Here is a 249,951-nt window from a genome sequence, read left to right as displayed (position 1 = left end):
ATTCATAACTCTGGTACATCCCATTCCCTACTTTGTATGGTAATTAGCCAAAAAGCCATTATGGGGATTCACAAGAGTAAGACAGACTTAATTAGCATATCTAGTCTGGTGACTAGGATGCCCTGGAAAGAACAAACAGAACTTCGAGCTAATGAGAAAATGGGATTAGAAATCTGCTTAAGAGAAGAAGATTCAATCAACCCCCTACATGGATATGTTGAAAAATGTATGAGTTGTTTGTATGATTTTTTTAACCTAATTGTTGTAGTAGAAATTATTAACCTTACTGAAATGGTATATAAGTTCTTAGAAAACCTGAGTAAAATCAGATTCTGATCATTGTCAGTCTCCCCGTCTCTCCTTCAATCGCCGATACCATTAAGAATGCATAGTTTGTTCTTTGAAATGGGTTGGTGGTCTTTTTTATGGGGTAGGGTTCCAAAATGATGAAGAAAGATTGTCTTCCTCAGCTCTGACATTTTAACCTTTAGTGTTACGTGATAACTGAATCCTATTTTTCCAAGACTGATTTATGATTGTATTGTATTCATGGAGTCTATTGATTATTCAGGATGTAAAAGCCTAGTTTGACAGGTTCCATGATTTATCAGTTCCTTCAATCCGGCTTCTGTTAACAAAAGGGAAGCTTAGCTACCTTACCTCAGCAATATCTATTTTAACTAAAGTCTTTAATTCTTCTAAATCAATGCTTCATGAGAACAAATGAAGTCCTCTAAATTCAAAGGAACCATGCACTGAGTAAGGTTATAGACAATTGTTCACTGATATCAAGCTTTCTCTCCCAAACAAACAATTCCGGAAGACTGGTAACAATAGATCAGGAGAAGGCTGAGGTACTGAACAGCTTTTTTACCTGTCTTCAATGACAGCCTCTCTTCCTACAGTTCTCAAGTGGATGGACAGCAGAATGGGCACTGGGAAAGCAAAGAGTTTTTACCCAGAAGAAGTATGAATCAGGTTTGCTTGACTCAGAGGGCCACACTTCTAGAAACAGAAAGAAAAGAAGGCAGTGGTTATTGATGAGCTGATTGGAATGACTTCTTAAGTTCCACACATGGGAGAGTGAGTATTTCCCATGGCTGCACACTCTGGTGCAATGCTTTCCAGAAACAGGGAGGTTTTTCTTAGAAATGGGTGGGAGATAATATTTTTCTCCTTAAAATGCCTTTATTGATCAGCTCTTAAAGGGATGGCTCAAGGGATGGTCAGCTCCTCCTGGTTCACCTTGAGGAGCAGGGTCTGTCCGGCTTTACAGTCTTAGGTTACTGCAGAGCTGGAAGCCCCGCCCTCGCAGGCTTGCTAGTAGCTCACTTTTGCTGGGCTGTTCTGGGAGTATCCTTCCCCTCGGGCACTTTTTAAGTTAGGGTGAGATACAAAAAACTGTTTATCAACACTCTAGGGCATAGCCAGTTCAGTACTGTCTTTTGTGGGTTCAGATTTTACGTTGGTTTGTTTTGGCCGGGGACTTTTGGTGCTAAAAATGTCCCAGTTTACATTAGGGCTTTTCTAATTTACATACCAGTGGGCTGCAGGCGGCGGTGCCTGAGGGCACAGGGCCGCCAGCTTTGAAGCCGCAGGGTCGGCTCTGGGCCACCGCAGCAGCTGCCTTGTGGCGACGGGGGGGGCGCGGGGCCAAGCCAGTTGTTGGCGGCTCGGGCGTCCCGCGGTTTTGACGGGGGGGTGTGTGCGTGCAGCGCTGTCCCGGCAGCGGCTCTGGCGGTGGCGGGCTGCGGTATGGGAGCGGGGCCGCCAGCAGCGGCTGCAGGGGCACACGACGTGGCTCCAGCGGCAGCAGGGGTCCTCTGTGGCGTTGAAAATGCTGGCTTGTTGTAGGGCAAAGAGAAAAGCGGCTGTGCCCCGGCCCCCGCCGAGATGGCGGCAGGGAGTGGGGGGGGCTGTGGAGGAGTGGGGCCGGGCTGCTCTGCGTCAGCGGCGGCTGGGGTCTCATGGCGTTGGGTGGGGGGGTTGCCACGCTGCCCCGGCAGTGGCAAGCCAGCTCCGGCCTTGGTAGTTCCACGGCGGCAGCGGTGGGGGTAGGGGCGGGGGGGCTGTCGGCCTCTAATGAGCAAACAGGCCCCCCTGCCCTTGCAGGGGGCCGCGGAGGTGGCCCCCACTGCTACAACACAGGGACTTACAATTACAAGTTATTTAGAACATTAATACACTTATTATACAACAATTAAGAGGATTTTAACACTTTAAACTTTTAACATATACTCAGGTGTTTTTTTAAACTTTATTTCTTTCAATCCCTCCTCTTTCTATTTCATCGGGGTTTTTTTGACCTGCATCAATTTTACTCCTGGTAATATATTTTTAGTGACTTCTGATATTGGTTATAAATCTTTTCTGCTTTATCAAGCTTTTTTGCACTAGAGGTCAGTTCTAGTACACTTGCAGGCTTTTTGGGGCTGATTCTTAAAATTTGAAGACTTGCCTGTACTGTGGAGATTATAATTCGAATAAGGAGGAGACTTGCAACTGCACTCAAAATTATGAATTCTTTTTTTTTCCACCAGGCTTTTTTTAGGGGCTTAAAATTGTTCCACCAATTGATATTAATTAAGAGTGTCCACTTTTGGGTAGTTACATATGTAACCTTTCTTTTTCTTTTGGAAATGTTTTGGATTACTCTATTTTTATTATTTGTTTCAGAGCAGCACTTTGATGAATTAAACTTCTCACAGATGCTACCTTTATTTGCTAGCAAATAGTCTACAACCAATTTTATTTGGTCTACTTCTGCTCTTGTTTGGGCTATTTGATGGCTCATATGATCTAGGGCTAGGACTGTTTTATTTGATATAACTTTTAATATTGCCTGCTGTCCTGGGTTGACAGTGCTTCCTATCCCATATCGTGGACTACCTTGTTATGTCTAACAGCTGTCCCTGTTTTCCTGTTGGCTGGGTGGGCACTGTCTGCCCCTCCTCTCTTGCTTTGCTTGCCGGCTTTCAGGCGGCTGGTTCCGCTCTTTGCTACTTGCATTTTTCGCTCTTTTTTTTTCCTTCTTTCTCTTTCTGCCGCCTCTGTGCCTCTGTTTGTTTGTTTGTTTGTTTGTTTTCCCTTTCCCTCTTTTTCCCTTCCCCCCCCCCCGCCCCCCCCTTTTAAGATTTTGGACTGGCACCGGATCTGACCTGACCTGAGAAGTCCGAGGATCTCCGGAGCCTGCGAAAGAAGCTCTGCGCCCTCCCCCTCACAGTAACCTGAGCTTTTTTTTTTTTTTTTTCCCTTGTGTTGGGGGGTGTTTATTCATTTGCCAATAAACCGTTTTTTTCCACTTTGTTCGAGAAATTCCTTCCCAAACCCAGGGCTGGGGGAGGGGTGGTAGGGGTTTTGTTATTAGGGGATTCCTTTGGAGGTTCTTCCCTAATTCATCCTGAACCAGGACACCTGCAACTGGATAATCCGGTTTAACATATAAATTAGGGTTTTGTACCTCCAGGACTTATTTTGTACCCAGGTGGCTGACTTGTATGTTTTTATGATTTTTTCTGGGGTCCAAACTTTACTTTTCCAAGTTTGAGAATCGCTCATATCAATTACAGTTTGGTTTTGTTTCGCAATTTCTTGCCCAATTTTTAGGGCTTTCCCTGAGGTGTTTTGGGTATTGAAAGGAATCCAATTTTGGGCCACATCTTTGACCACTAGGGACTTTTCGCAACCAGTTCTCTCTATTAAATGAATAAACAAGTTCTTATTGAGGGGTTTGCCTATTTCAGTTTTTCTTATTGTTAGTGGTTCTTTTTCTATGAGGTTTATAACTCTTTCTAAAATATTTATTTCTTTCAGACAAAACCATTCTCTTATAGAGCACTCTCCAGTCAAGCACTGCTTAAAGGTGGCAGCATTTCTCATGATCCAATATTGTTTTCTCTTTTCCTGACAGGTTGAGAGTTGGGAGTCAGCAAAGCAAGTGGGGTTTGCATTGGTATAAACTCTGATTAAGGACTGCGAGTTCTCCCCATCATAGATGGGGGAATATCCTTTTGAACCAGCTCCTTCTATAGGTCTACTCATCATTAAGACTATTATCAGTCCTCCCAAGAGTCCAGTATGAACCTTTTCCATCTTTAGGTCTTACCTGGCCTTGCCTCTTGGGTTTAGGAGCTCCTCAGGTTCAGCCTCCAGAGTTTTTTTTTATACTGTCACACTTGGCTGTTAGTTTTAGGTAGCTTTCTTGGGGTGTGCTCTATGAGAGATTTTCAATTTTTTGATTTTTTTTTATCAATAAGTATTAGTAATTGTAGTAACTCTTCTAATAATTACTAACTAAAAGCAACAATCAATCCCACAACTTCAGTGATTGATATGAGCTCTCAATAACAACATTACAATTTCAACGACAAACTCTTAATAACAATATTACAACAATATCAATACAAACAGTAATCCAAAAATGTCCTGTATGTGATATCTGACTTATATAGTTTTTTCTTCACCAGGTTTTCGGTTTCTTCTTGAGGGTTATTTTTAAAGGGTCTGAATGTGGAATAACAGTCCACTTGGGAAGATTTCTCGGAAGGTTTGGGCTTGACAGATTGTTTGGAGGTGGCACTGGTCCTTTCACTCGGGTAACGTGGGTCCAGCCTTTTTCTTGTGTTCGGACTGTGGTATGGGTAGTTAGCAGCACCTGGAAAGGACCTTCATATTTTGGGGTCAATGGAGTACTACTCCAGGACTTGATTAATACCCAATCCCCAGGGTTAATTTGGTGAATGTTTGAGTCAAGAGTAGAAGTTTGGGGAAGATATCCTTTTTTTCTGAGATTTTCTAGTGTTTTTCCTAATTGTTATTATGTACTTTTGGGTTCTGGTTTCTCCTTCTTGGTAACCTCCAGTGCTATAAGGGGTTAACAAGAATGGAAATCCGAACATCATCTCATAAGGGGAAACCCTTATGTCAGATCAGGGCCTGGTTCTGATTCGCAAAAGAGCAAGAGGCAAGCATCTGAACCAATTTAGCTGTGTTTCTTCTATTGATTTGGTCAACACATTTTTGAAAGTCATAGAGTTCATGACACTTCTAATTTTCATTACTTTCCCCCCTTAATATATTTTCCAATGCGTCTTGCTCTCTTTTGATTGCCTCATCAAAAGATAACTTTTGGCAATCTTTTTTCAGGTGTCCTATTTCCTCACAGTAGAAACATTTTTAATTTTCTCCTTGCTTTCTAGGGGTCACCCAGGGTGGTAAAATATTTCTTTTCTCTCTTACTGGCTTCCCGTCCTCTCTGTTGGGTGGATTCTGGTTGGACACACTTTCCCTAGCTACAGCTACCATAACTTTTGCTTTTGTTATGGCTTTTTCTTCCTCTCTTCTTAGATAGACTTTTAAAGCTTTTCTTAACAATTCATTTATTCCTCTGTCTTGCCAGTCCTCTATATTTTCTAATTTCCTCCAAATATCGGGCCAAGACTTGGTGACAAATTGGGTCTTAAGTAGCACCTGACCTTCAGGACTTTCAGGGTTAATATTAGAATATAACCGGAAATTTTGTTTTATTCTATTCAGCCATGTACCTGGGGTTTCATCTTTCCCTTGCACATTATCAAAGGCAAGCTTTGAGTTGTTGCTACAGGGAACTGACTCTTTAATCCCTTTAATCATCAAATTTCAATAATCATCCATGTTTCTCCTGTCTTCTTCCCTATTCGGGTTCCACTTTGGGTCACTTACTGGTAGTTTATGATCACCTGGGGCCCCATTCTATTCTCCCTTTCCCAAATCCGTATCCCCGCAGTTCGAATCATTCTCATTTCCTCTGGGCTAAATAAAATCTTAAATATAGAATTCATCTCCACCCACGTAAAAGTATTGGGACCCAAGAATTGATCTATTTGTTCAGACACTCCTACTGGGTCTTCTACTAAGTTTCCCAGTTTTTTCTTGAAGTTCCTAACCTCTGAGGCTGTCAGGAGGGCATTTACAAATCCCACCCCTCCGGCAACTCCACCCATTGGAACTTCTCTTAAAGGAAAAAGTTTAGCTTTAGATCGGGTGTTATAGCAATGTCCTCCTGGATTATTTTCAGAGGAAGGCTCTATACTTGAAGTGGGCAAATTCAGTTTCCAATTGACAGGTGGTGCTGGAACCTGGATGGCAAGGGAGAGGGAATCGGGCTACTGTTAGGGGAGACCGGAGGTATTGCTGTTGAGTAGAAGGGGTTGTTACTTGATGGAGGGAGACTTATTGAAGGGCTGGTTAGGGAGGGGACAAGGGTATTTGTAGTTAAGGTCTGAGGATTAGAGGGAGGAATAGGGGAATCAGTTTGAGGAAGTTGAGGGTGACTTATAGGTGGGGCCGAAGGTATGGGAGGAGAGACAGGGGTTACAGTCTGGAAATGCCGAAAGCGGTTTACAGGTGAAACCTGGGGCATATCTGGATAAGCGGGAGGGGGAGGTAAGTAGCTGAGTGGATCCCAAATAGGGCTATTTTCTTCCTCCTTGTTCTTATCACTCTTTTCTTTTTGCCCTTGTAATTTAGAGATCTTTACTTTTTCCCTACTTCTGCTCTGTTCTTGCCAACAAGCAGCATACTGTATTTGTTCTATTTCTATATCCCCTCGGGCTCTCTGATGTTGATTTAATTGAGTACACATCCAAGGGTCAGTTGTTCCATGCCATGTCCATTCTCCAGGTAGACTTAAAGTAGGCCATACCTCTACACAATAATGTATCATTTTGATTTTATTCAAAGCTCTAGTACTCTCCTCCCTGTCCCACTGTTCTAACACTTTTCCCAATGGGCTCCCTGGAGGGATATGAAGTCATTTCTCTTTCTCCTATTTTTCAGCCTCTTTTGGCTTACTTATCCAAGTACCCATTTTCACTTGGTAACTTCAACTAAAAATGTTTTAAAGCACTTTCACTCAAATCCACTCAGACTTAATTCACACTCATTCGTGGGCGCTGGAAGCAGTTCGTATAACCCGCCCTTAGGGTCCCGACCCCTGCTACAGCCAGCCCCTGGTACCCGTCAGTAGCCTGAGCCCACCTAGTGCTTCAGCCGCCACCCCAGCCAGTACCTTCTTTCACTCCTGTGCGTCCGGCGTATCCCCGTAAGCAGCCGGCCAACCTGGGCCCAGGGTTCCAGTCACTACTTACTGCCAGGATTCACACACACAGCATGCGACTCACTCATACACCCTATCGTTAAGTCCCTTGCACTTTGGAACTTCCCTAACTCTTTCACTCTCTGCACGTGGTAGCATCCTTTTGGGCACCCCCGACCAGTTCTCCGTACTCGGTAGCATACGCCTCTCCTGGGTACCCCGGCCAGTACGACACACTCAAACCCGGTAGCGTACCCAAAAAGACCCCCGACCAGTGCACTCTCCACACCCGGTAGCGTACTCCTCTCTTGAGCACCCCTGACCAGTGTGACCTTTCCTGTACGCCGCCAGTTACTTCCAGCTAGTAACCTCAGCCAGTACCCCTTGCTCTCCCCACACCCCTGCAGGCCCTGGGAGCAGCCTCCTAGCCACCCCTCTAACCTGTGCGGGTATGGTGCGTGCCTCACACAGTCATCCCTGGCCTCCCTGCACGCTTGAGGCGACCTGGGTGGTATGCCCCTACAGGTCTAGGGGAAACCTACAGTACCACTCTCCCTATGATGTGCCACTCACACTCTAATCAGCCTCCACACGTCTGGAGGGGGCTTCACTACACCCCTGGAGACGCCTCTCTCACACTATTTCCTTTCGCTCCCTCCTGTTCCCGACCACACTCCTCGTGGAGGTGTGGAAATGCGGTAATTAGGAGTCCTCAATCACTTTGGGAGTCCAAGCTGCAGGCCCAAGTCTCACACATACACACATTCACACTTCTCCACTCCCACCACCGGGTTTATACTTACCCGATGCTCCTCAATGGTGCCCCTCGAGGCTGGCGTGGTATCCCTCGAGGCTGGCGTGCGTTGTCATCTTTGGTCCAGAAGGCCAGCTGTCCAGGAGATCCAAGATCGGGCGGCACCTTCCTGTCCTGATCCTCGTCTGGGTGTGGCCACTCCCGGACAAGTCCCCAAATTGTTAGAAATGGGCGGGAGATAATATTTTTCTCCTTAAAATGCCTTTATTGATCAGCTCTTAAAGGGATGACTCGAGGGATGGTCAGTTCTTCCTGGTTCACCTTGAGGAGCAGGGTCTGTCCGACTTTGCAGTCTTAGGTTACTGCAGAGCTGGGAGCCCCGCCCTCACAGGCTTGCTAGGAGTTCACTTTTGCTGGGCTGTTCTGGGAGTATCCTTCCCCTCGGGCACTTTTTAAGTTAGGGTGAGATACAAAAAAACTGTTTATCAACACTTTAGGGCATAGCCAGTTCAGTACTGTCTTTTGTGGGTTCAGATTTTACGTTGGTTTGTTTTGGCGGGGGACTTTTGGTGCTAAAAATGTCCCAGTTTACATTAGGGCTTTTCTAATTTACATACCAGTGGACCGCAGGTGGCGTCGCCTGAGGGCACAGGGCCGTCGGCTGTGAAGCCGCAGGGCCGGCTCTGGGCCACCGCAGCAGCGGCTGCCTTGTGGCGATGGGGGGGCGCAGGGCCGGGCTGGTTGTTGGTGGGTTGGGGGTCCTGTGGTTTTGACGGGGGGGTGTGTGTGTGCCACGCCGTCCCGGCAGCGGCTCTGGCAGTGGCGGGCCGCGGTGTGGGAGCAGGGCCGCCAGTGGCGGCTGCAGGGGCACACGGCGTGGCTCCAGCGGCAGCAGGGGTCCTCTGTGGCGTTGAAAATGCTGGATTCTTGTAGGGTGAAGAGCGAAGCGGCTGTGCCCCGGCCCCCGCCGAGATGGTGGCGGGGAGGTGGGGGGGGGCTGTGGAGGAGTGGGGCCGAGCCACTCTGCGTCAGTGGTGGCTGGGGTCTCATGGTGTTGGGGAGGGGTTGCCGTGCTGCCCCGGCAATGGCGAGCCGGCTCCGGCCTCGGTGGTTCTACGGCAGCAGCGGTGGAGGGGGGGGCTGTCGGCCACTAGAGAGCAAACAGGCCCCCCACTTATTATACAACAATTAAGAGGATTTTAACACTTTAAACTTTTAACATATAATCAAGTGGTTTTTTAAACTTTATTTCTTTCAGTTTTCATCACTCTTCCCAGCAAAATCTGGTATTCCAGGGTCTGCTCCTACATAATGCATCATTTCTAACAGAGTCGCATCTGTATGCTGCTTTTTTATGTAGCAGCAGATTATAAATGTTTCATTTATTGATGAAACAATAAATTGAAAGTTCTTGATCAACAAATATAGGGAAAATAATTTATAGTTCAATTAAAAATTAGATCATCCTTGTCTGTGTCCAGATTCAAATAGTTATCCACTTGGTCTGGCCTAATTAAGCCCCAAGGTGAACAGGACCCAGGTTGCACTTCTGCTCCAAAGCTGCTCTGCCGTGAAACTGCAGAGCAGGAGGTACAAGCTGTACCTGACATCTCCCATAGTGCCTCTTCTACTCCGGAACTCCATTTTGATAGCTTTAATATAATTCTGCTCTCAAAACAATATTTTCAGAAATGCATAAATGGTGTTGAGTCCCGAGTGCAATTTTCAGAGCTGAACGTATGGCACATAAAAGCCACTCAATCAGCCCTCAGTGTCAGAGTCTACTACATACAAATGCCACAGAAACAGCCCTTTGGAAAAAATTCACTAAGGCTTGAGCTTGGCTTTTAATTGAGATGCATGTGAAACTTCCGTATGAGGTTTATAACTTGCCATGCACACTTAGTTACTTCTACATAACCTTTTCAAGAGGTGAAAAATGCATACCTTCTGCAAGTCTTTTGGTAGAAGAATGGGAAAGAAAAACATGATAGAGATTCTCTCTCCTTATTTTGCTATTTTAGTGTGTCAGATTCCCCCCTGCTGAATTTCATGGCAAATGAAGAAACATGGTGTGCATAGTTGAAAACTGCAGCACAATCAAGGATAGAGGGTATTCTTCTGAAAGATTAATACAAACCTTAAATGAACACAGAGACGTGTCCACGTGGTGGCAGCAGAGGAGAAAAGTGAAGAAACAGCTATAGGAAGCCCGAAGACAAACATTAGTAACCTGAGCTGAAGCATTTCTTAGTTAAAGGCACACCTAAAAACATGCACCTTCAAAATTAGGGCTGTGATCCAATGTGCCGAGCATCTGTGACTGCTTAAATCCAGCTGGAAGACTGAGGTCTAAACATCACTGCAATAAACAAGCACATCTTCACCTGCCACTATTCAGGAGTGACGCTGCTCTAAAGAGGGAAAGCAGATGTGTAAGTTTGCAGAACACCATGTGACCAGCCATAAAAGCCCATTTACTAAGAGGGTGCTGAGGCACAGGTTGCCCAGGGAAGCTGTGGATGCCCCATCCCTGGAAATGTTCAAGGCCAGGTTGGATGGTTTCTAGCAACCTGATTTAGTGGAAGGTGTCCCTGCCCATGACAGAGGGGGTGAAACAAGATGGAGCTTTAATGTTTCCAAACTATTCTATGACTGAGTTTCCTTCCTGTGCCTCACAGATTCTCCCAACACCCAGCAGCACCTGGAAGCGAGGCACAAATTTCAGGTGGAAACTGAGCTGCAAGAGCAGGCAAGGACTGCCAGAGTTTCCCTCTGTACACAGAGGTACAAACACAATGAGGTGTGCAGCCTGCCACATATACTAGAAATGTGGCATTTGCCCCTCAGGAGTCTCTGCTATTGCTTGTAACTCTGGGAAATAAAATTCTCAGCTTTACGGAAACCTGCAGCTCATTTGCCCTTGGTCAAGTGGGATAGAAGAACTGACTGGGGGGTGGGGGGGAAGTGCAGGGACCTGCTTGGCTTCACAGCCTCATGTGGAGAAAAGACAAGGGTGGTCCCAACTGAACCTAAACAGTCCAGCACCCTCCACACAACAAACTGGCACAACAGCTATTCCCGAGCTCCTCAACATATGCAAGCCCAGATGCATCTTCTCTCTCCCAGGAAAACTCCTTCAGCTGTCACAGGTCAGGAATAAAGAAAGACAAACTTAGTAGAAATGAAGAAAAACCTTCAAACAAGTAAATAATGGTTTTCTAGTCTGAGAAATATGTGGTATAACTGAGTCTGTTTTATCTTTTTTAAAGTTATCATCTCTGCTTTCCCTTTCTCTTGCAAGCTGAGTGAGTGCATTCTTCCTTCTGCCTCACCATTTAGAAAGGCTCCCATAGACAAACCGGGCCTCCAGCAGTCCCCAGATTTCTAACTGGTAGTGGGCCAGGTGGGTATTTCCAGCCAGGTCCCTTGTGAGCAGATCTCCCAGGGTGTTACAAGGGAGGAGCAGGATACAGCATATGCTTTTGCTAACTTTCATGCTTTCACCTTGGAGGAAAAGGATGTACTGAATTCCACCTGAGCTAGAGAAGGGAGTGATAGAGTAAGGAGCTCCTCAGGCTTTTCACAGGAGCTGTATTTCCTAAGCAGCTGCTGGGAGAGGAGAGGGACATTTACAAAGGAATTTGGGCCAGGAGCCTGCCATTATAAGTTGCTGTAGTGGGCAGACACCCTCCCATAACACACTGATTTCCAGACTCAAATTCAAAGCTCTCAAATCTGGCACAATTCCACCTGGCTGGTCAGAGGCAGCAGCAATGACCCATCACCCTTGTACATAAATGAGGGCAATACAGGGTGATAGCATTTCTGTAAGATGCCTTAGACAAGGAAGTGAAAAGAGCTGGAGCTTCAATCTGTCTCTGATTTGGAAGCATCTGGGAAAAGCAAAACAAGGCTGGACATAGTTTAGGTCAGGATAAGTCAATTAATATCCATATCACTAAGTGCTTTGCATTTTAAAAGGCATTTTGAATGGAAGAGAAATCTGTTCCTCCCAGCTCTGCTGAAGCCCCAGCTGATTTCTACCTTATATAATCACCTTTTTCAATAGACTAGATGTAAGTTAGTATTTACTAAGCCAGACACCATTATTGTCTTCAAAACTGCACATTGAAATTATTTATGCTACCCTTGGCATGCATGAATTTCAGGACCTGCTAGTCAGCAATAGATTTTTGCTAGTTTTTTTACAGAAATATGGAATTTAATATGTACATTCAGGACTGGCAGCCAAGCAACTGTGAGTTCTTTTTGAGCAGGCAGGCCCAGATAATTTCAAAACTGATTGCTCTGTTAAGGAAACATAGTACTTTCCAAATCACAGAAATGGTTTACTGGCCCGAGTCTCATATAAAATAGTCTCTTTGTGAGAAGCTGAACAGTTTTAAAAGGTGTCAGAGAAACCATTAGGTGATAAAAATTCACAGAGCAATTTTGCAAGAGAAAAATCATAAATAAAAGGGTATAGTTTCTCTCCCAAGCTTTCCTATGAGTCAGCTGCATTCAAAGAGATGTGCCACAGCTAGAAATGAGGTAAAGGCAATTAAAAAGTTTGGCTGCCTGTGTCAAACCTTCAGCTTGTACTCATGCGCTTTAATCAGAAAAGCAGCAATTACATAAACAGTGCCACTAAATTAAGGGAGAACAGAGAGTGCAGCCAGCATAGATCAAACCCTGTATGGGTCTCAAGAAGGAAATAGCAACTGATCCTTGGTGGTGTGTGAGAGCATTCATTCTGCATCCAAAAAAGCATACATACAAAGAACTGGCTCTTGCAAGGGAATGTAGATGATAAAACACAGCTTCCAGCCAGCACAGGCTATTTTACTTCAAGGATATACTGATCTGCTTTTGAGTTTGTAAAATTTTAGTTATGCCAGTGTTACAAATTCTTCTTGGAGGCCTTTCAGTCCACATACAAATGTGATAGGCTACTTAGAGGGTGAAAAGGAAGAAATCTGAGCCCCAACATTAAGCACAAGATATTCTGGGGAAAAACATAATCAAAATTTCACACTGCTCATCTTAATCCAGCACTAGCCAAAATTTTAAAAACCCCTCCTTATAAAACCAGTAGCTTGGAGTTTCTTGCTAAGCTACTTTTAAGCAAAGAGAAAAAAAATCCACAAAGAGAAAAAAATTAATCAGGAGAACATCTCCATTTCAATTAAGCAGAACTTCCTTCTTTGATAGGACAGCCAACTTGGCACAGTAACTGCAAAGAGAAAGACATTTCTGGTGGCATCAAGATGGCTACTTGAGAAATTGTGATGAGAAGTCTTTTTGGGATTTCATGGTCCCATTTCTTGTGCCATACAAAAGTCACATGCAGCATTCAAGCAAATCTAGCTATTGCCAGGCAGAAGCCCTTCTCTCTCACAACTTCAGTATACAACCTCTGAAGCTCATGGACAAAGAAATCAGGTGAGCTTGAGCTGCAGCTTGGGCTGGTGGAGGATTTGGTGGTTAGGAGAACCCTCTCCTGATTTTGAATTCCTGTGTTGACACTACAACCATATGGCATGCAAAAGTTATGGCTGGTGCAATAGTGCTGTGGGACTTGTGCATGAGGTATTTCTGAAGGGATGAATCAGGGACAACATTTGCAGTGTGGTAAAGCTGCTGTCCTGCAGTGAAGAGCTGTTCTGGGGAAAAAAAAAAAAAAAAAAAAAAAAAAAAATAAAAAAAGCAATACTGTGTAGATTAATTTATGACTTACTCTTGCTTCAAAACTAGAACTAGAGAAAAGACCTCATTAGAGTCCACACTAATGGGAATTACTTGTCACACTTAAATTATATAACTCTCCTCTCCTCCAACATCTATGCCTCCTTCCTCAGTATTGCAGTGCCTCTTCCTTCAAAAGATGTAAATAATTATTGGCTCTGCTGTTCCCTTTCCCTCAGGGGTATATTTAGAATATAAGAGCCAGAATCACTTGTGAAAAGGTGGAGAGGGAAAACTACTCTGCACAAAGTGCTGCACCTCACTCTGGATTGTGTGTGATTCTTTTCTTACCAAATACCTCAGTATCAAACAGATGGTCCAATAGGAGACCATGCAACAGATCTTCAGGGACAAAGTAAACAGCAGACACCCTACATGCATTTCAGCTGTAGCTCTGCATTGGAAGTCCAAATTATTTAACGTGATGGCACTTTCCTTAGCAGGTCAGTAGTTACACCCCTTTCAACTGGCTGCCCATATCTAGGTCAAAGAAGAAAAAAATGTTCAGAGGAGTATTAATTGCTGTCCTTCAGCTTTGCCTCTTCCTCCAGTGAAATTTAAGGTATAAAGTCCCTTGTGACAGGCCAGGGGGTTCTGTTACCACCACAAGCATGTCTGAGAGCCTAGTTTCACGCTTCAGCTCTGTCCATCTCCCAAGGCATGGGGAGGACCATGTCTAGGATGAAGTTGTCACTTCACTGGGCAGCACATCCTCTTTCCAAATGTAAGAAGTGGTGACTGGCACATCACTAGCCCTGAAAACAAGTTTTCTTCTGCCTAGCTCCTTGCCACCAAGAGCAGGCATGGTAACCCATCCTGCTCCCACTTGTTGGAAGGTTTCAGTCAGGATGTTATTCCCCTTATGCCACACATTTCACAACAGGAAACCTCCCTGGTCTGTGATACAGCACTAAATTACAAACACTAAGCTGCTCTATTTGCACAGCTGAAGACACATTGGGGAAATCACATCTTTAAGCCAAAACCCCAACACATTTGTTGTCATGATGGCAGAGCAGTTCTTTAAAGTTGGTTATAACATAAGTCAGTCATCAGCAACAGCAGCTTGAGAAAATACTGCAATTTACAGCTCTGCTAGTTCGGGAGAATCATTATTTTTGTAAGGATTGACTGATGTTTTCTGAATTGTGCTAGAATATGAGGTTTTCTTTCCAAAAGCAGCATGAGATGAGGATAGGAGAAATTTATTTTAAGTAACAAAGACACCACTATTTGGTACATTTAATAAATCAAAAATTACCCATATGGTCTTTTAATTATTGCCCCAGAATGACCTGGTGTAAGAGTAGACTGAATTTCTTCAGCCATTTAGCAGCAGATGGTTGCCAGGTTTGCTTGGTTACATGACATCACGTTGCTTCATCACATACACTTCTATATTTATATTTCAATATTTACGTGGACCATGATAAGCAACACAGAGATGGAAAAGAGCTTGATATCTCGTATTTAAAGAAAGGATGTGTATGTAGTGCATAGTGGTGCTGAAACCAGAGGAGATGGATGCAAGCAGATGTTTCCTGGCTCATAATTCATTGATACATGCTGATAGGGCTGAGCATTAAAATCCTTCTTCACAAATACACTTCACTTCCAAGTTTAGTTTTTAGCTACCAGTTCACAAGAAACTTTGAGTCAGACACAACCCTTTCCTCCCCTAAGAAGGTAAATCTAAACCCTTCCACACAACCATTTGGCAACTGGAATTGTGTCAGTATGGCTTCCCTAATGTGAGAGACAAGACTAAGAGCTTGGCATAGATAAATCTCTCTGAAACCTGAAGGCATATTTACAGTGGATAAGCCAGTACACCAAATTCCAGGTCACTTCCTGAAGCCAGGGATACCGATAATAATAGGAGAGAGTTGGACTGAAACAAATGCAGGTCCGACCACTGTGGTTACTTCTACGTTGTCCGTTTATTACGTGCAGCACGGCAATTTATATACAATTCTACATAGTTTATACACGTAATAACTTTTTCATTGGCACACCGCAGAGGAAAGAATGCAAACACACATTATTTGGTTTACTCTTTAGGTGGCTAATACGTGCTTACTAACAACTCTATTCAGTGACCTTCAACACCCTATTGTTTTTCCCAGACACCTTAATATCTAATTCTAACTGCGCCACAACTTACTAAGAAATTTTACCTCTGTCACAGGCTTCAAGGCCTCAACAAGGCCTCAGGTTAGGCCTCAGTTAGGGTAGTTCAAGGAGGTCTAAATATACATCATGCCCTCCTTTCCTGAGGAAATCTGTAACAACTTCCTTTCCAGCAAGATAACAGTGCAGCCAGAGCAGTCCATCTGAGCTCCCCATGCTGCTACAGCAGCTGCTTCCCTCTGGTAAATCAGGTTATCCCAGAGGAACAGGGCTACCAATTTTATTTTGACAGATGAGCACAACTTGTGTACAGGACTTGATACTAGCCATGCACCCAGATGCTGAAAGATAATATTCCCTGGGCACCTTTCAGGAACTGAATAGATATGACCACTATAGGACCACAGGTTCACTGTAGTAAAAAGATGATTTCTGAAACAGGGTGCTCAAGCATGGATTCCAAAGCGGGAGGGTTTGGAGGGAAGCAACGCCACTCACAAATATTTACCCAGTACACATGACAACCTCTTCATTGAGGAAAAATACACAGAAGTCCCAGACTGCAATATTGGCCAGCTTGTCATAGCTGTTAAACAGACAGATGTGTGGCCACCAAGAGTCTCCCTGAAAAAGGACAAGGAAACAACCTGAGTCTGGCACAGAGGCAGGCCAGACCGAGCAGAGACCAGCTCAGTGCCAGCTGCATTCAATCATGTGCATCCCACATCTCCTGGAGGAGGGTCAGGTGCTGTACTGAAGGAGGGGGTGGCACAGCTCTCTTCAATTTGCAGATGAGGGACAGGCTTCTCCTCTCCAGGCACTGAAATGTCCCAAGGAGACAATGGCACCACAAGGTATCTGACCATGCTGCTGAGCAGCAGCAGGAGTGACATGGGCCAGAGGCTCCAGACATTGAGATACCATGAGAGTGATTTCATCTCCCTTGAGTTCATTGCTCTTTGCTTAGCTTCCACCTTGGCTTTGCCTTTACCAAAGTTTCCCAGCTTCCCAACAGAAGAGACAGCCTGACTCCCAGGTGAAAAATATTTCACACACTGCAGGCAACCTTCAGGGGAAATCTCTCTTGGCAGTGCTCCCAGTCTGAGCTGTCACTGCCCTCAATCAGTCACAGATGCTATCCCATGTCAGAGTAACCCATGCTTATTGCCAGCTCCTGTCTCCCTCCATCCTGTTAAGCATCTCACAGCAGTGTTTGCTTCATCCCCACCACCTGCAATCAGGTTGTTGTCACAGATCTGCCTATGTTGGAAAGCAAATTCCCATCAACCCCAGGTACAACTTTCCTGCTCTTACTTCTGTCAGCCCACTGTTTTTCTTGCTTCTTAGCTCACTGCCTCATCTCTCCATCCCACAAAATATCCCACATCAACACTGCAAAACAGATGAGACAGAGCTTAAATAATGTATACATTCCCTTGCTGTACTTGCTGGATGACTGAGAGCACTGCTTTAATGAATCAGAACAGGCTTTCTCCTAATACCATTGTTTGAAACCACAGCACAGGCAAACTGAACATATTTGCGAGGCTATTTCTGAGAAGAAAAGAAATGACACCCTCCAAAGAGATATGGATCCGGGACTTGAGGGAAGACACTTCCCTCAGGCAAGTTTGACCCAGGACATCACTCCTTTGGTGCAGAAGCCTCCAATCATCAGTGTATATAGTTAGACGGTTTTCTTAGAAGAACCATGGAACTTTCCCAAGAGAACATGGTGAAATCTATGTGCTTTATAGCCTCCTTATTCACACACACTGTGCTCATGCACTGGCTCTGTTAAGGTCACATTCCTCTGCTGCTTTAATGTTTATCTTCAGTTCTTCGCCTTTCCTTCCCTTCCCCCAGGTCTTGCCCCAAGTTGTGCACAGCAAACTGAAAGGGGTAACTTCTCTCAGGGCTGTCCAACCTTCGCACTTTATATATGTATATATAAAATGTAAATTATATGCCACAGCAAAATATTCCTCTAACAAGAATATCCCAGGTTTTAGATAATGGGCAACTTAAAAGCTTTCTTTTAAATTTCAGCTCCTGCAATGTAAGGCATTAATTTACTACCAGCACAGAGGTGCATATTACGTTAGTGCTGTGCATACCAGTTTTTATGGAGGGGTGGAAAAAAAAATCGAAAAACAGCTCTCTAGGGATATGCCTGCTCATTTCTGGCTCATTAACTTTAATGTCATAGTACAGCTAAGACAGGTAGAATAGGTGATCTTTGATATTCTCTAGATCATGTCTAGCCTACACTTATACCTTAAAGTCACATTCCTGACCCTCACACTGTGTTTTAAACAGATAATAGGAAGCAAGCCTGCCCAAAGGCTTGCTGTTCATTACACTTTTAGCATCACACACAAGCACTGGGCCCTTGTCAAGAGTGTTATTATAATCATTAACCCTGGCACAGCTGAATGTGGTGGGACTCCAAGCAGTAACTGATGCAATAGGTTTCTGCAGCTCCAGGGGTCCCAGGCCACTTCCAGGAGGAAAACCACCCACACAGCTTTCACAAGGTTGAAACCTGTGATAAATTTTGGGTAAAAATTCGGGTATAAAATAATAACCTGATGTATAATAAGGAATAAGGTTAATAAAATTGTGAAATCCAGTATAGGGCTAATCGTTTCCCCCCCAGCCTGCCAGTCTCAGTTGCAAAGACAGGATGAACCTCATCAAGCTAGACAAAGAGACTGGCCAACCTCGATAAGAATCACTTCCTTGCCAATGCAAGGAAGAAATTCCTTCGTGACAACGATACCAATCTCATCAACCTGCTGGCTATCCCATCAGCTCTCCAGCGCAACAAGCAAAATGAAATCAGCATAAGACTAACACATGAAATTGACATAAGAAAGAGTTTTTCCCGGAATGAGACAATGAGACCTGACGAGATCCGGGAAGGCCATCGAAAAGAAATTCGGACTATTCAGCCCATCCTGGACACCTGGACTCCCTAAGGGCAGAAAAACCCTATAAAATGCTGGACTGAAAGCTGCATCGGCGTGGATTGGGGAGTCTTGTACCCTGGTGCAGACCCCTATCCACCCAGCGCGGCGCTGACCATTTCCTATTTTTGTGGCTTTCTCATTTTTCTTGTGCTTGATACTTTGTTATTAATAAATTGTCTTTGATTTATCCGATATTTGCCTTTGCATTTATAACAAAACCCTTCACATTTAACAAGTATTTTTTCTCCAGGACTGTTCTGTCTGACATTGGGCAAGGAAGAAGGAAAACGAATATAATTTTTTTTCTGTCAAAACCTCTCCATAATTCAGACAGCAGGAAGAGTCAAAATTTCCCTTTTAACATCTGCTGCCAAACAACACTTATGCTTCAGCACTTACAACCTGACATCATGGGGACACTTCTGGGAATACCAGTGAGGTCACAGTGCTCTTTGTGCTGTACTGACAGAGAACCTTAACTTGTACTCTAAAGTTTTGCTGCTATTATGGTCAACACAGGGAGTCCAGAGGTGAGTCAGTCATTCACCTGCTCATCCACCAGACCCCAACAGAGATGGAGCCTACATCAAATCCATAGATCCTATTGAAACATTCTAGACCTATGCCACCATCATTGGGGTTATCCCATAAAACAGAGATGAAGGTTCAACAGAGGCATGTGGTACCTCAGCCTAATATTATTTCCAGGTACACATCAAAGTGCATACTCCATCTTTGCCGCCACCACTGGCATCTCAGCTGCACAGGAAGGTTTAGGCTGCTGAAGGGCAGCTCTGGATGTATGCAAACCTGTGGGAAACAGTAAGCCCATCTATTTGCCAGGATTGACAAGATGGTTTAGAAATGTCCCTTGAAGGCTAGCAGGATGTGTACAGGCTGGCAACATGTTTTGGGTAAACAGCTCTTCACAGATTTTTCAGGGAGCCATGTTCTGCAGGTTAGAATAATTTTCTAACTCTTTCAGTCAAAGTGGTATTTATAAAGTGTTTCCATGACAATAAGTCTTCATTTTCCAAAATTAGTTTGGCAAAGTTTTTCCAACCATCTCAAGTAACAACAGCAAATTAAACAGTACATAAATGACCTGTATTGCACATCCACCAGCTTCCACTGATCACAAGAGGCATGAGAAAGGAAAGGAACAAAACTGGAAATGAAGACTATTTATTTTCCTCAGAAACTAGTAAAGCAGAGGATGAATCTGGGGTGGGGGAGGGAAATGAAGTTTAACAAAACAAATCCACTAAAATCTTGTTATTGGTACAGCTGGTTCAGAGAAATCTACTGAGAATATTAAGGTACAACATGTGCTTCTGCTTCCCCTCTTTTGGTGGCACTCTCGGTCATATCATGGGAACTGACTTTTTTACAGAGGGCTCCCTCTACGCCTTCTGTGTGCCCCAGGAAAAGGCACAACCATCTAATATAAGCAGTCAAGCTCTCAGGAAAATGTTAGCACAGACGTTTACTTTTCTATTTCCCGTTTAGAGTGTCAGGTTCCAGACAGTGGTTTTTAATTAATCAGAGGTCAGTTCCATGCTGAGATCAATCATCCCTCCCAATAAGCACCTGCTTTAAACAAACACAAGCCAACCAAAAAACGAATTTCAACAATCAGTCATTCCTCAGGGATGTTTCTGTACTTCATTTGGTGGCAGTGCAAACTGCAGAGATATGAAGACTACCACCTATGTGGTGTGCCTGGGGTGAGCACTGAATTAACTTGCTGCAGTTTTGCATACATCAGAGCATGGAAGAGTATCTTGGAATGATCTCAGACAGTAGCTTAAGGCAAAGCACATTCAGCCAATAAACATTTTTATAACAGCAGCACTGCTTTGTGGCTGCCATGGTGTAACCACAGCTGACAACCAAGCCCAGCACAGCCACTTGCTCACTTCCCCACCAGCAGGATCAGGAACAGAACTGGAAAAGTGAGAAAACCTGTGAGTTGAGATAGAGGCAGTTTAATGAGTAAAACAAATGCCATGCATGCAAGCAAAATAAAACAAGGAATTAATTCACTATTTCTCATGGTCAGGCAGGTGTTCGGTCAGCCCAGGACAGCAGGACTCCATCATAGGTAACAGCTACTTGGGAAGACAAACATCCCTACTTCAAATGTTTCTTCCACTTCCTTCTTCTTCCCACAGCTTTATATGCTGAGTATGATGCCACAAGGTATGGGATATCCCTTGGGTCAGTTAGGATCAGCTGTCGTGGCTGTGTCCCCTCACAACTCCTTGTGCAGCCCCAGCCTCCCCACAAGTGGTGGAGGTGTGAGAAGCAGAAAAGACCTTGACTCTGGGCAAGCCCTGCTCAGCAGTAACAAAACCATCTCTATCACCAACATCCTTTTCAGCACAAATCCAAAACACAGCCCTTTACCAGCTACTTTCTAGTGAAGAAAATTAATGCTACCCCAGCTAAAAGAAGTACAGTGGCATTGAATGGAGAAGGTACTTCATAATTTTCAGAGCTAGGGTTTGAAACTCACTTTGGAAATGTGTGTGCACATATAAAAGCAAACAGATCCATGCTGGTGGTGCTGCAAGTCTGATGCATTTTAATATGACAAATTTAATTCCTGTGCTTTACTTCTGAAGCCCAAGACAGTTGCCCAAGCTCATTCACACAGCAGTGAGGAGCACAGGTAAGACAGAAGAAAGCAGGATGGGGGAAGATTAAACATGGCTCAAATTGCTAGAAAGGCAAAACAGTTTACTTCCACAGAACAGAAGAGACAGACTGGACACATCTTTCCAAGCTCCAAGTTTCTCTGTTCTGAGGGATCAAAGTACTAAATTGCTTAATGCTGCCAAGGCAGCTCTGCCCTTCACAGAGTAAACTGTCCACCCATGTAACCAGCTGTACCCTTGCCTAGGAAGCAAGAGAGTGAGGGATGTTTCCTTTTGTCTTTAAGCTCAGAGCCCAATTAACTGTGTGGGTCCCTGGGCATGTGGCAGAGGTGGAGGCTGGGGAGGTGAGCAGTGGTAACAGCAGCACCTGGCAATATTAGTGCCTAACCAGGGGAAGAAGCAGGAGAGATTATACAAGCATTAATAGACTGAGCAGAGGGATGGGGAGTTCTGGTTTTGTAGAGCAGAATGCAAAGGGGCACATAGAGAGCAACAGCTAAGACAGTATCTCATTTTTACAGGTTTTTGGGAAATGAGTACAGTATTTAGATCACTATGCATTCAATCATCAACACTCAAGATCTCATATAGATCTCTTCTTATTAGTGGCCATTTCTCTTCAGAACAGACAGATTAATTTTTTAAGTAGAATAAATAAGAAATAAGCCATATTTTAAGCTCAATTTCTCCATTCTCACCCCAACAGACTTACCAGAAGATGTTTTCTGAGTAGAGCAAGTTGAGAGAAAGCCTTTCATGGCTGCCACAACCCTTTGAAGGAAGGTCACTGTCACTGCTGAACCTCAAGATTTTATGGGACAGACAGGAGTGGCACCACAGAAGTTGCCTGTAAAAAAGACCAGAATGAGATGTGAACATTTTTGTCTTGAGGGCTGTAAGCCATAGTATTTCAAAACACAGTGTCAGAAAATATTTCCTTCTCTAAAACCCCATTAACAAAAAATCCTCATGTCATTCAGCTTTGAGCTCATGCATTAGGCTGCAGGCATGGCCAGAAGAGAACTGGCTACACTTGTAACCAGAATACTGGCCTTCTTCACACAAATAGTCACAGAACCCACTATAACCACTACAAGTCACTAGTGGCAAATGCCCACTGCCTGGACCACTCTGGTCAGGAGAAATCCCTGCCCTGACAGGCAGCCCTTCCTTCAGGCTCCTATGTGCAATCCTCACAAGACTGCAGGACATTCATGTCATCTGGGGAACAAATCACTTGGAGTGTCTCACATAACTGAGAGCTGGCACTGAAGAACCTTGTATTCATAAGTATTTTAACAGTTTAAATTACTAGTCTGTACTTTTTCTTCTATTTATAGAGGATACAGCTTCACTTTCCCCACAATGTCCTACAAAATCAAGTCAACAGTTTTTTAGTCAGGTAGGTACCTCCTCACATTCAGCATAGCTGTAGGAAAAGCTCTCCCTGCCTTGGCCCCCTCTCTCTGACCTGCTGCCTTGTCTTTAGCAAACAGCTTTGGACGCACACCACAGTTTGTCCTCCTGCAAGACAAAGTCTGAGAAAGAATATCCTGCACAGACTCACATGGTTCCAAGGCACAGCTATGCCATGATTAGGGCTTCATATCCAACAGGTTTGATTGCAAAAGCATTTCTATAAAGGGAAAGGTATTAGGCTAGCTGACATAACTCCAAGTGATATCAGAAATCCCTCCAGGAGCATGGAAATGTGCCACCTAAAAATCCCTTGTCTGCCAGCAAAAAAACCCCTTGGCTAAGCTCCTCTGTTTCTCTCACCCCAACATTAATATAAGCTCTCTCTCACCTAGTAACTCTTTGGTTAGTCCAAATCCTTCACACACCATCGATTGGCCATGACAATTAGACAGATTTCTTTTAGTCCAGAAAGTTCAGGACTTCAGGGGGAATAATGGATTTTAATGGGGCTACAAGTCTCCTGTGGCAGCTGCAGCACAAAGCAAAGAACAAAGTCACAGTGTTGCATATTTAACAATTGGCTCTTATTTCCTAGGGATAGCTATCAAAATGTGAGCAAAGGCAAAAGGATTGTTATGCCCTTTAAAAAGAGAAAAGAAAAAAAAAATCAAAGACAGGATACTGGTCCAAATCTATTTTGGTCATATTATTCATTACTTCTGAAGTTAACCTTTCATATGGTTTAGAAGTCTATAGTATTGCCACATGAATGAAAATTTAACTCTTACCCTAACTCTTACTCTAGGCACAATAAGGGAGGAAGAAAGGGAAATGGATGAAAGTGCCAGAAGATTTTTAGTAACATTGTTTAGCATTGCTATTGTTAGCCAATCAGTTCTGCCACGTTCAGGCCTCTGATGAGCTCTGTGGTGAGAGCTGTGCCCAGAGGTGCCAGGTTTGTCTGCTGTTTGCTGGAAGCGGGGTACTGGCACCTACCAGCTTTCCTAACTCTATTTGAGGAACATGCCCAGCTTTCTAACATGCACTGAAGCACCCATGGATTCATTAAAACCCCACCACAGATGTTTGCAGATTTTCACAAGGGTGTTATAAAAGCCAGAAGAACTTGGATGCTCACCTGGTGGCATTTGTGTCTCACAGGTTTATCCCAGTGACTGCATGATTCCTTCCCAATCTGGAAGGTTGACATCCATGTCAAGCTCATCTCCCCAGGATTTTTGGGGCATTGATAGGTTTTGTCCTGGGAAGAATAAGAATGTAGAGCATTCAATCAGCTTTAATATTAACCTTTAAAAGGACCTATATATGGCCTTCATTGAAACACATGGATCAAGGCTGAAGGCAGTCTGAAGAGCAAAACTTTAAAATACTAATTTTAAAAGTTCATCTAGAAAAAAATGTGTTCAGTTAGATGGCAAACCAATTAGGAAAACTACCACATTCCTATGTTACCAGGCCAGGCCTTGTTCATTGTAATTCTACAAAACTCAAATTCACTTTAGCCTTGTTTCAAGCTTCAGCATTTTGCCCTCACTGCATCTCCACTGAGAGGTACTCTCCTTGTTATGCACACTAAATGGTTTTCTGGTTACTTTCTGACTCTTTGAATTTCCCAGCCTCTTTCTCCCCGTTGTAACATCATCCTAAAGTTCTAGCTCATTCTGACACTAAAGCCTAATTCTATGTTTTAGCTCCTGGGTAAAAATAATTTAGTTTAGAGACAGGCACCCACAAAAATCTGTTATTCACCAGCTCTAGAGAAGGAGGGGGAAAGAAAAGGAGAAAACAAGCTGTTTCAATATGCTGGCACATAAACAGACATTGGAATCTAGTTTAATATAACCAGTCTTGAAAAACTGCCAGCCATAACAAATGCTATTACATAGCAGTGAGTCTGTGTGCTGGAGGATGCTCCAGGGAGCTGTCTATGAGACTCCTATTCAGGCAAAACTTTGACTGATGCCCCCATTTCTGGTAGCATTTTCCTCTTTACTGCATGTAAATAGTTATGATAACTAAACTGCCATTCTCAGCTGTAATAGATATACTTTTAGAAATTTTTGTGTGCTTTTACAAATTAGTTCATGGAGGGAGATAGTAGTGGAGTGCTCCAACAGCTCATTAACATCTCCTCTGTCTTTCCCTCTCTCCTTTAACTCCAAACTCAGAGTTAACTGACATGCTAAACTGTAGAGTTGGTGGATGGTGGGTGTTTTCTTGATGAAAATAATATTCTTGATTAAAATAATATGTTCCATTACCCTAATAGTCTTCAGCAGGAAGCATTACTACTGCATCTGGTAACAAAAGAGTGTTCTTGTTCAAGTGTCAGGGGAAAAAGCTTCTTCCCCATATCTGAGAGCTACAATGATCATGCACATAGCCCTCAACCACACCCATTTAAAAGTTAAACAGGGCCTCTTCTCTAGAGCAGCAGCCATCACCACTGCTGTGACGTTAACAGGATGAGGGTCTACACACAATACTTACTATCCAAAAACTCTCTCCAGAGTCATCATTTAATTTTGAAAATATTTGGAGAAACATGTACACTAAAATTCACCTGCAGTACTCCCAAAGGCTGGTGCTAGATTTCTCCACTACATTTGGTCTACCAGCAAATCAGTGTGGATACCTACAGAAATGTTCTTCTGTGTAACACCTGCAAACACAATATACTAAACCCACACAGAGGCAGAATAAAGGTGGATGAGGGAAGGAAAAAACCTACAGTTAAATGGTGTGAGGAGATTCTAGGAGAAGGAACACCTTCAACATACCAAATAAAATCTCTGCAAGATCAAGTTTCTTGAATTTTTCCCCACTCTTTCTCATTACTTCCTCCTTCCCAACTACCTTTTGAGCCAACAAGTTCCAGTTAATTTCTTTCATTTCCAAGTTGCTGCTTGATACAGCACTTTTTCCCCTTCTTCCTTTTTCCCTACACTGTGTACAGACCCTTCAAAACAGGAAACAAAAGGCACTTCCTCCATGTATTTTAAAATGGAATTACCTTGATTACCTGCTCCCTGCCTCACTGCATTTCCAAAAAGATTTTATTTAACTGCACAGCATCCTGTACACATGCAGATGGAGAGGCCTCCAGAAACCTTAACTTGCTAGTAAACAGCATTAAAGTTCTCATTTCCTTTTTAATTTAGCTCTAATTTGTGAATTGTGTTTATCTGTGAATTGTGTTTATCTAGACTACTGTCTCAGGGATGGGATTGCACCTCAGCAGGAACAAGGAGAGGAAAATAAAGCCATCTCCATGGAAGTTAATAAATGTATGGAAGTTAATAAATGTTTTGGCATGAAAACATTCACACCCAGACCCCTCAGTGCCTCAGTGTCATCCATGCCACCTCCAAGAGGCAAAACATGTACTATCCTTTGTTGGGAAAGATGAGACAGGAAAAGCTTACAGATATGATTGCTTGGCAAGAGTTACTGAAAATATAAAACCTGTGAGTGAAATAGAAATGAAAAACAGCTTTGAGATGTAGGCATGGCAGGCAGGAAGACGATGATTAGCTAGAGATGGGTTGAGTGATAACAAAGAGACACCAAGGGACCCAAGGGTGTAGCCCCCACCAAGGTATCAGGGAAAGGTAGATAAGAGAGTAGCCTTTAGAGTTTAGAATACAGGATGATATGGTAATATAGCAGTTCTCATAGGCTGTATGCAAAGTCTGTAGGTTTTGTATCTTGCACCAGTTGGTCACTGAGAATTAGAATATTCAACACAAAAGGAGATATAATGTGTTGTAACAAAGACCTCACTCTCTTGCTCTTACCTTCTTGCTTTCTCTCTCCCTTTCTCTTTGGGGCATCCCTTCAGCTGAGGCTGGTGGCTGAAGGCAAGGCCCTTTTACCCACAACCCATGCAATAAAGCCACGTTTTCCTAGAGTGTCTCAGGTCTGCAGAGTTCCATCTCCCTGCCATCAATGGATGCTCCCACAGTCCTTGTCTCAGAGGATGTGGAAGCATGTAGGCTCACCTTTGAAAATGAAGCCGACAATACAGGAACTGATAGGTCACTTAAATGGACAAGTGTCCCTAAGGAGGTGCCCAAACATCACAGCTTATTTCTCTGTAGTCTCTTTCACTGTTCTCTGAGGCTCTCAGAGGGCTCTTCTCCTGCTGGATCAATGCAGCACACTGACACAGGGATTAAGGTCTTCAGCCAAGCTTACAGCCTGGGTTCTGCAGCTTAACTTAAGGCTGCCGACACATCAGAGCTGTGCAGCTGGGGCTTTCTGAAACTGGCCCAAGTGAAAGTAGGAAATTTCTAGGACTGAATGTCCTCAGCTGGATTGTTTGTTGTTACCTGGAACTTTTCTTCCTCTCTGAGTCTCTTCATAAATGCCAAGAAACTCCTCTTGGCAGTTCAGCGATGATGTTATTGAGGGATACATTACAATAATCTTTACCATTCTTTAGCCCTTCAGAGACAGAGTATCCAAGAGCACTCTGTGCTTCCCACATAATATGATGAAGGAGCAGATACAAATCCCTGGGGCTCTTCTAGCTTCACTTCTGATGCCCATTCTGTGGATAAATGTGCGCTTCAGTGATAAAAGCATTAAGACAAGGCAGTAAGAGCTTTCCACAAAACCTAGCAGTCTTGCCCATGATTGAAGAGAATCTAGCAGGTCAGTAAACTTAGTGAGAAATGGGTTTCCAATATTTAGTTTTCTTTTCTTATTTTTTAAACCTACTCCTCCCCTGCCCCAGTATTACTGGACTTGGTGGAAGCCTGAAGATCCTGATATCACTAGCAAGAGCACAGTTATTTATTGGAAAAGCTAAAATGATAAAAAGCTTAACCTACATACATAATCTCTCTCTCTCTATATATATATATATTTAAAACCCATTCTTATCAGTTGGATCATTTCTTAGCATTCAGCATTCAAGCTGGTACAAGCCTGCAGGAGCTCTCAGAGTGATTAGTACATGATCACATGGCAGCCCTGTTGCCTTAACCTTGGAGACCCAGGCAGAACCACAAAGAGGCGAGCTGTTGGACGTTAGAAGAAAGCAGATTTGTTTGCAAATTTTCTCTGAGCTGTGCTTTATATCGGTGCCTGGAAAAGAGATTAACAGTTACCAGGCTGGTTGAATTCCAGGGCTAAAAGATCTACCAACCCCAAATACACATTCACTACTGAGGAAACAATGTAATTTTGTTTTTTAAATTGACCTTGTGACCAGCTGTCTGGAAGTGTTATGAAACATTATACTTCTGTCCATGAAGCCCCTGATTCTCCAGAAACACTGGAGAGAGCAGGCCTAGCCTATGGCTTCACGTACACACAGTGCATTCAGATTCAGCACTCGTTAAATAAGAGACCAAATCAACAGGGAAATATTTGGAAACATCCACATGGTTATAACAGAGCAGGAGGAGAGAAAACAAGACCACTAATGAGAACTGTGTGTCCCTTTAGTACCAAGCATAATAGGGCTGTTTGCTTCCCAAGTCAGCAATTTTTAAAGTCATACCCTCTGCAGAGCAGCTTAAATTCTGTGTAAGTGTGCTCCCTCCCACACCAAGGTTTTATGAGCTCTCTGCTCAGATGGGATTCTGACACCATGCTGTGTCTCTGTGTACCTGCATGGGACACCAAGAGTGCAGGGAGGGATGGGCTGAGCCCTCCTGCTGGCTAGAAATCCTGCCAGTCCAGAAGGGAGATGAAGAACATTTGCTTCCTGAGGAAGGTGCTGTGATGTGAACAGCCCTGCACAGCAGCACTCATAAAAGGGAACACATGGGGAAAAGGTACGTGCCTAATCTTCACCCCAGCTGAGTTACAGGGAAGGTGCCCTTTCTCACTGAGAGTTGGCTTCAAAAAAATCCAAAGCACTTTCACCAAGTCTTGGTTAAAAGCAATGAGTCAATGTGTGGCTGCTGCAGCCTGGAAGATGATAAAGCTCAACAGGCTGAGCCACAAGGGCTTGTCTCTAGGTTGATTTTAATAGTTGTTTTTGCATTCAGGTTACTGAGTTTGCCATGGCTTTGAGCACATCCAGAGATGAGCAGCTCAGCTGAGACAAGCCTGCTTCAGGGTGAGCAAAAGCTTTTTGCATGGCTCCAGCCTCTGAGCTGGTAATGATGGCCCCACAGTTGTTGGCTGTGCAGTGTCGTCCCTGCATTTCTTGCTTTCAAGTGTTTGAGTCTTTGCAGCAGCTTCTCACGCTGCTTCATGTAAACAATATTGTATTCTTAGAATTTATCGGTATGTTTTGCATTCTTGTTCTCTGAGAGAGAACAATTTGGAACGGACATTGCGATTTTTTCCTTTGCTGTTTGGCAGCTGGAATGGACTGTCTTTCAAGATCCATTCATCGCCCTTCGTGACTTGTTTTGGGAGCTGTTGGACCAGGATCATCTGGAAATTTCAACCAGTCCTGGGATGTTCCTGTGTTCTGCATCGAAACAGAACTCTGGGGACTGGAGGTTTTTTATAACACCTCCAAAAAGCCAATCCTCAATTGTGAATCTGAATGATTGTTTTCTGTGATTCATTTGTATCCTGCAGGTATCACTGGCTGATGAATGTCCAATTCCTTGCACGTTCTGGAATGGGTCATTTTTGCCCCATCTGCCACAAGGCGGCAAAATATTGTTTGAAAAAACAAACAATCAAAAAATATTTTTTTTGTTTGAGCTAATTATTGCTCGATTTCAGCCGCAAAAATGGCAATCAATCATTTTTGTTGTGAGCTCATTGCTCGATTGATAAATGTAGGCAACAATGCTTGCGAATTTGATGGGTGCAGATTTTTGTAAAATTCATACTCTCAGTATTATGGGAGGAATTTGATTGGAGCTTTGCAAGCAGTGTTTTTCTGCCAAATGCTCTGGAGCCATGAGCTGTTGCGAGTGGCAAGAATCCTTTGGATTTTTTTTTTTGCGGCCCAAAAATATTCAGAAATTTAGTGCAAGGGCCCACTGTCTTTACAGATGATTTGGGAGGATGAGGTAGGCCAGTGTTCCTTGGAAGGATGATTTTGAGGGCAAGTTTTGGAAGCCCCTGAGGATGGGCAGCCTGTATTGGGGCTGCTGTCATGGCATTTCCACAGTTTTCCCAGAAACTTTTTCATTTAGTCACGGATTTAATTTCTGTGGTCGACATGGCACACAGATGGGTTGTTCAATTTAAAGAGAGTCAGCAATGTTGTTTGTTCCATTTGCTGAAGAACCTTTTGTTGTGCCACAGAGGCCTGGTTCTTCAAAAACAAAAACGGGGAATGCAGGGTGAAACCCCGCAAATTTAATTGGCAAAGACTTTGCATGCCATGGAGCACCTTACAGGTGCCACAGAATTTCACTAACCCTGCAATGTGAAAAGCAAGAAACCGTGACCGGATGAAGGTCAACAGAGGAGGAACCACTGGTCCTCCCATGGGAACAGAAATTGAACTGTAGTTCATTTTCTTTTTTCCTTTTTTCTTTTTTAAGGTAAAAAGGGTGAGATGTTGTCCCTGCATTTCTTGCTTTCAAGTGTTTGAGTCTTTGCAGCAGCTTCTCACGCTGCTTCATGTAAACAATATTGTATTCTTAGAATTTATCTGTATGTTTTGCATTCTTGTTCTCTGAGAGAGAACTTGACTGATGGTCATATTGACTAATGGAGTCAGGAGGTTGTAACCTCTTTGGGCCAATCTTGGCCCTCTGTACAAAATGTATATAAGCTATTGGAGTCAGATAATAAAGAGCATTCCATGATTCACCAAGCTGCTGCATGCTGTCCTCTGTGAAGGTCCGCTCCCACGTCACAACGTGTTGCCCCTCTAAAGGCGTGGGGTAACAGTGCAGCACTTCCATGTGGAGAGAAATTACCCCCACCTCCAGCCGCTTACCACTTTGGGGGGCCTATTTTTATCTCAGTGGTGTGATGTTGTGGAGCACCAGCATGGAGGCCAGGAGGAAGAGGAGGAAGCACATGCTGCCTGCTACCCAGCTGACTACTGCACAAGGCTGTGAGCAGCACCGGGAGCATGTCCCTCCTCAACACATTGCTTTTTAAATCGTGAGCAACTGCAGCCTCCAGTTTGTTGCCAAAGCTCATGTCAGCTCAGCGTACTTCAGCCTTTTCATCATCCTTCCTCCCACACAGTATTGGATGTGGAGAAACATTCAGATGTGTAATAGGCAGAGGGAGGCACATTAGTAGGACAGGGCTGTTTGTTGTGTTTTAGAACCAGTAGCAAGCTGACAGTGTCTCATGCAAAACCACAGCTCTATTTAAGCAAAGTATGTGTATAAGAAATTCAGTCCAAAACATGGAAGATAAAAAAGCAACACCTCATTTCAAGGATGGTGAGGGAGAGAGAGAGCAAGCAGATTAAGCAACATACCCAAGTGCACAGGAAATCTGCAGCATCAGTGGTAACAGATCCTTGCTCCTCTACTTCCCACAATAGGAAGACAATCATAGAAAGGTCAGATAAAGGAAGCAACTACCTGTATAATGAAACTTTGAATCAATATCTCACTCAAAGAAACCTCAGGGCTTTGAACCTTTTGCATGACGGTATGTGTGAGAGCTGTGTGCACTGTCACAGCCTCCACCTTTGAGAAAGATTTATACTACAGAGCTGAGCAACTCCCTGTATCAAGTGTCTGCCCAGAGAGCCATTACTGCCTTCAGAGCCAGTGGTGTCAGATCCAAGGGGATATCCAGCCAGCTCCTAGCTTATCTGTGGGGATGGCCTGGCTACCATACAAATGATGACTTGTTTTAGCTTAGGAGAATGTTCTCCCTTAGTCAGTATCTGTACTAATATTTCTGTTAGGTCAGTGTGGGACTAAGGAAGATGCCACAAGGCAGAAAGACAGGCAACTGCAGCACAAAGCAGGGAAGTTCAAGTGCTCATCTGACCTGAGAGTGGATCCATAGCATGCTCTTTTCTTTAATATATACTTTAATTTCCTCCTCCTAACTGCAGCATATTTTATTCAGCATACAGGGGAAAAAAGATGAAATTTATTCCTATCAGCAGAAGTCTTAAATGTTCTGCTGGCAGCAATAGGATAAAATGTAGGATGAGCAGAAACACAAACATTCTGTCCAGGATTAGGTTTTTTCCTCTCAAGAAATGACAAGGGACAATTACATATGTTCATTAACATAGGTGGCTGTATGTATGCACATGCAGGGAAGGAAGAGGGATAAAGCTCTGGAATAAAAAAGGTTTTGCAGTTTCAGCAAACTGCAAAAATCAGCAGTTTCTTAGTGCAACTATTTTGAGCCAAAGGGAAACATTTCTCTAGAATGACTAATTAATTTATTTAACAAGTAAAAAAAGAGACTTGAAGGTATGTCCAGAATATTTCTGAAATCTCTCAGATTCCATCAGATTACACAAGATGAAGTGGTGGATTTCTCCATTTGCCAATGAAACTATAAAGTCAAGTTCACCTTGACCTGAGTGGCTCAGAAGGAAAGAAACTTCTGGGGAGGAAGAAGCTGGTGCAGGGAAGCAGTATGACAATGCTGGGTTCACATGGAGTACTTCAAACAGGTTTTTTTTCCCCAGTTCTCTGTATGAGAGCCCTCCAGCTTAAGAACAGGGGCATCTTTTTTTTTGTAATATGCCATCACTTTCATGCAATCAGTGCTTATTCACTAGCAAATGCTACTCTTTCTCTGGCAAAATTTATCCTCCAGATTTCTGAATGTGGTGCTAATTATATCTAGATACATAAATGAACAAGTTCAGTTTAGAGCATTTTCCCAAACTCTCCTGCCCATCAAAGCATGGGGCTGGTAGGCATTTTCACAAGAAGCCGCTTTTTACTGAGAAAAGTATGTGTTCAGAAATTATACTCAATTTGAGAGTCAGAAGTGTAAAACACAAGTCTTATGCTTCTGAAACTCCCATTCTAATTTCAAGTAAGCTTTATTTAGGGGGAAGTTATGAGGAAAAGGTGGAAGTGGAGACTTGCTGGAGGAAAAACCTGGATTTTTTTTTCTTTGTCTTAAGTTGCCTTAAAAAGCCTACCAGACAAAATCCCAATGCAATTGGGATATTTTATACACAGGCATTATATTCAGGACTCAACTCAGACAAAGACTGTGGGGAACCAGGCCTCTGAGGGTGCTGCAGAGGGGGTGGTGCGTCTGGCACTTCCCTGGAGGACATCGGCTCCCTGAGGGGGTTGGCCAGTCCCTGTTACCCTAGTTGAATACTTCCTGGTACGTTAACTGTCTTGTTTATGATTGGATGTTGCTTTGTACCCCAGTTCTGTCCCCTGATTGGCCCGTTTTGAATCCCTTCCCTGATTGGTTGGTTCCAGGTCTTTCCCTGATTGGTCCAAATTTCAATCCCCTAATTTGTTTATTAACATACCCTCTGATTGGTTCGTTTTCTCAACCGTTAATCCCATTGGCTGTTTATGAAATCCTGCCCCTTTTTGTGAGTGTATAAAACCCTGCTGACTGAGCGCCTTGGGGTCTTCCAGTCGTCATCGGAGATGGAATAAAGAAGCTTCTCAGAGATCATCTTTGGCTCCTGAGTGATTCTTCCGTGTCACCTGAGATCGCCTCCACCAGGGAGAGCCATTTCGGCCTAAAAGCCTGGTTCGAGCTGACAGGCTTTTACAATAGAGCTGAAATCACTGCACCGGGGTGCCTGCGCCACCTGGACTGAGGCTGCCTCTTTAGAGGCGACTCACTAGGGAAGGTCACTGCCCCCAGAAGAGCTAGCCGGTGGCCTCGGCGGGTGGCGACAAAAGACACTCACCTTTCTTCAGCAGTCTCACCCAGTCCAAGAAAATACTCGCTCTTGAGTACGCCCCTGGTTTCTTTGAGCAGTGCCAGCCAATACCCCATCTGACAATGCTGTAAAGTGTAAATGGGCCATTTCCCATGTTGCAAACCAAAGGGCCACCTAGAACCATCCTAGGAACCAAGAGAGAGGACTTAGTGATCTCATTTGGCCTCTGCATGCTTCAGGTTAGAAGAGAATTGTTGGAATCATGTTTGCCCAGAAAACTCTCCTGCAGGAACTGGGAATAGAGCTGCTGGTGTGACTCAGCAGCAGCCTGCAATGAAGAGACTGATTTAAAGGCTTGGTTGTCATTGAATGAGGACTGAGCACAGGCTGAAACAAAATATTATTAAAGTGTGCTCTTTAATACTACACATAATTTATTAGTCTACCGTAAGGTTGTGTTATTGAGAAGAACTCACATTTTAACTTGATAATGCCTCAGTCAGAATTACTCTGCCTTTCATTTACTCAGCTGTTCTTACCACTTGCCTGGTGATTTGGGGGAGATTAGTCAGTTCTTCAACAGTGCTCCAAGAATTTTATAAAAACAATACAAGTCATAGTTTACCTTGACAAAAGAGTGCCATGAAAAGGAGTTCCAAACCGGTGACAATGGGAAGTGTTTCACTGGGATCATAGATGGGCCTTGGGAAGTGCAAGTCCTTTCCAGTCCCTTTCCCTAAGTGATCCACAGACATTCTTATGCAGAGACTTTCAGGAGTGCTCACATCTGATACTTCTTACCCTGACAGGAGTCCAGGTCTCCCACAGACCAAAGCCAGCACAAAGGATCCTGGCAGTGATCCCTCCAGGGTAACTGAAGTGGTAATTTATCTCACAGACTTCATTCTCAAGTACAGGTGCTCATGTCTGCTGCAACTATCTAGCTCAGCTCCCATCTGCTTGGGAAATAAGTTTGAGGTTAGGTCTGGGCAGAAGAAGAAAATACTTCTGAAAGAAATGTAATTTCAGCAGCATCAAGGGAAATGTGGAAGTCATAGCTCAGCATGCCAAAGTGAGGATGCACCACAGTGGTCTCCACCTGTCTCATCTGTGACTAGGGCAGAGAGGAATAAGCTTGCCTTTTAAGTGCACCCTGAATGGATATTTGTAAAGGAAGAGGGGGAAACAATCCCACAAATTATGACCAGCCTCCAAAGAGGTAATGAAACAAAAAATTTAAAAAGGTGCAAGGACTTTAAAAAACAAATTCCCTTCCTCTCCACTCAGTTGAGAAGACTACTGGGACAGATTACATGGACCTCCTGAGACTCAAGTGAAGGCTTCACCATGCAAACACATGCCACCAAGGTTTTGCAGAAGCCTACTGTGAGCCACTTGAGCTTCTTTCCCACATGTATTTCTTCCTCTTCCCCATTAAGAAGAAATAGTCAGCAAGGTTTTTATAGACAGATATATTGCTTGGCACTAAGGGAGTAAGATGTTGAGGATACACAGTCATCTCTATTAGATTTTAAGACTTTTTACTGCCAGTAGTAAGAAGCAGGTATAAAACACACTTCCTTACGCTGCAAGTTAGCTGAATGAAACTAGAGTTACTGGATTTCATTTCTCATTCTTCAACCTCTGCTACTTATCAGTCATTTTTCCTTGCTGCCAACACTTTTATCTGTATATATAGATCTGTTTTGAGAACTATTACAGGGTCAAATACACCAAAATCAGCACTTTTAGTGGTATTGCTTGGGTTTTACCTGTTCTGTTGACTCTTTTAGAGTTCTACAATGGTCTCCTGCTGTCACAGTCCAGTGCAAGGGTTTATTGGATCTGTATGGTGAAAGGAAACATACTGGAGTTACTTACAGTCAGCCATAGAGCTTCCTAATTCAGCAGTCACACATCCCTTCTGGCTCTTCTCTAATTAGTCACTTATTCCCAGGACTGCTGAGCAAGAGCTTCTCACTGTGACAACTGTGTTTGCATCAGTTCTGGCTCTGATAGCAGATAGTCCAATTAACTTTAATGGATCTCCTACAAGGAAGACCAAACTGTTCCCATCTTGAAAATCAGTGTTCATGGAGAAAGGGCAGAAGAAAGGTTTTGCAGTGGACAAAAAGGTGCAGATATAATTTATAGCTGTGCCCCCAGCTTGGAGGAGCATAGGAGTGCACAGCATGGGGAGAGCAGCAGAGGGGGCCTGGAAACATGCTGGTCACACTCACAGCCACGCACAGTGAGCAGGCTGATGACAGCCTTGTCACATTGGCAATCTCCAAGTAGCTTCAAGGCAGCAGCGACGACAGCTTCCTCAGTCCCACTAATGTGCTTGAGCAGTCACTGGGAAGTAACTGGGGAAAAAACATGGCAAGAGAGCCAGAAAACTCTCCATACTTTCACAGGCAAATTTCTTGTTTTCCTAGATAACCTCTCACACCATGGATGCAGCAAGGCCAAAGATGTAGCAGAGAGAAAATTTGTCTGCTCTGTTTGGAAGTAGTGAGGGTAGGAAAAAACAGTAAATGAAAACTTGAATCCTAAGGAGGAGCTCCTTCAGGGAACTATGAGGCTCAGGTACTGAAAGAGGATCTCTCCCACACTCCACCCTGTGCCCCTGCTCCCAGTAGGAAGTGCAGGCAACCAGAACAGAGAGGATGTACCACAAATATGGATATGAGTGATGAAGCACCTATGAATCACTTTTCATCCACTCAAGTGCACAAAAGGGGACTTGAGGTCAGAAAGCATCTGCCGCAATGCATAATCCTCTTATAAGTTAGAGGAAAGAGCCTCACCCCAGATCAACTGAGCCAAATTTAATTTACCTCAGGGGACATCCTATAGATGCAACATTGGTATGCAGTTAATCCTGAACCTTCTCTTCCTGACTCCTCCGTAAGAGGAAGGAAATAAGACTTAGCTCTGACTTGGGTCAATAGCTCTGATTTGTCCCCTCAAGCAAAGTCCCCACTCTGGAAGGCAAAATGACCCATCTCCTCAAGCAGCAGCTGGCACACACTCATGAAAGTAGGAAGCAACAATAGCTTTCCCAGGATCAAGGCTCTCCTCTGGAGTGAGGTTTTCAAAGGAAATATCACAATTAACAAGACTACTTGGTTCAGGTAGCAGATATTAGTCATCTAATTTTTCAGTGCAAATAAGAAAAAAAGCACTTGATTTACCTCCCTTGACATAATGCAGCAAGATTAGCCAAAAAAATAAGCACAGGCATCAAAGAATAGCTACAGATGATGTAGAAAACATCAGACACAGCAAGCATCTCTCTACTAACAAATGAACAAAAGTGAGCCAGGCTCTAAACTCACTTAAGCTATTCTCCCCATCACTCTGAAAATGTACCAGCATGGTATTCTCTGAATTCAGCACTGGCGTGGGAGCTGAGAATCCACAGAGATTACCTGCAGGAGTGAACAAGAAACTGTATTTTTAAGATGAGAAATGTCATCCTGAAGCACCTGCGGCTTTAGCTAATTTAGATTTCTAAAAAATCCCAAACCATATAGGCTTGGTGACTTTCTGATTAGAAATCAAGAGCAGCCAGTATTAATGTACCATAGTTATGCCACATGTCCATAAAATCAATCCTAATTTTCTTATAGAGGAATTACAAGTAATCGTCAACACACAGTGTGAATGCCCCTCATTGCACAAAACAGAACTCCAAACCAACAAACCACACTTGAGAATTGAATTCACCACCATCACAAGCAAAACTTGTCTAGAATAGTCCACATGCCCAGGGTAAGGACCTAGAGAGCAGCTGCTAGACTTTTCTTGCAATTGAGAGCATTCCGTTAGCTTAATATCTGAAAGTCCTGTAACTGCAGCTGGATAGGAAGATTGCACTTTATTCCAGAGGACCTTTCCTGTAGGAATCTGAATTTCTGATGGCAAAGCAGTGCTAGAAAGCATCAAGGGAAATGCTCCAGGATGCTGAAAGCTCTCCCATGAAAGATTCCAGATCCAAAATTGTCAGCCTTTTTCCCCCACTTAAATGGTCCATTCCAATGGAAACCAGCTTTCTTTTTGCAGCTGTAGTGCTAATACTCATGCAGCACTTGGTAAACACATGCAACTAAATTAACACCACAAAACAGATTCACAGAGACCAAATGAAAAATAGAAAAAAAGGAAAAAAATAGAACCCTTTGCCAAAGATCACTTGTCAGTGGCAAACCCAAGACAGTTTAAGCTTCTTACCCAGCTTATCTGGTAAAAAGGGAAGAGTACCAGCCCCTGATCGCTCTACTCTGGTTTTTGGTTGACACACAGATCTGTAAAGAGGTAACCAGAATTCAATCCAAATATTTTCACTTCTGAGCACAAGATTGCTTTTCACTTCAAGAATAAATGCCAAGCTCTGTAAAAGTGAGTGTGGTTCCTGGAAGCTGTTTCTTGAAAAAAGACAGGCTATAACAATGTGCTTTCTTTTCATCCAAGTAGAAAGAACAGCTGGAAATATAGAAATTAAGACAAAAAAAGAAGAAAAAAAGTGAAGAATATTTCTTTCACTGAAGATTTTCGTACTGATAAAACTGAAGCAGATTTAAAGTGAGAAAATAAAAAACATTTCATTCTAAAAGTGTGAGAAAGAGATGCCTCAGCTCAGCAATTGTTCATTAATGAACTTTCAATATAACTAGTTCAATTTATTAAGAATCTATTTCAGTAGGATTAAACACCTGCCAACAATCATCCTTTCACTCTGCCTTTCTTTGAATATTTGTCTTTTTCAGTGACACTTGGAGCAAGGTTCTCTCAGTCTTCTTGGAGAGAGCAAAGCAGAGCCAAAGCCAGATCCAGCAGCACACACTTGTGCACTCCACTGGCCCTGCAGCAGAACGTGAGCCATGGTCCCATATCCAGCCCTGCAACAGCAGCAGGCCATTTATGGGAAAGCAAGACCTTGAATCAGGATGTAGGATCTCCTGTGCCAACGGCATACCTGGCCGTCATGATGGACAAGACAAAAGGACAAACCCTCAAGGCTGCTGCAGTAATCTTTCCAGGATACAGACCAATCATGTTACCAGACACCATATTTTGGTGATAAAACATGCCTGTTACCACAGGATTTCTAATTTAAGTCTGAAACAATTAGTGCTCAAACAGCTGGTTTTCTTCTTCCTCACAATAAATAGTAACTGCATCACAAATGCAGCCCAGGCTAAGTTCCACAGCAAAGTCTTCAAACTGCAGCTGCAAAGTGAACAAGAAAGAGGGGATGCTCAAGACGGAAACACTTAAACTTCTTAACCATGGGCTGCGGAAAAGCTAGATTTTGGAATAATTAGGGCAAGACTTCCTTTGGTGAGTGTGTCACATTTTTCATCAAAACAATCTGTTGGCAATCTTGGTCTGACTGTTCCTTCCTGAGCAGGGCTACAGACAGGTCTGCAGGGCATGGTGCTGGCCTAAGCTGTGTCTTAAGGCATTTTATCTGTCATCTTTATTCAGCAGCACTCAGTACCTTGTACTTCTGAAAGTTCAGTGCCCCACATGGACTGCCCTTCCAAGAGCTTTTTCACCAAGTGGGGAGCTGCGTGATTTTTCATTCATTGATTTTGTTTTTAATCTTGACTGCAGGTTCCCACAGCAACAGAGCAGCAGCAAACCAGAGAAAAGGTCTCCATATCCTCAAGCATCCCTAGGTTTAACACTGTGTCATGGTTTAACCAAAGTAAGTAATTAAGCAGCACACAGCCACTCACACACCACCACCTCTCCCCACTTCTCTTGGGATGAGGGACGGAATAGGGAATAAAATAAAGAAAAATTGGCAGGTCTGGGATAAGAACGGTTGAATTAAAAAATCAGAGTAATAATTATAGTGGAGACAGCAAAAAGAGAAAGAAATAAACCCCATGACAAGTGATGCACAATGCAATTGTTCACCATCACTGACCACCAATGCTCATTCTGTCCCTCAGCAGTAATCAGCAGCTCTCAGACAGCTCCCCTCAGTTTATATACTGGGCTCAATATTCCATGGTATGAAATATCCCTTTGGCCAGTTCAGGTCAGCTGCCCTGGCCACACTCCCTCACAGTTTCTCATGCCTCTCCTCACTGGGAGAACATGATACACTGAAAAGTCCTTGACTCAGGGTAAACACTACTTAGCAACAACTAAAGCATCATTGTGTTATCAATGTTATTCTCATCCTAAATCCAAAACACAGAACTGTATTAGGAAGCAAATTAACTCTAGACAGATCCTAGATGAAACCAAGACACACTATTTTCCACCTGTTTTCTCCCAGCAGGGGAGGAAACATGTTCCTGCTTGGAATAGTATAAATGGACTCATCCTGAGCTTGGTGGGTTGCTTGCTGTACACAGACTGTATTGCTTAGTGCAACAGGAAATAAGAATTAAGAGATGCTGGTACTAGGAAAAGGAAGAAGTATCAGACAGCCCATGCACAGTGAGAAACAGACACTTTGGTATGGAATAAGATGTAGTTTGTGGGGAGATTGACACTGCATTGAGAAAAAGGCTGATTCTATTGTTTGCAACATGCTCTCTACCTTCCCTTTACCCTCATACCTGTGCTGGACTTCAAGAAAAGCTATCCTGAGATGAGCCTGGTGACTACAGGTTTCAAGCACTTACAACAGTCACAGCCCCCCCATACAGCAGAAGGAAGATGATGTCTAATTGACAAAATATACCCTGCAAAGAATCAGTGACCTGGAAACTTTACAATTTACAATCTTACAAATTACAGTGTGTCACAGATGTTTCTGGCAGGATTTTATTGAATTGCTCCCCTGAACAGTTCTTAATGCAGAGGCTTAAGTGCAGCTTCTCCTTTTATTACCTTTATGACAATACTCTGCTGGATCTTCAATGAGGCAGTGGCACTTCATGTCCCTGGGATACAAGCCAGGCTAATTAGCAGTATCAATCCTTTCCTCTTCCACTAACACTGCAACACTGCCACAGCCCAAGCCTGAGACACTCAGACAGCACAGAAGACAATTTAACATATGGTACTTTCAATAAACACAAATCAACAACTTGATCTTTAAGGAACCCAGGCACACTAAGGAGAGCTGTTACTTTAAGGGGGTCAGGAAGGAGAGGAAGAGAGTCTCTACAGCCTCAACAGGATTCACTTTGCTTCAGAGTCCTTATGGATGGTCATGAAAGTGAGCTGTAGCCACAGCCAGCATTGCTTCCATCAGGAACAAACTGTGGTCTGGTGTCTGGTTCCAATCTGCCGGAAGAGGGGCTGGGAAGACATCCCTGCAAGATTTACCTGTGGGGGACATGGAGTTAGTTTAAGGGTGGGCTAAACATACATTTATCCAGACAGATCTCCCAGTGGTTCACCAGGTTAGATCCCATAGGGAAGATCTTATCTCAAATCAACAGGAGAGACTATTTGACTTTAATTACCTGTAAAATATTGAGAGGCAGTACAAAGAAATACAAAAGTTCAACCACACAAACAACATTCCCAGAGGATGAATTGCATGACTAAGGATCAACATTATTACCAACACACCAGCATTACTGAGTTAAATTTCAGGGGCATTCAGTATGCACAGGAAACATTTATTACCACTTCAGAGGGACAACAGGCCACATTTCTTTGTCTCATCTGCAGTTACCCAGTAACCTGTGTGCTTGTTGTGCCCTATGACCAATTTTGAACCCAGAGCCAGCCTTTGAGCTGTGTCTCCAGCACATTACTGGCTATGCTAACACATGATAAGTTGATTTGGGCATAGCCAGCTAAGCACTCCATTTCTTCTACTACCCAGGGTCTGTAAGAGTACAACATATATTGGAGACAAGGCAGACAAGGGCACATATTTATTCAGAGTTGAAAGTCACTCTTGAGACACCCGTCACACTGGACTAAATGCCAGCACAAATATGAACATGACCCTCAGTTCCAACTGCCCAGCTCCATTTGGGTGTTTTCTCCAGCTCTTTAGATTCATACTGGAAAACACAAAATACTCTCAAGGGCCAGAAAGACTTGCTGTTTTTCATGACAATGACCTACATTAAATTATATCCAGAAACCCTCACAGCTCCAAGGCACCTACATTTTCTGATTACCTCTCTTCCATTCAAATAGAGGGGCATGTATTTAGGGTCACATCCAAGCTGGTACTCTACACATAATTTCATGAAGAGCCTCAAGGTGATTTTGTCCTCTAGCACAGTACAGGCACATGGGCTAGAAGCAAGCAATGATAAAGGCAGGTTTCTGCATGGCTGAGCTTGGCCCTGTCAGTCCCACCACAGGGTGGGAATGTCACACAACAGAAGCTGATAACTGATGTCACTGGCTCCACCTGGTAAATGATCATCTTCCCCCTGGCATCAGCCAGCTGGGGAGGGAGCTGCCAACAGCAGTGGACTGCCATGAATTTGCTCAGCACTAGTGGGGCCTTTATGCTTCCTTCTAGCAGCAATAGCTTTGTGCTGAGTGACTGACATGGGCAGCCTTGTCCATCTCATTCCTTTGCATCCTGCAGGAGCTGAGAAGTTCTTTGTGTGAGCTGATACTGATATACCTAGTCAAAGGATAAAGGGTACAACAGAACTGCAGCAGCAGCATGGCTTGTACAGAATCTGTATCACAAACAGACTTTGTGTCTTACTGCCTTCCCCCACAGCATTATCCTGCCCAGCAAGCAGAAATGGGGATCTGCACTGCAGGGAACACATAGCACTGTCATCCTTGCTCTGCTGAGAGTGATGCCCAGTCTAGTGCTGACTGAGGCTTCCAGACCTTGGGAAACACTTCAGGGTGCCATGAAGAAAATACAGTATTTGGCTACGACAGCCACCTGCTGTAAGGGACATTATGCTCCAAAGCCGGAGGGTACAGAATGAGCCCCACCTTCTCCAAAGAGCAGGATGCCTTGGGAACTTCACTCTGCTGGTGCAGGGAGAGGGCTTGGCACAGCAGCCAGGGAGAGAAAAGTGTTATGTGGGGTATTGCAGTACAGCCACAATTGGCCAGGCACAGGATAAGATACTGCAGCTGTTTCAAACACAAAGGGCTTAACACACAGCTGAGAGACACCTCAGATGAGAATATGCAATTTCCTTCCCAAAGTCCTAATTAAAAATCCCAAAACTTTCAAGAATTGCCCCACCAGCTGTCCCACAATGGGCTTATATTCATTCAGCCTCCTAAGATATGATATGGCTACTCCAAGCTCATTTTTAATGAGCTACCACTTTTATGTCAGCCTTCCCTTCCTCTCCTATGGCCATTTGGCGTATACAGATCCTCACACCTCTGCTTTGCAAAGGGTAACGCCCACTTTATAGCCACATGGCTTCTGCTCATCACAGTTACTGCTCCCTGTTAAGAGGCACCTTCCTGGCTGCAGATAGTACCCCTCTGAAAGCATAATCATTAAGGATCCCTAAGAAAGCCATAAAAGGTTGGGTATTAGTTAATACCAACACCTCAGCTTTGATGGCTATGACAGAAACCAAACCATCTTTTTAATAACTTGTATTAGCCCTGTAATTATGTCTACAGAAAAATACAAGTGGCCAGTTGGGTGTCAGTAAACCTGTGCCCAGCTATAAAAGGCTCTTTCAATAAGCCATGAGAGCTGCAGCACTCTTGCCCCTCTTCCCTTTCATGTTCAAAGTTGTATTTGATGAGGACATAACCACTGATCAGTCCTGTACATGGCTTCAGGAGCACAACAGCAGTTCAGATTTTGAGCTGGCAAGCTTTCAAAGCAGACTTTTGAGAGAGCAGGGCTGATATGCAGCACCTAACCAAAGTGGAAGGGCTGCATTCAGCCAGAAAAAGGGCAGCTTGAGATGCCTTCTGCTTCTCCTTCGAGGGATGCAAGGGTCAGACTTGTTATTATAACATGGTTTCTGAAGAGGGACTTATATGTTTAAACCTTTGGGTTTGCCATCCCAGATTACAAGACAGTATACCTTCCTGCTGATACAGTGTCTGGAAATTGAACAGAACTTCTGTGGGTGGAGAGGAGAGCAGCAGCAATAGCAGGGCAATTTGGATCCCTGTAGGGCTAAACAGTGGAAAAAATCTCCCAATACTCATACCTGTCCTGTGCCATGTGCTCGGCAAGGAAGCCACAAATGCAGCCACCTGTGAGAAGATGCCTGGTGAGCTCTGGGCCATGGTTTTTCTCACAAGAGTATCCCATCCTCTGCAACAACACTACACTAGTGTTCAGGTGCCACCAGTCCTCTGACACACTAAGGGGCCTCCAGAGTTTCCCTGTCCAAATTCCATTGGGCAGGAAAAGTGACATTTATTCCTGCTCCAGCAGCCCCAACCTTTGATGCTATTCTGTGACATGCCAGCTATTCCATAGAAGCCAACACAACCTTGCTTGCTTCTCCTTGTAATGGGAACCTGGTACCATCCTGCTCATTCAGTTGTTACCATTTAACCCAAACCTCACAAATCTAAGCTCTTTCAAGTCAGTCCCCCGATCTGACTTGTAGTTTGGCAACCCGCCCTTTCCCATACACAAACTCTTTTTTTTCCATTAAGAATGTAAAAATGAAAGCCATTTTCCCAACATTTGCTGCAGCACTGATCTGAAAATATTCATTCAAGGGATGAATATACCAGAGAACAGGGACCTCCTTAAGCTACTGCTTGATTGAAAAAAACATTCATGCAAGTACATCCCAAGGAGACAAGTGACATCCTGACCAGCAGCCTACCCTAGAGCAGGGCAAGTCGTTAGGATCAGCAGAAAAGAGTGTGGCACTGAGAAAACTCCTCTACTGCAGCCCATTGCCCAGTGGGACTGTCTGAGCAAAGGTATCAAAAGGCTTGAGTGTGTGCAAGGGGACATCAAGGAGGAGGGAACTGCCTTCCTTCCAGCCTTCTGGTAGCATTCCCTTGCCCACTGCCTGGAGTCTGACCAGTAAAGGTCCTCCCTGTTTTCAGTAAAGGTTGTGACACAGGCAGAGGGGGAAGTGCTGCTGTTAGAAATGCCCAGGGCAGGTCTGGGGAAGAGCCAACTGCACGTCAGTCTCTCGTTCACATCCATATTCCCACCTGTAAAATACTGCTCCTGCCTTCATTATCCTGAAGCTCCTTGTAAAGCTCTTGCTCAGCAAAGTGCTGACAGCATTCTCAGTGCTGTTGCTTCCCTCTCTCCCCAGGAGAGAAGGAGGTTTGCAGGTGGGCAGGACAAACTGAGGAGCCAGGGCAAGCGAGCTGTCCCTTTGCATGGCACGTACAGCACAGAGTCCTGCACAGGGGGCAGGTCCCTGCCACTCAGGTCTGGCTGGCGGTGAGGGGCAACTCCACCTCATGCAGGACAGGAGCAGTGTCCCCACCCTGTAAGGATAGCTCTGCTCATGACTGGCTCCAAGATGCACACATGAATATTCACAGCAGCAAAGCACAACCGTCCCTAATGTGCTCCAAGGTCCCTAGCTGCAGCAAAATGCTGATCTACACATCCCTACAGGGGCTGGTCCTCCAACAAGCAGAGGAGATCTGATGCAAAAAGGGGTGCTTGAATATTTCATCTGGCAGGAGTCACTTTCTCTTGTGTTTCTGTTTGTGAAAGGCTCCTTTCTTGTATCCATTACTCTGGTCCTGTGGCTGTGACCAGGAGACCCTGCCATCTGACTCACCCTCAGACACCTTGCCCCAGCCACTGGCCACACAGTATCCCAGCCTACAAGTTTTAATCGGTGTGGGGAAGGCAGATGGGCTGAACCCCATCCCCCACAGAAGAAAGGGTACACAAATGAATGTATGAATAACATGCTTCCAGGGACATGTCGGATTTACAGGCACAAACTTCCTTCAAGTCATACTATTCCAATAATATCCTTCCCACAATATCACAGTTAAATGTGGTGATCTCATATAATGAGAATAAAAACTGAAGTAAGTCACATGCACTTGAATATATACATGCCAAATTGAGAATATATATGTGCCAAATTGAGAAGCAGAGATCAGGAAGACTGAATGTTAATGTAAGCAGAAGGATACTTGGGAAGAGGACAAAAGAGGTGGAAGAGTCTAGCAAAGACAAGGAGACTGGACTGCCTCTATCACTCTCCTTGGAATGGCTTGGTGCTTGTGAGAAACTCTGTTTCTCCCCAAGAACCAGCACTGATCAGATCAAAGGACTTGTGTAGGTCATGCAAAACTTCAAGATTGAACCCAGTTCAATCCAGAGTCATATCAGTTTGCTTTTCCTTGATATCAGGAGAAATATGGATCACAGTTCTCCCTGGAAGCTTTGATAGGGCACTGGCAGCACCCAGCCCTCAGGGGAGCAAAGCAGGGATCCCTGTAGCTTCCACTGAAGCTGTCCAGCCCAGTCCAGGCCTAAAGACACAAACATATTTAACCACAGAGTACAGGCACAAAGGCAGCACTCAAGGCAGCCTTCCTCACACTGCCTACCAGGATGCCTGAGACCTGAAGTGAACATTTCTCTGGTCTTACTTCCCTTGCTCCTGCCATTACGGCCAAACTGCCAGGCTATCACTACCATCTCAGCCAGTATTTTGGGACATTTGTGACATTTTGTCACGACAGTGATGGATTGTTATTTTATGTTGGCTGATCTGCCATCTGATGGCCACAGGTAGTCATGGCCAGTTGGCTGTAAACCATCCTATGAGACACAGGAGATGCCTTTGAAAAAATTAGGAAGTTAGAGACTTGTGCCACGTCCTTAACTCTGACACCCTGAAGTTGCCTTAGTAGGCTCTGCCTTTGCCTGCAGAAGTACTGGAAGCAGGAGTTAATCCAGTTTGCTTCTTGATGGGCAATACTCTTGCAGCCCATGGCTAGCTAATAGCCCAGGGCTATGGCCACAGGGAAACCAGTGGCTTTCCAGTAGCTGCCTGAGAAGGAAACAGCACCCTTGTAAGAGGGGAACACAAGGACACACAGGAATCTTACAAGGCAAGCACAGGCAGAGCCAGAGCACAGACCCTGAGGGATAAACTTCTGGGACAATTAATCAAAGCCTAGGACAAGAATTAAACCAACTTTGCTACTTGGATAAGAATTAAAAGCATGACTGAGGGGACATCGAGTCTGCAACCCTGCAGTGTTGAAAAAAATGAAAATTAGAAGGCTCCTAAGTATATATTGAAAATTTACAGTGTTAAAACCCGTAATTATTGTATTATAAGTGTATTAATGTTTTAAACGTTTATAATTGTAAATTCCTGTAATGTAAAAATAAGAAGCCACCTTGGTAAGCAAAAAAAAAAAGGGGGGGGGGGGGGGGCGTTTTGAAAACCGCACCCCCCCGGCAGCCGGAGAGAGGAGGGGAAGCCCCCACACCTGCCAGACTGCAGCAGCCCCCCCCCCCACAGACGCCGGACCTGAGCCCCCACTGCCGAGCCCACGAAAGATCCCGCGTGGCCTCAGCACTGCCGCCCCTCCCCCCCCGAGATGCCAGCCCGAGCCCGCCGCTCCTGCCGCAGAGCGGCTGCCGGTGTGGATCCGGCTCAACCTCCCGCCCGCCATGGGGACCCCAGCCGCCAGAAAAAAACCGAAAGCCAAAGTGCCCGCCGCCCCACTGCTCCAGCGTGGCTCTGTGGTGGGGCCGCCCACTCCCGGGGCTCCTGCACAGCTCGCTCGCCTCAGGGCAGCCTGGCATGGCCGTCCTTGTTCCCCCGCGCGGCGTGGCCATCCTGGCCCCGAGTCCCGCTGCAAAACAGCCCGCACAGCTCCTGCGTGGCTCCCTGGGCGGCTCACTCGCCTCGGACCGGCCTGGCCCAACCCCACCCCCACACCGTGGAATGACTGCCGGCACCGCGGCTCCGCAGCGCCCACTCGCCGCTCCCCCCGCCACCCCCAGCAAGACTCCAACCGCTGCCATGAGGCCGCACTGCGTCAATTGCGAAACGACCCCCCCCGGGCGAGCCTGTGCCACCAACATGCAAATTAAAAACTCCAATGTAACCTGGGACTCTTTTTAAAACCAAAAAACCCCTACAAAAACAAATCAATGTAAAATTTGAACCCACAAAAGACAGTACTAAACCGTGTATACCCTAAAGTGTTAATGAACCATTTTTTGTAACTCGCTGTAACCTAAAAAGTACCCAAGAAGAAGCAGGACCCCAGACCAATCCAACGAAAACTAGAACTCCTTGGACCCCCGATGAGGAAGAGTTCCCAGCTCTGCAGGAACTTAAGACTGCAAAGCTGAACAAGACCCTCCTCCTCAGGGTGAACCCGGAAGGGCTGCCCGTCCCTCGAGCCACCCTTGTAAGACCTGATTAATACAGGCATTTTAAGGAGAAAAATATTGTCTCCGCCCATTTTTAACAGTGTGGTCCTGCCCTGGGATCTGGGGCTGTCTTTCAGCAACAGGACTTCCAGCCAAGCTAGTTTCACATTAGCAGCAATATAGAGGATTCCCTGACCTCCAGCTGTGAAAGCTGGATGTTCTTTCAAATGGATAAACAAATTTCTTGTTTCATCTGCTATCCATCAAACCACTGCTCATACCTGGGAAACACAGAGCTGCCAGAAGTGCCAGCAGATTTCATTCCTGCCAGCTCAGTAGAGAGAAAAGGATAGTTTATCCTTCACCTTGGCACTCACAGAGCCTCCATGCCATTATTGACCTTGAAACATCAAGCTCAGCTTTGGTTACCTGCAGTCTGAGATCCTAAAAGACACGTGAGAAGCCTTAAAAGCAATGGGAGCTGATTGCCAAATCTTTTTGGCCCCGTAAATCCTCTTAATTTTGTTACTAGTGCATTTTAGGAGATAAGCAGAGGCCTACATCCAAGAGCTTTATGGTGATTTTAGGAAGCTACATGTAGTTCAACACTCGACTAGCGTATGCCCTTTACAGTTTTTCTGCATATTTTATAAGCAATATAATGTCACAGTTAAACTCAGTGCAGTCAGCTCCAGCAGAGCTTCCATTTAGCATTTCTTTTAGCAATTTAGTAGATAGACCTGAAAGAAATAAAGTTTTAAAAATTTCTGGTTATATGTTAAAAGTTTAAAGTGTTAAAATCCTCTCAATTGTTGTATAATAAGTGTATTATTGTTCTAAATGGTTTGTAATTGTAAGTCCCTGTGGTGTGAAGAGCAGTGAAGAGCCACCTCCGTGGTCTCCCTGCAAAGGCAGGGAGCACATTTGCTCTTTGGAAACTGACGAGCCCGCTTCCCGGGCGGCTGCTGCCGCCGCCCGGGCCGCCGCTTCGGTGGGGGGGAGGGGCGAGAGGTCTTGTTCTCCGTGCCTGCTGCCGGGGCCGTGCCGCCCCCCCAGGTCGCCGCTGCCTCGGAGGGGGCCAGGGGACAGCCGCTTGGCTCTTCAGCCTACAACACTCCAGCGTTCTCAGCGGCGCTGCAGGACTCCTGGGCTGCTGCCGCCTGCCGCCACAGAGCTGGCCGCCCCGGGCCGCCAGCGCGGCCCCATGCCCTCCCCGCCGCCGGGGCCGTGCGCCCCCCTACCGCCGATGCCACCCCTGCCGCCAAACTGGCCCCACGCCCCCGACAGTGCGGGTCTCCTGCAGCTGCCGCCACCGCGAATCAACCACTACTGCCGGCCACCACGTGCCCCCCCATCGGCCTTTCTGCACACGTGCTCTCCGTCAGCATTTGCTACTGGCATAGAAATTAGTAGAACACCCATAAAACCCCGCTGTAAACCAGAACATAATCAGCACCAAAAATCCCCAGCCAAGACAAACTGATGCAAAATCCAGACCCACAAAAGACAGTACTGAACTGGCTATGCCATAAAATGTTAGTAAACAGTTTTTTTGTCCCTCACTGTAACTTAAAGAGTGCTCGAGAAGGAGGGGATACCCCTGGAGCAGGCCAGCCAGAGTGAGCTCTAGGAACACCTGCGAGGGCAGGCTCTCAGCTCTGCAGTGACCAAAGCTGCAAAGCTAAATAGTACCTCCTTCTCAAAGGTGAACCGGGAAGAGCAGCGAGGGCTCAAACCATCTATTGAGCTACCCCTTTGAGAGCTGATCAATAAAGGCATTTTAAGGAGAAAATATTGTCTGCTGCCCATTTTCAATAGACCCACTATCAGGGCAGTTACCCAATGAACAAACAAGCAGTAGATCCAATCTGCAGCAAAGGCATTTACCCTCCTCTAGGAATGCAGCAAGTGCTCTAGTGCAGGGTGGGACAAAAAAAGTCCAGCTGCTGAATTATTGTGCAATTATTAAATTACCACCATGCTATTTCAACCATGCAGCCTCTGGAGATGGCAAGTCCAGGCAGCCTGGCAGGCACTCACTTTACTGGGGCTGTCTGCCCCTGAACCGTGGCCTCAAGTGTTTTGAATCAAGGTGTCAAGGGTTCAGCATGAGCCTTTGCTTCAATGCTTTTAAGTAAATTAAGATTTATATTTTTCCCACTCAGGGAAAACCTCACTTTCATTTTCTAATCACTTCCAACCATAAGCAACAGACCCAGTAACGGCACAGCTCAGCCTTAATCTCAGGAGGCTATTTACTGGAAATGGAAAGTTCCCATGCTTCCCAGCAAAGTCTGACACCAGGACTGCCTGGCAATGCAAATGCTGCAGTAACGAGAACACAGCAACAGCACTGACAGCATAACAGTGGTGAGTAAAAGCACCGATTAGTTTTACATGGAATAGAAAAACAAGCAGATGCCTCATTATGAGGGTTAGTCTTGCACATTGAAATTTTTATACCATAGCTACTTCCTCATTATTCAACATTAGTCCTCAAAAAGGATGCTCAAGTTGAGCAAGAAACAGATGTGAAGATGACTGGTCTGCAATTACAATATAATAGATTATAAAAGGGCTGCAAAGAGGCCCCTTTTATTATTGTCCCTGACCATTAAGAAGTCTTTAGCAAGGCTTGTGAAACTGATCGTGCATTTAAAATACAGAAGCCAATGTGACTACTAAGAGTGATGGGACAGTTGCCAGGAAGCACTGTGTCTCCTCCTGCTTCAGAAACATTCGTCTGAATGCTTGCTTAGGTGAGCAGGGTCTTTAAAAGACAAACCTGTTTATAATTAGCAGCTGAGGTACTTAGAAGAACCATGATAGCATGGAGATTTCCATACCCTGGACCAGACTTGGAAAGTTGTGCAAAAAGGACTTTCCTTTCCTGAGTGACCAGCACTCAGTGACTGTAGGATGAAAAAGAGATGGTGTCTGCCTCTCTTCCCCTTTCCTAGAGAGGAGGGAGCACACGGCAGTACAGACCTGCCAGGCATGCCCTCCAACTCTCCCAAAAACTAATCTCAGCTGCAGAGCATCCTCTGGGCTCTCCTGGTCAGTGGCACAAGCTCCACACACACACAACTCCTCAGGCTACATAGAAGACATGAAAAAAGAATGGTTTTTTTTCAAAGAGACAAGACCCCACATGCTCAAACGCATTACCCCAGGATCTTCTGGCAGGTAGGGAATTAATGAGACAAATCCCAGGTGCCACAGATCTCTTGACTCCAGCTTGAGCTCCAAGCTGAAGGCAATTATATGGAGATAAATGAAAACGCAAAGAAATTGCAATTCTTTATAAGAAGCTGATATGTGCAAAGCTGAGGTCTCGTGTGAGGTATTTACATGATGTGTGTACACAGCTATAAAACAAACAAACAAACAAACAAATTTAGATTTCATCCAGTAGCCTAATTATTCTTAATGAAATGCAACTGAGACTAACAAAATTAAGTCAGAAGTGCAACAGGTTGTAATGACATCACCAGACTACTCAAAGTTTATTTTTTTAACCTTCCATGCCTTAAGTGCCCTGGGGTACTTAACCTGTGCCAGTGAAGTCATCATGAAAGATGTTGTCTCTTAACTGAACTGGCCCAGGCCTCAGTCCTGGCTTTGGTCTGAAACACACCCCAAGGAGACATAGTTTTCTTACATCACTTTTGGCACCAGTTGTGCCTTAGGAATGTGGACAGTGAGCATGGGGACAGCATGACTTAGGGACAGCTGGGTCTGACCAAGGCTTAGATGCTTCACTGAAGTCTGCAGTTTGGGAAAAATCTGTAGCAATCCCCATCTACGTTTTCTACAGAAAATGCCTCTAGTCCTCACCCAGCAGGGAGTGATGCACATGGTGACAGGCCTGGCAGACCCTGTGCTGGGTGGGGGAGCAAGGGGACTGCTGCAGCCCAGAACACAACCATCACAACCAGGAGCACACAGCAGAAGTGATCTCAAACACCTGGGACACAAAGGAAAAAAAAGAATTGCAATTTCTCCCATCAGCTGGAGGTCAGCTTCTCCAGGCTGGGGACTGTGGGACAGGGGTTGTATCAGGCCTCTGGCTCCCTTGCTGAGAAGAGGACAGCAGCTCTTCCTCAATTCCCTTCAGCTGGCCTGTGTCTGCACCAGCTAAAGATCACTCTGTTGTTCACTCCTGTCTGATGTGTTTCTCACACCAACAGGAGGGGTCCCCTGTCTCTCCCAAGCCAAGGCTGGGATAAGACTGCAGTTCCCAGTCACACAAACATAAGCAATACAGTGCTCATGATTTAGGAGGTACTCACACACTGTTTGCTTTGGTGAGAGCCTGAAATAATTCACTTGAGTCACCACAAGACTGAGACTGGATCCAAAGTGATACCACTCCAGCCCTCCTTAACTTTGGAGCTGATGCCTTCTGTGTAGGCTTGAAGGTGATGCTATTTCTTTAGGGTTGACTTGCGCAGCCAAGGGAGCACACGGCAGCTGGTCAGTCTGCACAGGGAATGGGTCACTTTTCTCAGCAGCCAATGAGGGCTGTGGTGAGGAGCACCTACATAGAGAGGGTACAAAAGGCTCCCAGTCCCCACACAGCTACAGCAAAGGCAGCCTGAAAATCACTCACCAGGGCAAATACATCAAGCCCTGGCACAACCTGCAATAACTGACTGGCTACTTTCATCTTTTTGGTACCTCAGAAGGGCAGATGACACCAAAGCTCACTGCCATAGCCCCCATGCTGGGGCACATCTCCCCACAGACCATGCACAGGACTCGCCACACAGAAGAAGGGACACCAGCAGAGAGAAGGCCTGCTCCCACCACAGCTCAGGAAAGGTAACCAGTTCTGGAACTCAGAGTATGCTCCACCTCTCACAGGAGGAACAAATCACCTAAGTCCTTTTAACAGCTTTGGGGTCAATCAGTATTAGCAGGTGAGATTGCAGGGCTGCAACATAGGTGGGTTTGGAGGTTCTCCAACCATGCCTCATGGGATTCCTGGCTCCCTGGGCTCTCCTGTTTGTAGTTTACTACTTCTTTCCATGGTTAGCAGCAGGATCTAATGACTCTCCTCATCATTGCCACCAGACCTGAGGTGCCTCAGGCCTTTGCAGTGGCACTGGGTAGAAGCTTCATTTTTGGGATCTGGGAGAACTTCAGGGTGTACAGCCTGACTTGAGAGTGTGCAATTCCCCTTCATGCAATGGAGCATTTTGGATACACCAGGATGGCAGGAAGCACCATGGGATGTGTTCAGGACTTTTCTCTTTCAGGTCCATTTGCAAGAGGTGTTTATCACCATTACTCTCCCAAGTGAACTCAAACCCTGGAAGCATGCAGAAGCATCTAGGAATACTTGCTAGAATAAGGGATTTACAACAGAATTTGTTTCTTTTTAATCTCAATGTTTTTCTCTCTGCATTCTGTAGATCTGTTTGACATATTCTTGACAGAGGCATAAAGCCTGAAATGAAGAGCTTATGTCAGTATAATATGTCCAATCATCAAGACTGTGTGAACAATAGCCCACATCTTTTCTCATGCTCAGGGTCCAAAAAATGCCTGCTCCAATATTTTTATATGCCTAGACTCAAACACGTATGCTGCATAGTTGCTCCTACATGACCAATAACCTGGACTTCAGGGGAAGTAAAATAAAATGTAAGTCAAATGGAATATGAAACTTTGGCCCTTCCACCTCCAGAACTTGTTCATGGCTGGTCCCAGAGAAAAAGAACAAAACCAGGCACTGCACCTACTTTTCTTACTTTTTATATAAAATAGACATTTACATACATTTTCTTCTGCAAAGACTTTGAGCATAACTCCTTGATGTGAAATCTAGCCACAAATCCCGCTGTGAAAAAAGAAAAGACTTTGCAAATTCCTACATCACTGACATACATCCAGCTGCTGCTAAGAGTGAATTTATTTTTAAAATATTTCCCATCCATGGGCTGTTTCCTTGTGGTTTTGTTTTTGGTTTGTGTTTTTAAAGATATGAACAGCTAATTTATAAAAATTAGATACAGAAATAAGAACCATATGAACAACAGGCAATGCAAACAACTGCATGAGAAGAACATGCAGTGTGACATCCACTTCAGGCAGAAATTTCTACAGTAATACAGTTGTAGAAGTCATAATTTTTACAGAGGATACCACTGGGGGTATTTTCCAGACGAAAAAATTTTCAGCGAGTCAGTATAAACATGGCAATGAACTTTCGCACAAAGTTATCAAGGATACCTGAAGCAACTTTGTCACATTAAAACACCAGTGAATGCCAAGCGCTGTTTTTTTTTGGTTTTTTTTGGGTTTTTTTTGTTTTTTTTTTTTGTTTTTTTTTTTTTTTCTCTTTTGCTGCTGGGTTTAAATGTACATGAAAGCAAAATCTTGCATTTTGAAATTGCTGCAAGAAACTGAAGGTTGGAGGAAAAGCCCTCTAAGGGCTAATTCTTTCAAAAGATTGTGCATAATTGCATATATGAAAGATAGAAATTGAGTACTTGGTCAACTTAATCACATAAAGATTGAAGAGAGTTAAGCATAGACCAGCTTTTTTAATGAGCTGGAGGACAAGTGGGGCAGAAGACCATATAATATTATTCTAAACTGCTTAATTAATAAATCAGACTGACAACTATCTTCTTGTACAAAATATTGTACACCATATCTGGCCTGGTTTCTATAACTGTGGAGAAGCTTTCATAGTTTTTAGATTGTTTTGGGGGCATCCAGCCTCCCCTGCAAGTTAGGCTCTTTATTTTGAATTTTCTTTACTTATACTTCTTTCTACCCCTGTGCATGCATGCACAGCCCCCTGTCCTCCTTGAGATCTCTGGAATGAAGGCCATTTGCACTGCTGCATTCACTTACTGTTTGGCCAAAACGAATTGCCTGCACATCTGTAGGAAAATCTAGTTCAAGGAGTCTATGAGAGAAAGAAAATGCCCCCCACTGCATCATTTATCCTGGGGGACAGAAAAAGGATGGAAGCAAAGAATGCTGGAATTTAAATAAGTAATAAAATGAAAAGCATCAGCTGCAAATATTACTCATGGAGAAAGGAAAAAGGAACACAATATTATGTTTCTCATTTAGGATTAAAATGCACAGTGAATACATGAGAGTCCTGTCTAACCAGCTTTCCATTAATTCTCTGCTTTAAAATTAGTGAGCACTGAGGTTTAGCCAATGCAACTTGCGGAGAGCATGAACTCTCCCCCACCAGGCAGATCTTCAGCCATTTATTAATTTGCAATCTCTGCTAGCCATGCTGAGCACTGGAGCTGGGGGAAAACAATGTATTTAAAACTCAGTATTTGAGAAGCTGTGCAATGCTAGAGGAAGAGAACATTTCCTATGCTTAATTAAAATAATATAAAGTTATCACAAGGTAAGTTGCTTGATTTATCTTTCACAATAGCATTCCATTTTGGTGGAGGTAACCCATTTCATTTCATTTCATTTCATTTCATTGCATTGCATCTCATTGCATTTCATTGCATTGAATTGCATTGCATTTCATTGCATTCTCTGTTCTTTTTTGCCCGCAATAAACCTTTGACATGATTGATGCCCTGAACAAACACAGGGCTTCAGCATGGCTGCCAACAGGACAGGGATTCAGCTCAGAACTGCACAAGGGTTTAACTGCTTTGGTAGCCCACGGTCTGAGCCATTTTCCAAATCTGCTGCCAGTTTGCAGACTGTCATCCTGCATAGATAGGGTATAAAGTGCTGGTTCAGGAATGTGGGGTTCATTACTGAGCTCTCCTCTCTCTACAACTACCATAAACCCAGCTCCAAAATGTGGAGAGAGCTGGCCTTTCAGCACAGAAATGTAAACTGGTTCAACTGGCATTAGAATCCCCAGATATGTTATCTGCCTAATTCAGGCAAGTAGGTATGCCTTGCCTTCCAACCAAACCATCTCCCTTACTGGGAGCATGGTCTTATCTTTCTCCATTTTCTGCAAGTAAGACAGTGTTGCACAAATGGTAATCAATCCTTCTCCAGGATCTGGGAGGGGGACATCCAAAGCTGTGTTATACTTCTACACATACACTAATTTTAGGAGGTCAAGATGGCTTTGATCAGATTTTAGGACAAGCAGGAGACAGTAATTTCTACCAGGTCTCTCAGGAAAGACAAAATAAGATTTATGCTGAAGTTAAAAACATAAAACTAAGTCTTCTCCTTCACATTCACAAAGCATTGCTATAAAAATACAACTTCCGTATTTGAAAAAATATGTTTCATTGGCCACTATTTAAAGCCACAAACTGCAGTGAGGCCTGTAGAATATATAGTATTTATTTAATATATCTTTTTGAGGCAAAGTTTATAGTCAATACACATTTTTAAAGGAGGCATGTCTCTCCCCACACTACTCCCCAAGCCTCACCTGGGCTGTTAGAACACTGTGCAGATGTTTCCTCCCTGGGAGACTTTGCACAGTACCAGTGTCAGGGCTGCACCAAACACTATTCTTCCAGCCCTCAAATTCACTGCACCACAGTCAGCCTGGACACAGGGCTTTGGGAAGATTCCTCAAAGAGCAGCTCACCTTGGGGACAGGCAGAGAGCTTCCTGGTCCAGGTAACTCTGAATATCCCAATAAGGAACCATCTACAACCTTGCAATGCATGCCAGTGAGCAGATTGCTGTCAGAGGTGATTTAAGCTTTGGTTTCCCCATCCCATGGGACTATGCTGGCATGATGCCACCTCCTCCTGGCCATCCTGGCAGCCCAGGGGCGTGCAAAGCCATTTTGTGCATGGCAGCCAGCAGAGCACCTGCACTGGGGACCTGCAGAGATGTCAGTTCAGACAGTCCACAGCCACAACAGTCATGTGAAAAAACAAGAGTTGCTGACACAGCCCCAGGAGCTCAAACTGCCCCTGGCCCCATAAAGTAAAGTAGACTGCTTGCGCTAGGAGCAGAAAACAGTGAAACAACATGCTTATTCTGATCCCAGTGCTCCCCTGGGAAGCTGGTTTGGAGAGAGAGCTCAAACACTTTTGGTGCCACCTCTTTCCCCCAGCAGTGTTTCACTTCCGTCCAGCTGTAGCTGGCTGGTCTCCTTGGCCAGTGGGGACCAGTCCAGCCTGGTCGCAGTGGAGGCACAGCCATAGCTCTGGCAGGTCCATAAACCCTGGCAGGGTAGACAACTGCACCTGGACTCCCTCTGAGCTCCAAACACAGTTGGAGTCACATAAGTAATTCCTCAGTAATTTGACCATCACCTGCACCAAGACACCAGGCTTTTCAAATGAAACCATCAAAATCTCCAGACATGGCTGAACCATACTACTGAGGGAATTCGAAGCATGCTGAGATGCCATGGGCAGCTAAATCTGGGCACCACAGGGGTGCCCACCACACAGCCTTTCCTGACAGATGTGTTTTAAGGCATTGCACACCTAACTGTACTAATAATGCCAAACCCAGGGCTGCTGGCCACAGTCAAGCTCAAACAAAACAACTTTTCTAACAATTTAATGCTGCAAGAGGAACAAACTGATGATCTCCCTGATGTCCAAACCCAAAGGCACAAAGCAGGATCCCACTAACGCTCCCTGTGAACTGGTGCAAACCCCAGTGGAAGCAGCAAATGTGGTGCTATTGCAGGGCCAATGTGGTCCAATGTGCTCTGCAGCCACTTGCCTTAGAATCATGAGAGGGAATTATTCCAGCACACCTCATTGGTACTCCCTTTTTCTAACTTCAGACAATATGAGTCACAACGTCCAAGCATGTGGCCAGCTGTGAAGGATATTGCCCAATTTGTATAAACCAGAGAAAATATATTAATTATTTGATTATTACAAGTTAAATAAATAAAGCTCAAAAATAAAAGCCCCAGTTCTGAAGAGAATTTGTTTTCCCACATCAGCATTTAAAAATATATTTATGACTGATCAGGTAATTTTCTCTATCTCTTAGGGGAGTGGTGAGAACACTTTGACCAAGTATTTTGTCAGTGTTATCACCATGATAAATGGGCTTTGTCCCTGCACACCCATGAAAGAGCCTCCTTTGTACCTTTCCAGGCTAGGAAATGTTCCCTAATCTCTCTGGGGCTTTACTTTACCTCCCATATTGATTAGATAGCTCATTTGTTTTCCATACAGGGGACTGAGAAGGAGGACAAGTAATCCTAAAGCTTCCCATTGCCTTTGGATGCTTCAGTTTTTTTCAGAGTAATAATTATTTGGCCTGGAGGGAGAGGGCAAAGGGTAAAGTGAATTACTACAAAATTATTGTCTAATGAGTAAAACATTCAGGCTAAGTTTTCCCTCAAAGAATCATCTGTCCTTCTTGTAGAATCATCCTTCCAGGGTGATATTTAAATAGTTTCCCCTTTCTTTAGAATAATTTTCAATTCACATTTATAGCTGTAAAAGCGACCACCATTTCCTCAGCATTAACCCCTTGGAACCTTTTTTATGTGATCGTTATGACCATCTTTACTGTCTGCAGCACTTGGAATGAAGCCCATCTGTGGTGCTCTACATGGATGAGGTGAGCCTATGTAGAATAATAGGAGGTGCTACTTCACCCCTGCTGCAATGGATGAGTGCTTTGTCTCTATGGTTCCCCTGGTGACAACCAAGATATTGAAGGTACATGTCCCACTCGCACTCCTGGTGTGACTAAAATGGGTTCAGCCTTGACATAAATCTTGATTAAAGGAAGGTTTTCATTCATGCTCCAGCACGTCCCACAGGACCTGAGTGTCTCCTGTAACTTTGATCAAACCTAAGCAGGCATTCCAAGTTTGCCTTCCATAATTCTGAGTCCTATCAAAGTTCTTTCAGCAACACTTTGAGCAACAGGCTTCCATCACACTCTTCTCCAAAGGGCATGAGTGTCTTTCTCCTGGTGACTGATTTCTATGTTTGGTCTTTCTCCTGGACTCCCTGAAACCGTTTCTCCAAGCGATCCAGTTTGGCCAGATTCTCCTTCAGCAGCTTGCTGTTTGGAACCAGTTGTAAGGCTTTCTCATAGTAGTCACGGGCAGTGATGTAGCTCCCCTGCAAAGAAAGTGAGTGGTAGGTCTCATTCCCATTCTTACACAGAGAAAGTTCATTCTGAGGGTAAAGTGAAGAACGTAATACAGAGGAAACCGTTTAAAAAACTTGACATTGTTTGGTTACAAAAATACTTCTTTATGAAATAGATCACCAAGTGCTGTTAATCTAAATTTGATGAAACTCACACAGCAAAAAATAGATTTACATTTTTCTGTTACGTTGCACCAGAAGAGTTAATTTTACTCAGCAACAGGATAGCTTCAGGACATCACGCAATGTGGCTCCTTAAGACCCAAATCATAATGATATGCTAAAGTATTCAAAAGAATAAGCAACCACAGGGTAGGATATTTCCATAATTTAATGCAGTATTCTGCATTAGACATCTTTATTAAATTAATTAGGTAGAGAAGAACCTTAAAAGTCGACTCACAGTGGCATTTTTCTAAGGTAGGTCAACAGCTGAAGCAGTAAAGCTTTAGAGAAGAGCAGGTTGTTCCTTACACCCTGCACTCTTAAAATATGAGATTTGCTTTACCAAGCAACCTGGCTGGCAATTCTAGCTGGGGTGAAAAGACTTCCCTCTTTTTTGGATAAAATATGTCAGGGGACTTGCTGTTCACAAACACGCAACTCTTGGCAGTCTGAAACCAAAAATTTAGCTTTTTGTCCTGAGTAGTAGTCTCTGTACCTGGTAGCTTAAGGAAAGCAAAAACTCTCATACCTTGATGTGCTCGATGCCTCCCATATTCATCCAGGCCTGTGCTTGGTCTGGGTTGAGCTCCACAGCCCTTTTATAGCTCTACAGAAACATGAAACATTTCTAGGTTAAGAGTCTGACTCTTCAAACAAAACCAGTGCTGGAGGGGAAAGAGAAATGCAGTTTCCTCTCCCAAAGCCATCCAGAATTCCTCTCATATACAATGCACGAAGTGAATTTCAGTTTCTTTGCAGAGGAGGCACAGAATGTACTTCATGACTCAGTTAATCTCCCAGGTTTTCCCTGCCAATGTGTGCTTTTCCTGCACTGTGAGAGGAGCCACATCTGTGACCCTGTCCCTGCCCCCTGCACTACTAGGGTCTCCTGCACATCAAGGTCATTTCCTTAGGCAGTGCCAAACACAATGCTTGCCAACTACAAGCCATGTGGTTGCTTTTTATCTGCAAGGCTTTAATTTGGAGTTGGCAGCAGATTCTGGTACAGCCACTTGTTTGGAGGTTTCACAAGGAGCTGAGGGCAGGGCTTTCCATCCCCACTGACACTGAGTGTGGGAGAAGAAGCCATTAGGACCTTCTGGAGTCTGTCAAACAGCACTGTTTTTACTCTGTCACAACAGGAAAGGATTTTCAAAGCAGGATTAAACATCTCTAGGGATACTGAAAATATTCCAAATAATATTTGGAATATTATTTATTCAAAATTAAAATTATTCCAAATAATTATTTGGGCTGAGAACAGTCCAAATAATATTTTCTGAATCAGAGAATGATGGATCAGAGAATGATGGACTGAGAAGGACTTTAAAGATTAGCTACTTCCATCTCCCCTCCTACAGGCAGCGACACCTTCCAATAGACCAGGTTGCTTCTGTACTATTACTAATGTTAACATAATTTCTGAGCTATCAAGCATGCTGCTTCACAGGATAAGCCAACCTCTCAGTTACTGGCTTCTGAGGTGGGATATAACATCATGGTGAGCTCTCACAGGTTCCCAAGCTTCCAGCTAAGCCACCTGGAGCTGGTCACTGACAGCAAGAGAGGCTGGGGCAGGATGGAGCAAGGGTCAATCACACCACAATTCTGGACTTAACCTCTCAGAGCAGGGGGTGGTATTTCCATAAGGAATGAGAAAAAAAAGTTGCAATTAAGTCTGGTAAAGTTAGCTGTCTAATAGCTTTCTCTGTACCAGTGATGGACTCTGAGCTCCTAAGGCCAAGAGCCAGGGTGTTTGCATCAGGGAGTTTCACAACAAGCAAACTCTATCTTTTAGCCTATAAAATTACCAGTAGGTCTTAGAGCAGTCATACCTCGAAAGCCTTGTCAAAGAGATTCTGTTCTCTTAGCTGGTTTCCTTTAGTGAAAAAGAGCTCTGATATGACTTTTGGATCCTTTGGTTTTAGCTGAAGTGCTTTTTCTATAGCTTCAAGTGCCTGTGAAAAAGGAAGAGGACATTGTGTGCCTTCCATTCAGTGCCTTCCCACTTCTCATTCTTTCCTCACCACTATGGACGACTCCCAGCAGAAGAATTATCCTCCTGCTTCCCTTGTTTGCCCCACACCATTATCACACAGGGAAATGAGACTTTTAAATGCCTGGGGCTGATGGGCAGTGACAGCAGCAGGAGGTGTAAGTGATAAGAAAACGACACTGCTTAGCTTCAGTCTTAGATATCAGTATGTAGATAAACTGAAGGTTTTAATGAAGAAGTAATCTACTGAATGTGTGCTGAGGCATGTGACATGTCCCCAGAGAAATGGAGTGTAAAATTCCCCATGAGCTCTGTGTGTGAGCCCTTGGGACACGGGTATCCCATGCATACCTTGGCATAGAGCTCCTGCTTGCTGTAGATGGCTGACAGAAAGCGGTAGCACTCCAGACACGTTGCATCCTCATTAAGGATATGGTTTGTCATCTTTTCGGCTTCCTTCGTCTGCCCCATCATCGCCAGAACCTGAGCCTGTAACAGAGCCACCTTATGAAGTGTTTGAAAAGCTCAGCCTCTGTCATATGCTGGGCTGCACCCAGTGGCTGATGCTCCCCATCATGCCCCTGCTCTGGTCCCAGGCTCACCAGTGCCAGCTGGATGTCCTTGTTGGAAGGCTGCAGCGCTGCTGCTTCCCTGTAAACCTGCAGCGCTTCCTCATATCGGCCCATGTTGTAATACAGAGCCCCCAGCGGGGACAGGATCTCAGCCTTCTGAGATACCTTCAGTGCCCTGCAGTTTGGGACAAAGGCATGTTTCAAGGTGGTGTAAGGAACAAACTAGAAGAGAAGGTGGGCTTGTGCTGGGATAGAGAACCAAAGCTCTGCACCATCCCAACCTGGGAAGCACACATTTCAAGTCCTGGGGAGGGATGAATAAGCCCACAGCAGTAATCCCTCTAGCCACCTGAGATGGAGCCACCTCCAAAGTGCCCATGAGTCTGCAGCAGGGGTGGGGATGGCTGACAGTGATGAAACCTGGGGAATGTGAGAACAAATCTATATGCCAAAAAAGAAGGCAAAAATACTCCCATCCAACCCATCCTGCTGCATACCAGGAGTCAGAGCCTGACTGCTGGAACACTGCTAGGAAGGGCCAGAGTTCCTAATGGTGCCAAGGGTTTAGTGCTGAGTCGTGCAGCACTTAGGGCTGTTACTGGTGCAGCAACCACCTTCAAGCAGGGTGGGAGTTGTGGTAATACAGCCTGCTCCTGCCACCAAAAATCCTCCAACTTTATCATCAGAGCATCCCCCAGCCAAAAGCACCAGTGTCCATCCTGGGGGCTTGGGAATAGTCTAGGGAAATCAACATTGCCTGAGCCCACACAGCCTTTCCAAGCACTCCCCAAAAACAGCCAAATCTAGTTTCAAACAGATGGAGAATGAAGGGAGGAAACCCCACGCATGCACTGACAGATCTGCAAATCAGAAACTCTTTAGCAGAGACAAGCCATACAGGGCCAGGAGGAAACCCTCTGTCTCCCACCCTAAATCCTCACCTCTTGTACCACACTTCAGCCTCTTTGTTCTGCCCCAGGGAGCGGTGAAGCCTGCCAAGGTTCACCATGGCCACATGGTGAGCAGGGCTCAGGAGGATGGCCTGCCTATAGTGGGACACGGCTCTCTCAGGAGACCCTGGAGAGGAAAACAGCCATTAAACCGGAAAAAAAACCTGTGCTTCAGAAAAACCCTGTATCAAACTCAGCACACAGTAATGTTCTGGCTTTCTTTCTTCTATTGCTCTATGCATGGAAACATTTTTGAGAAAGAAATCCTGCCTCAGCACTTTGAATCTAAGTGTAAGAGAAACTGCTGTCCAAACTAAGATTTAGGCCCCAATATTCACAGACAATCCTGAGAAATAGATTTTCTAGGGGTGGGTTTTTTGCGAGTTGAGGAGGTAGTCACAACAAGGTGACTCCTGACTGAAAGCACCCTCTTGATCATGCAGCAATGAGGACACAAACCCTGTGCTAAGGACAGAGTCCACCTTAGAGGAGGGGCTGGGGCACATGTGCCATCTCCTGGTGGAGCATCCTTTCACCCTGGTCCACTGGAGAAATGGACAATGAAGAATGAAGAACAAGCCCCCCTGTATTCCCCGCAACACCACCAGAACGGCAAATAGTTTCAGCTGTCTCCAAAGAGAGTTTATTCCCTGCACTTCTGCTGTGTTGCTCTGAGCTCCAGCTTAGTCTGTGTATTGCTCAACAGGACTGGGAATAGCTGCTGGGGACCAGCTAATTCACACTCAGGGCAATAAATCCCAGAGCAGAGATGTCCAGCTATTTTGGAGCACATAGCCACCATCTTTGTGCTGCAAAGGAGCCATTGGGTGGCACTGCTTAGCTGTGTGAAAATGTGCAAGGTCCTGCAGTCCATGACATCACCAAGCACCACAACAAAATACAAGCAAAAAGAGGGGTGCAAGATCACTACCCCAATGCATAAAGTTCTACTTTTGATATTGTATTTTTATTTAGCTAAATAATGGTAAAAGTATAAAGTTCCAGTATTTCAGCAACGCAAATATTGCATTTTTAATCCCAGGTCTCATTTAATTTGTTTACAAACTCCAGATAATCTCCTGATGAAAACCAAAGAGCTTTTTCCACCAACAAAGCTTTTCTATGTTGGCATTTTTTAAACCAATTCACTTCACAATGTATTTAATTCTATTTCAAGCTGGAAAAGAGATCTTGAAAACAGCCAGTGCATGTTGGGGCACTGGACATGCTGCTGTAGGAATTCTGTTTGCATAGCTTCACAGATCTAGTTCGGTTTTTCTGAAACCATCTGTGCAACTTAAAAGATACATGGACACATCTCAGCATCTCCTTTAAAGGAGTGAGGAGGAACATCTCTGGAGAGGTTTAGGAGTGTCCAAGATTCATCCAAAGCTGAGGACATGTTGTTCAAGGTATGACTTCTTCAAAACATCCAGCAATAGCCTCGATCTTTCCCCACCACTGAGCCAGCAGACGCTTCTGAAAATTATATCTACAAATCATCCTGGGAACCAGCTGGGCACGTACCCTCAGTCCCCAGCCAGCCAGCAAGCGCTTCCCCTGCTCAGCACACAGGGGTAATGGGCATCATTAAGGGAGATGCACTGAATGTCTGCGCCCGTTGCAGAGCTATTTGGAGTTGTGGCTCTGCAGAGAAGACACTTGCTGGAGGCTACTTCCACAAAATCCTGTAAGTTAATTGGCATGGTGCTTCCCAGCATCTCTGTCTGCCACCAGCGAAGAGTCCAGCCCGTGACAGGCTCACCACCAGCCACTTCCTTCATGCCTTGTCATGTCTCTAGGAGGGTTATTGACATATCATGCCCCAAGTATCAGAAGTCAGTGGGTTTTTTCCCAGTTGTTTGTCTGCAGGGAAGCATAGGAGTAAACCAGGAAATGATAGTTTTGATTTTGGCAGAGTACACAAGTGCAAAAACCAGAAAGTGCTCTGCACTACATTTGAACCACAAATTTTGGCAGGAATAGGACAGTTTATCTGAGTTTGCAAGCAAAGAGGAGTACAACATCAGAGGGAAATTACTCAGGAATTTTTATTATTTACAAGCTTGAATTTTGCCAGGGCCCAAATTCAGAACCTGAACGTCTTTTGCTAATGCCATGATGCTTCTTGATTATGAATACGGATTCTGGTTTTGTATTTGTTTCACAATGATACTAGAGAAGAGTGATAGCCAAGTATCAGCTCAGAGGCAGAACAGCCAGTTGCAGACTGACAGTTCTGTCTTCCCAAGCACCTCTGGAGCTGGGCACATGTGATGGGGAAAGAATGGGTGGCAACCACACACTTCAAGCCTACACTGTTTCATCACTGAGTCTTGGCTCTGTTCTGGAAGACCACAGTGAGACAACAGTCAGTTTCCACTAGTCATTTGTCAAACTTAGCCTTGCTTATAAACCCATCAATAAAAGGTGGCAATTAAAGTGATGTTTCTGTTGTCGTTATGTGAATGCCAGAAAGTGCCAAGGAAGTTGGATGGGAACCAGAAGCCCAGAAAAAAAAGGATGTCATTACAGAGCTCCTCAAAAATCAATTCACCCCACAGTGTATAAGGTTTTGTTTTCACAGATGATAGTGGTTTAAAAGCTGTGTTCCTTTCCATAGTGGTGGCACTCAAGCCTTACAGTCAAAGAGCTGCTTTGTCACAAAATAGGCCTGCACATGCTGCGGAGACCATAATGATAGATTTGTGTGCCTGTGATTTGATGTGGCCCTGCCTTGCTGGAAAAAAGGCAGTATTGTCAGGATACTGCCCAGCTCACACTGAAGAGGGAAACTGCCTACGTGAAGATGGTGAGAAACACTGAAGGAAACAGTAGGGCTGCATGCTCCTGCTGCACAGTGACTGCACTGATTACGAATTCCACTGTGCTGTGCTCTCTCAGCAGCACAGTAATATTTATTTCCAAACTACCGTGGAGGCACATCTATTGCCTTGGAAGCTTTTGACACCCTTTTAGATGTGTACCGCTGAATAAAATAAATCAAAGCAAAGAAGGCAGAGAGGGAAAAATCCCGTGTTCCCTCTTACTTACCGGTATCAACCAGGAAAACACCGTAGTTGTTATGCAGATCAGAGCTCTCTGGACAATTCTTTATGCCAGCCTTATAGACCTCCTCTGCTTCCTTATGCCGTTCCTTGAAAGACAAAGGGATTTCTTAGCCATGGCAGAAAGGCTGTCAGCACCATTTGCTGCACACCTGCATTCTGTGACAACTCCCTCACTGCATGGGAAGCTTGGGGAATGCACATCCATCCCACTTTCCAAGAGGACAAAATTTTACCCCATGGCATGGATGTGATATAGCTGCCATCTGGTACCCCAGAGCAATTCAGGCAGTTTTCCTCCATGCCTTTGCTGCCTGTGAAACATCTGGGAAAGGTGGTGCCTGTGCAATGCCAGTGAGCCCCCAGCTGGGCACATGCCCAGCCAGGAAAAACACAGCAACAGGGATTGGGTTGGTTCTGTTGAGAAATATCTGTCATCTGGCAGCTGATATGTTCTAATTTATTTGTTTAATGAGCATCTCACTGGCTAACTTTTCCCCTCTGGAGCTCTGCTGTTCTTTTCTTAAGCACTGAGGAAAATACAAGGAATGAAAGCTTGCTCTGTGTGATGGCTAGGGAGGGAGTGCAGGGGGATAAAGGAAGCTGGAGAAAGACAGAGGGTGGTGAAAGAGCAGGGAAAATCTGACAGATTTGGATTAAAACCAGGCTTCGTCAGTGTGCGAGGTGTAGTTCACTGGGACTGATGGGATATGCCACCATCCTGATTCCCTAGATGCACTGAGCTCTCATTTTGCATAGATTTCAAGGACGTTTGCTGGTGCTGAACATTTCTAGAAAATATAGATCTTTTCTTTGGGAACACCCTACCTATAGAAAGCATCCTACTGGCTGGGTCCTGTCTAGCCTGAGCTATGGGCAGCCTGGTCCAGAAACAACAATCCAAGGTTTTTCCCTTGGATCAAAAACTAGCTTAAAAAGGTTTCCACTTCCCTCCCATCAGACCATGTGTGCTCATTGCCTGCATGCTCACCAGCCTTCCTTCCCCCTACTCTCAGAGCTTCGCTGTTGGGTGTGTTTGTGGAAGGAGGCTCTGAACAGAAGAGACAAGCACAGGGCAAAGGGGTGTCAGGCAAGTCTCCAGTACCAAAGATGCTTTTCTCAATTCTTCCCCTACCACTGAGCAGCACAGCCCTAGAGCAACAAACTCCACAGCTTCCCGACAAAGCTCCCAAGCAAAATCAGCCAACTGGCTCCTCACTGAGGAGGGCCTGGAGCTCCCACGCCCAGGAGTGAATCCACACTAAAATAAGAGGTTGGTCCACTCCCAGCCATGGACTCTCCTCAAAGCCTGCAAATGGCAGAGTCCACTGGGCTTTCCTGCATTTAAAATCTGTACCTGACAGCAGCTTTTGTTCCACAGTTGCTCAATGTGAGGACTCTTTTCTCACCTCCTATTTCAGAACTGGAGAGCTGGAATAATTTGCACTGAAAGACTACGACTTGATTGCAGAATCACACCATTTGCCACATTTAAGTCCCTTCACATTTACATGATAAAGATCAGCTAGCAAAAAAAGATATGTGTGCAATAAAGAACAGAAACACGTTTTTTAAAAGTGCTTAACTTGGGAAATTTTGGATAAATTGATGTGAATTTGACAACATTATCGTGCAGAGTCAGGAAAAATGTAGTGATCATCAGAATTTACTAAATTGAAGAACAATTTTTTTGTGCATATTTTCCAAGATTTATGTATTACTTTCTTTTCCTCTGCTTTTAATTTTCAGCCAATGAATGCAGCTTTGTATGCATGTATGTCAGCTTATTTTATTTAGTGATCATAAAACAAATTTCTAAAGCAAGGGAGGGCTGTGTTAAACTAGATTAGAGCCTTCTATGTTAAAACATTCACCAATATTGAGCACTTCTAGCACTTTTATCGCAGTTGCACTGCTTTTTTGGCACCTAACATCCTGACCCTGCATGCCTCAGGCTCATTGTGCAGTCTAACAAAGTGTTTGCATTAAGCACAGTCAGAAAGTGGCAAGGGTGCAACCTGCTATTCTTGCCAGAGCTTTCCCTCCTCACAGCCTCGCCTCTTCTCAGCAGAAATAGAGCTCTAAGTTCATCAAGGCTTGATTCTCATTAACACTTAATAATGCCACTCCCAGACCTTCATGAAATATTCATCAATCTCACAAAACTCAGAAGACTGGCATAAAAAAAGTATGAGATTTTTATGATATTAAAAAAAATTATGCATATGAGAATCTTTCAGTTGAACTCCAGGTTCCATAAGTCTCAGTTCTTCAGTTTGGCTATGCCTGAGTAGGCTCTCCTCTGTAGCTAAGTGGGTTAAAAACTTTCTTTTTCTAAGAAACACACACATAGAATCAGTTGAAGCTAGGGCCTGAAAAGAGCCACTAAGTAGCATGAAATGATGGATGAAACTGAAGCTAGGAAGATGGGAAACCAGTGTTAGAATGTTGTGAAAACAGGCAGAAAAAATGTTTGATTTCTGTTACCAGCACCACTGCAGTGATCAGAGAAATCAAGGAAGACTGCAATACATTGCAAACGAGTTACAATTCCAAGCAGAAAGAGCAGTCAGAAGGGCAAGTATTTATAAAAGGCACAAACAAGCCAAACTGTTCTATTCAGTGCAGCAGTGGTTTTTTTTCCATGTCAGCTCTGGCTTCAGAATCATCTATCAAGGAGACAAAAGGGCAATTACATCAAGTTACAGGTTAATTCCCTGGCATCTGAAACATTCCTCTTAGCAGCACTTTTTAGAGGCATAGAAGGGAAAGAAGCACAAGGCCTATTTCAGATTCATCCCCTTTAATATGGGGGGAACATGCTGTGCAGGACTGACCAAAGCAATTCTGGCACTATTTCACTGTGTCCACATTTCCCTTTTAGTCTTGGAGCAAAGCTGGAGAAGCAGAAGTTGCCATAGGCATGGTCACCTCATGCAAGTTATTTTAACATGGCACTTCAGCCCCTTTCTATCACATCCTAGCAAGAGGGACCCAAAGGTGCCTTCCCCAAAGCTCCACTGTGGTGCCATCCTGTAACTGCCTGGCCTCACAGATACCCCTACAGCTATGACACAGCCTCTGGGCCACAAGGAGACAAAAAAGTATTTTGTAACTTTCAGCCATTTTGAACATTATTGTTCAAAGAAAGAAGAAAACTCTAAACTGAAAAAATGAACTCCTGTCATCATCCTTTGGGCAAAAGATGCCAGAACTTCTGCCTGTACCCCCGGAGGGTGTGATTCTGCAGCTCCCAGCCATGAGCAGCAGCAGGTATTGTAGGACAGACCCTGCTGTGGTCTCTAGGATGAATGTGTGAGGCAGGAGGTGCACAATCAAGTAGTCATCTGCTATGGCTGAACACGAGAAAGTGCTAAAAGTCTGCAGAAAAATCGCTGTTTTCTGAGAAAACTGTACGAACTATCTTTTTTGCCTACCACTTATTCAAGTCACAAAAGAATGAACAATCCATATGTAAGAGAGATGAATTATTGCTGGACCTATTAATGGCATTTGCTTTAGGCAGAAAGTCTCAGGACTCTATAATGGTTTTATTGCTCTGCTGACCTTGCAATCGATTGTTCTAATTAATAATTTCAATTAATATTAAAACCAGGTATTACTACAGAGGACTCATCTTCTATCCTTGCAGGAGACTCTGCATTGATGGGCTTTTTCAAAGCAGAGTTCCCATTCAATGAGGCTTGTCTTTAAATTCATACACTGTAGTTCGAGATCCCTGCAGATAACATTGATAATATTTGAAATTCCCCTAAAAGAGAAAATAAAATAGAACATGTTGGGGAAGATGAATCAGAGAAACCTTATAAATATGATTGCTTAGCAAAAGATTCTGAAAATATGAAACCCAGAATCGAAATACAAATAGAAGCTTACTTAGAGTTGTAAGATACTGAGTCTTAGTTACTATATAACCTGAAGACAATAGCCTAGCCAGCTGAAAGAGAATCCCTTTTGATTGAACAATACCTTTCTGCTGGCTAAGAGATCCAAAGGTCAATGTAGCAAAACAGAAAAGTCTAAAGAGTAGTTTCTAGAGTTTAAAATATAACACATGGTAATGTAGTAGTTCTTACAGGCTGTATGTAGATTCTATAGGATTTTATGTCTTGTATTGGTTGGTCACTGTAAATTAAAATATTCATCACAAAAGGAGATATAATGTATTGTAACCAGGACCTCGCTCTCTTTTTCCCTCCTCTTTTCCCTGCTCTCTTACCTCTGCGCTCTTCCCCCTGCACTCTGACCCCTGCCACCTTGCTCTCTTGTTCCCCTCTTCTTAGCCCATACCCTCTTGCTCTCTCTCCCTCTCTCTTTGGGACTTCCCTTCAGTCGAGGCTGGTGGCTGAAGGCAAGGCCCTTTCTACCCACGACCCTTGCAGTAAAACCACATATTCTAGAATATCTCAGGTCAGCAAAGTTCCTTGTCCCTGCCGTCCATGGATGTTACTACAAGAATCTCTTTCAAGTAATTCACAAACATCATAGATGAGTTTTGCAGAGTGCCTACATCCTTAAAGATTAAACAGGACCTCAGCCTATTGTTTTGCTGAAATTCATCCCATTCCTTACAGAGAGAAGACTTCACTAACTAGAATAATGGAGAAAAGTAAAAGATACGATTTTGCTTTGTCTGTATTTATATTCAGCAACCTTTTAAGAAAGCTTCAGTACCCCATGCTACAGAACAATTAGATCTGAAAACTGAAGGAGAAAAAAACCAGTCTTCAAAAGGTTTGCAGAGGTGGGCTGGAGCTGTGCAGTTCCAGAGACCTTGTCATCCACCTCCACAGCCCCAGAGTGGGACCACAGCACAAAGCACAGCATCCCTCTGCTGCTGCTGCAGGTGTGGAGGAAAGGAGAGCTTGGTGGTCTCAGTGTGGGCACTAACACCTCATGGCTCCTTCTGAACTCAAGGATTTTGTGCCTCAAGTTCTCTTTTCCTCTATGGGGACAATATTCCAGCTCACAGGGACGTTGTAGAAATAAATTATCTAACTACAGAGAGAAGGAAGAGCCTGAGTAATGAGCATGGGGAGCAGGCCTGAGAGGAAATGAGTAATCCCACCTCCAGAGCACAGCCTGGGCCATGCACAGCAAGTAAGGCCTGGAGACACATGAACAATGAGGTTAAATAAAATATTGAACAGCCACTCATTAAGAGAAACATAAAGCCAGGGAGCTTTCTCACTTCCCTGATTGTGATCATCTACCAAGTTAATCAGGGGCCATATCCCTGTTTGTGTGTGTGTGTTTGTGCAAGGGGCAGAATCTGGACTGCAACAGCCACCTGGTTTGTGACAATCTCTAGCTTAGGAATGATTGATTATGCAAGGTTATCTGTGTAGGCATGTGTGTGAGGGGAAGCGCTTGCCTCTCCTGCTGTCACAACATTCAAGGCGCAATGGATTAAGACTTCGCCACAGACTCAGGGAAGAGATTTACTCACAACTCCAGTAGTGATTTAATTCAGAGCCACACCATGTGGGTGTAATTACACACTATGTAGGAGTCACCTCCCATTCTGGAAAAGCCATCTGTAGAGCAGCCTAAGTGCTCTGTGCAGACCATGTGGACCCACACTTGACACCATGTGTGAGGCAAAGGTGGGAGGTGCAGGAGGTGCGGTGGCTGTGGCAGTAGTGCATGCACACCAAGGAGAGGACCCGAGCTAGCCCTGTTACCTGTTCAGCCAACAGCGAGGCCAGGCTTGAGTAAGCATCTGCAAACTCTGGACCATACTTAATGGAGTCCTGCAGCAAGATTACAGCTTCCTCCTTCTTCCCTTGGGACCTGCAGGAAGGAGGGAAAAAAGCCCAGAAAGGAATATTCCTGTAAGCACATTGTGATAAATTTCGTGTAAAAATTCGTGTATAAAATAATAATCCAATGTATAATAAGAATGATGTTAATAAAATGTAAAGTCTAGTAGGTAGCAATCTGCATCCCCAGCCTGCACAGCTTCAGTCGTGAAACAGGAGGAGGACCATCAGACTGAACAAAGACGCTAGCCAGCCCCGATAAGAATCGCACTCTTTCCAATGCAAGGAGAATTCCTTCTTGACGACGATGCAGATTTCATCAACGCCCTGGCACGATGTGCACACTGAAATCAACATAAGACTGACTGGTACAATTGGCATAAGAAAAGACCTTCCCGGAATGGATCAATGGGACTTGACAAGACCTGGGAAGGCCATCGAAAACAAATTTGGACTATTTGGCCCACCCTGGACACCTGGACTGCCTCAGGGCAGAAAAATCCTATAAAGCGGTGAACTGAGGGCCGTTCGGTGTGGATTTGGGCGTCCTGTACCCTGGCGTGCAGACCCCTATCCACCCGGCGCGGCGCTGCTAATTTCCTATTTTGTGGTTTTCTCTTTTATTGGTGATTGATATCATGTTATTAATAAATTGTTTCTTTGTTAATCCGATATTTGCCATTGCATTTATAACAACATGTTTAAGTTATCCCACTTTAAAGAGACATGGAAGTCCCTGGTTTGCCTTTTTCAACAAAGACTAAATGATTCATTCACGCCTCCTCTGCACAATGAGCACCCAGCATTTCCTCAGCCCATTGCTGTCTCCAGCAGCTGGGAGGATAGAGGCTTTAATGAATCGACACAGTTAAATAGCTGAAGGGAGGATGCCAGAGGATGGAGGCACTGTGATCTGGGAATAAGACATTCTCTTTCCTTTCAGCAGGCTGGAGACTTCATTTCCTTTACTAAAACCTTTAAGAGTCTCTGCATGTTCCTAGACAAGTGCTCTTACAGATCCACTTGCAACTCCATTATTTTGAAAGTGAAATATCTCCAAGTCACGTCTGCCTGGGATCTCTAAATAATTCCTTAGCAAGTTGATCACTAGGCTAGAGTTCTGTCCTTCAGATCCTAAGGATTATGAAAAGATAGCTGAGAGGTGGCTGTGCTAATGAGCTATTTTTTTTTCCCAGCATTGCTCTGCATTTATTGCTATAGAAAATGGAAAAGGTTTCCCTAAAAAAAATCTTGGTATGTTTATTTATTTGAGCTACAATTTCTCCAGTATCTGTATTTCTTTCCTTTGAAAAATGAGAAGGTTTCCTGAACAAACATCTAAGGATGTTTAGCTGGGCTGAAACAACATTTTCCTTATGCTGGGTGTACAAAGAATACGAATAGCAGGGCTCAGAAAAAGAAACAAAGGGCTCTGGGGAAACAGAAAATACATGAACACCTTTGTGCTTTGGCCTTAGATTTCATCTGAGTGGCATGGTCAAGTAACTAGATCTTCTTTATAAGTTGCAAATTTCAGCTGATAATATATGTAGCTTTGCAGATTTTTTCCCTTTTTAGTTGTGTAATTGGAAGAATATTTTGCCTGTGCACTAAGCTAAGTAAAACCAGTTGTGCTAGTCCTTTTCTTCTTCCAGTGGTATTCCATATAAATTACATGAATGAAGCAAAAACAAATAAAGAACCACTTTTCTCCTACACTAATTAAAGCCTAGCTAGCTTGTCAATTTATAAAACTTTGGGATCCCTTGGCTGGAGTTTCATGACACATTTTTAGAAATTAAAGCCAGATGACTGCTTAATAAAGGTATTGATGTTTGGCAGAAAATGTAGGAAATGCCCGCTACAGAAATAAAAGGATTAAGTGATCCACTCAGCAGCAGTAAAAGTTCCCATTAACCACAAGCATTCACTCTGAACATAGGGCAGCCCTATTAATTACTGTTTTGTTTCAAAACAGCCTTTTTTTTTCTCCATTTGATCCAAGAACAATGTTTGTCTCCTGAAAGTGGGGGTAAAGAGGGAAAGGTTATGGCACCTTTTTATGTGACAGACTGAATTACATTTAAAAAAGCAGATCCAGTAGTTGCTCAGAGGGCTTAGGCCTGCAAGATACCTAGTGCTCTGGCCAAGCCCTTAAACGTGTACTTAATTTTTATGTACACAAGTTGCAAGTTGAAAATTAATTACTGGTTGAAGTGCTTTCCTGGCTCAAGGCCAACACTTTGCAGGATCAAGGCCATCTCTTATATAAATCTCCTGTAATTTGGGAGAGCACAAAGCATTGAAAGAATGGTCCAATACACTGATTTACCATAAACTGGGGATCTGGAGCAGGAATAGTTAGGTAATGTACATCTTCACTGTGACAGAGGGAAGAACAAATTCAACTGACAGGAGCAATCTGTGACCACTTATTCCAATTCTTACCCAAATTATCCTGTTTTATAATGCCCTCTCTTGACTCCCTCTCCCACCCGAGCTCACAGCCTTGCCTCTCAAGATGAAAACAAGGATCAGCTCTTTCCACCAAGGGCATCTCTTCCATATTTTTGCAAGTGCCCTGCAGCTGGAGAAGCACCAGATTAAACCACACTGCCAAAGTCTGGTAATGCACAGGGCTGTTAGAAGTGGAGCAAATTTCACATGCAACAGAGAGCAACCTGGGAATTAGTGCTCTAAAGGACTTGGTAACTTTCCTATTTTATTATGTGAAGTTATTTAGACTCTATTAAAAGCCAGAAAAACAGAACTCAACAAAGGCTCCACAACTGTTCTGAACAAATTTTTACAAGGATACAGAAAAGCCAGAGCCAAACTCTTATAGAGGTGCACAATGACAGGACAAGAGGCAACAGGTGCCAGAGTAGGAACATGAGACATCCTGATTAGATATAAGGAAAAATATTTTTCACCACAAGGGTGGTCAAACACTGGAATAGGTTGCACACAGAGATTGTGGCATCTCTGTCCTTGGAAAGATCCAAGATTCAGCTGGACACAGACTTGAACAATCTGATCCAATCAGACTTGCTCTGAGCAGCTAACTTGATCTCCAAATGATCTCTAGAGACTCTAATGTATATTATAATAATAACCCAAGTTATTTTTTCAATCTACTGCAAAAAATTAGACTGCCAGAGTCTGTGGGAGTTTTTAACCACAGTCTCTAATGTGCATGTGATACTGAGGGATAACTGCACCACTTCATGGGACACAGAGTACTCTGCAGAGACCATTCAGAATGCCAGCTGCAGTATCACTGAACACCACCACTCAGTTTGCTTCTGAATGAAAGGAGGGAACGTTTCACTAGCTAAAAGGTCTTAAATCTCAATACATGTAATTTCTATCTGATGTTTTTCAGCATCTCCAGACAGTTCCACAAGCCTGTGTCAGCACACTCAGATCCCAAAGCCAGTATCAGAGAGTGCATACAGTCCTTCCTCTTCTGAATAGATGGATTTGCTCAACTGGGACTAAATCAAACGCCAAACAATGCTCGGGACACATTGTATGTTACTCTATGTCCAAAAGAAAATTAGTCCTTTGAGTAAACTCAAGATTCAGTGGAGATTGTTTCTAGGCATTTCCTTTTTCCCCTTGAAAATGAAGCCATAACATTCTCAAAGCACCTGAGAGTTCCAAGGCTTTTTTTCATAAGGAACGGCATACTGGGAATTGCAGTGCTTTAGGTGTGGACTGATATGGTACCATAAATAAGAAATTCTTATCCTTTCTTCCTGTAACAGAAAGCTGAGATTGATATTTATTTCAAATATTCATAATATATTATTTCTTGTCTCTTTACAGAACTACCCAGGCATAATAAATTTGTGAGGTATTCTGAATGATATTTATCTGTATTTCAGCAAACCTGAATTTATACAGAGAAGTCAAATACTCAAAACACAAGAAAGCAGCATCAGGCTGCTCTGTGTCACAGACTATGAAAGCAGATTTCTTACTGTTAGGTAGGCCATCTTTTGGGTCTGTTTTAAGTAAGAAGTCTGTCAGCATTGTTTAATTATCTGCTCTCCAATATATTAAGCATGAAATTTATGACATACAACTCTATTTTAGAATATATAAACAAAACCAGAAGCTTATTCAGCCATTACTCTGCAATACTTCCTGAGAACATTCATCTTCTGGCACATAGTTGTCTTCTTTATGTGCAAAGAGAAAATGGAAACATCATTTTTCATCTACAACTTCCACAGAAAACAACTTAAAAAATCTACCCAAGTGTCCTCAAAACAGTTTTTACTCAAATTTAAATCCAAATCAATGGATGCTTAAATAGTTTATTTGCATGGAATAATGAAAGGCAGATTCCCACATGGGAATGACAAACCCATCCTTCGAAAATCCTGGACTTCTCTTCTCTTAGTACTCCAGAGGAGATGAAATCTAGTATCTACCATCATATTTGTACACAATGAGCAGGGATGGGTACAAGGAATTCAGCAGAATTCAATTGAGAATTACCCATGCCAGGCAATTTCATTCCATGTCCCAGTCCAAGCAGTGCTGTTACTGGACATACCTCTAAGTGTTGCAGATCTGTTTCTTCCTGATCTGTCCCATGTTCTGAAGCTTTTGTAAAGAGGACAGAAAATGCTTTCATTGCTTTACCATTTATCTTCTCTCTGACATGCTTAAAAATCAAAACACCCTTCATAATCTCTCATAGCACAGCCAGAAAGTAGTATCTGTCTGTAATATTCTGCAGATTTACATTTTATTTAATTTATTACCCATATTATACTAGCATTTATTGTCTGCAGAATACTGGCTGCCATATATATACACATTTATATATATATGAAAGGATAATTGTAGACGCGGGTAGAAAATATAAATAAAGACATCATTGTATGAAGGGGAAATGTGAAGTGTCTTGTACCTGTCTGGTCATCTTACAAGTTACCTCATGCTCCAGCATGGCTGATGTTCTTTGCTAAGCTGCTGGATCATCTAGAAAAGGTTCTGGCCAAAGGGTTTGGGATCCCATTTTAGGGGAGGCATTCATATAGGATCTGCCCACGCAGCATCTGCTTTACATATCCTGTAAACTGTATCACTGTGTACTGTGAACTCTATCTATTTTTTAGCAGGTTTTTTAAAGCTAAACAGAGAGGTGAGGGCACTCAGCTTCCAACATAATTAATACTACTGCTGTGTCCTGATGCACTATGTTGTTTTGGAAGCCTAAAGAAAGTTTAGAAAATGGGAGCAAATGGATGTGGGAAAAGGGCAAGAGGATCCTGAGTGGTTTCTTTTGACAAGTTTAGCACAAGCATCACACATTTAACATACTGCAAAATGTGGCACCACAGAAGGATGCAGAGCACATACAATCCAACAGGACACACAATATTTATTGCAGAGAAAACAAACAGCAGTTCTAAAAAATTTTCCCCACATGTCTCCTTTGTGCTTTTCCAGTGCAACAAATCCAGTGTTTATCTATCTGCTGGGTCATAAAAGCCCTTTGACAGGCCAGATTTAAGCATAATTGACATGGAATGTCCTGGTGCTTCTTTTGACTTAGATCCTTTTGTATTAATATTTTATATTAAAAAAACCCTCCAAAATATAAGAGAGAATAATAACTAAAGCACACATAATTTATTTAAAAGACAATATGTATTTTTAAACACCATTGCCACCTAAAATTAATTTCAATAAACCAAATTTGATGAATAATACAAAGACTTTTCTCTTGTAATAAGACTGTACCATTTTCCTTCCTTGTATTTCCAGTAAAGCACTTACCTACTTTCTATTTAAGATTACTAATTTCCTATATTCTAACTTCAAACCACTCGGTTTACTTGTAATATTATTCTGATAATTTCTCTCCTTCTGAACAGACCAGGTAGAACTTCAGCAGCCCACTTAACATCCTTTATACAAATCCACACTCGAAGTTACATTTCAATACCAGAAAGACCAAGTCTTAATGACACAGTGCCACTTTAAAACCAGTCCCACACTAAGCCTATCATGGTTTAACCAGCACAAAGCCCAGTCTGCTCTAAAAGATTTACCAAGACTTATTATCATCAAAATAAGGGCAGTTCATGTCAGCAAAATTGTATTTTACTGCTGTAGTTTATGCAGTTCGCTCAGCAAATATATCACAATATCCTCACAAAACCAAGGACCTTTCGACTGGTGCTAAACAGAGATATTTTACCTTTTTTAATTGAACCCTTTGCAGATCTTATCATACAGGCTTCTTGTGCAGATCTAAGTTTAGTCTTTAGATGTGGTGCATCAAAATAACTTGCATGATTGTGATTGTCTGCTATTCTCCTTGCTAAAGGCTGACACTCTAAATAACAATGAGTGAAATAATGAGCTCATCAACTTCCTTTTAACAGTCCAGGGATGTAAACCAGCCTTCCCCTCAAATCCAGATCTACCTGCTCTGCAATGAACCCTCTGCTGCTCTGAGCATCTCAGCATAAGATCAGCCTGTATCAGGAATGGTGTGGCCAGCAGGAGCAGGGAGGTCATTCTTCCCCTGTACTCGGCACTGGTCAGGCCGCACCTTGAGTATTGTGTCCAGTTCTGGGCCCCTCAGTTTAGGAAGGACGTTGAGATGCTTGAACGTGTCCAGAGAAGGGCAACAAAGCTGGTGAAGGGACTGGAAAACAAGCCATATGAAGAATGTCTGAGAGAGCTTGGGTTGTTTAGCCTAGAGAAAAGGAGACTCAGAGGTGACCCTATCACTCTCTACAACTTCCTGAAGGGTAGTTGCAGACAGCTGGGGGTTGGTCTCTTTCTCCATGCAGCAACTGACAGAACAAGAGGACACAGTCTTAAGCTTCGTCAGGGGAAATACAGGTTGGATATTAGGAAGAAGTTTTTCACAGAAAGAGTGATTAAATATTGGAATAGTCTGCCTGGGGAGGTGGTGGAGTCACCATCCCTGGATGTGTTTAAAAGGAAACTGGATGTGGCACTTGATACCATGACCTAGTTGAGGTGTTAAGGCTGGGTTGGACTCGATGATCTTGAAGGTCTCTTCCAACCTACACATTCTGTGATTCTGTGATTCTGTGATTCTTATGCCTACATTATACAATAACTTCCCATACAGCTAATAAGGAGAAGTGGGATCTTGAAGAGAGGCATTTTTTGGATCTGTGTTATTTATTAGCTCAGAATCTGATGCCTACCTTTGAACAATAGAGCTTCCTCTGCTGGAAATGTTTACACATCTCCACCAGGATGGGGATCTCAGGTGAGTAGCTGAGTTTAGGCAACTCATTTCTGATGCCTGTTTTGGAACAAATGAATTTCCTACAACTGCAGCACACTTGTGAACGCCTGGGGTGATGTGGCAGACAGCACAGGGATACCCAAAGTAAGCCTCACCTTTGTGCTGACACTTTGGGATGGCACTAAGAGATGACACCATTTCTTCACCAGCTGGCAGAAAAAAAATACTTTGGTGATGTGTGTAGGGACAATGGGAATTTTCTTGGTGCCAGGCCTGGATTCAACTTACTTGAGCAGGTTGCCGAGGTTGAAGAGAGCTCGACTGTGCTGAGGGTTGAGCTGCAGGGCCTGTCTGTAGTAGCTCTTCGCCTCCACCACGTCTTTGGTCAATGTCCCCAAGTTGTTGAGGGCACTTGCGTGACGAGGGTACAGCCTGGCAAAAATGAAATATCAAGTTACAGGTGCTCATTAATTGACAAATAAAGCTGATGCCACTGAGCCTGCCACCAATGCTGTCTTGCACTCAATAAATGGAAGAATGTCAGCCAAAACCCCGTTTTCCCTTCATTTGCTGAAGGTCAGATGGGATCCTGAAGACCCTTTTCAACTCTCAAAAAGATTGTAAATCAGATCTTCTCCTATAGTTCCTATATATCTCTAGGGCAAAATGGAATGCTGAACAGCTTTCAAAACCTATCTTACCCTTCAAGCAAAAGTCATAGTGACTAAAGCAGCCTGAATGTTTTTATTCAAAATGCTTTTGCAACAAGCAAGAATTGCCTTGTCAAAAAATGTTTCCAACAGAAATATGTTTTGATATACACAGAATCCAACACATCACTTTTTAAAATTATTTGCTGGGTTTTTGAAATATTTTTTTTCATAATAAAACTGATAATAAAGCACAAAAGGAAACCTGAAATCGACTGCTAAACAATGCTTTCAGGACCAAGCAAAATAATAAAAGAATCTGGAACCAGACTGCTTAACAGTATGAATTCTCTAAGCTTCTTGTAGCAGTTGGTTCAGTACAGTTCTCCTTTCATCTGTGTTGATCTTCACATCTGCCTGTTTCAATTACAAGACTACATTTTTGGGCCCAATGAATCTCTGTTAAAATTATCCACAAATTAAGCAGTGGGTCATGGTCCATTCAGCAGTTTAAATTGTCAAAGTTGTGCTCCTACATTAATATTTTAGTCTGCAGGATTTTCCCAGAAAACTCCAGAAGTAGAAGTGATCCCAGGCTTAATATAAGTATCCAGGACCCTCTGTGTAATACGTAGGTGAAAACTGAGGGTCATTATGATAAGGAAATAAATTTTTGACAGATGCCCACAGAGGTCCCTGGAGACCAGCTGTGTGAGAAGGTCTAAAGCTCTGAGGACGAGTCATCTGACAGTTCTTTGCCTTAGGTCCCTGACCACGGGAAAGTGATGTGGATAATGACAGTAAAAGTAGTTGGCTATGAAAGCATAGGGTACAGCATGAGAAGGGGTATTTAAAGATAGAAGGGATTAAGACTCCATAGTATAGCCTGACTAAAGTTTGCAATTGTTTTTAGTCCAAGACTTTCCATGTTGTTTTTGTTTGGGGTTTTTTTTTGCCTGGAGTTTTTCACCATGTCAGTTCAGCCCTAGGATTTTCTGTGCTTAAGTACCATGAATAACTTAGTATTTTATACACTGCTGCAAAATTTGTATCAGTCACATTTTCACTCCTCAGCTCATAAATGATTTTGGCAAGGTCTTAATTGGAGGTGAAGCTGGAAACATTCAAGGAACTCTGGGAGAAATGGGCATGCACCACTAACAAAACCAGGATGTGTCCTACCATTAAGTAAGAGAAAAGCCCAAAGTCCTTTTTTTCATCTAGCAAACAAGGACTGCAAAGCCACATACTTGAGGACAAATTGTTCAGGGATGCAGCAATGTGTTTTTTAAAAACTGGCCTGTTCTAATAACAAAAGATAAATGTAGTGACAATCACTCATAGCAAATAATGACTACAGAATGCCAACATCCTGTCTCTTAGAGGTCACCACATCTGTTGCAAGCCCTCAGGCGTACTGCCCTGTGTCCACACTCACCCCCACCACCTGCATTCACTGCTCAAGTGACTGGTGAAGAGACACTCCTAACTGAACCTGTCACAGACTAGCAAAGAGTAGGAAATTTGTGGTGAGAACTACAGTTAACATAGAAATAGCATTACTTTCCATCTCTGAAGCTCCCTAGTGAGCCTGATGCAGCTCAGGGTGAGAGAGGCATCCTGTGCTTGGAGAAGCACCAGCAAAAGAAAAGATGATGATGAGGGTGTACTGTGGACTCTTGACCTTGGCCCTCAAATCCATTTGTCATCTAGTCTAAGTCTCCCCAGGTGAAGTAGGCTGGTAGAAATGCTTTCCAGAGCAACAATAGGGGAGGAATGGAAAGGGCCAAGCTTGCTTGCTCTTCAGCACTTGGGATGCAGCTCTGTGTGATACCCTGACCAGAATTTTGAGCAAACACCTTAGGGCAAATGACCACGGGCTCAGATTCGTTTCCCATTTCCTCCAAGAAATGTTGACATTGTTTTGGACCAATAAAAAGGTCTGGAAGTTATATTTTTGAGCCTTTTTTTACCAGATGGCTACAATAAAAGTGCACACTACTTCTGTCAGCACTCACACATAAAACAGCTCTAGTATTTGACATGAAGTCACTTGAATTATGAGTGGGCAAAAGGATTTCAGACAACTCTTGGGAAAGTCAGAAACAGATTAACATTTTACTGCCCTAAACCTGATGGCTTTTCTCTCAAACTTTTAAAACTTAATTCTGTTCTTGGCCTTTAGTGCTCCTATGGCATTTTAGGCCCAAGAGATTTTCTTGCACCAATTTGGAGCAGACGAAAATTCAAGATTAAAAAAGGGAACTGATTTCACCTTTAACTTGCACAGCTCTGACCAGCAGCTCCATAAATTCTGTGCTCAGTGTTAAAACCTCCCAACAGCAAATCACGGATGCAAACACATCTCCCATGTATCCTGGGCTCTATTTCTTGTCTTCTACATTTATTCATTACATCTCGTTGCCCTTTTCCAGAACCTCAGCAAGCACAAATTGTCAGCTTAAACCTGCTTAGCATCTGGCCTGAAGAACTTAGTACATCTGCACTTTTACACATCTGAACAAAAGTTATGAGAAATTTTGACCACCGCAAGACAAGGCAGTGGTGTTGGGCTTTGCCACTAGGGTTCAGCTCTTTTATTTCTTACCATATATTTTATTTGGAATATGACTTTATTAAGGGGGTAGAGCAAGCTGCCACTCAACTAAGTTCAGCAGAACAACCAAGCCTAAGAGAGCACGACCTCTGGTAAAGCAACCAGAGCCAGAGTCTGAGCCCATGACCATCCATGCTGTTACAGAATCATTTAATCATAGAATGTTTTGGGATGTAAAGGAACTTAAAGACTATCTGTTCCAATGCCCATCCACTATGGGCAGGGCGACCTTCTACTCGACCAGATTATTCAAAGCCCCATCCAACATAGCCTTGGATACTTCCAGGAATGGGGCATCCACAGCTTCTATAAACAATGTGCTCCAGTGCCTCAACATTCTCACAGTAAAGAATTTCTTCCTAATATCCCATCTAAACCTGCCCTCTTTCAGTTTATGCTGCTTTCCAACCACCCTCAAACAGTTCCCAGGAGTGGTCAAGGCCTAAGCCCAGATCAGGGTTTGATCTCAAAAGCCAACTTGGACTTGGCCACTGTCTCTCAGAGGATACAAATATTTGCTGAATATTTCAGGTCAATTTATGCCAGTTGACCTCAAGGCTAGAGAATGTGGACTAGATAATTATTTTATTTATTAATATGGATGTTAAATAAAGGACTAGCTGCCCTATTTAAATTACCCTCTGTTCAGGTACACCCACTGCTGTTAATAACGGGTCCCTGGGAATAAATACACAGCAGAACAGTCTTGTGGCAGGATTTATGTAGGAGCATAACACTTGACCACAAGTAACCAAATGAAGCAACATTTACTCAAGAACTTTCAAAATGGTTCTGCAAGACTTGCAGATACACCAAACTTGTTTGCTTTTGCTGTAGGTGATTTGTTATTGTAATGAAGGGAGACACATGTAGTTCTCCTATTTTGAAGTTATCAGGAGATTTGTGCTGTTTATCAAGACTTCTGGAATTTGTCTCAATGAATCCTGATATTCAGCTTTAACTGATTTTGATTGCAAGTTCTCTAAGACAAACATCGTGTCTTCCCCGTTCTTCATTCATATGTAGAATGTATTTATTTCTTAGAAGGGTTAGAAACACATTATTGAGACAAGGAGGTCTCCAATTAACCTGGAGTCTCTTCATGCCTCAGTATCAACAATACTGTGAATCCAGACTTTGTTTTATAAACCATCACTCTGAAGACACTGAGATGCAAGAGATCAATTGTTAGAACATACCTAGCTTGTTTTGCAACTTCTCTTAAAAACCAAAGCTTTCTATCTGGACATATATAGAGCTGTATTTTCCTTGCCACCAGCACTGATAATAGTAACAGTCTGCAGGCAACATCCTTCTTGCTATGCATCTGATTAGGTAGAAATTCCTCTAGGCTTCACCTAATCAAATGCAAGTGCTGCATTATTTATGAAAGAAAGCTGAATTTCATTAAACTTACTCTACAAGCAGCAGTTCATGTAAGAAATCAGTTTATCCTTTCCTTTAGAAATCAGAGTAATTTTCTGTAAAAATCTACATTCAAGGATAATTATAATAGAAGTCTTGAAATACCAAAATTATGGGAAAGCAACCCATAAAAGTATATTTTAAAGCAGATGTAGATTTCATTTCTAAAGAGAAGACAAGTGGAATGTTTCCTTGTTGTAGAATGAATAATTCAAATGATTCCTCCAATGCTGTATCTGCAATAGTCAGAATAAATTTCAGCAATCTTCCCTTTAACTATTACAGGTTTAGACTGCACAAGAACTCGTGTTAATAATTATTCCCACTTCTTTTAGGTTAGCAAAATTCCCTCTAATACCACTGAACAAAAGCCCTACTGACTTGCACAGTCAGGAGATTTCCAGCTTCCCAAGATGATACCAGGTATAAAACATATACAATCATCAAAACTGATGACCATTTATTCTGCTTTTTCATTTTAATGCCACTATTATCTGCAAGATGAGGGCTTTAAAAAAAAAAATAAATGAAGGACTTTGTTTGGCTCCATATCTGAATTACAAGACAATTACACAAAAAAAGAGAAAGGGAGGAAATTTGTTGTTATGACTGCAACCTGTGATCTACCAAGAATTTTAATTCTTTTAATTCAGATCGAAAAAGACCATTTAAACAACTGGCAAGCTCTGCTCACAATCCTGCCTTTAAACAGCCCCTGGTCTGGTGCCAGGAGTATTCAGGGTGGGGAAGGCATTAGTGTGACTATTACCCACTTGCCCTTAAGAGCATTAGGGGCTTTTGTACAGCCATTGCTGCAAGGGATGGGGCCAGACTAACATGCAATTAGCCTGGAAAACTACCATGGGTAGCATGGAAAAGGCTGCAATGTCGTCTATCAGGGGTCTGGGCAGCCCCCCACAACCACTGCACAATAAAAGAGATTATTGAAAGCAGCCCAGAGACACTTCTGAGAGCTGGGACAGTTCAGAGATGTCACATGAGGGTGACTCTTCCTGATGCCCTAGCCCTTCATCACTCTGCAAGGGTTGACAAAAAGACTGTTGAAAGCACATTCCCAGTGACTTAGAACATGAGTTCTTATACCCATTATAAAACTTGTAAGCAACCCTGGTCATAATTAACTCAACAGCCATGCCATGGCAGCAGCAGCAGAAAGAAACCTGCCTGCATCATCTTGCATAATATTCAAAGGGGGGTCCAAGCATATTAATTTCTTCTATAAATAAAAATAATAAGTGAAAAATAATTAAAATAAATGATTGAGTTGGAGAGATCTGGTGTACCTGTTTTTTGTGAATACATCTTTTGATTAAATAATGCATTTAAACTTAGCACTCACAGGGACCACATCACTATTGAGGCAGCTGTGACAAGTCATCTTCCTGTGCTGCCCTGATGATATAGGCTGTTACCCCTCTGTGGCAAGAGGAGAGGAGAGCCTGAAGAGCCCTGGGCCAGACTTCTCACCATTCCTCCTCCCTACAAGAGGACACTTCCCTGACAGCTACTCTTGGCTCTCCTGGTGCCTGTCCAAACCTACCACAAAGCTCAGCATCCATGGGGCTCCCTACAGCCACATTAAGCACACAGACTCAGAGGCCTTATTTATCCAGGCTCAATTACTTGCTAGCAGCATGACAACTTGCTTTTAAGGCACGTTTTACTATTTCAATATATACTGTAATTATTGGCATTGTTTTGCCAACAAAAGTAAGAATGTTATATGAAAAATGTTTCTATCTGTGCCAAGTTTTAATATCGCCCATTTTATATTTACTCCAGTATACTATTTCAAGCCAATTTTCCAATTTTAATATTACATCACACTCATTTTCATATATTTATGTAAGTTCTCAATAAAACTCTTTATCAGGTTGAATTAAAACATGATTTGATGTAATTCTGAGACCAGTCATTCTTCTGGGAACAATTCTGCACTGGCAACAACTCAGGTCATGGCCTCAGGATGGCGTGGCACCTTGTTTCAAGAGCTGCTCTACATGATGTGAAGATGTGGATGGCAGATCCTCTGTCTTCCTCAAAAAGATTTTCTATTTGCAACATTTGAATTTCTTTCAAGGAAAGAGAGCTGATCCTGCAATATCAAGCAGCAGCTGGTCTTCTCTTGAAGAGTTCTAGTAGTTGCATCAATATTTCCTCAAAGGTAACACCCTTCAGCTTGGCAGAAAGTTTGTGGCAGGCTGGTATTTTTTGTATTTAAAAAAGCACCTGGAAATCCTGTTGGAAGTCAGGCAAGTGAGAGATCTAATGCTTTTAGGTTCCTTTGAAAGCCTCAGGCATAATCTTCTTCAGTGAAAGCGTGACAAAGCAGTGAAACTCCTGGCTGCACACAGCACAGCCCGGAGCTGGGCATTACATTGCGCCCATTTCCACACACTCAGCTGCCAAGGAGTCCTGACACAGTGCCAGGAATAAGACAGGAAGTGACCCCATCCCATCCCAGTCTGGTGCTGGAGGCTCAAAGAGCATCCCTGAGCAGGGCTGTGGGTCCTCAATCACTGTGGCATGGGCCAGCTCAGCTCCTGAGCAAGGTCCTGCTCAAGAAATCAGTGCAGGGTCATGCCTGATCAGCAGTGTCTACAGCAGGATCTTGATCTAACCTGGGATCTCCAGAGGCTGACTTGGTATGATTTAATTTGTATATTGACAAAAGCCTTGTGAATTCTTTGAGCTTGACATCCATTAAAGAAAAAATACCCCCAACCTACATCAATATCCAAAAGCATGCCATTCAAATAGCAAACTAGTAGCACACTAAACAGTATTACAAGTTTCAAATTTTCATTAGATTTTCAAACTTGGGCAGAGATAGAAGCCTGAGAGTTAGAGTTGTAGAGAAAAAACAGGATTTTAAGTCAAACAATAACACAGCTAAATATAAATAAATAAATAAAATCTTTCCTGCTAAACTCTCATGTTCCCTGAAGTGTTGAGGCAACATGAGGTTATCAAACAGGGCTGTCTGCTTATTCTCTCACATAAGGAATTTATGCACGAATCCACGCAAGTCCTGAAAATCCCAGGAAACTCAACACTCCCAAAGCCCAACAAAAGATTAATCATTCACAACATGCCTGACTTATAGACACTGTGAACAATGCAGGCACCTCCACAGAGCCCACAGAATCTTGAGAGATCCCACAGCAAACAAGAGACCATCAGGTGAGCCCTTCAATCAATTGTGACAGGACAGGATAAAATAATAACATGCTCTCACCGAAGCAGATGGGGGTGAAATCATGCCTGTCATCTCCCGAGGCTCCCAGTTGCCAGGGGAAGCTGTACAGTCCCATACTGTGCAGTTTTCATAAAAACAAGGACAGCAGGCTAAGAAAAAAGCAGTGGCTGTGGGAATAAGTAACTAACCCTTGGATCTGAGGTTATCATTAGCCAAAATTGAAAGGCAGACTTGAACATGTGCAAAGTACAGCTATAAGTTTCTCTCTGCATACCCCACAGAAAAATCAAAATAGATGCCTTGTCCCAATAAGAAAACAGTTTTCATTAGGGGAGCACTTTTCATGACCCAGATTTTTTTCATCAGTCCCCAAGAGCTTTGATGTAGTGTCTGAGGAAGGCTATTTGAAAAACAACCAAGTCCCTGAAGGGCAGCATTGAAGGACCTGCACCCACAAGAAGACATCATGGTGTAGGAAGGGACCCCACCTGTAACCATCATTGTCCAGGGCTGACACATCCGTCTGTCTATCCCAGCAGGCACAACCAGTTTCTGTGGCTCTAAATGTACACATACAGTCTCTGCATCAGGGCTCATGGTTGCACTTATACCAGTTCTGTTTTCAAGTAAATAAAAGGCTGTGCATTGACTGATTGCTATTTTGTCACTAAAAGCAGAAAAATTGAGCAGAGCTGGAGCAGCCCTCAAAACAGGCAGGGATTATCACTTAATAGAGAACAGATTCAAAAATAAATTACACTGGCTGAAGTAATTTGGCCACCATCACATGCAACATGTTGTAAAGGCCATAAGTCTCTGATTCAAATTATAAGGCAGCCCTTTCAGCCATCAGTTACCATTAAAATACTTGTAGTGGTGTGGTTTTGGTTTTATCAGTTTTATGTATGTATTTGTTCCTTGTTTTATATTGTTTTTTGTAACTTGTAATGGTTTGCCCCATGTCACCCATGTTTAACCTTCTTGGTTTTACCCCAACCCCAGTTATATGTCAATCATAAGTTATACAGCCCGTGGGTCTTGTCTGTCACTTTGGGGTCTCTCCCAAAAGTCTGGAAAGTTCCAGTAAGGACCCCAAGTGATTGGACAAGACTTCAGCTGTCTCCCCACCTGAGTTATTGATTTGTTATAATATGTGTCATTTACCTGCAGAGCCATACCTCCATGATCCCTGATTTGTCCTCAGTTAAACCCATTCCTGAGTTCCTCCCCCCAATAAAAGATGTTACTTGGGGGGGATTTCCCACTCTTTTTTCCCGCTGCTTCTGCCAAGGGGTCACTTCTGCTGAAGCGTGTCTGCTGAGGCAGATACTAGGGGATGAATAAAGCCAGTAGTTAACCCTGAGCAGACTCCCTCTTTCTTTCCTGCTGCTGTCGCTTGACTCCCTCAGGCAAACAAGAACCCAAGAGATCAGTAAGGTTCCTCCTGCTACCAAGCCGTACCCTTTACTGTCGAGGTGTCAGGGCTAGCCGAGGCAGAGAGACAAGACACCTCTACAAATACTCAACAATTCCATCCAGCTTCAGGAAAGCCACCACATACCTACACAATACTCCTTAAGCCTACTGTCAAAGTCTGAATCAGAACACCACACAAAGATATTCCCAACTGCCTGGACATGATCTACCTCCAGCCCAGAACATCCACTAACACAGAGTATTACTACATGAAATCTCTATGGAGACATTTCAGGCTTGCTCCAAAAGCCTGACCTAAGCAATATCAGAATGTCAGAAAGGCAGTCCTGGTTTTGGGTGCAAAAGCAGCTACAGCAGTCATAGCGAAGCAGCACTGCACATTTTTTACTCACTGTAAAAAGAGGCTAACAAATGGTGCTGGTATTTTAATTCTTCCCAGAAATAAATCACAGATGGTATCCAAGGCCACCTGCAGTCCACACTGAGAGGCATTTTCAAGGCAAATACATTGACACACACACATAAAGGTCTGTAAGAACACAATTTTTTACTGCATGGAGAGTGCAATTTAACTGAATTTAAACAACCCCAGACACCATTGATTTAAGATATATAAAAACCCAGCAGGAAGGTATGTGGGAAAACTAGGAAGAAACCTGAGTCTCCCTTACAGCATTAGGGCTTAATTTCTAAAGTATAGTGAGGTGAAAGAACAGCCTTGCTTTTTTTCTTTTCTTTTCTACCCATTCCAGTGAGGCTATGAACCAATTCTGTTCCCTCAAAAATACAGGGATACAGATAAGCTGCTTACATTGTTTTCTCTTCTCCATCTAGCCTGTGTTTGAATACTAAGGATACATAACCATGATTTCATGACCCTTACTGATGCCACAAATCAGCATTCCCCATTTCCATGCTGTAAGCAATGCCCTAAGATATATCACTTGCAAGCTCTGCAAGAGCCAGACCAGACAAGTTGTAGCACCAAGTGTTTCCATACCAGTTTCTCTGCCTCCTGGCCCACTTTCCCTCTCTCTCAAGGATGAACAGCTCCCTGAACTGCAAAGAAAACCAGCCCAAGAGTTCCTACTTGCTGTCAAGAGGCTCCCTCCTCCAGAAGATGCCACAAGAGGGAATGAAGGTTTCTGCATGGCAGGCTGGTCCCCTTCCCACTCTGTTTGGTCAGCAGCATTTGGCAGGTGAAGTCGAAGGGGAGCTTCTGGCTAGGAACCTGTTGGTGGATGTGTACACACACGGAGGTAACACTGCAGAAATGTGTGCACTCTCATTTACATACATCAGTGCATTTATGTAAATAAATCCACAGTACCACATCATCAAAGTGGATGCCTCTTGCAAGACTCTGTACTGTCAGGTATGTTTTAACATCCAGAAGGCAAAGATGAGTTTTTAGATGATGACCCTTTTCCAGACACAGAAATGTAGCTGGGATAGCACAGAATTAATACTAGCATGTTTATCTACCCAACTCCAGCAAGGAACTCAGCAATTTCCTTCAGCCCCACCCACTGATGCTCACATTGATACGCCCTGCATGGGAAGCACTGCTCTTGGCACTCATGGCAACCAACAAGAGAGAGAGATGGTAAGAACTGCTTTGGGAATTAAAATGTTGAATGAGTGCAACTGTAGGAGGTAAAGTGAATTATTTTTCTCCCCTCCATTGTTAAAAGGAGATTGATTTAATTGATAACAAGTGTTCACCAACTGGATTTTAAGGCTCTGCTGCTTTTCTCTCTCTGCATGTCAGCCCATAGCTGCTGTCAGTGCATAGCTGAAGGGCAATAAAAGTCTCAACAGTAACATCAAGCACACGAGGCTGGGGAGAAGCAGGACAAAAGCCTGGTAACTATCACCAACAGCAAAAACATTTTCATTAGCACATCAGAGTTGTTATTCATATTTGAAAGAGGTTGCATGACCTCATATTCTCACTCACAAATGGGAGACAAGTGGTAAGATAAATTTCAGATAAGATCAGCACTGTTTGATCTCCAGGAACAGAGGTTCCTCCAGAGTTCCTAACAACAGCCACAAATCTGCAGCAGAAGCAGCAGCAAGAATGTTAAGACCAGCTTTCAAAATAGCCGTGGTCAACTCACATCTCAGACAAACTATTTCTGGCCTTTACTTTCTGAAGGAAAAAACCCTAAGGATCTCCTGGGGTCACTACCATATGTCGGGCAAACCAGTGAAGCCGTCTAATCCAGCAGTGTGTTTTTCTTTTTTTACTGTAGGTAAGCTGAAAGGTTTACAATCCACTTTTATAGTTGCTGAACACCAGCTGTTTGTCAGGGCTGTTTTATGGGTAACTCATCTGGCATCTCTGAAGGGCTCCATTTCCATTCTTCTTTTAGGAACTACTTATAGAAAGAGCTTTTCCTACATACATAGAATTTTTTTTCTTTTCATTCTCCCCATCTCCAATTCAAACATTGTTCTTCATTTTCACATTTCATTTCCATTTTCATTTCCCCCACTCTTGGAGAACATAATTAGATTGCACTAATTAGCCAAGTTGGGCTAGGTCAGGGTGTTGTGTCACTGGTCTCTGGGCTGGGGTGAGGAATGAATTTTTTGATGGGCCACCTGCAATGGCACCATCAGTCTCAGCTGGTTGCTGAGACTGATTGCCAAGTTTACCTTGGAAACCTGCCCTGCAGTTTCACTGTCAGAGAAAACACATTATTCTTCTCCACTACTTTTCTGCCCTGAAGCTAGCAGAGGTACACCAACATTTGCCAGCAGAGAATCCCACCTGTCTCTGAAAGCAGGATAGGAAGCAGTTAAAGCACTGAGGATCAACTTTCCCAGGATTTAGTATCAATTGCTGATATTTCACTAGGTGACCTGTGTGCACTTCAACACTTTTTCCCACAGTTACAACTTCACAGGAGCAATGTGTGGCTTTGCTGAGCAGACACATGGCAGACACTTCTGGCAGAGCAGGACTGCATGGAAGTGCATCCTTATATTGGTGGAGTTGGTGGAATGGCAATTGCGTGCAGTTCAAGCAGCAGACTGACAAGATCACTTTTATTTACTAAACAATTAAACTCATTCACCAGAGATCAAGCAGACTTGCACTGTCACTTGGCACAAAGCTGGAATAGTGGATGAGCCACCACCCACTGAGGCACTGAAGCTTTCCCTTTCCTATCTCCCAGGCAGCAAGCCATGTCCCTATTGACTCCATTTCCTTATTAATTCCCTATTGATCTGCTCACTGAGTACTAGGCAGAAATAATATTTTTATTGTCTGTACTCTTGTGTGTGCTGCCATTGGACTGTGAAGCTTCCTGAGTATCTTGGGTTTTCTGTAAACTGGGGAGGATGGATCCACCCACACTCACTGGGAGAGTAGGCACTCAGTGAGGGGTACCTATAGGAAATCATGAAAGCTTGTTGTGTGAATACCTCAGCTGCTGGTCTGCCTACTCCCTGTCAGAGTCTGTCTGTGAATGTTATGCCTCACAACTGTCTCCGATGGTTGAAGACCAGGACCCCCGAGGAGACTGGGGAGAGACCCTGGCCTGGCTGAGGTGGGGCGCTTGCCGAAGACTGATGTGCATCTCCACGAGAGCGGAATGCAAGAACAATAGTAGCTTGTTACAGTGGACTGAGCTGACTATACTGACCGTGCTAGAAGGGTACAGCTTGCCGCTTGTTCCTGAGCACCCAACTTTGACGCAGGTGCCTGCCTTGGCCCTGTGCCCTCTTTGGCTCCGTTCCACTCGCCTTGGTCCTCTTCCTGACCAGCCTATAAAGACTCTGCAGATCCCGTGCACCCTTCGTGATCACCCCAGTGGAGAAGATCGTGTCTATGGGCATCTCTACGTCTTGAGGACCTCCGACTCTCCACGTGGTAGCTATAATCCCCCTTCCCCTCTTTCTCTATCTTTCTCACTATTCTCTATTTTCTTTCCCTACTATCGCATTGTGGGCACTAAATAAAAGTGCATTTTTTTGTTTAAGCAAAGTGGTTTGTCCCCTGCTGTGTCTTTTGTGCGTTGAGATCTCCAAAACGAACCATCAGGTTCCCCGCACATGTTTGCGGACCCTGACACTCCCTGACATGGAAATTTACAGAATGATAATTCATCTTTCCAGGTCAAGCCAGTGGCCAAAAATACCCTGAACCATCAAAATCTGCTCAGGATATTACAGCTACTACTTCCTTCTCTCTAATTGTGGAGATTGGTCTACAGTTAGAGCAGTCTGTGAGGATGGTAAACAGCTTAGACATAACGGCTGTTTTCTGTGATACCTGTGTATGGTCTACCACTGTATCCACCTGAGGCTGCCTGTCCCACACCCAGCAGCTTCTCCACTGCTTCAACACAGCCATCAAACGTAGGCACCCAGCAGAGGCTGCTGGGCCCACACACAACCCCAGGCACTGCAGAAAGGGTCTGTCTGTGTGAGTGGAAAACACAGGCATTACAGAATGTAATTCTCAACAGAAGAATATAGTGTACTGTTTACTAACATTCTTCTATTGCTTATTACACAGACCCCAAATAATTTCCCTGTGACAGAGGTGGGAAGGAGGAGTAAATAAAAGAAAAATGTAAGTGCAGAGATACGATGGGACAAGAACAAGTAGTTCAGCTTCTCAGTGATGGAGACTTCAACTCCTGGCCTGCACTTTTGGGTCAAAAAGTCAATGTACAAAGTGAGTTTCACTTTTCCAAGTCGCCAGCTGAAATTACTGAAGCAAGTCGAGTGTTAGCACCAGTGCCATGAGACAACAAGCACCTAGATAAGAGCATGGCTGGTTCTGTGGGGCTCCAAGCCCCAACAAGGCTTCAGATGCTCTATAAACAACACCATCAGCATAAACAGTGCCATGAAACACAGTTGAGAGAACGTTTGCAATCAGTTCTCAAAACAGACTCTTTCATAACTCAAATACTGCAGAGCAGAAAGCACCATTATAAGCTGAGTTAGAGAAGATCTTTTGTCTGCAAATCCCATTTACACAAGCAGAAGCAATGTTGGTAGGAGCAGTTACATTACTCTGTGAACTTCACCACAGTGCTTGGATAATTTTTGTCAGTCCCTCTTCTTTTTAACTTGCAATGGGCTTTTCCGGTAAATTGGAAAAAGTTCAAAGACTAGATACAGGAACAACTGGAGGACTGCAAAACCTTGTGATGTTGAAAAAAACAGCACCTATCAAGCAGCAGGTTAAGCAAGGAGTTGATCACTCTATGGAAAATAGACTTTTGGTAAAGGGATCTTCAGTGTGGCATTGAAAGTTGTAAACAAATTCAATGGCTGGAAGCTGGAGTTAAACAAATCAGCCTAAAAATAAGGGAGGACATTTTCAACAGCCAATGTAATTAACCTTCAGTACAGTGTACTGGTGGTTGTGCTGCATTTTCCATTGCTGGAAACGCTAAAAAAATAGAGGGCTTTTCTAAATGACTTCTGAAATACCAAGCATGGCAAAATGGAACAGGAAGTTGCTCAAAAAAGCTAAAAATCACCTTCACCCAGGTTCAGTCCCTCCTCAGTTACAATGAACTCCTGTCCTCATAGATCAGCCTGGGTGGGAGAGCCTTGGAGAGCTTTTATCATAACCCTGTCAGCTAGCCAAAACCCAAAACATACATGCAATTTCTGGAGTTTTCTGTCACATCACATGTCAGGAAAGAACATTTCTTCCACCTCCTGGCATGCCCTATGGAGCTGAGCTCTGCCCTTGCTGTCCATCAGAGCCACTCTTCAATCTTGTCCTTCCCAAATATGCCTGGGAAACATTTCTATTCCTGAAAACACTATCTGCACACTTTGTACTGGCTTTCCCTTGCCAGCACGCTATCCCCCCAGCCCTCTTCCTTGCATTCATTCCCCAGAGGGGCTTGGTCCTTTCTCCCAAGTCCCAAGGACCAGAGGGGAGAGGTTTGGGGAACTAGGGTGACCTGCTTGGTGCACTGAGCACTGTCTGGGGAGCAGCTGAGCTGCATGAACAGCACTGGCAGGAGCAGCAAGTGGAGGAAAGCTGCTCACAGAGAGCAACTCCATCTGTGTGTGAAGGAAGGGTCCTTCACAGATACCACAGGACATGTCCCATATTACAGTCCAGCCCTGGGCCCTGACGACTATTCATCTACAAGCAAGGCAATTCATCCTGCTGCTTCAGCTTCCCCCTGTACAGAACCCCAGCAATGATCTTTGCCGTGTTACTGCACAGGAGCATTTTCAGGATCGATTAGTTTAGTGTTCATGCAAAACTCAATACAAGCAGTAAGCACCATTATTGTTACTGCACTTCAGATGGCTACTGCACTGACATTTTCCAGGTATGCACCATTAACAATTTACAAAGATAAATGGCCCATGAACCTGAAAATGCATTTAGGACAACTACCTCCTGCTTACCAGCACACATTCAGCTGTGTAAATGACACCTCATTGCTCAACGTGTAGCTATGGTAACATTTTTATCTCATATACTGAAGTGCACACATACACACGTGGAGCTGGAGGAAAGCCAGGCTACTTCATTTCATGACACATCAACACCGACCCAGGAACTTTCCCAGGCTCCGAAAGCCAAGCTGGTCTTAAAGAGCTGGGGACGAGGAGCGGCCAACTTGCCCCATGCCTGTCAGGAAGGAGGTGGGTTAACAGCAGGCCTCCCACCAGTCCTCTGAGGGACTTACTTGAGAGCAGTTTTGTAGTGGTAGATTGCTTCAATGTTACGGCCCTGGTCTTTCAAAAAATTGGCATAGTTGTAGTGCACCTTGGCATTGTGGGGCAGGGTCTTCACTCCTGAGCTGTGAAGAGGAACAGAAGCAGGACACTGTTAGCAGCCAGGTTACTCCATCTTCCCCAGGGTCGACCTTCTTCTCACAGTCCCTCCCTTCTGAAAAGCTTGCTCATAATACGAGCACCTTGTCACCTCCTGTGCATTTGTGCCAACACATCTCATTATAACTCCGAGCTTGTCCCAAGCGCCAAGTCCCCCAGGCAGACATGAATGTGTGGCAGCAATTCAACTCATCCTGGTCACTGTCACCGCATGCACTTCCAGCAGCAACACTGCAACACTCCCTGTGGCCAGATGCTGCTGTATTTTAAAATCTGAATTACTAAATTGGAAGACCAAAACCTAAATGTTTAATATTTAGAGGGAGAGCATGTAGTACTTTCTAAAAACTGAGTCCTTGCTTAAACCTGAGTGTCATGAAGCATCTTACGAAAATCTTGATTTAAACCTGGCACTGCAGATACCACAAAGAGGGTATGTTTTCCGTGTACATCAGCCACTAGATGGAATGCATGGCATATTCCAAGTACCAGCATAGGTGCATTGCTTAAGGGTGAGCAGAGTATGGCCAGGAGGTGAGGGCTAATGGGACTCTCACCGTTAGGTGGCAAAATAACACTCTGGCATTATAATACATGACTGAGGATATCTGGCTGCACAGCCACCCCATCCCTCCCCTTTGTCTCCCCTGCCATGAGTAGACTGAACTCAACATTTGGAATTAATAATGAGGGCACAAAGACAAAAGCAAGCATATGCTTACTCACTTAATTGAGAGCACAGAAAGCAAAGTACTCCTTGCACAGCCAGAGGAAATGCCATTTCAAGGTTAAACAGAAAGAAATCACAGGAGCACGTACACCACGGAAACATTTCCCCTGCAAGAATCCAGAGAAGTCACTACTCCATTTAATGGGGGAATCCTTTCCAGCACATAAATAGAGGCTCTCTGAAGTAATGGGAAATAAGGATGGATGAATCTGTTCATGTAAAAGCAGACAAAGTGTTATTTTTTGCTCACAAGCAGATTCCTCCCAGCTACTCTCTTTTCTACTTCCAGTATCTCCAACCTTGCTACCTCAGGCAGGAAAAGTAAGAACTAGAAAATTCCCAAGTCTTGTTGCTTTGCCTTATCTGTCTCTCCTGATTAACTTTGGTTAGCATGGAACTGAGACAGGGTCACAGGCAGCCCCTGCTGAGGAGTGCATACCCTCTTGCAGGGGAGGAATGCTCGCAGAGCTGCAGAAACCCTTTGCGGGGGATTTCATTGCAGAACAGCACTGAGGAATTGCAGTGGCAAATATGGTATCCTTTTGGTTATCTGCACCCAGTGGTATCCAGCATCACTAACACCTACTTGTGAGAGCTTCCAAAGCTTTGCCCACTACTGCCTTGCAGAGTTCAGCTCAATACAGCCATGGTTTGCCTACTAAAATTAAAAGTACACCTTGCATTTGGCTTCCTAATCATTAGGTATTTCCAAATTACTTACTGGGAGCCCTACAGGAATAAGACGTTTTGTGACTAATCGCAGAATTAAATCAGTTAATTGATGCTATTCTTAAGAGAATGATTTTTTATATTAGTTTTCACAAAGATATACTGCACCAGCAGCAAGTAATGTGTGACTGCTGTGGCTGTGTTAATTTCCATTGGCCTTGGGATCTATTAACTACACACTTACAACCTCTGGGCATTACTGGAATATTAATTCTTATACAGAGAGGGTTTCATTACATCAGCATCAGTGACATGGCAGACATGGCACTTGAAACTGCTGCTCTCTCAGAGCTATGTGCAATGAGTTGCTCTGCTGAAACAGAGCAGACTAAGCTAACAGTGAGGAGGACATTACATATGCACGAGCACTTCAGTTCTAATGAGATATAGTTTTAACAGTAATATGCATCTGTTTAAATATTTTAATTCTGGACTGTTTTCCTTTAAGTAGAATTTATCACTAATTCTGCTGGTTCTATTTATTAAACCATCACTAATAAAGCTTCTTGCATTTACATGCTTCTGCTGGTAGCAGGGGTGACACAGGAAAGGCAGAAATGGGTTTGGGTTCTTAAGATGCTTTCTTCTGCATCACACTGCTCACATTGACCTATTTATTCTCCTCACAAGGGCAGGGAGGGGGGATGTTTCATTTTGCAAATGCACATGGCAATGATTGAGGTTGCTTGGAGCCTCTGCGCTGGGGGAGGGAGCAAGCATGGCACTGGATATAGAGGGGAAATTTTGGGAGAGTTTAGGCAAACACTCCTGCTAATTGATTCCTGACCAGTCGAGAACAGTTTGCTTGTTGACAGAGGAAACAATGATGTCCACAGTGAAAGCCAAGAAGGAAAGGGTGGAGTATAAATAACAAAGCAGAACACAGTGTTTTTCCATTTATGCTTCCCACAAGCTCATAATCTCTCACAATTTCAATATAGTTTTCCAGTGTGCTTTTCCAAACTCTCCTATTTCCCTGTTCCCTAGCCTGTCATACACATGTCCTTCTGAAAACCTATGGCACTGATATGGCTCCAGCCAGAAACAAGTCCACTGACACTGGACATCACTTCTCCAGAGGATTTCCTTCCCTTCAGATTGCTACAACAGCAGTAAGCGGCACAAATGGAAAAAAAAAACCAACAGGCAAACCTTTTTATGTAACACTTCCTCCCCGGGGAAAAACAAAAAAGCCTATTAGCCATAAATAAGAGAAATAAATACCACTGGTATTTTCCAACCTCAAATACCAGCATCATCCAAATTCCACTTCAGCTGAGAAAAAAGCTCTGTGATCTCCTCTCCTGTTTTATTAAGTGTGTGTTCTGCTCTACAAGGTGACTGGGTGCAGGGCTGAGGCTTAACTGATTTTCTGTTATGTCCATATGAAAAGTGCTCAGTTTAGAAGAATATGAGACCGCTCCTGCCTCAACAGAAACCCTGTGAAATGGATGGTGTCTCCTCTGCTTTGGGAATGGTTATCATCAACAAAAGTTCTCTACAGCAAATTATTCTCTGGATGACACGAACAACCACCTTCCTTGGCCTCCTACCCTTACAGTGATTTCACAGGTATCTATGTTGGGCCATATTCAACTGTCCTATAGAAGATGCCTAAAATGCAATGGGACTTGCTCTACTCAGCTGAGCCAGCTTTCAGAATTAACAAAATAACACAGCAGTAAATGCCACTTTTGGGGCTGGAGCAGTTTTTGCTAATTCCTGAAGTCAGCAGACATGGCTTGGGAAGGAGAGCTGCTGATTGAGAAAGCATCATTTTTGTACAGTATCTTGCTCATTACAACTGGGTTTCCAGGCACTGTCACAAACGTGGGCAGCACGTTCAGACACTTTCCAGGAGCAACAGGAAACATGGCAGCTTGACAAGCCTTGGAAATGTCAGTACAGAGGATGCAGAGATCAGCCCACAGCTCTCCCCTCCCTCTCCCTGGCTTCAGACATCAATGCTGACCACAGTTTGAGTGTGACCTTCTGGCCTGTGCATTCACTCTAGAAGGTAGTTTCTTAAATAATTAACAAGTAAGTCGTCCCTTGTCACCTGCCAACACAGTAAGACAAACTGCTTGAGGCTTCTAGAGACAACTTGGAATAATATGCCTCAAATATCCCTCTATATATTTGGCCACATCTTATACTTGTGGTTTATTTGCTTCTCATTTAGTCCTTGCACACATGCTTCTGCATCTATGTGGAGATGCATGATTTCCTCAGACAGTAGCAGCCTCCCCCTCACTGCTGCTTTCAGCCAGGACCTGGCAGGATTTCTGCATCCAGAAAACTTGGTTCCTGGGCTAAAGACTGAGTGGCCACAGTGGCCCAGAGATGGCAACAGTGTCACACAATGCCAAAATTGTTTAAGTTTTGAGAAAGGGACAGAATAGGGTACAAGCACAAAACTAGGAACACACTGAGTATACAAATATCCCCTGGACCAGCATAGAAAAAGCATATTTAACAGAACAGGCCTCAGCCAAGGGAATCAAGACAGACCAATCCTGCAGAAACAAGCAAACAGAGGAACAAAAAGTAGAGGTGAAAGGAAAAAAAACTAAGAGGAGGGAAGCAGTAATTAATTAAAGCAGCAACTGGAGAAAGAAGAATGAGAAACTAGGATTGTGAGTAAAGATTCTCCCAGCACACACTTCTTAAAAAAATTCAACACACAGAGAGAACATCAAGTAAGTTGATTTATATCTCCTTTCCCACATCTATAGATTTGCTCTGTATCGTCCTTCTGTTCTGTCCATTAAAATTTATTATCATTTCACATACCTCCATCCACTTCTCCCACCTCTCCTCATCAGCCTCCTCCTTCTGCCCCAAAGAGGAGATCTCTTACTCCTGGGATGACATTATTATCTTCTTGCTACACTATTCTTCTCTTGTATTTCCTTCCCATCAACAAGGAGGGTCCTACTACATTACAGACTTGTTAGAGATGTGTAACATCTATCAAAGAAGATCTTAAAAGGACAACAAAAAGGCCAATATGGGTGAACTGCACAGTGAAGACTGCTATGAGAAATGAAAACCGTTCTTTAAAAAGAAACAGCTACAGAAGGAAAAAGGAAAAGAGCATAAATGTCAGCCAGTTAAACATAAACCATAATTAGGCAGACCAAAAGAGATTTAAAGAAAAACTTGCTAAAGCTATCAAAGCTAATAATGGAATACATCAGATAGAGGAAACCTGCCAAAGATCCCCTAAGGCAAATAGATGAAGGAGGTCTAAAAGTAGTGCTTGAAGAAGAAAAGACCACAGCAGAGGAGCTAAATGGATTCCTTGCACCAGTGCTCACTACAGGGAAACCGAAGGAGTTGCCACACAGGAGCCTTTCCTCACAGGGCAAGGCCAAAGCACTGTCTCTAACTGAAGTGGCAGTAAAAGAGGCTTTAAAACAAATCAACACCCAGAACAGTTATGAATCCATGGGGCCTGGTAGAATGCATCCAAAGGAAATCAAACATGCAGCTATTAGCTGCAGTAAGTAGGTAGCCTGTAAGTTAAATGAGATTGGCACTAGGGGAATGGAAGTTGAAGAACATGACTTCATTTGACTCCAGGGAAGGGATCTTGAGGGGGAAACAGACCAGAAAGTCTGATTTTCACTTCAGGTAATTTGGGAAAAAACATAATAAATCCTAATTCTACCACATTTCTGGATAACTGTAGTCCAACAAAGAATTAGCCTTGCATATTGCAGATAGAAGTTATTTGGGAAGCTCTGTTGGTGTTTTATAAACTCAACAGGTACATACATGTTATTGAAACTATGGAAAGCCTTTATAAATATCCAAATATAGCCCAGTCAATCCAAAACATATACACCAATGTTGAGCACTTAAATGCTCAAAGGGTTTTTTAATAAAATTCCTCACTAAAGACTTCCAGTTTCCTCAAGGCATCATGGACTAAGAGGGGAAGATCCTCCCACGAATCAATACTTAGTTTGAAAGACAGCAAGCAAAGAGCATGAATATGGGAACAGCTTTTACAGCTGGAGAAGAGTGCAAGCAGGGTTGTCAGGAGACATGCAACAGCACCTGAGCTACTTCAGGTGTTCACAAAGGGAGCAAACAGTGAGGAGACATGTTTGCTGATGACACTAATGTGAATCACACTGCAAGAATTAACTACACTTTGTTGCAAAAGGATCTCACAGTATTCAAGACTGGGAAAAAAATGGCACAATAAATGCAGTGTTGGTCCAGACACAAGCATCAGGGAGTGTGTACATACACTCTAAATCTGCACACAGATTGATGTCTAAAAACCTGGTATTTCCAGTCACAGTAGGTGTCTTGGAATTTGCATTGACAGTGCTGTGAAATTATCACTTACTGCTTAGGAGAGGTCATAAAAGGTAAGCAGAAGATTAGCAATTAGTAGGAGAAAAGGACAAAAACCAGAAAGCAGCCCTATGTTATTGTGCTGCACATACCTCTTGAAAGGTGATTCTGGCCTTTTTCTCATAAGGAAGGATTAGAGCATGAAAGTATCCAGAGAAGACTGACAAGAAGAATCAAAAATGTAGAACAGCTTCCATGTGAGGGGAGTACAAGACAAGCTGACTTCAGCATGAGAAGGAGACAGCTTTAGGTGAAGGCATGGGGTTACAAGGCATGGAAGTGCCTTTATCCTAAGTTACAAGGGGTGGTTACTCATGATTCATTCAGCACACCAGAACGATGGGACACCAAACCATATAATCAGGCAGAAGGCTCAAAGCACACAGAGGGAAATCTTAGTGTGCATACTCTGTAATTTAATGATGGAGCCCAGAGCACAGGATGCTATAGAAGCCAAAACTATAAATAGATTTGAAAACGTAGTCAGAGACATTATGGAAGAAAAGTCCATCAGTGGCAGTTAAAAGCAAAAATAGCAAGTAACTCCTGACTCAGGAAGTCTTTAAACTGCAGATTACTGCAAGCTGGGAAAGAACTGGAGAGAAGCATTATTGTTGCTGGCCCTGTTCTTACAGTGCTTTTTTTCAGCAGCTGCTGCTGATTGCTCTCAGGGGCAGGTCACAATAAGAGGTGACCCAGAAGGAATTTAAGAGTTCTGCCATCCCCTCAAAAGCCTGGGACAGGCCTCTCTCCTGGTACTGTCCCCAGAACGTCTGAGCTGAAGAGGTAAACAGCTCAATCTAACGTACTGAGCCCTGAGTACTGCTATCCCAAGTCCCTCCCTGGAGGCAAAGGTGTATTAGTTCTAGCTCAGAGCTGTTCTGCAGCAGCGGCATGGCCTCAGAACTGGAGCTGGCAGTAAATAGTAACCCTGCTTTGAATGGAGGCTGGAAGGAGAGAGCTCCATTTGTATCCAACTAAGCAAACATAATCTTACTCCTCTCTTCTGCCACAGACCCCATAGCATTCCATATTGTCCCTAGAACATTCATTAGTAGAAGGAAATATCTTCCTGTCATCTGCTACAGTTTGATTTCATCACTCTTAAACATGGGTGTCCACAGCTGTGCACAACACAGCACCGTATGATGCCTGCAAGTCTGCAAATGGAATTGTCATATTCCCACCTCCCCTGCAGTAAGAGAGTGATCCACCTTGGAAATCCTCCTACTTTCCTCCAAGTGGCCAAGTTTGGACTGGAGGTGTGTCCCACGCGCTGTGTGAGTCCAAGACAGTCACCATGGTTGCTGCTTGAACAGCAAATAGTATTTGAGGGAGATAGGCAGGGAACTGGGACTGGCTCAGTGGGTCTTTGCGTGGCATTAATAGTGCCAACATTGTGGGTTTGATCCCATCCCTGTACGGGCCAGTCACTTAAGAGCTGGACTCAGCGACCCTTGTGGGTCCCTTCCAATGCAGAATATTCCATGAATCATGCAGAGGGAAGAAACTCCAGTTCCAATTTTTTTTTAAAAACAGCCCCACTAAGAGAGCCCCAACCACTTCAGCAGTGTTTCCTGAAGACCAAAGACATAAAAAAAAAATTCATACTTTTAGTGCTGCATAAATTAAACTTTGCTCTGGCCTATAAGTTAGGAAATAAAGCTCAACCTGTGTGCAGATCACCTGCGTTTCTGCAATTACTTAACAATTACACAACTGCTGAAAGCAGCTGGAGGCAAATGCAATATGTTTTCCAGCAAAACACAAAATGAAACAGTCTGTTTCAATGCAAGAAAATACATAAATAAGGTTGTTAACAGAGCTGTTTGGCAAAGGGTAATTAAATAAAATGGAATATGGTACATTAAGTTTGGCCCTTTGTGGCATTTTATTTTTGTCATTAGAACATTGCTAAAGAAATTTCAATATATTCTGTAGTGTTACTATGGCATTCTGGAGTGTTGCAAAAAACTTTTGCTATGTCTTTAGAAATGAAAGCATTACACTATCATTAAATCTACAGAATCAAAGTTATTTAAAAACAGCATGTCTTAAAAATGTGATTGTCAGAACCAAAGTTTGTCCATCAGCATATAAACTGGTGACACCAGCTTTTGTAGTTATCAGACAACAGAAAGTGTTATTTTATGATAATAAAAATGTTAATTAGATCAGTGTATCAATAGCACAACTTTTTCTAAAGAAAATTATTCTATGTAACAAACTTACTTTAAACAATATAAAAATGCCAGTATTCTCCTGTGGTGGCTCCTACCTGAAAAGAGATTCTCGCGACAGCCAGATTTCATTCTGTTTCACAGTCTTCCAAGAGAAGAGCAGCAGCAGCAAAGCAAAGAGGGTGGGAACAGTAATTTTCCATTTATTTAGCCATGTAGAGAGCTTTTTTAGACCATGGACAAAAAGGATGCAGTACCCCATACTGAAAAAAAGAAAAAGGAAAGGCAGAATGTAGCAGTTATATATCAAGTGTCTGTTTTATATGCAAGACCATCCAGTATTGCACTTATTATACAATTACAGGGGGGTTTGGGCTAATGATAATTTCTGGGCTAAGAAACTTCAATTCAACAGCAGTTTTTTCTGAAGTCACTACACAATTTCCAAATTAATCTAAATGATAGACCCGGATGCCAAAAGTACAGTTGCATACATAATACCACCCAGCATAATGGTAGCTTACACCAGCCACAGAAGGCAGCTGCTTTTCTGAACAGCAAGCTAAGAAAGCACCATGTAATAACAGTAATACTGAGCACTACTGGAGCAGTGTGGAAATGACAGGCATTTTAACAGGAGGAAGTCTCTAAACAATCCCAGTGGTGGCTGCTATTAATTCCAGTTTACAGATTGTGAGGCTGAGGCAGGAGACCGAGTGCTGTAGTCAATGCTGCCACAGGAGCAGGTGACAGAGATCACCAAAAGGCAGAAATGCCTGTCTGGGTCTTGTACTTCTACAGTAAGACCAGCCTGTCCCTTCTAGTGCCCAGCCCAGAAGAGGTGAGATGTGCTGGCAATCTTCCTTGCTGCCCTTCCATGAACTGATGCACAGTCATCTCCAGCCCCTAGCACTTCCATGGCTCTCCATGAGTAACTACTGTGGCAGTTTCATAAGCCAAATTTGGACTGAACTCTTGGTCCTGAATAAATTTAAATCAATTGAGTAATTATTTACCTTAATTCAAGGGCTATGTTAATTCCTCCAGTGATGTCCCTCTGAGTTGGAAATTCAGTGGTTTTGGTTGCTGTACTTCATAATTGCTAACTCCACTTGTAATTTTTTGCAAGGAATTTAAATTTCTATTGCTCAACAAATTTCATTAGCTTATCTAGAACTCTTCAGGTTACTTAGCACCTGATTTAGTGCTAGCCTTAAAAACTATCTTAGTCCAGGCAGCTCTCCTTGATGGAATAAGGGAGCAGAAGGATCCCAAATAACACTTGTGGATGATCAAAAAACAGGGACAAAAGCACAGCCCTTCACAAACACTGGCACACCTTGAACCCCAGCTTAATCCACATTCAGGAAAGCTGGGTGTTCTTCAAAATCGAGTTTTTGAGGGCACAGGAACAGACTGTCCTTTTGTGCCGGAAGACCAGTCGATGAGGCAAACACCCAGCCTGGATAAGCAAGGAGGTTTTGGATGAACTCAGGAACAAAAAGAGGATGTATCATTTTTGGAAGGAGGGCCAAATCCCTCGAGAAGCATTTAAAGAGGCTGCTAGAGAATGTAGGAAAAAAATTAGGGAGGCCAAAGCTCAGTTTGAACTCAAAATGGTGACTTCTGTAAAGGACAATAAAAAATGTTTCTATAAATACGTTAATGGTAAAAGGAAAGGTAAGGTTAACCTTTGCTCTCTATTGGACAAAGGAGGGAACTTAGTAACCGCTGATGAGGAGAAGGCAGAAGTGCTTAATGCCTTCTTTGTCTCAGTTTTCATTGGGAAGACAACTTGCCTACAGGACAACTGTCCTCCTGGGTTCATTGATGGTGCCAAGAAACAGAATGGTCCCTCCATTATCCAAGAGGAGGCAGTCAGAGAACAGCTGAGATGCTTGGACACTCATAAATCTCTGGGCCCGGATGGGATTCATCCCAGGATGATGAGGGAGCTGGCAGATGACCTTGCAAAGCCACTCTCCATCATTTACAATCAGTCCTGGCTCACTGGTGAGGTTCCGGAAGATTGGAAACTGGCCAATGTGGCACCTATTCACAAAAAGGGTGGGAAGGAAGATCCCAGTAATTATAGACCAGTCAGTCTGACCTCAGTACCTGGCAAGATAATGGAACAGTTTATACTGAGTGTCATCATGCAGCACCTACAGGATGGCCAGGGTCTCAGGCCCAGCCAGCACAGGTTTAGGAGAGGTAGGTCATGTTTGACCAACCTGATCTCCTTTTATGCCCAGGTGACCCACCTGGTGGATGCAGGAAGGGCTGTGGATGTTGTCTATTGGGACTTTAGCAAGGTTTTTGACAGTGTCTCCCACAGCATACTCCTGGAAAAGCTGGCAGTCCGGGGCTTGCATAGGAGCACTCTTTGCTGGGTTAGGAACTGGCTGGATGGCCAGGCCCAGAGAGTGGTGGTGAACAGTGCTGCTGCATCCAGCTGGTGGCCAGTCACCAGTGGTGTTCCTCAGGGGTCTGTGCTGGGGCCAGTTCTGTTCAATATTTTCATTGATGACATGGATAAGGGTATTGACTCTTTCATTAGTAAATTTGCGGATGATACTAAGCTGGGAGCATGTGTCGACCACTTGGAAGATAGGAGGGCTCTGCAGAGAGATCTGGAATGGTTGGGTCTATGGGCAGAGTCCAACAAAATAAAGTTTAATGAGTCCAAGTATGGAGTCCTGCACTTTGGCCACAATAACCCTCTGCAGCGTTATAGGCTAGGGATGGTGTGGCTGGACAGTGCCCAGCAGGAAAGGGTCCTGGGGGCTCTGGTCAGCAGCTGGCTGAACATGAGCCAACAGTGTGCCCAGGTGGCCAAGAGGGCCAATGGCATCCTGGTCTGTATCAGGAATGGTGTGGCCAGCAGGAGCAGGGAGGTCATTCTTCCCCTGTACTCAGCACTGGTGAGGCCACACCTTGAGTGCTGTGTCCAGTTCTGGGCCCCTCAGTTTAGGAAGGACATTGAGATGCTTGAACGTGTCCAGAGAAGGGCAACAAAGCTAGTGAAGGGATTGGAAAACAAGCCATATGAAGAACAGCTGAGTGAGCTGGGGTTGTTTAGCCTGGAGAAAAGGAGACTCAGAGGTGACCTTATCACTCTTTACAACTTCCTGAAGGGCAGTTGTAGACAGCTGGGGGTTGGTCTCTTTCTCCATGCAGCAACTGACAGAACGAGAGGACACAGTCGTAAGCTGCATCAAGGGAAATATAGGTTGGATGTTTGTCACCCCTGCATTTTCTTTTGAGTGTCTGAGTCTTTGCAGCCTGATTCTCACACTGCTTCATGTAAACAATATTGTATTCTTAGAATTTATCTGTATGTTTTGCATAGTTGTTCTCTGAGAGAGAATTTGACTGATGGTCATAATGACCAATGGAGTCAGGAGGTTATAACCTCCTTGGGCCAATCTGGGCCCTCTGTAAAAAGTGTATATAAGTAGAATTGGAGTCAGATAATAAAGAGCCTTCCATGTTTGACCCTGCTGCTGCCTGCTGTCCTCTGTGAGGGTCCACACCCACGCTGCAACACGTTGCCCCTCTAAGGGCACGGGTAACAAATGGTGACCCGGGACGTGTGAGAACGGGGTCCCTCGTAATAAATGGTGATCCCTTCGTGTCTGGATATTAGGAAGAAATTTTTCACTGAAAGAGTGATTAAATACTGTAATAGTCTGCCTGGGGAGGTGGTGGAGTCACCATCTCTGGATGTGTTTAAAAGAAAACTGGATGTGGCACTTGATACCATGACCCAGTTGAGGTCTTAGGGCTGGGTTGGACTCGATAATCTTGAAGGTCTCTTCCAACCTACAATTCTGTGATTCTGTGATTACTATTGTTTTCTAGTTCCAAAACCACATAATCTGTCGTACCTTACTTCACTTGTTTCACACTAGACCCAACAGACCCAAGTAGGGAAATTAACTTTATCACAGAGACCATGACATTTTGAACCAGTGAAGCACCAAACTTGCAAAGATGGAGCTGCTGCAGCATCATCTGCCCTGACAGTCACCGGACCTGGAGAGTGCCCCCACCCCACCATTCTTCATGCCCAGGTGCAAGTTCATCCCACCTCCCTTGATCCCGACCTCACCAGCCTTCAGAGGAGCCCTTTGAAGCTGTTTTGACTTTTATCAAGTCAACAGCAGCCCAAGCAATGGTATCCTGGTGAAAGGAGCCTGTACAGGTGAGGCTGCACTCAGATGATGAAGATAACTTGCCAGGTAATGCTTCCAATGTGGTTAATTCTGCTGTGACCCTGCCACTGCCTACTAACACAGAGAACATTTCAAATAGCTTTGCTTTTCTTCTCAGATGGGAGACTTGACTCCATATGAAACCTTACCACTGGCTCGCCAGGAAATCAGGTTTTACTCACACACAGAGGAAAAAAAGAAAATGTCTCCAAAGGATCTTTCATCAAAGACTTGTTCAACACTTGAAAAACTTACACTTAAGCACTACATTCCAGACATCTCAGTAGCTAACTGCATATGTATTGAGGCTGCAGCGTTTCAGATTTGGGGGTTATTTGGTTTCTTAGTTAACTCTAGCATTTCCTAGAGAGGGGACCATTTCTCCAGAAGGGCTTTTCTCTCAGCATTGCTATACAAGCACTTTTCTGAAATACTTTCTAGCAAAACCAAAACAACACGAAACAAGCAAAATCCCAAAACCACTTTTCTAAGTCCATTTTCCACTGGATTATTGTAAAACTGCTAAGCTATTTTTTCTTCTCTTTTTTTTTTTTTGGCTTTTGGCTTTTGTAGGATAAGCAACAGCCTGCTACAGCAGTGAAAAGTCCATACCAGCTTGGTTCCTCGGGTCCTGAGAAATAGTCCACCAAGCTAAACTAACATGGTAGTAGATTTCATGTGGGCTTACAATGAGTATGCATTGCAGAAGAATCTGAACTTCAGAAATTCCAGGATGCAGCAGAAAAGCTTAGTAAATGAACCAACAAGCCAATGGCTTCATGATTCCTCACAGTTTCAGACTCCTGCAGTATTCAAGTGGTACCTTAGATATGCCCTGAACTGAAGTGAGGGCTGAGGGCCAGGCTGTGCTGAAACCCTCTGTGCTACTGCCATGTGATTCTGGCAGACTGCACACAGGCAGCTGAGTAATGACACATTTTTGTCTATGATTTCTCTGGTTTGTTAATATTGTTCCATCTGTAAAGAAGCAAAGTGATAGGAGGCACAAGCAGATGGGAATGCAGTAGCATATAGACCATATTTCCCATGGTGTATTTCTATATATATTGCCCTATTAAAGCTGGAGTCAAAACAGCTTATACTCAAATATTTGCAAACACATCTTGGGTAACTGGATTGCAAATTCAACCTTTCCTTTGGCCATTATGGCTCCTTTCCCAAGGCAAGGTTGTTACTGATGATGCTTGCACACAGCTCTGCTCTCTATAGATCAGGTTTCCCCCTTTTTAGTAGAAGTCAGGAATGGTTTTACTACATTTGGCTCTCATGGTGATGGCATCTAATCAAAGCTGCCAGAGCCCAGAATTATCAGGGTGCTCTGCTATAGTAAACTGCCTGCATCAGAAACCATTTTACCTTCTTCAGAAATTGCTTGGAGACCTACTGCTGTGGAAAACTCCTGAACATCAAGGAATGTTCTAGTCATGCTTTCTACTGCATTTTCCAAATGACTTTGCACAGTGCACAGTCAGAGCAGGCTGAGACCTGAAATTCTGAGAGAACCAGCAGCTGCAGTTCCAGCCTTTTCTAATTCACCCAGGTAGGGCTGTAAAAGGAATTTAAAAAGGCTGGTAGAAACTATGCAGAAAAGATGCTTTCCTCACACATTTTAAATGGTAATTTTGTAGATGTCAAATCTTGTGAACTTGTTGACTGGGTTTTTTTAAAAACTGATTTAATCTCAACTCCATTAATGTAAACTTGGAGTAAATCCACTGATTTCATCAAAGCAGTTATTCCAGAATTCATAGCTCAGCATAGATAGGAATCCAGATGCATCCATGCATACATATCAGTATGGGAAAGAGTTGCCTATAAGCAGCCTGTGGAAATGTAGAAGAAACATTGCCATGTTCAGGGGCTGCTAATGCAACAAAAGCGATTATATCAAAAGTATACTGAGACCAGAAAATGCACTTGGCTTTGACATTTCACCCAGGAGGCTCTTTCTGGGCTGCAAAACTCCTTCTTGATTTCCAGCAATTATTTAAGATTACTCCCTTTCCCTCCATAAAAATCAACCCTCACTTCCAAGCTGCTCTGAAGCAAGTTTAACCCTTGTGTTCACGACTAAAGGCATGCTCTGCTGCTGCCCTTCAGAGAGCAGCGAGCACAGCCCTTGAGAAAGACACTGTCTGCTGTCAGGTCCAAATGCTGAACACAAACACTCAGATTCTCTCAGTTTTGTAGTTCCCCACAAGCTTTTAAGCCTCAGTACCACACAAATATTACCTGGCACAACACACTTTACATGCTCCTAGTTCTAGCTACTCCAGTTCTGCAGCCTGAGCAGAGGAAAGGCACTGAGAGGAAGAGGAAAAGCCAGCTGAAATGCAGCTTGCAGGCAGGGCTGTTGCTGTAGGGGAAGACAGTTCATCCCTGTTAAACTCATCAGCTCTGCTCACACTTCTCTAATGGAGAGTAATTGATTGCAAAAAGCACACTTGGCATGCCCTGTGGGCTGCTCCTGCCTCACTATAAAAGTCAGATGTGGAAAGGAGCACTGGCAAAACTAAGCATAGCCGGGGTGGTTCCTTCTGCCCCAAAAAGCAGTCTCAGCACTCAACTCAGGTGCTGAGCTGCGCTGGCAGAGTAGCAAAGATGCTGTTTTATGAAAAATATCAAGTTTTTCAAGGTTGGAGCTATTTGGGCCAAATGAAATCTGGACTTTGAAAAAAAATGTTTCCATCTGGAAATAGAGTGTATTTGTATATGCATGCTAAGTTGCACTTGGGTCATAAAATCATAGAAATGTTAAGGTTGGAAAAGTCCTTCAAGATCATCAAGCCCAATCTTAGACCAAAAAAACCCACCATTTTCTGGGTCACCCAAAAGATCCAGAAATTCAAAAGCTGCAGCACTTCCTGCAAACTGGATCACCTGATTCAAACGACTGTGCCAGGTTAGGCTCAGGCCTGGGGGTGCAGTGGGTGCATATGTAGGGTTTTGAGTCCTCAAAATTCCCTAGCCGTGAAAGCCCATGTGCTGATCTGGAATAACCACACTCCACTAGCCCAGGTCTTCCAGAAATTCAGAGAAGCTTGCCTTGCACTGCCAAGTTTACTGCTGGATTGAGACTGCCTGCAGCTGGTACAAGGAGAGCCTAAACTCAGCAAGTTATGGGTTAGATAATGTAACAAAAGAGTAAGCATGGGCCTAGATCAGCTCTAGCTCAAACTGCCACCACCAAGTGTTCCAGCAGAGTTTAGATCAGCAATAATTATCCAAAAAAGATGCTGGGGTATAGCAGATAAACCTTGATGTCAGATAAGTTGACTCTCAGATGAGTGTCACCTTCTGAAAGGACAGCTCTGGGCTGCTCCCCCCAACCATCCTTTTTGTTGTCCATCTCCTTTTTGAAGCCAGGGATACCACTAATAATTATAGAGGTTTGGACTGAAACACACGCAGATCTGACCAGTGTGGTTAATCCTACGTAGTTCGTTTATTACATGCAGCACAGCAACTTAGATAGAACTTTACATAGTTTATATATGTAATATATATTTTTCATTGGCACACAGCAGAGGAAAGAATGCAAACACACATTATTTAGTTTACTTTTAAGGTGGCTAACACACGCCTACTAACAACTCTATTTCGTGACCTTCAACACCCTATTATGTTTCCCAAACACTTTAATATCTAATTCTAACTGCGCCACAGCTCACTAGGAAATTTTCCCTGCGTCACAGGCTTCATGGCCTTAACAGTCCTCAAGTCAGGCCCCATTTAGGGTAGGTAGGCCTCAGTTAGGGTTGTTCAAGGAGGTCTAAATATAAATCATGACCTCCTTTCCTGAGGAAATCTGTAACACCTTTTGACTGTAAAATTCATCTTGAGTTGTAGAAGTCTTTTGTTTCTAATCTTGTTGTCTAAAGTTTCACTACAGTCAGCACATCTTGGCAAAATGTTTTGGGTAATCTAAAACGTGGTATTTTTCACAGGAAAATGTGAGTATCAAAGCACCAAAACTTTTTCAATCACATGGTGCTAGAAGGGAAAAATCTGTTTAACAGTCATGTTTTGGACTAAATATCCAAAGGAAAGGAGGATGTGGGGTGTCTCTCTGTGGCACAGAGTAAGCCAGCAGCATTCACTGCTGAATATTGAGTTTTGGGGACAATGGGAAAAGCATTGTTTAAACTGCCTGTCTCTCATTAAGGATGACATGGAATTGATATACTTTTTCTTGGTCACTAGAGGTTTTGAAAGACTTCAGGAAGACCATCAAGATATAACATTTAACATACAAAAAATCCCAGTGGAAAAAAAGCAATCCCTACAGCTCGGAAGTATCAGTGTGACAACCAAGAACCAGCAATATACTTAAATTATACTGAGCCTGCTGAATAAAATATAAATTTTCACTGGAATTAAGTAGGCTTTTCCTGGAATAAAGTCTGCAGGTCATAATACAAAGACATACTGAACTATAAACACTGGAAGTATATATCCAACTTGGAAAGGTACCTTATGAGTTAGTGCTAAGACTTTGTCACTGGCTCTAAATTAAAAGCTATGTAGGCCTGCATTAAAGATACTTAGACATGATCAGCTAAGTAATCAAAATGATTTACCTCTACTAGCAATATGATCCTCTAGGAAGAACATGATGTAATTAGAAAAAATGCAGGAACTTTTCCTTATTAGAGAGAAAATATGCTAGAAATTAACTAAATTCGGTAACACTTGAATAGCTAGGCAACATTTGGACACATTTCCCCTTCCTTCCAAAAAGTCACATGATAAACAAACCCCCTTCATTAGAGTCTTTGGGTCCAAGATTTCACATCCAACAGATTCCTACCTGAAATATTTACAGGTAATACAGAAACCTTCCCAAGATTCTAACTATTATATGAATTATAGAAAGAAAACATTTTATAAATGAAAAATATTACATAATTCCATGAGGATTCCACAGAAATTTCTCTAGACCTTTTATATTTCAGTGGAGATGGGTCTGTATGCTACAGTTTTAATCTAAATACTGTCATAACTTCTGGAATTCTCTAATAGGAAGTAATTTCCCATTCAGTTCTATCACAAGTCTCCAAAAACTCCATGTAAGAATATTATGTATTAAATTTCACAAGGCATCATCTTAAGACCAATGTATTACCTTGCAAATAAGAACTCAACTTTTAATCTACATGACCAAGTAGATTACTTCCACAAGGTGACATTAACTAAATTAATTATTTTTAAACCCAATCTCTTTATCTATCTCTATTATTTTCAAGAGCAGAATAAATACATTTGAATATTTTCCTTTAGGTTAATCTATCACAACAAAACCAGAAATCTTTCCACTATAGTCATTAATGCCCATAACTCCATAAAAACTTATCTTTTTCCTGTACACGCCCAAAACACAACACATTTCTCAAAAGCATGTTTTAAATTTAGTTAAAATAACGCAATATAGCAGTCTATACCAAACATGCCATGAACTCATCTTTTTCAGCTTCGCAGAATCATTTCAGTTTTTATTCCTACATCTTTATTGCCTTTTGCCAAAATATATGTCACTGGCATCTCAGCATTCCTTGCCTGCATTAACAGAGGTTGGTTGCTTCGATTTTTCCTTGAAGTATTTAACAGGGAGGGAGCAAGCCTCCAAATGTAGGAGATTAAGTTTGGACACACATCTGCAAGGTAGCTGCTCCTGGCATTTAGCCTTCCTACAAGGAGTTATTTCTCATTTATTAATGAGAACTCTCTCTGCCCCCTTTTGAAGGGCAGAGTGGAGTTATTATCTCTATTTCACAGATGAGGAACCAGAACTGTGGTCAGCTGCTCCACTTGAAATCCCAACCACCTCACCTCCAGCCACAAGCCATTTTTGCAGAGTGCTGCTCAAATTGACACCCTGCAGCAGGGATAGGCATCCCTGCTGCAGGGTGTCAATTTGAAAAGAGGGACTCGGCTGGGGCTACAATCTGGCCTACTGCCATCACATAATGGTCTCTCATTTCACTCCCAGTGCCCTCAGGTCTGCACCTTACAGGGAATACAATCCAGTTCACCTTTTTTGAACTTTGGCTGCCCCATGGCCCCCGTGAGAATGGCAGCAACAGAGCAGACAATGAAATCATGTCTGTTTCAAGTAAATGGAACAGGTGTAATTTGGATTCCATATACAAATCCCAAATGACTTGTGGACTTAACTTGAAAACTAGCAAAATGCTTAATTGTATCATTGACTTGAGATCAGGGAGAAGATAAACCGGCTTCAAGGAGCCAATGAGACTTTCACTGCTGACTTTGCTGGGTCAGCATTTGACTCCAAGTGAAAAGAGAAGCTTCTTCTGTAAATCAGATAATCCTTTACAGGATCTGATCTAATACTGAAAGAATTTGGAAAGGCAAACAGAAATTCAGCTCCTGGTGAACTTGTAGCTTCAAATGACAATAAAGAAAGGAGTGGCATAGGAAACTGAAACCCCACTGCACACCTGGTCTGTAGGAAAATGAAGATAATGTGGAGTACATAACACACTCCCAGAAGAGAAGCACTGGTAAGTCCCATCCCCAAGTGTCTGCCTTGTAAACACTGGGCACTTTTGCTCAGAAATAATCAGGTTCATAAAAGTTACAGATGATTCCACCATGTAACAGGTTACTTTTCCCCCCCTCCAATTACATAAGTTAATGATGTTTGGGATTACACTAGCTGGAAAAAATGCATTAACACAAAGGATTAACAACATGGTCTATGCAAAGGTAAAAATTCATATGGTCCCTGCTTTGCTACAGAATGAGGAAAACTTTACCACAATGAGTTAATTTCTTGAAAAATACAAGTGTTCTTTTTCCTGGAAGCTGGCTTTCTTGGAGATTTTAAGATAGATGGTGAAGCAAATGGCATTCTGTATACAGCAGTGATCTCATCTCCTAGTATTGTCTACTGGGGTTGCAACATCAACCCTTAATATAGTGAGGAGCTGGCAAAAAAACCTGACAGCAACCTGTAATTGCCTGTGCTGGGAAGGAGTGACTGTGTACCCTGCAATCCACTCACTGCAATATCCACCACAAATGAGTGGCCATAAAAATGAAGCAGGTACCACTGGATTGCCTATTGCTTTTAGCAAATTGGAAATAACCCACAGAGTGATGTTTTGTTTGATTTGTTGGTTCATATGAGGCTATGAAAACAGCTTAAGTTGTCCAGCTACAACACAACAGCTCAGCCAGGAGCCACACCTATCAGGGTAGCAGTGAAAGATGAGGAAAACACAGAAATTGCTCTGGTAGGAGAGGTCTGATCCAATGAGGTGAGGGCAACTCCAGCTCTGTGGGAATGTCAGTAGAACAGGCAGCTCCTGGATAGTCCAAGAGTTTGCACTGATGCTCCTGTTTCTGCACAGAAAATGGTTACAGAGAGGAACAGCTGCTCCTGCATGAGCACAAACTGCTCACAACTCAGAATGACTGCCTGCACTCAGTCATTCTGCATTTTCAAACAATTACACTGTCTGTGGGGTTCTGAGCACCGTTTGCATTGACATTCTGAACAGGGGAAAAAACTGTAATTTTGGTCTTTCACTGATTCAGCTTTTTAACTGATGCCACTCTGGAAAACTGGCCTAGAGAGCTGTATCCTGTTCCTCACCCACTAGGTATTTCACACCCTTTGCCCTCCTGAAAACAAGTTTTCTCATCTTGCATACAAAAAAAAACCCCAGCAAAAAACCAAAAGTTAACAAACAAACAAACAAAATTAAAAGTTAAAAGACAATAAATTGTTTTCCAATTAAATTTTTCAGGCTAAAGTAATACTATTATTTAAAAATCCTATTAAAATAATATTGACATTATTAAACAAGTAAGTGCTTGTAACTTTCAAATGAAAAATAAATACAAGAAATATTTTCTCCAAACATTTCTGTTTAGCTGAACACAATTAAAGAAAACATTAAACCATTTTGACATAATTTGTATGTTTCTCCCCTGAGAAGGGCTGCAGACAAGAGGAATTATTCCAAAGACCCATGAATCCCCAGAAGGCAAAGCCCAGCCATATAATTAGACATTGAGCAAAAGGCTTCTTTCTTTTTCTCTTTCTTTCTTTCTTTCTTTCTTTCTTTCTTTCTTTCTTTCTTTCTTTCTTTCTTTCTTTCTTTCTTTCTCTCTCTCTTTCTTTCTTTCTTTCTTTCTTTCTTTCTTTCTTCTTTCTATTTATAATGTCTTTTACATAAATTCTTGGGTCCTTACTTAACTTTTATTGAAAAGAAAAGGCTTGATATTTTCCCCAGGTACCTATTGAGCAACACTAAATTGGGACTTCAGGCTGTGACACACATACACCACTGTCCCATCCATAAATATGCAAGTGTCACATCCATAAATATCAATAAAAGGCTATAGGTTGAAACAGAGATAGGAAAGTGCCTTCCAGCATAAGCCCAAAAACATAGATCACCAAATCCTCTCCATCTCTTTGAGAACTTTTGTCTAAATAAAACTGCATGGCAATCTCTAACTTGCTAACTGAGGTTTAGAGACTGAAGGGCAAAGGATAGGAAAACCCCTTTTCAAGATGGAATTTCAGTAAACTGCTACAGGCTGTTCTAAATAAAAAACATGATCACTTCCTAAAGCCATCATTACTAAATTGCCATCCTCCAAAGGGAAAAGGCAAAACAAAAGCACATTATTTTTGTTCTGCCATAGCAGGAGTCCACCTCACCAACCCAGCAATTTTGGACCTGGAGGATGCAAGAGATGCTCAGGTCTCTCCATATCATTTGGCAAGAAAATCCCCACCTTTGCTATGCACTGCCAGGGTTTGTCTTCCCTTTTCATGCCAGCCTGGGCTAAGAGCAAAAACCAAATGTTGCAAAGCAGGACAGGAGTGATCTGGGACAAGTATGAGATCCAGGGACTCTGACACAGAGCTAGCCAGAGTAATAATTTAATCCTTCTACCTCAGTCTAACTGAAAAAAAAAAAAAAAAAAAAAAAAAAAAAAAAAAAAAAAAAAAAAAGTAGCAACTATCAATTACCTACTTTGTAGGTCATATATTTGCAAAGCCCTCAGGGAGATGAAAGGCATTATAAAAACTACATGCACACATGTTAACGCTGATTAATTTTCTCTGTGCAAACATACTCTTTTTTTCTTCTTCATTGCCCCTCCTCTCATTATATCAGCAGTCTCATCTGGAGGAAGACAAGGAACTGCTGACAGCTCAAATATTCTCCGCAGTTGTTCTTCTGAGATTCAGAAATGCAACCATTCTGAACACAGCCCTGTGTTCAGCTGACTGTTTCCTTAATAGCTTTGCTCTTTCATGTGTTTCCTCATTTTCTGTTACATGAATTTAAAGAAATCTGATTTCCAAATTAATTTGAATTGATGCAGGATCCATTAGTTGAGGGTATCATTTTCAAAATAACTCTGGGAGACAACTTTCACTCACTATACTCAGGTGTACCCACAGCAAACAAAGGCAGGGCTAGTGACATGGATAGAGCCAACAGAATTTGACCTAAAAAGCATGTCTGTGTACAGAGGCACAGGGATACAGCCTAACTGCATAAGAGCCTTATAACATGTGCCATAGCTCCTCTACAGATTGAGGTTTACATCAATGAGCAGCTTTTTGTGCCAGTGCTTACACCAATGACAATCAGAATATGTACAGCTTTTCAAAACACTACATTTTTCTTAGAATGCTTGGATGCACAATTTCTGAGGAATAGAATTTAAATGTTTTGTGGAACAAAACTTCTGTTTCAGTTATCACAAAGTCATCCAGGGTGAAACTGAGGACTTTCTGTTTTGTCACCAGCTCTGCAATGGCAGTTCCCATTAGATATAACAGGCTGGCCCCCCTGCACTCAAGAGTAGAACTGAGATTTCTAGCTTGCAGCACCCAAGATGCACCATCCACATGCTCATGCATGGAACAAACTGTACTGGCACAAGTTTCCCAGAGATGTTGTGGAATCTCTCTCTTTGGACATATTCAAAAGCTGTTCGTACTTGGTCCCAGGCAACTGGCTCTGCTTGCCCAGGGGATTTGGACCAGATGACCTCCCAAAGTCCTTTCCAGCCTGTGTTTTTGTCAAATGGGCAATGGTCTGGTGCATCTTGGATGAATGGCTTCTGACTGCCACTGCAGCCTCTGGTCTGGGCACTGTGGAAATGTCACAAGTAACACCTCAAAGTTCCCCTTGCATAAATGCAATCAGAAACACCCAGACAGAAGAACAGACGATTGTTAGAGGCTAGAAGCTGAGGGGAATTTTAGAGCACTGGCTGAGGGATGGAGACTTTTCCTCCTCCTGTTCAATTCAACAAGTGCAAATCTCCACTCTTAGATGTGCCTGCAATCAGAAGCTTACAGGCAAGAGCCCATGCACATATTCCACAAGTGAATCCAGGAGCCTTTTGAGACAGTAAAAGTCTCCTCTGTGTTTACTGACCACCTAATGGAGTGGGAAGGCTGAACAAGAACCCAATAAAAACATGACAGCCTAACTTTCCATCAGCTGTCTTTAAGATAAAGTCATTGAGGAATTTATTTTGATAATGCTACCAAGAAAACGAGTCTTAGAGGACAATTCTCAAGAAACAACATCTCGTCTCTGTACTGAGCTGTGTCAAGCACACCAAAAAAAACTGTGTTTAAAAAGAAAAGCAAGGATTTTGAGTAGCTTTGCTCCTGCCAAGCAATCTGCTCTCAGCTGACTATGAAACCCCTCATGATGTAATGCCAAAACTCCCAGGCAGAGAACACACTGACCCACAATATAATGTTTGAAGTACTTAAAGGAGGAGAAGCAATCATGCCTGCTTTCAGAAAATGAGATGGTGGTCTCATTAGCAAAAAAATTCAATTGTAATAGTTACCTCGGCATGTAAAGGACTCGCTCTGCCACCACAAATCCCACCCTGAAGAAGAGGTTGCTGGCTGGGATGAATGGGAAAACCAGGAACAACAAGCCAACCAAAACTTCTTTGTGTTCCACTTTCTGCAATAATACAAAATTAAACAAGTATCAACTTAAAAAATCCAACTTAATTCACCTCTAACTTTCCCCTTTCTTTTGAGGGTCATTTAAAAAGCAACTTAGATTAACATTTGGCATGTTTTTGCATTTAAAAGAAATTTTTACCAGACACTAGTCTTTGATATTTATGCACTCCTGGTACATCTAATATGCCCAGAAAGTGCACAAACACTACCCACTGTGTCTATTATTACCCTTGGTATCTTTTCCAACGTCAGCTCTACCATATGCATGGCACAGCTATCACCTAAGATATAACTCACACTGATAATATATAAGTATAGAGTAGTGTGAATGCATACATTAGAGTGTCTATGACAGTGTGACTGATATACACAAATGTATATCACATACACAGACTGCTGTGTTCAATCCTAAATGTTTATAACAGAGAAAAAGCTGTTCAATCGGTCACATTTTGTGCAAAGAAAACTAGCCCCAAGTGACACATTAATGCACTCATTTTATCTCTCTCAAGGAAAATATCTACACTTGAAATGATACTTTCATACGCAAGGTCTCTACACTCATACAGAGTCAGAAATTTGAGATATGCTGTATGCTAAAATTAATGTTTTTCACTTGAGCTCAGTCAATGCCCTCCACTTGTACTCACTTTAATGTTAGCTCACTCTTTGAGGAGAAATGGAATTACCACATGCAATTCAAACCAGCTGTGATCTGTGGGGCAAACACAGGCGTCTGGGGATACAGTGGCCACTCACCCTGCTATGGAGAGACCCAAGTCTCCTGGGCAAGCTGAGCTCCAGGTTTAGCTCCACCCCAAGAGGGTAAATCAGCTCTTGCTTCTTAAAGAATGACACCAGGATAGAAAGTGGAGCTTTAGGCCTGTTCAATCACCCAGGCAGACATCTGTGCTCGCCCAGCTCAGACACTGCTCCTCACTGTCTGCAGACATCCCGAGAGGCTTTGTCATGCTTAGAAACAGATGCAACCAGAATCACTTAATGATTGCAGCACTTTCTAATTGTTGTGGGCGACTGCTCAGTTTTGGAGAGCAAATTGACTTCTCTTTGCCGGAGGGAGCTACATTTGGAAATGTTGAACAAGATTTTGAGTAGAGAAATGGAGCCCAATCAACGATGCAGGGCTAAGTACAAACTGTCTTCCTTTTGCACAGCTGCAGACTGCAGAAGCAGTTTCCACTGGTCTAGACAGTGGCTGAAATTCAGAAGTCCTACTACTAAAATATATTCATCCTATTCTATGGGAAAGACAACAAGTCTTTTCTATAGGTACCGAAAACAAGTGTACAAGTCAGGAGCCTCTGATGTCACTTTAAAGGAGCTGAACCACAGGATCGCAAAAAAAGTGCACGGATTTCTCCTGGCTCAAAGAGGAATCACGAGGCAGAGAGAGCCTCCAGACTTGTTCAGATCTCCAGACTTCTTTATCAATATGTGTTTTAAATAGCACCACAATTATCTATGGTACTTCTATTATTCACTTTTTCAGTATCTTGGATTCACAGTTACTAGTGCTTACATGCAGTCACAACAGCCTCTAAACTACATTATTCTCAGAGCTGAAGGAGACATCAGTCCATAAAGATGATGAGCAGAGGTGCCTGGTAATTACAACAGAAAATTGAATCGAGAAAGAAAAAAAGGACTAAAAATTTCTTCTAATCTCTGAATGAAAATTACCAGTTCTAGCTCAACTTCAACTTCCCTCCCCCCACCCAGATCTGGAAATATACTCCATTTTTCTCCTGCCATTTGGCTCTCCCTTCCGACTTTGTCTGACCTAATTGTGATGCCCATCTTCTGCCACCACTCTACCTCAGGGGTTTGACACTAAAGACCCAGAGGCACAAGAAGGTATGCTGGGCCTAAGGGAATGCACTACTACCAAATACAATGTTCTCAGTCCCCAAGATACACAGCTGCTTTCAAACAAACCAGCTATTTCTCCAGTTGTTGATCATTAAATCAATAATTGGGAAAACAACCTCTAGTTAAACATCTCTAGGAAGGACACTGTGTTAATTCAAGGCTGCAGCATTGCAGATAAGCAAAGGAAACTGAACGCTAGAGAAAGACAAATAAAACTTGTGCATCAAATGGGAAAGAGGAGAATGTGGGAATTAGTTCAGCTGAAGGATCAAATGATTCTGCCTCCCCTTTTTCTCCCCAGAAAACATGACAACTCAATGCTAATGCCATTGAGGACTGCCAGCTCAGTCCCTCGGGCAGGGCTCAGAGACAAGAGGCTAGCACACACAAACCAGCCTCACGGTGCAGCAGAACCCTCCATGGTGCTCCTTACATCTGAAATGAAAAATACCTGGCAGTGCCCTTTTACAGCATTCCATTAAGGCAGAGGCTTTTGGGAAGAGATGGTCCTCAAAGGCCAGGCTTCAGCTGGTTTTGTGCTATGTGTCGTCATGCCCATGACCCAACTGTAGAGCTGCAGGAACAGAGGGCAGGAGGATCTCCCAGTCAACACAAGCCATAGGAAATTCCCTTCACGTGTTTTTCTAAATAAAACAAATCCAACCTATACAAAACCTGTTAAATTTTCCAGGCAAAGAAATAAAAGAAATATTAGGCCCATTATTATTTGGTTTACCTACTTTGTTCATATGATCCAACTTGAGATAGCTGAGCTAAAGGTGTCAGAATCAACATCTTCCAGGTGCCCAGAGCAATAGTAAAAGCTTTTAAAGAGTAATAGGTAATTTTGTTTGTCTTCCTTTCTCCTTAAAATAAAATAGCTAGGACTAGAAATTATAGATCACTACATTCTTTTTACAGAGAGATAATTTCTTTCCTCTTAAAGACAGTGCTTTCTTTTGAAAACACAAAGCTTGTCTTCCTGTCACTGTAGTCTCTGGTGGGAGGGTCAACAAACACATTTGAATTACCTTTAGAATGATTACTCTTGTCAAAGAAAAATTGATTTCAAATCAAAATAGCATTTGTTATAGTAAATAACTTGGTGGGAGGGAGGAGTTTTGAAATTCACATCTAACTCATTGCAATTAGGCCTTCATTATATTGTAACAAAAAACCCCACCAATAATACAACAAACTGAACCAAAAACTGATTTTAAAAACCCCAGCTTTCTAATGTTCTTTTCACCAACTTATCAAAGAACTAAAGAAAACTATCTCTCCCAAGGGCCATGCAAAAAATAAGTGTCCCACTGTCTCAAACAGAATATCAGAGAATCACTCCAAGGTCAAACATGATCAATACAGGAATAAATTTTTAAAAATTGCTTCCCTAGCAATTTGGGGGAAAAGGAAGAAACTCTAGAATTTACAACTGAAGAGGTCTTTCCATTTTACATGTATGACATATTCCTGAGCCATAAATAAGAGTTTGCTGACTACCACTAAAGCACAAGTCTTCTACAAAGCAGAGCCCTCTAAGTGTGAGTGCAGGAGGTGCAGAAATGACTTCAACATAACTGTCATAACTATGAACTTGCATAAGCCCACTGCAAATTTCTTATTTTTCCCCTCGAAGAAGCATGGTCTGGGGTGCTCGATCCATTAAGTCTACACTGTGCTGACTGGACTGATGTTGACATTGCCTGGCACCTCCAAGGGCTGAGGCACTTGAAAGCAGAGCTGTGAGGACAGCATTTCTCCTAGCTGGACTAAGCTGCACCTCAGGGAAGACGGCAGCTGGGCAAACAAATCCAAGCAAATTCCATTCTGTTCTACCTCTGAATGTTTCCAAAGGTGTTTATATGTGCCTGCCTGTTTGATGGGAAGGCAATCAAATGGATTTAATTCCTTCCTCTAATAGTTTTTTGACAATGAGGCAAGTGTCATCTCTCCACCATTTAGATGCAACAACTCCACAGAATAAAGACTTCCTTTCTACCAAAGGCATCAATCCCGCTGACTGTGAGCTCTGGATGGCTCTGGATTGCAGACAGTGAGATGTTATGCTTGGAACACATGACTGCATGTGCAGAAAAGCTGCATCCCGGAAAGTTGGTAGTGCACAGCTGTATAAAAGCAATGACTGCTATTACACATTTTCAAACACTCACAGGCCTAAGAGGTAAGTGCATTATCCATCAAAAGAGATACAGAGACTCAAAAGAAGCTGCATGACTCTCTGCAGACCACAGACAAGAGGATGACACTTCTTCAGTTTATTCCTAACATCCATTTGTACAAAGCCTTAGTGGAGACTGCAAACAACCCTATTACATCTATTCCAGTTGCACCACTCTCTCATGAAGCCACAAGTGGCTCAGCAATGTGACTCTTCACCAGCCTGCATCAAAACACTGGCAGCATCTCACCTGGCAAGAAGTCAGCATCTGCAAACATCCACTCTTGCACTTTCCACATATACAGCATATACATCATAAAAGGGATGGTGTAGAAGCATGTCAAATTCACTCTCCATTCATGCATAAGGTGATAAAAAGAAAGCATTAAGCTCATCAGGAATTAACTATAGGAATTGATTCCTTCAAATGAAGAAAAAAAATCTCTGTGGTTGTAAAGCTCACAGAAGCACTGAGTGTTTCCAAGCCCTGCCTCACAGATACACACACAGATGGGCCATGGCAGAGCTGCACCATGCTCCATGTACCATCAGCACAGTCTCTCTAAGGTCACCAACAGAATCCTGAATGGGACACACACATCTTTATCTACTGTGACCAAACAGGAGGGCACTGTGGAACTGTGCTTATTTCACACTGCTTCCAAGTGAATGATGCCGAAAGTCAGCTGTCAACAGATGGTGAAGAAAACTCAAGCATTTGGTAGGCAAAAGGTAACTTACCAGCTTCAAAACTGGCTCAGACACCTGTCTTAATCAGCTTGCTCCTAGCAAAAGCACCATAAATTCTGTAATCACTACGCTTTATTAGGAGTTTAATTTTTTCATCTCATTAAAAAAAAAAATTTTAAAAAGAAAATCGGCATCTTCAGTAGCACCAGCTACTTGAATGCCAAGCTTAGTAACTCGCTCAGTTTCTAAAATAACTAATTTTTTTCTTGGTGATCATCGAGTTTTGATAGAAATAGCCATAGATTTCTAATGCTATTTTTATAATCATTGCTGTCTGCTTATTAACTACCTGACACACTGATACTGTTTCAAGTATTTGGTACAGAAACTACTTTCCAGTTCACCAGGGGCAGCATCTATTCAGGAACTGGTGCACAGGGAAACGTACACCAGTCAGAATCTGAAATCAATAACCCTGGAAAGGAGCATTGGCTGCCTCAGACAGGATTATCTGAAGAGAAATCCTTGGTACATGAAAAAAATGAAATTTGGAGAATTGAAACCCTTGTTTGTTATGTAATAAGTGTATTAATATCTTGAATGTTTATTTTGTAATGTAACAACGAGAAGCCACCTTGGTAAGCAAAAGGAGAGAGCCCTTTAAAAACCGCAGCCCCCCTGATGCTGAAGTGAATGCCGAGAACCAAGAAAGAGGGCTTTGAAAGGAGGCGAGGCGCGGGCCTCGCCCTCGGTCTCCCCCCCCGCCCCGTGCGGGCGGCTGTCTGCGAGCTCCCCGCCGCCGCGGGGTCTGGCTCTCGGCGCCCCCGTGGCCCCCGCCCGCAGTGGCCGCGCTCCCGGCCCCCACCCCCACCCCCGACGCTGGAGTGAGACGCCCGCCGCCAGGGCTGGGCGCTCCTGCCGCCAGGGCCGGGGGAGGGAAAGCTTGCCCGCTCGCCACCGCCGCTGGGGCCATGCTCCCGGACTCCCCGCCGCTGCCGCCGCTGCTGGAGCAATGCCGTGTGTTCTCGCAGTCGCCGCCAACCCCGGCTCCCAAACCGCTCCAGAGCGGCACAGCCGATAAGAGCGGCCCGCAGCGCTTTGTTCCCACCACAGCCTCGTCCCGCAGCCACGCCGATAAAACAGCGCGTCCCCCAGCAGCCGCGGGGCCGGGCGCCCCCGCCACTGGGCGGCCAGCCACTGCTGCTAGACGGCGCGTCCCTGGGCTCCCGTGCCGCATCCCCGGGCCGCCAGACCGCCACCCCGCTCCAAAAAAGAACCCGCGCCCGCCACGCTCCGTCCCCACCTCACAGCCCCGGCACTGCCCACCATCGAGACCTCCGAGATGCCATATCTGATTGCAAAACTGCCATGAGGTCGTTAGAGCCTGCAGCCCCTGCTTCCCGGAGCGATCCTGAACATGCAAATTAAAAATCCCAGGTGCATCTTGGGACCCTTTTAACACCAAAAACCCCTTATAAAAATAAACCTAAGTAAAATTTAAACCCACAAGAACCAATATTAAGCCGTGTGTACCCTAGAGCATCAGTGGAACTGATTTTTCCTGTTTTTGTGACTCACTGTGACTTAAAAGTACCAAACCAGGAGTGAGACCCCGAGGCAAACAAAGGGAATTCAGAACTCCGGGAACACTCCCAGCGAGGGAAGATTTCTCCAGCCCTGCTGAACTTCCTGCTGCAGAGCTGAAGGGACCCTCCTCCTCCAGGGCGCACCGGGCAGCCAAAACCCCTCGAGCAACCATTGTAAGAGCTGATTAATAAAGGCATTTTAAGGAGAAAAATATTATCTCCGCCCATTTTTAACAGTACACATCTCAGACCACCTTAACAAGATCATTCTCTCTCCGTTTCCAGAGGGAAGAAGTCCTGGTCTGTACCAGGCAAAACAGCATGTTTTTCAGAGATGCTGAAAATGCCTGTCCTGGGTTGCAGTGTAGGATGCACACAAAGTATTTATTCTATTACCATCTTCATGAACTGTTAAACCAAGTGGGGCAGTGTTCTTCCCAGGCCCCCTGCCTTTGGGCTGTCTTCTGTTAATGGCCCATTAACGCCTTGCCCATGACTCCCTCCAGGAGTTATCTCTGTTTAATGGGCCATCAAAGACCCACTTCACAACTCATCATCCCATTGTGAGATGCTCTGCCCAGGAGGAGGAGCCAAGCATTCTCACCTGGATATAAGCTGGTATTTGGGACAGTGTAAGCAGCCCTAACCTACTGGATTCCCAGAGGACCAGAGCTACCAGACCTTTCTACAGGATCACTGCTTCAGGAAGACCACCTCATCTGGACTGCTTCCACCATCCTGCTCAGGTTGTATTCTGACTCTCTCAGTGGTCCTTTGTGTTATTGCATTTATTTTATTTTATTTTTACCTTTTTACCTTTCTTCTTATTAAATTGTATTACTGACTTGGAGCCTCTCACTCGTTTTGCTTTCAAATCACGACAATGCCTAAAAACTTTACATGCATGAGGACTGTGGGTGCTCAACAACTCTGCAAATTTGGCTTCCAATTATGAAATTAAAGGAGAAAGCAATTCTTTCCCATTCTCATAACAGGGCACAGAAATACATCCCATAATATATCACATTTTATGTTAGTATCTTAGAGTAAAATTTTGCTATCTACTATTTGCTTTTCCCATGCAGAAGTCATTCATTCAGCTGTGTGTTTATGGCCTTTCTCATGCAGGTCTCTGAAATTCCCTCAAGACATAAACTCATTTTCCCAATCCTTAATCTCTGCAACCTCTAATTCCACTTGACAAGCCAATTTAAGCAGGATGAAGAAACACACAAATCTTCGAAAGAGAAATGGAACATTCCAAAAGGAAATAGGAAAATCAACAAATTGCTCCAGGAATTAGAATAACCCTTTTGACCTTGTGGTAGTGTAGCTTTTCCCTCTTCCCTTTCATTCTGTGACTGCAGGCTGCTTGACTGGGTGGGGAAAACAAAAAAAAAACAAAAAACAAAAAACAAAAACAAAAACAAAACAAAAAAAAACCAACAACAACAACAAAAAAAAAAACACAGGCAAAATTCAATGCATAAATTTGCAGTACATAAAAGCATGATCTTTGGAAAAGCAACCCTGTTCATGGTGAATTTGCTCTTGAGAAGGTAACATGGAACAAGAGGAGCCTAAGAAGAAACCAAATCCACAGTTAACTAGGCCAAGTAGCCACGATGAACAATCCTTACCTCTCCCAGCTGTATATTTCTTGCTCCTTATTTCATCTACACTCTTCTGCTCACCCCTACAACTGTGCCATTTCAAAACCTTTCAGCTCTGAGTAGGTCTTGAAATACTAACTTGAATCGGAAGAAGAAAATGGTAGAATAAAAAGAGTAATTCAGCTTTAATATGCTGAAAATGGCAGAATTATCTGCCCTCCTGATAATTACCTACACCACACTGCAAGCAGTAAGACCCCATTTACTGAGATGCTGAATATATTCATAGTGAGCCAAATCAGAACTAGTTCAACCCATGGTTATATTTACCCAGAGTACCATGCTCCAAACCTGTTATTTCCAAAAATCTACCAAGCGAAAGAAAATCTGATGTAAAAGGTATTTTGATAGTTCTTGCATTTGCTTTTCTAACCCAAAACAGCAGTCTGTTACTGACTAAGGCAGCTTTTCCTTTTAGCTTGAGCCTGTCAGCTGGCACAGGGAGCTCCCTGGGAAAGCTTCCCTGCTCCTTCCAGCCCCACTAGGGACTCACGTGCAGCTGATGTGGATGCAGCACTCAACAGAGCAGAAACATGGCCAGCGAGCTTGGGGTGCCTGCAAGGGGCTCCCCTCTTCCTCTAGATTTCACTATAGGAGAGTCTTTATGGCTTGTTACTCTCTCCCTGCAGCAAATATTAACAACAGAAGCAGCACAGAAAAAACTCACTGCTAAAGATTAAGAACATCAGTCCTGACCTTCTCTCTATGTGAAAAGAATTCAAGTGTCCCCCAGGATAATGAAAGCAGGATTTATTTTAAATGGACCTTTTACGGAAATGAGTGCGGTTTCCAGCCCGTCAGATAGACTCTATCAATAAATAGCCTTATTCACCTTGCTGTCCCATTGAAGCATGTATTGTTCTGGAAGCGTTGTGGCATATAAATTTTACTAGGCACACTTTCTAACTATGCTGGTACTACTGTAGAATATTATAAAAGGCAATTGTTTCCCAGAAAGGTCCATAAGCTGTGATTTATTAATGAAATGCCAAACCTGGGAAACAAGGCAAAGGTCTCATGAGTGCAGAGTAAAGTAAATAGTATGACAGAATACACATAGTGAGTGCTAGCAAAAACAGCAGAAACATACACACGAAGAGAAGATGCAAATGCGTTCCTCTCCTGGATGGTACTGAACATTGTCAGCTAAGAAATTTAGTCTGAAAGTCACTGAAGAATATGCTCAGATGATATCCATATATATAATCCACCAGATAAATGGCAATATGATGCCAATTACAGTACAAAATAAAATCATCATAATGTGGTATAAAATGCCTTGTCTTGGCTAAGAAGCACCATGCAGGGAAATTCAGAGGCAGGACCTTTAAAATTAGATCTGAAATAAAAAACGACCAACTGTAGCATATGAAAGATCGGGATAATACATGTCAGTCACATCCAACGAATATAACCTGAAAACCATCACAATTTCCAGTTCCATATGTAGCCACATCACACAGAACAGCCAAGCACATTACTTAAAAAAGTTATAGCGCACACTAGATGTATTTTTTTAATTGATGTGAAATATTGGTAGCATTCCCTCCTCAGACATGAGTAAACTGCTGCACATCATTATGTGCTCCTGCTGAACAAGAAGAAGGTGCTGTGAACCACCAGAAGGTACCTTTATAGTGCTAGTCACAGGTACAAATGTGTGAGGGCCATCAGTGTGAGGTGCAATACACTCCCCCAGATTGGCCAGGTCCAAAAGCCACTACTTTAAGTTAGTTTTCCAGATTGCCCCACTTAATTAGCCCATTACATACATAAGCTGTCCCACTGTCAGCCCTCCCTATATCAGGTACCATAGAGAAAGTGGAATCCTATCCATTACGTGCTCTGTACACATACATTCACGACTGAAACTAAGCTGCTAATTAGGCAGCGACCTAAAAATGCCATGCAGAATGGAGCTTCAGACATCTGAGGGGTCTTCCTTTCATGCTCATTGAATTATTATGACACATCAAAGAAATAACTGTTGTCCTGATGATAATGTCAAGAATTGCCCTCCCTCCAGTTCACCAGGTGCTCTCAGTGTCTTCCCGTAAAGAAAGGCAGTGCCATGGGCCCTTAGGTACCCCATTGGCCATCTAAAGCACCAGATTATTTTTCTGACCTTGTGACTGGCATGCTCAATATCCACTGAGAGAATGCCTTTTCCTGGCATTCCTTTTACCTTTGTAATCCATCTGGAAGTTACACACCACATCACCACATCCATTCCTCATAGCCAAGGCTATGTTCTTTGACAATGAACAATAAATAAATGTCATCCTCTTTTCCCAACTATTAAAATTTCTCTGGGATGCAGGCATTTTCAATAGCACCCCAGCCTTTGTCACATCCCCAGCATGCTGTTTGAAGCCTGTGTGAGGAAGTGCCCTGCAAAGAGTTGAGCAGAACAAGCCTTATTTGGAGAGCTGTTCACAGGGAGCTCTCTAGCTGGTGAGAGGGATTCACACTACAGAGGAGAAACGACCCAGAGAATGGAAGTTATACACAAGGAGTTAACAAAGCCATTTTTTAAAGTGACCTCCTCATTAAGTAAAGAGGAAGACAACAGTGAAGGTGAACAAGCAGGATGAGAAGGGAGGCTTCTCTCTCCAAACAAACTGGAGAGCTGCCTTCTCTGTTTCTTAAATCCCCATCTAATAACAGACATGTTTCAAGGAAAGCACCCATGGGTAGAAATCTTCCACTGTTTCTTCCTTTTTGAGGTATAACAACATTCACAGAATGAAACAAGAAAGCTTCGTGCCTTAGATATCCTTTATCAGCACCACACATACATGCCCAACAGAGTTATTAGCCTAATCACAAATGTCAACAAATTAGCCCTGTTTAAAATTCAAGAACAATAAAGGCAGAAATCCAATCCATGCGTTCTCTAATTACAGTACACACAAAATATTCTGTGAGTCTCCTGTGAGTTTGTTTTGTGGATGCACACACATCACCTCTTGCCACTGAAAATCAGTTCAATGTTCACCGGACCAATGTCTTCACTGCTGCCAAAACAATTTCTAGCATTTCCATTCTCCATGCTGCAGAAAGGAAAGCAATAGTGCCACTGAGAATGAATATGAGGTTCTGCTCTCTCTTACCCCTGCACACCTATACCCTAAAGAGAGAGGCACATAGACTGCATGCCTGTTTACTCTACAACCATTCCTCAGGAAATTGCAAGCAATCTCTTCCAGCTTAGACCTTATAATGAAAAACGAGAGAAAAATGGCTGCTAAGACTGTTGCGTTTGCTTCAAAAAGAAAGCAGAACCTCTCACACTTTACAAAATGTGAGAAATCAACTGATATATCTTGTACTGCCTCTTGCCTGGGGCTTGATGGGGCATGCAATGCCCTACAAAAGGCCACTGCCGCTTAATTAGGAAAGATGCTTTCCTAAGACCCTAATACAATGAATTGTGCCTGCAGTTCATGTGCCCTGAACTTCTCTCTCCCTGTTATAAAAGGGATTGTTTGAAGTCAAATGGCATAATTTATTTCCAGGAAAAGTGCTGCTTCCTGTTTGCTTTCCTCATAAATTCATACAACTCAGCCCAAAACAATCATCTTCATACAACTGAATAGCAGTACCATGACTCAGAGATGATGTGAGTTGTTAAAATAGAAAATAGCTTCAGATACGTAGAATTTCCTAAAAAGCAAAATATTTCCAATTATACTTCTAATTTAATATATTTTTATATATATATATATATGTATATATGTGTGTATATATATATATATATATATATATATATACACACACTTCATCTCTCAAAGTGCTCAAGGCCAGGTTGGGTGGGGGCCTGAGCCACCTGGTCTAATGAAAACACCACTGTCCATGGCAGGGTGGTTGGAACTGGATTATCTTTAAGGTCCCTTCCAACCAAACCCTTCTGTGATTCTATACCAAGGGCTGAGGGAAACACGTCCAAGCTGTTCCCCAGGAGCCATCACCAGTTCCATGTTCACAGTGGGTTTGTTGGAGGTTGCAAGTGCTCATGAGAGTACATTGTCAAGATGGTTCTAGTTTTACTGGATTAGATAGAAAAGCAAATCACTTCAGATCCATTTATTCAGTGCTTGGGGTTTTCAAGGATAAACACAAAGGAATCTTTAAGATTACTTTCCATGCATCTGGTAAGTACCTAAAGAGTAAAATTCATGTTGTTTAACATTCACAGTGCTCAAGAGCAAAACTGAACTTCTCACAAAAAAATTAGAGCTTGCAGTTTCAAATCAAAGAGTGATATTCATAAATCTAGACTGAATTGTTTTTTAAAAAAGAAATAAAAGATGATAGAATCTTTTTCAAGCAAAACAACAATATTAATCCTACATATAGTTCTGACAGCAGGAAAAGAAATAAAAAGCAAACAAAACTTCAAAGAACATGGAATAAGATTTTTTAGAAGTCTTCGGTACTGGGCTAATGACAAGTTTGTAATTAACTTCCCTGAGAACAGGATTAGGTCTAATACAAACAGTTTTGAATATCTCTAGCAGTGAGTAATGAAGGCAGAAGGAATATGAGAGGATGTACAATCTGCAGGTAGAACTGGTGAATACCTTATAGGGTGTTTTCCCATATTTCCCATACAGAATCTGTCAATGTATTATCTAAATTAATGACTCTGCAGTCTCAAACTGTTTGGTTCATTTTTTGTCTCTTATCAGGAGCACAGGGAAGACCGCCAGGGTAGACTGAAAACGTACATGACCTGCACATTTTAGCATAACACAAGTATTAAAAACCTGACATCCTTAAACTATGCTTTTCAGTCATACATACATTTAAAGAAGATAAATTTTTGTACTATTTCCAAAGTGACTACTATCACCTCTCCTAAAGAAGGTTCCACAACTCAACTGAAAGAGAAACAGCCTGTAACTCCCTATGATCCACAAAAAAAAAAACAAAAAACAAAACTTTCCATGGAAGTGCATATCTGCCTTCTGACAAGGCTTGTACAACCTCACTTTCATTTCTGCAATATGATTAATGGTACCTCTGAAATGCTGAACTGGGAAGTATGGCTTACCAACTATATTATTTATGCTAAAGAACAATTTCCAGGTCATTTCCGATTTCCCACATTTCATTACACTGCTGACAAAAAAAAAATCTTCTCCTCAAGATGTATCAAAGATGTACTGTAAAACCCAATGTTTGGGTTTTAGAAGCATAGCAAAAGTGCAAACAGAAGAATCAATTTTATTTTCAAAAGGCTCTGCAGATGACAGTACCCAGTCCTGTTCGAAGTAAGTGACAAAAAGCCTAATGACTATGGGAGAGGCAGAGATGCTTAACTTCAGTGAGGTTTGGATCATTAACAATAATTGAATGCTGGAGTCTGGGTCAAGTTCTGCCCTCAAATCAGACCAATTAAAAACTGAGACATTCAGCTAGAGAGACATTTTCATCAGTTGAGCTTGCCTGCATTAGTTATTACTGGTATGGGTTTTCACCTCACTCCAACGCATTCCAGAGGAAACCATGTGCCTACTAACCATTTCATCTGAAGATGAGGAAAAAGAACTTTTTTTTTCTTTTTATATTGTATTCCATGGCTTTTGGTGTTACCTTGAATGCAGCAATGCAGTGTAGGCTGAGTAATGTCATCACCAGCACCAGGAACACTGTGGCTAAGTTCCTGACATCCCAGATGGACTCGACCAAAGGGATGCTGCCAACCTGCCAGTCGTAGCACAGGGTGATAGGTGCCAGCAGGAGCCACACATTGAACGCCAGAAGGTAGGAATAAGTTAAAAACCTGCAAATGAAAATAGGTAATACATAGAATGACTGCCAGCACAGGAAACGTTTTCCTTTGGTATATCCCGCATAACACACAGGAGGAGGAAACAGCAAAAAAACCTAATCAACAACACTGCACCAACAGGCAGCACTACACCTCTCTGTCAATAGAGATGCTACCATAGGTGAGGGGCACTTCAAGGCAATTTGAAGAAATAATATAAGATCAGTAATACTTACATGGTTTCTATGCACCAGCCTTTTGAAGACTAACAGAACTTCAACTCCTATTTGAATGCTAAATTTCTGAAATTACTTTCTGCCAGCTTAAACAATAAATGAGTAACTACGCAGGTACATACACACATATTGAACTTTTACCCAGTTCACTGCATCACTGCTGCGATACAAAATATCCTCCTAGCTGGGTTTAACTTACAATTTAGGATTTCTTCTACCTGCACAACATGGAGGAATTAAAGTCAGACCCTTCTCTCTTTTCTCTTTGCAAATCAAGGCACAAGGAGAAAATACAGACAAAAGGAGGGACACGGTGATTCTTAGCTGATCCCATTGCAGTTTCTTAGGGCTGGGGCCAGACTGCATGAGATGTGCACAGAAGTGATGGGAAAATAGGGATTTCAAATTGTTGTAATCTTCAATAATTGTTACATTCAGTAGAGAGGAAATTAATGGGGAATGGAAATGGGGAGCATGCTGCCCTCTGGGAAGTATACAGGGCTTTTAAAGGGCTGAAAAAGAACAGCAGGGGTGCCACTAGGTTAAAAAAACCGAAAAACAAAACAAAACAAAACAAAACAAAACAAAACAAACAAAAAAACACAAACAAACGAACAAAATTTAAAAATACAAACAAACAAAAAAAACCCCACAAAACACCACAAAACAAACAAAAAAAATCAAACCAACATCCCTCTCTGCCCCAGGCTTTTGCTTCTTGGCATCTACTTGCCAAAAAGTGCATCTAAAGTTGAAATACTTTCAAGTGCAAGAGACTGCAGATTAATTATTCCAGTAATCATGAAGTTAACCAAGTAAAATTGTGACAGCCTTCAAAGAGACAAACCTATCCTTGGCTTCCAAATGGAAAAGTCGACATTTTACACAGCACCAAAAACAGCAAATACTCAAAAAAAGGAAAGAATTACATTCTATCCTGCATAGGATTTTTTCTATCTCAGCCTGCTTTGGCATCTGTTATCACACACAGTTGCTATGGTATCTTGCAGGTTTATTAAAACGGTAACAAAAGATGGCAGAAATGTCAAGGTATGTAGACAGAGGATTGTCTCACTTGCCACTTACAAATATGCCCCTTTGTGGTCAAAATGCAGCCCCTTACAACAGCACTTACAACATAAGATTTGTGGCAGAATGGCAAGGCATTGAAGCACTGACTCCAGGCAGGAAGTTCCCAGATGGGTGTTGGGCCCTAAATTTCTGTGAAAACATATTTAAATAACTACAAAGTTAGGATATCAGTTTCTCTTCTCATCCAAAAAACAAACATCTCCAGCTGCACAGTGACACAAAAGCAAGGAGGCTTACTGAGCTGGAGTGTTTCACTGTAAACACTCGCAGAGGCACATTCCCATTTTCCCACAGATCCTTCTAAACTCCCAATTCTGGAGAGTAGAATATTCCCACATTTTTAAGGTTTTCAGCCATTTGATACACTTCTCCTCCATCCTCCCCATTTTCCTCACCTTCCCCACCCTGAGGTACTAAACAAAAGGGAAAGAAAGAAAGAAAATCCATCTTCTCTTAACAAAGGTAGCAATTAAAAAGCCAATTCCTATTTAAGAGCACATCCCTCAAAAATACAACCTAATTTTGCTCAAACAATTCTTAAAATTTTGATTGTTCACTCTTTCTAAAGAAACACATGTGTTTTCTAGTCACCAACCCAATCTCTTCTGGTGCACATTACAGAGAAACATAGCAACACAAAATCTGGTGAGACTTAATCACACCAAGGCACTCACTCATGACATTATGTGTAGCCTGACCCACCTCTGTTCAGCCACAAAAAAAACCAGACTTCTCCATCGACTTCAACACATCAGCTCAGAAAAGGCTGCCAGGATTCATTTACAGCTACTTACTTCAAAGCCAAACTGAGATCCATTTCTGGCTTTATTGTTAAAACAAAAGCATGTCTATTTCGATGAATCTGAATAATGTCATGGCATATGATATTGTTATTACAAATGTGTATATTTGACAGGTTTTCCAGAAGCACTGTGTTAGTTTTGCACTTGATGCTTTAGGAGAGCCCAGTTTTTGGTTTTTGGAGGAAGTGTCTTTTTATGCCCTGGCATATTAACATTTTCAATAGACATCACAATATTCATAGAAGTTTGTATGCAAACCACAACACACACCAGAAAACCCTCCCCTGCTTACTCAGACTGGGCTGCTGGGTAGAAAGGAACAAGATGACACTTGGGATCATTGCAAACTGCAGCATTGCAGTTAAGGACAGACTAGCTGCTTTCCTGCATCTTCATTGCTAAGGCAGGATCTGATATATCCTTACACAACACAGAATAAATAAACAGTTTGCTGCCATAATAACTTTAGTCCACTTAAGCGGTATTCAGAGTAGCCAGAGCAGTGTGAGTTAATGCATTTCTGCTGGAAAGGTAGGACAAGCTGCTGTTGAAGATGGGAAAACAACTCCAGGCCCCTCACTAATCAGGACAGGTTTGTAAACAAGTGTCTATTTCCAAGTGCTTGTGAGGTTTCAGTTTTCCTTGGGAGCCATGTGCACAAGGTGCTGCCAGAGGTGGCTCCCAAAGGAGGAGCACAATTGGTCCATTCCGGTATGGCAATAATTAGTCTTTAAATACTCTCTTCCAACAGCAGGGATATATTTTAAAGCCTGTGATAATCACTACCACCTCTGTACAGTCAATTGGTTGGCCTCTGCAGATACCTACTGGAGACCCCTTGGCCACATCTCCTGGCCGAGCCTAGGTCCCCCACAGAAGACACATGTGACATTAGCAGTCATGGTAACCAAGATCCATGAAGGCACTGCCTTGTAGTAAAGCATCCCGCACACCCCCAGCAGGTGTTTCTGATTAGGGAAAGAGTTTCAGTTTATCTTTAGACATTTTAGGAAGTTTAACTAGAAAGTTCTGTTTTTCCTCATAGTAATTGGCTCAGTGCCAGCACAGGAACAAACTGCAAGGGCTAGACCCTCAGAGAATGATACATCTATACCTGGTTTATAAGACTCTGGCCAGGTGTTAATCTGTATCACTGGCTGACTTTTGGAGGCATTTGTAAGCAGCAACAAAGCTTTGAGCAGGCTCTGAGTCAAGCAAGAGTTTGGATATGCCTTCAGCATTGGTAACCTGTCCTTGAACATGATGGATGGCTGTATAAAACAAAGCAATTGTAAACTATTGCTATTTTAGTGTAGTGGTGTGGCTTTGGTTTTATCAGTTTTATGTATGTGTTTGTTCCTTGTTTTATATTGTTTTTTGTAACTTGTAATGGTTTGCCCCATGTCACCCATGTTTAACCTTCTTGGTTTTACCCCAACCCCAGTTATATATCAATCATAAGTTATACAGCCTGTGGGTCTTGTCTGTCACTTTGGGGTCTCTCCCAAAAGTCTGGAAAGTTCCAGTAAGGACCCAAAGTGATTGGACAAGACTACAGGTATCTCCCCACTCGAGTTATTGATTTGTTACAATGTGTGTCATTTACCTTCAGAGCCACACCCCCATGATCCCTGATTTGTCCTCAGTTAAACCCAACCCTGAGTTCCTCCCCCCAATAAAAGATGTTACTTTAGGGGGTTTCCTGCTCTTTTTTCCCACTGCTTTTGCTGAGGGGTGTCTGCTAAGGCAGATACCCTGATGAATAAAGCCAGCAGTTAACCCTGAACAGCCTCCCTCTTTCTTTCCTGCTGTTGTCGCTTCACTCCTTCGGGCAAACAAGAACTCATAGGGATCGGTGAGGTTCATCCTGCTACCAAGCTGTACCCTTTACTGTCAAGATGTCAGGGCTGGCCGAGGCAGAGAGACAAGACACGTCTACATTTTAGGTACAAGGAACAGAAAAATAACAGGATGCTAATAATAGTTATTGATAATCCAGTGCTGCTTTTTATTTATGGCTCTCAAAAGCATATGATATTCTTTCACATCTATGCGGCTCTCATATCACAAGCCTAAGGAGAAATCTAAACACAGGAGAAAGTTTGCAAGAAACCTCTTACCAAAGCTGACACCTCAAGGAGCTAATTTGCAAATTTTGAAGACTTGAAAGATTCTGAAATCACTCCAGGAGCTAGTTACACTTCAGCAACCTATCTGCAAATGGCAACAGGAGTATTTTCTTTTAATTAGTTGACTGAGTGAATTACATTTTAAATTAAGGATCTTCTTGATATTGCTTCTGGTGTCTGCTGGAATTCCGACAAGAAAAGTTCCTGCCTATAGCATCTCCTACTCTCTTAGTTAATCCCATGAAAATGAGTGTATTACTGGCAAGGTTACTGGAAGATTCTGCCTCTTAATTGGCAAACAGTTTTCCTCCACGCCAATTAACAGCATTTGCATTACAGCAAATTCTTTATTTGCAAATTGAACATGGAAATCCAAGTTTCAGTGGGTATCAAGTGTTCTTTTCACTTCTCATCATCTCAAAAAAACAGTTCCTTCTGTAGGTAGCCAGTGTTGTCATAGCAATCCAGTTTGTTTAGTTTTCTATTCTTTTAGTTTCCATGTCCTGTTGCATGCTTTGAGATAAAAACAGGATGACTCCGATCTAGAACTTGTTGCAGAAAACAACGATCTGAACTGATTGTTTCTGCTGCAAAAATGAACGCAAAGGGTACTACTCAAAGCCATAACAATATGACAGGAAAATACTTGGGGAATTGTCTGTTACCCACTGCTGTAATAGAGACCAATGAGCTCGGAAAAGCCCTCATCTCAGCTCTGCCAAACCCAGGCAACCAGAGCACAAGGAATGTGAGACTAGGTTAAAAAAATACAAGATTTATGGAAATTTGAGGCATTTCCGGTCTTTTCTGATTTTGGAGCAGTTTAAGCTTTCTCCCCACAGCAGCGAGGGACTGGTTTTAGCCCTCTTTCTAAAGCTGTGCTACAAGAGTGATCACAAAGCTCTCACCATGCCCCACCAAAGCTGCATAGAAAAGTGGGGGCCAGTGATCCTGTTTTTCCCAAGTGCATACTGTGCTGCAACCTACTAGTCACCCAGTTCTGGGACAGCCCATCCCACGACCTGCACACTGCCAGGCACTCAGGGAGGTTTCAGTTCTCTATAAGCGTCAAAGGAGCTTTTTTATTAGCGAAAAGAGCTTCTCATTTGTATTAACAGCTGAACTGATTTCAGCTCAAGGCTCTCTTCATCCTCTTACAAAGCCCTAAACCCAAGTGTGTTTGACAAGTAACTTCACAATAATGTCCTCCTAGGATACATGTGGCTACAATTATAGCCAGGTGGTGGTATTTCAGATATTGTCTTCAAATTGTATATATTTACACTCCCCCTAGGGAACTCCCAGTCCAGTCATACCTTCCCACACAAGTTTATTTTTCTGCTCTGTATGTTGTCAGCCTAAACATTTTCTTTTAAGAGTCTGAGAAGAAAAAAATTCCCACTGTCTATCTAGCTCATTCAGAGATAGTGGAGTAAATTACACAAACAAGCAGCAAATTCCACTTAACATCCAAATGTGAGTCTAAATTAGACAGAAAATACTTGTAACTAGAAAAGTACCTGTGTATTCCCTTTCATCAAACCTTTTCCATTTAGGGAAAAGAGCTCTCAATCAGCAGAGGACAGGAGCAGGAAAGATAGGGATAAACTGAGAGCTGCTGCTTAATGAATAGCAAGGTAGCTCCTCTGGAAGGTGGGCTTGTGTGCACCAGGGACATGGGGAAAAGCAGACTGTGTTGTCTTCTATAGCTACAGAGCCTGAAGAGCTTTAATCTGGTGAATGACTCTGTCTCAGTTGTTTCAACTCTGTGGCTAATAATCTGAAAAGTACTGAATTCTTTAAGAGTAAAGACTTTGAAAGAGCCTGTGAGTTTCCAGTGAAACCTAAGCCTCCTGTCAGAATCTCAGTGCTGGAAAACCTGGGATTGATCTCACTCTGTTTTCCCTCTACAAACCCCTGTGTGCTGTGGGTGAGGACATGCCTTGTGATCACATCTGATCCTCATCTCTCACTGACAGCAGCACATTCCTAAGCCATGCAGCCCAAATTCCCCAGCAGTGGACAACTGCTTCAGAAGAGGATCACTGAGGCAGCAGAAGATGAAGGGTTCTGTGGACAGCCACTGAGATCCTCAAGAAATTAAAAAACAGACCTCATAAACTCGCTGGGATAATGTTTCTGAAAATGGCTCATAGTATCCCAGAACATTATCCACTCAATGCTGGTGAGAGCCAAGGGATGTTCTGGGCACACTTTGCTTCAGAGACTGGCCAGTCTCTACTCGTTCTGTGTAGGAGTATTTTGGAAAGCAAAATGCATGGCCTGTAGGAGTCAATGGCCTCTGCTTTGTCTGCAGCCTCTCTACTCCATATGCAGATTCTGTCAGGGAAGACTTGTTGTGTAACCAGAACTTGCAGCAAGCACCATTGCCCATTAAAATGCCTATCAAATCCCAGAGTAGCACTACCAGGGTCTATTCATCACACCAAGAACATTTGTATGAGAGATATGCTGAAATATTTCATATGGCTCTGGGAGCAGCACCACCTTCTCTGCAGGCCTTTGCTTTGGAGCACCACCTTCCAGCCAGGCCTTCTTCCAACACCCCTTGAAATAGAGACTACAGTTTACACTTAATGTATGGGCTGTCTGGCCCCTGGGTAGGCATGAGAGCAATTTTTGCTAACACTGTTGTTCTCTCTTTTGTTAGAAGTGATCCCTGAATGCTGGGTGCCTGCAGAGATTACACATGGGGCTGAATTTAAACACCTTTGAGCACACGATAGAAAGCACTGACAAACCAGTGCAGAACTTCACCATTCAGGTAGTGTGTGCAAGTCTGGCTGATTAAGAGCTGATATTTTCAGTGGTCTATTTTAAAGCTATTTTCTAGCCTGAGGTCCATGAAAACTCCATATCAAAGTAGTTGCTACACTTGACTTCTATTTCCTTGGCAGAACTGGCTGGCACAGGGACCCATTTTCCTAACACAGGTCCATGGTTTGCCGCTTGGTAGTTCATTCCCTTTGAAGTTACAACTGGGATGATTAAATGCATTGCTCAGAAAACAGTCCTAAATCTCTGTGAAAAGGATTATGTGCCAGTTTTTATGTATAAGCACTTCTTCAGCTTTCTGCAGCACTGAATTCTCATTTACCTGATTGAAACACAAAGCAATACAGAAAGCCAGCTTACAGAGAGAGCAGTTCAATCACAGGACAATGTTATCTCAAGGCAGTCCAAATAGAAATGCATTAACTATTTATGGAAGCACCACAAATAACCTGCCTCACACCCAGGGTGATCAGCCACCAGTGATCACAAGGCAAATGCCAGCAGAAATTAATATAACTTGGCTCCTAAATACATAGTCTTTTAAAAAACAGACTTTTAGTTAAAAATTAGAGGTAAGATTTAATCTGTTTCACACAACTTGAGACATGCTGCACAATGGATTTTTCCCTTGTCCAGCCACAGTGTCGGTAATAAAATCTGTTTATCCAGAGGCCTCCTACTTCTTTCCCCTCAATAATGGCAGAAGGAAAAAACATTGCGCAAAACATCTGAAGCATGTCAGCCCTCCACTCAACACCCTCCTAACTCTGAAGCTGCACTTTTGGTACACTGTTTAACATAAAGGTGGGTAGCCCTCAAAACCTTTCTAGTTGCATTCTCCCTCAAATTCTGTCTGATACAAGCAAGAATGTTAGAACGATGGTTTGGGATTGGTTTTCCTATCTCAAATACTGCTTACCCATAGCAGATTTTGAGATCAAAGTCTGCGTTCTTTAAGGTAAGGCCAATGGAGACAGTACATCCTGCAGTGCACAACAGCCTGGATGGACAGGCTTTCACGGCAGGGCTTAAGAATAGCAGGATGCCCAACACCTTTATTTCTGCCTCCACTGCGGAAGGCAATGACAGACACATCTCATCTTCTCAGACCACCTTTGCCAAGCAACACAATGAAGGCCATGGAAATATGGCTCTCTTTTGAGGTATTTGGGAATATCACTTGTAATTTTAACAACAGTAATTTAGTGAACATGCTGAACAAATGACTGTTTTAGAAGACTGAAAAACTGTCATTATTTCCACATATTACCTCCTCCAGTTGTTAAATAAATCATTATCTGTCTGCTTTAATTTAAACATTTGTGTTGTCCCAGATTGGAGACAAGTTACACAGAATACATAGGCATTTTCTAGGGCCAAACTGAGCCACATCAAAGGTCTATCCAGCAGTGACCAAAAGTCAATGCCAAGTAAAGCACATATGATAATTTTTCCTAGCTGGGGAGTTAGATGAGTTAGTGTTTCTGGGTTGGATGTGGTTCTTTCATATTTAGTAGCCTGGATTTCTTATTTCAACTTGGCAAATCTCTCTTTGAGCCTGCATAAACATTCAGCACACTCCTGGTGTCCTGCAGGAAGAAGCTCCCCAGCTCAGATACCTGTTGCAAGCCACTTCCTTCGCTTGTTTGTAACCTGTCTTCTCTTAGATTCATTTGATACACCCCAAGTTCTACATGTCCCCCTCCTCCACACCATCATGGATGCATAAACCTCTCACATCCTCAGTCCTGTAATGTATGCTATATCAGCTCTAAGGGATCACAAATTCTGATCTCACAAATCACTGCTTTTTCAACCCCCTAACTTACACCTACCCCTAATGTTAGCCCCAAATAAACCCTGCAAAAGTTACAATGCTCCATTGGGTTCATCCTGTGTCAGCTGAGACCTCAGCTCCAGATCTAACTTCAGGAATTTCACAAAGACTGCCACACACTTCCAACCTACTGTTTCCCTTTTTTATTCCACTGTTATCAGCCTTCCTTCTAGTCCCACAGAGCTGGCCAAGTCTTAGAAAAATTTTCAACTCTGTTGAAAGCCATAACATTTACCCTGGCTAGACACGCACAAAAACCACATTTCCAGCTCAAATAAAGACAACTCCTTGAAAACAGAAAACTCCCATTTGTGACCTAAATGATCTTGATTCAGAGTTACAAAACAACTTGCCCACTGCCTGAGACTAGCCCTTGCTTCAACTACAATAATGGGGTCACTAATCACTTTAAGAGCACTACCCAAAACTGATCTTTCTTTTAGTTTCTGGTCTGGACACCAAACTTAGCTCTTCCACTGCCTTCTTCCAAACTCAACCCAACTTGCGGTTAACATCTTGGCTTCAGTGGTCTATCTAATTTCTGCCTTCAAAACCTAGTTAAAAGCTTCCTACACCAGCTCTTCACATGCTACTGCAGCTGTCCACAGTTGAAGAACACACAGTACTTAGGAGCTTCTCTGAAGTTGGACAGTAAACACAAACACTTCTGTGGCCCTCCTCTGGACTCACTCCAACAGGCCCACGTATTTCCTGTGCTAAGGACCCCAGAGCTGGATGCAGTGTGCCAGGAGGGTTCTCACATGAGCAGAGTAGAGGGGCAGAACCATTTTCCTCGACCTTCCTGGAAACTACACCTACACCACTTGAACCTTGCTAGCTCCACCTGACATCCCAGTCCTGCACTTAGAATGACTAGCACAATGCCAGTTCAGCAGCAGTAGCTTCAGCTCTGACCATGGCAAGATAAAGTCTCAGGTGAGAGCTGTATTTGAGTCTGACAGAAAAAGAAGGAAAAGGTTTGTTGCGAAGGTTGGGGCTGTGGTCAGAGAGTGCATCATTGGCTGTCAGTTCAGAGGTAGTCACTGGGTCTCAGTGTCACCTGCAGGACTGACACTGAGACCTGCTGAAAGGATGGATTTCCTGAATGGAAGATAAAGCCTTCTGGATAAATTGGCTAAAATGAGCATTAAGATCAAGCTCAGCAGAAGAATTGGGATAATTAAAAGGTTTTAGAATCCCTTCAGAACAGTAATAGTGCTTTTTACTGGAATGGATTTCCTTAATTACGTTTGAAGTAGGTAGGTGTTTCTGGATGCAGGTGAAGCCAGGGCTGCTGCTGGAGCCAAGTGGGGACCTCAGCCAGCAGCACTCTGACTTGTTTTTCCTAAGGCTGTTAATAAAATCCACAGTGCCAGTGGTAAAAATAGTCACTGTTTCATACACCAAGAATGACTTAACTTTTGGATTTAGAAAACCCTCTCCTGTCATTACACGAGGCAAAAAGACAAACACACAAAAGAACATATGCAGCACAGAAGAGATAACTGAAATTAGGCCAGGATAATTTGTGACTCAGTGACCCCCATCTCTGCATAAACATATCAAAAAGGTACAGCAGCAAATCCTTCATGCTGTGCTGCACTGAGTCTGGTATTAGTAACTCCACTAGAAACAAACATGTTCAGAGCTTTCCAAACAAGACAATGTGCTTCCTGGAAGCACTTTCAGCCTTGATAGCAATAGGGGCTGTTACCACTTATCATAAAGGTTCCCCAAACAAGATCCAGTCCAATTCTATAGCAGATGTTGCATAAGGATTGCTTGATCTTAACCTATATCTCAACTGCAATTTCACTGTTGGAATGAAGAGCCAGCAAGGCTAGTACTGACACATAGGACAATTGATCCCATTTTCATTTGAGACATCAGGAAATTCCTCCAGAAGGCTCCAAAGTGTCTTTCAGTAGCTAAACAGAGCAAACACTCCTGCACATGGCCCCTCCACCTTCACTGCTCAGTCACTGATATTACACCAAGAGGCATGGCCACCCCCTTTTTATACAAACTTCAGCTGAAGCCAAAACTCTGAATGCTACCATCCCGTACCTCAGGAGCAGCCAGTTTTAAGATTACAGATTATGCCTCAGTTACTGGGCTTTCTAGTCCCGTGCTCAGGCAACTGAACTATACTCTTTGGACTTTGCATAAAAAGAAACACACATTTTTCAGTATAAAAGAACGTGTAATACAACCCTAGTGAACCTGCAATGTGCTTTGAGGTTCATATAGCTCTGGCTGCTTTCTATTCCAGGCAGAGTCATACCAAGAAATAATTTAGTTAAGACAACAAAACAAGTTTTTTTCATTGTCATCTGTAAGCCATTTTAGTGTAGGAAAATGTAACATCAAGTCCACACCTTTCAAAACTTTTGTTTGACTGCTGTAATCATACCTCGTCAGTAAATACGGTGAGAATGAGGCTGGATTGTCCTGTTCAGAAAACATTGGCATGGAACCTCCCATTATCCAGAGGCGGAAATACAACACGAGGATCACCTTCAAGGAAGAACATCTCAGTTAGCAATACACTACTAAGAAGAGCTAAAACCTCCAGCAAATGTTTTGTTGTGATAGCTCTCCATGCTGTGCAAAGCGAGTCAGATCAGCAGTTTAGGCAAAATTCAAGTTTGCCACCTTAGACAGGGTGACAAATCTGCCAACCCTCAGCACAGAGAGCACACGGTGACTCTGTGTCCCTCTTCCATGTCTACATTACGGACAGCAACTGACGCATCTCAGTACCCACCACAAAGGCAGCACTCTGAAGGACAATACTGTCACTCCGCTGCAGTATAGATTGCAGAATTTTGCTATTGACCTCTACCTAAATACAGAGGGGAAAATCATGGGTGATGTCTTAAAAGTTCTTATCATTTATCCATGCTGGCATAGGTGTAAGGACAAGATGCATTGGTGCTTCTCATGCTACGCAATCCTAATTCCTGGAAGGATTTTTGCAAGCTGTCACTCCCTCACCTTCCTGGTAACCCCTTGTCAAAGGACAAGCAAGGGGATCTGGCTCCTGGAGCAGCACAAGGAGCTGCACACTCAGAACATTCTCATGGAAGTTCTTGTTTTCTCCTCTGCAACATGCTGAGTCCAGCATGGAGCACATGAAGCAGCAGTTTTTCTTATAACTCTTACTGAGCCCTGCATTGGCATTAACAGCACGGCACTGACAAGGCAGCCCAGTGCCACAGAGTCCCATGTATTCAGGGCAGGAAATACCTGCAGATGATTACACGGTTGCAAGGGCAACCACTATAAATTAAAAGAAGGTTTGAAGTGAAAACACAGTAATATTCTTGTTTCTGCCCAGTTGAATTTTTCGAGACTAATTCCAAAGCCTAACCTCGTATTAAGATCTACCATCTGAGCTTTCTGAGGTTTTTGGGATACCGCTATGTATCTTAAATACATATCCCATATACACTATGTGTTCATTCCCATCAAATACATAGAAATACATGGTCAAGTCCATTCATACTTACGTAGCTTATCACCAAAGTAGCTCTCTTCAAAAAAGGCCTCGCAGTATACAAGAAATTCTGGTTGTTATTTGCAGTCAGATAGCTGAAATATAAGGAAACAAATGATTGTTTAAGTACTTTGGAACGCTAACTCATTTTTCAAATGGAGAAAAATGTGTACATCGATTTAACTACCCTAAATGCAATAATACTGACATCACTGCTACTCTTCAAAGGTCTGTACACATAAATAAAATATTGAGACTAGTTCAAGCAATACACACTATAATACATTGCAGTTTTGCCATCAAAATCTGGTTTTAGTGTGTTTGTTGGTTTGCTTTTTGTTCTTTGGGGTTTTTTTTAATCTCCAATTAACCCCTAAAGCTGCAGAAAAATCCTAGGTGTATTTCAGTGAGATTGCTGTCTTCAGACTCCCAGAAGTCTACACAGACATATTTTTAAAAGGTCACCCAAAGAGAGCAATTTAATTTTAGATCATGATTAAAATGCAAAAATTCCTTGTTCCCAGCTCTCTGCTCAGTCTCTAAAGAAAAAAATAACTATCTAACAGAACTGATTCTAAGCATTTTTTGGGAGCATATTCTGCACGCTTAAGTTTCATCCCAAGTCTGCTGACAAAGTGCTATGATAATTAATTTCACAGAGGCAAACACACAGGTGACTTACTGTTGTAGGAATGTTCATAAAACCCTTCCTGTTTCTCAATGAGTAAAATAAGACACTATTTGGAGCCAAAAATATGCATTTATTTTAATATAGAGTAGAAGCACTTGCCAAAGTCTAAGGAACTTTCTTAATATAACAAACAGTGCCATATCCATGACATTAATTTCATGATAATTCCATTTCTATTGAACCTTACAGATGTTCCATCATTGTAATAAAGCAATGGCAAAAAGAAATACAGAAGAGACAACAGGAATATTTTAAGCATATAGTAGGTAAAAAACTACTGGAAAAAATGACAACTTATTTTAAGTTATAAATATCAAGTAAACAAAATAAATTCAGAAGGAAAACATTTGCAGGTTCTTCTGTATAACATACAGTCACTATCAGGATACTCTATTTAAGTGATTTACAAAAACTGCAGTTTGTATTGCAACACCTTCAAGCAAGCTACCTTTCCAAGCATGAAATTCTCATATGTTCCTCCTGTGAACATTGAGCTTATAAAAAACGCATCTTATTTCCTCCCCAAATTCCTTAAGACAGTCTATCACCTGATTGCTTCCACTCTTCAAGTCTTGGGAAAAAAAAGACTGAAGCACTTCCTAATGCAGCCAAGAGTCTTTAATACCTGAGGTTTTGTTCAAATTTTCTATAGTAGGAAGTTTGCACGCCTGGTCACCATGGCAAGATGAAGAAAATATTACACTGCAGGAAAAAAAAGCACCAGGGCAAAGCCAGCAGGAAACAGAGGCAGCATTTACGAAGATGAAATGAATACATCTGGATGCTCTGTAGAAAGGAACTGCTCTTCAGAAACTTCCCCTAAGTGCCATGCTAAAACTAAGGAACTAAACCACACAGTGTAAAGCAAGCCAGACAACTTTCAGTACTTTTCAGTACTTATTGTGAAATGTTGACATTCAAGCACCAAACCTGACTTAAATGTCAGACTAGTCTTCAAGGGCTGAGCACCTCAAAGTGCAAAGTTTCTTGAGTTCCCACTGATTTTAATCAGGCTGCAGCAAGTACAAGGGAGATGAAACTAAGCCCTCAGCTTTGTCTCCCCATGAAAGGTCAGGTTGGCCTTCAAGTACCCAGCATGGCGTGACTCCAAAACTCATTGGAACCAAAGGGAAAGCCTCTCACTGACTTTAACAGCATTTGGGTCAAACCCCAGGCTTTTGTCCCCTACTGGAACTCTTTATGAAATTCAACCCCCTTGTGATTTGCAGCAGGAAGTGTTTGTTGCATTTTGTTTACATTTTTATGTGTGAAGAGAGCAGATCCCTCTATTCATCACACTGACTCTTTTCAAGAACCTGTTTTCACTCGCTTTTAATTCTCTGCAACACATTAGACTGGAATTTTCCATTACAAATGTTTGCTTTAGGTAGAATTTTTCTGGGAAAAGACCAACTAGAACATTTCAGCTCTTTCTCCAAGGCTTCAATTACAGAGGAGCATTTTTACCAGTGTCAAGAAGTCTGCCAACTTCATCCTTGAGAAGCAGCATCACCTTGCACCAGTGACCCAAAACTTGTGAGGTGGCCATCATCTCCAGGCCGTGTGTTTTCCCTCCTCCAGAGGGCAAAATAAATAGTTCAATTAAAAAGTGAAACTTTTCCATTTTGGCAAAGCTGCTGTGCTGACATCTGTCTGGAAACCGTAAAAGATAACACGGTTTAATGCTCAGCAAGCTTGCTCTCCACCCATCAGATCAACCTGCAGGATGCATAAATGGACAGGTCCCATTCAATGCCTCAAAGCTTTAGAAGAACCATGCAGTTTTCCAGAGCATCCTCCTGGGCTACCACTTGTGTCAGGGAAGGTAGCCAGTAAAGCATCTTGCATCTGCTGCAGGTGAAAGAACAACACACAGTTTGTGTATTAAAACCAAATGAACTGCAAACAGGACATGGATGAGGAAGTTTGCTAAGTATCAGTGATACACGGTATGTAAAATGCAGTAGCTTTTTCCATGTAAAATCTCAGCTTGCAAACATATTACACTGAACTTCGCTCAGACAACCTTAAGATCAGCCAAAGCTTTCCACTTTGTCTTTAGCTAGGAGAGGCAAAGAAATTACTATTTTAACAGTTAAACTGTTTTATACCCCTTTTAACAGCTGTCTTGTAAAAAATCGTTTACAGGTCAGATTTCCAATCTCTTCAAGCTGCCTCTGTTGAGGCATCCCTCTGTTCACGGAAACCCCTCCCTATCACCTACTCCACCCCTACCAGCACAACTGCAGTGCCAAAAACATGCCAAAACACACACGTGCATTCACTCCCACATGAGAAGGGGTGTGGGACAAAGTTAAGGAAAGCATGCTGATGGTAGCACCACACAGCAATATGCTACTTGCAGTGTATGTGAACATTTCAAGGTGTGGGTCCTCCAGATCTTTCTAAACAGATTATAAAATTAAAGGAGAAAATCCAGACTGTCAGGTTTGCTAAACAAGTGCAAAAGAGCCCATTTGGGCAGAGGTTCCATTTCTGATTCATGCCAGCTTTCCCACAAAGCAACCCATCATGTAATTGCCTGCTTGCTATCTTTTAAAAGCTTTTCAGGAATACCTCCCAAAGCAACCAGAATCACAACAAACAATAAATCCAAGAAAAGCTTAATAATGCAAGGACTTCTCTCATGCAGTCTAAGCAGAGGCCAAGACAGGTATTTGGCAGTCCCCGCTCATTGAAAAGCACAGCTCATCATCAGGGTACTCCGAGGTTTTATAATTGAAGACAGCAGGGTAGGTGGCCCAGTAAAATTCAATATGGTGCAGTTTAGAGGAACATACACTTCGCTGATTCCAGATGGACTCTGGGTTAATCAAAGCAAACTTCTCTAAGAAGCAGGCAGCTTTTTTGATTTGGCTGTGCCATTGGAGGCACCTCGAGCTTACAGAACTGTGTGGGGCAGCTACTCAGCTGCTGTTCATTGCCATGGCTCTGTGAGCTATTGCAGACCCCTGCTGGAAACAGGTTTATCACCCACACCGCAGCTAACTCAGCTCTGGCATAAAACGTGAGCTTACTCTATGCTCTCTTTGAAGGCTTTCTCAAGGGAAGCGAATATTAAGATCTACGATGGACTCTCCATCAGGAATGTCTAAAAGACCAATATAAGCATGCAGCAGAACAAGTGTTGGTATATCAAGAGATTGTTTTGGCCAGGTTACTTCACTCTGAGAGCATCACTGTTCTCATTTATATTCTTCTTAGGAAATAGATCCAGCTCCCAGCAACCACCAGAGTTTTGAACTAGCAGTTTCAAACCTCTAATACTACAGAAAGATATTGGAAGGATGAATAAAAAAGCAAGTCTGTTCTCTTATTCCTAATTATTCGTAACAGTAAGACACCTCTAATGAAGAATATTTTTTAACTTAGAAGGGGCTATTTTAAGTGCATGTCAAAGCTTCAGGTCATTGATAGATGCACACCTAATCCTAACTCATCTTGACAGATTCCCCTGCTGAGAATAAACAAGTTTTACAGGAGCCATATTCTGTCTATACAGACCACCTTACCTTTCCTACTTAAAGAAGACTTCATTATCTTCTGTCCAGACAGCTGCACTTTATATTGGAGAAGTATCTTTACCACCTAGCTCAGCCTATAGTCTTTTTTGAGGACAGCCCTTGAAAAGAAAGTGTGTGTTTGCAATATCCCAGGGAGAAAACAAGAATAAAAATCCATCATGGAGCAAAAAGAACTCAATTTTGAAAAAAAATCAACATATTCTACCACATCTGGATATTTAACTTGCTTAAAGTACTTGTCAATTCAGGCAAATAAAGTGTCAATCATAGCTGCAGGTTTTGCAAGGGAGAAGAAAAGCTCTCCTGTTTTTTTCTTTATGAGTAGCCCTGACCTTCCCCACAGCATGTGTGTGGCATCCTTGCTCCTTATCTCCTTGGAGAGCCTTAAACCCCAGCTACCACTACCCACGCAGACAGACCTAGATGCATAAACACACAAACAGGAGCAGTTTTACAGGCTCTTTTGGGAGCCATGGAGAGGTTTTATGAAAGTCACAACTGTTTTAACTCATTTTCACTGATAATGTCATGCATTCTTTTATACATTTTCAATTGTGACTGTATTTGGAATTCTTGCTGTTTATTGGCTTTTTGGGGAAAGCAAGGGCAGGGCACACACAGCAGAAAAGGTGATCCCACTCATGGCTTTTCCTTATTCTCTTAGGCGGTACATACTTCATTCTGTGTGGGATGAAAGTAGAAGAAGAAAACTGTAAGGAACAGGAAGAGGAGGAGAGAGGCATAGTAAGGGATCGGGAATAGGAAGAGAATAAAGGAAAATAGCAAAACGCACTTAACAGATCAAAGATGTGACCAAGAACAGGAAAAAGGGTTTCTCTTCATACCAGACATTCCACTGATGTTAGGAGGAGATAAAGTGGAGGAAGGCTAACAGGAAAAATAAGACCTCGCCAAAGTATGGCCACCAGATCCGCCAGATCTCAGGAAACCAAAGCATCAAGCCTGCAGTTTAAAGCTTCCATCGATTTCAGCCATTTTATTTCCTCTGCATCACACACACCTGAGACATAGGCTCATTTTTCCCTGCCCTAGCCCAGTGAAGGGCTCCTATAGGCATATTTCAAGAAACTACACTATAGGCAGTGCTGATAGTAGCTTTGGCTGCTCCCCACATTGAGCTACAAAGCCCTATTTGCAGCTGCTTGTGCTTTTGACAAGCTTTATTCATTCAGGCTGAAAATGTTCTCTTCCAGGAGTTTACATTAAGCTGAAGCTGTTCTCTTCCTCAAAAGTATCAGGTAAAACACTTCAGCTTTACCTGAAAAAGCAATTGGAGAGATTTGCCCATGTTGATGAAGTTCTGAAACTACCTTATTGGGAAAACTCAGTGGTTCCAGTTTGGAGCAGGGATTTGTTGTTCAGTAGTGGGACTGCAGAGATGCTGCTGGTTTTGATTTCAGTGACAACTGACTCTTCCTGGGCACATGACAAGCCACTGGGAAAAGATCGGTATTTGCAATGCTCACGAGACATCTGTAGCAATTCCCCAATGTCTCCAGCCCTACCAAACCATCTGTAAAGGAACAGCATCAGACTCTCCCTGCATTGCTCCTGCAGAGCCATTGAGACAGGAGACTCTCTCCTGCAATGCCTGTATCCAGGCTGGAGACCACTTGCTTGGACTGCAGAGGGCTGAAAACATGTGTATGAAGAGGAGGCTATGTGAGAGTATGTGTTACAAGGAAGAGATGGAATAAAGGGAGAAGAAAGGAAGGCAGGCAGAGAGGGAATGGAAGGGGAAAAAGATGAGTTAGGAAAATATATATGGCAATATTCAGACCTCTGCTGCTGTCAGAGATCCAGTGGCAGTATCCAAAAAATCTGCTACCCCTGGAGCTACATTCACTTGGTGTCCCTAGTGAGCACTCAGAAGCTGGACTGAAGCACAGGAAAACCCCTGCTTTCCCCAGAGCAGCTCCGCTTGCAAAAGCAGCTGTACTTTCCCTGAACCAGCCTAGCAGGCCCAGATGAACCCAAAACCACAGAGGACTCCAACAGACTGACTGCTGCCTTTGTGGCTGTGCAGGGAAGGTCTGGCAGTACTGGAATACAGCCACCCCCAAAGTACAGCACCACATCCATGGACCACACTCATGCTGCATGCCCAGGCTCGCACAGGCAGGGATCACAAGGTCTGCACGGTATCTAAAACACTCCTTAATCACAAAAAAGCTATCTTACCTGACAGCTTTTATGTGAAGAAAAGAGGAGGTTATCCTCTTCTCATGCACAAGACTCAGTTATCCTGAGTGTAAATTACTGAGCTGTCCCTGGGAATCAAGTGTCCCAGTAAAAATTAACGAGCAAGCCATAGAAGATGTGGAAGCCTGCTGCCTTGCTTTGATGCTCTCTGTAAAGGGTTTCATGTCACCAAACACACACTAATCCAACTAGTCTGTTAATTTACAGAAGAATCATGGTAGCTTTAGCATTATATATGTCCAAATAGGAAATTAACTTTTTGCTGTTGTCTTTGACAAGGATACCAATAAGCAAACTTTAAAAAGAAAAACAACCAACGAACTAAAAAAAAGCAGAGAAAGGGCACAGAAATTAGTGTCTGTGAGACTGTCCCTAGTTTTGGTTATCCTCCTTTCTACTCCATGCATAATCCCTAAAAATGGGATAGGCACTGATGAGAAGCATAGAGGTAGATAAGAGTCAGCTGGTCCCAATCCCAAACCTGAAACAACTTTTTAAGGAATTTAAAACATTTTACTGGTACAGAGTTTGACTTGAGGAGGGAGGGGAAGAAAGAAAACTTTCACAGGCAAAGCTGCTCTCAATCAGGGCAAATGTTCAGTTGGGTTTTTTCCTTAAATATATTTGCTCAACTGAATTATATTTTGTAAGTCATCACTTGGGGTCAGGTCATCCCAAAAAAAAAACGCCTTTGGATATGTTTGGAGGGGCACATAATGTTTCAGTTGTGAGCATTTCTGGTAAATCAGGTAGAAGGGGTAAGCAAAAGTCTGGTTTCAGAAGGAAATTTGGGCACAATTTGCAAAGAAATGCAGGGAGAAGATCACCTGAACCACTGTGAAATGTAGCCTGAAGAATATTGCTTTATTTCAAAACCTACTTGTTTAGAGTTTTTTTAAATTCTTACATAATTTACTTGTAATATGAAACTACCTGTAAAATGCAATTTAAATTCATATTTTGCACTTAATTGAGGAGGGGGTGTTGCAAGTACGACGCGAAAGAATGACAGTCACCAGCAGTCAGGTTGTGAAGTGAGCAGGGAAAAAAGAAGTTTATTATGATTTGGGGTTTAAATAGGATTTGGAATTTGATCAAGGATTGGGAGACGAGAGGAACACTCCTTTGACTTCAGTGGTCAAACCAGCAGTTCAAGACAGAGAGGAATGCAAAAACAATCTACTTTTGTTTATGTTAAATGCATCAGAAACTCCAGTAGAATTATGTAAACAAGATCAGAAGGCTGAAAATTAGAGCGACAGAGGGGGGCAAAATCAGGCATCCACAATTTGATTCCTTGAGATATCAGGATGAAAAGAGAAGCAGTCATCACACTGCTTTGTTGGGGGAGGAGAACTGTGGACCTTCAGGACAGTAAAACAAAGTGTGCATGGGGAGACTGGTCCCTTTTCCAAAAACTTTTCCCATCCTTCAGCTACTTTAAACACAGCTTACTGCATGTCAGTACCAAATACTTCAGGAAGAAGGTATTTCCTTTCCAGAAAACTCTTAATCTGACATTTTCTCTACCCTGTCCCTTTGCTTCTGTCAGATTAAATAAAGCAATCCGTAAATATGCCAAAACCAGCTCTAAATACAAAATAAATGGTAAAAAACTGCAACGTCCCTCACTCTTTTCTCTTAGGAAAAAGTCTGCTATTTTTAACATCCTCAAAAATAGCTTGTTCTTTTTAAACATGGATGGCATGACTCTGTTAGCAATATAGTGAAGAATCAAAATAACATTCTTCAGAGCTGATACCCCTTCAGAGAAACTTTTTGATGTTTGCAATCAAATGCAACTCAATGCCAAAGTTATACCGCAACACAGAGAGAATCTGAAAGAAAACAATTCAAAAATTGTCAGCCATTTACTTCTTTTGTCAGCAGCCCTGTAAATAAGTTGTGCCTGTGCTATTACTGTTGGCATAAAATACCAAACACTGTACTTCCAACAACTTTTATCTCTGTTGCTTTTCCATACAAACATCTAAAATCTTTAAATTCTTCAAATTAAAAGTGGACTGGTTCTTTCATCACATACATTTGTGGTTCAATTATGATAGGGTTCATCTGTGAAAAATAAAAATTAAAATCTGCAATAGCCGGTAAAGATTAGTGGCTGACTTTAAATGGATTTCCTCTGCAAAGCTATTTTTTATATCTCATCTAAACAGATAATAAATGGTAAAAGCCAAAAAGCACATCAATAAAAAAATAATTCTGAAACTTGGCAGAATTATAAAAATAATTACGTTATATCCTATTTTGACCATGATTCAGTCTCATCCATTGCTAGAAAAATAAAACCACAAATCTTCCAGTCTTCTTTAAGTCACTAAGACATAGTCACTTTGAATGCATTGGCAACTTCCAAAAAAATAAGCAGAAGCAAGAAAACAACACCATTTTGTAGTCTCCATTTCCACAGTAGTGGGCTTAAATTCTGAAATTTGAAAGCCTGGCAAGGATGAAAGATCCTGCATATTTTCTCACAAAAGTTTATGGAATATTGCACTCAGCCAAAAATATAAGCAGCTTCTGCCTTGGGGATTTTGCCACAGCCTTTAACACATCCCCAAACTTTTGCAGGATCGGGCTGGAGCTGCCAGTGAATAACCACACCTTCTCATCCAAGAGCCTCTGTCACAGGCACCCCACGCCAGGAGCACATCACCCACGTGGCTAGAGGGAAAACACACTGGGAACTTTGTTCAAGGCTTGTTACCTTCCAATGCTGCAGCAAAACCTGTCCAGAGACTCTTGCCTGATTTACTCACAGGAAACAGGAATTTGCATTAAATTAAGAGATTCTTTTTCTTTATTTGCTCTCTTTTATTGTTTGCACTGCATATGTTTGATGCTATCATTAAACACAAAAAATAGCCCTTGTTGAATAACTAAGAGAAAAGTACCAATCAGCATGGATAAAATTGCCAACCAAGAAAGATAGAGATCTGCCGTAATTTCTATATTTGAGTTATTGATTAAATGTAACATCCATAAAGCAGCCATCAGAATTGTTAGTCCACAAACATTCCTAGAGAAATAAAGACTTATTCCAAGTGCCAATCACATACACTCCTGTGTAGTGGTGTGGTTTTGGTTTTATCAGTTTTATGTATGTATTTGTTCCTTGTATTAAATTAATTTTTGTAAGTTATAATGGTTTGCCCCATGTCACCCATGTTCCACCCTTATTGGTTTCACCTCAACCCCAGTTATATGTCAGTCATAAGTCATCCAGCCCCTGAGTCTTGTCTGTCACTTTGGGGTCTCTCCCAAAAGTTTGGAAAGCTCTGGTAAGTACCCCAAGTGATTGGACAAGAGTTCAGCTGTCTCCCCACCCGAGTTATTGATTGGTTACAATGTATGTCATTTACCTAGAGAGCCATGCCCCTTTGGCCCCTGATTTGTCCCCAGTTAAACCCAACCCTGAGTTCCTCCCCCCAATAAAAGGTGTTGCATTCAGGGGTTTCCGCTGTTTTTTTCCTCTCGCTTTCCCCTCCGGTGCTTCTGCTGAGGGGTGTCTGCTGGGGCAGACACCCTGATGAATAAAGCCAGCAGTTAACCCAGAACAGCCGCCTCTTTTTTCCTGCTGTCGTTGCTTCACTCCTTCAAGCAAGAAAGAACTCACAGGGGTCAGTGAGGTTCATCCTGCTACCGAGCCGTACCCTTCTCTGTCGAGGTGTCAGGGCTAGCCGAGGCAAAGACAAGACACCTCTGCACTCCTGTGGTTATAATGCAATTAAAGAAGTAAAAGATCCAATATACCTACAAGCCAGACAAAAACAAATCATGGGAAGCTGAACTGGGGAGTAAAAACCAAGGTAAGATTTTAAAACGTAATTAAAAAATGGGAAATGTCAATGCAGACTTGATGTTTGTAAGTCACTGAAAAAACTCCCAGGTTATAGGTATATGTATTATTTATACTCAAGCAAAAGGGCTCTTCTCCAAAACATGTCTCAGGGCAGGAGGTTGCTGCAGTGTTTTCTGAGGAACAGAGAAGCAGTGGAGTGGAGTTTACCTAAGTGGCTGCTGCCAGTCAAAGCTTTCTCCAGAAAGCACCAGCTCACCCAAGTGCACTTTACTTGAGCAAAGCTATTTTGTCTGCTTTGGTTTTGTTTCCTCGAACTGATAGCTCAGGTCTATGATGGAGAGGACAGAAAAGGGCACTTTTCACAAGAGCCAGAAAGAAACGGACTTTACAAGATGGATGGAGCGAAACAAGGCAAAGCCTTGATGAACATATTGTGCTTCAGGCAACTTAAAACTCACATTACAAGAATCACTATAAATTGTCAGCATGAATTTAAACTCTTGCCCAAACCATACGTGCTGCATTATTTTATGGGCTGCTCACCTCAGGGACAAACAAAAGCTCTGCAGATCTCAGCAGTACAGATTACACAGCAATAAAGCCCTGCTCCCTTTTTTTTTTGTTATTGAGAGGTTTTTAACTCTAATGATCTTGTTTTAGAGCCCTGAGCAGGTCCAGGAGTCCCTCCCTTTGCAAACAGCCACCTGACAGCACACCAGAGCAGCTGTCTCCAGAATTAGGACAGAGACATCGAAACACAGAGAGGCAAATTGATCTGATCAATCTCTCAGAGAGTTGAAAAGCACAGAGTCCTCAGAGACCTTTATTATTTCACTCTGCAATGAAAGGGCCTGGAAGTAAACTACAGAGAGCCAGTTTTATAACCTGGGAGGTAAATGATTATAGAACATTATAGAACAGTAGCAGTTCAGAGATCTTCCAGCTGGTTTAAATTATTTGGCTTCCTTTACAAACATATTGAAAGGGGGAAAAAAGGAAAACTTCTGAAGATCAGCCATGAGTGCTGTAGGTGCCCCATGAAGCAGAGTTACCAATTTATTCTCAAGCATTTTATGTAGAGATGAGAATAAAGAGGGGAAGGAAGAGTACAGAGGGAGAAAGGAGGTTACTGCATCCATTTGCAGATATGGATTAAGGAATACCCATACACAAATGAGCAAAATAGAGTGCTCCTGACCACCCTGAACTCCACTGACCACAGCAGGCAAACACTCAGGTATAAATTTGTATTTCCCCAGGAAAGTGCTGAACTGACCCAACTCTGCCAACTCAGTTCAAAAGGTAACTTTTGCTTCTGAGGGAAGTACCAGCAATTCCCAAAAATACTCAAAGAGAAGAGGAGCTAATTCTTTGCCTCCTTCATTTGGTTTTCCTGTATTATTACACAAGCTTAGCTATTGTATATGCCATACAGATGGTTTTGCAGGGAAGCAGTAACATATCTAAAATGCCTGGAGAGGAAAGAAGTGTTTGTTTCAGTTGAAACTTTTCAGTTATTTCAAGCCAGATATACAAATAGCCTTGCCAGCCCCACACTGCATTTTCTTAAGCTCCACAAGAAAAAATACATGGAGTTGCACTGACCAGCCTTCAGCAACCCAGGCTGGTAGGAACAAGAAGGAACATCTTAACAGCTTCCTTCTTCTATTCTACGCCTGGAAGAAGTGTGACTGTTACTGAATCCAGCTCTTTTTCTACATTTCTTATTTAGACAATGTCCAAAATAGAAACAAAACATGTCATTCTCTCAGAAATCCTTTCTTTCCTTTTCATTTTGCATTTTGGGAGGGAGAGGGGTTTGCAGATGGTTAGGGCTAATAAAAACCAGTGACATTTAAGCAAAGCCTTCTAGGATGTCCAGGTGTTTGGGGTTTTTTTCACTGGGATGAATCTAATAAATTAATTCTCATCTTGCTAGGAGTCAACAGGAATTTGCTCATGTTCTCTCCTTCCTCCAAGGTCAGCAGGCCATCCTCTGCTTTGGTTCTTTGCCCTCTGCACCCTGTGCCTGTCCCTGGGCACAGAGCGAGCCTGATGGCCAACTGTGGGGTTGGACCTGATGCAAACATGATCAGGATCCCGTGTCTGCCCCTCCAGTAACATCTGCAGAAAAGGGACTGTGTTGTACCATTTCACCTCTTGCCTCAGCCAAACATCTCCCAGTCACACACAAGATCACTTTAAAAATCAAATGTGCCAGACCCCTCATTTCTTTCCATTTCTCTTTCTCTCTTGCTGATTTGTCTTCCTGACTCTGCAAGGCCAGATCTGATAAAAATAATACCAACATCCAGCAAGTCATGGTAAAGGAAGTCAAACCCCTACATACTCCTATTCCACTCTCACTTCTGTCAACAGCTGATTCTTGCTGACTTCACAGCAGGAACCATAACTTCTTTCCCCTTCTTTTTTTTTTTTTTTTTTTTTTTTTTTTTTTTTTTTTTTTCCAAATAACTATTGATAGAGAGCCAGCACTTGATGAAGAATGAGACAATCCCACCAGGTGCTATCTATCAGTGTCCTGCCAGCACTCCTGGCACTGACCAACCTAGCATTCAGGATTTACAATGCTAGTGTGAACACATCACTGCTCAGGATCATCACCCTCCACTCAGGAGGGGATGCTCCCTCTCCTACCCTCTCTGCTCTGCCTCGGACAGTGCTCAGTGGGAATCTGACAGATCAATCTACTCTAACAAAGCACCCCAAGCCACACAATAAAATCCTGGCAAAAGCTGTTTAAAACCCCTGTGAGAACAGTGGCAGCAGAGGGGGTACTCAGAAAGGCTGACTTTGGTCAAGGGAAATGAGCACCCCATGTACCCTTTTCGACCAGTAGTGAATGGGGAGGATGCAGAGCCATCCACCCCTCTGAGTTCATCTTCTGGGGACCTTTTTTCTCTCCATCAGCAACAGAGAGCTCATCTCCTGTGAACTCCATCCCCCAAAACCTCACATTATCCAGATGCAGCTCAGGCTTGACAAAAATAATTAAAGCGGCTACTGGAGAAAAACACCTTTTGGATCTGGTATTTCTTGTGCACAAGAGTGCAAGATACTTTCACCTTTTTGGCACACCTGCCTCTGAATTCACAGCAACTAATACCAGCTTTGATGGAAAAATATATTGCTGAGCCTCAAAAAAGCACAGGGCTAGCTTTCTCTTTGCTGCTCTGTGGGTCAGTAAAAGAGATTCATAAAAGAAAAAACTTCTGTCATCTCACAATTTCAGCACATAGGCTGCCTTTTGACAGGGAAAAAAATAAGATGACTACAAATAATATTGATATGGTAACACATGTTTAAAATCAATAATGAGAAGGCCAGAAGAGAGCTTATACAGAATCCTAAGTGCCAGCCTGTATTACAGCACTTTGGCAGAGGCAGCTCTGGAAAAACAAGGTGGAGATACTTGTTTTATGGCCTGCAGCTTGTCTGTGCCAATGCAATCACACCTCAGCCATCTGCTTCAGCCAAAACCCAGGGACCAAACCCAGCTCCCAAGATGCAGAACTTGGGCAGGTTCTTTGGGACCACACACCTCAGGTCTGAGGGGGAGCACCTGGCTGCCCCACAGCCACTGAATCCCTCCAGAGCATCCACCCCTCAATCGCTGCCAAATTCAACATGAGCTGCACTGCTGGGCTTCTCCTCAAAGACACAAATTTTGATAATTGTCACCTCTCTCTCTCTGTGTATGTAGGCAAGCTGTCCAGCCCACAGTCTACCACACTACCTATCCAAGGGCTCTCCAGGAACATCCTGGTACAACACACTTCACCAGCAAGTAAACATTTTGTAACAAACAGCTTTTCATCCCAAATGGCTTCCCTGCAATTTCCAGAAGCACCAGCTTCTCAGATGTCCTCAAGCTGCTTTTAAAAGCAAGCATGTGGAAAATGCAGAACTGTTCCCATGATGAAGCCAACCATTTTAGAGGAACCACAGATGCAACTCTCAACATTCCTAACACTGGTTTCCATAAGTGTATTTTGTAGTCAACCATGCCAAAAAAATCCCCAAACACTGCAAACACTTTTCTTATGTTTGGGTCAACACTGAGAAGAAGTGACCCGTTCTCCAGTTTTGTCCTGCTGCGGATTTACATCTCAGCATTGTGGTAACAACCTGAAACAGAGACCTGCTTCAAAGCATTCATAATGGAGACTGGGAAAAAGGGCTTTCCCGGTCAGCCTGATCTGGCATAGTTTATATAGGACACACTCAGTGTCTTTATCCCACTGTGGACTGAAAGCAATCCAGAAGGTTTTGTGGTTTCCATTCCTTCAACTGCTTAAAAAAAGGATGTGTTCCATCTTTTAAGAGACCAGATGACACATTTCAAAGTATCCTTTTAATTCCTATCACGAGAATAGAAAGTGGGAAGGCTGTGTAAGGAAATACTGTTTTGAAAATAAACTAGTGCAATATGAACACTGTTCCTAAGATTTCAATAGGGATGACTCCCACCTTCAGGAAGAAAGACACCTGACTCCACTTACTAAATATATATATATATATATATATATATATATATATATATATATACTCTTTTATGCAGCTAAAGTTTCAGATTAAGTGAGTTAAAGAAAAGCAGGGGGTTTTACCCCACCAAGTTTGGGGTTTTTACCTGTCTTTTTCTAAAACTAAAAACCTGTTACATTATTTCTTTTCCTAGACTCCAAGGCATACACTTTTCTCCAGGAGTTACTGAACCACTGCCAAAACCACACTGCTATTCAATGATATTAACATGTTTTGCAAAAACATTAATTAAAATTCACACAGCAAGAAGAAGGGAGTAAGGCTGGATCTTTTATTTCACAGCAAGGAAGATGTCACCACCAAAAAAAAGGGACAAAAACATTTGACAACATACCAACCATTTCAGAGAAAGTGGGCTGCTGAGAACAGTGGAGAGGATGCTGGGAGGGCAGAGAAGTGCAGGAGGAAGAGTAAAACCCAGCATTTTATCTCTTGGCATTGCTTTTGCTAGACTCTATTCCTATTACGCAACATTAAGTTGGCTGAGATTGAAAATGGTGATTCAAGAGTTGGTTTCCTTACTCCTGGCCCTCCTCTGCTTTCCCACCACACCTACACAATTGCTGCACCCAAATATACCATCCACATCATCCCAAACAAAGCAGTTGCTAATTATCATCTCTCATTACAAGGACGTCTCATCTGCACTTCTTTTGAGATCTATCATGCAGCCATTATTCTTCTCTGCAGCATGATTTCCCACTCCAGTATGGCAAAAAAAAAAAAAAGGCAAAAGCTATTTAAATGCAATTTGCAACATGGTCTGAGTGTATTAATTGCTTAGTGTCTTCTGGGAATATAGTACCTAATCCATAAATACACATCCATTTGGCTTAACAAATTTGTGGACTGTTGGAGTCCAGGGCATCCCTCTGGGCACCCTGGGAAGTCACAGACCTCGGTAGAGAGGCCTGGGACCCAAGAAAGAGGGTCTGGGGTCTGTGCAGGGGGGTTTGCCTGGCACAGAGCCCAGGAAGACACAGTCTTTGATTTTGGTCCATGAGAAAAACATCTAACACAGAGAATAATTGCAAGTCACAAAGGTGTTACTGAGAGTAGTGTAGTTATCACTGTGCAGAAGATTTTGTAGTTTTGGATTTTTAGAATGTAGATGCAAAGGGACAAGATGGTGATTTTAGGGCGGTGCCCTGGGTTCTTCTTCTTCTCCCTTGGCATCCATCTTCTGTAGTGACGTGGGCACAAAGTAGTTTCAGTGGATTGGATCAGAGTAGAAATGACCCTGTTAGTATAGGTGATAGACACTGGCACAGAATTGTAAACAATGGGTACGTAGTTATCTGTATAAGAGGTAGCGACCTCCCATCACAGGAGAGTCACCTCGTGTCCAGGCTGCTGTGAACACCTTGGCCAGGCACACAGAATTGTAAGATAAGAACTAATAAACAACGCGAGAAACCAAGAAAACCAAGACCTTGAGACTCCCTTCATTCTCATGCCGAACACCGAGCACTGAGCTCAGCACAGAACACAGAGACACAGAGTCAGACAGCAGACCCTAAATCCTTCAGAGGTCAAGAGGGAAAATCACTCCATTCATGCCCACATGAACCACCAGCCAGCTTTGGAATCTTGGGTGAGGAAACAACCAGATTAAACCCCGAGAGTGGACAAAAGAAAAGTACAACTAAAGGGACAATTTAATTTCTGCTTAATTTTACACACTCATTACTTCATAATACACCAGCACCATTCCATGAAAGTCAACTACAGTTAGGAAAGCTTTTAATACATACTTACCACCATGGCAGGTCTAGAAAGGAAAACAAAGGGGCTCGTTCACATCAGACATTATTTGCTGCTTTTGTAATTGTTAATTCCCTTAAAGAAAACCCCAAAAGCAGGTTCTTGGTCACTGCTCAGTACTCCTGCAGGCAGAAAAGATAGCCTGCAAAGCTGTGAGTTCAGTAGAAAAACAATGCTTTCCTGAAGGCAGCAGGTCAGGGAACATTGTGATTTTCTATCCAGGAGACTGGCACACATCCTAAGCAAAGGTTCTTTTCACTTGAGCCACCACAGCATGTGGGAAGGAAGAAAGAATAAAGCAGGTAAAAGTGGGGAGCAGAACTTCTTGGGTTCTATTTCTTAACATTAATAATTCCATATAATACATTTTACTGAACCAGAAGAGTAAAGAAGAAATCTGTAACCCCTCACATTTGTACATTTTCAGCTCTTTGGACCTCAGTACATAACTGACACTATGGCTGTTATTGAGAGCAGACAGTGGGGCATCCATGCATGAAATCATCTACTGCTTGACACCAAAAGCTCCTCCTTGCAACAGGAGTGTTAGTCTTCACACCAAGTCGAAAGACTGTACCACACAGTCTATTTTTGTTACAGAAAAGAATATTTTCACATCAAAAGGAATTCTACTCCCAAAGCCTACTAGGGAGAGGGAAGAACAACATTCCATCCTCTGCTCTCAGGAAACTATTTACCCAACTGCTAGGAGGTGTTAAGACGACTATCTTCCTGATGCCAGTACTGGAAGGTGTCAAATGCCTTCACATCACTCTAGTGTCACAGCATGGTGAGGGAGCCGAGCACCACACATCCAAGCTCAGGCAGAAAGTTTATTGTCTCCTCTGATCCAGAAACACTTGAGACCACTAATATATGCAGCTCCAAGTTATTTCCTCCCTGGCTTTTTTTTCCTTTAGCTGAAAAGGAGTTGATACCATTGCTGAGTGAGGGGTGCCTCTTAGAGCTGGAGAGTCACTGGCCTGAAGCTGCTGCTCGGCAGCTGACAGAACAACCCAGGCCACAGAGGACTTCCCTCACCCTGCAGCAACCTGAACTCCAGCCCATCCAACACTAGCTACTGTACTGTTTCACATGTCCATGGAGGCCAGCAGCAGCCAAGGAAAGACCCCAGCTTCACCTCATGGCTGAACAAAAGTCAGTCAGCCCTGGGGCTGGGCCAAGCATGGGGAGGACTGTGTCTATGCATTTTCCAATGGGGACAGAGATGAAAGAAGTACACACCCTTCCTCTGGAGATTTAGCATCCTTTTCAGACTGCCCAGCCAAAAAGGAGCAAATCACCCTTGTCCAGTAACAGGCAATCTCTCTATGAGACTTTGTGGATAGAAATCCATGGCAAAGACAGAAGAAAAAGTGGATGTCTCTCTGGAAAGACAACACTCTGGGACCCAGAAGTATGGTACCAGGAAAGGAAAGATAATCATCCTTTTCTTAAACTATGATTTTGTTATCTCCGCTTACAGGCCAAATCATTTTCGCAATCCTTCGGACTCTGACATAACAGATAAGCAGCACCCCATAGGCATGGCAAAGGAAGCCTATCTAACACACTCATGGAAAGGGAACTGGGGTCTCCAAAAGGCCTCCAAAAGGACAGAATGAGAACTAAAGCCTCTGGGAGTCCAGAAGAAAATAAGAAGCAGCAAGTTTCTTCACTAACATGTGGGGAAAGTGTTGATATTTACATTTTTGTCCCGTGTTAAGTTTCAGTTCTCATCTCACTTAAATATGTTTTGCACTACTGTAGTACAAAGCATAAGCATGAGCCGCTATACAAAATAGTTCAACTTCATTTTTCCTGCATGCCATTTACCAGGATGAAGCAGGAGGCTCTCTCTAGTGCTTCACTCATCTATGAAATCAATGTAAACATATCTGATGGGGATCCTGATGGTATTTTTGTCATCCCACACATTTGCAGTTGCTGATGTTTTCTGTTCTGTGCTTTATCAAAATGGTTGCAAGTCAGAATGAAAAGCATAAATTTCTGAAACTGCTGAGATTCTCATGGCACTTGACCAACGGACATAAATAAAAATGAGAACAAACACTCATAACATACACTTCTCTTTGGCAAAAGCAAAGACGACTTCTCTGGAGAATCTCAGCCATTGTCACTGCACAAAATTCACCTAGGCAAAGCCAGTAAGAAGGTTAGTACATTATTATTAGTAACAAAGTCCTGTGTCCCCTCCCCAGAAACACTTAGGACGTAAAAGAGTTGCTGCTGGATTCTCAGACATCAATCCCAGTTTTGTTCCTCAACAGTCTCTCTAGTTCTGTGTGCCCACACATTAACACACAGCAGGAAAAGGAAGGAGGATAAAAAAGATGCACAAACACAAGGATTAAGGGGGCAAAAAATGGCTATTGAAGCCTTTAGGCAAGGAAAATAAAGCTTTCCAGGCAAGCTTGTCAGACAAATAGCCTTCCAAGTGGAGCCTTGGAGACAATCCAGCTGGACACACACAGCACTGAGCACTAGTCTGTGAAAGGAATTATATAACTGGCTGTGCATGACAAAAGGTCTGATAAGCCAAATAGTCCCTTACCACCTGATGTTCATTTGACAAAAGTGACCATTTGCAGATTATCTTCTGGATTATGTTAGTTTCCTTAGGTTTGGGGCTATTGTCTTTTACTGAATCAGAGAGTATATCTTCCTTCCTGCTAAAGCCACAGCAAGTCCCATCAAAGAAGCGGTCCAAGAAAATTAGCATTAACTGATTGAGAAAGGCCTTTGAAACCAATGATGCAAAATTCACCAAGCCTAGTTTAAGAAGGTGAGAAGAATCTCAAGAGGCAGGTTCAGCAAGCTGGTGAGATCTGCACTGCCAACCATCCCATTCTCTAAGTTTGCAGCCTTACCATGAGGATACTGGAGATGTGGAAGCCTCATCTGTGCTGAGCACAAACAGAACTACAGCAATCTATACCAGCTCTTCTGCTGCAATGACCCAGTAATCATCATGATTATGTGTCCCACTTACTGAGGGACTCTGCTAGAGGGATTAGCAGATTGTGATTATCACACTAAACTCTATTCAAAAAAGTATTAAACGTAAGGACCTAAACATTCAAAATAATTTCCTGCTTAAATATTTCAGTGTTTGGGGTGCCCAAGAGAAGACAATTCCTAACCAGCAGAGAGTATTACCTTGCAAGTGATTGCACATGGAATCCCACATCTCAAAAGCAGGCCCAGGAAGCACCATCTGGAGTCCTTCAAGAACCCTGCAACATTATCCAGTTGAAAAGGCTTTGCTAAACCCTTTGACACTGTGTCCCCAGAGCATTTCTCTGGAGTTACTGGCAGCCTATGGTTTGGACAGGTTCACTGTTTGTTGGGTAAAAATCTGGCTGATGGCCAGCCTCAGAGTGTGGTGGTGAATGGAATTATATCCAGCTGGGGACTGGTCACTGCTGGTGTTCCCAGGGCTTAGTCTTGGGGTCAGCTCTGTTTAATACCTTTATCAATGATCTGGAGAGGAGGATTGAGTGCTCCCTTTGTCAATTTACAGACAACACCAAGCTAGGAGGGAGTGTTGATCTGTGAGAGCAGGAAGGCTCAGCAGAGGGATCAGGACAGGCTGTATCAATGGGCTGAGGCCAACTGCGTAAGATGCAACAAGTCCAAGTACTGGGTCCTGTTCTTGGGTCACAAGAAGCCCTGCAGTGCTGACAACAGGTTGTACTGAGCTGGGGGTCAGTCCCTTCTCCCAGGTAACAACTGATAAGACAACAGGAAATGCCCTAAAGTTGTTCCAGAGAAGGTTTATATTTAATATTAGGAAAAATTTCTTCACTGAAAGTGTGGTCAGGCATTGGAACAGACTGCCTAGGAAGTGTTCAAAACCACTTCGGGGCTATAGTTTAGTGGTGAACACAGTGATGCTGGATTAATGGTTGGACTCTATGATCTTGAAGGTCCTTTTCAACCTTAGTGATTCTATCAAAACTAAAGCTGTCTTCAAATATATCTTGGGGGACGACCACACCATACTGAATTCCCAGGACTCCTGTCTTACCTGAAGCTTCCTTCATGTCCTAACAGAATTACCAGGGGGACGAGAACACACTGAATCACCAGACTAAATCAACATCAACAATCACAAACTCTCTTGTCCTCCCATGGCAGCGACACATCTTTCATCAAAACATCTGCCTTGAGTTTGATATGAAAGCAGCTCCCTTTTTCAAGCTCTCACATTATGTTTTTTCTTCCTTAATACTTTCTAAGTAAAATAAAATATAAGATCTGCCATCTACTAAAATATAAGCTTTAAAGGCAGAAAACACTTTCAGAAATTATCTTAAGAATCTTACTGAACTTTATCAAATCTTGAGTCATCATTCTTTTCATACAAGTGTGCACTTCATTACTTGGTAATGGAACAAAAATTGCTCTTCAGTTATGGAAGATGTACCTCTAATTTGTAAGGGGTTTCTAGAGAGGTAATGACAGATGCTTTAAAGAAATCAAATATGAGAATATGAAAAGTTGTTATGTAAAAGATAATGGTAACCATAGAGTAGTCTAACAGCTGGGTCACAGTCTCAGCTGGTATAAAGGCACAATGCAGATATTCTGGTCTTATGCATTCTTATACACTGTACCTGAAACCAAATTATTCATATTACTTTGCACTTGAATATAACTGAATCTCACAAATGAAGCATTATCTGTGTAAGTCCATATTTGACATCCCTCTTTCTGACAGCTTCCTATACACTCTAGGTAAGGCTGCCAGCAACTCAGCAGAAGGCATTTTTCCCCTCTGAAATTATGCTTCCTGATCATAAAACATATTGAATATGAAATAAAGGTATCAATCTATCTATTTTCTGGTTTCTAAAAGTAAATTCAATGTAAAACCTGCTAGGAACTATATTGTGAGGGACAATCTTGTGTTAAAAGGGAAGATCTTTCCAAATTTTCTCCATTCCCTTTTCTCCAACTTTACCACTGTGAGAAGGGGCTCAGTGCAGCATTTCAAAGACCACATGTTCACTCACAGCCCTTCCAGACAAAATGTCAACTCCAGGCTTCCAGAACTTGCGTTTGCTGATGCGTGTCAGCGCTCCTAAGATCAGGAGCAGCACACCATCCACAGTCATCTGTGTGTGCAGATGCAAGATTAAGTGCACCTCCTCATATAACTAATTTTCAAATTAAGATTGAAACACTGCCATGCTAAAAACACAACAAGCACATGGGAAGAGCTTGTTCTTGCTCCACAGGGATTTATTATCAAAGATACACTAATTTTACTCTAATCTTGTTGGCTTTACTCAGCATAGCTTTTACAATATGCCAATTTTGCACTGCAAAACGTAACTGCATTTTACTGCTTTCAAACAGTTTAGCATGCCATCCAAAGGAAAAAAAATTAAAAAACAAACAAAACAAAGATTGGCAAATGCTTAGAAAGTTTTCTTCATCCATGCTGATCTCCATGCCAGTGCAGACATATTATTAGCAGGAGCCAACTATCTAATATAGAGAGAGTTGTTCCAATCCAAATACATAAACTGCATCACAACAGCAACTGCTGAGTAGATGTAACCAGAGGAAGCCCAGCCTTTCATCTGTCTGGAAGAATGATAAAACAACAATCACAGACTGCAAAACTTTCAGCAAGGAGAGCCCTGTTTAATCTACTGGAAAGAGACATAATGAGATGCAGCGCTTGGCAGTTGAAATTGGATAGATCAGACTAGAAATAGGGACATTTTTAATAGTGAGGATAGCATACTGCTACAAGCATTCACCTAAGAACGATTTCAAATACTCCCTCACATAAAGTCTTTAAAGTCAGGGCTGCTGACACGTGTGTGTGTGTGTGTGTGTGTGACACAGCTCACAGAGAAATGCAGGCTTTCTGCAGTAATTCTTACATGGAGCTCTGTCCCTTGCATCATGCTCTAATTCAGATTAGATGATCATAAATGGTCCCTCTTGACCTTAAAAAGCTACAATGACACTCAAAGTAATGGTAAAATTACTTCCAGGAGTCGTGGCTCTGCATAACCCAGAGAGATCACAAACTGTGTGACAGTTCTGCACCAACAGCCTGTGTCATTTCCATCCCACACAAACAGGTTGAGGGCCACAGACAGATCTGGGCTGGACAGCTGGCAGTCAGGAATCAAATTTAGTCTCTTACTCTTGGGTTAGCAAAAGCTGAAAGAACTGTAAAAAAACTACCATGTACCTTGAAGAAGCACTTCCCACCTAAAACATCAGCTGCCTGAAGTGTCAAGGACTTTGAAAAGAAAGAAAGAAAGAAAAACAGGTCTAATTCACATTTCCCAACAGAGGCTTGCTACAGTGTGGTCTTTATAAAAAGGGCATAGGAAGAATGACAAAAAATTCCCTTTTCCCCAAATAACTGAGCAATTCTAAAACAGTTAATCCTGACAAAATTCTCATATTCTCAACATTCTCAAAATATTAGCCATGGCTCAACTAACTTTAATGATGATAATTTTTAATTTAATTTAAAGTTGAATATCCTTGTCCAATAATGGCAGAGATAAAGGACTGTTAGGGAATAATCTTGTTTATGGATCAGTGAACTCAGAAAATTGCCAAGGCGCTGTGAAACATATTCCTTATTCACACTTCATAATTAACTGAGTGTTCTGCTGCAATACTAAAATCATCTTCGTTATGAGAAAGCTGCTCATTTGGGCTGGTAGGCCACTGAGGGGGTCTCATTTGGTTCTGGCATTTCCAGACTTCCAGGAAAAGGCTTAACTCCTTTCAATCCATAAAAAACACCAGGCTCCCAAAGTGTAAGGGAAGGCAGAGAAAGCCTTTGGTCCCTGACAAAAGCACATCTTGTGCAGAGAAAAAACCCACTTCTCTCCTTCCTTAATGCCACTTGCGAGCATTTCTCTTTTAAAGGCAATTGAAAGAAGAAAATACAGTTCCCTTAATTAATTCACATTGAAGGGCGCTTTTGATGGAGTCAAGAGGCCAAATCAGATCAAAGTAAATAATGCAACAAATAGTGACATGAAAGCCCTGGGACAGCAGCTCTCATGACTTGCACTGTCTAGATCTTAGTACTCAAAAGTGAAAAATGCTGAAGCTTTCAGCTTCCAGGGAAGCAGAGGATGATAGGGGGGCTCTGTCCTTTCAGCGAATTTTAAGAAAGAATTTGTCAATTTACTGGGAGGAAGACTTTTGTTGAGGTAGATCTGCTTAAGATTTGGGAAATCCTGGGTTAAGTCTCTGCATTATGTCAGATTTTATGTTTGTGAATTTGGGCAAATGGTCTAACTTTCTGCCCTTTGGTTTAGAGAGGTAATGCTTCTCCCTGACTGATAGAGCATAGATATAAGGCAACTCTGCTCTTCTACTCAGCCCACAAGCCTTGCCCAAGGTTTCTTTGAGATCTTACTGATCCCCAAATAGCAATTAAGAAAGGAACGATATATTGTAAACTTACATCTAGGTAACTGAGACCCAGATACAGCGGCTACAGACTTTGATGGTGTCATCTCTGGCTCCAAATCAGCCTGGATCATCTTAGCTTAGTTCAACATCTCACTCCAGCCTTTCCCCTGTAACAGGGAACAGGCCAGGCAGATGCAGCCAAAGCCAGTACACACAACAGAAAACATAGCAATAAAATATACTCAGATTTTTCCATTCCAGATTTTATTGTACATATTACCTAAAGAGACTCCAGTCAAAACAACAACAAAAAAAAAATAAAGAAAAAAGTGATGCCATAAATCAGTACAAAAAAAAAATAAATGCAGCTTGTGAAAAACAGAATACTACAATGAATAAAAATCCATGTCCCAGCATCTGGAGTACTGCATGATATTCTTAGTCCTTCCCTTCCTCTGCCCATTTCCCAAAGGATCTAATAGAAATCAAAGAGATACAGGGAAGGGTAATAAGGCTCATCAGACACATGGAATAGTGTTTCCATGAGGAGAGAGTCAAGAGAACAGAGCTCTCACCCTGGGAAGGGAGTACAGAGAGATACTATAAAATTATGAAGGGCCTGAGGAAGGGAACCAGCAAAACTGCTTTCTGCTTCTGATCATACAAAGTCAAAGGGCTCCCAATGAAATTATCAGGTTTCAAGCAAACAAAATAATTCCTTTATATGGAGTGTGATTAAAATCACAGAACTCACAGCAACAAGAGGCCCTCAAAGTCAGAGGATAGAAGGGTTCTAAAAAGGAAACTAGGCAACTCTGCAGAGAACAGGTCCACAGAGAGTCTGAAACACAGATACAGCCTCCAGATCCTTGGACTCTAAAGCAATGCCTGGCACATGTTCAGCAGCCACAGTAAGGAAAGATAACCCTGTCCTGGCCCCGTTCCCATTCTTCTCTTCTCTGTAAGCATCTAGAAATGACCATAGTCAGAACACAGAGCTAGATGCATCACTGGTTTGATGTGGTGTTCCCACAAAGTTCTTCTATTATATTAAATATACTAATAGGAGTTCAACAGACAAATCCTAATGTAAAGTAAAAGGAATTCTTTGTTGGTTTTTTTTTTCCCCTTGAAGAAATATCATGCAAAAATTCCTCTGTATATATTAATGCACAGCATTAGACCAAATGCATGAACAAATGCCTTCTGGGTGGAAAGCTATCCATCATCTCCAAAAGCTTGTATAGGCAATGAATGAAGGAATGAAGGAATTATATTTTCCATAGTGAGTAATTCCATGATAGAGATACCATTCAGGACCACAGGCAGGGTGATGACAGTGAATCCACAGGATGGCAGCCAATATCAGCAAAAAATGTTGATCAGAACAGATTGATTAGAAAGACCAGCATTAGCAGGCATTTAGACTACAGACCAGGTGACAGCTTTTTAAAATGAAAATTGCTGATGCTTTTACCAAAAACATTTGTGTTGTAAGCAATTCATCTGCTGAAATGAATGTGTGACATAATTAAAAGTGGAGAGAACAGGGGAGAAGAGGGAGAACAATAACAAATTAATTGAGTCTACTAGCAGAAAACGAAAGAAACATCTCTGCTTCAAACATTTATAGGTAACTCACAGGTGCAGTGATACAAGCTGCTGTCATGAGATTAGACAGATTACGGTAAATGCAATTAAATCAGCTAATACCAAAATATTCCAAGAGAACCAAATAATTTTAACAGCAGCTTGGTCTTCACAGAAATTCCTAGCATGGCCTTGAAGAACCTGTATGTGTAACAGTGGTAGATAAGGGGATAAAGCTGTGTTTTATGGGAAGAATATAAAGCTACTGTTCCATCTGCCTTCCACCTCTAAATGATACTCTTTCCCTGAATTTTATTTTGATCAATTGGTGGAAAATTTTCTTATTAAGCTTTTACTGCTGATTTTCCTCTTTGGAAGAACACCCAGAGGGTTTGTTGGCATCTTTCACAGATTAACTGGAACTGTACTTTATGCCGTATTTTTTATGCACAACCAAAGTGTAACCAGACTTAGTTTCAAAGTAATAATTTTACATTTAATTTTTCCTTATGCCAGAGCTGATTTGCAAAAACCAAGGAATTTCACAGGTTACAAAAGAAGAGATTTCAGCAGGCTTCAGCTCCCAGCCTGAGCAGAGGATCTACAGCAAACATGCTGCCTTTAAACAGAGGGAACAACTGCATTATCCACATGGCAAAAGAATGATACTTTCTTAGGACAACCAAACCTAACTTCTAGAAAGGATGTTTTTATTAAAAAAAAAAAATCAAAACAACCACCACAGCATATTCCAGTGGAAGATTATCATTTAAACCACTCCATGATCAGTCGTGGCAGGCAATGAGAATTCATAAGGCAAAGCAGGCTGTCACCAGATGCTGCAAGACCTGTCAGACCTGGAAAGCAAATACTCAACAGCAAGATTCCAACAGCACAAACCTTGTCTTTCATGGCTTACTTTGGCCAATATCTGAATTTTAGCACAGATGTTTGGGAACATGGAATGTATTTACAAGAGTCCCTTCTGCACTGCAGTTTCCTGGATATTCATATTCTGGAAATTGCTTAAAAGAATAGAAACAAAAAAATCTGCATTTCAAAGATCAAGAGAGAAAAGTGTGTTTCAGCACTTCCAAGCCAAGTAGAAGATCAAGGTTTCTAATGTACTCATTGGAAAAGAACATTGAGATAACTGCATTAAAAACCTGAAAGAGGATTTATTACTCTACTTTAGCTTAAGTTGGAGATCATGTTTCTAGGCAGGGAAGAATCTGTTCATCTTGGAAAGTATACAGGGAGGATGGAAGAAACATTACACATGCTAGCAAATATTTTTTTAGACTTTTTAAACGAAATATTAAATCTCAACAGCTACTTCATATTAAAAAAATCAAAGTAACGCTTATGACACAACAAACCATCCACCTAAAGTCATACTTGATGATATCAGTGTCCTTGTGGTTTTGAGCAAATGGTATCTTGTATCAGCCTGTGAACACTTTAAGCCAAATAACTTAGTCCTGAGAGTCTGCTGCCCCTCCCTTACTACATGCTGCGATTACCAGGTTCACAGAGGAGACACGGACCAGCTTGGAAAGCATCAGTCATTAATGAGTAGGTAGTTACAGCTGAGTCCTTTACTCCGGAGAACAGCCTAAAATTTCTACAAAGATGTCAAAAAATGTGCTTGGAAGTCAAAGTGTAACAGAGAAATTGTTCAATTAGATTTGCTATCCAGGGAAATACCTGCAATAATCTTGGTATCATCTATCTTCAGGTGTTGTGGTTGGGTTTTTTGGTTTGGTTTTGGTTTGGTTTTGTTTTTGGTTTTTTGTTTTGTTTGGTTTTGGTTTTGGTTTTTGTTTGTTTGTTTGTTTTTTGGGTTTTTTTAAATTTTATTTCCTGGGTGACCGAAATACTGAAACACTGTGCTGTGCCAAACTACCCCAGATTTACTGCAAGGAAAATGACCTAGCAAGGCATTAGGGTTTGTTCCTGTTTCTCAGCTGCTGTTAATTCTTTGACACTAGTTTACAGGGCTTTCAGAGAGAGCCAATGAACACGGGCATGCTTCTGTTTCAAACACTGGTTTAATGAGACTGCCATGAACTGTGAACAGAAAGGCAGTCCTGTGAAGTAAAGGGAATGAATAGAGACTCCTGTGAGTCAGCTCTGGGACACACAGGCTGCACCTACAAATTGGGGATTTCCAATTAGCAACACAGGGAACAGAAGAGGCTGAGGAACAATAAAGTGACTGCAACTGCAGGGCTTAAACACAATTTCTATTAATGAGAGAAAATAACCTTCTCCTTCTGCACACAAATGAATGAGTGATCAGCATGTTTCAGAAGATGGAGAAAAGAGAAGCCCAAAACCAGTCATTAACTTTTCCTCCTGATTCTGTTTTGCACAGCACCATTCTTTGTCCCCAGGCACAGTTTCCACAAAAATGGATTTTCATGAACTAAATCAAAGTCTATAGAATCTTTAAAAGATTAAATAATCTTCTCTAGAAAGGAAAAAAAAAACCCACAAAAACGCTAGAACATGTTAAGTCATCATCAGCTAAGAAAAATAACATCAGACTCAGTCTTGTCCCTTATTTCTGACATTCAATGTACATGAAGGCAAACTACTTCGTTTATTTGCTGCTTACTGAACTAAACAGGGCCTCTTGGTACTGTCACATATAAATAGTCCAGGAGAAATTACTTACTTTCCTCTTCCTTCTAGGAAGTACTTAATAAGAGGAAAAGAGGTGTTTTTCTATACTGCAAGAAAAGTGCTATCCAGAATAGTGGCTGAAACACAGATCCAACAAAGGGTGTCAAATTTCAAACCAACCCTCTTCTATTGAAACAAATGCATGCACAAGTGCCTACTCTTCCATCCACAAGGAAGCCAAGAGTGAGATCAACTGTGGCTTCCATGCCATGCCGAGCACCAGAGCAGACCAGGTTCCTGACTTCTGCCTGGCTCTCCATACTCCCTCCTCAAACCCAAGCAGCAAGCATAGGGAAAACTCTGGAGTTTACTCCAGGGCAGAGGAGAGCTGAACCCCTGTTGGGGGTTAGGTTTGTTCTTTTTTTACTTCAAAGAATTTTTTTCCCCCTAAGTTACCAAGGAGACTAAGTGTTGGATACTTAAAGAGTACTTGACCAAAACAAAGAGATGGCCAAAAGCTCGGTTGAGGAGGTTTTTTCTTTATCTGTTGTAACTCTAGAAGGGGGGGGGGGGGTAACTGCCTTCTCTGATAACAAGCCAGCTATTTAAAACCGGGTGGGGTATTGTTTCTTATCTCTGCTCAGTCTTCCACTACCCCCATGGGAATATCTTCTGTTAATGGACATAACAGCTCACCAATGGCATGACACATTTCATCATCCTATTGTGAGATGCTCTACCCATGGAGCAGAAGCCAAACCATTTGCACCTAGATAAAAAGGAGCCTCAAGTGTCACCAGGCACTTCGGACTCCCAAAGGAAGACTGGACCCACTTCGAGACCCTTGGCTCCACAGGACTATCTCTGCTTCCAACAGGACCACATCTGCCACTCCAGGAGGGCTGACTGGACTGTTTCCAACGCCCTGACCAACAGGCCGTCAGGTTGTATTTCTGACTCGACAGAGTTTTCTGGGATTCCTTGTTTGTTTGTTTGCTTATTCTTTTGTACTACAACATTTGTATTTTTAATATCCCTATAGAACTGCTATACCTATTCCTATACCTATTCCCAAAATCTTTGCCTGACAGCCTTTAAATTGCAAATTTATAATAATCTGAAAAGTGGGGGGGGGGGGGGGGGGGGGGGGGGGAAGGGGGCTTACATTCCCAGGGAGACTCCAATCTTCCTTGGCAAATACCTGTCTATCCAAACCTAGACACCCCCAAAGCTGAACAGATGAGGTCAAAAAGAAAATGAGGTTTACAGCCCATGGAGCAGAAACCCATGCAGGAGATAAGCAAAAACAGTGAGTGCTGAAAGCTGTAACAATTCAGAGGGACCTTGCCCCCATGCTGTGCAAAGCTCCCACAGCAGAAGACTGAACTAGAGAGATGGGAGGAGTGGGGAGCACATGGAGGATGCAACAGGCAGTACAAGGACACAGGTCAGGGCTTGAATTGGCTTAGCAAGGACTTAGGGAGCAGGAGCACAGGACAGACCATAGGAGTGAGACTAACACAGTAGCTCTTGAAGAAAGCAGCAAGATCCAAAAGGCAAAGCCTGAGGAGCAAAGAATGGAAGCAATTAAATGACTAAGGAAAAGCAAACAAGAAAAGATGAGGACAGGTTGCAGCAGACGAGGCTGCCAGAAAAAGCTGTACATGCTGGGTTGGGTTCATTCCTTTCCGAGTCTGGAAGGGAACATATCATTGTACCTCCTCTGTCTGCAAATATCTGAAGGAAAAAGTCCCTCATCTCTCAATACTTACTCCTATAGAGTACAGTCTACTGCTGCTACCAGATAGTCTGCTTGCTCAACCAGCAGATGTCCATCAAGTAAATGCAAAGGTGAATCCAACTCTTAACGTCTATGTGGCTCCCCACTACAAAATTTCTGGATATTCAATTTAACTTGTTCTGAGTAGTATGGAAGTTACACATCCAGAAACTATGCCAAAAGTACTTTAGAACATTACAGGCCTAAGTAACAAACTGTGAGGAAATACCAGCATTTGGAAGTCTGTACACAGAGGAATTATTGAGAAGCTGTAAATCTGTCCTAGAGCAGGACTTGAATAACATTAAGTAAATAGGGCATGGGGCAATGACCAGGAAAAAACAAAATATCAAATAGTTACTCATTATGTGAGCACCTTCCATTCTGGGCAATGAATAGAGCAGGGATTGTGCAAAAAAGAAAAAGCTGTGTGATAGTGTAATTAAAAACTGTCACAATAAAAACAAGGCCAAAATTAAAGCAGATATTTCTTACCTGGTGGGTGAATATTTTTGCAGCACAATGAGATCTAAACAAGTCTTCTTCTGCATGCATGCAACCTATGTCATCACCATAACAAAGCAGCGCTGTTATTAACTAAACTTCAGTCTGCAAGCAATGAGTTCAGTTACTTGTAGTGGAATAGTACTTGAAGATTTCAAAAATTAAGACACATAACGGCACAAGCATGCCAGAAAGAATCCTTGGCTTTATTTCTTTTTTGGGAAGGGAACAGAAAACAACCAGCATATCACACAAATGGAGGTGGAAAAGCAGCATGCATTACTGTGCCTCATCTTCCAGCACATACCATGAGAGTAGAGATGTAATTATTTTCCCAAGATGAGAACACTAGGGTTCTCTGGAAGACAGTTGCAGGCCAGAGCATGTAAATCCTTGGCTGAATCCAAGGCTGTAAGCATAGGGGCACCCACATCTCACATGTTTCTAGACTCTAGCAGTGCCTTCTGGCAGCCTCAGGTACCATCTGTGCATGACAATAAATATTGTCACTGACTGCAGGGGAATTTGTGGCCTTCAGGGAGATTCACTCAACATTTCCTACACAGACTGTACAGACACAGCAGTAGAGAGAGCTATTACTCAGACTCACAATGGAAAAACCATCTTTAGAACTGAGTTCAGAGAAGAAGAAAGCACAGGCCAAATAAACCCCTGCAATCCACCTCCCCAGAGGCAGCCAAACTTCATTCATAACTTAAGCTTACTAAATAGCAAGAAAGGCAGAACCCTAGCAAACCTGCTAGAATTAAAAAAACCTTGCAACACCACAGAAACAGCATCCCACAGATCCCAGGATAGTAATGACACTTACCTAATCTGCCATCTTTCAGCACACACTGTGCCTCCCTAGGCCTTGGGACTAAAGGCCCTACTTGCCTTTTGGAGCAAACTTGCATTGTCCTACTCCCAATTCAAGTTTAAATATCAATTAAGGAAAAAAAAAAAGGAATCAGCCTATAGCCAGTGACAACACAGCGCTTCTTTTTCTCTGCTTTCGCACAGAGGCAATCCAACACCAACCTTTCCTCAGAGCATCACAGACTAGGAGCTTAATCCTTTATTTGCAAAATCAGAACCCTAAGGACATCACCACTGAGAGAGGAAGGAAAAAGCCTAGGCTGGCTCTACTGCTTAATATTCCAGATGACTCATTTTGCTTTCCTAGAGAAGAAAAGCATTTTGGCTGCTAGGCTCCCAGACCATTTTCACCACAGACAATCTCAAACTGCCCTGGAATTTCTCCACCAGCTTTTCTACTGGTGCTTGCAAAGCCCTTTAACACTTCCTTCCTATTTCATAGTTGCATGGCAAGGAACTTTCAGGCCAGAGACAAGTATCCAGGTTTTCTGTCTTATTTTGGTCACGGGCAAACTTACAACATAAGTAATGGTTACCTTACCGCTTTTCTTGGAGGCACAAATTGCTTTTTGCTGCTGTGCTTTGCATATGAAAGCAACCACCACTGATCTCCAGGGTATGTAAGTGCTATTAGGAACTACTACCAAAGTTTAAGGAAGTTGTACCACATCTAACAGAAAGTGTTTTCCTCACACTTTTATAACCCAGGCAGTTTCATATCCCCACTTTCCCATCAAACACCTTCTAACAAATTCAAGAAAAGGTGAAGTTTGCACACATGAAAGCCCTAATCTGGGAAACTGGTCATGTTATTTTGTCTATATCAGTTACAAATCTAGGACATAGCATTGCACTGTGTGGCCAGGAGAAGGAACAGAAATTTTGCTGAGACTTCTGCTTTTTGAACAGTAATTTCATATTTAAGGAGAGATGTGCTATACTATTGTATTAGTCAAAAAAGAAAACAAAATTTAAAAATCACATTGTGTCTGCCTGCGCTTTCCCTCTACCTCTCCCCTCTGCTCTTCCTTCATGCTGAAGGACAACATCTGTTTCAGCTCAAACCCTGACCACGCACACTGCACAGGGACAACATGTTATGATCTCAACATATTTTTCCTCACAGTCTATCATACCTAGGGCTGGCGCAGACATCCCTGGAATGCACCATATTCTGCAGAGCATTTCCATCTTTTTTCCCTTGCTACTGTAAGAGGAAACAACAGTGCTGCCAGTTTAGTAATCAGATTTATCCCTGCTATAGCCTTTAGGATTTCATTGGATTTTGGATCAATGGGGTTTTGGGCCTGGTTCCCACAATGCTAATGAGTAGTGAGCTCACACACTCTCTTTTACACAGATTATAAGTGATAAATATGACACAGATTTAAAGTGACGCTATTGGGCACAGTTCCAGGTACACCTGCTTCTTCTGTAACCCAACCTTTTTCTGTGAGCAAAAAAAAAAAAAAGAAAAGAAAAGAAAATACATAAAAATACATAAGATACATTAAAAATACAAAAAGAAAAAAAAACACCCACATAAAAATATATAAAAATTATCCACAAAACACCTCTTGCAACCATTCATATACATGGAAAATAGCAGCATTCATTCCAGTCTATTGTCCACTCCAAGGGAAGAGACTCACCATGCTAGCAGACACAATAAAAATTAGTTTCTAGCACACCAAAGAGAAACAGAGATTTCAGTTTCAGAAGTATGCAAGCTATTGTGTAGTCTTGTTTTTCAAGAACCTTAGACTGCAGTCCGCAGCTATTCATACAGCTCAAAACCTTCAGTGATTAGGTGGCTTGGAGGTGTTCATGGGCTGGACCACATTTACCAATGCACACAGGACATGGCATAACCAAAACCAATTTAAAATAAATAAATAAATAAATAAATAAAATATATATATATATATATATTCCAGTTTTCAGTGGCTTCACCAAATCATGAAAAAGAGAATGAGTGATGATTGCCATTGATACTGATTTTCAACAGGACACACACCACAGCGAAAGTGCTGAGGCCTTACCCAAACACAAGGACAAGTCTGACATGAAAGTTCCTGTCTGTCCTTCCCTATTTATATCATATAGAAAGGCACATACCCTCACAAGCCTCTTTCAGATTTTAAAACTCAGGGAGATGGATCAAACCCACAAGAGATTCTAGTTACCTCGTTTCAGTAGGATATGCCAACATTCGCCAAAATTGCAATAAATTGTGGTGATAAAACCTACAATTTCCTCCAGACTAACTCATTCCTTACTCCTGGGACTGCAACCCACATATTCACTGGATAGCTGAAGATAAGAACAAGTGACAAAGAACAAAAATATCTCTGCACCAAGAATTTACATAACTAGATCCAGTTACTGCTAATTAGACCAATTCCATTAATTCCTTCATTACATCTTCCTGCATTTTCCAGGTAGCTGTAGTAAGATGTATAATAAATTATTATTAAATAGAAACCTACTTGATCACATCACAAGTACTTAAAAGTATAGATCAGTGCACTACTACTTTATTCTAATTAAAACCTTACCCTTACTGATCAGGTAGACCAAATAAGATATCTGAAACTACTTTACTGCGCCAAACCTGTCCGCCAATTTTGGAGCATCTGAAATATTTAAAGCTTTTCCCCCCATCCTTTTGCCATGCAAGAAGACCTACACAAGTCGGACAAATGTGAATTACAAGGAAAAATTGCATAAATAATCTTACAGATTTGACAGCAACTTCATTTCTTCTTTCTTTTTTCCTCTATAGCAAGGATCTAATTTTTTTTTTTTTTAATACAGATAAATATATGTTAATATATTTTAACAGAGAAATTGTCCTGAGTTCTTCCTACTTCATATCACATAATATGTCAACAGCACAACTCTCACAGGCATGCTTCCCTCTCAGCCACTGGGACCAAGCCAGCTCCATTTTGGGCATCCCACAGCTAACCCTCACACAGCAAGTTACTGCAAGTGTGTTGTACACAGTCAGTCACTTGAGAAGAGAGCAGCTGAGCAGCTTACACCACCACGAGAGCCCCTTTTCAAACAGAAAGCAGCTATGTACATGCAAAGCTTGATTTGCCATGTGCAGAAATCCTTCACAACAATTGAAGAGGCAGCTGCCAAAAAGCAAATGCCAATTGGTAGCATGGAGGAGCTCATTCTGAAGCCATCCCACGTGCACAGGCTCTCCAACAAAGTTTCTGTAGCCTCTCCTGAAGAGGCTGGAAAACGAGAGGCTTTCCCCTTGTGTAAAAAAGGGATGTTCCCAAAAGTGGGGGCAGAGGGAGGGTGTCTGGAAAAAGTACAAAGGGAGGGAGGAAGGGACGGAGGGGAGAAAGGATCAGTAGGAAGAAAGGAAGAAACAGGAGTAAAATAAACAAGGAACACGATGATGGAACAAGACAGGAGGTTTTTTTTATATTGATAACCTCCTGTCCCCTTTTGTGGGCAACAGTCTCTCCCAAGTAGCAAGCAACAGGACAAAATGAGATGGCCTTAAGATGTGCAAGGGAAATTTTAAATTTGGTATAAGGAACATTTTCATCACTGACAGAGTTGTCAACAGGCTGCCAGGGAAGCAGTGGCGTCACCACCACTGAAAGTATTTAAAAGATGTGTAGAAGTGACATTTAGGGGCATGGTTTAATAGCAGGCTTGACAGTGCTGAAGCAATGGTTGGACTTGATAATCTTAGAGGTCTTTTCCAACTTAAACAATTCTATGATATTATCCATCAGGGAAAACAGAGACAAATACAAGGATCAAAGAGAACAAAACCACTAACAAGTCCTCAGATATTCTCCTCCCTTAGCCTTCCTTCCACCTTCTCCTGTCTTCCCTCTCCAGCAGCACAAGAAGAATTACAGCAATTTCAGGATAAAAGCAGCTAAACCAAAGTGAGTGAGTTGGCATTTTAAGGCAGCTGCACAGCACACTGGATGGAGCAGGAGCAGGAGCAGTACCTGTGGATGGCCCACACGGCTCTGCTGGGCACGGCCAGGCCCCCATTGGGCTGCTCCCGGGGTGATGCCTGCTGCCAGGAGCTCCAAGCGCCCCGCAGAGCCAAGCGCTGCTGCTTCCCGTTCTCCTGGCCCGACAGCAGAGAGCCACATGGAGAGGACACAGTGTCCTGGGTTGACAGCAGCCAGGCAGGCCTCGGGTGAACATGCCCATTCTTCCTGAGAAAAGGGAGAAGAAAAAAAAGGGAAAGGGGAAAGAAAAGCATTTAGGGACTTTTATTCTTCACACTTTTACTCATCAAAAGGTTGAAGACTATGAAATCAGCACAACACAGTATCAAACTACAAGAGACAATGTCTCTTTAATCCGAAACAAAGCCTTTGTGCGCTGAGAGGACAGTATTTATTAGTTCCTAACTAGATCTAGAGACTTGACAGCAAAAGAAGATGAGCACTCCTGTATCAAGCTGTTCTCTGGACCTCTGTTAAGATGGGTAGCACTGTGGTGTCAATCCTAATTTTTTGCTCCAGGAAACAAATGATGCTCCACCACTTTTAAGCAGAAAACAAATCAGTACAGGTTGGAAGAAGGAGCAGTTAAGTTTTCAGCAGCACATAGATGGCTGTTTGTTTTCTGCGGCTCCTTGAAGTCAAATGCAGTCTTAAAATCTTGAGCACCACAGAGAGATAAGTGCACAATACATGCAAGCAGAGGAGATATGAAAATACAGTTCATCTGGACTAAAGAGCTTCATTCTTACAAGCTAAATAGTGCCACATCTGGGCAGCTGGTCACCACTGAAACAAAAAAAATAGCTTGAAGAGGCCCCTTGGAATGTTGGAATGTGGGCCTATGCGAATGGGAAGATTGAGGAAAGGAGGGAGGAGGAAGGCACAGATTTTCCTCCAATTAATTAACAGTTGTATTCCCTTTAGCTAGGCAGCTCCTGAAACATACCTGTCAGGGTGTAAATGCAAGTGTTAACAAGCAAGCTGGCTGTCAGGCCCCAGAAATCTCCCTGGCTACTTGCCCACCAGTCACACCATTAAGAACTACTCATCCAGTGAAAAGACGAGGAATCCCCTGCCGATCCATTATACCTGCCTGCTGATTGCTATTGCTGCCTGAGGACAGGTCTGATACACGATCTGGCCCCATTAGGGCCTAGAAAAAGGGCCACAAAGGGAGGGAAGCCAGGATGCTCCTGAGAGTCCCCCTTTTCCTTCCTGCAGTTGCTGCTCTTGCCTTGTGCCAGCTCTGTTCATTTAACTCACTACAGAAACACAAATTCAGTGTCCTTTTTATAACCCAGATACACACAAGCACATGCAGGTTCCAGAGCTGGTGGGGCAGCAGCAGTGGAAAAACAAGAAATGACACGAGGAGCGATGCCTCCCACTCAGCAGCAGTGAGCACTTACATTCACTCACAGATCTGCACCAGGGATGTTTTGGGAGAGAAATGGATAAAAAACCAGCTTCTAATAAAACAAGACTTCTGACTTTGGGCAGAGATGGAAAATAGCATCGTTATTTGTGACATTAAGTAGGTGAGGGGTACAAACTTGAAAATACTTAATTTTTCTCCAGTGACTACTGAGAGCTGCTAACTAATTATTCCAAAGAGAACTGGATGGGTATTTTCCCTTCTTTTCCATTCTGAAAGGACAGAAAAAATATCAAACCTGGTTTTACTACTAAACATCATACAATATTTACTACTAAACATCATACAATACTAAAGCCAAGGATTGTGACTGAATAATCAAGAAGATGTTGTGAATGGACGGAGTTAAGCCAGAGAAATTTTAAGAAGTTGATGCTTCTTATGTTAGTCTTGCCAGGGTGAATTTAGCATTTTAGGGATCAGTTCTTCACATCCAGTAGATTTACCCAAAAAAAGTTACCAGGCAGCAAGAGAGAAACAAAAAATTAAAACACCAAAACAAAACACAAAAACAAACCCAAATCAAACCCCAAACCACAGAATGAAACCATGGACTCCTCCAAATTTATCAAATGTGTACCATCTGATTCAGCAGGGCAAGTCCATCTCCCCCTGTGCTGTGTATCATAATAGTACGTATTTTAAATTGACAGGTGAAAACACCTGAAAAGCACCATGAGCATAACAAGTTACTTACAATTTGAGTCCGTTGTAGGAGAGGGAAAAGAAGTCATAAACCAAGCACACTCCAAACACAGTGACTCCAGTTTCTTTCACCAGCATTGCACATGTCCCAAGGAATAAACTAAGCAGCAAAAAGAATGGGGAGGCAGTGGAAGGGAAATGTTCCCCAACATAAAGCTGATCCACACTCCTGAAAAACAGAATTGACATAAAATATCTTCTCTGTTATTTTCACGTTTACTAGAGTCACACAAATTCTGAGACATTTTTCCTTAATGCCTTAAGATGGCTGACATGAACATGTTAAGATATGAACAATCTAAAACAAGGAAAAGCTTAGACACAGGACAGGAAGGGAAGACAAATATGGGGAGCTGCTCGAATTCTTGGTGCACAAGAGGTGAAACAAAGACAAGCAGAAAAATAAAGTAGACAAGAAACAGTCAGAGGAAGGCAGAGTAAGTACAGAGAGGGAAGAAAAACACCTGCTTTCTGTTGTGTGGAACACACATGCTTAATTCTCCTCACAGGATAAAAAGCACTAGGCAAGCGAAAATTCCTCCATCCCACTCACATTCCCCTGAGTCAGAGATATGTCCTAATCATTAACAGACTGGGCAGCAAGCCCCTGTCACAGGGGAGAAGGTAGGAAAGAACTGAAATCAAACAGGCAGATTCCTGTGGGGTCACTATGTTTCACACCTTTGAAACCTGAAGAAAAGAGCATTGTGGGTTTGTAGCAGACAGCCACAAAGCGATATAAGCAGTTTTTCCCTGTGGCTGTGATGACCTGGTGCTATGTCTTGAATGCAAACAATGTTATTTCAAACTCCAAATAATGCAAAAGGTGCAGAAACCCCATCCAAGTAAGCTATTTCTGTATCTATACTTATTCAGTTATAGTTTTAGAACACAGAGCAGCAAGCAGTGCCAAGTTTTCATCTGAAAAGGATGACTAATGGTCTAGACACACTCCTTAACTCTCTCAGACCAGGTGTTCCAGAGTCCCACAGTCACAGCATGCATTTGAAAGGCAGGCATGTGTCTGTCTGCTCCTCACATATAATTTGCCTTCCACTGCAAACCTTTCTGTATAATTTTTACAAGCCCTCCTCAGGTGCATGGTCAGCTGTAATGTCAGTGGAAGAGGGGTTGTCATGGTTGACTTGTGGTTTTGTGTCTTTTTGTTCTCATAAGCATCACCGCGGCTGCAAACAGGGGCCAGGACACTTCCATACAGCAGAGCTGTGGGAAGCACCTCTGCCAACAACCATCTAACACTGACAACTGCCTTTGGTCCCCTCCTCAGACTAAAGAACCTCATGATGTTATCACGTACCGATTATAGGAGAGAAAAGCCAACAGAAAGAGTAGACAGGCGAGGACATCTGCTCTGCCTACTATACCTGTTACCTGAAAGGAAAGGAGACACACAGCTGTAAAAACACATCTAAAAAGGTAAAAACACTCAGTGACTGTCTCAATCCATGCTCACTGCTACTATTTTAAGCTTTTGATCTTTCAGTGATATCCTCCCTCAGTATACCAGAATGTTATTTGGATAGTGTAGGATATGCTCAGTTTTGTCTGCTGCATTTCTACCTTGGCAAAACAAATGAGTAAGCCAACAGTAAAGCCATTCTTTACTTAATAAAATATTAATAAAGTTAAATAGCAAATGCCAAATTTAAGGATCTGTTTTAATTTTGTATGAGGCTTAGACAAGAAATGCATCCAACTTCCAGCACTGAAATTTGTTACATTACTTACTATATAAGTAATATTTGAATGAACTTTTTCACCAAAAAGGGACAGCATTATAGAATTTATTCCTCCTGAACAATCTGAGTTTGTGTGAGTTTTTTCTACAGATTAATGAGCAAAATCTTTTTATAAAAAAAGGGAATACTGAAGAAGAATGGATAAACACTCTTTTTACAGTTATTTCAATATCCTATTTCATAAGGATCTAAAAATCACCCATAAAGCAAATAAAAGACCCTTTGAAATTTCATCCCTTTTGAGATTACATGACTAAGTTATATTCAGAGCTCTGGTATTTATTTTAACCTCTTACAGTTCTGACCCTTTAACCTTTTACAGTTCTGACCCAGCCAAAAATAAATTCCAAGAGTGTCTCTTCTAAAACCTACCTTAAAATATAAAGCTGCAAAATCAAAAGGAACCTGGCTGATTAGTTCACACAACGCAGTACAGAGAGTAACTCTGAAGCTTGTAGCTTTTTGTTATTAAGGTAATCTCTCCTAAAAAGCTCTCAGCCACAGGAGCTGCTTCCCTCCCTCATTTACAAAGGCTTGGAATGAGATAAGTGTGATGTCAGTGGCATCTCAGCTAATGAAGGCATTTCTTTTTTACAGTGTGGAGAGCTGGACATCACCTTTCCTTCTCAAAGATAGCAAGACTCCTTTTAGCTGCAGAAGTGTCTCCTCATGCTAACATAATGCAGTTTTGGGATGATTATGCTTTAAATGCTTCCTTATAATGAACAGAAAGACTTCCAAAATGAGCTGTTGTTCTGTGAATTTATGCTGGTATTCATGAACAACTTTTTTTCTGAAGATGATTTTCCTAGCTTTTAATTGAAATAAATATAAATTAATCTGTGGGTCACATCACCTCTGTCTGAGAGAGCTCCTCCAGAATACACACTAATGCTACCTTCACTTTTCCTCCCTAAAAGTGATGGCTATAGGAGATGACTGAAGGCATGCAACAATATCTCAGCAGGAGAGAACAGCCTCACCGAGGTCTTTGGTTTCAGAAAACTCATGACTGTCCATTTATTCCCAGCATGGCTGATTAGGACCATCATTTAGAATTCAGTTCCAAAGCACAAAGACTGCAAGTATGAATATGCTTTTTTCTTAATGACGCCTACAAATTATTTTAAATACAGTACATTCTCACCTTTGCTCCCACAAAGCAAAAATTCACAAGTACCACATTCTGTATGACTCAGAGGTTTCCTTAAAAAAAATTAAAATTTTGAAGAATGAATTTATTTTTAGCTTTGGTGGCACATACTTACAGCCTCTGTGTGAATGGGATGCACAGCAAAGAAGAGCGCCGTGACAAAAGCCAGCCGACAGTCCTTGAACACAGCTTTGTCGCAAGTATACATCAGCACAAGAGTCACTAGACAGTGTAAAATTACATTCACTGCATGGAAATAGAAAGGGTTCATGCCAGCCAGCAATATGTTTAACCTGTAAGGAAACAAAACCATTGTGAGATTTAATAGCAAGACATCTTTCAAGTACACTAGATTATGCCTTTTGCCCTATTTGCAGTCATCTAAGGTTAGTGCTATTAAACTAATTACTGAAAATCACTCTAGACTTCTGCTTTATTTGATTAAAGAGAAACCATTTACCCAATTTTTATATTGTGTGGTTGTGTTTGGCAAACTTCTTGACAAAGATGGGAGAGTCCTGTGCCCTCTCAGCACAGTTCACTGCAGTGAGACCATGCCTGTGCTTCCTTAGCAGCAAATCACCCTGGCCAACATCATGGCACTTGTCCTATTTCCCTGTTGGCACCTTCTGTGGGTCTGTTTGCCACGCGGCAGCTTTACAATATGAGTAGTTATTCTCTGCTCTAGAACAGATGCTTTTGCCCAGGAACAGCCAAGACAAGGACTTGGTAAGGTACTGGAGCATCTGGCTTGGCATAACAGGGGTGTTTACTCCCATTTAACTTCCAAAATAGTGTCACACACTAAAGGTTAAGCCTTTATTTAAATGCTTTACTGGCATAAAAGAAGCTTGTCTAATAGTTTGCATCATTTTTATAAGAACATTGATGGCAAAGATAAGTAAGCTAACACCACTCTAGACTCAGTGAGATGATTAAGGTTCATTATTTGTGTCGATCATAAAAAAAATAAAATGTAACAAGCTGTCATGACATTTGTTTGACAGCATGTATTAACACATTCTTTTGGTCACTGTTTTTTACAGCCAGCTTGCTTAACAGTTGCTGACAAGCTTTGCCTTACATGCAGTTGAAGATAATTCTCTTAGATATTAACAACATCTGTACATTTGGATAAATATATATATATCTGCACAAATACACACACATACACACGGTACCTATCTGGGGAAGACTCCATATATGAACAAGTAATCTGGAAAAATGTCCTTTAACTAATGCTGAAAGATTTTTTTTTTAAACAAACTACAAGATAACCAGTGGAAAGAAGACTCAATCTAAATATTTTAAATGCAGTTGTAAATATGCTATAGCTTCAATAATCCTTCCTGTTTTTACTAAGAGACTCCAGCTCTCACATGGCAAGCATGATGCAACAGCAAGGCCACTGAGCTGTCACTACTATAAAAAAAAAAACCTTAATTTTTTTTCTGTGAGACAGAGGAGGTGTGAAGAGGTCTGTGAGAGCCAGACAACTCTTTATTTTTAATAAATAACCCTCTACATTTCTTATTCATAAGCAAGGAAGTGCTAGCTGTCCTGGGTTGAATTTTCCAGGCCAATCCAATTTTACCAGACCAAGAGTCTTACTTGTGCATTCCTGTTGTGCTCCCACTGGAGTATTGGTGGAGGCAACAGATGAAACCCAGAGAGTTTGTGAAAAAGTGAGATTTTGGCACAACTTGACTTTTCCCTTTGAAGTATGGGTTGATGCAGTTACATTTTGACAAGACATCAGTCTGTGTGATTCAAGAAGAGTTGAAGGTTTTTCTTTTTTTATCCCGTTTCTCCTGCAAACCACTTCAGTGCAGCAACATCCATCACTTTCCCTTATTTCTAGCAGCACTGAACGACAAACTACAACAAATGGCAGTAACAGACATCCAGACAGAGCTTCAGATGCAAATACACTGCAGCAGTGGGAACCCCCAGGCCAGAATCTTGTTTTCAGCACACTGAGGGGAGCAAGGGGCAGCAAGGGGCCACTCTGCCCCTAAAGGACCACAGTTCACTCCAAGACACCTGCAGATGTGCACAGTAACAGGGACCCTCTGCAGGAGACATTCTTCATACAAATTAATCATTTCTGGCTGTAAATTAGCTGGAGCACAGTCCACTGCTTCCCCTCAAATGCCAAAGTGTGATCTGGTAACTTGATTTCTGGAGAAAGCAGATGCAGGCAGGTGAGGATAAGTGCTCAGGGTATCAGGTGATATGAACTCATGCACCAGAATGGGAGAGATTCTCATTTAGTTGGCCAAATTGTGAGAACCAATCACTAAACCCATGACATCTGACAATACTCTTGAAAAATCTATCGTTAGTCTCCATGGATCATATCCGATAACTTCCCATCTCACAAAACAGGTATTCTGGAAGGAGAGGCAGAACTTTACAGGCAAGGGGATTGTTATAAATGCAATGGCAAATATCGGATTAACAAAGAAACAATTTATTAATAACACAATATCGATCACCAATAAGAGAGAAAACCACAAAATAGGAAATTAGCAGCGCTGGGCTGGGTGGATAGGGGTCTGCACACCAGGGTACAGGTCGCCCAAATCCACCCCGAACGATTCTCAGTCCACCGTTTTATAGGATTTTTCTGCCCTGAGGCAGTCCAGGTGTCCAGGGTGGGCCAAATAGTCCAAATTTCTTTTTGATGGCCTTCCCGGATCTGCCAAGTCCCATTGATCTATTCCGGGAAGGTCTTTTCTTATGCCAATTGTACCAGTCAGTCTTATGTTGATTTCAGTGTGCACATCGTGCCAGGGCGTTGATGAAATCTGCATCGTCGTCAAGAAGGAATTCTCCTTGCATTGGAAAGGATGCGATTCTTATCGGGGCTGGCTAGCGTCTTTGTTCAGTCTGATGGTCCTTGTCCTGTTTCGCAACTGGAGCCGAGGAGGCTGGGGATACAGATTTCTACCTACTAGACTTTACATTTTATTAACATCATTCTTATTATACATTGGATTATTATTTTATACACGAATTTTTACACCAAATTTATCACAGTTCCCCACCTAATAATTCATCAAATTAAAAATTCGTATTCTTTATCTTGACCATAACTCCAATTGAGGTCACATTCTTCCCAGTCCTCTTGTGAGGATTCATCACCTGGTTGGAGTTTTTGTCCCTCTTCAAACCTCCTCAGAGCTGCCACAGCTCTCCCATTCCCTTTATCCTCCTCTAGGTTCATTAGCTTGGACACTGTTTTTCCTTGTGCGGCTTCTGGGTCTATGGGAAGGGAGGCTATCTGCATCCCTTGGACGACTGAATGAATCAGTCGGATGAAACAAGGGATCAGACATGGGAGGAAAATAATGCCTGCAATGGAACAGGTTATGAAGAACACTAATTTCTTCCACCACTCTCCTTGCCCGAATAGCTGATCCCACCATGAGGCTTGAAGAATCGAATTCCACTTTTGGACCAGTACATGAGCCACCTTTTTAATTTTTGCGGCTAGTCCTTTGATTGTTTCCCCGTAGTCATCAATCTCAATGCAGCACTCTAACTCATTAAATCTGCCGCAAACCCCTCCTTCCTCAGCCAATAGATAATCAAGGGCAAGTCGATTTTGGTATACAAAAGCCTTCATTTGTGAATGTTGCTTGGCCAGGAGTTCTAAGGCATCCGAGGTGTGGTTTGAAACCACCTCTACTACCGCCTGCAGCCGTATCAGCCTATTCAGGAGGTAAATGGGCGTCCATCCGATATCCCCAACTACCATCTACCATCGTTTGCCCAGGTAGCTGGCCCATAATACTTAATGATTCTTTCTGCGGGCCACTCCTCCTCCCCTCACTTTTGGTTGCCTCCGGCTACAGGTAGTTCTCGCCTTATTTCCCTTCTCTTTCAATTCAATGTCTCAAAGAGAGGTGCCCCTAACAAATTACTTTTGGCTCTGGGCAAGGTAAAGAAAAAGGGTCTTATCATGCCTAGGGTGCAGGACCCCTTCCATTTCCTGGGAAGTTCACTGTATGCCTTCTTCCCACAAATCCAATATATTCCATCTGGCGCTTTCCAGCCAACATTTGTTCTACCTGGTTCATCCCAGTATTCTTTCAGGCCTACTAAGGCTTGGAACGGATTAGCCCCGAGACTCTTGTGCCAGCAAAGTTCCATGGTCTCGAACCACTCACAATTCTTTTCTCGGATTTTGCTCCAATATCCGGAGGGTGGCTCAGGTTGCCAGATTCTTGATTTATCATTTATTGTTAGGGTGTTTATACATGGAGTATAACCTACTAGATCGGTAAACTCCTTCCCTTCTCGGCTAATACATATAGTGCCAACTATTCTTTTTTCTAGAATCCATCCCTCCGGCCTTTTTATGGTTTTTGATATTTTTGAACCCTCCCATTTTAGGAGTTGTTCCGGGGCTAGTCCTTCTCCTTTCCAGGGCCACCTCTCGGCTGACTTCAATCCCCCACAGATCCAACAATTCGTTAGTTCCAATTCAGTGGCTATTTCCTGCATCAATTCTATAAAGAGATTTTGGTTAGGAGCTGGAAATCCCCCATCACCATATTGTTTTTCCAATTGCTCATACTGTTCACTGAGTGATTTCAACCTCTCTTGTTCAATTCTCCTCTTTCTGGCCTCAGCTTCCTGTCTCTTTAATTCTAAAGTTACCTGCTTCATTTTACTTTCAGGGTCCATCCCCTCCCCATCTCTTGAAAAACAAAAGGTCTGATCAAACTGTAAACATACACGATTATCACCCTGTTGTAATAGGTCAAAAACAATGGGTTCGTTGTTAAAGGAACCTTCTTCCTCGTGCTTGAGGTTCCTTCCCTCCCAGTACAACTTCCCGCCCATGTTGCATATTCTTAATTTTGCCTTATCGTAGCACAGGGAATTTACTTTGAAATGGGCGAGGAAGGTAGATTACCTTTTTTCGCCCACCCAAACAGTTTTATTACATTGACCACATGTTTGTACCGGGTGCGGAATCTCGAGTTCACGCCTTTGCCTGATGTGTGTGTTAGCAGGGACCCTGAACTGTCCGTCCTTAGAACTTGCCCCTGAGTGTTGGCACTGGACCCCTCCTTCCAATTTACAGAGATGAAATCGAGTGCCATTGGCCCAACAATTACCTAGCTGCTTATCCAGGGGACAGTTCTTTATCGGTCCAGTTTCTGGGGCTGTTAAGCACCACTCACATTTCGTGGGGGGATTCTCCCCTAGGGGCGCCTCTGGAAGGGCCCCCTTGGTCTAGCACACGGCTAGACTCAGGACTGTCAGGATTCCCCACCGATATACCCCTCTGCCTTGCCCTTCGCCCATATGTGAACATACAGCGGGGTAAACCATCTTCTTGGCAGCAAGGGTATGCTTCAGGGGCCTGTGTAGTCCTGATGGCAAACCTTCTTTTGTAGGTTGCCCACCTAGATAACTTAATTGTGTCCTCTCGGCACGATACCTTGATGGTCCTCCGGCACTCAATTGCCAAGATCTCTGCTTTGGTGTCCAATTTCCCTCTTATCCCCTTTTTGTAAATTTGGTACCACTCAGGAGAATCTAACTCCAAAAGTCCGGCCCGAGTGGCAAGTATTAAGAGACAGCTTCTGTTCTCCTGCTCCTCAGTCAAACAGTTAGTACACAGACCCCTAGGTCAATTCCCTCCCCAACAATGGGTGACCCAAACTTGCTTACAATACACACATTCAAAATGAATAAAAGGGAAACATTCACAGTCTGGGGTGATACAATTTATCTGACTGGTCATTTAGGTTGACGCCGAAGCTTGATCTTTAGTTCTCCTGGAGGGGTGGTGACCTTCCAATCCGAGATTTTCGAATCCTCGATCTTTTTCACCCTTGACGAGTGAGTCCAACCCTTTTCTGCAGTTCAGACTGCGGTGTCAGTGGTGAGCAGTACTAGGAATGGTCCTTCCCAATGCGGGGCGAGAGGAAGTTCCTTCCAAGTCCTGATCAGTACTTTGTCTCCCGGCTGAATCTCGTGAATTGCAAATCCGAGAGGGGCACTTTGGGGAATAAGTCCACGCCTTCGGAGCTCCTGTAAATTTTTGTTTATAGTAATAAGATAAGGTTGTAATTGCACATCCTCGACTCGGGGATGTCCCACTGGCATTCCGTGCTTGTATGGCATTCCATACAACATTTCAAAGGGGGACAGCCCCATATCGGAGTGTGGCATGGTTCTCACATTAAGCAGAGCAAGGGGGAGGCATTTTACCCAACACATTTTTGTCTCCAACATGAGCTTTGCCAGTTGTGATTTCAAGGTTTGATTCATTCTCTCCACCTGTCCCGAACTTTGAGGATGCCAAGGGGTGTGATATTGCCATCTGATTCCCAAAGCCTCTGATAATTGTTTTATGACCTTTGATGTGAAATGAGTCCCCTGGTCCAAATCTATGCAATCCACAATTCCATATCTAGGGATTATTTCCTCTAATAATACCTTGGAAACCGTTTGGGCCGTAGCTTTTGCCCTTGGATATGCCTCCACCCAATGTGTTAATTTGTCCACTATTACTAATAGGTATTTATATCTCCCAACCTTTGGTAAGTTGGTGAAGTCCACTTGGATCCTTTCAAACGGTCTATATGAGAGGGGGCGACCTTCCCAGGCCGTTTGTCTGGATCTCGATCGATTCACCTTCTGGCAAGTCACACACCCTTGCACCTCTTGTTTAGCTAATTCAAAAATTCCCTTGCATCCGAAAAACCCCAAGAACTGGTCAGCCAATGCCCGTGTTCCCCAGTGAGTCTGTTCATGCAAATATCTCAGGATTCCTCTGGCTGCGCTCTTTGGAACCAATTCCCTCCCATCGGGTAATTTCCATTTTCCCATCTCTTTGAATCCCTCAATGTCCTTCTCGGAGGGGCATATTTGGATCTCGGGGTTCTCTTCCCCGATCACCTTGGGGATGCTCACCGTGAGCAATGCTGCCCTCTTTGCCTCCTGATCAGCTAGGTTATTACCACGGGTTTGGAATTGCAGTCCTGCTTGGTGTCCTTTCACATGGACTACCGCAATCTCTTTGGGTTCCCTGATTGCCTCTAAGATTTGCCGAATTATTTCCCTGTGGATCAGACTCTTTCCCTTCGTATTTATCAATCCTCTTTCTTCCCATATTTTCCCAAACGTATGGACCACCCCAAAGCATAACGGGAATCTGTGAACACGGTCCCCCTTTTCCCTTTCAACCTTCTGAGAGCCCTTAAGAGAGCATAAAGCTCGCAAGCCTGGGCCGACCATTCAGGTCTCAGGGGGCCCGATTTCACCACCTTTCCCATTCTACCATCCACCACTTCATAACCTGACTTTCTCTTCCCTTCTACTACCTTTGCAGACCCATCCACAAACCATTTCTCTTCCCCCTCCAATTCCTGATCCTCCAAATCTGGCCTTACTTTTGTCTGAAGTTCCACGATCTCAGCACAGTCATGCAACAATTTCTCGGAGGTGTCTCCAAACATGAATTGAGCAGGGTTCTGTGCAGAGGTGGTTTTTAACTCTAGACCGGGGGAGCTGATCAGGATGGCTTCATATTTCAGAAGCCGAGAGTCAGTCAACCACTTTTCTGCCTTTTGTTGCAGAATACTTCTCACATCGTGAGGGGTGTAAACCACCAAAGAGGCCCCGAAGGTAACTTTCCTCGCCTCCTCTACCAGGAGCGCCACTGCTACTATGGCCTGTAAGCACGTAGGCCATCCCCAGCTCACAGGATCTAGGATTTTTGATAGAAAACCTATGGGTTTTCTTTTTCCTGCCCATTCCTGAGTCAGGACTCCTTGTGCTGTTTGCTCACTAACATCTACAAACAACTGGATTTCTTTATTTACGTCCGGGAGGGTCAGTACTGGGGCAGTCATGAGAACATCTTTTAATTTCTGAAAGTCTGATTCATCCTGATCAGTCCACTTCACTCTATCAGTGTTTAACCTCTCATAAAGAAATTCTACCTTCTCACTGAAGCCTTCAATCCATTGCCTACAGTATCCCAGGAGCCCCAAAACTTGACGTATTTGTCTTTTAGTTTTCGGAGCAGGTAATGCTATAATTCCCGCCACCCGTTCAGGGTCTAATTTCTTTTTCCACTGTGTTAGCCAATGACCCAAGTACTTTACCTCGGGCTCCGTGAACTGCAGCTTGGATTTAGAAACTTTCAGACCCTTATCTCCAATAAAATTCAGCAATGCCACAGTACATTCCCTCACGCTTTCCTCAGTAGGTCCAGCTATTAGCAGATCATCTACGTACTGCAAAAGTTTTGTCCCTTCCTTCGGGGTGAATTGAGTCAATAGATGTTCCAGACCCTGTCCAAACAGATTAGGGGATTCCACAAATCCTTGGGGAAGCACTGTCCATCTTAACTGTTGCTTCCTATTGGTATCGGGGTCTTCCCACTGAAAAGTAAAGTAATCTCTTCTCATCTAAGGGGCAAGTCCAAAAAGCATCTTTTAGGTCAACCACACTATACCATACGTCCTCGGGTGTGAGTCGATTCAATAAAGTATACGGATTGGCAACCACCAGAAATCTAGTCCTGGTTCAAGAATTCACTGCTTTTAAGTCCTGAAGTAGCCGGTAACTTCCATCTGCCTTTCTCACAGCCAGTATAGGGGTATTATGGGGGGACATACACAGTTCTAGGGTTCCTCCCTTCAAGAGGTCATCGATTACCTGTTTCAGCCCCTTTCTCCCTTCCAGGGGGATGGGATACTGTTTGACCCGTATAGGGTCCTCGGGGTTCTCAAGTGTGATGTGAATGGGCTCAATTTCTAGTCTCCCCACCTCTCCTTTAGAGTGCCATACCTCCGGATTAATGTCTGCTTCATCCTTTTCAGTGAGCTTAAACATTTTTACCACCAGATCGGAACTTTTTACAATGATGCTAATTCCTAGGGCGATAATCATATCTCTCCCTAACAAATTGTAATCAGCTTCCTCCACTAACAACAAGTTTCCCAAACAGACTTTGTTTTCCGACTCAATTTCCACATTCTCTATCACCGGCACTCTAAAAGGGTCCCCTTTGGGACCAACCACCATAACTCTCTCCTCACTGGCTGTACACCCCTTTGGTAAATGCTGTAAAGTGCTCCTTTCTGCCCCGGTATCTACCAGAAAAACTGTTTCTTGTCGCTGGGGACCTACTTTCAATTTTACCAGGGGCTTGTTAGATGTTCTGGTCCCCAAGGTGAAGAGCCCTTGACACCCCTAATCCTCTTGGAAGATCTTTTCATCTTTCATCCTTTTCTTGCAATCCCTCCAAAGGTGTCCTGCCTTTTTACAATAGTAACATTCCGGCAGTTCCCTCCTTGTGACTGGGGCCGTCTTGTGGGGGCCCTGGGGCTTTCAGGGTAAGGTTTTATACTTACCCGATGCCTGCTCCTGTCTCTGGACCTCCTTTACAGCTGCTACCAAAACCTTAGCCTGTACTTTCTGTTTTTCATCCTCCCTCCTCATGTACACCTTCTGTGCTTCCCTTAGCAACTCTTGCAAGCTCTTATCTTGCCAGCCATCTATCTTTTTCCAATTTTCTCCGGATATCCTCCCAAGATTTTGCCACAAATTGTGTCTTGAGCAACACTTCTCCTACAGGGGAGTTGGGGTCCGTCCCAGAATGTATCTGCAGACTTTGCCTCAATCGCTCAATCCATTCGGTGGGGGATTCCTCTTTCCCTTGACATTCATTAAAGGCTTTACTGATATTCTGGCCCCTTGGGACGGCTTCCCGAATACCTTGGATTATGATATTCCTCAGGTCTATCATGCTCCTTCTCCCGTCCTCTGAGCATTCCAACTCGGACTAGAGCTGGGCCATTTTTGATCACTGGGTGTCCCCTGTGGATTGCGCCTGTCCCAGTCTCTAATACTCGCCTGCTTTATCATTTCTCTCTCCTCGTTGTTAAACAGAGACCTTAGGATTGCCATCAGATCCTCATAGGTATAGATACTACTTCCTAAGAACTCATCCAACCTGTCTGCCACACCAAAAGGATCATCCAACAATCGTCCCATTTCCTTTTTAAAAGCTCTTACATCTTCTGTATTGAGGGGAACATTCACAAACCCGATAACCCCGGGGGCCGTCGGAACTTCCCTTAATGGAAGTAAACTGTGTCCCTCATTTTCACTCTCTCCCCATTCATCACCCATCATCCTCGCTTTCAAACGGGTTCTGCTAGCAGGGGGAGAACTGGTGGCTGTGGGTTGTCTCCCTTTTTTGGGCTGTGGGAGTGGAACTGCCATCTGTGCGGCAGAGGGGATTCTCTCCTCCGCTCGGGTCAACCCTGGTTGCGGCGGAAAGAATGAGTGAGGCCGTTCCCATCTTTGTGCAGACGGGATCTCAGAGGGGGTTCCAGCGGTCATGGTGTCTACAGACGGGGGTGCCACCGATGGACCCAGACCGGATGGAAGAGGTAAGAGAGGGGGTGGCAGCAGAAGGACCACCAGCGGGGACAAGGGATGGGAAGCCTGTGTCGTTACGGACATAGGGCTCCCTACTTGGGATGCTTATGCCCCCATAAGTGGGTTTTGGGGGTCCAAGGGAGCCGTGGGCACCACTTGATCCGGAGAGGGTGGTGAGTTCGGCCCATTGTAAGGAGGTGGGAGATGGTCTAGAAGGTCCCAGGGCTCGATCCCAGTTCCGGGCCGCCCTTTCTGTTTCATCGGGAACAATCCTGCTCGGGTGTTCAGCCAGAGCCGAGCATATTCCCTCTCCTCAGGGTCTGAGGGGCTCTTGTTTTCTACATAGCGATTCAGTTCATTACATGTCCAATTTTCAAATGATCCTAACACCGGCCACATAAGGTGGCTCCTCAGCTCTTCACCACCCCACACATCCATGCAATAGTACACCATCTTTTCTTTGGATTTCCCTTTTCTCTGAGGGCAATCTCCCCAATGTTCTAACATCCAACCTAGGGGACTATTTCGGGGGATTTTCATAGTTCCCTTCCCTTACCAGACGGGAGTTTTTCTGCAGTCTTTTTCTGGGGTTTGCTCTTTCTCTGTCCCATGTTTCTTACAAGTCTTTCTTACCAAGTCTGCAAATTCTCTCCGAGTCGGCTTTCTGCCTGTGCGTTGTGTCTCTGGTTTTTCTCAGGGGACTGGGGCTTTTCCGATTACTCACCCCTCCAGCGAGCTGTGCCGAGGGGTCCCTGATCGGTACTCAATCCTTTTTGGATTCTATTTGGACCCTTACCTTGGTCCGCTGGCAAAAAGGGTTTACCAATTCCCGAGTTCTACAGGACGTACCCTTCCCCTTTTCGCCCACTCCGTGATCGGTCCCTGTGACTTTCCTAGTCCCAGTTTTGACGAGCAATATGAGAGAGTTTTCACACGAAATCGCTTCCTTCGCGGTCGACCGTTCCCCTCGCAGGAAGACAGAAATGCGACCTTGAAGTCCACACTCGCTTCGTGATCAGATCATGTCTCACACACTCGCCCGATCACCCGCTAAACCAGCAGTGCTTACAGCTCCTTTTCCTCCGTGGATGTCTTCGTGCACATAGACGTTTTACGAGCAATGTCAGCCGCGGCTTTTTGAAGGCCCTCTGCCTTCCCGAGCTCTCTTTGCCCCCGGATCCATCCTCTCCCCTGTCCTTTTTGTGGTTTTCTCATTCCTAAATTTGGTTCGGAGGTTCGGGTGGAGCCACGGGGTCTCCTCACTCACCAGGCCGCCAAAATCAGCGGGGGTACCCTCCTGGATCGCAGGTCCCCGCAGCTTCCTCCGAATCCAAGTCACGGCACCAAATCTGTTATAAATGCAATGGCAAATATCGGATTAACAAAGAAACAATTTATTAATAACACAATATCGATCACCAATAAGAGAGAAAACCACAAAATAGGAAATTAGCAGCACTGGGCTGGGTGGATAGGGGTCTGCACACCAGGGTACAGGTCGCCCAAATCCACCCCGAACGATTCTCAGTCCACTGTTTTATAGGATTTTTTTGCCCTGAGGCAGTCCAGGTGTCCAGGGTGGGCCAAATAGTCCAAATTTCTTTTTGATGGCCTTCCCGGATCTGCCAAGTCCCACTGATCTATTCCGGGAAGGTCTTTTCTTATGCCAATTGTACCAGTCAGTCTTATGTTGATTTCAGTGTGCACATCGTGCCAGGGCGTTGATGAAATCTGCATCGTCGTCAAGAAGGAATTCTCCTTGCATTGGAAAGGATGCAATTCTTATCGGGGCTGGCTAGCGTCTTTGTTCAGTCTGATGGTCCTTGTCCTGTTTCGCAACTGGAGCCGTGGAGGCTGGGGATACAGATTTCTACCTACTAGATTTTACATTTTATTAACATCATATTTATTATACATTGGATTATTATTTTATACATGAATTTTTACACCAAATTTATCACAGGGATCTTCCTACCCCCATCAGGTCCCCTACCCTAAAGGTTGGGTGTGCCCTTCATACCCCTTCTTAGGCTGAACATCAAGTCAATGAGCCTTGTAAGCTGTGAGTTACATGATGTAAATTATTGAGGACAGCTCTGTAAAAGCATCAGCCTCGCAGCTTGGCTGTTCCCCCGTATTCTTTAAATAAATAAAAACAAGCAGAACAAAACGCTAACATAATACCACACTATTCAGGTAACTCTTCCACTAAACAACAAAATCAGACTGCAAGTATGTTTTAAATACCATCTTTGGTGGTCCATGAACACTAAACATGAGTGTGTGCAGGTGCTATATTCACACCAGTGCTTTTTGCTGCTAAAGCTCTTTGTCATAAGAAATTAGGCCACATGGCAATGAAGGAAACACTCTTTCATCCTGAAACAATACCAGCAGAATGATGTTGAAACGTTAGCAGTGGTTAAATTTATTGTATGTCAAATAGGTGAGCAAATCTGGATCTTCAAACAGCTCTAATCCAAGTCACAAGAACTTTGCAAAGCTCCTCAGCTCACACAGCCATGGGGGAAAAAAGGCAGCCTACTATGGAATGCCAAATTTGCTCCACTGCAGAGGAACTGTGGAGGAATTTCTGGGCAAGGGAGTCAAGAAGAGGATGGGTAAATAAAAAATTACTTCTCCCCTCTTAATTTTTAATACCTTAATGGAGAGTTATTCTAGCTTACTAGCAGAAGCACACAGCAATTATACACAGTAGATGGTTCAGCAAACAAAGGAAGTAAAATAGAGATATGAATTCCAAAATTAAGGAAGAAGTGGTCTTTCTCCAACATAATGCTCATAAATAGAAGTTCTGGCAAGCAAAAACTGTACTACACTGAAGGGAGGTGAAGGTGCTGCTGTCCTTGTATTTCCATACTTACACTGCCCCACAAATGGGGAAAATTGTATTGTGTCATTTCTGCATGAAGATCATAACCTGTCTGAGCTAAAACGCAACTTGTAAGATAAGTCCTATGGCCTTAGTAGAGCACAAAGAGAGGAGAGGAGATGCTTTGGGCTGGCCAGGCTGTATGAACAGGCTGCTCCTCAAAACAGACACGTGTTTGCAAACAGCATCCTAAAGATTTGGGGCTGAACACAGCAAGTGATAACACTCCTAGGAATAGACATGCTTGGAAGAGGAGATCCAACCATCTCAGACATGGAGGTTTTTCCTCAGAGGAGCCACACACTAAACATTTGGGGAAAAGTTTTTATTGCTTTTGCATCTCTGCTGGAAGAGTCCCTGGAAGCAAAGATTCAGCTAAACTTCCTGCAAAATGGCAAATGGCAGTTCAAATGCAAAGGCCCTTAGAAGACCCTGGGAAAGGAGAGGAGAAGAGCACATACACCAAAGTGCAGCCTCTCAATACTAGGTGACATTGACAGGTATCTTCTAATAGAGCCGACCAGCATCATCCCAGCCACCAGCAAAACAAAAAACTTATTACAGAAATCCCAAAAGCATGGATCCCATGTCCCACCAGGGCAGAGCAGCTGCACTGAAACATGTATTCAAGCCAAGATTCAACACTTTTCATGCCCAGATGTTGCAGCATGTGTGGCTCAGCATGTCACACTCAAGGCAGAGCACTGCCCTAACTACACATCCATGCAGGAGGAACACCAAAATAAGAAATCCCTTGGTTTTGTTAAGGCTGATAGATGTCTTCCAGGAACAGTGGAATAGTATAGCTTACTTTGCCACCTGCGGCAGTTTTTCTACCATTCCTCCACCATCCAGTCTCAGAAAACGAATTACACAACTTCACTTTCAAAAAGAGAGACTTCCACAGGCAGCACCTGCAAAAGGTTCTGCTGGGCAGAGCCTGTACAACAGCTCTCCAGAAGAAAGCAAATCATTCTATCTCTTAAAAGTAACCTCTATCAGTACCCTCAGATGTCCTCCAGAGAAGTTATCAGGGACACATCAATTCTGGGTAAGCAATTCCCCAGAGAGGGCATGGAAATGGAGTGGGACTCAGTGGCTTCATCCTTCATCTGATTCTGAGAGGGGTCTTTGCTGCAAGAGCACAGATAAATTCTCCATACATATCCAGTTACAGTATACAATCACCAGCACCACCTCCCCCCCAGCTCTAATATAGTGCTTTTCATCCACTTGTACACATGAAGACTCATTTAACCTTTATTAAGGCCTCTTATGATTTAATAATATTGTAAACTATAATCGGAGAGATTCTCTTTTTTATAGACTTTGTTATTATCCCTGGGCAGCTCTAGTTTAGTTTAATCTGTTTCATTATTTTCAAAAGACTAACAACGCAACACAACATGTGACGAAATAGAAATGCACAGGATAATGCTAAATTGTTATAGCAAATAACATTTAATGGAAAGTCTCAGTGCATCTCATATCTCATAAAACCCCCACAGTTTTTATAGGAAGGCTCACATGCAGATTTATATAAACTAATTTATTATATATGGATGGATTAAGTTTCCTGTGATGATCTTTTCATGTTCAAATTGTGTGTTAAATATGGCAAACTTTATGCAAAGTAATATCCACTTCAGTGCATGGTGGAATCTCCTTATAAACTCCACAGATGCATTCACTAAGTGTAGTGCCAGAAAAATGAGCATTTGCACTCCAAAAGAGGTGCAGCTGCATCAGCGGTAATAATGGTTAAGGCTCTGTGTGGAAACAGCTCAAAGATTAATGAAAAACCTGTAGCAGTAAACAGAAAATAAGCCGCTTTGCAATGGTGCTCGTGCAATGGCCAGTTTCCACCACAAAGTGCAACAGCACTTCGTGCTGATAATCTTTCCACAGTACAGTACAATGCCTAAGAATTAAATGGACAATAAGGCTTAAATGGTTTGGTTCTCGATTTGCTACAATGGCGATGAGTGAGAAGACAGAGGCTGTATCAATTCCCAAACTACAGCAAGTGCCTCAGAGCACAGAAGTCACCACTCATAAGAGCACTAGTTAAGTGCAGGCATTGAGAGCAGGTTTTTGCTTTCCAGCAGGGGTAGGGAAAGAAAACAGAAATCACAATTAGACTGGAAAGAAGCAGCACCTTGAAAGTGGCGAATGGGCCAGGGCAGAATTTTCTAGTGAAACCACAGAAAGCCTGGTTTGATGATCATTCCTGTGTTACAAATAACAAGAGCACCATTCACACGGCTTTAAGTTTGCCTCCACAAGCGGCCTTGGAAAACTAGAGAAGAAAAAAATCCAGATGATGGTAAGCAACAAAATGACAAACCAAGTGTAATTTTATCTACATAGTGAACAAAACGCAATTTGTCTTAAAAATTCTTTTAAAGTAGCATCTCAGCAAGAGCCAAAGAAATTAACATCTCATTAAACTCTTCAGCAACCATCCATCAGAGTGTGGAGAAAGGAATAAGACTTGATCAAAAATCAAGCTAGGGCAGTCACTCAGCAAGAAGATAATGTAACAGTAACTTAAATCTAGTATAAAGTTATTAGTCCTAAAGACAGTATTTCAAACTGGATGTAATAGTTCTTCACCAAATTTGAAGTTTGAAATTAGCTGAAGACCGTGAAGAAAATGCCATTCTAACTTACATAGAAACAAAGAAAAAAAAAAAAAGGTATAGTAAGTGAAAAGAGAACAGCCTTTTTTCTTTTCTCTTTACTTCTTTATGTCTGTGAGACAATAAAGAGAAACCCCAGGAAAGCAGTCAGAAACAGAGTGAGGAAATGCAGAGAAATGCCTTTAGCTAACCAGCAGCAGCCAGAGTACTTTATTTTCACATACTCTAAAAAATATTGACAAGGATGCTCCTGTGGGTAAGAAGGCTGGTCGAAAGCTGAGACTTTTAGGTAAGATGGCCAAAGAAAATTAATGGTGACACTGGTGCAAGAGGAACAGATTGCCCAATGAGAGAAAATCCCCAGGAATTGGTAGGTGTTAAATAGAGACAAGACACCACTGAAGCAAGCAGCAAAGATAAGCATGACTGCATTCACCTCAGCCAAGTCATTCAGGAGAATTAGAGAACTCTTTCCCTCATTGAAGGCTTTAAATTCAAGAGACAGACAAATTTTATTCAGGGCTGTGAAAATGTGAAGGCAGAATCCTACATGCTTTGTACACATCTCTCCTACTGGGCAAATCCTCACCCCTGGGCTTGGCTACAAGCAGCATGGACCTCCAGCCAGGTCTGCACCTCCCATCCCTGTGCAGGGACTTCCCCCTCACCCTCCACAGCAGTCCTGTCCTCATTCCAGGGAGTGCAAGCAACCCCAGAGAAACACAGCCCAAACAACCATAAACATCAGACATCTGCTACAAAAATTACATTTGTGAGGGAGACTTCTTGTGCACCTGGAACTAGGGGAAAAAAATTAAGCTTTGAGGCAACAAGCTTTGGAAAACACTGAAAATGGCAGCAAGGCATTCTGCTCTGAGTCAAAAGAAAAGCTTATGTGCTTAGAGACGTGTCTGTATATTCCAGCTGTAACACAATCAGTCTCACAAAAGATCTGCTTTTCCTCACAAAGACCACCTCATCCAGTATGGGTACATCAGTACTACCTAAATTTTATGGCAGGTATCACAGTAGCAGTATGGAGAGTGACTGCCACAGCATGAGTAGAAATAGTAGACTAAGCTGTACAAGAGAAATACTGACACAATCTTAAACATTCTGATGTACAAGGTGAAGAAAATACTTGTGCACTGTGTATTAAACCTGACACATTATAGCTCCACTATGTTACTCTGCAATGTCAAGCTGTAATATAGCATTAAATCAATAACAAAGAAAACGTAATGTCTTTTTTCCTTCACCAGGTTGTTTTGGTTCTCTTAAGCTCCCTGTCCTTGAAACTTATGCCACTGATACAGCTGAAAAAACAGAAGGATCAGCTGTAAACAACTATATAGATCAGAAGGCTGACAGTGAGTTATAGAATCAGTTCTCTCTTTGACTATATACTTACATCTAACCCAAGCTCACATTCACTTAAGGCTTTGATCTAAAGCCACTGGAGTCTCACATGAGGCTCTTGATGCCAGGCCAGAATACTGAGCCACTGCTGAATGTCCCTATTTACTTCCCAGGCAGGTACACACCCAAGCCATCACTGGCTAGCAGCCTTGGTGGGCACACCTGGCAGGTTAACCATTCTGCAGTTAGCACCTGAATACAGTCCAGACTTGTTAATTTATCTTTTTCTGCCTTTTTTTTTTTTTTTTTTTTTTTTCTTTCCCAGCTAGAGAACTAGTAGGATGGCTCTCTGCACAAACTGTGTCAACACCTTTTCTGGTGGAAGAACTGCATTCCCTTTTGCAGCTTATTGCCCTGCCAGCTCCTCTTCTCCTAGGCCACCAGAGGCACCCAGCAGCAGCTGGAGTGGACACTTTTACACCCTTCCCACAGCCAAGCACATTCCCAGTGAACAGTCACAGCCACCTACTTTGAGGCAGACCAGGTATCTGCTGTGCTTCCCTGCCATGCCATCCTCCCAAGTCTTTGTCATTGCCACGTATCCTAAACTTGTCACAACCTTTTTCTTCTGTCCCTGTTGAGCTGTTCCTTTGAGGCATCCCTCACCAGTATCTGCCTTAGCACCATCAATGAGGCTGAGCACACAGGGCCTTTAGTTCTCAGCCACCTGCAAACCAGGAGGCTCATATCTGATTAAATGTCTTCAGATCTTGGCAAACAAGGGATTTGAAAGGCTTCATCCTCACCATTTTCTACCACTGCATACCTTCACTGTGTTGCTGAATACACCAAATCTTCATCACCTGTTTGTTTCTGGGTTGGAGAATCTATCTAAATGGGGATTTGGCAGACAGAAAGAGAAAGAGGGAGGGATACAGCATTGAAGATTGCACCTTCTGCTGCAGCAGCTGAGAAACATTTCTGCAAAACCACTGGAAACAAGGAGTAACTGAAGTGAGGGAATAAATGATTCAGTGAACTTCTGTTAGTGGAGGCAAGGTGTAAGACAAAAAGCACCCAGTTTAAACATAAAATCCTGAGTGAATTACAGAACTGGCAGTTCTCTTTTTTCACCATTTTTTATCTACCTTTCATCTTAACATTTTTAAAGGAAGACACCAAAAAATAGTATCTTCTGAGTCCAAAAAGTTGCCTTCTTTAGAAAGTATATTGAATCACTTCTTAGAGAAGAAAATCTGCAGGTAAATACCTCTAAGTGACAGCAGCAGGAGAAGAGACCATGAAGTAAGTTTTGCTAAAGGACTAAGCAAAACCACTGCCTACCATCTCAACTTCTGTTGTGCTAGATCTGTCACCTAACAGTTACACATGTGTAATAGGAACGCTTCTGACCCAACTCATTGAACATTCCTTTATTCTACAGAAGTCAAGAGAAAAGGTAAAAGAAGTTCAAAGACACAAAGCAAACATTATTTAATTCAACAGTCCGTATGGAGACTTTTTTCCCCCTTCTGATGCTAACCCACACAAAACAGTGCAGCAATTCTGTGAATATTTTAAATTTTGCTTAATGGTTCCAGTGGGCCACTCTTTTTTCCCCTCTGATCATTCATACTGTCAGATCCAGTGTGAATGTCAAATACATGAGTTCTTTTCACTCTTTGGCTCCAGAGCGTCAGTCTACTGGAATGAGGACTGTGACTTACTATTTCCAGTTCATCAGGGACACTGAACTACCGTTACACAATTTCAGCAATGTCTGCTTCAGATTCTTCTGACAGATGGGTGATAATTTGTTTTGAGATCATTTCAGGAATGTGTAGCTTATATGTAGGATATGTTCAGGCTAATGGAAAGTCCACAGGGCATTTTGATTCCTGCCTTTTACTTTCACAGCCACAAAAGGCTGTGAAGAAAAGAGACTGAGACAAAGTTTCAGTAGATTGATGAATCTGTAGATATAAATTTCAGCCCACCTTTCACATCTGTTCTGTACAGGCAGTTTGGAGATCTCCCAGATTCTTTAATCTTGATGCAGCAAGATGCAAAACAAGCCTATACAGATGAAAGTTTCATGCAAGAGACATAGAGCCACTAGGCTGATATAAAGATGCATGCTGCTATTCAAATGCCTTGGATATGACCAAATTAGCACAAGAAGAAGATAAATTAAATAAAACAAGCAAATCTACAAACAATAAACATACCAGAAATGCTTTGGTCCTCTCTTCCCTCCTTCCTGCACACATCACACAGTTTTCTCGTATCCTAAGTGGGCAGAGTATAAATTCTAACAAGAGTATCAGCAACATTCATTTCCATTCTGTTACCCATCAGTTTCTGCCGAGCTTTTTACAAGAATCAGGTTAAATCCCTCCTTCCTTCCTGCCTTCCTTCCTTCTGCAGGAAGACAGCAACCAGCAACCTCCTGCTGGGCAAGGCAGGGACAGATGGATGGCTCAGGCAAGCAGAGCACAGCCCAGCCAGAGGTTCAGTGCTGTCGGCAAAAGCTGCCAGAGGCTTCTCTGGAAGCAAGGGGTTTGGAGAATTCACTCCACCTAGTTCTTAACATCTTCCTCTGACACCCTACTGGTAGAAATGAAATGGGAAGATTGTGGAAACTGGAAGGCTGGAAGGATAATTGGATTGCGGTGGATATAATTTCCCTCTGCCACCAGGGAAGATGAATGATTCCCTCCCTATTCCAAACTCAATGCAAGTGGTGAACAAATGACTCTGCCTTTGACCCAATGTCTTGGCTGTATGGTTATTATAAGCACAGAGGATGAAATTTTGTTCACAAAATTAGTGTCACTTCCCTTCCACAAAGACTAGGCACTTCATCGTTTTTTGACACACACTCCTTTAAATAGCAAAGACAAAACCAGTTCATACGAATGGGAACTAGAACATTTAGTTTCCATTTTGTTATTAAAGTTTAAGTTTCTTTTGCTCATTAGCATCATGATCTCAATCCTGCAATCTAGGAGGCCAAGTCCAGCACTCCAGTGCTAATATTCCATGCAACGAGGTCAGTGGTGATGCACATAGGTTCACTCCTCTCTCCAATTACCCCGATGTATTTCTGGAGGAAAGGATTAATTACACGGATCCCCAAACTACAAGAGTTCGTTTGGACACACAATGGAGAAGGCATTCTGTGTGCACAAAGCCAGCTCTGCCTGCAATTACCTACTCCCACCTCGCTCTTTACAGAAATGTGCTGAGACACCCTTCAAGGAGAAGGTACAAAACCTGTTCTAAACAATCCAGTTTACAAGGGTCTGTGCTATTCAACTTTCCTTTATGAGGAGCATGCCAGCCTGTGCCCAGACAGCCAATACTAATGGCTCTTGGCTCCAAGTCCACGTTGAAAACCAAAGAGCAGGAGGTGCTCTGTGGGAGTGCCAAAGGGATGTTCCATTTCTCAAAACTGCTCTTGCCTCACAGAAACACTCCCTTTCCACACATTCATGAAAATCTATTTATATATCCGGTGTGCTAATGAGTTACTCAATCAGCAGAGTGAACCAGGAACCGGTAACACATCCCCCTGGCACACTTGCCAGTGTCCATACCCTGTATTCCAAATGCCTGCCATAGTTTGTAATGAGCATCTACCAATCACCGAGCACCATACATCACTCAGCCACATCACCAGTTCTTCAGCATAGGTCTCTCTGCAAAACACATTATTTCAAAATGCTAAAATGTGCTAAATATTCATCAACGTTAATGTTCCATCAGAATAGATTAAACAAAGAACAACCTAATGGAGAGAATGACAAACTGTATGGATTGTAACTGAGTTCTTTTGCCACAAATTCTTCTCCTGGGGGAGAGAGGCCAGCGAAGGTTTTCTTTCTAGGATTAGCGAAGGTAGCTGTCAGTATTGCTGCTCAACTTCCTTTTATTCCTGTAAAACCGAAACTCCTCCCCAACAACTCTGCCCGGTACACAGGGAAAGAACATCTGTAGCAGGGAGGCTGCAACTCCGAGACTGACACGGGAGGCTGGCAGCTGCCAGAGGGGGATGCACGGAACGGCGCGGTACCCGCGCGGCTGACCCCTCCACTTAGCGATAAGAACAAAGGTAGAGATGACTACGGGTCTGTTTCAAAATACAACGTGGGAAGTTTCCGGCACGATCACTCAATTGCGCAGGAAAGGTACTCGAAATAAAGCCCAGGAGGAACTCACGGGGAATTCATGTGAGCACCTTCCCCAGCCAAAAGCGCTTTCCGAAGCACTCCGTTTTCCCTTTTATTCCTCCCGCAGCCCGGGGAAGAGGCGCCACCTGCTCGCAAACGGCCGAGAAAGAGGGGCACTTGCCGGGAGAGCGGCGGACTCCTCCGAAGCGTCGCCTCATCTCTTCCCTTCTCCAGCAAAATTGCCCCGGGACGCGCCGGCGGCTGAGCCCCCGCCCGCCTCCCGGGCGCACCCCGTCCCGCACAGCTCCGGGCAGAAATGCTGAATCATGAAGCCAAGGGCACGGGACCGGGGCCGCGGGGCTCCCCCGGACCCCTACCCGCGGCCCGCCGGACGGAGCCGGGAGAGGGTCCATGCGGAGGGGGAGCCGCCTGCCCGCCCCGCCGCGGCGCCGACACTCACTTGAAGGTGAGAACGCAGAGGGGCCGGTAGGACTTGTGGCTGGTGTTCTCGGCCATGCGCTTGCCCCAGAAGTCGTTGGCGAAGGCGGCGGACACGGGGGCGACCGCCCGCACGTCGGGGTTGTTCACGATGGCCCAGACGTCGTCGTGCACGAACTCGCCCCACAAGGAGTTGCCGTAGCAGAGGGAGCACAGCCCCGCCAGCACCGCCGCCGCAGCCGCCGCCGCGCCGCGCCGCCCGCCCGCCGACGGGCAGGGGGCCGGCGCGGCTCGGTCCCGGCTGCGGGAGCCCCGCGCCGAGCCCGTCACCATGGCGCGGGGCGCCGCGCCGGCTGCCCCGGCTCCGCCGCCGCCGCGGCGTGCGGAGGCAGCGGCGCCCGCATGGTGCGAGGCGGGCAGCGGGACCGCCGCCGGCCACTCGCGCTCTGCCGAGGCGCAGCCCGCCCGGCTGCATATAAGCAGCGGCCGCCCCCCCGCGCCATCCCTCCCCTCCTGTTCTTCCTCCTCCTCCCCTCCCCACCCTCCCCGCGTCCCCTCCCGTACGCATGCTCCTTGCCGTGCTGTCACACTGCCGCCACCTCCTCAGCCCGTCGGCGGGGTGGGCTCCGCTGGCGGTGGCCCCGCCGCACTCCGTGGAGGAGGACGCGGCCCGGCACGGCAGCACCCACGCAAGGCCGTGAGCCCGCGGGCAGGGAGCGCCGCGGGGCGGGGAGCGCAGTCCCGCTGCGGCGGTCCGGCCGCCGCTGTTCCTGCTCTCTCTGCCAGGAGACGCATGAAGGGCTAGCCTGCTGCCTGCTGCCAGCGCCGCCTCCGAACCCCGCGGGCAGCTCCCTGTGGACTGTGCTCACCTGGTCATGCCAGCGGGCTCCGCAGCACGCACTCTGCTCCGCAGCATCCACAGAGTGCATGCCGATCCGGTATCGATGCTGCTGCACAGCATCCACGCTGCTCCACGGCATCAGTGCTGGCCCACGTCCTCCACGCTGCGGCATCGGCTATGCCGAACGTTTCCCACTGTGTCCTGCTGGAGGGAAAGGCATTTTGGTGCCACAGAACTTGTTTTCCCTACTCTGGTCCATTTCCTGTCCCTCTTCCAAAATCACTTGAAAGCTGCAGTGTTTCCCTACCCTCCCATAGATGACCTTTCTTATGTTAGGGACAAGCCTCAATAACTTGAGGAAAGGCCATGGTCAGACCATCTATTTACCCATGTGTCAAAACTATGTTGTCGTAGATTTTTCAAAAACCAGAAAAACAAGGACTCTATTAATGGGGTTTTACCCTTTAAAGAAAACCTTCTGCTTATAACCAGACAAAACAATATCACCACTTGGCAAAGAAGCTTTGAGTCAATTAGGTGAATGAACATAGTGGACATACTTTGAATTTGTTCTTGAGAAAAGATACACTGAGCAGGGCTCACCAGCAGCCCGTGCAGTTCCAAGCTGCTCCTTTTGTGTACATGTGAGCGCGCCTGCTCACGTGTGGGAAAAGAGGGGAGCGGAAGCCTTGGAAAGTTCATGCAGGCTGTCCAGGGCAAGCCCGCTCCAGGAATGCTTTTTCCGTCAGTGTGTTTGGCACTTCGAGTGATCTGGTACTTTCCAAGTGCCACAGAACGGGCTTTTCAGATTCACTTTTGTTATAGCTAAAAATAACAGTTAACTCTGCCGAGGACAGTGTGTTTATATCTGGGACAGAATGAAACTCCATGACAATCAGAGCCATTAATTCAAACTTTCTCTTTAAGCAGTTGATGACATTTAGGCAGTTGGCCGAGTTTTCATCAGCAGTGGGAGACCTCGTGATAGTGTGTTGCTCTTCATTTTCACCAAAGTTTCAAAGCCTAGGCATGCAAAGCTAGACTGCCAAAGTCAATGCATGGGCACAGGAAGAGAAAAAGTGTGGTACCCAGCTCTGGAGCAATCTCACTATTGCACACCTGCCTAAGAGGTGGAATCAGAACTTTTTGTTGACATCAATTAAAATTGGGTGGAGGATGGGGGGGGAGGATGTGAAGAGGAATAAACTTTTAATACTGAAGAAAGCAAAAACAATGTGAAAGATTATAGGTTGAAAATTGCCTTACAGTAGACTGCAGGTAATATTTGAAATCCTAAGTGTTATAAATGAGACAGCCAATTAGCAAAAATAAAATTAAAAAACAGAATTTATTTTTCACGTAACAGCAAACATGGAAAACCACGATAAAAAGGCAGCTCTGATCTCAGGTCGGCAACTGGGTGAACGTATGGACAAGACTCCACCGCTCTTGTGCTCCCCCTTCACAAATCCCACCACCATGAGTCCAATTTTTATACAGTTTATTTCCTCAAGGCTAGATCCTTTGTCCACTATTTTGGGATGATGTATTCTTGAGATTTTCTTTTGAGGCTGTCCCCCTCCTGAACAGATTTCTGGGCAGAGTCGGTGAGTTGATTATCTTTTCCGGGAAGTCTGCATTTGGGAAGGTCGAGTCATTGGGTCTTATCTGGTTCCGCTCCTCCTTGATTAATCGTTGTCAATGGCCCATCTCCGGGGCCAGGAACTTTCTTTTAGGTGTTGATTTCCATTATACTCTTGCTGGAGACACCCAACTTGAAATGCAAGCCTAGTTTTCCCAGAACGGGTGCTTATCCATTAATTTATTTCTATTTTCTTTTAGCACGAGTTATTAAATGCACTATATTCCCTGTAATAGATATAGAATATAAATTCACGTATAAAAATGTTGTATTAAAAGTGCAGACTATTAAAGACTACCAAGGGCGTCTCTGAGATTCCAGGACCCATTTTGCAACTGTGGATTACAACATTTTCAACAGGAATGGCAAGGTCTGCTGGAGATGGCCCATTCACCCAGGATGGATGTCTACTTCACAGCCACTAAAAAGCCTGATACCAATCTTGATGGACAGCTGCACCTGCACCCCTCAGGAGGAATCCAGGAAGACTCTTTGGACTACCTTTTCTTACTTATAGGAAATCTTCTTATACCAAAGCTTAGAAATACATGAGTATTTGGACTCCATCTGCACCCCAAAGGAGAGTCCAGGAAGACTTTTGGGACTTCATTTACTTATAGGAAGTCTTTTCAAACCAAGCTCAGGAATACAAGAAATACATGAATATTCCAACTTTTCAATGGACGTAGCCTCCAGACAGAAAAACTGTATAAAAGCTGTCCGCCAAGACCCAGCGTTCGAGAGCAAGGTTGGATGGCACCCTTGCTGCTGTCACCTTGTCCACCCAGCATTTAATCGATGTTGTCCGATTTTATTGTGGCCTTTTACTTTAATCTTGGAAAAATGCTAAATAAATTCTTTTATTTTGGATTGGCTCTTGATCATTTATAACATTCCCTATAACACTAATGTGATAAATGTGATATAGGGGTAAAAATTCGTGATGAAAAATATAGAAATATGTGAAAAACGAGGTTCACTTTTTAGTAAATTTTAAGGAATATGTTTAATAAAATAATTAAGACAATTAGGAGATAAGAAAAAACCAAAAACGGCCGGCCGGGTGACTTGGCACTCAGCCAAGTCCACACCTTGCTTTCTCAGAGACACTTGTTAAATACCCTTCTCGTTATATCGATATATGACATTCCATAAACTAGTTTCCATATTCCAGGAACTGCCCTGCATGGCCCCTCCCTGGGTCCGCCTTTTTAGAGCATGCGTGTTTCGTGGCTGTGTCCTTTCTATCGTGTCCAGCTTGGGCCTTGGTCCGTGCCTTCTGCGGGTGGTAGATGCTGATAGTTGGTGTTATCAGTAGCAGAGTCTTCTTTACATGTTCACTGGATGTTATCCCAACCAAACAGACAGTTTAAGCAGCTGCTACATCAACTACTCCCTTTATATCTAGTCTTACCAATAGCAGAAATAAACTTTATATCTTTATATCCTTACTATGTTATTAATCATATAGCATACATCTTGCGAAAAGCCAATTTTATAATACACACATATAACAAACATATGTTAGGTTGGTGTTAATATAAAAATGTGAAAAGGTATAGTCTGTTTTAAAAAAATTCCTCTCTAGCCAAGCAGCTGCCCATACAGCAACCGCTTTTCAGCCTGAGACAAAGAGCAGGACAGGGGCCATCAGGATGGACAAACACACTGGCCAACCAAGATAAGAATCCACATCGTACCCAGACAGAGAAATTCCTCCCCGAACAAAGAGGAATTCTTCACTGGAGACATGGAGACCGGCGGGCCTGATCCGCATGTGAAAAGAACCTTCCCGGAATACAATTTGCAAAGTTCAACAAATCCAGGAAACCCATTCAAAGATGTATTTGGACTATTTGCTGGACTATGCCCCACACCTGTTTTGCCTTGGGACACGAAAAACCCTATAAAACCCCAGGCTGCAATCCGCTCCGTGTGGATTTGGGAGCATCTGTACCTTAGGGTGCGGACCCCTTGTCCACCCAGCGCTGCACTGCCCGTCCTATTTGTGGTTTCTCTCTTTATCCGTGATTGGGATTGTTTTTCTAATAAATTGTTTATTAATCCAATTTTTGCCGTTGCATTTATAACACTAAGTTACTCAGTTGAATGAAATCTTCAATCCCCTAGCCCAGCTGGGCCCTAGCAGGCTGTCCCTCCCAACAAGACCCCCATACCTCTGGTCCTTCACCTGCATGGATCAGAGTCTGCACAGACATTTTTATCAATGTCTTGCAGCCTTCTGTCCTTCTCCATCATCGCAGGTTGGGGGCAGCCCACTGACAGCCTGCTCATGCCACAGAACAGGGCCCAGGGCTGCCACCAGGCAGCTTGGCATGTGGGCAGGGACAGGTCTCTCCTGGATTTATAATCCAGGTCTGTGGGACACGTCCCTGCTGTGTAACAAGCCCTCCTGTCCACTCCTTGAGCTTAACTTGTTCTTTACAAAAAGCTTACAAAAAATGTAAGCTCAATACCAGTAAAGGATGAAGAGGTGATAGAAGATAATTTTCCCATCAAGGAATTTCCTGACAATGTCTTCTGACAGCCATCTAACATCACATAGTACAACAGGCACACTCTCTGGAATAAATAACATTGCACTTCATACAGATCTACAATAGCCTGCTCTCTTCCATAACCCACTATGCTTGATTAACACCAAAAAGAGAGAGATGACAGTCCTGACCCATTCAGGACTCCTTCCTCTCCCACTCTTTAGGAGGCAACCTACAAAGACCATTGGCTTTCATCTGGCACAGAGACCTAGACTTTGCAATTGAGAAAAATCCAATTTATTTTTAAACTGTTTCTTATGTGCTTATTGAAATGTTCACTACATGTTAACATATAGTTAACACTGATTTGCCAAGTCCTTATATGATGAGAAGATCTATTCTTACTTCTGCAAGACAGACCAGTTCTTTCCTTTCTTCCCTCAAACGAACATCTGAAAGAGACAAAGCAATGCTCCAGCCAGTTATTGAGGAAGAACTAGTTTTCTTCACACCAAGATCCACTGAAATACTAGCGCATCATCTTCTAATTTCTCCACAAAGGGAAACATAGCTTTGTCATGCAACAGTCACCATCACAGATTGAATTAAAGGTGTTGGCTTTTGCTAGAAGCCCTGTCCACCTATGAAGAAAGTAACAGCAAAAAGAATTAAGAGAGCAGAAGAACAAATACTGAACACTGGTGTATTTTGGATGTCAGATCTGTACATATACATGCAGTCATAGACACAGAGGGAGAGGAAAGAGAGAGAAAGAAGAGAATACAGAGGTGCGATGATTTGCTCCAAAGTTGCTTTGCCATTTCCAAAAATATGTTATCTAATAAAAAGTATTTCCTTCTTCTGCCAGCCTTTGTTCTTTCTCTACCTAAAGAAGCCATGTCATTGCTTCTGATATGTGAAGCCAAAATGCTTCTCAGAAAAGTCGAGCTGAGTTCTGGAATTGTGTGTAGTTGAAGTACTCCAGCTATTTTCCTGCTTCCTTGTATTTTCAATCACAAGTTTTGTGCCAGCTATATAAAAAAGATTAACAAATGGCTGTTAAAACTAGAGACCTTGAAATTAATTATGTGAGATGTTCAATATATCCTTGCTCTGCTAATTGAGCAGAGCTCATTACTCCTAAAGCAGGAAAGTTTTGCCTCCACTTGGAGTAAAACATACGTGAGCCAGTGGAAGGCAGGAGACACATTTGAGCAGATACACTTCAAAGGGTTGAGCACTGATTGATCTGCTATTATCTGACAATTGCAACTGCTCAAAGCCAGAGAAAAACTGCAAATGTTTTGAGTTTCAAGCCTAAACGGGGAGTTCTGAAGAGTTTAGCTTTGCATTGACTGATTAAAGTACAAGAATGCAGTCAATACAATTTAAAAGTTAAATTACCATATGGTCATAGCTAGAGGTAAATTTCAAAAGTAGCATATGTAAATAGTTTCTTGCTGTCTGAGCAAATAATTTTATATTTAAATGAATATTTAAATTTATATTTAAATGAAGTCATTTGGTAACTGGTCCAATTGTAGTCAGTTACTGCAATTCATTTCAGTTGCCCCAGGATGAAATTCTGTATCTGCCACACATAGAATCTTCAGTGGATACAAATTATGTTCGTATGGTTAAAAATTAACCAAGTTTGGCATCTTAAATCCAGTCTGCTGCCTGTGCTGGAGGAGCTTCGGAGACACAGAGAGCAATCCATGTGGGCCTGAGCCTCTCCAAGGAGTTCAGTGCAGGCATAATTCTCTTCCGTCAAGTAGTAGTTGCATTTTGGAGTCACTGGGCACACTGCAACAGTGAAAGGCTGTACTGAGATTTGCTGGGAAAATCCTAATCATGATCCTTTTTCCTTGTTACCAAATTGCTTCTAAGTCTATTCAGGCAACAGAAAGTTTCTCTTTGGTGAATTCTTCCTAAAACCTAGTGAAAGTTCCTATGTTTTTGCTTTCACTTTCAGCTGTGGCCAAGAGCCAGAACAAGCATGAGAGGAAAACCTTAGTACCTTGGTCCTTAGTACCTTAGTACCTTAGTACTTGGTGATGCTTAGGAGACAAAGAAATCCAATATCCTCAGGGTGGCCTATCCTTTTCAAAAGGGATATAGTATTTCAAGTTCAGCCCACAACCCCTTAGTAAGCCTTCTCACCATGGCAGTCACAGACTGTGGTAAATATTAGCCCTGGAAATTCCAAACCCTCAGTATTTACCAAGTGATATCAACAAGCAAATATCACATGGTAAGCACTGCTTTATGGATCCTCATGGATGCTCATTTCCCACCCCTGACACAGACGGCAAGTAACAGAGAATCCTCTGTGACCCATTTTCACATCCATTTGTCTCCTGTTTCATATGTTTGCACAAAATGAGAGATTTCAAGCTCAGAAAAAGCTTGCCATAGTTGTTGCTGGATTAGAAGGAATATATTTTTCAGCTCATACAACAAATGCATTTTCTGCCATTGAAGAGACCTGAGTTAAGCCTTAGTCTATGGGCAGGATTGTAGAGAGTCTTTGAAACCCCACAGTGGGTGGAACATCCATGATTTGACACTCTACCAGCAAATGGTAGAGTGACCCGGGTTATGTAATCTCAGTTTAAAGGTCAGGGACAATACAAAAGTGGGAGAAGCCCCAATAATGAGAATAATCAGATTCTTCATCTACTGATGAGGCATAGATTTAGAAGAATTAAAGACTGTAGTCCAAATAGATAGTGCTGAGATAATGTAGCTAGAACTTCCCTTTTGCTAACAGAAGCCAGACTGAAAGAACTGATAATCCTTGGAAGGAACCGATCAATCAGAGGAGCTGTCAAACTAGGGCTTCTGCATCCTGAATAATCAATAGACCCCATGAATACAATACTTCATCATTTTGGGACCCCACCCCATTAAAAAGACCACTGACCCATTTCAAAGAACAAACTACGCATGCTTGGTGGCTTTTTGGGCTAATTACCATACGAAGCGGGGAATGGGAGGTATCAGAGCTATGAATATGCATTTGTAGTTTGTGTATTCAATACTTCTGTAGATAAAAGGCCCTGTGATGATCTGTAAATTGCGCGTGTGTTTCTGGGAGCTATCCTGCACGCTGCCCGGCGTCGTAATAAACATACACTTTCTAACTTTAAACTGTTAGAGAGTCTTTGTCCGTCATAGTTGGATATTGGTATTAGATCAATGTCCATAGTTTTTTAATAAATCATTTTGGCGAGCCAGCCAGGAGAACTGCTCTTTCTGGCCGTGGGGCCGGTGGGGTCTAGGACCCCTCAGGGCGCCCACCCAGAAGTTTTCGGGGTGAGGGCTCCTCAGACCTTACCGTCCACCCGGGGAAAGACCTGAACCTCCTGGAACTACGGACAAAAGGTATGTTTAAAGAAAAATGTATTGAATGAAGGTACCTTTGAATAGAGGCGGCTTATAAGTCATAAGAGACGTCTTATGCAAAGCAGAGGCCTGGGTTTTGGAATCTCCGAGGAGTATTGTTGTTGTGTTGTTGTGTTCCAGGTAGAGCTGGTCACTTGTTGGCTGCATTCCAGGGGAGGAAAGCAGCAGCAGCATAGAGATGCTGGTATTGGGGCGTAGTGGCTCCAATTTTGGTTTGTCCAGGTAAAGCTGGTCACTGTGGGCTGCATTCAAGGGGGAAAGCAGCGGCAGCACAGAGCTATTGATATCGGGAGCGTAGTGGCTCCATCCATGGTTTAAAGGTGCACTTTGGTAAATTCATAATCTGAGAGGCTAGCCTGAATTTTTGAGGTGAACAGGGTCCCGTTTTGAGTTGCGGTCGCGAACGCTAGATGTGTGTGTATTCGTGTCTGTTTGGGTTTTCTTTAGTGCTTAATTTGTGTACCGTATGTGTGTGAATTGTGAAAGTTTGTGTTGTAAGTGTTTTTGTTTTTACCGTATGTGTGTGAATTGTGATTGTTTAGGTTTTCTTTGTGATTGAGTGCTTAATTTGTGTACCATATGTGTGTGAATTGTGAAAGTTTGTGTTGTAAGTGTTTTTGTTTTTAAGAGATTTTAAAACCCCCGCCGATCCGCGGAAGGATATCTCTGCTGAAAAGCAGAGGAATTCGGGGGGGGATGTGCTTGAGCCGTGACTGGAGAGTGTCACGGAGAGTGCTGTAATTTCTGACCGCATAACTGATAGTGTGATTTTAATCAGTGTGCTGTTCAATAAAAAACATCTGTGGGTGGATAAACTGTTTATTGTTTATTAGGAAAAAAAAAAAAAAGTTTTAGGTAGTTTTTTTTTTTGTGTGCTCTTTGCAAGCATTCTCCTAAGATATCACAGTGATCAGGCAAAAATCTGGGTTGTCCCGGTAACCGGCAGAGAGCCAGAATTTGTTGCCTCTGGCTGTATCTTTAAAATTCTGAAAAAGCCTGATGTGTTTGTTTTAACTATTGTTTGTTTGTAGAATACAGTTTTAATTGTAAAAAAAAAAAAGCCAAAACTGCCTGATCGAGAAACCCCCCCCGCTTTTTCCTCAGTGCAAAAATTTGTGGAGTGTTTTTGAACCCATTGTTTTGTGAGCCTAAGAAAATTGCTATCACATAAACAGGTTTTGGTGAAGGGGGACAGTGTATAAGAAGTTGATTGCAAATTTTCTTCAATTGTTAACTTTTTGTTTTAAGCACAAGAATTGGAAAGCTGGTTCAAAGAGTTCCCCTGCCCAGAGATGGAATTTCAGAAACCCTAAAAATTAATAACCAGTAATTTGAATTATGTGTCTGGGTAATCGCGTGGGTTTTTCTTTTAAATAAAAAGAATTTTTCCTTTTTTATGTAAACACAAATTCTTTCTTCAACAGCTGGTGCTTCGAGCCTTGTTTTAAAGAATACATATTGCTAACTTTTTGTTTTAAAAATAGAAGGAACAAGAATTGAAAAGCTGGTTCAAAGAGTTCCCCTGCCCAGAAACGGAATTTCAGAAACCCTAAAAATTAATAACCAGTAATTTGGATTAAGTGTCTAGGCAATTGTATGGGGTTTTCTTTTACAAAATTGATTAAGGTCCCCTTTTCCTCAATTGATTTAGAGATTTGGGAAAAGGGTGCTAAAGGCTATCAAAGTGATCCAATAGGGGTTGCTAAGAAAATGAAGTTTGTAATCAAGCAGCATTTACCAGATCCCAATTGCTGCTTGATGCCATAACAGAAAAAAAAAAAAAAAAAAAAAAAAAAAAAAAAAAAAAAAAAAAAAAAAATAAAATAAAATAAAATTCTTGATAAGACACCGGGGCAATAAAACCCTAACACCTGTAACCAATAACTATGTAATAGTAAAAGAAGCAGCTGGCCAACCTAAAAAAGGCTTACATTTACAAATCATTGAAGTTTAAATTGGGGAAACAATAGAGAATCCATCGATTTTTATATATGCCTAATGCTCCATCTGCACTTTTGGGCAGAAATCTGCTAAAGCAGCTGGAGGCAAAAGTAATATTTAATAATAAGAAAAATTATTTTGGAGGTAAAGAATCAACAATATGTAAAACTGTTAAGTTTAATGTAGATTTAAAAAAAATTTTAAAAAATAATAATAATAATAATAATAATAAAAAAGAAAATAGATTAAGTGTTTCCTGGAGTGTAGGCTCCTGACATGTCGGCAGGGCAAAGAAAACTTTTTAAAGATAAAACTACTGAAGGAGTGTCAGTTTAATTTCAACACTCCTATTGTGCCAGTAAAGAAGCCTGACAAGTCATACAGGCTGGTACAAAACTTAGCTGTTAACAGAATAACTGAAGGCTTGTATTCAGTAGTCGCTAACCCTTATATCTTGTTAACTTATTTACTGTTTTAGATGTGCAGATGCTTTCTTTTGCCTCCCTCTCCATAAAGCCAGCCAGAAAATCTTTTCATTTGAGTCCTTTGAGGTGGTCCTTGCACTGGAGAACCTCAAACTGGATGGAAGATATTTGGAGAGCAGCTTGCAAACAGTTGCTCCAGTATGCAGAAGACCTCCTAATAGCTACCCAGATCCAGGAAACATGAGTGGACCGGACGGTAAGCCTCCTAAACTTTTTGGGCTTGCAGATCCCAGAAGAAAGCCCAGCTGATGAGGCAAACAATCATTTACCTGGGTTAAGAAAGCTATTCAGTCCTTTGACCAGCTAAAGAAGGCCGTCATGTCAGCTCCAGCCCTGGGATTTCCAGACGTGAGTACACAGCTCCTAAAGGATGGCCAGAGTGCCTCAGAATTCACTCTAGGCCAGAAGATGCCTGTGCTAGTGTCCCATACAATGTCTGCAGTCCTTGAAGAAAAGGAGGACATTAGATCTCCCCACAGAGATTCCTAATGTACCAAGCTAAGATTGTGGTAACTAACACTGTGAACCCAGCTTCCTTCCTCAGCGGGAGTATAGGAGAGACCATCGAAACCACCTACTCCAGTCACCCAGATCTGAAGGAGACCTTGTTTACTGACAGAAGCAGCTACGTGGTCAGTGGAAAGAGGCATGCTGGGTATGCAGTTACCATCAGCAGAGAGGTAATAGAGTCTGGACCATTGCCCACCAACACCTCTGCACAGAAGGCTGGACATTTACTCAAGGTATGCCTTTGAGGTAGTCCTTGCACACGGAGCCATTTGGAAAAATCCTAAAGCTGCTAGATGCTGTGTAGCTACTTGAGAGGATGGCACAGATCGCATCAAAAAGTGAGCTCTAATTGGAAGAATATGCTGGCGGACAGAGAGGCAAAAGACGCAGCTAAAGGTGAGGTGCCCAATGAGACAATTGAGACAGCACTTATCCCAGATGGAAAAATTTCAATTGAAGGTAAACCAGTATACAATAAGAAGGATAAGAAACTTATTAAAGCAGAGAAAGCAAATTATAATCAGGAAGGGTGGGCTGTGACAGAGGAAGGGAAACTTGTAGTACCCTCCTATTTGTTATGGCCATTAGTGCAAAGGGAATAATTAATGCACTAGGTACAGCTAGTGAAAACATTTCTCTGGCTCTAGGATGTACTCAGGCACAATTGTAGATGCAATCAGTAGCTGCCACAGTTATCAGAGAAGGCGGAGAGGGAACATTTCCGGCTGAGATTCGCAAAATTGTTTGGGATAATGCCTCTGATATGGAGAGGGAACTCCAGTCTTGGTGGGTGATGGTCAATTTCACTTATAACCCTGTGACTAGTGTAGCGACAGCCTTTGTTTTAACTATACATGATGCCTCAGTGGACCTAATACATCCAATAGTCCCCTTAGGATTAAATCATGAGGGAACTGTATTATACCCTTCTGAACACCGGATGTGGGCACGAGAAATTGAAGGAAAATGGCAAACTGTTAATCTAGAGCCCTGTACTGCGAGAAGACAGTTAGGATACATATGTGAAGGGACATTAGAAGGTGACAAAGACACTTGCTTGGATACAGACCAGAATATCTGTCACTTTGAAATGCATCCAGTCAAACAGAAAACTTCACTGGTGTATACAGGGCAAGGTTGTGTCTGTCTAAGGACAGCATGCCGCATCATAAAAATAGACAACGAAATTAAATGCCTTACTCCACCCTATAGTTGTGTTGCTTATTCTAGTTAGTATAAGTCTAGTTTTATCTGTTGCAATGCTTGTTTGGAATTGGAGGATGCTACGACGAATAGCAGCCTTAACCTCATTATCAAAAGCGTATGGCTTGGTCTTAAGAGACACTAGCTGTACAGATTGGATTGATGAGGAAAACACTTTTGAGTAAAAGAATTTACTCACTTTAAAAGGAGAAGTGGGGAAAATGAGGCATAGATTTAGAAGAATTAAAGACTGTAGTCCAAATAGATAGTGCTGAGATAATGTAGCTAGAACTTCCCTTTTGCTAACAGAAGCCAGACTGAAAGAACTGATAATCCTTGGAAGGAACCGATCAATCAGAGGAGCTGTCAAACTAGGGCTTCTGCATCCTGAATAATCAATAGACCCCATGAATACAATACTTCATCATTTTGGGACCCCACCCCATTAAAAAGACCACTGACCCATTTCAAAGAACAAACTACGCATGCTTGGTGGCTTTTTGGGCTAATTACCATACGAAGCGGGGAATGGGAGGTATCAGAGCTATGAATATGCATTTGTAGTTTGTGTATTCAATACTTCTGTAGATAAAAGGCCCTGTGATGATCTGTAAATTGCGCGTGTGTTTCTGGGAGCTATCCTGCACGCTGCCCGGCGTCGTAATAAACATACACTTTCTAACTTTAAACTGTTAGAGAGTCTTTGTCCGTCATAGTTGGATATTGGTATTAGATCAATGTCCATAGTTTTTTAATAAATCACTGAGAGGAGGCAGTCTAAGGCATAGGCAGCTGAGATTGGCCACTCCAGCAGGTTCACTCATCAACTGAGGAGATCAGTGCTTTCCATTTTTGTGTGCACGATTTGGGTGTTCAGAAACCCATGATGAAATGGGGAGTGGAGGAGGAAAAGCATTTTTCTTTCCTTACTGAGCATGGATCTGCACTTCTTCTCTGCTGGAAGCATTGCAGAAATTTCCCAAAGCCAAAGAAAGTCCTCAGCCTTGCCCTTCCCTGACAGATCTTTTTTATTGCATAAGAGCAAGGGAAAAGTGCAGGCAATAGGGCTTGAGTCATAAGAGTTATCACTTGTAACAGTCATCTATTTATTGCTGATTAACTACAAGACAGTAGTTAATTCAAGGTGAATTTTTATGTGCTTCATGGAAATCAGTTACTGACTCAGAACCACAAAAATTAAAAGGAGAATACCCAACCCAAGATAGGCCCACTTCTGGATAAGCAAATGAGGGATTCTTAAATGACCCAACATTGTTTTCACTTACATTGCATAGCACTGAAAGACATTTTCACTCTTCCTGGAACAGTTTCCAAGTACAAGCAGAATGTGTGTGAAGCTGTTTAAAGAAAATCCTGCTAGAGAGAAGTTGTTTTAAAAGGATAGCTTTCCCTAGGAATTGACATGAGTGACTCAGACACCACATGCTTCCCACGAGGCTGTGCAAGGACACATGTATATTGTCATGTGGCTATACAGTGGGATGCTGAGCTGCTAAGGTCAAGTGCAGGGTAAGAAACTCTGATCAATATTTACTGGCTGGGATTCATATTGCTCCTGTAGGGAGACATTGGATATGGATCTCATTTTGGTGAGATAAAGGAGGCATTTTCAACTTGGACTGTACTGAAACAGTTAATTTGACCGTATTCAGTCTTCACCGCTGGCTGTAGGTTCCCCAGTGCAATTCTCTTGAAAGTTCATATGTCAAAATAAAAACAGAGGTTAAAGACCCTGAGTCTGTTCCCTATTCAGATTGAGTTGTCTTTGTTTTCTGTGAATCTCTGAGCTGGAATGCAGTAGCAGTCCTCTCCTAAATGTAACTGATTTATACAAAAGATCTTCTGGCATCCCTACATTTGATTGAATTGCATTCACTGCAAAAGTTCTGATAAAATCAGACTGTTGGATAAAATCAGGAAATCTCTGCATTTATTCTCTTATTACTGGGCAAGCTCAGTTTCATTGTGATGAAGTAGAAGTCAGTGGTTGCAATTACCTTCCTTCCTTTTCATCTTTTTTTTTTAATATTTGGGTTTAGGATGGAAAAATTACAAATTAATAAATCTTCACCAAGTCCAGTCAAGATTCTCTGTAATAATATTATTCATATCTCTATTATTAGCAACAGCTGGAATATATTTTAGCATAAATATTAAAACTTATATTGTAGAATAAGCCACACGGAGTCACTGTAATTTGAGAGGGTGAAAGTTTCCATAAAAGCTACTGCAAAAAGAATATGACATTATCTTTTTCAGGTGACTTCTTTGGATTTTATTTTTGCAAGCAGCTACAGTTTTATTTTGCAATAAAATAACTTCAAATAAACTTAACTTTCTAGTGTTTATGTTGAATAAACACTCCAGATAAAACAATGCATCAATCATTCACTCTGGGCTCTGCTTCTCTTACACTGAGGTGTACTGAACAGGTCTGATTGTATTAGAGTGAAGCTGAAGTCCTCAAGCACAGTCACACACAACAATCTAAGCCAGCTATGCTGGCTGGGGAGCTATCCCCCCAGTTAGCTTTTGACTGCTTCTGTCCCTGCTGTTTCCCAAGGCATTTGAGAAATTATCAGCCAGCCAATAAATCAGTTAAAAATCAAAGCAGTAAAACCCTGTACAGCTTCTCAGGGGAAACAATTTGAAAGCCTGATTGAGGGGGGCAGCATCAGGAGGAAGCAGGAAGGAGAAAGAGGCAACTGGGAATGATTGGAGTAGCTCTTCTGTGTCTCCTTTCCCCCTCCATTGTTTCCACAGACCATGCATCTTAGTGACCCTCAAATTTGTGGTAAGATAAAAGGATCACTCTCCAGTGATCCCTGCTTTTCAGCACTGATCTGCACTCTTGCGAGTCTGCTGCAGACAGGTAAAATATGTTGTAATGCTCAAGGAATTTTTAATAAAAATATTAAGCCCATTCTGAGTGGAAGTGATTATTTAGATGTGGAAGCAACAGAAGGATCAGTGGAAGTGCTGTGAAAATGGTAGGTACAGATGGCACCTGGAGCATCAAGTTGCCAGCATATCTATGTGCAGCTTATCAGGACCCCTCTAAACTACAAAACAGAGTGAAACAGAGGACAGACCAAGGCCCTAAAGAAGTGATGAGAGGCAGAAAAGAGCAGGCTTAGAGCCATCAAACACCCAGACAAGGAGAGAAAAATAAATTATAATCCATGGATGAAACAGGATGAAGAACACATGAGGGTGTGAGATGTGCAAATCCTGTTTTATTTTGGCTAAAATCACATTTCCCTCTGAATGTAAATGTTACCTCTGAACAGTAAATGTTACACATTTATTGCACAGTTCTAGGGCTAGAAATATGGCAATGAAAAAATTATGAACAAGCCATATGCTCTAACAATACTTACACACCTTTCATTCAAGTGAATGCAAGCTCTTGGCTCCCCTGAAATGCTCTAGTGTGACATATGTGTGACTTTCCCCAGTTTTCCCTAAAACAAATGCACACTTATGAGCTTGAGGTTTCCAGCTCCTCATACTAATAGGGAGTAGAGAACTCCCTCCTTTCAGTCTCTCCAAGGAGATGAGTCTCACTTGCTTTCTTATGCCCACTCACGCTCCCTTCAATGTTTTAGGTAATTTCTTCTGCCTTATTTCACTCCAGCTTTCTTCTCAGTCAGTAGAACTTCTAACCTTTGTATTTTTATTGCTAAACATTTTTAAAATCAAGGTACTGAGCTTTGCCTAGTTTAGAGTTTACAAAATTTCCCATGGCTTCAGCCCAAAGCCATCTGCAGTTCAGCTGAAACACTCCTAGGATCCCTCAATAGGAGTCTGGAAATTTTCTGGACAGCACTTGAAGCCTGGAAGACACAGAAACCAAAACAAGTCTCACTTTGGGAGCAAATCTAGCAAATTCAGTGTTACTGAACCTGCTTGGCAACACATCTCTGCAGGGTTTTCTGTCACCTCTAGTAGACCTCTAGTAGAGCACATTACATCTGCCCCTTCCTTCCATCCTTGGGACATCACATCACATCAAATTCAGGGGCACATTTCAGGTTTCTTTGACCTCCCTGACACATGCTAGTTCCTTCTTAGTTTTTCCTGTGTGCTGTCCAGAGGCTTCCAGAGATGCTCTATGGCCCAGCATATCTTAACTACTGCCAAATTCATACCACAGCTCTGTTCCTCGGGCACAAGGCAACCTTTTCTTTTGTAGGTTAGCGGTCACATACACTGAGACAGAGCTTCTCTGGAAGTTGCTTCAAGAATAATGAACAGCTCTCTGCAAGACCTGAGGATTTTTGTGTCTCTTATCAGTATCACCATCCCAGGGCAAAAAGGCCAACCCTCTTCAGTATAAACAAAAAAGATAACAGTCGCAAACAAACCATTCTATCAAACCACACTACATCTCTGTACTCTTAGTCCTTCCTTGGAATAAGACAGAGAGAAAGAAATTAATTACCTGAGAGCCAATTTCATTTGTATCACTGCTGCTTAAACAGACCTATTGGTAAAAAGGGTAAAAAACCACAAAAATGAATATTTTTATAAGACAAAGGATTAGAGAGGAGCCTAAAGGAAAATTCAGGCACAGCCCAACTTCAAAGAAGTGCTGCAGAAATCCATGCTTTGTAATTTGGGCCTATTTCTTTTTATTTCTGTACTTACACAGATTGACAATTGTGAAGAAGAGAAAAATCATGAAGATGGGGGTTAGTCTTTTTTTGGCATGAGGCTGGCATCTGCCATGGGAAATTAATCCATGCTAAGCTGCAGTAAGCTAAACTGCTGAGTTTGAATTTGTGTCACTGAGACCACTTACACTCATCACTGGTCTATAAACTCTTATTAGTCAGACATGACAGTGGATGACATCTTCATGAAAGGAGAAGCCTACGGATCACCATCCATTCACCAACAGTTTATAACAATGATTTTAAATGACCCATTTTCCCAAAGACCACATACCAAAACATATTGGGGAGATAAAGCAATACTGGGAGTGGGTTGTTCTTTGGTTTTGTTTGGTTTTTGGGGTTTTTGTTTGGTTTTGTTAAAAATGGGCGGAGATAATATTTTTCTCCTTAAAATGCCTTTATTAATCAGCTCTTACAAGGGTGGCTCGAGAGATGGTCAGCCCTTCTGGGTTCACCTGAAGGAGGAGGGTCTTCTTCGGCTTTGCAGGCTCAAGTTGCTGCAGAGTCGGGAGTACTGCCCTCATTGGGGGTCGTAGGAGTTCACTTTTCGTTGGGTTGGTCTGGGGTCTCCTTTCTCTTGGGTACTTTTTAGGTTACAGCGAGTTACAAAAAATTGTTCATTAATAATTTAGGGTATACACGGTTTAGTACTATCCTTTGTGGGTTCAAATTTTACATTGGTTTGTTTTGGTAGGGGGTTTTTGGTTTTAAAAGCGTCCCAGGGTACACCGGGGTTTTTAATTTGCATGTTGGTGGTCGGGGTCGCTTGGGGAGGGCGTGGGGTCATGTGTGTGTGCTGTGGCACGGCAGCCCCATGGCAGTGGCTGGGGGTTGGGGCGGCCCGCTCCGGGAGCCGCGCAGGACATGGGGACCGGGCCGCGCCGCACCAGCCATACAGCTCTGCGGAGGGGGCGCGGGGCGGGCTCATGGCTTGCCGTGGCCCCGGCGGCGGGGGGGTCTCACGGCGGCGGCAGCGGGCAGCCACGGGGGCCGGGGATCACGGGGGCGCTGGGCTGGGGCAGCTCGTCGGCAGAGCCACGCCGGAGTGGAGGCAGGGATCCACGCGGGTATCGGGAGCCAGGAGCTGCGCGGGAGCAGCGAGCGGGGGTCGGGGCCGGGCCGGCCCCGTCAGCAGACTCACACTGGCAGCTTTTGCTTTCGGTTCCTCTGGTGGCTCGGGCGGGGTGCTGCACGCGACAGGTGCGGGGGCTCTTTTTCTTCTCTGGCTGCTCGGGGGGGGGCTGCTGGCCTTCAAAGAGCCCCCCTGCTCCTCTTCCAGGGGAGTATAAACGTGGCTTTCTACTGCTACATTACAGGAACTTACAATTTAAAACTTTTAAAACATTAATACACTTATTATACAATAACCAAGGGTTTTAACACTCTAAATTTTCAACATATACTTAGGAGTTTTCTAATTTTTATTTCTCTCAATCCCTCCTCTTTTTCTTTGATCAGATTTTTAACCTGCATCAACTTTATTTTTGGTAAAATATTTTTTGTGACTTCTGATATTGGTTATAAATTTTCTCTGCTTTATCAAGTACTTTTGCACTAGAGGTCAGTTCCAGTACACTTGCAGGCTTTCTGGGGCTGATTTTTAGAATTTGAAGATTTGCCTGTATTGTGGAGATTATAATTCGAATAAAGGGGAGACTTATAACTACACTCAAAATTATAAATTCAATTTTCTTCCACCAGGCTTCTTTTAGGGGCTTAAAATTGTTCCACCAATTGATATTGATTAAGGGTGTCCACTTTTAGGTAGTTACATATGCAACTTTTCTTTTTCTTTTGGAAATTTTTTGGGTTACTCTATTTTTATTTTCTGTTCCAGAGCAGCACTTTGATGAATTAAACTTTTTACAGATGCTACCTTCATTTGCTAGCAAATAGTCTATGACCAATTTTATTTGGTCTACTTCTGCTTTTGTTTGGGCTATCTGATGGCTCATACGATCTAGGGCTAGGACTGTTTTATTTGATATAACTTTTAATATTGCCTGTGATTGGATAATCCGGTTTAACATATAAATGAGGGTTTTGTACCTCCAAGACTTATCTTATACCCAGGTGGTTGACTTGTATGTTTTTATGATTCTTTCTGGGGTCCAAACTTTACCTGTCCAAGTTTGAGAATTGCTCATATCAATCACAGCTTGGTTTTGTTTTGTCATTTCTTGCCCAATTTTTGGGGCTTTCCCTGAGGTGTTTTTGGTGTTGAAAGGAATCCAATTTTGGGCCATATCTTTGACTACTAGAGATTTTTTGTAACCAATTCTTTTTATCAAACTAATAAACAAGTTTTTATTGAGGGGTTTGCCTATTTTAGTTTTTCTTATTGTTTGTGGTTCTTCTTCTATGAGGTTTATAACTCTTTCTAAAATACCTATTTCTTTTAGCCAAAACCATTCTCTTATAGAGCACTCTCCAATCAGGCATTGCTCAAAGTGGCAGTATTACATTTAGATTCTAGAAAGGGTTCCTTAGATGTTGAGGTCTTGGATACCTGCCAAAAGATTTGTTCTCTGGACAGTTGAATCAAAATAAAATTAAAGAAAAGTAGTTCACAGCCACAGCTAGTGTTTTTGCTTTTTCTGAATATCAAATGGTATGAGATGTTGATGAGAAAAGACGGACTTATGAGGGGTGACTTGACAGGAATCATATTTTCATTTCTTTCATAAAATTTTGCAAGATTTTCTCTGTCTCTCTCCAGTGGTCACCTTGATGTTGTTTCCTTTTGGAGGCCAATATGATCCTCCCTATGAGAAAAAGATATCCCAAGGCATTTCCTTTATTCTTTTGGAAGATGCAGACAGAGGAGTCTATTAAATTTTTTAATTTGTTTAACTGGCTTCTAATTTTTCAGACTCTTGTCATGCCATAAAACTGATGAATGATGCCTGATGAATGACAGGGCCCTGCTAGGTTTAGCTGGGGTGTAATGTGAGCTCCCAGGGATGGAAACAATAAAACAGAATTTTCTGAGAAATGGAGTTTTGCAATAGACTGCTAGCTCTGACTTCACCACACCCTCTCATTTTGTCAGCTCCAGTTCAGCAAGTTGCTACTGGATTTTGTTACATTTTCTATCATTATGAACCCTCTGTTCACAAAAGTAGCAGAGAATCCTCCAGATAGCTCAAGATCATTTAGGGAGATAGCTGGTAAGTGCCGTGCTAGGGACTTGCTCTGCAATGTATGGGAGCCAGAGTATGGGCTGTGGAATGGCACGGCCAAGGCTCACACGGTGCAGTTCCTGAGAGAGGATTTCAGAAGAATCAAAAGGCAGCCTCTCACCTCCCACACTGACCTTCTTTGGAGCTGCCCTACACTGAAAATCCTTTTTCTTTCCAGTTATCTATACATTTTCAGAAGACTGTGGGTTGAAAAAAATAAAGAAACAGTAGATTTCATCTGTGGAGGCTCAGGGGCCTGCCACCAGGAAAATTATGCCTCAACCCTGGAGGAACCAATGCAACTGGGCAGAAACACCCCTATAGATTAGAATGAAGAAAACCTTCCTCCCATGGGCCTTTGCAGCCACATGTTAATAACTCTTAAGTTTCATTGTTCTATTGGTTTCTTAAGTCTATGACACCCTGTTCAGCCCCCATTCACCATATATGCACCCCTCCTAGAATGTTCATCCTTCCCATGGACCCCATTGGGTTATTTTTACTGCAGTATTCCACCTCTTGACCCCACTGGTCCCCCCAGTTTATATTTACCCCTCTGCACCATTTTTCCCATCTCTATTGAACCTTGACCCTAAGGATCACTCAATTTGTCTCGCTTACAGCCCTGTGCCCTCAGCCCTGGTCTACATTCGAGGCTGTTTCTCTATGTCTGCTTGTGCCAGAATAAAATAGCACTCGGATCTCCAAACAGGAACTGATCTCCTTGCCCTTATCATCAGCCTTTCTTAGCAGAGTTCTCCAGGCCCCAAAAGCACAGGTCACTCTCAGGGACATGCTGTTGCATGATGCAACATTCATCTTTCAGCCATCATTTGTCACATGCTGGTTTTGGAAACCAAGTGACAAGGCATTCTCAACACAATTCAGTTCACTGTCACTAACACGGTCAAGTTGTCCTGGAAGAGAAGCTTCCTCAGAACTCAAAACTGATTCCTTGGCTTTCTACATAAACACAATCAGATCTGACTCATTCCTGTGGAATATCCTCCTCAATGTCCAGGCAATGATAGCAATGACTATTTTTGCCCTGTCAGGCTGCCTGCAAGTAATCTAATTGGATCTGGAACATTATCATTCACAATTAATTGGTCCGTCTAGGTGAAAGTGTCACTAAGTAACAACAAGCCTCCAACTTTGGGCACCTCCCTGCCAGCTGTGCCAGCCTGGTCTCCCAGCTATGCTACCGGCAGCACAGACACCTTGGACCTCTCAACAGGACTGCAGTTACAGGTCCCAGGAGTGCCAGCTCTGTCTCTGCCCTGGCCAAGCTCAACTACGGTGCACAGCAGAGGCCAGAGCAAGGCTTTCCCCAGCCTTTCTGAAGTTTTCAAGCAGACTTCTTCAGTCTTCATGTTCCAGGATTTTGAGACAGGAGTGAGACAGGACTTCTTAGGAGGCAAAATCCTGAGCCATTCCCACTAAAATCCTCTGCTCTCCCACTGCTGACCTCAGGACAAGATTAACTGCAAATCAACCCTTCAGCAAAATCCCTATGGGAACAGAATAGGACTGTACTTCTCTATAGCATCTTGCAGCAGCCTGTGCTTGTGTCAGAGGCTGCACAGCAGGAACACATATGCCCTTACAGTGACAGCATAGGGGATTTTGTTTTGATTTTGAATAAGAGATTGATAGGATAAAGGCAACTGTGGGCGACAGGTCAAACACAGCAAATGGCAAAAAGTAGACCCAATCTTCATCCTGTTTTTTGCTTGCTAATAGAGTAGCATTTGGCAATAGCTCGTGTGTTTTAAGGATTAAGGTTATCAGCAGACTGATTGCAAAGAGCTAGTTAGAATTCATCCTGCATCGGGGACTGTAATCTGGCAATTTAAATGAAAACATGTACTCTGAATAGGTGCATGACATAGACTATTACTATCATTAATACAGCAATAGTCATAATAAATCACATACTGAGTGTGTTTGTTATTGCAAGGAAAACTTAATTATAATTTCCAAGTTAGCAGCATTTGATTTACTTTTTGCTATGTAATTAGTTTCCAAGTTACAACTGCAAAATCTGTCTTGTTGGGGATAGGAGGTGTGGAGTTACAGCTGCAGTCATGGCTCTGGCAAAGACAGCTTTCCCTTCAGAATATTAACTTTTAACACAATAATAAAACCCAAGTAAAATTCCCCTGGAAAGGGAAGATTGCTTGGAAGGCACCTCTCAGGGAGTTTCCCCTCACGCTGCTGAGCTGGTTTTGGTACAAGGAGCTCTCTAGTGACCAGCTAGAATAGTGCAACCCGGGAAGAGGATGCTATGAGGACACAACCTGATCCAACATAAGTGCCAGTGGAAGGCCTGGGTCTCTTTTAAATCCCCCACTGCTAATGTGAAAAGTGCTACTTAACATCACTATTGTCCAAACCAATGTAGTATCCAAAAGTTTTAAGGCACTGCACAGAGGTCTCCTTCATTCCCACCTCTCTTTCTCCTCCTGTTCCTTAAAGGAACTTGTGTTGCACTGCTGAAGTGGCTCTTGTTCAGTCTGTGGGGAGAGGATGTGTGTAGGTGTCTGTCTGCATCCAGGCCACGGAAAAAAGGTTTAAACTTCTACTTTGCTCCTCTCCAGGGACAGCAAAGTGCCTGCCATTTTTGGGTCTGAGGCCATGTGCTTATACTGGTTTGAGGTAGCCTATTTGGTATGAGTGAATTCCTAATTGCAATCCTGACTTTTCATTTATGCACCTGATTATGCAAAATTGTCCCATGCCAGACAAAATATGCTCATGATCACTAACCATAGAAAGAAAATATCAAAATATATGTGGATAGTAGTGTCCCAAGGCACATCACTTCCCTGTGTTTCTAAAGTGAAGACCTTAACATTTTAATTTGCAGTTGTTAACATTTTAAGTTGCAGGTTTGAGCCCATGCTAGAATAACAACATATTGTCTTCACACTAGTTTTAATGCTTGCATTTTGTTTTTCAACATATTTGTGATGAACTCACTAATGTTGATAAAAATGGATTAAAAATCTCTTTGGTTATTACTGGGTAACATAGATGGAGAATAAGGACTTGACAAATTGGCAAACTGAGATTATCTGCAAATATTGAGAGGCACTTGAAGCCCTTATAAAATAAATCATAATTTTTAACAGCATTTTGCTATTATGGCACCTCCCTTGTGGATGTTTGTCGCTGTTAGGGACACGAAAGAACCATGCACTCACTGGTCAGGTTGAAGTGAGCAAAGAGGGGGCAGTTTATTATGATTTAGGGTTTAAATAGGATTAGGAATTTGGTCAAGGATTGGTACATGAGAAGAACACCTCTCTGATGCCAATGGTCATTTCAGAAGTCCATCACAGAGAGGAATGAAAACAATCTACATTGTTTTGAGAGACTCCAGAAAAAGTATGTAAACAACCATCAGAAGGCTAAAGAATCAGGGCGACCTCTCATCCTTTTTGTATTAGGAAAAAAGAAAAATGAATAATGTTCAGTCTTGTGGAAGGACCACTGGAGTGTACACTCATTCCTCCGCATCTGAGTCATCACTCCATGGTTCATCCATTTGCTTCCTTTCATTTGGTCACAGTCTCCAGCTTTCAAAATGGCAGGGTTAATACAATTCTGTGGCACCATGCTTGATGGCATGCAAAGCTTTTGCCAATCAACCGTGCGGGGTTTCACCTTGCATTCTCCGTTTTTGTTTAGAAGAATTTTATTTTTTTTTGTCTCTCAACGACACTGCCCACAGTCATCAACAAATGAAACAAAGCAGCATCGCTGACTCCCTTCAAAACTAAATGACTCAACTGCTGTGCCATGTCGAAAATCCATGACTAAATTGAAAGGTTTCTGGGAAATCTTGGAAATGCCATGACGGCAGCCCTCAATTCAATTGGGCTGACCCATCTTCATGACCTTCCAAACTAGCGACTCAGATCCATCCTTCCAAGTAACAACAGCCTTTTCTGTCCTTTCCAAACCGTCAGTAACGACAGCGCACTGGCTCCTGGGTATCCTTAGATATTTTTGCCACTTGCAATAGCTCATGGCTGGGCAGATGACAGGTGATCTGCCCTGAAAAATTTTTCAGAGCACTTTGCAGAAAAACACTGCTTGCAAAGCTCCGTTCAAATGTCTCCTGTAAAATCGAGAGTATGAAATCTGCACCCATCAATTGCAAGCACTGTTACCTGCATTTAATTATCAATTGAGCAATGAGCTCAAACAAAAAGATTGCCGTCTTTGGCGGCTGGTGTTGAGCAGTCGGCTCAGAAAATGTATTTGCCGTCATTTGTGGCTGATGGGACAGGATGACCCAGTCCAAAAACGTGCAAGGGATCGGACATTCATCATTCCACTGGCCCATGATACCTGTAGGATGCAACTGAATCACAAGACAATCTTTCAGAGTCACAATGAGGATCAGCCAATCTGCGGGAAGCATGGTGGCGACATCATATCAGCCTGCAACATCCCCATGCTTTCCACCACGACATTAACTTTTCAGAAGTCTTGCAACAACCTCCATTTCCCAGAATTCTGTTTCAATGCAGAAAACAGGAGTGTCCCAAGGACTGGTTGAAGGTTCCAGATGATCCTGGTCCAACAGCTCTTGAAACAAGTCTCAAAGGGCAACTAAGTTGTCTTGAGAGATAGTCCATTCCAGAGTGGCAAGCGGCAAGGGAGAGAATCACTACGTCCATTCCAGGGACAGACAGGGTAAAAATCGTTCAGAACAGTCTCTGGCCAGAACAACAGTTCAGTGAATTTGAACCAGCCCGGTAGCTTCAGAACAGCCGTCTTCTAGCCACCGGCTCTCTGTTCTTTGAAGAGAAAACTCAAAAAACACAAGGTGAACAGTCATGATCTCCCCAGGGAGGCGCTGGCCTCCTGGGGCCCATGCCCCCACCTGCGTCAAGAATGCATCCCCCGGGGCTGGCAACCGCTGCAGCCCCGGGTTCCGTGGGAGGCAGCGGGGCCGGGCCCGCCGGCTCCAGGGGCGCTCCAGCCCCAATGGAGCCTGTGTCTGTCGGCAGCGCAGGAGCGCTGGCCACCACAGCCCGGACAAGGGACCCTGCAACAGCCACGGGTCCAGACGGGGCATGCAAACCCGGCGGGGACGGACCGAGGCTGTCCAGCTGCCCCCGCGATCCAGTGCGGGGGAGGAACGGGGCGCCGGGAGGGGCGCGGCTGGCGGAGCTGCGGCACCGCCCCCCGCCATGGCCAAAGGCTCGCCTGGCGGCGGGCGCAGGCAGCGCAGCACCCGCGGAGGGGGCGGGGCGCGGCTCAGGGCCGCTGGGCCCGGGCCAGCCCCTGCGGCACGAGCAACGGCAATTGCCGCGCCCGGCGGGGCAGCCATGGGGAGGGGGAGAGGCTGGCATCGCCCCCAGCATGGTCCCGCCTGTGCTGCGGGGACTCATCGGGGCGCCGTCCCCCCCGTGCGGGGCGGGACGGATCGCTCACCCCTTGGGGTCTCCGTCACCTCTGGAGGCGCGGCCGCCTCTGCAGAGCCTCCGCCGCCCCCACACCGTCGGACGGAGTTAACTCCACGTCTGCCGCTCCAAGGGGGTATTCGGTGGCAACGCCACATGGAGCCGCCCCGGCTCCGGCCTCTGACAGAGGCGCGGGTCGAAATCAACGACCCCTCATCCTCCTCCGGCGCCGGGAGGACGCAGAGGGGGAGGAACACCCCCCCAATCCTCAGCTTCCGGGGCGCAGGAAGAGGTGGTGGGGAGGGCGGGGCCGGCCCAGCCACCACGGCCGGCTCCTCATCCTCCCGCAGCGGCGGGAGGGGGCAGAGAAGGGGAGACACCTCCCCACTTCTCCGCCTCCATGCGCGCAGGAACGGGCGGGATGGACGGGGCCGGCGCGGCCACCGTGGCCGCTGTTGCCAGCTCACCCGAAGCCCGCGGGCCCTCGCCCAGCAGCGCTCATCGGCCGCGGGAGGCCCATCCGCCCCTCCCCGGGGGGCCGAGCTCCCCACCAGGGACGGAACCCATCTCAGCTTCTAAGAGGGGCGCGTCTTCTCCTCCTCCCTCAGCATCCGTGCTGGAAAACTCTCCCGGGGCAACATAGGCCCCCACGGGAGCTATCGAGCTCTCATAACTTTCCACAATATCATAAACCTCTTTCCAGAGCTCCATTAACTCCACCAGAGCCGCATCTCGACCTGCAGACAAAGCCTGGATGAGGAAGGAACCAAACTGGCCCCAGGCATCCCGTGGCGGGGCTTTCGCGGCGTCAGGGAAAAACCCGTAGTATTTTTCACAAAAATACAAACGCCTAAAATCGTCGCCAGAAACGGGAGCCTTTGTCACCTCCAGGATGCGTTGCAAGAATTCCAAGGTCAAAGCCTCAAACCCGGAGGCACGGAATATCATTTCCGCAAAGGCTACTTAGACACAGCCTGTTACCTCAAAACAATGTCACGGACTCCACACACTGCAATTCTCATGAGCGGTCACCAGAAGGCGGTGTTAGGGACACGAAAGAACCATGCACTCAACGGTCGGGTTGAAGTGAGCAAAGAGGGGGCAGTTTATTATGATTTAGGGTTTAAATAGGATTAGGAATTTGGTCAAGGATTGGTACATGAGAAGAACACCTCTCTGATGCCAATGGTCATTTCAGAAGTCCATCACAGGAATGAAAACAATCTACATTGTTTTGAGAGACTCCAGAAAAAGTATGTAAACAACCATCAGAAGGCTAAAGAATCAGGGTGAAGATTCTGTGGTTTAACGTTACAAAAAAGTGATGCCAGAGTTGCAGCTTTGCCACTGAAAAGCCCAATCTTGTGCTTCCTATGCTCTGCTGCTAGAATAAACAGCAAGGTTTATTCCACAATAGAAAATGAATTAGGATGCAGAAATTAACTAAGTGCATTTCAAAAGCAAGAAATCCCACACAGGGCTAAGATGCTCACCTTTAATGACTGCAAACAAGACAATGGTAGCTTCCCTTTAAGTTGTTGCAAGCCAGATGTCCCAACCTTTTGCCTTTAGATGAGTTTGCAGCAGGTTTTCCTTTCCTGCTATTGACCTTCCTTGTCTGAGGAGCCTCAGCTTGCAGAGAATCAATAGTTCTAGAGGCTGGAAAACAGTTTCAATAATACAAGCCACAAGCAACAAAGAATCCTCCCAGATTCAGGTCAGATGTGACAGTAATAGTTTTTTCTCCACTTAGCATTTTAGCTCAGTATTAAGGTTATCATTCTTGGTAAATGCAAAACCTGTCATTACATTATTATGGGGTCCAAATACCCTGTGGAATATCTGGGATATGGCAGCCCATTCTCCCCTAATTTTTGCAAACCCACAGGCATGGTAGAAATGGTTTTACCATTTCCAAGGCATCTTCATTTTTTCTTTTTTAAAGGAAACAAAACAAGAAAAACCCTGGTGCTATTTTCAGACCACATAATTAGAGGAGGGGTCTGCCTCCTCAGAAAACGTTTTGTAAAAACATCCTCTGATGGTTAATCTCAAAAATATGGGTTCCTTTTTCCTCAAGAATTAGGTTAAAAGCAACTTCTAAGATCTTATTATGCAGGAACGCATAATGCAGGGTACGAGTTTTCTGCAAAGTTCATGACTAATTTCAGTTTTATTTGCAGTGTTGCAAGGCACAGAGCCCTCACTTGCTGCTGATTGAATTCAGTCCCCCTCAATTGAATTTGATTGCTATTGAATTCAAGACAACTGGACCAGAGCCTTAGAAAAAAGGAGCAGTTCCTGGAGTCCCAGCACCATTTGTCAGGTAGGACTTGGTGTTTTACACTCTGTCACATTTGAAAGTTATCAACTAGAAGATGTGTCAGATGTGTTTTAACAAGAAGAATAAAATCCATAATTCAGGACAGCACAGAAAGCACCTGGTTTTATGCTTTGTTTCCATTTTAAAAAACAGAAGAGGCTTAGAGAAGCATCTGCTGAGCTTCTGAATGGGTTTGGATCAGCTGCAAGGGCCCATCTGCCAAAGGCAAGTCCAACTCAGACAGGAAACCAGGCAAATCTCAGTGATGCTGGGTCAGTTTCACGTTTACATCCCAAACTCATTGCAAATCTGGATTGGTGGCAAATGGATTTGACACCGCCCCTCCCCCCCCCCCCCAAAAAAAAAAAAAAAAAAAAAAAAAAAAAAAAAAAAAAAAAAAAAAAAAAAAAAAAAAAAAAGGCAGAAGCTTTGCATGTCCTTCACAAAATGAGATTCCTAAATAGACAGTTGCAGAAAGGACTTAACCATCTGGTGATTCATTTCTGTCTTTCTCTGTATTTATGGATTCAGAATAATGGAAATCTCCATCTGATAAAATTTTCAAATGTTGTTCCATGAATAGTTCCAGTCCTGTAAGGTAAGTATATAGGTAATGTAAAACTTCAGACTCTGGGGTACCCACAGTAGCTACCTGAGCTCACTTAGCTACAGCCTGAGGGCACAACAATTTCTCTGGAAATTCCAAATCAGAATTTTTGGACTGACACCGACTGTATAGAGGAAATGTCTTAATTTTGTTGGTATAGAGGGCCTCCTGAAAAAAAAAAAAAAAAAAAGTTACATGTAATAAAGAAATAATAAAGTGCTTACCTTGCTCTCAGCTCAGCTGTGAGATTTTTACTCTCCTCAGCAGGGAGCAGTGGCAAACTGATGAAGGAACAGATGTGGTAAGTCTGGAATCACTTTTGATCTGCCACAACCAGCACGGATCAGCCAGACCTGGCAAAAGCCAAGTTACTTGTCATTACCCAGGGCATAATAAGTAGACATCCACCTGCAGCACCCATAGACACCAATGGAGTCTAGACAGTGTCCCAAGCTCCAAATCTGAAGGGAACTATTGCAAGTAAAACCATCACAAGGAGCAGGAATCTTGTGGGCTTGGATTGACATTGCTTAATGCAGCTCCTGCTGCCCTGAACTCACCATCCCACCTCACCATGGCTGCTTAGTGAAAGCACTGAATGCTGCAACCAACACCTTCAGAGCTGGCTTGATCTCTGCTGCTGTGACAGAGTTGTCTTGCAAGGCCTGCAAGGTGTCTCTGCCCAACACTTCCCACGGCTTCTCTTCCCAGAGTGACAAATCTCTGCATATCTGTAAAAACTGCCATTGCCTGAGTGACAGTGATGCTTTTGAAACAGGCTTTAAGCTCCTTTTACATTTTCATCCCCAATGCAGAGCTATGCACATAACAGCTAAACAACATTAGCAAATCTTATAAAAAGTGCAGATGCTTTAATCATCTTTAATAGCTAGGGAGCCTCTTCATAGTGCAAGATAAATGTGAATTGGTCTGCTCAGACCAGAACTTTGAAGAAGTTCACAGGTTTAAAAACTTAATTTCTACTTAAAAAGTAAATAACCATAATAATTGATTAAAATAAAAAAGATAATCCAACTAGCTAATTGACAAGTTCTCTAAAGAATTGTGAAGGCTTTCTGATGGATTTCTGCATGAGGCCAGCATGTTATTGGCCCCACGAAGGTTCATCACACTCTGCCAGCAACCTCCCAGAAATGGCTTTAAGAAAAATTAGCAGGACGTGATCGGAGGTGTTTTGTAAAGGCAAAAAGGTTTTAATTAAAACAAAAATAACAAACTATACCAAACAGAAGAATAAAAGCTATGCACAGTGCAGGGAGGTCCCTTGCACCTGCTAAGACACCCCAAAAATGCCCTGAGAATCTCTGTGCTCCCTCCTAAGTATGCAATTATCTAAGTGGTGTTTTTGGCATGCTGCCCAATAGAAAATAGCTACATTTCTTGAGGAACAGCTAAGGGTCCAACAGGTGCTTTTGTCCTGGCACTGGGCCAATTATGGTGAGAAGAGCATAGAAGTTTCTGGTTCATCTTCTTTATAAGTTCAAGGGTGAGGCTTAAGCTCTTTTCCTAATATGGGAACACCTGTTAAAATGTGGGGGGTGCACTGCAACAGCTTTCTTTTGCCAACAGGCTTGACACAACAGCACACCCTTTAAAGCATCTGCCCATTACCTTGCAAGCTTGCTTAGATTTTCCTCTCATTGGGAGCTGGTAGGAGTAGTGTGGGCATCACATCTGAATCCTTGGCAGACCTCCTCCAGCCAGCAGCACTGTGAGGACATGGGTGGGAGATGTGTGTCCAGGGTAGGAGATGGCAAAAGGCAAAGGATCTGACCTTGTTGCCAGTGCATCATTCAGCTGCTTCTGCTGAAAATTAGTCTCTCTCTCTCTCCCCAGTTCTGATGAATATTGATGAACTTCACAGCATCAAAAGAAGCAAAGGCAGGACAGCTGTTTGAAGGGAAAAACACTTCAGTTCTGGATTGGAAGAAAAAGAGACAGAGAGCAGACTGGTTGTGATGAGCCAGGCCTTCTCCCTCGCTTGTCAAAATGTGATTTACAGACACAATTCCATTCACCCTGTGGCTGCCAGTTCCCATATCCTATGTCCATAAATCTCTCTTCTTAATTGGATAGGCAGTATGTGGGCTCCTTTATAAAAAGCTTCTTTAAACTGAGATACTTCCCAGCTCATTTTAATAAATCATGACTGTAATTACATTATTTTGCTACATATTTCTGCAATAAAATCTGTATCATTCACTTACTGGCCTTCTTTACTGCCCAGCTATCCTTTCCTCTGAAGCTGCATTCCTTGCCTGGTCATTCAAAGACTGCCATTTGCTTTGAACCCCTAATCTAATTCAGCTGCTTTTTCCTTATCTTCAGAGTCTCTCCTCATTCTACCCATCCCAACAATCGCACTTGTGCCTCCCACTTTTTGCCATCAGTGACCACTGCAACTCCTGATAGTTCTGCTCACAAAGGGTGTCCCACTACCTCAAGAGCCATTCCAGCAGCATGCCAAGTGCATCTGAAGCTGCTTCTTCCCAGTGGCCACCTGGGGAAAGCTCTTCTTTACATAACAAAGCCCCTTTGTCGATGGAATTTGTTTCTCTTCTTTTGGGGAAGTGGCTGTTCTCCCTTAAGGACTCTAACGCGCACACGATCAGCTCAGTGTTACTGCGAAGCCAGCAGAGTAATCACCATCCCCATCCAAGTGAAAGAGCTTTACCAGACTCCACAGGAAAGTGCAATATGGAACTACACCACCCTCGGGGCTGCGTAGGGAGGGGAAACAGAGCTGCTGAAACACTTGTGCTGATTGCCATGAGAAGGAAGTGAAGAGGTTTGGTTTGCTGAAGTTCCTCGTAGCTGTAATTCCCCTTTTACACGGCCAGAACACAGGGAGGATGCCCTGAGCCTGATGATCACACTCCTTTTGGTTTTGGGGTTCAGTCTGGAGAAGTAGCAAGGAGCCCTCAGCTTTAAATCTCACTCAATCATCACAAAGTTCCTCTTGGTTTTCCTTTTCCTAAAGATCCTGTCAATTCTAATGTCTGGAGGTAACAGGATTCATCTTAGGAGCCGTGCTCTGGAAAAAGATGCAAAAAAAAATAATTACAAAGATAAAAAGAACAGACAAGCTGGATGGAATGCAGGTCAGATGAAGCAGTATAAACATTCAGTCTCTGCTTTGAAAAACCAGAGTTTTAAACATGAATGTGTGAGGGACCACCTTCTTCTATGGTTCTTAAAAGAATTTATCAATTTCTTTTTTTAAGACAGAATAACTTTTAAAAGTGAAAACTTTGTCACTCACCACCTCAAAAGCACAACATAAAAAGTTTTAATTTGTAAAGTTATAATGTGGGGTTGGTTTTATACTGACACTTGGTTAGTTTCAGATTCAAAACAGGTCGAGATACGCCTCTTTTTTTCATAATTCCAAGCTCAGCTTCAAACACCTAAGTGGGAAAATTAACATTAAAATGAATCCTTAAACTGCAATTACTTGAAGACCAGAGCATGAAGCATTCAAATGCCTCTCATCGACCCAGTTAAAATATACTGATCAGTACTGCAATTTCATTGCAAACATTTCAGAAACTTGAGTATGTGGAGGCTGTATCCTGCTGCCAGATTTACTCTACTCTTGGTGCTCTAATGCAGCCCAAAGAAACAAATACATGTCCAAAACACGTTTGCCTTGAATGCATTTCCATTAGGTTGAGATCGTCCTCAGGCTTTAATAGGGAACACCAAAATACTTGGGAGAGCAGGTGAGCTTTAGAGATGTGTCAGAGTATCACATAATCATTGGTAATATGAGGCAGGAACTATTTACACTGGCACTGAAAATTCAACTGCTGTACTGCATTATTGTGAAGTAAAAATGTATTGTATCAGAAAACAGAGAAATAAAATCTCAGTATTTGCTGTTACATAAGCATGGCTTTGCTGAAGGAGGAACTGGTCAAAGTATCATCTAGATTCTGAGACAAAATTAATTTTTCCCCCCATTTATTAGAAGAGACATATTTGAGATACACCAAGAAGTGGAGTGAGTATAGAGTTGTTAGTGTGAAAGAGTGTCCTTCCCCTGCAAAAGGGTAACAGAGCACACAATCAGTCTGAAGGACCTCATGAAATTTTGCCCTCAAGAACCCAAAGGTGCTTGACTTCCTTCTAAAAAACTCTCTCACTGTTACCAAGGAAGCAGAGGTGACCAAGCTGAAATTTTTTCCCTCTCTCATCTCCTTGTCACTAGCCTTGTTATTTTTAACAGGAAATGCAAATGATGGAAGCTTACAGCCACAGTAACAGCCCTGGCAACACAAGTTAATATAAGCAAGAAGGGAATCCAGGAACTCCAGCCCCAGGTTTCTCAGTGGGAACCACAGGAAGAACCTCATCAGCTGACAGCAACAGCAAAGGCTTGTTTTCCCTGTGGTTTATCTGCTAGTAGAAAAGCAGCAGGATGTATTTGGCAAACATAGCATTCTCAGTGCAGTAACACACTGTGGCTGCATTCCCCTTCTTTCCAAGGCTGGCTTCGGGTTTCATTTCTTTTCTTCCATATCCACCCGCAGCCACTGGCAGGGTTTGAAGAGAGCCTAATGCAGCAGTGAAGAGTGTGGCCTTTCCTGTAGCTCAGCAAGGATGGGCTGCAAATGAGATAAGCAGCCTGATGTTCTCCAGGCACCTCCATGCAGCTCTCTCACTGAGATCACTCGGGGAGCAATGCCAACACGTATGACAGCTACTCGTCACACGCACCTCACAGAGCCCATGCTCTCCTCAGCTCAGCAGGCCCTTGTGCTGCACGTTTTAATTGCCTTTGCAAATGACAGATTGTCTGATACCAAGGAGAGCTGTGAAACAGTAACCTGCCCGCTGATGCCCAGTTGGGAAAGAATCCATTGGCTTCTCCTTTTGCGGTAGTTTGAAGGTGTTCCCACTGTTATAAATAAAAGGGCAGAGATAATATTAATCTCCTTAAAATGCCTTTATTAATCAGCTCTTACAATGGTTGCTCGAGGGGTTGTGGCCGCCCGCTGCTGCACCATGAAGGAGGAGGGTGCTGGTCAGCTCTGCTGCAGGAAGTTGAGCGGGGCTGGAGAACTCTTCCCTCGCTGGGAGTGTTCCCAGAGTTCTGAATTGCCTTTGTTTTCCTCAGGGGTCTCACTTCTGGCTTGGCACTCTTAAGTCACAGCGAGTCACAGAAACTGGAAAAATCAGTTCTCCTGATACTTTAGGGTTTACATGGCTTAGTATTGGTTCTTGTGTGTTTTAATTTTACTTAGTTTTATTTTTATAAGAAGTTTCTGGTGTTAAAAGAGTCCCGAGATGCACCTGGGGTTTCTGATTTGCATGTGGGGTCGGCCCTTTGGGCACAGAGGCTGGAGGCTCTAACGACCGCATGGCAGTTTTACAACAGTTATGGCGTCTCAGGGGTCTCACACCGCCTCACAGCGGCAGCAGCGTTGGCGGGGGGTTCGGGCCGGGGCTTGTGAGGTGGGGATGGAACGTGGCAGGTGTGGGTTCCCTTCTTTTGAAACGGGGCGGCGGTCCGGCGGCCTGGGGATGCGGCACGTGGTGGTTTTGCGGGCTTTGGAGTTTTCTGCGCCAGGGATCGGGCCGGGCGGCCGACTGCTTGGCGGCTGGAGCTGCGCCGGGAGTCGCTGCGCCGGGGCGGGCAACTTGGCAGGGACCACGGGGACGCCGGGAGCCAGCCCCACGGCGGCGGGAGTCGGGGCCAGAATGCACTGCTTCGCTGCGGCGGCAGTGGCGGGGGGGTCTGGGCCGGGGCGGGCGGCTCGGTGGGGACACCGGGAGCCAGCACTGCGGCGGCATCTAGCTGCCTCGCGGTGAGCATGGGGGAGCGGCCGGCTTTCCCTTCCCCTGCTTCAGTGGTGCCGAGCTTCTTTGAAGAGAACGGGCTCTCGCTTTCGAGGTCTGTTTTTAAGGTGGTCTGGGGGGTGCCACGGAGGTGGCTTTTTACTGTTACATTACAAGATAAACATTCCAAATTTCATTTTTATCACCACCTCTCCTCCAGCCATCTACACCAACCCTCACCACAGGGCTTTGCTCTTTTGCTTGTACCAGGGCCAGACAAGTGAATAATCTGATGTTTGGGGGATGAGGTGATGAGAGGGTTCTTCGGGGTGGGGGGCAGGGACACATGGTGGGGCACAGGGGATCACAGGGAACCGGACAGAAAAGTTCCACAGCCCCATTCCTTTCCAGCTACTTCTGATCTTCTCAGCAGACATGCACCACAGTCCTGCCTACTGTTACAGGTGGTGGGAGACAAATAAAGGAGTGGGAACCACTAGTGAGGGATCTGGAACTGTAACAATGGTCTTTTTTTTTTTTTTTTTTTTTTTTTCCCCAAAATCCATTTTGGGTATCAAATGGTAATCATGATTACAAGGCAAAATTAACACACCTCCTATGAAATGTATTTAAGAAGCAGCCATTCAACATAAAGCAAGAGGTCACGTCTGAAATCACTCATTTCTGTGAAAAATTAACTTTTTAATCTGTAAGAAAGCCCTAATGACATCAATTAAATATAAATATTAAGAGTGAGAGTCAACCTCTCTGAACACAGCACTTGTATTCAGTGATGGCAGGGTAAGAGAGTGCACAGCACCAGGTGTTCACAGGCTTAGATCTATATCTATGTTGCAAGCATTGTAGGCCACATATTTCTTTTGTAAGAGATCATAAACAGCTGTAGCTTGAATATTTTAACCATCTGATAGAGAAATGTCAAGCTAAGAGAAGATCAAGATCTAATACAGGGGCACTAAATAAAAGGAAAACATATAGGGAGAACATAATAGGGAGAACAGTTAGTCCAACCATTCCATTAAAAGTAATACCTTCAACATTTTCTTATCTCAGGGTCTTGCAGAGTTATGTTTTGGTTATATTCAGGCACTCCAGCCTCTCTGGGTACCTCTTTAGCTCTGCATCTCTCTCAGGTGAAAAACTTTTTTCTCAGGCACAGTAATTTCCCCCGGTATGAGTTGTGCCCAGTGCCTTTTGTCATTTCTCTCTGGGCAGCTCTGTCATCTCCCCCATTATGTAGTTCAAGGTAACCATCAGGTCCCACCTCAGTCTTCTCTTCTTAAAGCTGAACAAACCCATCTCCCTCAGCCTTCCTTGAACATTAGAATCCTGTCTACTGACCACATTAGTGGCCCTTTACTAACATTGCTGCAGTTTATCAATGCTTTTATCAATATTTTTAGGAGCCAGAATCAGATTAATTATACCAGGCATGGTCTCACAGTTTCTTAACAGAGAACAAACCCTGTCCTGACCTGCCAGCTGTGCTGGTATTATTGCACCTTGTGTCTGGTGTGGTTGTCTCTCCTTGCTGAAATGGTACATTTTTAACTCCCATTCAGCTTCATGTCCATCAAGACCTCAAAGTACTTTTAGTTTAAGCTGATTGCCAGCCAACCAGTCCCCAGCTTGTACTGCTGCATGAGATTATTATTTCACAGCTGCAGGACTTTGCCTTCTTAAATTTCATGCCTCTGTCATCCAATTTCTCCAGCTCATTCATGTCCCCCTGAATGACAGCAGCTTTGCCTTTGTATACTGTACCTGCATACAGTATTCCCAAAATACAAAATAACTGGAAACAACATCATGGAAGAAATAATAGCCAGCTTAATGGTACTATATAAACTCAGAATGGAGCAGGACCGAAGCTCTGTTATATTCATCCGTCTGCTGGAAAACAGCCTGTGCTGCTGTCCTTCATGGGGTAGTTGACACCCTTACTTTTCAAGATGAAACCAAAGGATGATGCAGTTTACAGAGGAAGATTAGAGAATTCCTCTGAGAAGCTTTAGCAAGGACTAGTAGAATTAAGGTGCCTTTTTATCTCTACCTTCTGTCCCAGAAATCAAAATTATTAGCATAGCCCAAAGCATAAAGCACATCATGCAATTTGGGAAAAAAGATGCATTTTTCTGTGACCTTAACTCAGTCACATAGGTCAGGCAGCAAAAACTAGCAGCTTAAAATAACATCCAAGCAGAGCTTCCCTGCATTTGTCCACAGTGGGGAAAAAAAAAACAAAACAACAAACCAAAAAACAAACAAACAAACAAAAAAAAACCCCCAACCCCCCCCTCAAAACAACCACCACCAAACAGCTATATTTCTTCTTCAGAGCTGCTTATTAATTCAAATAAAAAGACAACAGCTAAGTAGCATCAAGCAAGAATTAAGGAGAAGATAAGGCGGCATTCTTAAGTCATGCAAAACCTAAATACCTGTTGCTTAGGGCAAAGGAGAAAGTGGCTCCTCTCCATGAGCTCTCCTGAGAGCACTCTCTACACCTTCCCCTAGCACACGCAGCAGTGGTTTTGATTCAGCCCATTTGGATTGTCTCCCACATTATGTTGAAACACATATATATATGCAGGAAATCAATACAAATAAATTATTAAATCCATTAAAAACAGTTGAGTGCAAGCTTAGAAAAATTCAAAGAAAATTAGAAGAAACTGTTGTGGTTTGGAAAGCAAAACAAGTGAGAGGCTCCAAGTCAGAAATATAATTTAATAAGAAGAAAGGTAAAAATAAAATAAATGCAGTAACACAAAGGACCACTGACAGAGTCAGAATGCATCCTGAGCAGGGTGGTGGAAGCAGTCCAGATGAGGTGGTCTTCCTGAAGCAGTGATCCTGTAGAGAGAGGTCTGGTAGCTCTGATCCTCTGGGAATCCAGTAGGTAAGGACTACTTGCACTGTCCCACATACCAGCTTATATCCAGGTGAAAATGCTTGGCTCCTCCCCCTGGGCAGAGCATCTCACAATGGGATGATGAGTTGTGAAGTGGGTCCTTAATGGTCTATTACATGGAGATAACCCCTGGAGGGAGTTACCTGTGAGTCACGGGCAAGGTGTTGATGGGCCATTAGCAGAAGACAGCCCAACACTACAGCACTCCCCCACTTGGTTTTAGCAGTTCATGAAGATGGTGATAGAATAAATACTTTGTGTACATCCTACACTACAACCCAGGACAGAAACTTACCAGTTTAAATGGAAAAGATGCAGCTTTCAGTGTTGAGACCTGGAAGGCAGAAAGAGCAACTGTGAGGATTCAGCTATTTGATGGTTGACAGCTTTATTGAGCAGCCAGAAATTACCTTGAGGGGCAGCAGCTGTGGACCACCTTCCTCTCTCCCACTGCCCAGCCTTCACACGCTCACAGCTGTTGAGCTGAATAGATCAGGAAAATCCCACCACTTTCAAAGCAAGATCACAGTTTTTCCTGAGCTCAAAATAGAGTAGGCTCTTTGGATCCAGGGTCTTGCTGGTATGAGAGAACTGGCAGCACTGCATCAGCTCCACTGGGTACCTTGCCTCCACAAGTGGCAGGGACAACCAACTGTGGTGCTCAGGAATCTGGGATACCCTGCAAACTATGTGCCAGAAACTCTTTGCACCCACCCAAGGTAGATTTCATCTCTGTAAGAAACAGGTTCCTGACACCTGTCTCCCACCAGTTTCAGCATTCAGAAGATTCCTGTCTCCCATGGCATCTCTCTGCTATGAGGAGATGCTGCTTTTGGCTGCCTTCTCCTGAGAGTGCTCCCTGCTGAGTCAGCAGCCTCAGCCCCTCTCCAAGGCTCCTCATGCCAGAAGCACTGTACAATGCAGGGTAGGATCCAATGAATAATTTTGCTAATAAAAAAGCAATTTCAATTTCCTTGAAACCCCAGGATGTCTGCAAGCAGTTTTCTCCAAGGAAGAAACCATGACTATAAATTTTGTCGTCATCAAAACTAACTTCTTCCTTTAGAGGAGCTCCACTTGCAGCAGCCCTTGCCAGCCTAAAGAAAAGAGATGCGCCACAGAACTCTTCAATGACCAAGTTTTTGGCAGTCAGGTGGGATATCAGAAATCCCCTTCCCTAAATTAGGGCTGGGCTGACTGACTACAATACTCTTTCAGTACCATGTCAGGTAAATGGGGAGGCTTTGGATCTCCCTATTTTGTGGGACAGGAGAACGGCTGCTGTCACAAAGCCCTGTGAGGTCCTGTCCTGAGATGTAATAAGCAGGACTGGAAGGTTTCTGCTGACTTTTGACAGTCTTTAATATCCAGTTCCTACAGTAGAAAACAGACCTTTTGTTGGAGTCAAGATCAAGTAGTTTTGCTCTATTTACCCTACAGTGTTTCATCAAAATAATCTTTTAGCACATGGTGATTTCCTTGGGATTCCTGCTTTTTTAGCTCTTTCTTGTTTGCATATAATCAGAGCATCTACCTTCCTTTCCAAAGAGCATTTCTTTGTCTCCAGAGGGCAAGCTAACCTTCTCATTTCTTCATTTTCACTCAGTGAGCCAGGGAACAGAGTCTGTGTAGTGGAAACTTACTGACGTGCTGGTATCTAGACCTGCCTGAAGCATTTTTCTTTTTGTCCTAGTTCAGCTACTGGGCCCACTTTACGCTTTGGGTGAAAGGTACATCATGCAAGTGCTGTGGGATTGTTGTTCCTGGGACAGAAAAATAATCTGAGACCTGTGGCCTGACCACAGAGAAATTGGCTTGTCAGGCATTTCCTCTCCTCAACTCCACATTTCCTTTTGTTACAAAGAAAAAAAAAAAAAAAAAAAAAAAAAAAAAAAAAAAAAAAAAAAAAAAAAGGAATGCCAAAATGGGAAAGCAAGCCCTTGTTCAATTGAGCTCACTTACCTGCCAAATCCATAAGGACACCCATGTGTCGTTCCCTCCAGAGTGCAAAGCCACTGGCTTTGCTTGGTCTCTGCCCAACAGCCACCCTGAAGGATCCAGAGCAAGTGGCAGAGGCTCAGTAAAATAAATATGCCTCACTCTGAAATAGATATAGCAAGATGAGCTGGCGAGGAAGAAGGAGCCAATTTGTTTCTGGACCCCCTAAAATCTCAGACTGTGTTCTCAGTAATATGATCAGATTTGGCAGGTCTAAGAGAGTCCATCTTCCAGCACTGTAGTTGTAAACACAACCAACATCTGAATATAATAATAATAATGATAAAAAGTAATGTTACCATTGCCCACACCCACTGGGACATCTCATTTTTGCTTTGGCTTTAGGATAAGGGATGATGAGGATGTTTGGACCAACAGCTTCATTTCAGCCAGTGTTTCTGATAAGTCTGTCACCACATTTGTCTCTCAAAAATATTATGCATAAATAGGGCTCATTCCTAGATGATATACAAGCAGCTTGTTTTTTCTCATTTCACCACAAATCTTATTTATATATACATTGTAAATAGATTGATACCACACACTGAGCACATCCATACAACCTGATTTTCCAATGTTATACTAGGTTTATGAACTTGTAATTCCATAGACTTAAATGAGTTTTACCACAATAAAGCTGGTTCCTAAAAAGAAAGGATATATTATGGACTTGCCCATATTACTTATGCATCCAACCAAAAATGTTAGTATAGGCAGACACCTGGCACAGATGAAATAGTTAAATCTGCCTCCTACTCCATTTCACAAGATCCTGATTTCAGTTTCTTGCAACTGTCATTCAGTGTTCAGGCAGAATTTTTCCCTGTAATATGCCTACCTCAGGCTAAATATTTTTCAGAGAGTTCCAGCAGAATTAGCCCAGCCATTTGGAGAATGAATTTAGGGAAAACCACAGTGTTTCACTAATATTAAGGAAGGCTCTGCCTGCGTTATTTAGAAGTTCTGAAGCTTTGAAGCGAGGCTTTCTAACACTGAAAGGAAGCACTGAGTTGTACCAGGAGTGGATGTGCTGCTGCCTTGGAAATCTGTCCATGATCCAAAAGAGACATGCCCAAACCCAGCAGTTCACACTCAGCTGTTTCTGTGCACCAGGTCCTCAGCCACCCACAGATCTCTGTGCCCACACAAGGCATCATCACACAGCAAATCCCCACTGGATATTTATAGCACCATTTACAAGGAGTGATCAATGTTGAAAGTGTTCTGGGACACAAGCACGACCTGTTTGGTCTGCAGGCTGTAGTGAACAAAGGCTGCCGAGTTAAGAAGGCCAGAGCTGGCAGCTGGGCAAGATGGACCAGCAGACTCTGGAGAAGGACAGAAGACAGGAGTGAGAAACCTGCCCTAATTTGAGGTTGTGTGGTTTTTTGTTTGCTTGGGTTTTTTTTGGTTGTGTTTGGTTTGGGTTTTTTTTGTTTTGGTTTGGTTTTTTTTTGGTTGGTTGGTTGGTTTTTGGTTTTTTGGTTTTTTGTGTTTTTCTTATTTTTTTTTCCTTTTTTGTTTGGTTTGGGGTTTGTTGTTCTGGGTTTTTTTTTAATAAACAACTACCAGCAATGCCCTGGTTAGCACTGCCATAAAGTCCCTTCTATTGTCTTTGCTTAGGCAGAGCTACATTAATTTCAGCTGCTCATCTCTAAGAAAATACAGAAAATACTGCAGAACGATGTAGTTGGTACATGAACAATCTTTAGACAATAAAGAAACAGTAAAATTTCAGCAGGATCTGCCCTCTGGAGTTAAAAGGTCTAACAGCCCACCACCAGTTTCAAACAGAACCAAGGTCCAAGCAAAGATTTTCTGTAATTCTCTGCTTCTGGGGGTCAGTGTGACTTAAGATGAACCAGCAGCACACACAGATGGCACCTCTCTCTTGGTGGCAGCACCTAGATAGTGCTGGTAGAGGGAGGTGACCATCTTTACAAGAGAGTGATGATGGACAGGTGCTGAGACAGGGGTGATGTGGATCCACTCTTTCACAGCAACTGGAATCAAAGCTCATGTTCTCCAGAAGAGCCCTAGAGAACTGATCTGAAGAAATCCCTAGCAAAGAAGGTGACCCACCTTCTTCTATCAGTTGGCCACAAAGACCAGCCATTCCCAAACCTTGCAGCCCAGTAGTTTACAGTAAACCCACAGCACACCCTCTCTTTTTCAAACAGGATATTCCACCTTTAACTTACATTTAATTTAATGTTTAAGACATCTCTTGCAGATGACCTGCTGACCACTCACTACAGCCAGTGACAAATGTGGGCTGCAGACCACCCTGCCAGAGAAAACAAGTTTTCAATGCTCTGGCTGCACACTCTTAACTCAAGTGGAGGTCTCTGCTAGATAGTCTAAATAACTCAGCCATTTTGCTGGCCCCTGTGAGGGTACAAATGGTTCCATATGCTGGGAAAGCTGTCTTTTTAAATTTGCTCCTAAAGCTAAGCATATGAATTTATACACAAACAATGTAAAAAAAAAAATACTAAGGTTGCAGAATCAAGCAGTTAAAAGCTGACAGTGTCTTTGTCCCACAAAAGAGAGATCCAAATAAATATAATTTGATAGCCAAAAGATGCTTTCTGGAAGACAGGCTAGATAAATAGAAATAAAATAATAAGGCCACTTTCTTTGAGAACAGCTTCTTAAACCATGATCATCTTTCCAGACCATTTCATTCTCTTTCCCTAAACTTCTGCCAAATTGCAGCTAGGTTTAGCATGAAGATTTCACAAAAGGTTAATCTTAGCACTTGAGAAGTGAGCATAGTTTGTGCTTCAGAGGTGTTTTTCTTAGATCATTTTGAAGAGTTATAATGGTGTAAACTGAGTACCTCTAAATTTACCACACTGGAAAGCTGCAGCTCTATAAAGATGATATAAATTCGTGTTGTGGGTCTGCTACAGTGTTGGACTTATCAAGGTGAAATCTGATTTCAGCAGAAGGAGGAAAAAAGATTTCTGAAGGAATGTGTTTAGTGTTCTGCAAACAACCCCATGTCCCACTTCTGCCCCTGTCCTCTGTCATCAGACACACCCCAAAAAAGTGAGAGATATCTTAAGAGGCACTGCTGAGAACCCATCAGAGCCCAACCTACAGGAGACACCAGTCAAAAGGCTTTGAATACTGGGCAATACCTGTGAGGTTAAAAAAATAAATCCCCCCAAAAAACACAACCCCAAGCCCACCCTCCCCCTCCCAAATTTTAAAATGTGGTAAAAACCACAAAGAATTCACATGAAATCAAAACAAATTCAAACCTTTTTCCCTGAGAAGAACTCCTTCAAGCCCTGCAGCAGCCTGTGTTCAGCAGGTTTCACAGAGGCTTATCTGCAGGCCAGAATGGGCCACTGAAGCAAAAAACCTTCAAATTTGGTGACACTGCTCACACAGATCCTCTTGGGCAGGGTGGCGGGGGGGAGGTGGGGGGGAGGTGGTGAGCAGGATTTCCAAATCCCAACCTGGTTAGAAGCTTGTAGGGGAAATGAGTATAGGAGCAGCACAGGCTGTAGGACAGCCACAGCTTGAGGTAGGGGTGGGAGTAGAAAGGAGAGGGTGATGAATAAAGGAAGGCCCATTTAAAATGGATACAAGTGTCAGTTCTACCTGTCAAATTCTGTCTTTCACCAATAAAGGCTGTGTGTTTTTTTTTCCTCAGGAGTGTTTTCACTAGACACCCAAAACTGCAGATATCAGTGCAAGCAGGATGATACCTCTGGAGAAGGGCCAGCAGAGTTCAAAGTCCTTAGCTGAAAATCTAAGCAACACTGACAAGCATTGAGGGAAAATTTATGAGGTCCTGATTGCTAAAAGCATATGTTTGGGATCTAAAAAAGT

General features: G+C 43.1%; 2 protein-coding genes across 3 annotated transcripts; both read right to left on the bottom strand.

Annotated features, from left to right (window-relative positions):
- Positions 1 to 8,875: 8,875 nt before the first annotated feature.
- On the bottom strand, positions 8,876 to 45,259 carry OVCH1 (ovochymase 1; the record flags this gene model as incomplete). The annotated part of the gene is given in 10 exon segments (XM_083860133.1): positions 8,876 to 8,979; positions 23,147 to 23,214; positions 34,294 to 34,339; positions 34,342 to 34,414; positions 35,281 to 35,353; positions 38,655 to 38,743; positions 40,367 to 40,375; positions 40,377 to 40,436; positions 40,440 to 40,498; positions 45,169 to 45,259. Coding segments are annotated over 10 exon segments (672 nt in total).
- An 8,252-nt stretch (positions 45,260 to 53,511) lies between these two features.
- Positions 53,512 to 206,943, bottom strand: TMTC1 (transmembrane O-mannosyltransferase targeting cadherins 1; the record flags this gene model as incomplete). Of its 2 annotated transcripts, none has more annotated exons than XM_083858670.1 (20): positions 53,512 to 58,774; positions 59,499 to 59,576; positions 60,805 to 60,927; positions 61,317 to 61,454; positions 61,568 to 61,712; positions 62,479 to 62,614; positions 65,542 to 65,644; positions 71,261 to 71,369; positions 78,882 to 79,025; positions 94,635 to 94,748; positions 102,891 to 103,055; positions 117,897 to 118,018; positions 131,643 to 131,832; positions 143,127 to 143,230; positions 144,226 to 144,307; positions 179,623 to 179,838; positions 181,764 to 181,940; positions 183,090 to 183,163; positions 184,800 to 184,977; positions 206,633 to 206,943. In XM_083858670.1, 20 exons carry the CDS (start codon positions 206,941 to 206,943, stop codon positions 58,634 to 58,636), a joined length of 2,850 nt encoding a protein of 949 aa, XP_083714796.1. In that variant the 3' UTR covers positions 53,512 to 58,633. The 2 variants fall into 2 exon arrangements, with proteins under 2 accessions (XP_083714796.1, XP_083714797.1); XM_083858671.1 differs by lacking the exon at positions 206,633 to 206,943 and adding an exon at positions 204,229 to 205,637.
- Between the last annotated feature and the right edge of the window lie 43,008 nt (positions 206,944 to 249,951).

This window comes from Zosterops lateralis, assembly GCF_965231275.1.
Source record: "Zosterops lateralis genome assembly, chromosome: 4".
Lineage (NCBI taxonomy): Eukaryota > Metazoa > Chordata > Aves > Passeriformes > Zosteropidae > Zosterops > Zosterops lateralis.
This window is presented reverse-complemented; position numbering and strand designations above follow the sequence as displayed.